The sequence below is a fragment of the Lates calcarifer genome, linkage group LG2 (genome assembly GCF_001640805.2).
Source record: "Lates calcarifer isolate ASB-BC8 linkage group LG2, TLL_Latcal_v3, whole genome shotgun sequence".
In the NCBI taxonomy this organism is placed as follows: Eukaryota; Metazoa; Chordata; class Actinopteri; family Centropomidae; genus Lates; species Lates calcarifer.
In genome coordinates, this window is record NC_066834.1 from 29,007,065 (window position 1) to 29,220,066 (window position 213,002).

General features: G+C 41.1%; 21 protein-coding genes across 39 annotated transcripts; 6 read left to right on the forward strand and 15 right to left on the reverse strand.

Moving 5' to 3' along the window:
• Nucleotides 1-341: 341 nt before the first annotated feature.
• Nucleotides 342-12,803, reverse strand: LOC108877777 (cap-specific mRNA (nucleoside-2'-O-)-methyltransferase 2-like). The gene is made up of 2 exons (XM_018667949.2): nt 10,789-12,803; nt 342-1,469 (listed from the first exon to the last, which is right to left on the reverse strand). The coding sequence occupies exon 1, from the start codon at nt 12,274-12,276 to the stop codon at nt 11,254-11,256; it is 1,023 nt and encodes a 340-aa protein (XP_018523465.1). The 5' UTR covers nt 12,277-12,803; the 3' UTR covers nt 342-1,469; nt 10,789-11,253.
• Nucleotides 342-19,326, reverse strand: cmtr2 (cap methyltransferase 2). 4 transcript variants are annotated; one of them, XM_051078014.1, is made up of 4 exons: nt 19,292-19,326; nt 15,868-17,127; nt 12,883-14,635; nt 342-1,230 (listed from the first exon to the last, which is right to left on the reverse strand). In XM_051078014.1, exons 2-3 carry the CDS (start codon nt 17,116-17,118, stop codon nt 13,586-13,588), a joined length of 2,301 nt encoding a protein of 766 aa, XP_050933971.1. In that variant the 5' UTR covers nt 17,119-17,127; nt 19,292-19,326; the 3' UTR covers nt 342-1,230; nt 12,883-13,585. The 4 variants fall into 4 exon arrangements, with proteins under 4 accessions (XP_050933971.1, XP_050933974.1, XP_050933969.1 ...); XM_051078017.1 differs by lacking the exon at nt 342-1,230 and adding an exon at nt 3,607-3,799 and having other exon boundaries at nt 13,121-14,635; XM_051078012.1 differs by lacking the exon at nt 342-1,230 and adding an exon at nt 3,607-5,890.
• An 8,680-nt stretch (nt 19,327-28,006) lies between these two features.
• On the reverse strand, nt 28,007-33,472 carry slc38a8b (solute carrier family 38 member 8b). The gene is made up of 10 exons (XM_018667865.1): nt 33,284-33,472; nt 32,184-32,382; nt 30,938-31,094; nt 30,748-30,852; nt 30,603-30,660; nt 29,993-30,107; nt 29,766-29,913; nt 29,475-29,677; nt 28,919-28,970; nt 28,007-28,261 (listed from the first exon to the last, which is right to left on the reverse strand). The coding sequence occupies exons 1-10, from the start codon at nt 33,470-33,472 to the stop codon at nt 28,159-28,161; spliced, it is 1,329 nt and encodes a 442-aa protein (XP_018523381.1). The 3' UTR covers nt 28,007-28,158.
• A 2,843-nt stretch (nt 33,473-36,315) lies between these two features.
• On the reverse strand, nt 36,316-41,107 carry nrn1lb (neuritin 1-like b). The gene is made up of 3 exons (XM_018667867.2): nt 40,633-41,107; nt 38,523-38,670; nt 36,316-37,931 (listed from the first exon to the last, which is right to left on the reverse strand). Exons 1-3 carry the CDS (start codon nt 40,688-40,690, stop codon nt 37,628-37,630), a joined length of 510 nt encoding a protein of 169 aa, XP_018523383.1. The 5' UTR covers nt 40,691-41,107; the 3' UTR covers nt 36,316-37,627.
• A 3,449-nt stretch (nt 41,108-44,556) lies between these two features.
• On the reverse strand, nt 44,557-48,530 carry thap11 (THAP domain containing 11). The gene has a single exon (XM_018668056.2). The coding sequence runs from the start codon at nt 46,447-46,449 to the stop codon at nt 45,616-45,618; it is 834 nt and encodes a 277-aa protein (XP_018523572.1). The 5' UTR covers nt 46,450-48,530; the 3' UTR covers nt 44,557-45,615.
• A 1,018-nt stretch (nt 48,531-49,548) lies between these two features.
• On the forward strand, nt 49,549-57,037 carry gfod2 (glucose-fructose oxidoreductase domain containing 2). Its single transcript, XM_018668045.2, has 4 exons — nt 49,549-49,611; nt 49,918-50,094; nt 51,800-52,167; nt 53,377-57,037. The coding sequence occupies exons 3-4, from the start codon at nt 51,912-51,914 to the stop codon at nt 54,276-54,278; spliced, it is 1,158 nt and encodes a 385-aa protein (XP_018523561.1). The 5' UTR covers nt 49,549-49,611; nt 49,918-50,094; nt 51,800-51,911; the 3' UTR covers nt 54,279-57,037.
• Nucleotides 57,038-57,666: 629 nt separating this feature from the next.
• Nucleotides 57,667-61,411, forward strand: LOC108877721 (uncharacterized). The gene is made up of 3 exons (XM_018667853.2): nt 57,667-58,094; nt 59,096-59,536; nt 60,638-61,411. Exons 1-3 carry the CDS (start codon nt 57,815-57,817, stop codon nt 60,958-60,960), a joined length of 1,044 nt encoding a protein of 347 aa, XP_018523369.1. The 5' UTR covers nt 57,667-57,814; the 3' UTR covers nt 60,961-61,411.
• A 345-nt stretch (nt 61,412-61,756) lies between these two features.
• On the forward strand, nt 61,757-72,537 carry cog4 (component of oligomeric golgi complex 4). Its single transcript, XM_018667988.2, has 19 exons — nt 61,757-62,113; nt 63,298-63,380; nt 63,522-63,636; nt 63,848-64,022; nt 64,345-64,538; nt 65,000-65,105; nt 65,676-65,833; nt 66,000-66,058; nt 66,149-66,273; nt 66,365-66,483; nt 67,082-67,248; nt 67,372-67,537; nt 69,231-69,293; nt 69,406-69,519; nt 70,389-70,481; nt 70,562-70,645; nt 70,746-70,847; nt 71,161-71,289; nt 71,624-72,537. Exons 1-19 carry the CDS (start codon nt 61,979-61,981, stop codon nt 71,756-71,758), a joined length of 2,322 nt encoding a protein of 773 aa, XP_018523504.1. The 5' UTR covers nt 61,757-61,978; the 3' UTR covers nt 71,759-72,537.
• Nucleotides 72,538-73,761: 1,224 nt separating this feature from the next.
• Nucleotides 73,762-80,201, reverse strand: gnao1b (guanine nucleotide binding protein (G protein), alpha activating activity polypeptide O, b). The gene is made up of 8 exons (XM_018667989.2): nt 79,660-80,201; nt 79,450-79,492; nt 76,305-76,446; nt 75,916-76,076; nt 75,690-75,818; nt 75,441-75,570; nt 74,659-74,812; nt 73,762-74,533 (listed from the first exon to the last, which is right to left on the reverse strand). The coding sequence occupies exons 1-8, from the start codon at nt 79,775-79,777 to the stop codon at nt 74,346-74,348; spliced, it is 1,065 nt and encodes a 354-aa protein (XP_018523505.1). The 5' UTR covers nt 79,778-80,201; the 3' UTR covers nt 73,762-74,345.
• A 3,176-nt stretch (nt 80,202-83,377) lies between these two features.
• On the reverse strand, nt 83,378-90,548 carry tradd (tnfrsf1a-associated via death domain). The gene is made up of 5 exons (XM_018668068.2): nt 90,471-90,548; nt 87,485-87,636; nt 87,071-87,351; nt 85,714-85,861; nt 83,378-84,201 (listed from the first exon to the last, which is right to left on the reverse strand). The coding sequence occupies exons 2-5, from the start codon at nt 87,633-87,635 to the stop codon at nt 83,909-83,911; spliced, it is 873 nt and encodes a 290-aa protein (XP_018523584.1). The 5' UTR covers nt 87,636; nt 90,471-90,548; the 3' UTR covers nt 83,378-83,908.
• A 1,692-nt stretch (nt 90,549-92,240) lies between these two features.
• ogfod1 (2-oxoglutarate and iron-dependent oxygenase domain containing 1) lies at nt 92,241-98,338 on the reverse strand. Its single transcript, XM_018668073.2, has 13 exons — nt 98,070-98,338; nt 97,258-97,403; nt 97,119-97,165; nt 95,003-95,103; nt 94,758-94,874; nt 94,544-94,635; nt 93,931-94,059; nt 93,378-93,491; nt 93,223-93,302; nt 92,874-93,130; nt 92,674-92,802; nt 92,514-92,572; nt 92,241-92,426 (listed from the first exon to the last, which is right to left on the reverse strand). Exons 1-13 carry the CDS (start codon nt 98,227-98,229, stop codon nt 92,265-92,267), a joined length of 1,593 nt encoding a protein of 530 aa, XP_018523589.1. The 5' UTR covers nt 98,230-98,338; the 3' UTR covers nt 92,241-92,264.
• Nucleotides 98,339-99,817: 1,479 nt separating this feature from the next.
• Nucleotides 99,818-104,377, reverse strand: nudt21 (nudix hydrolase 21). Its single transcript, XM_018668067.2, has 7 exons — nt 104,080-104,377; nt 102,410-102,610; nt 102,252-102,315; nt 102,072-102,161; nt 100,957-101,032; nt 100,703-100,817; nt 99,818-100,248 (listed from the first exon to the last, which is right to left on the reverse strand). The coding sequence occupies exons 1-7, from the start codon at nt 104,199-104,201 to the stop codon at nt 100,227-100,229; spliced, it is 690 nt and encodes a 229-aa protein (XP_018523583.1). The 5' UTR covers nt 104,202-104,377; the 3' UTR covers nt 99,818-100,226.
• Nucleotides 104,378-105,658: 1,281 nt separating this feature from the next.
• LOC108877748 (uncharacterized) lies at nt 105,659-118,818 on the reverse strand. Of its 2 annotated transcripts, none has more exons than XM_018667889.2 (9): nt 118,698-118,818; nt 110,139-110,418; nt 109,108-109,211; nt 108,500-108,965; nt 108,326-108,418; nt 108,205-108,241; nt 107,932-108,003; nt 106,395-107,834; nt 105,659-106,290 (listed from the first exon to the last, which is right to left on the reverse strand). In XM_018667889.2, the coding sequence occupies exons 2-9, from the start codon at nt 110,235-110,237 to the stop codon at nt 106,019-106,021; spliced, it is 2,583 nt and encodes an 860-aa protein (XP_018523405.1). In that variant the 5' UTR covers nt 110,238-110,418; nt 118,698-118,818; the 3' UTR covers nt 105,659-106,018. The 2 variants fall into 2 exon arrangements, with proteins under 2 accessions (XP_018523405.1, XP_018523404.1); XM_018667888.2 differs by having other exon boundaries at nt 105,659-106,293.
• Nucleotides 112,143-120,197, forward strand: LOC108877749 (transcriptional repressor CTCF). 2 transcript variants are annotated; one of them, XM_018667891.2, is made up of 13 exons: nt 112,143-112,338; nt 114,734-114,997; nt 115,105-115,287; nt 115,420-115,798; nt 115,952-116,122; nt 116,404-116,537; nt 116,664-116,784; nt 116,873-117,022; nt 117,346-117,506; nt 117,600-117,782; nt 117,894-118,047; nt 118,373-118,522; nt 118,716-120,197. In XM_018667891.2, the coding sequence occupies exons 2-13, from the start codon at nt 114,755-114,757 to the stop codon at nt 118,979-118,981; spliced, it is 2,295 nt and encodes a 764-aa protein (XP_018523407.1). In that variant the 5' UTR covers nt 112,143-112,338; nt 114,734-114,754; the 3' UTR covers nt 118,982-120,197. The 2 variants fall into 2 exon arrangements, with proteins under 2 accessions (XP_018523407.1, XP_018523408.1); XM_018667892.2 differs by lacking the exon at nt 112,143-112,338 and adding an exon at nt 112,386-112,499.
• A 3,789-nt stretch (nt 120,198-123,986) lies between these two features.
• LOC108877744 (rho family-interacting cell polarization regulator 1) lies at nt 123,987-135,502 on the forward strand. Of its 6 annotated transcripts, none has more exons than XM_018667878.2 (17): nt 123,987-124,145; nt 126,794-126,881; nt 127,017-127,150; nt 127,280-127,358; nt 127,486-127,509; nt 127,626-127,679; nt 128,493-128,642; nt 128,945-129,008; nt 129,094-129,137; nt 129,221-129,346; nt 130,055-130,203; nt 130,347-130,455; nt 132,179-132,814; nt 132,911-133,236; nt 133,682-133,775; nt 133,871-133,956; nt 134,053-135,502. In XM_018667878.2, the coding sequence occupies exons 3-17, from the start codon at nt 127,059-127,061 to the stop codon at nt 134,069-134,071; spliced, it is 2,052 nt and encodes a 683-aa protein (XP_018523394.1). In that variant the 5' UTR covers nt 123,987-124,145; nt 126,794-126,881; nt 127,017-127,058; the 3' UTR covers nt 134,072-135,502. The 6 variants fall into 6 exon arrangements, with proteins under 6 accessions (XP_018523394.1, XP_018523395.1, XP_018523389.1 ...); XM_018667879.2 differs by having other exon boundaries at nt 134,056-135,502; XM_018667873.2 differs by having other exon boundaries at nt 133,871-133,949.
• Nucleotides 135,503-135,690: 188 nt separating this feature from the next.
• On the reverse strand, nt 135,691-145,859 carry vrk3 (VRK serine/threonine kinase 3). 5 transcript variants are annotated; one of them, XM_018667882.2, is made up of 21 exons: nt 145,747-145,846; nt 145,544-145,619; nt 145,351-145,441; nt 144,950-145,153; nt 144,481-144,617; nt 144,114-144,378; nt 142,093-142,307; nt 141,846-141,992; nt 141,386-141,508; nt 141,085-141,246; nt 139,925-140,071; nt 139,474-139,529; nt 139,277-139,343; nt 138,741-138,825; nt 138,538-138,640; nt 138,343-138,435; nt 138,137-138,269; nt 137,600-137,717; nt 137,392-137,450; nt 137,158-137,294; nt 135,691-136,296 (listed from the first exon to the last, which is right to left on the reverse strand). In XM_018667882.2, exons 6-20 carry the CDS (start codon nt 144,362-144,364, stop codon nt 137,158-137,160), a joined length of 1,896 nt encoding a protein of 631 aa, XP_018523398.1. In that variant the 5' UTR covers nt 144,365-144,378; nt 144,481-144,617; nt 144,950-145,153; nt 145,351-145,441; nt 145,544-145,619; nt 145,747-145,846; the 3' UTR covers nt 135,691-136,296. The 5 variants fall into 5 exon arrangements, with proteins under 5 accessions (XP_018523398.1, XP_018523399.1, XP_018523396.1 ...); XM_018667883.2 differs by lacking the exons at nt 145,351-145,441; nt 145,544-145,619 and having other exon boundaries at nt 145,747-145,859; XM_018667880.2 differs by lacking the exons at nt 144,481-144,617; nt 144,950-145,153; nt 145,351-145,441; nt 145,544-145,619 and having other exon boundaries at nt 145,747-145,833.
• Nucleotides 145,860-146,388: 529 nt separating this feature from the next.
• On the reverse strand, nt 146,389-157,959 carry rab27a (RAB27A, member RAS oncogene family). 2 transcript variants are annotated; one of them, XM_018667886.2, is made up of 6 exons: nt 157,627-157,959; nt 151,624-151,792; nt 150,107-150,192; nt 149,900-150,003; nt 149,407-149,530; nt 146,389-148,720 (listed from the first exon to the last, which is right to left on the reverse strand). In XM_018667886.2, the coding sequence occupies exons 2-6, from the start codon at nt 151,774-151,776 to the stop codon at nt 148,525-148,527; spliced, it is 663 nt and encodes a 220-aa protein (XP_018523402.1). In that variant the 5' UTR covers nt 151,777-151,792; nt 157,627-157,959; the 3' UTR covers nt 146,389-148,524. The 2 variants fall into 2 exon arrangements, with proteins under 2 accessions (XP_018523402.1, XP_050934031.1); XM_051078074.1 differs by lacking the exon at nt 157,627-157,959 and adding an exon at nt 157,245-157,576.
• Nucleotides 157,960-158,895: 936 nt separating this feature from the next.
• Nucleotides 158,896-160,046, reverse strand: LOC108877787 (uncharacterized). The gene is made up of 2 exons (XM_018667962.2): nt 159,880-160,046; nt 158,896-159,271 (listed from the first exon to the last, which is right to left on the reverse strand). Exon 2 carries the CDS (start codon nt 159,224-159,226, stop codon nt 159,011-159,013), a length of 216 nt encoding a protein of 71 aa, XP_018523478.1. The 5' UTR covers nt 159,227-159,271; nt 159,880-160,046; the 3' UTR covers nt 158,896-159,010.
• Nucleotides 160,047-160,602: 556 nt separating this feature from the next.
• On the forward strand, nt 160,603-167,049 carry pigb (phosphatidylinositol glycan anchor biosynthesis, class B). The gene is made up of 12 exons (XM_018667961.2): nt 160,603-161,040; nt 161,603-161,732; nt 162,961-163,078; nt 163,179-163,283; nt 163,462-163,592; nt 163,695-163,835; nt 163,921-163,972; nt 164,050-164,261; nt 165,123-165,187; nt 165,286-165,505; nt 166,578-166,755; nt 166,855-167,049. The coding sequence occupies exons 1-12, from the start codon at nt 160,929-160,931 to the stop codon at nt 166,966-166,968; spliced, it is 1,578 nt and encodes a 525-aa protein (XP_018523477.1). The 5' UTR covers nt 160,603-160,928; the 3' UTR covers nt 166,969-167,049.
• Nucleotides 166,934-177,150, reverse strand: ccpg1 (cell cycle progression 1). 4 transcript variants are annotated; one of them, XM_018667959.2, is made up of 11 exons: nt 177,003-177,150; nt 175,486-175,575; nt 174,268-174,385; nt 173,521-173,606; nt 173,219-173,414; nt 172,978-173,070; nt 171,296-171,640; nt 170,764-170,879; nt 170,118-170,237; nt 168,573-169,882; nt 166,934-167,895 (listed from the first exon to the last, which is right to left on the reverse strand). In XM_018667959.2, exons 2-11 carry the CDS (start codon nt 175,543-175,545, stop codon nt 167,703-167,705), a joined length of 2,637 nt encoding a protein of 878 aa, XP_018523475.1. In that variant the 5' UTR covers nt 175,546-175,575; nt 177,003-177,150; the 3' UTR covers nt 166,934-167,702. The 4 variants fall into 4 exon arrangements, with proteins under 4 accessions (XP_018523475.1, XP_050934050.1, XP_050934061.1 ...); XM_051078093.1 differs by having other exon boundaries at nt 172,978-173,073; XM_051078104.1 differs by lacking the exon at nt 177,003-177,150 and adding an exon at nt 176,299-176,317 and having other exon boundaries at nt 172,978-173,073.
• A 5,595-nt stretch (nt 177,151-182,745) lies between these two features.
• On the reverse strand, nt 182,746-208,914 carry prtga (protogenin homolog a (Gallus gallus)). The gene is made up of 20 exons (XM_051078360.1): nt 208,766-208,914; nt 207,050-207,352; nt 199,307-199,451; nt 198,999-199,132; nt 198,346-198,642; nt 198,083-198,242; nt 197,446-197,693; nt 195,977-196,141; nt 194,800-195,105; nt 193,845-194,033; nt 187,559-187,654; nt 187,256-187,442; nt 186,358-186,485; nt 185,954-186,124; nt 184,652-184,807; nt 184,387-184,510; nt 184,160-184,301; nt 183,899-184,012; nt 182,992-183,388; nt 182,746-182,753 (listed from the first exon to the last, which is right to left on the reverse strand). The coding sequence occupies exons 1-20, from the start codon at nt 208,830-208,832 to the stop codon at nt 182,746-182,748; spliced, it is 3,537 nt and encodes a 1,178-aa protein (XP_050934317.1). The 5' UTR covers nt 208,833-208,914.
• Between the last annotated feature and the right edge of the window lie 4,088 nt (nt 208,915-213,002).

Sequence of the window (213,002 nt, forward strand, 5' to 3'; positions counted from 1 at the left end):
TAGCAAACTTCTCTATCAGCAGTCGCACCATACAGGCTCCACATTTGTCTCTACAGTATCAAGGTAACACTGAAATGTACCACTGTTTTCTCATGTTTGAATATTGTCAATAATCAGAAATCAGCCAGGAACGAAAACAAACCTAATTTTCTGTTACTCCAGCATGTGTGTTTATTTCAGAGAAGACAATTTAATCTTCCTGTGTGGTTCTTAGCAGTGAAAAAAGACTTGTGCAGACACTGGGCGCGTTACACTAGTTTAATCTCCTCATTTTCACAGGGTTAGAAGATGTTGTGATATTTCAGCTTTCTCAAGGAACAGAACACTTTGACTTTAGAAACTTCAGTTGTCAGTGCAAATTTTTTATTATTTTTGTATTAAAATAAACTCTTCAGTAACATTATACTGATATTAAAAACCAGAAACAAAGAATAAAAAAACAACCAATAAACAAACACAGCAGGTTGTTACTCAATCTAATGTGTGTATATGTATGTTTCTTCTTTTAACACCTCCGTGGTTGTACAGACCATACAGTATAAAAGACTTTAGTGCATTCAGACCGTCATATGAGGATAGGAACTTTTTCTCACTGGACACAACAGAGAGGAATTAATTGGTAAACCGTAATTTGGCTACAAACTGCATGATGGCTAAAAGATAAAGAAGGGATGAAATAATGTGTTGTTAAAGACAACAGGCACTTCAGGGTAAACTCCCGGCTTTGTGCGATGTGGATTTCAACACAAACCATCTGTGACTGACAGGAGGTTTGGTGCTCAGGGCTGGACTGTTATTTATTCAACCTCCCCAAAATCCTCAGTGAATTTAGTCACGGATGAGTTCTGCTGATCTAGTGCTCAAAGTAATTAGCATGTTCATGCACTGCCAGTTTGTATCATCACACACTGTTGTTCACGCCCGCAGGTTGTCGATTGCTGTATCACTTACATTTTGCCAGAGCTGAAATAAGATCTAAGAGGCTTCTGAACGCAAATCAAGTTGAGACTAAACTCAAGTATGAACTTATGTGTATATATAAGCATATATGAAGTTTAGAAATAGTGTCACCATTACAGTTTGACAGCAGACCAGTTCATTTTTCAAGTCTAAAATGTCCTGGTAAGTACATATCTTAGGTCCAATTCTTGTGCCTAGGATGCAACACTGAACAGGTCATTTTATAAGTTGAAAACTAAACTTGTACCTTTGTAAACTTGTAACCTTTACCTCAAATGCTGCTATTTATTGTCCAGTATACGGGCTGCCATCTGGATGTATTAGTCAAGCTTTAGTTCTGTTTTGCCACATCCCTGTTTTCATAGACAGCATTACACTGATCTACAAAGTGTAGTTTCCTTACACAACACCATCCTGTAAGTCAGTGATTTTCATTTCTAAATGATGACAGTAAGAAGCCCTTGGTACTGTATCCAACATACCATCACATAAACTGGAGGGAAAAAACCCTCCTCAATAAATGAAAAGGCCTGAAAACATTAGTAAGACCCTCTCTGCTGAAGATCTTCATCATTAGATTTAAAGGGGAACTCTGAATTGCAAACGTGAAAAAAAGTTACAAAAACTCTTTTGCGGCTACAGAAGGAGTCTGATAAACTGCCTCCAGTGATCACATGCAAATCTATAACCAAACTACAGGCAGTTGAATTGCACTGTGGGTAACAGGTGCAGATTTTGACAAGGCAAAATGGCAATGTCTTTGTTTCTATTGCATAAATGATGATCCTTCTTTTAAACTGTCCATCACAATCGCTATAGAAGTGCAATGTCAAATCAGTGGATTACTTTTTAAATATCAACACAAAAAATGATTCATTGACTAACTGCTGGAGGTTCATGCAGTTGCAGCTGCTGCTTCAACAAGAATAAAACAGACTGTAACAAAATGAGAGCCACAGCTCAATAACCTGCACTATGTTTGCATGAGCAGATGCAGCTTCTGTTGGATGATTTCAGAGTTCATGGTCCACAGGAACTCAGTCAGTCCTCCAGTGAGCAGTTCCTCCATGGGAACAAACTGCAGCACCTGTCTGTCACTGCCACAAGACTGACTCTTACCCTCCTCCCCCCGCAACAGCTGACTCATGCAGTGGTGGACGTCGGTGAGAAGAGGGAGTATCCGAGCAGCAGCTTCAGGGCAGAAACCGACACACACAAGCACCGTCCCGACTGCGCCGGAGGGGGGCGGACACCTAAACGTGACTGAGCGAAAACACACATGCAGGCAGAGTACAAGAGCTGCTGTGACACGGGTGAGGGCAGAAAACACAGGCAGCAGCAGGGCATCCCCCGAGCTCAGGGTCTGCAGGGAAAACACAACACAACCTAAGAGCTCCTGCTGGTACAGCGGCTCCCCGTCGTGCAGCGTGATGCAGCCCCTTTGAGCAAATGAAGGCTCTGCAGAAAACGTTAAGACTAAATCCCCAAATTGGCTCTCACAAGCACCCCACACTGAGCGGCTGCCAAACACCAGACACTGTCTCTTTTCTTTGTTCCCATCACTGTTGCCTTTGAAGGCGCAAATACCTGTGATGCTGGACAAGATGGAGGCTGCACAAACCACACGGCAAGAGTCACAGGGAGGTACACGAGTCCAGTCTACTTCTGTGTCCATCAGGGCTTCATTCAGGTGGTTTAACAGTCCTCCTTCGCAGAACAGAGTTTCTGAGAGCAGGGAGCGCAGCCCCGACGAGAACATACCACGAATCCACGTGACGCTCGGACAGGGCGCCTTCCAGCAAGCAGCCTGTCCCACCGGCCTCGGTGCAGTGTCTCTGTATCCAGGTGGCATAGTAACCCCTCTCGATGCGCTCCCTCCAGGACAGGGTCTGCAGCTCCCTCCGCTCATTAAAGGAGCCTGTTTGCTTCTTCTGTCCCAGAGGTCGGCCCGCCGAGACGCTGCAGCAGACGGGACTCACTGCGTGCATGTTCATGCACTGCCAATTTGTATCATCACACAGTGTTGTTCATGCCCGCAGGTTGTCGATTGCTGTATCACTTACATTTTGCCAGAGCTGAAATAAGATCTAAGAGGCTTCTGAACGCAAATCAAGTTGAGACTAAACTCAAGTATGAACTTATGTGTATATATAAGCATATATGAAGTTTAGAAATAGTGTCACCATTACAGTTTGACAGCAGACCAGTTCATTTTTCAAGTCTAAAATGTCCTGGTAAGTACATATCTTAGGTCCAATTCTTTAATAATAATATACGGCTATTGGCTATTGAAACTCAGAAATCAAGATCAGTATCAGCATCAGTCTTAAAACTGTCTCTAATTTGCACTAATTCTAAATTTCTGTTATTGCACTAGATCTTTTTCAGCTGAGCCTAATGCTCCTGTTTAAGGGTAATCTGAGAAGGAGAAGTTAACTAATGTTCTTCTCTTATTATAAACACATCTTTAATGAGGATCCCTCAGATTTGTGTGTGCCTAGGATGCAACACTGAACAGGTCATTGTATAAGTTGAAAACTAAACTTGTCAGTGCTCTCTAGTTGACAAACCAGGTAACAGTGACACGGTTTCTAAATTACCTCAAATGCTGCTATTTATTGTCCAGTATACGGGCTGCCATCTGGATGTATTAGTCAAGCTTTAGTTCTGTTTTGCCACATCCCTGTTTTCATAGACAGCATTACACTGATCTACAAAGTGTAGTTTCCTTACACAACACCATCCTGTAAGTCAGTGATTTTCATTTCTAAATGATGACAGTAAGAAGCCCTTGGTACTGTATCCAACATACCATCACATAAACTGGAGGGAAAAAACCCTCCTCAATAAATGAAAAGGCCTGAAAACATTAGTAAGACCCTCTCTGCTGAAGATCTTCATCATTAGACTTAAAGGGGAACTCTGAATTGCAAACGTGAAAAAAAGTTACAAAAACCCTTTTGCGGCTACAGAAGGAGTCTGATAAACTGCCTCCAGTGATCACATGCAAATCTATAACCAAACTACAGGCAGTTGAATTGCACTGTGGGTAACAGGTGCAGATTTTGACAAGGCAAAATGGCAATGTCTTTGGTTCCATTGCATAAATGATGATCCTTCTTTTAAACTGTCCATCACAATCGCTATAGAAGTGCAATGTCAAATCAGTGGATTACTTTTTAAATATCAACACAAAAAATGATTCATTGACTAACTGCTGGAGGTTCATGCAGTTGCAGCTGCTGCTTCAACAAGAATAAAACAGACTGTAACAAAATGAGAGCCACAGCTCAATAACCTGCACTATGTTTGCATGAGCAGATGCAGCTTCTGTTGGATGATTTCAGAGTTCATGGTCCACAGGAACTCAGTCAGTCCTCCAGTGAGCAGTTCCTCCATGGGAACAAACTGCAGCACCTGTCTGTCACTGCCACAAGACTGACTCTTACCCTCCTCCCCCCGCAACAGCTGACTCATGCAGTGGTGGACGTCGGTGAGAAGAGGGAGTATCCGAGCAGCAGCTTCAGGGCAGAAACCGACACACACAAGCACCGTCCCGACTGCGCCGGAGGGGGGCGGACACCTAAACGTGACTGAGCGAAAACACACATGCAGGCAGAGTACAAGAGCTGCTGTGACACGGGTGAGGGCAGAAAACACAGGCAGCAGCAGGGCATCCCCCGAGCTCAGGGTCTGCAGGGAAAACACAACACAACCTAAGAGCTCCTGCTGGTACAGCGGCTCCCCGTCGTGCAGCGTGATGCAGCCCCTTTGAGCAAATGAAGGCTCTGCAGAAAACGTTAAGACTAAATCCCCAAATTGGCTCTCACAAGCACCCCACACTGAGCGGCTGCCAAACACCAGACACTGTCTCTTTTCTTTGTTCCCATCACTGTTGCCTTTGAAGGCGCAAATACCTGTGATGCTGGACAAGATGGAGGCTGCACAAACCACACGGCAAGAGTCACAGGGAGGTACACGAGTCCAGTCTACTTCTGTGTCCATCAGGGCTTCATTCAGGTGGTTTAACAGTCCTCCTTCGCAGAACAGAGTTTCTGAGAGCAGGGAGCGCAGCCCCGACGAGAACATACCACGAATCCACGTGACGCTCGGACAGGGCGCCTTCCAGCAAGCAGCCTGTCCCACCGGCCTCGGTGCAGTGTCTCTGTATCCAGGTGGCATAGTAACCCCTCTCGATGCGCTCCCTCCAGGACAGGGTCTGCAGCTCCCTCCGCTCATTAAAGGAGCCTGTTTGCTTCTTCTGTCCCAGAGGTCGGCCCGCCGAGACGCTGCAGCAGACGGGACTCACTGCGTGCATGTTCATGCACTGCCAATTTGTATCATCACACAGTGTTGTTCATGCCCGCAGGTTGTCGATTGCTGTATCACTTACATTTTGCCAGAGCTGAAATAAGATCTAAGAGGCTTCTGAACGCAAATCAAGTTGAGACTAAACTCAAGTATGAACTTATGTGTATATATAAGCATATATGAAGTTTAGAAATAGTGTCACCATTACAGTTTGACAGCAGACCAGTTCATTTTTCAAGTCTAAAATGTCCTGGTAAGTACATATCTTAGGTCCAATTCTTTAATAATAATATACGGCTATTGGCTATTGAAACTCAGAAATCAAGATCAGTATCAGCATCAGTCTTAAAACTGTCTCTAATTTGCACTAATTCTAAATTTCTGTTATTGCACTAGATCTTTTTCAGCTGAGCCTAATGCTCCTGTTTAAGGGTAATCTGAGAAGGAGAAGTTAACTAATGTTCTTCTCTTATTATAAACACATCTTTAATGAGGATCCCTCAGATTTGTGTGTGCCTAGGATGCAACACTGAACAGGTCATTGTATAAGTTGAAAACTAAACTTGTCAGTGCTCTCTAGTTGACAAACCAGGTAACAGTGACACGGTTTCTAAATTACCTCAAATGCTGCTATTTATTGTCCAGTATACGGGCTGCCATCTGGATGTATTAGTCAAGCTTTAGTTCTGTTTTGCCACATCCCTGTTTTCATAGACAGCATTACACTGATCTACAAAGTGTAGTTTCCTTACACAACACCATCCTGTAAGTCAGTGATTTTCATTTCTAAATGATGACAGTAAGAAGCCCTTGGTACTGTATCCAACATACCATCACATAAACTGGAGGGAAAAAACCCTCCTCAATAAATGAAAAGGCCTGAAAACATTAGTAAGACCCTCTCTGCTGAAGATCTTCATCATTAGACTTAAAGGGGAACTCTGAATTGCAAACGTGAAAAAAAGTTACAAAAACCCTTTTGCGGCTACAGAAGGAGTCTGATAAACTGCCTCCAGTGATCACATGCAAATCTATAACCAAACTACAGGCAGTTGAATTGCACTGTGGGTAACAGGTGCAGATTTTGACAAGGCAAAATGGCAATGTCTTTGGTTCCATTGCATAAATGATGATCCTTCTTTTAAACTGTCCATCACAATCGCTATAGAAGTGCAATGTCAAATCAGTGGATTACTTTTTAAATATCAACACAAAAAATGATTCACTGACTAACTGCTGGAGGTTCATGCAGTTGCAGCTGCTGCTTCAACAAGAATAAAACAGACTGTAACAAAATGAGAGCCGCAGCTCAATAACCTGCACTATGTTTGCATGAGCAGATGCAGCTTCTGTTGGATGATTTCAGAGTTCATGGTCCACAGGAACTCAGTCAGTCCTCCAGTGAGCAGTTCCTCCATGGGAACAAACTGCAGCACCTGTCTGTCACTGCCACAAGACTGACTCTTACCCTCCTCCCCCCGCAACAGCTGACTCATGCAGTGGTGGACGTCGGTGAGAAGAGGGAGTATCCGAGCAGCAGCTTCAGGGCAGAAACCGACACACACAAGCACCGTCCCGACTGCGCCGGAGGGGGGCGGACACCTAAACGTGACTGAGCGAAAACACACATGCAGGCAGAGTACAAGAGCTGCTGTGACACGGGTGAGGGCAGAAAACACAGGCAGCAGCAGGGCATCCCCCGAGTTCAGGGTCTGCAGGGAAAACACAACACAACCTAAGAGCTCCTGCTGGTACAGCGGCTCCCCGTCGTGCAGCGTGATGCAGCCCCTTTGAGCAAATGAAGGCTCTGCAGAAAACGTTAAGACTAAATCCCCAAATTGGCTCTCACAAGCACCCCACACTGAGCGGCTGCCAAACACCAGACACTGTCTCTTTTCTTTGTTCCCATCACTGTTGCCTTTGAAGGCGCAAATACCTGTGATGCTGGACAAGATGGAGGCTGCACAAACCACACGGCAAGAGTCACAGGGAGGTACACGAGTCCAGTCTACTTCTGTGTCCATCAGGGCTTCATTCAGGTGGTTTAACAGTCCTCCTTCGCAGAACAGAGTTTCTGAGAGCAGGGAGCGCAGCCCCGACGAGAACATACCACGAATCCACGTGACGCTCGGACAGGGCGCCTTCCAGCAAGCAGCCTGTCCCACCGGCCTCGGTGCAGTGTCTCTGTATCCAGGTGGCATAGTAACCCCTCTCGATGCGCTCCCTCCAGGACAGGGTCTGCAGCTCCCTCCGCTCATTAAAGGAGCCTGTTTGCTTCTTCTGTCCCAGAGGTCGGCCCGCCGAGACGCTGCAGCAGACGGGACTCACTGCGTGCATGTTCATGCACTGCCAATTTGTATCATCACACAGTGTTGTTCATGCCCGCAGGTTGTCGATTGCTGTATCACTTACATTTTGCCAGAGCTGAAATAAGATCTAAGAGGCTTCTGAACGCAAATCAAGTTGAGACTAAACTCAAGTATGAACTTATGTGTATATATAAGCATATATGAAGTTTAGAAATAGTGTCACCATTACAGTTTGACAGCAGACCAGTTCATTTTTCAAGTCTAAAATGTCCTGGTAAGTACATATCTTAGGTCCAATTCTTTAATAATAATATACGGCTATTGGCTATTGAAACTCAGAAATCAAGATCAGTATCAGCATCAGTCTTAAAACTGTCTCTAATTTGCACTAATTCTAAATTTCTGTTATTGCACTAGATCTTTTTCAGCTGAGCCTAATGCTCCTGTTTAAGGGTAATCTGAGAAGGAGAAGTTAACTAATGTTCTTCTCTTATTATAAACACATCTTTAATGAGGATCCCTCAGATTTGTGTGTGCCTAGGATGCAACACTGAACAGGTCATTGTATAAGTTGAAAACTAAACTTGTCAGTGCTCTCTAGTTGACAAACCAGGTAACAGTGACACGGTTTCTAAATTACCTCAAATGCTGCTATTTATTGTCCAGTATACGGGCTGCCATCTGGATGTATTAGTCAAGCTTTAGTTCTGTTTTGCCACATCCCTGTTTTCATAGACAGCATTACACTGATCTACAAAGTGTAGTTTCCTTACACAACACCATCCTGTAAGTCAGTGATTTTCATTTCTAAATGATGACAGTAAGAAGCCCTCGGTACTGTATCCAACATACCATCACATAAACTGGAGGGAAAAAACCCTCCTCAATAAATGAAAAGGCCTGAAAACATTAGTAAGACCCTCTCTGCTGAAGATCTTCATCATTAGACTTAAAGGGGAACTCTGAATTGCAAACGTGAAAAAAAGTTACAAAAACTCTTTTGCGGCTACAGAAGGAGTCTGATAAACTGCCTCCAGTGATCACATGCAAATCTATGACCAAACTACAGGCAGTTGAATTGCACTGTGGGTAACAGGTGCAGATTTTGACAAGGCAAAATGGCAATGTCTTTGGTTCCATTGCATAAATGATGATCCTTCTTTTAAACTGTCCATCACAATCGCTATAGAAGTGCAATGTCAAATCAGTGGATTACTTTTTAAATATCAACACAAAAAATGATTCACTGACTAACTGCTGGAGGTTCATGCAGTTGCAGCTGCTGCTTCAACAAGAATAAAACAGACTGTAACAAAATGAGAGCCGCAGCTCAATAACCTGCACTATGTTTGCATGAGCAGATGCAGCTTCTGTTGGATGATTTCAGAGTTCATGGTCCACAGGAACTCAGTCAGTCCTCCAGTGAGCAGTTCCTCCATGGGAACAAACTGCAGCACCTGTCTGTCACTGCCACAAGACTGACTCTTACCCTCCTCCCCCCGCAACAGCTGACTCATGCAGTGGTGGACGTCGGTGAGAAGAGGGAGTATCCGAGCAGCAGCTTCAGGGCAGAAACCGACACACACAAGCACCGTCCCGACTGCGCCGGAGGGGGGCGGACACCTAAACGTGACTGAGCGAAAACACACATGCAGGCAGAGTACAAGAGCTGCTGTGACACGGGTGAGGGCAGAAAACACAGGCAGCAGCAGGGCATCCCCCGAGTTCAGGGTCTGCAGGGAAAACACAACACAACCTAAGAGCTCCTGCTGGTACAGCGGCTCCCCGTCGTGCAGCGTGATGCAGCCCCTTTGAGCAAATGAAGGCTCTGCAGAAAACGTTAAGACTAAATCCCCAAATTGGCTCTCACAAGCACCCCACACTGAGCGGCTGCCAAACACCAGACACTGTCTCTTTTCTTTGTTCCCATCACTGTTGCCTTTGAAGGCGCAAATACCTGTGATGCTGGACAAGATGGAGGCTGCACAAACCACACGGCAAGAGTCACAGGGAGGTACACGAGTCCAGTCTACTTCTGTGTCCATCAGGGCTTCATTCAGGTGGTTTAACAGTCCTCCTTCGCAGAACAGAGTTTCTGAGAGCAGGGAGCGCAGCCCCGACGAGAACATACCACGAATCCACGTGACGCTCGGACAGGGCGCCTTCCAGCAAGCAGCCTGTCCCACCGGCCTCGGTGCAGTGTCTCTGTATCCAGGTGGCATAGTAACCCCTCTCGATGCGCTCCCTCCAGGACAGGGTCTGCAGCTCCCTCCGCTCATTAAAGGAGCCTGTTTGCTTCTTCTGTCCCAGAGGTCGGCCCGCCGAGACGCTGCAGCAGACGGGACTCACTGCGTGCATGTTCATGCACTGCCAATTTGTATCATCACACACTGTTGTTCACGCCCGCAGGTTGTCGATTGCTGTATCACTTACATTTTGCCAGAGCTGAAATAAGATCTAAGAGGCTTCTGAACGCAAATCAAGTTGAGACTAAACTCAAGTATGAACTTATGTGTATATATAAGCATATATGAAGTTTAGAAATAGTGTCACCATTACAGTTTGACAGCAGACCAGTTCATTTTTCAAGTCTAAAATGTCCTGGTAAGTACATATCTTAGGTCCAATTCTTTAATAATAATATACGGCTATTGGCTATTGAAACTCAGAAATCAAGATCAGTATCAGCATCAGTCTTAAAACTGTCTCTAATTTGCACTAATTCTAAATTTCTGTTATTGCACTAGATCTTTTTCAGCTGAGCCTAATGCTCCTGTTTAAGGGTAATCTGAGAAGGAGAAGTTAACTAATGTTCTTCTCTTATTATAAACACATCTTTAATGAGGATCCCTCAGATTTGTGTGTGCCTAGGATGCAACACTGAACAGGTCATTGTATAAGTTGAAAACTAAACTTGTCAGTGCTCTCTAGTTGACAAACCAGGTAACAGTGACACGGTTTCTAAATTACCTCAAATGCTGCTATTTATTGTCCAGTATACGGGCTGCCATCTGGATGTATTAGTCAAGCTTTAGTTCTGTTTTGCCACATCCCTGTTTTCATAGACAGCATTACGCTGATCTACAAAGTGTAGTTTCCTTACACAACACCATCCTGTAAGTCAGTGATTTTCATTTCTAAATGATGACAGTAAGAAGCCCTCGGTACTGTATCCAACATACCATCACATAAACTGGAGGGAAAAAACCCTCCTCAATAAATGAAAAGGCCTGAAAACATTAGTAAGACCCTCTCTGCTGAAGATCTTCATCATTAGACTTAAAGGGGAACTCTGAATTGCAAACGTGAAAAAAAGTTACAAAAACTCTTTTGCGGCTACAGAAGGAGTCTGATAAACTGCCTCCAGTGATCACATGCAAATCTATAACCAAACTACAGGCAGTTGAATTGCACTGTGGGTAACAGGTGCAGATTTTGACAAGGCAAAATGGCAATGTCTTTGGTTCCATTGCATAAATGATGATCCTTCTTTTAAACTGTCCATCACAATCGCTATAGAAGTGCAATGTCAAATCAGTGGATTACTTTTTAAATATCAACACAAAAAATGATTCACTGACTAACTGCTGGAGGTTCATGCAGTTGCAGCTGCTGCTTCAACAAGAATAAAACAGACTGTAACAAAATGAGAGCCACAGCTCAATAACCTGCACTATGTTTGCATGAGCAGATGCAGCTTCTGTTGGATGATTTCAGAGTTCATGGTCCACAGGAACTCAGTCAGTCCTCCAGTGAGCAGTTCCTCCATGGGAACAAACTGCAGCACCTGTCTGTCACTGCCACAAGACTGACTCTTACCCTCCTCCCCCCGCAACAGCTGACTCATGCAGTGGTGGACGTCGGTGAGAAGAGGGAGTATCCGAGCAGCAGCTTCAGGGCAGAAACCGACACACACAAGCACCGTCCCGACTGCGCCGGAGGGGGGCGGACACCTGAACGTGACTGAGCGAAAACACACATGCAGGCAGAGTACAAGAGCTGCTGTGACACGGGTGAGGGCAGAAAACACAGGCAGCAGCAGGGCATCCCCCGAGTTCAGGGTCTGCAGGGAAAACACAACACAACCTAAGAGCTCCTGCTGGTACAGCGGCTCCCCGTCGTGCAGCGTGATGCAGCCCCTTTGAGCAAATGAAGGCTCTGCAGAAAACGTTAAGACTAAATCCCCAAATTGGCTCTCACAAGCACCCCACACTGAGCGGCTGCCAAACACCAGACACTGTCTCTTTTCTTTGTTCCCATCACTGTTGCCTTTGAAGGCGCAAATACCTGTGATGCTGGACAAGATGGAGGCTGCACAAACCACACGGCAAGAGTCACAGGGAGGTACACGAGTCCAGTCTACTTCTGTGTCCATCAGGGCTTCATTCAGGTGGTTTAACAGTCCTCCTTCGCAGAACGGAGAGTTTCTGAGAGCAGGGAGCGCAGCCCCGACGAGAACATACCACGAATCCACGTGACGCTCGGACAAGGGCCCTTCCAGCAAGCAGCCTGTCCCACCGGCCTCGGTGCAGTGTCTCTGTATCCAGGTGGCATAGTAACCCCTCTCGATGCGCTCCCTCCAGGACAGGGTCTGCAGCTCCCTCCGCTCATTAAAGGAGCCTGTTTGCTTCTTCTGTCCCAGAGGTCGGCCCGCCGAGACGCTGCAGCAGACGGGACTCACTGCGTGCATGTTCATGCACTGCCAATTTGTATCATCACACACTGTTGTTCACGCCCGCAGGTTGTCGATTGCTGTATCACTTACATTTTGCCAGAGCTGAAATAAGATCTAAGAGGCTTCTGAACGCAAATCAAGTTGAGACTAAACTCAAGTATGAACTTATGTGTATATATAAGCATATATGAAGTTTAGAAATAGTGTCACCATTACAGTTTGACAGCAGACCAGTTCATTTTTCAAGTCTAAAATGTCCTGGTAAGTACATATCTTAGGTCCAATTCTTTAATAATAATATACGGCTATTGGCTATTGAAACTCAGAAATCAAGATCAGTATCAGCATCAGTCTTAAAACTGTCTCTAATTTGCACTAATTCTAAATTTCTGTTATTGCACTAGATCTTTTTCAGCTGAGCCTAATGCTCCTGTTTAAGGGTAATCTGAGAAGGAGAAGTTAACTAATGTTCTTCTCTTATTATAAACACATCTTTAATGAGGATCCCTCAGATTTGTGTGTGCCTAGGATGCGACACTGAACAGGTCATTGTATAAGTTGAAAACTAAACTTGTCAGTGCTCTCTAGTTGACAAACCTTGTAACAGTGACACGGTTTCTAAATTACCTCAAATGCTGCTATTTATTGTCCAGTATACGGGCTGCCATCCAGATGTATTAGTCAAGCTTTAGTTCTGTTTTGCCACATCCCTGTTTTCATAGACAGCATTACACTGATCTACAAAGTGTAGTTTCCTTACACAACACCATCCTGTAAGTCAGTGATTTTCATTTCTAAATGATGACAGTAAGAAGCCCTCGGTACTGTATCCAACATACCATCACATAAACTGGAGGGAAAAAACCCTCCTCAATAAATGAAAAGGCCTGAAAACATTAGTAAGACCCTCTCTGCTGAAGATCTTCATCATTAGACTTAAAGGGGAACTCTGAATTGCAAACGTGAAAAAAAGTTACAAAAACCCTTTTGCGGCTACAGAAGGAGTCTGATAAACTGCCTCCAGTGATCACATGCAAATCTATAACCAAACTACAGGCAGTTGAATTGCACTGTGGGTAACAGGTGCAGATTTTGACAAGGCAAAATGGCAATGTCTTTGGTTCCATTGCATAAATGATGATCCTTCTTTTAAACTGTCCATCACAATCGCTATAGAAGTGCAATGTCAAATCAGTGGATTACTTTTTAAATATCAACACAAAAAATGATTCACTGACTAACTGCTGGAGGTTCATGCAGTTGCAGCTGCTGCTTCAACAAGAATAAAACAGACTGTAACAAAATGAGAGCCACAGCTCAATAACCTGCACTATGTTTGCATGAGCAGATGCAGCTTCTGTTGGATGATTTCAGAGTTCATGGTCCACAGGAACTCAGTCAGTCCTCCAGTGAGCAGTTCCTCCATGGGAACAAACTGCAGCACCTGTCTGTCACTGCCACAAGACTGACTCTTACCCTCCTCCCCCCGCAACAGCTGACTCATGCAGTGGTGGACGTCGGTGAGAAGAGGGAGTATCCGAGCAGCAGCTTCAGGGCAGAAACCGACACACACAAGCACCGTCCCGACTGCGCCGGAGGGGGGCGGACACCTAAACGTGACTGAGCGAAAACACACATGCAGGCAGAGTACAAGAGCTGCTGTGACACGGGTGAGGGCAGAAAACACAGGCAGCAGCAGGGCATCCCCCGAGCTCAGGGTCTGCAGGGAAAACACAACACAACCTAAGAGCTCCTGCTGGTACAGCGGCTCCCCGTCGTGCAGCGTGATGCAGCCCCTTTGAGCAAATGAAGGCTCTGCAGAAAACGTTAAGACTAAATCCCCAAATTGGCTCTCACAAGCACCCCACACTGAGCGGCTGCCAAACACCAGACACTGTCTCTTTTCTTTGTTCCCATCACTGTTGCCTTTGAAGGCGCAAATACCTGTGATGCTGGACAAGATGGAGGCTGCACAAACCACACGGCAAGAGTCACAGGGAGGTACACGAGTCCAGTCTACTTCTGTGTCCATCAGGGCTTCATTCAGGTGGTTTAACAGTCCTCCTTCGCAGAACGGAGAGTTTCTGAGAGCAGGGAGCGCAGCCCCGATGAGAACATACCACGAATCCACATGACGCTCGGACAAGGGCCCTTCCAGCAAGCAGCCTGTCCCACCGGCCTCGGTGCAGTGTCTCTGTATCCAGGTGGCATAGTAACCCCTCTCGATGCGCTCCCTCCAGGACAGGGTCTGCAGCTCCCTCCGCTCATTAAAGGAGCCTGTTTGCTTCTTCTGTCCCAGAGGTCGGCCCGCCGAGACGCTGCAGCAGGCGGGACTCACTGTGTTACGGGAAATCCATCGGCTCCGTGGAAGGAAGCTCACCTACACACAGAGAGAAACTTGATCAAGTTCAAACTTTTTTTCATGGTGTTAATTGTCAGCTACAGTGAAACCTGAGACCAATATTGGATTTGATATGTATTTCAGCATTAAAAAAAGCACATTAAAACCTTAAATGCCTTCAGAGGGCACAGTATATAATCATTTAAATAAATCATTTAAAATAATTTAAACAGTTTCTTCCATGAAAATTATCAGCAACTCTATCTGTGTCACACCAAGTTGGAATGAAAGATAAAACTAAAACTAAAAACTAAGTCATTTGGCAGGGAATAATAAACACTGACCAGTTACAGCTTCTTGAATGTTGCTTTTCTCGCTTTCAGATGACTCACACAATATGTTTGGGTTTTTTCATTGTTTGTCAAACTGAACTAGCGAATAAGACTTCAGTCATATTCTGGTGAACTCTGACAGACTTCTCATTTCACAGACTAAGTCATCAAAACACAAATCCACAACAAATTCTTGCTAACACTTGAAGAACAGAACAATTTTAATTAAGTGTAGAAACTTAGTTTTATCTAAACTTTCACACTGGACAAAAATAAACCCCTTTCACAACCACTAACATGTGGTAACAACTGGTATTAATTCCCAGACCAAATGACTCCACAGTAGTGACAGGTATTTACTGGCTCTAGCTTTAATTGGCAGTGATGGAAACATGACACCTAGGTGGACATCCTCATTTTCGCCCCTGTTCTGGCGGGACCCCACCATCAACAAAAGTTATCATGGCAAAGAAGGCCTGTCGCATCTGTCAGTAAATTCTGCAGCTCTTTGCCATCTCAGCCACAAATTCCATCCATTTCCGTTCCAGCAGTGCTCGAACATCATTCAGTCAATGTTGACTTTGCAGAAAGTGAGGTATATATAAAAAAGTAACCACAGTAACACAGTCACTGGCCTCCGTGCTGGTTTCTACTGTTTACTAACCCTGTTTTCCAATGTGTTTGTGACATCTACTATGACATAACAGAAAAGAAGAAATAGTTAGTTGGTTAGCAGATTTGCCCACATTTAAAAAACCTCCACATGCATGCTAGTTTTGGTGTAAAAAGAGGTATCTGTCACGTCAAGCCCCTGACCATGCTTTAAGCACAGTGGGTTGAATAACTGCTTTCTAACAACTACTCAATGGACCTGTTGGTCCATGCTGTTTGTCAGCTGTTGTTTCAAAGATCAGGACTGAACTTGGACAGAGATCCTACCTGGAATCGCTGCAGGTACTCGTGAGCCGCACAGTCCCTGATGTGGTCGAGCCGCTGCCTCTGCTCTGTGCTCATACCTTCAAACAATCGCAGGTTTTCTGTGATAGTGTCCACCTGCAGCCTGTGGAAGTAAGAGCACACTTCTTCGTGCTGTTTCAGAAACGACTCTGGGATAATTGCATTGGGGAAAAGTGCCTCTCGGTCAGCCAGGTGCGGTCCATAATTACGAATGAGTTTCGACAGCAGAGGCCTCACAGCTTCCTTGCCGTCATAGTTCAGACACACAACGTAAACCTCCGAGTTGCCTGCCTTGCTGGTAGCGGGTTTGAAGACGTTGACGGAGTGGAAACAGCAGTTCAGCAGGTAGAGTAAGCAGACAGAGGAGTGTTCATACAAGGTGAACATTTTCAGCACAAAGGAGCCACCGGGGCTCAGGAGCAGGAGCGCAGCTGTGGCCTCGCAGCAATGCAGTGACGCCACCAACGCCTCCTGCTCATCCGGGTTCTCCTGGCAGTCAAAACTACCATCTGCTGTCACCATATCAACTCTACGCATGTTGGACACAAACACCTGCAGCTCCAGCAAGTGTTTCTGGATCATGATGTTGCCTGTGTTATCTGAGCCAAAGAACCACCAGGGCAGCGTGTTAGCGATCAACCGGTCATCTGCGATGGTCGTGCTCCCCCCATTAGCCTCATGGTACGGGTTGAGAGTGTTGGCCGCCCAGCTCCAGTCACAGTAGCGCGTGGACTCGCTGGTTTTGATATAGTGGTTCAGAGCGGTTATAAAGGCACCTGGAGCTTCACACAGGTGGACCGTGTTCAGCTCTCCACTTTGAAGAGCTTCACCTGGAAGAGGATTAAAGGTTCCCAGGATCTCGTAGAACTTGCACCAGGCCTGAGTGCAGACCTCTGCGTTGGCAGCAGACCGCACGGTGGCGATCACCTTTCCTGCTCGATTGGTGAAGTTGGTGTGCTGATGCCAGACCTGGACATTCTTGTCACTGAGCTGGTTCTTTACAGCGTTGAGGGACACCTTCAGGGCCTGCAGCCGGCAGTGCTCCTCCCCTTGGTGTCTGAGAGCAACATTTGGATCGGGGATGCTCCACTCCCCATTGGACGGTTTCGCATAGGTTCGAACTTTACTAAAAAGACCTTGAACCTCGGTCAGTGTTTCAGGGGCAGATGCCACCATGCTGTTGAAATGCTGCAGCTTGCCAACTTTCCTCCTGGTCCCATTGCCTGAGCTCATCCTCCACACCTGTTGTAAGGGGACCAACATGATTAAAAAATCCACTTTCTGTTTTACGTAATCCACCAAACTGTTCAGTGTTTATGTGACCTGCTTCAAGTACAGGGCACAGAACAGACTCAATCTTCAAGGGAAAAAAATCTGCTGACAGTACATTTCACAGTGAATTATACCAAGGCTCGGCTCTGCAACCCTTCATTTTTCTCTACATGCATGAGTGGTGTTGAATTACTAATGTCGACTCATTGTGATGTGGTGCCCTCAGGCAACAGGGCAGACTGTAAATACTGGTGATTACCTCACCAGGCCGGGGCTTCACCCACTCAGAATAACAAGATTTTCTACATCACTACTAAAACACAGTCTCTTCTAATTAGACTTAAAATAACAAACTCTGCTCAATGCTCGCACATATGACAACTACACAAGGATCCAAGTCATCTCAAATATTTCACTGCTGTACCTGTGAAATCCACATATCTTCACATTATCAGCTGCTAAGAGCCCAGTTTTGACAATGACAATGTATTTTTTCAGATAACCCCATGAGTTTTTAATCTATTTTTTTTTTTATTTTTAAATGTATTTATCTTGAGAGGTAGGAACATTTCCAAAAGACAGTGACATTATATTGGTTTCCCACAGTGTGGCTGACACAGGAGCATGGTCTTCAGAAACTATATTCAGGTCAATCTGGGATGGAAAGACATTTTACTAAGCCACATTAAACTTCATTATGGTGAGCTAGATAGAATTTTGAACAGTTCACGTAATTATTGAACAATTTGTAATTCATGACATAAAAATAATTTACAGTCAGAATCGTATTAACCCTAGAGCTAATTCTCTGCTCATGTGCACATGATTTAGATGACAACACTGAGCAGGAGAACATATTTCTGGGTCATTTCTTGATTAGTCTGGAGTGACTCAGTGATGAATGGTAATATACAGCATATAGCTAATGACAGGACATTCATCAACTATTCATCATAAATCACTCTGATAAGCACTGCTGCTGCTGTGTATTAAAGTCACTCTGCTCTGTGCTGTGTTTTGTAAATGGTTTTGTTGTTGTTAATATAGACAAGAAAAACAGCCTGGTGTTAATGTTTCTTCCATAACAGAGATTCAGAGAGCTGACTGAACACTATCAGAGAGCTGAGATCAGGTTTACATTGAGTGATAATTAATTAGATCTGCATGTATCATCACAGATGTGCTGCAAGATTATAAAGAAGCTGTGAGAGTGGGTTGTAGCTCAATAAATACAACCCTGAAGTAAAAATCAACTCACAGATAAACATGAACTATGAATTAGCTACATACTTGTCAGTCATTGGCAAGTTGAATTAAAATTAGTAGCAAATAATTAGTTGATTAATTGACTCATCAAATGATATAAGATTAATCAGTTAATACAACAGTTTTAAGGTATATGCCAAATACAAATGTTAAACATTTGTACAGTCTAGCTTCTCAAATGTGAGTATTTGCAACTTTTCTCTATCTAATGATTACTTATAAAGTGACCTCCTTTGTTGTTGTTCCTTTGTTTAAAAATGACACCTTGAGCTTTAGACACCTGCGATCGGAATTTATCCTTATTTTCTGCCGTTTTATTAATTGATAATTTAATAAATTAATCAAAAGAATCCCACAGGCCAGTTGATAATGAAAACAGTCATTGATTCTCATTTAAAATCTAAAGCCACATTTATCCCATTCCATTGATTTTCAGTGTTACAAATGCTCTGCAAACACTACACAACACTGCCACAACGTTATGAGATTTGAGAGAATGTCAAATTGAACTTATCACTCACCCCATGATATTTTTGTCATAATCTGGAAGGTGTATATGAAAAAATGGTGTGGATAAAAAATGTGTAGCTGTGTTAGGGCAAACAACATTAATGTAGCTGCATGTTTTGGGCTGTAGAGACAGTGAAAAGACATGTTTACACTCAGCTGGAGCTGAATGGGACGTTTCCAACAGCGCGGTACTGAAGGCCGAGATGTGTCTCCAAAAACCCGGAGTGGCTGAATTTACTGACGCGTCTTGTTCATAAAGTTATGTCAGAGTGATGTCCCTGTCCCTGTGCACAGTCTGTGAAGCTGCCTGACAATGATACAAACACAAACAGCCTGAAAACAGGCAATAGAAACTCACCGGACTGTGGCTGCTGACAGGAAACCGAAGCAAACGTCACGTGACTCAGAACAACACCGCGCATGCGTTTGTGGGGTGGGTAGGCGGGGCCTTTTTAAAGGTGTATGCCGCATACTTTTGAGCTTTATTTAAGTTAAAGTTAAGTTAAAAGGTCCATGCTGAAGTATTCTAATTTTCACTTTATGAGTGAATTTAGTAGAATTCGAATCTCTGGCTATTGACTTTGACTTTTGAAATATTGTGTTTAATGATATGTTTGAATGGATTTTACATACTGTTTGTATCTCTGCATTCACTTTTCTCCAGTCTACTTTACACTGATCACATTTGATGCCCACACAAAATAATTCAGGACTCAACAAGAACTATGTGACTACATAAAAACAGCCACAGACACTCACAGAACGAGTCTCATTCATAAATGATGGACCCTTGGGATTTCCAGGTGCAATTAGGGTTTCCAAAAATGGTGGGTGTAAACATTTTCTTGTTGGGTTTACTGCAATAACAGTGAAAGCTCTTGTAATATTAATGTGTGCATAATGGGGATAACTTTCTATTTATGTATTAAGGTTCCTACAGCACTGCTCATATTCATTACCTCAGACTGTGTCATGTGCAGGAAAGTAATCAGTCTGTTTGGAGACTGGACACAGTCCTGAATGGATCACCTGGCTGCAATTCTCAGATAAGTAAATAAAAAAATACTCAGGTCTCCTACTTGAGTAAAAGCAGACACACCACAGTAAGGTTTTTTCACACAGTCACAAAAAAATCCTGCATTCCCATTTTCATCTGCATAAAAGTGAAAAGGAAATTTTAAGTTGATGGTAGAGTCAGGTAAAAATAAATAAATAAAAACAGGCCCTTAGGGAAAGCTCTACTGAGTTTAGAGTATTCAAATCAAATCCACCAACATATATATCACAACTGATATTAAAGAGACTGGGGTTTTAAAGGTCATGTGTGACCATGAAAAAAAAATTTAATGTGCACTGCAAATGGTAAGAGAGGCAGATATACCCATACTCCATGCAGTACATTAGCTTTAAAGGGCAGCCACTCTGCAGTTCCCTCCAACATTTCACTCATCCTGGTCTCCACTAACAAACATGTCCTGTGAGCAAAACTGCAACACAGACATGTCCTTCAGACTGATTGTAGTGTAGATCACAAGGAGGGGGAGTTCAGAGTGAAAACAGCAGTAGTAACGCTCTCTGTTGGGAGGAGTACCTCTTTAGGAATAGGGCTACTTCACTCTTTCAGTGTTTGTCCTTCCTTTAGTTTGACCACAATTATACTGATGGGAGGTTCCAAACAATATTACTAATTTCCCAGTGCTGTCATCTTTTAGGCCTCAAGAGTACAGGGCACATGATAGGCCAGTATTGAGTAGAAATTGGAGGAGCCTATGTCAAGACTGGTAAATGATTAAGTCACTGATAGGCTGGTGGTAGTAAATGAGAGAATCTCTTCCTCATCACTCTCCAAGGTGAGCTACCCATGAGTATGCACGAGACCTGTTATCAGCAGCAGCTGAGTCAGCAGTTGTGCTTAGTTAGCTCATTAGCTTATCTTGGTCGCTAACAAGACAATAAGCTCACACAGTTTATTCAAAAGGCATATTTGTACCATTGACTCTTGCTCCACATAAGGTTAGTAGCTCAGCTGCCTATTGTTTATGACGAGTTATAAACAAAGATTCTGATATTTTCCATGACGTTCACAGTCTTATAATATGTTTTCTGTACCATGAATGAGATTAACACAGTGCTTTCAGTCAACACTGCGAGGAGGTCCACTAGTAAAAACTGCTGATTCAGTTAATGACAATGGTGATTCAGTTCACGTTGAAAATCTGTTGATAGGTTTGTTTGTACAGGTACTGAACACCTCTAATAACCAATAATATTATTGAAGTCTCTGTTCTGTCTCTTTCAATTATCACAGCACAGCTGTTATATTTACAGCTTGAAAAAGCCTCTTTCACACCAACTAAACATGTAGGGCAACAGTTAGACCTAACAACAAACACGGTTTATTGTACTAAGCCTGTTCCTGTGAATACTGTGGATACAACAGTGCAGAAATGAAATGATATGGTTGTGAAATTTTGCTGTTTTAAATGCTGGTGTGACCAGGCCTTTACTGTGGTGATGCAAGACATTTTTCTGTTTTTGATGTTGGTGCGTATCATCAGCTCAATTTGTGATAATGAAAAAGTGAGTGATAGGCCAGTTGTGGGAGAAGGGGTAAAACTGTGCTGCAATAAATTACATTCTGGCTCCTTACACTAATGTGATCTATATCTGGTCGTGTTATCTGGATAATGACATCAGATCTGCAGGCGTTTACACAGAGCTGCTAGTTATTGAATTCTGATATCTTTCAGGCAAAACAGTAACAATTTACTGCATATATCAAATATGTGGTCAATCTATGAAAAATCTGGAAATTTGTTTTCAGAGATCAGGTGGGCTGGAGCCTATCCCAGCTGACATTGGGTAAGAGCTGGAGTACACCCTGGACAGATCAACATTCACTCTCACATATACAGCTACAGGCAATTTAGAGTCACCAGTTAACCTGCATGTGTTTGGACTGTGGGAGAGAACCCACACAGGCACAGGGAGAACGTGCAAACTCTGCTGGCCCACTGGTTTACAATAGAAGAGTAAAAGAGGCAGGTCGCTGTGATGCTGCAGCTTTTATTTGTTGACTTTTCTCCTTTCATTGCTTTTGGTGAACATTCCTGAGCTCATCATGCTTCTTTTTCATTTTTGTTGATAAACATTTTTTTTGCACCTGGTTACAGTGCTGCTCACTTCAACACATCCTTTAAGCTAATATCAGTCAACGTCTACTGCTCTTTAAAATGTTTTATTTACAACAGAAAACAACACCACAGCTTTGGAGTTGTTGTAAAATACCTCTAATGGAGCATTTCATTTCTGCCACCAGCATACTGGAGCAGTGTGTGCTGACTGATCTGCCTGTTGTTCAGGTCCATCTCTCCCACTCACTTTCACAGCTGATAGGAAATAAACACAGATAAGAGATAAGAGCAGTGTTGGTGTTTTGAATAGCAGTAGCAGGGTAATTAGCTTGAATTGGTAGGTGGATACAAAGTATTGTAATTGTAAAATGCTGTTTTAGTATTTAAGTCACATACATAAAACCTCTGGTCAGATTTGATGAATATATTTAAATGATTTGCTTTGACTGGACTTTCATCAGCCTGCGATGCTCCAACATGCATGAGCACATGGACTTCACTTCACATTCAGTGTTTAATTGTTTGGCTCGTTTTTACAGTACCTCAGGTTGTGTTATGAATATTAATTAATTATAGTTATTTAGCCAATGATGTTAATTTAAAGGAATTTAAGGAATAATGGAATTTATTGAAATTATTAATTGAAAGTCTGATCGCTGAAACAGAGGAAGACAGGACACATCTATTCACACCTTGAGACATGAGTCTAACGACTCACATAACGATAGGGTGGGTTAACGATTCTCAGGACCACCTCCCTAGGTTAAATACCTGGGACTCCCCAACCAGTGTTCAGAACTGAGGAAGCCTTTTGAGAGGTGAAATGTCTTCAAGAACCTAAAAGAAGTCCAGTTTCCTGCAACTTCAGCACTTAAGACACGTCTATTGTTTCCATGGGAATGAGTCATATGGAAGAGGACATGGTTTCATCTGGCACAACAATACATCATGACAACACAGCCAAACAACAGGAAGCGCAACAAGACAATGGAGTACAGTTTAAAGATGAATTAAACAGTCGACATAGACATAAACATAGGCTGTATGCACATCAATGTAGGTGACATAGACATGCCTGTTTTGGTAGAAACCACATCACTGTGACAACTTGGTCACATGGCAACACTCAGTTCTCGTGGTGAGACGAAATCCATCTCTGACACTGTCACAGTCTCTGGACTGTCAGGGATATGTAGAGCAGTCAACCACAAGCATAATGCCATTAACACCTACAGTATGAACGCTTTGACTTGTTTTACAATATAGCTTCATCTGAAAGCACTAGCTAGCCAGTTTTAAAAAACAGACCTTTGTTACAGCATACATTTTGACACATCAGTATTTTTTATTTATAATATAAAATACAGACTTTTTGAATTTTAAATGCACAGTATGTAATTTACATACATTTTACATACATTTATGACATTGTGAAGCAGCATGGCATCATGGGAGTTGTTGTCTTCACTGAAAATCTATCTCACATGACTCAGTCAGAAATCATGTTCACAAATGGGGAAAAGTTTTATTCATGTTACATATATTCACATTTTGTAATTTAATTCTAAAACAAGTAATGTTTGTTAACTCTCTAGCCTGATATCAGTATCATCATCATAATAATATACAGCATGCTATGATAATTATTATTTCAATAAAGTTAGCTCACCTGTTCTACTAGATTACCTGTCTTCTTGTCCCATACTTTTCTTGTTTTGTTTGTTTTACTTTTACGTTTGCACTAAGGTGTTTCCCCATAAAGGGAATATAACGCCACTGACACCATATTACATTGTTTAAAGCTAGGGATTTCTCTAGGTTTGAAAAAAGTTGGAAACATTTGGGGTAATGAGTACACAGCTCAACAAAATATATAACATAGGTCTAGTTTTCTCAGATATTTTGATTCAAAAAAGTTACATATTATACCTTTGAAGTGGATAAATTAGTATTTTAATCAGCATTCACCTTATTGTGTTATTTTGTCATTGCAGCTTGTTTGGATAATATTTGTCTCTAAATAAAACACTATCAACTATGCAGTAAGTTAGATACACTGTTAAAACATTTAAAGACTTTAGTGTAGAGGATTAACATTAGTGCACTTACAGCATCACACATAGGATTTAATTTTATCTTGATCTGCTGTACTCACACACAAAGTGATAGGGGCCTCTCCTTCACCTGAGCTCATTGTCACTGCAGCAATTATCCCACAGAGTTTGGCCCCGAGGTCAAAGATTTGCTGTCACCACCTCAATAAAGGCCGAGCAGCACAGTGATGGATGCATGTTATCTCCATCATGATGATCTCTGCCTGCTGGTCATGACCTTGATGCATAGAAAACAAGGTCATACACATACATGCACGTAGTCAAACATACAGTGCCCTGTTAGACACTCACAGTCACAACAATGATACAGAAACATCCTTTTTCTCAGCTGCTATGGAGAAAGACACAGACAGCCATAAAACTACCAGTTATCTGCAAATTACATATGAGCATCATTCTTTTTTCCCCCTCCCCCATTCTGAGCACAAAAGGAACGCAGATTTCAATCAGTGTGACAGTGAGGGAAACTACACACACACACACACAGACAGTAACAGAAATACCATGCAGCCATCCGGTTTCATTCAGGCCTTTTGCTGATGCTCTTATCAGGAACAATTAAACGTTTAAAAGGGACGTCGCCACAAATTGCCATTTCATTAATTAGCACCGCAAGAAGCCTACATTACAAGTAATCTTTCAATAACAAAGTGGCTACAGGGGACATCATAATATAATGAGGACTGGAAATTAGTTTTCAGAGGCAGAGGAAAATTAAAAGATAATCTAATGGAGAGAATAATGGATGATTTTAGCCATGCTTGTGGCGTCTCACTAGACTTGGTTAATGTTGGTTGGTCCACCACTCTGGTCCAGACTGAAATATCTCAACAAGTAGTGGATGGACTATCATGAAATCTGGGGCACATATTCATTTTTCCTGCAGGGTGAGGTGTAATAGCTAGCTTATCCTGTTGGTGCATTATCAGGTCAAAACTTCAATTTGTTTTCCTCTACTTTTTGGTGTAAGATCAAATACCCACAAAACTTATAGCTTTCCCAACAGTGTCAGCTGTCACAAACATTTGATAAACGCTACACACAGGCCTAGAGTGGAAAATAGGAAAATTCCCGGAGGACCAGGCTGGTTGTGGCGCCACGAGGGGAGGTGTACAATTACAGTAAACAGATCATACAGGCTGCACTCACTAGGAATGGGCACTAGTACTCAGTATTTGAGTAGCAACAGTAATGTTCTCCAACAGACAAACAGTAGGCTTGGTCCAGGAGGTCCATGTCTGACTGGAAACACAAGCATTGGTTCCATAATCATGTTTGATCCTTGAGTTGTTCCCTCCACCATGAGACAGAGAAGATGTGATGTGTGACAGAAAAGATCTAATATGATGGACAATAAAGAGCAAAGAGGGAGCTGAAAAAGTCAGAGAGAAGGAAAGCTTCAGAAGTGAAATGAAAAGCTGAAAATATGAGATAGTAAGTCATAGATATGAGCTCAAATTTACACTTGTTATCTCAATATTATGACTTAATATCTCATTATAACTAGCTCATGATTATGACTATTGCATAACATGTAATGACTTAAAAATCAAGTGTAAGTTTTCATATGTTTTTTGTAGTAGAATAGTATGATAATAAATATACTAAGTTGATAATGGATGAAAATATTATTTTCAATAGGATAAAAAAATATGAAATAAAACTATATATTTTGCAATGAAAACTTAAAACTTAGAAAAGCTGATATTACAGCAAAATTGTGTTCTCATATTTGATCAAATAAATGATAGATGTGAATTTATACTTCACAGTGGAAAATAGATCTTTGATAAAATACACTATGAATAACAAAATGGTAGAAAATAGTGCACTATTTCAGACGTATATATTAGGAAGGCTAAAATGATATATCTCCAGTGAAAGGTTGGGCTGGTCGGAGTCATGAGACTCACAGGCTGAAAATGAGACCCACTCTGGCCCTGACTACACAATTAGCAAATGTTAGTATGCTAGTATGCCAGACATCTTAGCATACTAACATTAGCATTTAGCTCAAAGCAGCATTGTGCTTAAGACCAGCCTGTCAAAGCCTAGAGTTTGGCTGTAGAGTCTGACCTCTTGATGGCTGCATGCTGCTTGTATTTCCCAGTACTGCTGTGGTGCCTTTACAAACCTTTAAAGCCAGTTTACAGTGAGTTCAGCTGCAGGGTTCAAGACAGAGTTTGTGGGTTTGTGTGATTTAGTGAATTCTTTCCCCTGCATGTAGTGGATTTAGTCATTTGGCCAGCAGGTTGAGATATAATCCCATGGGCTAAACACAAGTAGAGTATCACAGTTTGAGGTTTTCCTTTGAGGACATTAGCGCCGCACAAAATGAAAAAAACCCTATTACATAACTGAAGTGCACCTCTTCTCTACTGTCTCTTACTGCAGGGTTCTGCCTCCAGAGCTGGAGAGTTTCCTGCTGCTTCCATGATCCAGCTCAGCCAACGATACGACAATAATTAAACATTTATTAGTGTTAGTGATAGTGTTAGTGCTATTAATGTTTCACTGTTTGTCATTATTATTCCTTTAGCTGTGGTGGTGATAGTAATGATAATAATAATGATTATTATTATTATTATTATTATTATTATTATTATTACTACTACTATTTACATTTTGACCTAGTCTGTGTATCTGCAGTGTTGTCTTTCTCTTACCCCACTCCCCCCACCCTCCCCTCTCTTTCTGTCTAAACCCAACCGGTCGAGGCAGATGGCCGCCCACCCTGAGTCTGGTTCTGCTCGAGGTTTCTGCCTCTTAAAAGGAAGTTTTTCCTTGCCACAGTCGCCTAGTGCTGCTCATGGTGGGATCTGTTGGGTTTCTCTCTGTAAATTTTATAAGATAAAGAGTTCGGTCTAGACCTGCTCTATATGTACAGTGCCTCAAGATAACTTCTGTTGTGAATTGGCGCTATATAAATAAAATTTGACTTGACTTGACTTGAAGTGTTGATAAGGAGCTGCTGTGTGTTTCTAAATGGTCTATTTCCGAATGAAGTCCTGAAGTCATTCTGTCTGTGTTCAGACAGTAAGTACAGTATGCAAGCCTCCTGCATTGCCCTGAAGTTAGCATGGCTGATAGGCTGCTTTTAAGCAGACCCATCCAGGCACAGATACGCCGCTCGTTTTCTGGATTTACTGTAAATCATTTCTCACTCATACTCTAACACACGTGTAAGCATGTGCATGCTCGCAGGCAGTGTGCCATAACTCCTTTAAGCTTGAAGTCAATAAACAGTGATATTCAGCATACCTCAGCCATAAATCTGTACTCAATGAAAGCTGCAGATTTGTATCACTCATATGATTCAGGCCATGTGGAGGTCAGTGGAAATATAGAATAGGGAAATGCAGAGAATTGTGTACTTCACATTTCATCAACTGGTAGATGCATAATATGTATTTCAAGGACAATGAATCCATCTGTTTATATTAAAAGTCTTTCTTAGTTCAGTTAGACATGGCATTGTCATTTCAAAATGATCACCAGGGCCATTAAAGCCACCATAAGAACTGGTGTTCTCTTATCTGTGCTGCCAATTTGCAGTCCACACAGATACGAATGGATAAATAAATAAATAACTCCTCAGTGGTGCAACACTGCCCCCTGGTAGTGTGGTGCAAATACAAATGAAGACTCAACAAGCAAGATATTATAGGTATATTATGGGTAAAGCAAACATAATAATGCAGTAATATCAATACATTCAAACATAAATATTTTTTCTATACACACTTAATAATTTAATGTTTGTCAGCCTTTCACATGACTTAATATGACTGTCAACTGCAAACCCATTCAAGTCCAATGTTTATGCATCACACAAATGAGAATAATACATAGTAAATATAATAAGGGGGATAGGGGTCACATGTACTAAAAACAACCATTACAAATGCAACATTAAGTTGTGCAAAAAGAGATGAGTGTCACAGTGAAGCAGCAGCTGCAGATAGTGGTGGTCAAAATCAGAATTTGTTAAAAAGCTCCATGATAGCGATGGTTGTACTCTGTCCAAAGATGAAGGCTCCAACTACAATGGTTATGACTCCCCAAACTGTTAAAATCACTCTGCAATGAACAAAAAAATCAGGGCATCAAGGACATCAAGAGAAAGATCAATACAGATGATTATCAGCAGCAATAAAAACAAAGAATATGAATATTCTGCATAAAACAGTAATAACAGCATACTTTCCTTTGTCCAAAAACACTCCTGTTATAAGACACCAGACCAAATGTACTCTGAATGCCCAGGGTGACCTTCAGTTTTTTTCTTGAAGGACAACTCATTTGGTTTTTCTACAAAATCTGTGATGCTTCTCAGTCTTGGAAGATTATGTGATCCAGACTTTGGTGATCCAGCTCTTTGTGGACTTGTATGATTGTTGTTACAGGATATGTTCTCATTGCCATGTTTGTGTGACCAGAAGCAGATTTTAATGTGGTTCTTTCTTTTCAATTTCTTGATATTCAAAACAATGTAATTTGGTACTAATTATCAGAAAACATTTCCTTGAAAGGAAATCTTCATTCAACCCAATTAATTCATTATTTGAAACTCACATACTGTGAACTGACTAAATGACTGTCTGGGTTGCAGTTGCAGTTCATTTGATATCAGTTGATTAGTGCACCTGTCGTCTCTATTTTCCTCATAATTAGTAACAAATCACATTGTTATTTTCATTGAGTGTCATAAAAAAATAACTGTATAATAACACTCACCTGATTCTTGGAGTCACACTTTCGGTTTGCATTGTGAACACTAAACAAAGACCTGCAATACACAAACACATACATCAAATTTCAAACCAATCAAACTTAATTTGTGTAGCACCTTCCATATGATTAAGTCCAATTTAGGACTGATATAGTTAGTCAATTAATGGATTTTTATTTTTAAAAAATCACTGCCTCCAGCTTCTTAATGTAAATGGTTTCCGGTATTCTTTGACTTTGACCTCAAACTAAATCTATTTGGTTTTGTCAGTTGGACAAAGCAAGACATTTGGGTTTGAGATTAATGAGATTTTTTTTTCTATTTGCTGACATGCTGTAGAGCAAATTCTTAATTGATCCATCAAGAAAATAACTGATAATAACTAATTCAGGACGAAAATCCTCATTAGTTGAAATCCAAGTGCAATTCAAATGCTCTACTGATGACTGACAAGATAATAATAAGATCATGTATAAATACGAGTCTGTGTCCATACAAATGTGAATATGTTGTAACAAACACAGACGCACACACATGTTAAAGTTAAGGATGTTTTCATACCAGGAAAGATAAAGATGAAGAAGGCACTGATTCCTCCGATGACACTGATGACCTCGCCCATGTCGGGGACAAACATGGCAATGGCAAGAGTGATGGTGATCCAGATCACAGTAAGAACGACTCTGCAGCGACTCTCAAACGAGTGAGTGACGATTCCCCGGCGACGCCTCTGAACTCGTAGCATCAGGTTAAGGATGACCGATCTGTTCCACACGCGACGGAGAGACAACATGTTAAAACACACATAAATTCACAGATTATACAAAACAGCTCAACTCAGGTGTCACTTACCTCCCAAGGAGAAGAATGATGGGATAGATGGTGATGATTGATATTCCAAAAAGTAGTCTGGCGATGATCATGACCACGTCATTTCCTGGATATGACATCAAGATATCTGAGGCGACCACTCGTCCAAACGTCATGAAGCCGTACACACCTTGAGATGGAGAGAGTGGCTATGATTTCAGCTTTCAGGTGATACTGAAGTGAAGTTTATATTTCAGAGGAGAACTCACCGGTTAGAGTGTAAATGAGCAAACAGAACAACATGGAGACAACAGAGATGACCACCCAGTGGGAGAGCCTCTGGTTCTCCATGCTGCTATAGATTGCTATACAGGCTTCATGGCACTGCAAACACATACAGACACAGATTAATGACAGTCTTCCTCTTTTTTTTTATTTCTATCACTTTCTTCCTTCTACTCAAGTTAACACTGAGTACAATGATCTCACTTTGTGAAAGTGAGACAGTGTAGCATCCAGTTGGCCCTCAGTCAAGCGTGAGAGGGTGAAGAAGTAGTGCTGCCCAGAAGGCCTATTCTAACCTCTTGTCTTGTAAACACAGCAATGGCTGAAACTTAATTGCTAATGCTAATGTTGGCTATGTAGCAATAGCAAAAACGTACATATAGCATCTTTAACCTAGCAAGTGTCAACCAGTCATAATCTGACAGGAACAGGGAAGTGAACAGAGAGCAGTCAGACAAAAGCACTACATAAAAGTTAAAACTTTTCCCATGTTCTCCACAGGCTGATTTAGTTGTCTGATATTGCCAGTTGATTTAAGATCCTGCATTTCTTTGCATTTTCTTATTTTAACAACATTAACTTAGAGGATCCTACCTGGAAGCCAAAGCAGATTGTTGGCACGACACTGAACATTGATGCCCATGAACTTACACTGAAAAAGACAGAACACACACAGACAGTTACCGATGCACAATGTTAAAAAACACACATGTATCCATTAAGAACCAGTGTGACTGACCCTTGGCTGTGCTCCGGAGTTATTATGACTGTGTGGCTCTCCATCAGGTAATATTTAACAATCACTGCCACACACAGGTATGTAGCTGCCAGTGTCCCCAACACACTGACAAGAGGAGGAAACAGTTAAGTCACAGAAAATATTTACAGTCATCTGGATGTCATTCTGACTACAGGTAAGTTTTGTGTACCTAGTGTATTTCTGGATACCAATCTCTTTTGGGATGGACAGGGGTAAGATGATGACGAGGCACATGATGAAGAGAGCAAATCGTTGGTCAGTGTACCAGTGATAGGGCATTTCTCCCTCACTCGACCCAGTCACTGTCTCATACAAAGAAATACACACTGGAGACACAAAAGCAAAACTGAGATTATTTATCTGCTGCAACAGGAAGGCATCAGTACACAGGAAACAACACAGAAGAATACTCACTAAATCTTACAAGGCCATCTACAAGATTTACCCACATATTGCATCCAGCTGAACAGTGTGTTTTTTTAATAGTGAGACAAATGTTGGTGGATGAACATATTAAATAATGAAAACAGAACATTCCTGTGAAAGTGTTGGAGATATCTCTCTAAATGCTTCATCTGCACTGTGCATAATTTTTGATCAAATGTTTTTTGGGTGTGTTTGAAAATCCAGTCAAATGCTCTGTTTAAAACTGGAACAGAGCAAAAACATTAGAGGGATTTGAAGGGTTTTGGATGGACAAAATGACATTGGAGAAATGAAAAAGGGTTGCATTACTGCTCACAGTCACATGTTTACCCTAATGCTAACAAAAATGAAAATTAAAGTGCGGCTGATTTGTGGTCTGAAAGAGATTAATTTTTTTGATATGTGAAATGGCTGCTAAATTGATCACAAATTCAGTTGAGTACATCGATAACATGAAAACATTCAAACACTGCAGAAACAAATGCTGAGTGCAAATAGAGCAGTGTACGATGCTGATTAACAGATGGTATGAGGATGAGGAGCCTGGTGCACTATCATGTGTATCTCAAACAGGAACAACGCTAAGACCCAGTCAAGCACATAGTTGAACTTTTTAATATATGTTTCTGTTTGTGCTGATGTTAGGTGCTGTGTTCTGCTAACATAACGTTCATAAATCAGTTTTTATATATTTACGTTAGTGAATTATTAGCAGATTATTCTAAAAAATTATGATAGTTTTTTCATTATTCTTCCCTGCTGTGGTAGAATACAACAACCCATTAATGTAGGTTTTAACTGCAACAACAAATACGGTTTGTAGGAAATGTGTTCGAACGGTGAGACAAAATGTCATTGTTACAGATTTGAAACAGGAATGTTTATGCACAGAGAGAAAGATAAGTAAAAGAAGCATGTAAACCATAATATTAAACATATTAGCAGAGGCTATATCATTAAAACAACATAATTCATGTTCTAGTTCTTACATTTCTCCAGCTGGTCCTGCACCACCACCAGGAAGGCAACACATATCATGAAGAGGTTGAAGCAGAAACAGATCTCGCAGAGTTGACCCACGGCTCGTCCACACACCTCTCTCACCACGTCCTGATAAGTCTTCTGTCTGCTGACAGACGATGCATAGCCCAGGATGACCAGACCACTGATGAGGAATACCAGGGATACCTGGAGAGGAGAGGAGCTCAACTATAGTCTTCATTCACTGACCAGAGTGATACTGGCACACAGATTATTAGACACTGAGATCTGGAGAACAGACATGTGAAAGGCCCCCTCTCCAGAAAGGAGGATGACCCCCCATCTTCCTGCACCTCATGCCCAAAAACTGGTTTTGGTCATTGGTCACATTTTGGTCCATAAGTATTATACACAACATTATAGGAAACTATACAAAAACTATCAAAGGAAAGCTGTGATGCAAGTAATATTTTCCTACAGCAGTTATTATTATGCTGTCAAACTAATTCAAATTGTTTTACTCATTTGAATGTAGGCTTACTATAGTATAAGTTTACACTGTGCTGCTGTATTTCTGTATCCAATAGAAAAGGACTTGAACTGGGATCGAGAGTAAAAAAACATGATTGCTCTGACTTTCCAAAATGGACCATCACTTCAAACTGAGACTGCTGTTAATGGAGCACGTGGACCCCGTGGGCCCCGGGGCCCATTCTTGGAAGGCCCATGTGGTAATCCATCAATGAGACACACACGTTTGGGGCAGTCACTAGATGCATTGCAACTAAAGTTCAGGTCCTCATCTAAACTAGAAGGTTCATTAGAGCTCACCTGTGAAAAACATGAGCCTCTTTCACACTGAGGAGAGACAGAGGTCTGCTGAGTCAGTCTATAATGTGCATCCGCAAAACTAACCACACAGAGCCCTCTGAATATACAGATATTAGATAAGTTACACCTCAGTAAAAGTAGCAATTTCAAGTTCCTCACTATTCCATGAAAATATTAAGACTGTGCTGGTGCAGGGGCTTAACAGCACGCTAACACTTTGTCTAAATGATGTTCTAACAACAGGAGAACTCCAGCAGGTGTGTGATCCTGAACTCACCATCTCCACGCTGATAGCAGTATTCACTCCCCCCGCCTTCTGGAAAGCCCAGGGGAAGTTGAGCAGTCCGGCTCCCAGCGCAGACTTCAGCATGATGAACACGGCGCCAAACGAGCCGAGCCTCGGAGGATCCGCATGAGACGCAGACCGGGCCAGCAGGCTGATGCTCTCCCGGGCCAGTTCCTCCATGATCCTTCACTAGCTCCGAGACTTACAACTACAAACTTTAACAGCGACTTCTCTTGAAATATTTTGTGTCCAACTAACTTCTCTCAAGTAGTCCAGGTGTTCAATTCATGCTGCTGCTTCTCAAACAAAACCTGCGGAGTGGTGGACCATGCAAATATATAGACCTGCACCCACGACTCACATGCTCTAATTGGACTTTTTGACTATTAAACATTTCACTCTGAGGTGAAATATTTGACACTAAAGTGAGTATGTTTGCTTGTGTCCACTCTCTGTCTCTCCCTTTATGTCTGTCCCTCTGATATACAGCTCTGGAGAAGTCTGCTAAGGGTGTCCAGGGAAAAACTATGCAACTGGACATTCTATATATATATATATATATATATATATAGAATGTTTCCTGTCTGTACCTTGAGTCCAGCTAAGTCAGTAAATGAGATATGACATTTAACCTGTTTAGTTGTATTTATTTCAGGTGCGTTGTCAGTGATTTAGACCTATACAGCTCAGTATCTTGGGGCACGTGCCCCAATATAAATGAGCTGTGCCCCAGTATAAATGCCATGATTCATTCTCAACAACAATAAATATTTATCATTTTATTAATTCAGATAATTACGGCATACTGCCAGGAAAAGAAAAATGTATTTCTACTCAAATGTGCAGCAAGAGTGTTGACTCCAAATAGAAGCTATAGCCCACCTGTTTGAGGTCTGGTAACGTGACACAACAACAGCAGTGTTTCTCCTCCCATTGTCTTGGCAGAGCGGCCCGCGAATGCGTCAGCGCACAAGTGCAAGCGTTACAAGCCTGTAAAATTACAAACCCAAACGCTGGAAACGTCCACAATAAACTCAGACCACAATATCAGCGTTTTTTTACGCGCACTATCTGCCAATGGTGGCTTTGCTGTCAGGGAAGCTAGGTGGTGGTGGGGGTCCTGTGCCCCAGCAGAGCTTTATGAGTAGTAACGCCCCTGGTGCCTGTGCATCTGGAAGCTGTGGCATGAAAATATTTAGATGCTGACATATCATCAGTGAATATAATATCACAGATGTGGCCCAGCAGGAGAATAACTGGAGAGACAAAAGGTAAGGTAAGATTTATCTGGAATAATGTAATGTGCATTACAATGAATTGTATTTGTATCTGCACTGTTTTCAACTCTCCGGCAGCTAAATAGCCTTCTGATCAAAAATAACGTTATTTAAGGTGATTATATTTACAGTAGTGGCAGTGACCAGGCAGACTGAATGTTTTTAAAGAATCATGTATGAAGAGTTGGTGTGCCGTGCAGCTTATAGGATTGTAGCATTTGTTTATTTTCTGGTAACATGAAGTCCTTGTCCTATGTATTGGATAGTACAATCTACTACACATAATCCCAGCCATGTTTTATGCTACACACCATCTGTTACAGAGCGGAGGGCTCTGGTCAAAATCCTATGAATGTTGCTTCCATCTCACTGTCTTTCAGAGGGGATGCTGTATCTCTGCTTTTTTTTTTTTTTTTTTTTTTTTAAACCTTAGCTGTAAATAAAAAAATAAAAAAACATTTCAGCAGCTTGATGCAGAATGTGAGGGTTCAATGTTGCAGATTTTCTCAAGTGAAATGCAGGACAAAGAGAGATTAGAGAGAGCCAAGGTGTTCTGGGACAGTTCAAAGAATTAGTAGCTGATCCTCCAGGCATGTACTGTTTTCAGAGATATCTCAGGATTTCACTTTAAAAACAAAAAAAGAAGGAAAGAAAAAGGCCCTATCAATTTTTAATGAAGTTACTGGTGTAAAACTGCAGAGATAAAACAAGGTGGTGATCATCATGACATTACAAAATTATGTTGGAGTGATGGTTGATGTTTGAATTCAGTTCAGTGACCTGACACTGGGTCAGGAATTTACTTAAATTCATTGCCTTTGATTAGTGTGTTATCTTTACAAGAAGACATCTAATGCAAAAGGGAGGAACACACCATCTTTTTTTAACTCGACCTGACTCATAACTGATGTTTGCAGATATTTACACTCCTACACAAACACACTGCTTTCAAACTACAATAACGTCTTTGTATTTCTTTCAGATTTCATATTTAAAAATCAATCCTGGTCAGTAAAAACATGAAAGATCTGTCTGAGGCTCAGTCAGAGGGAAACAGATTTGTATCCCTCCCTCTGTGTGTGTGGTGACCTGCCATGTTTTGTGCAGACTGTCCACAGTATTGAAGATCAGTCACCATGGCCAAATCAGGGTTATAATCTGGATTTTAAACATGTAGTCTGTTAGGAATAAAGCAGACGTAGCCAGAGACTTTTTGACATGAAGCTCAAAATGAGAGTCAGATACCATGGTCATGTGCAACCTGCAAACTGTGCAGGACCATTGTTTCATACACAACTGAGAAACGGGTGAAACAGCACTATTCAAATCAGCCATTAACTTTGAACAGAGGCTGCGTGGTGGTGACCTGACATTTAATCAGTGTAACACATGAATATAAAGCAGGACGTCCACCTGAGGTTTCAGTGACCGCTGCAGTAACGAAGCTATGACCTCTGACCTTTAGTTGTCACACCTGATCACATCACGTTCATCGTCATTCACTTTCCTACTTACAGTACTCATCCTCTACGCTCTGTCTGTTTTCAAGGGTTTCGAGGTGCAACCCACTACACTGTGGATGAATAAAGACAGATAAGATTAATCTACTCATGATTCTGCTGTTATGAAACAGCTTAAGAGTATTAAGATCACACAGACACACAAAACCAACACAGAAACACACAACTTCAAGAAAAGTAATAGTTGAGATTTAAGGGGGAAAAAACTCTGCATTGTGTACGTCAGCCTAACTTTAATTTCAGTTTTTGTTGGGTTAAAAATCTGAGTGAAACAAAGAGGTACCACTCTACAATGCTGTGAATAAAATAATGCAAATAACCAAAAACCAAACCAGAAAATAAAACAGTAAAAACACTGGTGAAGTGAAAACCAGTGAATAAAACAGAGCTCACTCAGTATCAAAGAGCAGTTATACAACATGAATTAACATTACAGCAACTGTTACTGTTATAAGGATGAACTCTTGGGAAACACTTCTCCTAATTACCACCACTGGTCCATGTATTCAGCATGCACTTGTTGTACTTTACACTTTTAATACTTCTTAGTATTTTGTAATCGTATTATTTGTCCTCTGTATTTTATTGAAATGCTCTGCTATGTATTCTTTTCATTGGCCCTAAGGGGATGCATAAAGTCATTAAACTGATTAAAGTGAAACTTTACTGTAACCAGCAATTCAGAGTAGAAAAAGCAACAGTGTAACTGCTCAAAAAGGAAAACCACTGAGAGGAGTCACATGAGATGATTTAAACCAGTGATAAAATTTAGCAACAATGTGCACACACTGCAAAGAATCCTTCCACACAGAAATCTAATTTTCTGACGTTAAACCAGTCACACGGGGTGATGAATTAAACTCTCTGTACAAAAACACTGTTTTGCCCCCCTGTAATAACACTCTTCTCCTCAGTCACAGCTGATTGGATCGCAAACAGATCTGAACACCTGGCATCAAAAAATCCCTCAACTCTCTCTTGTCCTAAAATCGCCTGGTATTACTGATGCGCTGCACTAATGATAGAAACTGAAGTGGGTACCATTAATATTAGCTTATTGGCAGTATTTTTCTTTCAGCTTAGAGTTGTCAGTAATAGGAGGGTCTTCTTCTTCTCTTCCTGGATTAAACTCTCTTTTTTCTAAAATAGAACGACCAAGCAACAGTAAATGATGAGAATTAAATTTGACACTTGGACTAGATATGTGCTGTCCACTTGTCTGAAAAGTAACACATTTGAGCAAAAACCACAATGAATAATTTAAATATTTATGTCAGAATGAAAGCAACGTCTTTGTCCTCTGTGAGGGAAAGGCATGTAAAATCATACCAGTAATGGTCTGATCAGTTAATATCTAAATAGAAACACCACTGTTACACTGAACCAAATACTTCGTTATGATCCAGTTTCTGAAATCCTGATTTAAGGATCGATGTGTAATCATGATGAGTCTGACTTGACTGACCCTCATGTGTTTGGATCATAGGGGTGGAGGACTCTCTGATGACCACCTGCCATCACACTGATTAATCAGCTAACTAACTCCTGAGCAGAACCAGTAGTGTGCTGCATACGGGGAACAACAGTGTGCTAAGGGTGGGACCGTGTTTGTGCGTTTGCCCCTTCAGCGTTTCCTGGTTGGTCTGATCGGAGGTTGGGGGGCTCTGGGGTGCAGGCACGGTGCTGGGTGGGAGGGTGGTGCGGCTTGCGCACATGTCATAGAGGTTTCCAGAAAACTGCGTCTTCCTGGACTCTTGTCTAAGAGACTCCCAGACAGCTGCTGCCTCTCCAGGACACCCGGCCAGAGCTGAGTTAGCACAAACATGGAATGCATTCCAGGACCTTCAAGGAAGAGATGTCAGTGTCAAGTGTAGAAATGTAAAGACACAGGTTGCTCAGCTACTCAAAAGCCTTGTTGCATTGCATCATGAGAAGATGTTTTCTCTGCAAACAGCAGCCTGGTGCATCTGGATATGACGCAGATAAGACAAAAGAGTCAGAACCAACAAAACAATAAGGTTGCAGGTCACAAACCCAAAACTCCCTCTGGACATTGCAGGTGAACTCTGGGGATGATGATGCTCTGTGGGTTCATCACTACACACACACAGTAACAACCAGTAATATAACCAGACAAATGCTACCATGCTGACGTTTAGCAGGTGAAACATTTTAACATTTTCACCATCCTTAGTGTGGTGTGTTAGCAGACTAACATTTGCTCCATCCAATGGTTGTTGATATAATTCAGTCTGAACCAAAGTGGTGGACTGATTGGGCCACACTGCTCACAGTGCTAATACAAGCATTAATATGAAACTGAGCAGCTGTAAGGATTATAGTTTAACAATTTGAAACAAGTTGTATCAGGACTGAAAAGGTGTGACTGGATGGTTACTGCAGTGACAGGTGCACACACACACATACACACACCTGCAGATTGCGTCGATGTCCTGTGTGCTCTGGTCTTTTTGTGTTTCCACCAAACTGTCCCCAAGTGTGAGTAAACACTGAGCAAAACTCTTGTAGATAGAACCACATGAAACAGGAATTGCAGCTCCGAGACACACAGGGACCAGACCTGGTGAGGGAGGAAAAGACAAGAGAAACATATATTTGAACACTATAATAACCACTGATACGAATAAATGAAATGTTTAGAAGGGGACATGGTAAATACAGTGTGTCTATATTTAGAAACTGAGGATGAGAGAGAAATAAAATTACTAGATTCCCTTTAGAGTGAAACACAGTGTTTATATTTATAGAAACATGATCCATCCAGTGCTTAGATGGATCAAACAAACACACAAATATGTTGCGTTCCATTCATCTGGAGGGATTACACATCGTCAAAGCCAAATTCAGTGTAGGACTGCAAAACCATGTCTGAGCCGGCTGAGTGCATTGATCATACATAACACATCACTTTGAAATTGGTTTTGAGAACTCACCAAAAAGTTCCTGAAAAGCTGTGACTGGAATATTTAAACACTGATTTGGAACTGGGGACTTCTGGTGAAAGTAAATTTGTACATGAGGAGATGTTTGACTGAGAGTTCTTGTGCACTTTGTTGTCAGGCCTTGAAGACCTCTCTGGATAGGTTGAGCTCTCAGCAGCCTTTGGTCAGATGCTCCAGGGTTGAAACTGCACTACATGGCCAAAGTATGTGGACACCTGAACATTACTCCCATATGTAATTGCTGAACACTTTCCTCCAGGACATTCGTTTGCTTAACAGTTTCCACCCCTCTGGATTCAGGCTTTCCATAAGACTGTGGTTCCTGGTGACAAGGCCTGGCTTTTTGTTTGAGCTCAAGCTCATCCCTTAAGAGTTGAATGGAGTTCAGGTGAGGGCTCTGTGCAGGCCAGTCCAATATGGACCTTCTTTATAGTTCTGCCACATTAAAACAGGAATGGGTATTCCTGAAAACCTAATAAATTTACCAGAGAGACATTTTGATCCAACAGAGATATTCATATTATATTCATATTATCATATCATATTATAACTGGCACATACCAGGAGCTCACAGTACAATGTGATCTGTGACCTGACTTCTGCCTTCAGCTTGTTTTGTGATCCTGCACCTAAAAGATCATTGGATGTGCATAATCTGCAACTGCTGCCACAAGGTTGAAATCGCACTACTATCACATACATCATTGTATGCTGCAGCATTAACATTTCTCTGAAGAGCCATGTCCAAAACCAAACATCCAATTCAAGACCCAAGGGCCACAGGGAACATGTCCACATACTTTGTAACCACAGCTCTTAGACTGAGGGACCATCTGCCTTAAAATCAGCAAAGTGCAGAGGGATCAGTTAAGGAGCACACAGAGAGTGCATAGTACGAGCTAGTTAGGCATGTTAGAGTGCTGGTTATATATAACTTTATTTTTTTCTATTGTGGATAAGCTTCAATTGTTCTGGTTCCTACCTGATGAGTTTACTAATCATGTATGAAGGCACATTGTTAACAATAGTGTTATTAGATGGTTTTAGTCCTGTTCTATTTGCCTGTTATTATTTACCTGTATTGTGCCATGACTAATAGTTTATTGTTCAACCTGCTGCCTTTTTTAATTCTCTTTCTGGAAAAACTCCCAGAATCCTGAAAATGTCAATTCACACCCAAATACATGATGTTGTACACTCTACTGCACACACACACACACAAGGAGAGAGACACACTCACAATCAGACTATGAGGGGACAGTGAGCATTTCATTAAGGTAAGTGCATTTGTAAAACCTCTCTCTCCTCGGTTTCAGAATAAGCTGAATGAACACATTCTTTATCAGTCGTGTTAACTACTTTGGACTTTTTCTCTCTGGCAAAGCTGCTGAAATTCCTCTGATCAGCCCGAGTTCCTACCTGAGGTCAGTTTAGAGAAGACATATGCACAGAAAGAGACACACAACAGTAACAGTGTTCAAAATGAGACAGGCAAAGCAAACTCAGCATAACCAACCGTTTACACACACACACAGAAAACACACTCACACCACACCTGGGGAGTAAAGAGACATTCTTACCGAGGCAGACAGCAATGGGCAGCAGCATAGTCGCAGTGCCCAGGTGGGACTTCATCATTTGGCTCAGCAGAGTCCCGCAGAGCAGAGTCCCACCTCTGAACCAGAGGCTCTGATGTGAAGAAGCTCCTGCTGGCTGTGAATCCAAAGAGTATAAAGTTGCTGTTCTAAAACGTGATGTGCTCCGACGTCCGCTGGGAATTCATCAGATTGCAACAGTACAGCAATGCACAGAGGCACAACCCAGGCTGGATTAACAGTGAAAGAGACTGATGCACTGGAGAGAGTAAGAGGATGTTGTATCAATGTGTGCGTATGTGTGTGTGTGTGTGTGTGTGTGAGTGAGTGAGTGTGTGCATGCATGTGCACTGGGGAGGGGCACAAGGCGAGAGCCATAGAGAGCTTGGAGGCAGCAGACCAATGACAACATCACAACACAGCACAGTGGATTAGAGCGTTCTCATTTCCGGCCCTCAGCATTCAGAACATCTATTTGAAAAACAAATAAAATACATAGAGTGTAATGGTGCCTACACACTTGACACATTTGCGCGCATACACCTATCTCCTGCAAAAACCTGGTTTTCCTATTGAGTTTTTCCACAAATGACAGTAGAAGGAAACATTATCAGAGGTGTCAGGAGGATTCTTCTTCATGTGGACAGATGGATGACGTCCCAGTGAGGATAAAGCAGTCCAGCCCACCTGGGAGTCCAGCGTAGATGCAGAGCGCCCTCTGAGAATAGCAGCATGAGCAGCCCATGTGAGAATCATCTACAAGCTATGTGGGTCATGAGGAGAGTGTTGTGATGTGTTAAAGTCAGGCTGATTGGAAACAACCTACCTTATTCCCAACTTTCCTTACTTGAGCACCTGTCTTATGTCCCTGTCCTCCTCCTCCTCTCAGCCTCCCCTGCTATGCCCCACCCCCCGATGGCTCACCCTCCATGCATTAGTATAAGTCCTGGTTCACATCTGTATACTGATGCAGGAGGAATGGTAACCCATTGTTAATCTGCAGCTTAAAACAACCATTAACTGCAAAATAATCTGTCTGAGTCTGAAGCCGCTGCCACGAATCAATACATCATGGGAGCTACTTTGGCAGCAACTGTGAGTCTTCCTGGAAACATCTGTATTAGCTCAGCAAATATGGGTTGCTCTTTTTTGGTTTGTACATTCTAACATTGCAGATGTGCTCAGGATCAATCAAGCTGGATGTAAGGCATGTTTCCAAACTGCTGTGGAAGCTGTTACACAAGCATAATAATCAGTCACATAAGGGTGTAATGATCAGGGTTGACATGCAGCTGACTCACAGCCTGATGCTGCTACCAAGATGCTTTGCAAGAGTGCAAGTTGTGTTATCTTAGCATTCAGGTTTCTATATAATGGTTTTACTGCAGCTGAAACATTAAACTTCTGTTGTCAGGTGTGTGTCAGAGTCATCCTGCACTTTGCCATACAGATGTGTGAAGCACTGCACCAATTATTCTCCTCCCAGCAACGTCCCTGCTGACCAGCAGTTGTCTTACCTGGAGGTTTCATGGCACAAGAAGCTCACATTAGGACCTGTTCCGATCCTTGAGCATTCCACTTCACAGTTACTCTTGTGAATCCCAGATTCTGCTTAGCCCACATGTATGACTTTCCAACAGTTGTCCACTCGCTTTTTCTTAAACCTCAGTGCAGTTTTTCTGCTCAAAAAAGTGGCGTCATCTGCAGAAACAGTTTATTGTAGATTTATTATTCCAAATCAAGTCACTCAAATGTATATTCAGTGACACTGCACTAGAAAGCCATCTGTAGACTATGAAAACACTCTCCATGTGTTTGATAGGTGGCCGTAAACGCTCTCATGGAAAACAAAGGTGTTCAGCCAGAGTCACAGTGGCTACAATGAATTTCATAGTATCCAATTTTAAAGGCCGTAAAAGTAAAAAAATATATAGTTTTGTTAGAAATCTTTTGGTAGCAACACACTAACAATACTGTGACAACCTGTATTTTTTAAAAAGGCAAAGTTGCGATTGTTACATTTTGCTTCAATACAAGCAGCTGAACAAGAACTCTGCCCCAATAACATGCAAAGATTAAAATCAGCAAATATTTGATCATAGAGTAAGACCCAAGCCTAAAGCAATGTGAGAGCTTCATTAATTTTTAGTGTAACACATATTAATCAGGACAGATACAACAGCCCTTTAAATGTGTCTGTTCACGGTATTCTGCAAGCCTCCAAAATACATCAAGCTGAGCCACATATATAATCATGAGAATGCAGACGCCTGTTTTAGGTGCCATAACAAGGAAAAGTTTCTACTACTATTATGATCCTTGCATTTCTGAAAAAAAGGGTCAAGAACACAAAAAACAAGTGCTATGACAGAGAGTCTGATGATTTCCACAGCAGAAAATTATTCTGAAGAATCAGCTGTTGAAGTCTTTGGACAGCAGTCCTGCTGCCTCTCAGCTGTATGTGGAAGTCCAGTCCTGCTGAAGAGTCACGCGCACACACTAAACACCCACTAAAGTTTCTGTGGACAGTTTAACGGACAGATATCTTGAATTCCAAAAGGCACATGAAGTTTGTCACATATTTTAGAAACTATGTTCCCTGTTCAGTATTTTCAAAATTGTATAAGGACCAATATTAAACCAAAAGTGTAACATTTTGTTTTCAAAATGCAGTGGATAATAATAAAAATCCCTAATGAGATTCAATATAATGGCAGCCAGGCACATATCAATTCCTTCCCATGTTGCTTCACACTGTATGTCAAGATCACAAGTGTCTTCCATTGTTTTACTCCATCCACATGACAGAATTACTCTCAGAGGACAAGACAGACTGATGTGAGTAGCTGTTGTTTGGCCTGAATGTAATGATGGCCATGGCAAATGGCAGCAACCATAGAAAACACAGATAGAGTTGTGTAAGTTTGATTGACAGCCCTGGATTAAGGCATTATGCAACACTGTTGGGAGTAAAAAAAAATAAATCCAGATGAGATTAGGATCTGGATCCTCGCTCTCTCCAATGCTCTCCATCTATCCATCCATTCATCCACCTCTCCCTCTCTCTCTCTCTCTGTTTCACGTAATACATTATCACGAATGATGTTTAAAATGACACAAATGAGTTTGGGTTGAAGGGTTGCGTTTAGATTCATATTATGACATTCAGGATTTCAGTGCTTTACTATGAGCAACAATTCAGGAAATGACGCTCAGAACTGCCACCAAACACAGACAACCACATAGAATAAATGAGGTTGTACAGACAGGAGGTAAAGCTCCACTCTTTAAGCTTTTATCTCACCGCCATCTAGAGGGTGAAAATTATGCTGCAACATCTGACTGTGCCAATCAAAACGCACATTTAGCCACTTGTTGTTTCTACTTTTAGTTCAGTCTTATCACTTCTGCTGCACTGCACAGGGACACACACTGAAAATGACTAGACAAGATCATCTGCAGAGGATGAATCCATATTTTTTGACACACAATTAATTATCTTTAGTGACTGATGAATTAAAAGCACCAAATTACTTGCTGCTTTCTCAAATATAACAATTTGCTGCTTTAGATTATTTTTGTACATTATATGGCTCAAATGATTCATTGAGTAATAATAGAGTAATCCCTGCATAAAGCGAAAACACAGCTAAAAAAAAAAATACTCCTTGTACTGGACAACACATCCTACTGGGAGCCACTGGAAATTCTAATGTATCTTGTCCTTCCTGTAAAGAGTCCAAACAGAAGTCATAACTTGAAGGAGCTGAGCCAAACCTCCTTTAACTAAAAGGAACAACAGCAACAGGATCTTCTGAGTTAATCAGTCTGCTTCTGTTCTGTTACTGTGGCACTCGACAAAATGAGGACAGGTTTGTTGACTTGAGAAATTAGCCAGCGTGAATCAGCTCTATTTCAAAATGAAATTTACTTTAAAATGACAGCAGAGCAAATGAAATGCATGTGTGTCTAACATCCTGTGCATAAAACACTCATGAACAGGACAGAGAGATGCAGCCACTAAAACTTCTGTGTGAGAGAGAAAACAATCTGACCAGAAACAGGCACAAAGAATGGATCACACAGAAACAGGCAGGCGCTGTTTCACAGAATCGCCTCAGAGACAAACATACATGTTCAAGTTGCATAACGTGTCTCCAGAAAAAGGTTTTTCTACGAACTTCTCTTTAAGATTTCCTAAGGAAAAAGAAAACAGTAAATTGTAACTTAATGCATGTCTTCAGGAAACGTCCTTTGATAAGATTTCAACCTTTTGAGTGGCCTTTCAAGTTTTAAGGAATTCCTTTAAGTCCTTTTTCTGTTGCACAAATGTCTTTAGCAACAAAAATAAAAGGAAAACAACTTAGAGTACCTTTGAAGGCAACTCAGATAAAGTCATGGTAGAGTTTTATGTCACTGACTAACACCTTACATGTGCTGAGAATAGTGTTTTGGTTACAAAAAATCCTATGGATACTTCAGCGTGGTGTACTTTACATCACCTCCACAATCTATTCTGAGGTTTCTTGCACCAACCTCCTAGTTTCTGCTCATGAGTAAGGAAATAAAAACTGTCAAAAGAAATCTTAATGAGAAAACCTTTGAATGCAACATCAGTCCGCCTTTTCATATGCATGCCCGCCTGACTTGTAAGTCTGTGCAAGACTACAGTCCCGGTTGAATAAATGAAATGTGTATTATTGACCGTGGTTAGACTGCAGGCCAGAGCGGACTGTGCATGTTTTGTATGTGATTAGCAATGAGGTTATTACTATCAGCTACATAAACTAGGCAGCCAACTTTTTTACATCAGGCCTACGAAAAATCATCTCTACTTGATGAAAATAAATTGTCATCGCTCGTAGATTTATACAAAATAGGGCTGGATCTGCCGTCTTCAAAACCAATCGGTGTCATCTCCGTTAGTCTGAGTCTCTGTAACGGGTCGTCTCCGTTGATGTTTGCCCATCAGATTTTCTTCCGGACGCTGAAAGCCACTGAGTTTCCGTACAGCAGCCGGTCCCGCTCCCGCACCTCCTCCTGCAGCTTGGCCTCGGCGACCCGCAGCTGGCGGATGGTCGCCTTCATCTCCTTCATCTTCACCTCCATCAGCGCGATGATGTCCCGCTGCTCGTTCAGTTTCCGCAGCAGCTCGGCCGACGTGGTGCCGGTGGTCAGCGAGTACGAGTGGTCCAGCGGGCTGCTGGTCACACTGACGTACTGCACTGGCAGCTGGTGCAAGGCGGACGCGGCTTCGACCGACGAGTCGTCGGCGGTGAGCTCGTCCGCGCTGCCGACCGGTGCGGTGTAACAAGTCCCCTCTGACTGGGCGGGCAGCCGCGCTGTGCCCAGGTACTCCCCGTTTTGGCCTATCTGAACCACGGTGATGCTGTCGTCGCTCGCCTCGCCGCCGGCGTTGCCTTCGGCTCCTTCCGCCGTGCTGCCCAAGACGCTGGTGAGGACGATCCCCGAGGTCGCCGCGGCGGCGGGGGCAGGAACCCCCGCGGACACTTTCCTGCCCCTGCCCCTCCGACTCCTGCGCTCATTGACCCCCCGCAGAGGGAAAAGGGACGGTACTCGGATGCTGTAGGTTTTCCTCCCTCCGGCGAAATGCACGCTGCAGACTCTGTGCCCGGTTGTGGGCTGGAAGGTGCTGAAGCAGCCGCTGACCCCGGCCCGGGAGATGTTCCTCAGCCACAGCTCCCTCAGCGAGGTGTCCTTAGGAAACGTGTAGAAGCGCAGGTCCCGGTCCCGGTGCGAGTTGTTGTAGCAGCCAGGCACACAGCAGGTGAACCCGGGCATGTTTGTCTCAGCGCCAAGGGTAAAGACGCGGTCTCGGGGTGACACTTAAATTATTTTATTGTTGTTTCTTTATTCTGTGCGTTGTTATCAAGCTCCGCGGCCTGCAAGCGGAACTACACGTCCCACAACGCTAACAACTTCCTGTTTGTTTTCCACCAAAAACTGAGCCGATGTTCTCCGTACGACGAACGAATCCACCCGAACTTATCCGGACTCGGCGCACACGAAGCTTGTATTGATGCTGAATTCGAGGCTGGTGTTTTATTTTCGATGGTAAATATGCGGGTTTGTTCTTCGTGGTGTTATCGGGCCAACCGTCCTTCACTGAGAACTAAAAGTACCATGAGCCTTTGCGCTTCCTGTCGTTGTCCGTTAGCGCTCTGCCGCCCCTGCTGGCCAGAGTATAGAAACACACCCGAGCTCATAGAGATAGGCATGACAAATCTTTTTTGGTCAAAGTAAAACTATCAATACCACCCTGTAAAAATACATTAAACATGGTACTGAAGTAAAGGTATGTCAGTGCTTCCAGGAAAATTGATGTACTGTTATGTATTATATCATTACATTATTATTACTCATTCAAGTATACTAGTTTAAATAGTTTTTTTAGTTCAATTTTTAGTTCTGTGTCGTGCCAAACACGTGTCCAATCCCACTCAGGATTATAAAACATTGCTATTTTTACAAAACATGCATCTTCTAGTAGTATATATACAAAAACAAAACAGCAAAAGAAAAAAGTTTGAACATTTTTCTTTCAAATAACTTCTTTATGTGGAGAAAGTTCAAATGAACAGTTAACAGAACAAAAAAACAACTCCTGATCAAGGGTTTACCTTCTAATTTAAATGCTTCATATGTGAACAGCTACCTCTGGCTTTGTGCATCTTCCACATTTACAAAGTCAATATCTGTTTCATCTAATTACACCATATAGGACTGTGACTGATAATTGTTTTTATCATGGATTCATGCCTTGATTATTTCCTCAAATAACTGATTTGGTTGCTTGTTTGTAAAATGTCAGAAAACAGTGACATCTTAATGACACTTGTTTTGACCAAACAATAATCCAAACCTCAAAATTATCAAAAAATAAAATAAAATGATTAAATGTTTTCATTTTGCTTGAAAAATGACTCTAATCATTAAGAACAAAGTTCTCATTCATTTTCTGTCAATCAGCTGACTGAGTAATCATTTCAGCTCTATATTTTAATACAGTGGATGAATTAATAACAGCACGTATTTTATAAGCTTTTTCTTATGTTTTGTGTGCAAAACTCTTAATATATATACTTTGGGGAAAAGGTTTAACTGCAGTTGTTAAATTAATGTTGTGGGGTAAAAAGTACAATATTTTCCTATAAATTGTAGTAGAGTGTAAAGCAGCATGAGGATAAAATACTCAAGTAATGAATGAATTTGTACTTAAGTACAGTACCACTTCATTACAGGCTATAATATGCACACAGAGACATATCAGCATGTCAGAAAACAACATGATGCAGATTTTTTTGAAATAATCATCTGTTTTTAAGCAAAATGCTTTCCAATTATCTGATTACATTAATGCAGATGTTATTTTCCAGGCATTAGAGAACTGGTCTATTAGAGGCAGTGCGCAGGTGTTTTCAGTCTCACTGGCTTATTAAAACTCTCTCACGCTGAAGTTAGGTGGAGGTGTTCTGGGAATTACCTGATGTAACCGACTTCTATGAACTAATAAGCCCTGAGAGGAGGTTTAATTAGACAACATAAATAAAAAACACCTGTGTGGCTGCACCATGGGTGTGTCAGGGTTTAACTTCAGTGTCTCATCAGGCCATGATATATCCTCACATTGAACACTGAAACCCATTTTAGAAGCTTTTAGTATCCACCTATAAAAGTCTAGTCGAAATACTATTTAAGACTAAAACAGTTTATTGCTCAAAGAGTAACACACATTATTTTAATGTCATGGTTCAATACTTACACTGTTAGCCTCTATGGGCAATGTATTTTGTTTTGTAGTTCATTTTTTTACGTGTTGTGTTTTTATTGTGTCTGGAATGAAGGTCTAGCATCAAAACATTGCAAATAAATGTATCATTGCAAGTTGGACAGTGTGTAGGATTTTGTTCACTACTTTGGCAACATCTGGCACATATGGAAGGTAAACTTTAATGTCTCCATACAAAATATGACAGAATGTCAGAGGATATATTAATTCTTGTTTCATTTGCATCTATTTGAATGTTTCCTGCTGCAGACTTGACAATGTTTCAGTCTGAAGCAACACTTTGTACAGCCCTGTGGTAGTACCCTCACTCAGCCACCTGATGGCCCTATAAAGCTTTCTTGTGTGCTTAGGTCTGTAGTGGAAAATACAGGGAAGTGACAGCCCTGTTTCTCCTCATGGAGGATGAACTGGTTTGAATGTTGGATGGAGTTTGTGGATTTCCACGCTCTGCGCTCCCATCATCCTACCTATGATCCCCATACAACCAGTGCTCCTGTCACACACTTCTGGATATTATCTACTCATCCACATGTCAAACACCTCTCTGTATGTTGGCAGACACATCTGTGGGTTGAAGTGCAGGATACACATATACACTGACATATCTTACTTTAACTTATTTAGTTGTGGGTTTGGTAGATTTCACTGGAAGACTTATCTCTATTCATGTGTGACAATGTGAACTATTTTGGGGACAGAATGGAATAACACTATATTGTTATAAATGATTATCTGTCATAATACAAGATCTCTGCATCTTTCATGCATCAGTGTGTGTTTGAGTCACTGTCATTGTAGAGTTTGGCCATGATATTTGAATTACATTTTGAAAATATTTTAAGTGTCAACATGAAAACAAAAGTTAATTTGCAGAAATACATAAAACTATTCTAAAAACAAACAAACATTACATTAAGTTACTTTTTCAAAGGAGGCGTGTGTGCTGTGTAAAAGCCTCTGTATATAACTACAGTCTGTGATAAAAGCCAGGCTAGTGTGGTGAATCATGGAAACACCTGATATAAGATTACCCCTGCTCCACAGACACACCTACATTCATGGATTATGAGAAGATAGGGTCCTGGGCGGAGAGAAGTAAAACGCCCCCAACCCTTGTGTATTGGACCCCCAGTTTGGAAAGGACACTAAATGCGGTACTGTTTTGTGTGTTTTTATAATCGTTTAGCGGCTCTGTTTTGAGTTTCTTTGTGGTTCTTTATCTATCTTTGGAATCGTTTTGCATCAGTTTGTGTCCTCTGACGGAGCTCTATGACAAGAAATATTAAAAATCCCTTTACATACAGGCTCTGGCCCAGGGTCCACCAGTATCTCTTATCTCTCGCTTTATAAAGTTATATATATTACTTTCTGGTGATATACCTGTTATCTCTTAAATGACACCTTTCACAGGAACAACTTTACGATTGTTTTGGTGTTTACAGGCCATATTTGTTTTTTAGTCTAGCCAGTGACGCCTATGTGTCTCTTCCTGAATCCTCCGCTGGTGACCCATCTCCAGCCTCCTGTAGTATCTCCGACTGCCCACAGTCCTGTCGTTGCTGCTGAAGTTACCATTAGCAACTGGGCAGCGCCCGGCTTAACAACCCACCACCGCTGTTGATGTCCTGGTCAACACAGTAAGTAGATATCATTACATTTCCCTACGAGTCGTCGTTGTGTGCTTCGAGACACCGTCAGATACATTAACTTTAGATATTAACTTTGTGAAGTATGTACGTTTGTCGCTAGTTTCTGACTGGCTTTGCGGCTGTCTGGCCGGCTAGCTGAACGTGCTAGCTAACGTTATCAATAACCTCAGTGTCGAGCAGCTGAGTGGAGCTAGCTTATGTGTCTATCTGGAGCACATAACCCGCACACGCCTATGTTAGATGAATTAGTGGCCACCTTCTTCAGGTCTGTGGTATCTTAAGAAAATATATCGTTAATGCCCAGTTAATATTGATCTCGACAGCGACAGACTAGTGTGGCGTGGCTTTGTTATATGACCAGCCGACAGCAGCACAGCACAGGATGGCTAGGTTACTTTCTGTGTGTGTGTGTGTGTGTGTGTGAGAGAGAGAGAGAGAGAGAGAGAGAGAGAGAGAGAGAGAGAGAGAGAGAGAGAGAGAGAGAGATGCTTCATCTCCTGCCAGCCTGGTAAATGTATGTTTGTTTGAGCCCTGGATACATAGGCACTGCAGGTGCACAGGCACAAATACACTCCTTCATCACTATGGTGTTATACAGTCATGGCTTCAGGGAGACAAGTGAGGCAGACAGTCAGCTCCTGTCAGCTGCTACTCTAGCGTTAACCTCACCTCCTCACATAAATACATGTTCATAATATTGTCATTATTGTATTTAGAGCTCAGCCAAGAGAGGGCTGCTCATACTCCAGTTTCACTGCAGCTCTCAGCTACAAGGATCTCTTAAAAAAGAAATAAAACAGTGCAGGGCTGAAACTATTGACTACTTTAATTATTGAGTAATCTGCTGATTAGATTTAGTGCCAGAAAACAGTGGGAAATACAGATGTTCTACAGACCAAAGTGACATCTTAATGTCTTGTTTTCTCTGACTGTTCTCTAACTGTACAAAGCCCAAAGATATTCTGTTTACTGTCATGAATGACACACAACAGCTTCAAATCATTATATTTCAGAGGCTAGGAAGAGCAAATCTTCAAATAATCAAAAATTACAAAAATTATGTGATTATTAAATTAGTTGCTGATAAGTTGATGTCGAAAAAGTTACTGAAGCTCTATTGTGGGCAGGTGCTCCTGTTAACGAGTACAACTGAGTCAAGAATGAATGTTGTTTAATAGATAAACTGTTAAGCATTAGCATTTAACCTGGATGAGGTCATACATGCACAGACACGAATTACACTTGCTACAGAGGTAAAGATGACGTTTACTTTCAGTGGGTGTGGAACATCTGAGGAATGGCATGTTAGCTATGTAGCAGGACACAATGCAAGTGGCTGTCAGAGACTGCTGATAAGAAAAACTGGTCTGAACCACCCTCAGACATGTTTGCCCTGTATGTTGGTACAGTCACTAGAGCTGGGAGATAAATCGATAATACAGGTCCTGTGCCATGAGACAAGTTACCGCCTGTGATTTTGGTTATCATCAGAATGTTATATAGATTTAATCATTTGTTGTCTTGGTAAATCCTACTTTACAATAAGAAAGAGTTAAGTGATTTTCTGAAGTCATTTCCAAACATATTCTACAGCAGCAGCAGCAGTTGTAACCCAGAATATTGTTACACCACTGAATTAAAACTTTTTGTCAGTGTCGCCCAGCTTTAATAGTCTGGTCATTTATTTTTACAGGTAAACTCCAGACAACAGTAAAGGCCTCAACAGACAAGTGGATCATAGGCTCTTGGAATGTCGATGAGGCTGGCCATGGTTCACACGTAAGGTCACAGTGAGTGGCTCTGCCATGTCACTGCCAGGAGTCGGTGTGTTTGGCACGGGGAGCACTGCCCGGGTGCTGGTCCCGCTGTTGAAAGCTGAAGGCTTTGAGGTTCATGCACTCTGGGGGCGAAGCGAAGAGGAAGCGTGCTGTTTGGCAAAAGAGCTAAGCATCCCATTTCACACAAGCCGATCTGATGACGTCCTGCTGCACCAAGATGTTGACCTTGTTTGCATCTATATTCCACCCTCGATGACAAGGCAGATTGCTGTCAAAGCACTGGGTAAGAAGCCGCAAATACACATACACTTTCATTGAAATGTTAACTTTTTGTCTTTATGCCAGGCTGCCCTGTCCAAAACAATGGGCACATAAGTATGTAACTTGCACTTTTTACACAACACTGCCAAAAAAGAGAAAATACTGACGGATTTCATTGAAAAACTACATCTTTCACAAAACAGGATTCAGAATTTCTGGGAGTTCATGTGAATGATGACCTGACCCAGCTGGGCGTGGCAGATCAGATCTGGAGCGGATTTGAATTTTTTGACTGTGATGGCAGTACTCACCCAAAGATGCATATACTGAATATGACTGCATTCTTCTGTAGCATATTTCCCAGGGTTTATCCTTGAGATGATGTGATTAATGGTGATCATAACCATGCCGACAGGGAATGTAGTCATCTGAGGGGGGAAAACAAACCAAAGCAAAACTTATGGACAAAAATGTGAAATTCCCCACATCTCTGTCTGTTCAGCATCAACATGCTGTCATATCAGAGGAGAGTAGATCTGTAAAGTTAACTGTATCTGATGGAATTCCTGAGCGTTGACTTCAGCTTCCTGTTTTAGTTTCAACTTCCTGAGTGTGTCCCCACCAAAGGAATTATCCAGGCTACTGATTTCCAAGGGGCACTAAAGGCTGCCGACTTCCATATATTAAAACTACACACACCCTCTGCACTATCGCATGTGGTTACAGGAAAAGGTTGATTTTTTTGTTTATTAATTACCAACCCCAAGTAACTGGACTGCAGTGCCATCGAAGACATCAGCTCCACAGGGTGCCCAAGCACTGAGACACACCACACCTTCAATTCATGTTTAATATACTATAACTTTGAAACCCAGTTAGTTTACACTTTGTTGCCATTTTAAAGGTATATCAAGCTAAAACAAGTGCAGTTCAATACAACAGCCAATCAGACAACAGAAAATCAGTTGTTTAACAACCAGAAATCATGAAAGGGTTATATGTGGGAGATTGCAGTACTGAAATTTAAAATTGTAGCCATAGCAACAGCAAGGTAATTCACATAGCACATTTCGTACACAGGGGCAGTTTACTGTGCTTTACAGAAATAAAAGCAAAGAGGAACATTAACATATATTAAATATAATTAAGATATAAATCAAAGAGAGTACAAAGTACATTAAATAGTATTAAATATGAGAGTATCTCCTTCTCTTTCCTTCTCTCTCTACAGGTATAGGTAAGAATGTAGTGTGTGAGAAAGCTGCAACTGCTGTGGATTCATTCAAGATGGTGACTGCAGCCAGATACTACCCCCAGCTGCTCAGCATCATGGGTAATACCCTGCGCTTCCTGCCAGCTTTTGTTGCGATGCGCCAGCTGCTGGTAGAGGGATATGTTGGAGATATACAGGTGTGCGATGTCCGAGTTTACGGTCCAAGCCTCCTGGACCAGTCGTACGGTTGGACCTGTGAGGAGCTGATGGGAGGAGGCGGTCTGCACACCGTTGGTTCCGCCATCATCGACCTCTTAAGTTACCTGACTGGTGCTCGAGCACATCGCGTGCACGGCTTGCTGCGGACTTTTGTGCAACAAAACGGTTTGATCCGAGGCATCCGCCGTGTCACCAGCGACGATTTTTGTTTCTTTCAAATGTTGATGGGAGGAACCAGGTCGAGCTCCAGTGGCGTGTGTTGCACCGTGACCCTGAACTTCAACATGCCGGGGTCATTTGTGCACGAGGTTATGGTAGTTGGATCCACTGGGAGGCTGGTAGCCAGGGGGACAGAACTGTATGGTCAACGCAACGGGAGTAAAGGCGAGGAGCTGTTGCTAAGCGACAGTGGGTGGGTGGGACCAGAGGTGAAAGAGATGCCCCTGCCCCACCTGCAGGGGCTGAGCTCCATGGTTAAGGCACTGAGACAGTCTTTTCAGGCTCACGAGGAGCGCAGGTCGTGGGCACGGGGACCTGTTGCCATGGCACCAACGTTTGAGGATGGTCTGTACGTGCAGACGGTGGTCGAGGCGGTGAAACGGTCCAGCTGCAGCGGAGAATGGGAGTGTGTTGAGATCATGAGTCAGGAGCCAGATCCGAACCACAACCTGTGTGAGGCTCTGCAGAGAAATAAGAACTAGTTATATTTATTTACCCAGTGCAACTACTACATGTCTGACAAAACTGGGCTCTGAATGTTGCTCCTTTAACCCTGCTGCTTTGGCAGTTTACATCACACATGACTACTTTGCATTTTCACATTTTGAGCAGAATATTTTGGTTGAGAGGATGTAACTGTGTAGTGGATGTTTGTTCCCTCACAGTTGGTTTTTTTTTTTGGGTTTGGACACTAAATTGTCATCCACAGCTCCATTATTCTGATTCTCACCAGAAAATATTACAAAAGCTCCATATTTAGATTAAGTGTGCCAAAATCTACCATGCCAAAAAGTAGACACAGTCCTTATTGTCGCTGAAGCTTTAGGTCATGGAATCATGACTGCAAAGTTACCTGCTAAATGAGGCTGATATGCATCAACTGTCAGTAAGACACCACACCTATGTCAAATATTGGGTGAGAGCAAAACTGCTTAGGCCTTCAAAAAAAAAAAAAACAAGTGAATGTCTGACCGTAGCCTTTCTTTTCACTTCAGGCAGTTTCAGTGTGTACATTAATGTAGAAAGCAAATTCCTTATCCTTGTACCTTATCCTTGCAGTTGGACAAAAATACAGATCTTCCTCAAGTACAGCAGAATTTTTTTAAAGGAAAGTTAGTGGAGCTGAAGTGATTACAAGAGTTGGAGGTTACCATGCTCTGTGAAAGAGCCAGCAGTGCTGTCAATCCTGAGAATTGGTGCACAAGCATATATACACATGACTTGCTTCTAACAGCCCTGTGCTCAGTTTTGGGTCATGACCAGTCACTAACAAAGAGTTTGTCCAAGCTGTGTGAGGTTAAAATCTTACTGCAGGTTTACAGTCCAACTGAGATTTCATTTGAATTGTACATAACATTTACACATTTATAAATATTCTGGTGTTAATGTATCCAACACCAGTTGCACCTTGTTCTGAACTGAAGTGTTTACTTCAGACATGAATGTGAATATCAAAGCATGAGGATGATTTGACTAACAAAACACTTTTCACTGGCAGCAGTGTGGTGACTCTGTCAGCATTCAAATGATTCTCCAGTTCAACCTCTGTAAAACTCAGAACAAGAATAATGGAGCTGTGCAGAGTTTGTCTTTTTAATGTGTATTAATAAGCATAAATTTAGATTGTTGAAAAGCTTGCTAGAGGGGCTAATAGGTTTTTATGTTATTACCTGCCATTGCTTACATAAGATACCCTAAAATAAGCTATATAGAGAAGAGAATAATAAGTTTGATTTGCCCCTCAAAATGCCCATTTCTTAAAGTGGTACTTCGTTTTAAATTGATCTTTTGAGTATCACTCACCCTATACGTTAGAAAAGAGGCTGTTAGAAGTTGTAGTTTCCTGCTTCACAGACAGAGCAGCTGGATTTTGTGTCCATTACAGTGGACTTCAGTTTTTCTGGTATCATCTAAATTCTTTATACCACACCTGCATCATCTCACTATTTCCATCTATAATTTAATGAAATTATACTATTCCCAAATAAATAATGGATTCTGTGTTTTCAGTAATATGTTGGGTAGATGTTGACTGTGTGGAACAAACAGAACATATGTAAGGGCAGTGGGGAAGTGGATTATGCCTCAGAGGGATTTATAGGACTGGTGCCTGTGAAAACTTGTCACTGATGGTCGGCTACTGAACCACTGAAACTGACTGTGAAGGAGGAAACTACCAACTTTCAACAGTCGTCTGTTAAGCTTCCACAGCGGACAGATTATGGGCGGAGTAATACATTAAATTTCTTTACATTAGCAGAGACAGGCTCATCCTAGAAAGTGACCTTTTATTGTTGAACTGTTTTAAATAGACAGCCTGAGTTTAAAATGTGTGTAAAACTTTTGTTTACATGTCTTAACCATTGAAGTAATTTTATGTGTTTTTTTTTTTTTTTTTTTTTACAAGATTTAGTTTGATGCAATCTATGCATTTAAAGTTATTATAGATGTTAAGATCCAGAAGTTGGGGCCACCACCTAACCCCCCACCCACCAGTCATCCTGAAACCTTCCTGATTTTTTCATTGAGTAGAACCACTGGATTTGACATGCACAAGAGTAGAAATGTGAGTTCAGACAGAGAGACCGGAAGTGTTAAACAATTTGCAGTTGTTCTAGTTGCTCACTGCATCTCAGTTCTGCTGAACATCTCACGTAATATAGAAGGCAGATGCAGTGTCTGCCCCCCTCTCAGACCCACGCAGCATCTGCTAATAAGGACACATACACGTTACACGCTTACCTCACGCTATCCCAACAGTGCTTTATAAATATCAAGTTTACATTACGTGTCTTTAACACATTTGTCTGCGGGACGCTCCATAATCCACCACTATTAAAATGCATTCCAGCAATCTTTTCACTGTCTCATCAACAGTTGTTTTTGTTTTGTTTTTTTGCACTGATAACTGATGAAATGTCACCTATTTAATATGCAGTGTCATGCTTGTACCAGCCAGCTCACTGCAAAAATGAATTTAACATTTGTCTGTATAAGGAAGACTTTTGGTATTTATTTATGTCTTGGTGTGGAGAAAGTTTTCCCTCATTCATCCTGTTCAGTGTTTGTGTTTTCAGCCTGTGAATTTCTGTTTAAAGCTGTAATATTTATCTCGTTTAGCTTTAGTGTTGTTTTAATTGACAACATGGCTTTTTGAGTACACTGTGTTGCATTTAAGTCGGGAAACTGTACTGTTCATCTGCCTGACAGATATTTCCTTTAATAAATACAGTTGTCTTCATCCAGTGTGTCTTTGGTCAGATATTGGTTTGTTCATTCTGTAGAGAAAAAAAAACAAACAAACAGCAATAACACACTATTTTTACATTTTTAACATAAACCAGTATTTTGTAGATCAAGTATTCTGCACAGGACACCTGTGCTGGTGTTTTAGACTGAGCTATTATTTTGTCCATTCCATTTATATCAATGAAGGCAAGTTAAATTACAGAAAATTATATAGCACAATGCAGTTTAACAGCACCAGACTACAGCCTCCAAAACACCTCTAGCACAGTTTTAATAAAAACTGAACATTATAACCCTCATGAAGGTAGGATTTGTTGCAGAATTGTTTTATTAGACTGCATTAGTTTTAGGTAGGTGTTCCTAATATACTGACAATTGAGTGTATGCTGTCTAAACAGAAACAGAAAAAAAATGAAAACACTCATACGTCACTAATCTTATAATGATGAAGTTTCACATTCATACATGTAAATCACCGACAAACGATATGTTAAATGTTGAGATTGAATTTCATGTATATTTATACATTCAGTTAGGGTAAATAAGTGGAAACAAAGAAATAAAAATAAATAGAAGGTGAAAAAAAAGACGCCCAATAGCCCGGATATGACGTTACCGGAAGTAAACATAACTCTGCTAGTGCAGCAATAGTACTGTTATCATTAATGAAAACGACTTATTTAGAAAACGCCGGGAAGCCCCTTCATTACACCTGTAGCTACAAAGCTGAGTGTTAGCAGGACGTGGTTTGAACCACAGTGACTCGCTAATGTTGTGTGTTGACAGTCCGGGGCCAGCCAGAGAGATGACCCGTAAGAGGAGTATGGTTTGGGGCTTTTTTAAAACCGTGAACTCGGAGTCGGTGCAGTGTCTGCTCTGCAGGGGATACCAGTCCCGACAGGTTCAGGGCAGCACCACAGCCATGCTCAGACACCTGCGTGTCAAACACCCCAAAGAGGTCGCCAAGAAATGTAAAGGAAGGGCGCCTGAAACTGTCCCTACAAACGGTCACCAGGAGGTGGACACGGACAGCCAGGAGTTCTGCCCCGGTACGGTTAACCAATAAATCCACTGTGGGTGATTCACCGGAGCACTGAGGCAGAGGAGGTAGCTGCAGCTGTAACCATTAGTTGATTAATCATTTCTCTTGTAAAAATGCCAAACAGATTTTGGTTCTAGCTTCTTAAATGTATGGATTTGGAGTTTATATCAGTGTAAAGTGAATACATTTGAGGCACCAAGCCATTAATCGAGACATTAACCAGTAGATCACTTGTTAATGATAATAAACGTTAATTGCAGCCCTGAACATTATTATTAGACACACTTCCCTGCATGTTATTGCCATGGTATAATAGTGTCATATCTCTGCAAACACAAACAGTTGTGTTCTGAATACAGAATAAACAGGTAAGTAATTCAGCCTGGAGTGTAACTTCAGAGTAAAATCTGCAGCTGCTGCATGGACACTGATTATAGACTTGATGGTGTAATGTTTTTGATGATTTGGCGACAGGGTTGTCTTCTGCAGGAGGCTTCCTTCACAGCAGACAGTTAACTTCACTGACACCACTGATGTTATTATTTGCACCTTTTTATGTAAAAATGTCCTCTGTGAAAAATTCCTTTTAAACCCACTTCAGCCTGAGTGTTAATGAAGAGAGGCAAAGCTGCGTTGTCTCTACACTCAACCGTCTCCTACATAGACCAAGAACAGATTAAAATGTGAGTGTCCGTCCAAGGGCTGCAGTCAAAATGCTTTGGCTCACACTGACTGTCATCTTTCTGTCACATCTTAGATAATATGAATCCAGTAAAACAGCAGGTTAACACAGCAGTGCTGAATAACTAGTTTTTAAACCAAGTAATTGAGCAACAGAAAATTAACCACCAAGGACTTTGGCTATAGATTAAATGTTGCAGTCATGTACCAAGCAAAATGCCAGGTGTTTGCTTCTCAGATCTGAGGCTTTGCTGCTTTTCAACATATTAATCAATAATGAATTGTTATGTGCAGCCCTAATTGCAACCTTGTTTTCCTCTTATGTAGTGGATTTGTCACTGGAGGATGGAGACTCTGACGCCCCTGCTGCCATGAATGAATCTGATATTGCTTGTGATTTTAATGCCATCCTGGAAGCTGCACAAGGAGGTCCAGCAGAACAAACAGCACATAGAGAGGCGAGTGATGACCGCCCTGTAAGACACAGCCGGAACAAACGGAGCTTGATATGGAGGCACTATGAGCGTTTGGACAGTCTGGATGCTGCTCGGTGCCTCATTTGCATGAAGAAGTTACAGTGCTTCGAAGGCGGCAGCACCAGCAACTTGCATCGGCACATGTCAAAGAGACACCCGGATGTGTTTTCTACGTTAGTGGCCAACAGGTTTAAGCCACCCCCCTCCTCCTCGTCACACAGCTCAAATGATAACGGTGACACATCGACAGCACCAGAGGCTGCTGGGTCTACAGAGCAGAGACAGTTCTCAGGTATGTTTTTATAGCTCACTGCTGTTTGAGTCTGTGAGTAATTCTTTTCAAAGGCATCCTCCTGAACAATGAATCTCTAGTAGTAGTAGTAGTCACATAATTCATACTTTATAATTCACATCACTGTTAAAACACCACCGATGAAAACACAACTTTCCATACAGTGAGTCGACGGACAGTGTTGGATTGGTTTGATGTTATTTTCAGTCATTTCTGAGCTTGGCGTTATTTTTAATACACCTATACTAGTGGTGCTCATACAATGCCTGAGTTTCAGCAGCAGAAAGAACATTATCTTTGATACTTGTTAAGAAATATAAACATATTTCTGCAAAACCCACTGTTTCAGAAATGTACAATGTTTTCTAAGCTCAGATGAATGAGAGTGAGTGAAATGCACTAAAAAGCATGGAGGTTACCTGCCCTGTCGTGGTTTTACCAAATGAACATCTAGTTTGAAATATTTGTTTGCATCATCATAGGTATTGTTTCAACATTACAGAGTTGAAAGAGGTTATCTATGTTTCTGTCTATAACTTTGCTTTGTAATACAACTGGAAAATAAGTTAATGAGGTAAAATCTTCACCCTGTTTGAAATTCATTTAACTACTTGTGTACTCTTCCGCTCAAGTGCTTGTATTGATTTTCTCATTAATTTTAGGAAAGCAATTTGGTATCTCAGCAACCATAATCATCTAAGGAACACCTGTGCACCTGCTTATTCATGCAGTCATCCAAACAGCCAATCATGTGACAGCTGTGCAGTTTATAAAATCACACAGATACAGGTCAGGAGCTTCAGCAGAATGGGGGGGAAATGTGATCTCAGTGACTTCGACCATGGCACTGTTAGTGCCAGACGGGCTGGTTTAAGTATTTGTGACACTGCTGGTCTCCTGGCATTTTCACACACAACAGTCTCTAGTTTACTCAGAGGAGAATTGAGGCTGAGCAAAGGGAGGCCCTGGCCTGTATTTGTGTGGTGTTCCTAATAAATTAATGTCAAGATTCAAAACAGATTTATTTTTGCATGTTGTAGTTTTACTGTATCCAAGGTTGTGATGTGACTAAACGTGACTTTCGCTCTCCTGCACTGAAAGGTTCAAGAGCATACGAAGGAGAAAGGCGAGTGTTGAGGCGAGAGCAGGAGCTGATTGAAGCTCTGAGGAGGACGCAGAAGGAGGAGGCTCGGGCTCTGGAGCATCAGAGGGAGCTGCTCGAGAAGCTGCGAGCAACGGACGCCAGAGAGGCAGCTGCAGAGAGGGAGAGGATTGAGTTGCTGAGGAGAGCACAGCAGGAAGAAGCCAAAGAATTAAGCAGACAGAGAGAAGAGCTGGAGAAGGAAAAGGCAGAGCTAAAGAAGAAATGGGAAGAGCTTCAGCAGGAAAGAGAAGAGCTGCTCTTGTTTTCCAGAGGACAGTAATCCTCCTGACTCCTGACCATGTTACAACATGACAACAGGGCTGTGATGTTTTTCCTATAAATGCCTTGGGACTATTTAAAACGTGATGATATAAAAATGTGAGATCCTCTCTTACCCAAATGTATTTTGCAAAAAGTCAGTGAACAGTTGATTTTGTTTCTGTCGCAGCTGATGTCCTGACATCACTGTGGCATCAAATATATTGAATGTTTAATCCAGGACAAACCTCTCCCAGCCTGTATTCACTCAAAGCCACAACAAGAGGTTTTCAGTTTTATATACTGGCTATAAAAATATATGTGTTCCTTCAAACTCTTCAAGTCTACAGTACAGAATCAGGTTAGTTGGACAAAATACTGTCGATGGCTTGTCCAATAAAAATACTAGACCATCAGTCATTCACTGTTATCCTGTTATTCTACCAAAATAAAAGAAGTTGTCACTAATTTCATTACTTGACTTTTTTGTTTAAAAAAGGAAGGCGATAGTGCTGGGAGGGATCATTTAAACATGAATACTGCAGGTAATGGGGTTAAATGTTTGATGTTCCAGAGATTTTAAAATTGATAAAGGGATTAAAAAGCTCACTTACAAAAAAATGCAAGACAGATATGCAGCTGTGTGCTCTTTAACTGGATACTGGATATGTGCAGTACATAGTGCAAAGTAGTCAGGTGTCCAAACAGGCACTGAAACAAGGTTGTCTTGCTTTAATGGTCTTTTGAAAACAAAAACGTACAGCGCATGCGTATTACTCAAAGACTGACTCCCAGAATTTAGCTTCTCAGGGAGTGCTTTTATGTGGCCTCAGCTATCCCCCAATTATAACATATGGGTTTGTGTCATCGATGGTTAAGGATAATGTTGCGGTCATGCTTGAGGATACATGGCGAGGGCGTAGCGTGTACTCTCTGTAACCCGCATCCTTACGCGGAAAACGCGCTGCCTGACAGGCTAAACGCAGGGATTACTGATAGCTCCATAACTCGGTCGTCCTGACGTGTTACTGTGGCGGAAGATGGCAGACCCCGGAGCCGTGGCAGCGAAAAGATGCGACTCAGGCTCCATGTCCTCTGTCAGTATGGAGACCATCTCGGGCCTGACGGAGCTGGAGGACCTGGAGAGAGTTTACCAGCAACTCTGCGCGGAGGAGGTTCGTAAAAAAAACGGTGGTTTGTTTGACGTGTACAGGCGGTCGCTGCCTTCCCCCACGTAAACACCCGGATCTCTGCTGCTGCGGACTCAAAACACAGCTCAGAGAAACAACTCCACTGTAACAAATTATATCCTAATGAACATACGGCAACCAAACCAACGACTTGTCTTAGTAAGTTAGGGTTAGTTACCGTTTACTGTTTGCCAGACAATGCGGAAGACCGGAGTGGCACCAAATTGTCTGAGTAGAAAACACCCCGCAACACCTGTTAAATACACTGACGTGCTGAACAGGCTGCAGGATGTAGCTCATACATTTCTCCGTTTTATGAGTAAGTGCTTTTTTTTAACTTTATTAAGGGAATGTACAATATGACAACAAAACAAACAGCCCACACCCAAACAGTGGGAATATATCCATTTCATGCCGCTTTATACCTAGCTACGTTACAGAGGGAAATGTATGATATATATTATATATCATATCTATATGATATATGATATGATATATAGCTTCAGTTATCAGTTACTTTACACGTTAAGGCATTGACATAAAAGACTCATTAGGATCTTGAAAAATATCAGGCATTACTAAATATGAATCTATCCAATTAGTAGATGTAGAGATGTTAAGAATAGATTGTGTTGTTCCAGTTTCTCAAATGTGAGGATATACTGCTTTTCCTTTTGATAATTTTAATGAATTGTTTGAAAAAATGTCAAAGCTAGAAACTGAATAAAACCAGTGTTATGAAGGTGTCACTTTGGGCTCTGGGTAATTGGGTAGAAAATAGTGACAGGAGAACATAGCATAATGCAGATTCCATGTCATATGAAAAGTGCCTTGAGATGACTTTTGTTGTGATTTGGCGCTATATAAATAAACTTGAATTGAATTATACTTGTAATGGAGTATTTTATAGTGTGGTATTAGTACTTTTATGATGAGTAAAGAATCTGAATTCTTCCTCCACCACCTAGAAATGCATTAACAGAAATACTAAAGTGTATCCTCCATCTCAAGTGACTGAAATGAGTGCTCCTATTTTACAGCTCAGCACAGATCTATACAGCCTAGATCCTTCAGCTCTTACCCTTACTCTAACCAATAATTCATGTTATTTTTTGGAAGTTGTTAAAAGATGGAAACTCATCATATGTTTTGTTGTCTGTTCACTACAGAAGGAAGTGGAAGCTGAGCTGGACAGACTGGTGGGGCAGGAGGGGACCATTCACACTAAAATGCTGGCCCTGCAGAGGATGGGGTACAGTTGTACAGATTAGAGTACTTAAAAAAAACACTGATGATCATCTCTGATTGGACTTAAAACATCAATCTTTACAAAACAATCTGTGTTGTGTTGTCACTCTCTGTCTCTCTCTCTCTCTGTCTCTTTGCTCTCAAGGCCCAACCTACAGCTGATTGGAGGAGATGCCAGTCAGCTGTCAGGTATGATCACGTTTACCTGCAGCCTGGCTGAAAACGTGAGCCGCAAAGTCAGACAGCTGGACCTGGCAAAGGTAAAAACACATACTCATTAAGTTTATTTACCTTTTTTATGAGTAGAAGAGAGCTGACTTGGCTGTATGATTAATAATAACTGGTGATAACATGCACTCAGTTTTAATAGTCAGCCTGTCTTTACTGATCTACACCACTCTGAAACAGTTTAAACAAAAGCTGAACACTGAATGATGATGTATCGGATCACGTCTTATTTTGTTTTTGTAGACTCGGCTGTATAACGTGATTCAGCGTGCTGATGACATCCTCGATCTGAAGTTTTGCACAGACGGTGTGCAGACAGCTCTGCGTAACGAAGATTATGAACAGGCTGCTGCCCACATCCATCGATACCTGTCTCTGGACCAGTCAGTTATTGAGCTGAGCAGGCAGGGAGAAGAAAGTATGAAGCCCCTGTCTCCCCATCAAAATGCATCGCTCACTGTACACTCTTACACTGCAGTGAAGATTTATTTAATTTTTTTTTTTTGCAATTTTCACTTTTAATTTGTCAGATCTTAAAAGGGATGTAGTGGTCCATGGAAAGGATAGTGAGGGCCAAGCAAAAACATTTTGGTTGGTTTTCAGACTTCTTATTGACCACTGAAACCCCAGTGTGAGGTTGTTGATACTTTTTTTCACTGCACTGTTAAGTGTTGTTGTGAATATATTCCTGTGCTTTTACATGTTTTTCCTTCACACCAGTGCTTCATGTCTCTGCGCAGGCAGCGCTGTGGATGCCAGCCTGGTCATGCTGCAGGAGGCAGAGCAGAAACTGAAAGTCATCGTCGCTGAGAAGCTCGACGAAGCTGTAGCAGCAGTCGACCTCGCACAGGTGGAAAGGTTTTTCAAGATCTTCCCTCTGTTGGGCCTCCACCAGCAGGGCCTCGCCCGCTTCGGTCAATACCTCTGCAGTCAGGTCAGTAGTAAACTCCATGGGACGTGCTCAAGTGGTGGATAGGTTTCTGGTAGGCTGGTTGCTGGGTTTACTCTCCCGTTACCAGGGAGGAGGTTTTGTGTATTTGGTCCTGTTTATTTGTCAAAACGTAAAATAGATTGAGTTCAGTTGAAAATTAGGTTAGGTAAATTAGGTAATAAGGTTTAAAATTTCTGTACATTTCATATTGAAATAACACATTTAGAGAATTGTGCGGCCTTGGTTGAGATACTGACTTTCTAAGAGCTTCCTGTTACGTGTACTCCTGTTTATTGCTTGTAAATTCAAACTTATAATATCAGTTTATCCAGACATTGCATTCACTGTGTGATCACTAAATCAGTTATCTTTGTGTTTCAGTCAGATATACCATAGTCATAGGTTACAGTATGCCATTCTGACAGTATCAGTCCTTTTTCTGTCTGTATTCCTCACTCACACAGCTCGCCTCTAAAGCTGAGGAGAACCTGCTTTTAGCTACAGGAGGAGACCTGGGTGAGAAAAGAGCGCTGCTGATATTTGCCGACACTCTGACACTGCTGCTGGAAGGTGAGAACTCAGACCTGATGCCTTTGTGGATTTTCTTCTCTCGTCTTCACTTCTTCAGATTTGATCGAAGAGTCACTTCTGGCTTGTATGTAATGCTGAACCACACAGTTTTTATTCTGTAAAATACTCATCTGACATATAAACAAGAACAAGAATCTCTTTTCGGACATCTTCTTTTAACTCTCTTACTCTATGTTCCTCTTAGGGCAATGCAATGTTACTAATAGCTACAGTTACACACAGGGTTGTCTGATTGGTCTAATTCTAAAATATTGCTGAGTCATGGCTACAGCGGTTGCTAGGAAACCCCCCAGTTATCTGAGCTGCTCCTTCTTATTAGGAAACTTTCCACCTGCGCTTTGGTACAGTAGTGTACTTGGCTCTACTCTCTCCCTAGCTAACCTTGAAAGATAAGAGTAATATGCTTTATAGTATACACATCAGACCAAGTACTGACTACATGAACATCACAGTTCCCTTCAACAACAGTCACTGTCTTTCTCTGTATACTTTTTATTCTTTTTATTTGATGTACACTCCACTAATGTACTGGTGTGTGTGTGTTTACAGGCATTGCTCGTGTAGTCGAGACTCATCAGCCCATAGTAGAGACGTATTATGGTCCAGGCCACCTGTATACACTCATCACTCACCTGCAGCAGGAATGTGACAAACAGGCCCAGAAAATAGTCGACAAGTTCATCCAGCAGAGAGGATACCACAACAAGGTTTGAATGACATCTGGGCCCTGCTCCTCAGATGTGATCTATTGATCTATCCGTCCGTCTAATCTGGATAACTCAGTCCACATGCAGAGAATTGGCCCTGGGCTGCATGAGTTAACTGTTTTTACTGCGTACTTGTACTTACTGTGACCTCAGATGTATCATGTAGTTTCAGATCGTCCAGAGCAGCATGATGAAGAGTGTACCAGGGGAGAGGATTGAGCCCAGGTATGTGTGTGTGTCTCAGCAACATTCTGCCTTCCCCTCTGTGTTTGTCTCTGTGGTGTTTTTGATTATACCTCTGTCTTACATCAACAGGGAACTGGACCCCGTACTGACAGAGGTGACCCTGATGAACGCACGGGCAGAGCTCTACCTGCGCTTTTTACGCCGTCGCATGATGGCCGACTTTGAAGTTGGAGATGCTCAGAGCATCACACAGGGTAGCTTTACATTAGTGTGATGACTTATACAAGCATGCCTTTTTGGAATGAAAACATTTCTCATTTTTTCTGTTTTTTTTTCAACACACAGAGCATCAGCAGAATGTGGAGAAGCTGCTGAAACACTGCTTGCTGAGCAGGACGATGCAGGAGCTGATCGGCTACTACATTCCCATGGAAGAATACTACATGAGGGAGTCTGTCAACAAGGTAAATACCCAGTTTATACAGTGTTGTTTGTATATTTAATCTGAAAGGAGAATCCCATTGTTAACAGATTATGTAGAAAAGGTGTGTAAAACTTGTAGTGGATCCAGAGAGTGCGGCACAGAATTTGAAATTTTTTGCTACTACTTCAACGTACCTAAAACTAAACCGAGCAGTTGGTGGTTGAGTTGCATTGTGGGTGCTAGGTTTTGAGAAGGAATAAGAATACATGAAATAAAAAAGTTAATATCTCTGGCTGTGCTGACTGACAAACTGTTGTTTGTGAATCTGACTTTGTAGAAGAACTGCAACACTAATTTGGTGGAGTACTCATTTAATCCAAATATATAGTTCTATGAAATAAGTGAATGTTTTTCAAGTAGATGAGAAGGCTTAGACTAGACTTTATTGATCCCTTGGGATGACTCCCTCAGGGAAATTAAGTGAAGTTAAGAAAATGTAGTGGATAAAGTCAGATGATGAAATAACCATGTGACCCTCTTAAAAACAGAATTTAACATATAAAATGATATTATTAAGTAAGAAATCCATGTGTTAAATGTTTAGGAAAGCCCAAATAATATTGTATTTTCCTCCCCAGGCTGTCGCTATGGATACATATGAAAAGGGTCAGCTGACCTCCAGCATGGTGGACGACTGTTTCTACATTGTGAAGAAGTGCATCAGCAGAGCTTTATCCAGCTCCAGCATAGACTGCCTGTGTGCCATGATCAACCATGCTAACTCTGTGCTGGAGTCTGACTTCAGGTGCTCACCGCTCTCTCACTGTCCTGCTGACATATTCAACATTATTATTATTTTTTTTTTCCTCCATGTTTCATGCCCATGTGTTGCCCCCTCCTCCCCCATCTGTCTCTCTTCACCTGTCAGGGAGGTGTTGTACAATAAGGTGCGCCAGGGCTTCCCGGCTACGACGCTTCAGGACATCCAGCGTGGCGTGAGCAGCGCTGTCAGTCTGATGCAGAGCAGCTTACAGCAGGGAAAGTTCAACACACTGGGCATCGAGAGCGCTGAACATGCCAAGGCTGCGTTTCTGGTAAGATGGACATGGACAGTTAAACACATTCACACACACATATACCCACTTTGCTTTTAGACAGTGCAACCTAATCTGTCAGTGATAATGATGAAGCTTTAACAAAACTAAGTCAAAATTTTATGGACAAAAAGCATCATGTTCTGGTTTGAAAGTTGCCAATTAGGGTAAAAAAAGTTTGAATGGTTGTCAGCTGCATTTCATGTTGTAGTAACGACATACAACAGTGATGATTTTGTTTCTGTTATTCCTGACATGATGCAGTGGAAAAACAACTTTACGGTCATTCAGTTGCTCTGACATTTTTTTTGTTGTATCATTTCAGCACTGAGAACTTTGTCAAGGAGATAAAACATGTTATTAATTAATTGAAAAAGATATTAATAACATATACATTCTTATAATTCTGACACATCTGCAGTAATCATTGAGATCTGATGCAGAATAATATGTGTGGCGCTGAAAAGGAAAATCAGACAGAATGTTTCCAAGAGCAGAAATCACTCATATACTGTGTCTGTACACTGAGAGCTTGACAGACAACTGATGACAGTGTGTAAAAGTGTGTTAACATGGATTCTTCTTTGAACCTTGCCTCGCCTATCAGGTTTTTGCGTGTTGTGTGTTGCCTATTGAAGGAGAGCAGCAGTAATCTAAATGAGGAATAAAATGCATGAGTGACCTCCTCTAATTTAAGTAGTGCTTTAATTTTTAAACTGACTCTCTCTGGCACTACTTCAAAAACCTTTTAACCCATTTGTCAAAAGTTAAATTGAAATCAAGACACACTCAGGTTTATATCGACTAGTTTGACCTTAGAAGCCAAAAGCCAGATTTTATTTTTAAAGAAGGAAGGAGAAAATGATTTCAGATTCGTAGTCAAGTACGCACACCTTTGTCTGGTGAGAATTCAGTAAGTCTTTAGAGACCTTTATATTGTTGTTATATTTTACCCTGTCTAATGGTTTGATGAAAACATGCACTGATCCTAGCAGGACTTTTGACCTGACCAGTCTGTGACAGTGAACACACCTGCTGTGTGAGGATTTACTCTCAGTGTTTTTGACCTGACCTGGTCATCTGCTCTACTAGCTTAGCTGATGACAGAAACCCCTCAAACAACCCAAACAACAGAGTCTGAGTTCAGAGAGTAGTTTTTGTGATTATAGAGCTAGTTAGTGTTAAAACTCATGGAGGAAATCCAGTGCACGTTATAACATATTATTATTATATATTATTATAATTTTTAAAAAATGGTATTTAGTTGTGAAGTACCTGCTCATTTTAGTCATGTTTTTGAATATGGGACTCTAATATGGGATATTAATACTGAGTGTGTGGCTTCTAGGGCAGCAGGCATAAATATTTTAGAGGTAAAACTAAATTACCAGTGGAAATGGGACTTGTGGAGATGGGACAAGATTTGTGTGTTACTGCAAATCACAGCAGAGGGAAACTATGTCAGTCAGTTGCATCAGTCTCAGTGTCACAACCAGTTCTCTGCTGCTATAAAAAGTCTGAAATATTGCTAATGATAATAACAGTCAGGCAGAGAATTACAAATTACTGCAATGAATTATGAGATTGAAGAGTTACATCAGTTTTCCCAAAGCTTCAGGCAGAGAGCAGCTTTAAAACAAATCAAACTGGCTCCAAGAGTTTATTCACACTCTTTTCTTTCCTTCTGTCTCAGGTGACTCTGAACAATGTTGAGGTGTGTAGCGAGAATATCACGACTTTAAAGAGGAATCTGGAGGTAAGTTTCACATCTTGTTTGTACCAACGCTCCTCTTTTCTATTCATCACATCATCTATAGTTCACCTCGCTGCTCAGAAATTGACCCTCTTTTGTGGGAATTTCCTCACAGAACGACTGCTCTAAGTTGTTCAGTCAAGGGGGCGGCTCTGGTGACCAAGCCAAGATCGAAAGCTGTTTGTCTGACCTAGTCAACACATCCACAAAGTTCAAGGATCTCTTACAGGTTGGACACACACACACACACACACACACATACACACACACACAGTAGAATCAGTAATGTATTGCTTTCTTACAGTAGGTGCTACAGAATGGGGAAACATTTGTTGTGTTTTAAAAAGCATTAGGGAAGTTTTTTTTACTTATTTGACGTTTGTTTGCTGGGAGAGTCACAGGATAGTAAGAAGCACAGTCCAGCTTTGTTTAAATCTGTGAATAAAATATCTGTCTTAAAGTGGCAATACATAAACACCGCCATCCCCCACCTGATACTAATAATGTTGGCGCCACTGTTGTAAAGAAAATATTGTTAGTCTCATTTTAGGAAGCTCATAGAGGTTTAGATGATCAAAGAGACAATGAATCATCTGTTTGTTTCTGGCTGCTAGCAGTAGCTTTAGCAACATGGCTGTCGCTGCCAGCCTGGCTACTGTCAAAAGCAAGAACCAACTATAAGAATCCCAATTTGAGCTAAAAACCCTGATGAAGGCAGAGTTAAACACCCAGGTGTATTGATAAGTAGGCAGGCTTTATTACTTTCTGATCTAGAGGATTGATGCCAACTGACTGTAGGTAGCTCTCTCCATAGTCAGACTGGCCATAGGAACTACTGGGACAAATCTTGATGGGCCTTAAAAAATCTATAAAACCATGACATTGTACAATCAATACTTACTTCATAACAATGAGTTAAAACATAAAGTTGTCTATTGTCACTTTAAGACAGTGTTTCTACTTTGTAGGAAGTGTAAAAATAATTATTTTATTTACATTTTTTAAAAGTAGGATACTCAGAGACATGTATATATGAGAGCCTCTGGCTATCCACTCAGTGGTAACAGTTTGATACACTGATGTCACTTTGTTTCACAGGAGGGTCTGACTGAGCTGAACACAACAGCCATAAAGCCTCAGGTCAAACCCTGGATCAGCAGCTTCCTGGCCATCTCACATAACATAGAGGAGGTAATGGTCTCAGACTCCTGCACAGAAATAAACCACAGATCAATAAAACATGTGACTGTAACTGCTGGTCTTCCTCACAGGAGGAGTTTAATGATTATGAAGCTAATGATCCCTGGGTGCAGCAACTCATCGTTAACCTGGAGCAGCTCATGGCAGAGTTCAAGGTATCTGCCACATGTGAGCCACCGCTTTGTATTTGACGAATGTACGCGCTCTCCTTTGCTATTTTTGTTTAACCTTTTCTTTGTTCTCTTGCCGCACCAGGCGGCCCTGTCTCCTGTCATTTACGACACTCTGACCAGCCTGATGACCAGCTTGATATCTATTGAGATGGAGAAGACTGTCCTCAAATGCTCATTCAGCAGGGTGAGGACTGGAGCTCAGCCACAAGATGGCACCGAGCTCCCTGTGTATCACATCACATCACATCACATCACATCACATCACTCACACACACACATGATGAAAAGCCTCCAGCAATGATTTATTAATGAGTCCAGGAAGGCCTGCGGGAGAGGGTGCTTCCTTTTTGCCACAATAGCATCTCCTATTTTGAGCAGCTTGTTTTTACAGAAAACCTCTAAATACTCCGTCCAGCATAAAGTCTTAAATAATATATCACTGCATACACGATGTATCTTTTATGTTGTTTTACACTGTGTTGGTCATTTTGTTGCAGCTCGGAGGGCTGCAGTTCGACAAAGAGCTTCGGTCTCTTGTGGCATACCTCACCACCGTGACCACCTGGACCATCAGGGATAAGTTTGCTCGACTCACACAAATGGCCACCATCCTCAACCTGGAGCGGGTAATTTACATAGTTTATACACATCAGCATAAAACCAAATTATATGTGTTAATATATTAACTAAGCATTATATTTATCTGACAGATTAAGCATATCTATACAAAACATATTATCATAATACATTTAAATATAATGCACTGTTATATAATACTGGATCCAGAAGCATATAAAATTGTTAAAATTACTCTACCAGCTACAACAATAAAATGGGGCATCAGTAATAATTAAGTAATATAGTATAACATAAGTAAAATACTTCTTACTTTTCACAGTATTTCTTCCTTGTCTTAAGAATCTAGTTTACATGGCTCACTTATGCCTATTTGTATTGCAGGTAACTGAGATCTTGGATTACTGGGGTCCTAACTCAGGCCCCCTGACGTGGCGGCTCACCCCAGCAGAGGTGCGTCAGGTTCTGGCTCTGCGCATTGACTTCAGAAGTGAAGATATCAAGAGGCTGAGATTGTGACTCATGAACGAGCGCGCTGGTTATCAGTGACCGCCGTGCAGTACCCACCTTGTGATGCATTTCACTTAAGAGCTCTGCACAATCCAGGTTTAATCCATGTTCCTGTAAATGGACGTGGGCAGGGCACGGGCAAATGGCTGGGGGATTTCTTTCTTTTCCTTTTTTTTTGTCAGAAACAAAAGTGCTCATTGCTCTTCTAGCAGATTTCAGTTGAGTTTTCAGACTACCCTCTGCTTAGTCTGCGTCAGAGCTCCTGAGCTTTTATGGGCCCGGGGTAGGTGGTTACATGGCAGGAGCGGCGAACTATTTGATACGAGTTAACTGTAAAATATGAGAATATCCTCTCTTATGTGTAATTAAAAGTGTAGATGTGTAATTGTATCTCACTGGGAGTTGGAAGCTTTTAACCTGTAAATTGCTCTGAGGAACGAGGACACCCTGGGACTGAGGAGCAGCGCTCTGCGGCTGTCGCTGAAACAGAGCAGTAATGAACATCATACCCATTAAACTGACAGAAGCAGGTCAGACAGCTGATCCAGCCTAGTCATTCAATATATGAATAGCTCCTTGTCTATGATGATGGAACACTTTTAACCTAATAAATTGAGAGCTGCTGTGCAATGCTCCTGATCCCCGCCATCCGCCACATTTCACGAAGTGCTGTCCTATTGCCATGCAAGACCTGTTCCCAATCTTTTATACATATTTCTGACACTAAATACAAAGCTGTGTTCACCAGGCAATGAAGCATTAAAAGTGGTCCATTCTCATAATATTCAGCCTAATTTCCTGGTCTAACCTTAATTCTCTGTGCAGATTAAAGCAGGTCAGTGTGTGTTTCAATTTTTGCCAAGAGGACGGCGCTGCTGTCGTACGGTTCACCATCAGCCCACTTGGTGCAATCAGACTCAGACCACAAACGCAGGGGTAGTTAGGAAAAGTGTGGCTTTAATGTAAACACAACATTCGATTGGCTCAGCACAAACATTCCACATGAGAGCAACCAATAAACTACCAAGTAGGATGGGGTGCAGCACAAAAACATTCACAGTAAAAAAAAAGAAAAAAGAAAAAGAAAAAAATCTGGTATTATCATAATATATATATACAGTACGGTGCTTTTAAGGTGAAAATGGAGATAGGATACGGGCTGATATGTGATAGGAAAGAGTATACAGGGACTGGAAGATGAATTCCTGGGTGCACAGGTGAAAATGGAGAGCTGTACTTTTTCTCTGCGAAAAGAGAAATGTGACAGACGGAGGGGAGGTGGGGTTGGGGAGGTGGGGATAATGGTTCCCTGTTTACTGAACGGGGGGGAGAGGAGGGTTAAAAAACCCCACAACTCCCCAGACAGAGGCTGCCTCAAATAATATTGTTGTCCTCGTGCAGTCTTCTATTTCTACACAGATTCACATCGAAGGGTAAAAGCACCACACAGAGAACAAGATGTTGTTGGAAGGCTGCTTTCTACCCTCTGAACCGCAGACAGGTATTGTGTACCCCAGTTTTTCATGACAGGAAATAAATAATGTGGCACGGGATTTCAGGAGGTAGGAGGAGGCATGTAGGGCATGAGGGTTAAATAAATATATCATTCGATGATAATAAAATGTTATATCTGTGTCACTTAAATAATATTAGTTGATAGTGTGAGCTATGATTTCTGATCCTAATCCCCTATCTGTCGTTCTCAGATGGTTGGCACCGATATGACGCTCTTTTTTTCTTTTTGAGATATCATTGGCTGATAGGCGTTTTCTCACGCCACAGGAGGCCAATGGCAATGGGCCAGCCAGTCTGAACAGAAGAATCCTCTCTTTCATTATGTTTTAAAGTAAAAGAGAAAACGGAGAGGAACAGACCTGCAGGCTACTCAGTCATGTGTGGGACTAAAGGAGAGGGGAGCTTTGTCCCGTCTGAAAGTTAAAATAGCCTCCTTCTTTCCAACCATGACCCTCAGCCACGAGTACAGCCACCTCCCCGACATCATAATCATCATTTCCTACCTTTCACACACACACACTCACACACACACACACACACACATTTACTCACACTCTTCAAACAGCACAGCAGAGGTTGTATTCAGTACAGATATAAATGCCTTGAGACTTGCACATTTAAAAAAATGTCACATAAAGAATGGGACAGTATTCCATGTTGTGCTTAAAAATGACATTGCACGCTCCTCGTGATGCATTTAAGGGTTGAAGTTTTTTTTTCTTTCTTTCTTTTTTCCCCCCTCAAAACAAGACTCGAGCTGAATAAAACCTCTGGTGCTGCTGTTTCTGATTCTCTTCCCAGTTGTTGACACATTCATCAACAAAACATGAAACATTCAGCTCAAAAAAACAAAACAAAAACAAAAACACAGTTTTGATATGACAAAAACTGGGGTTGTATACTGAAATCAAAAAGAGAGGAAGGGAACAAATCATGGCAATAATCCAGTGTGGTGTCTGACGGCAGCTCTTTGGGTCCGTTTGGACGTGTAGAATTACATATTTATGTGTTTAAGTATCATCAAAATTATCATTATTAACACCTCATACTCTCCATGACAACCTCTGTGCTTGGCCAGGCCTCAGTATAAGCCACACCCTCTAAGGTTGTTTGCAATAATGATGTCAGTGACGGCATCAAACACTACCTGGATGTTTCCTGTGTCTGTGGCACAGGTCAGGTGACAGTAGATCTCCTTATTGGGAGAGCGGTTCTTACTCTCAAACTGAACCTGAATATATGCAGTAGCATCGTCGTAAGTATTAGCACCTGGAGACAATTGGAGGAAATGGGAGAGAGAGAGAGGGAGAGAAGAGACCAGAGCAATGAAGGACTGGTGTTCATCACTTTGCAGCTCTGACTGAGAGCGAATGAGCGTAAATAAAGGGACTCACCTGTGTATTCTGGAAAACAGATCGTCAGCGGTGACTTCTTGATCTTCTCAGCGAACAGATCCTTCTTGTTGAGGAAGAGGATGATGGAGGTGTCGATGAAGAACTTGTTGTTACAGATGGAGTCGAAGAGCATGAGCGACTCGTGCATGCGGTTCTGCGAGAGGAGTAAATATAAAAATGAGGTTAGTGTTACAGTGAGGACAGAGCTCAAGCAGGTAGGGTTACAACAAAACACTGATCGCTGACTGACCGCTTCATGTACAACTGACCCAATACCATCGCAGTGTTGATGATGATGTTACAGTTTTATCTGGAAAAGGTTGTGTTTTATCTAATATCACTGAGGAACAGATAACCCCCGGCACCTGCCTGACATGAAGAAGAAGGAAGGAGAAAATAAATAAACTGTTTTTACAGTTTATTACAAGTTGTAGTGGTAGTTTCACTGTCTATCCTGCAGGAGAGATCCCTCCTCTGCTGCTCTTTGTGGGGTTTCTCCACCTTTTTTGGTGTCATTAATTTCTTCATGTAAGGACAGGTTGTAAAGCCCTCTGAGACAAATTGGGCTACATAAATAACAGTTTGTTAGGCATGAAAAAATAATGTGAAGAATTTCTATAAAAACTGTCAAATTAACAGAGACCAGAGCTGAAATGGTGCTGTGGCGGTTGTATGGTTGCATGTGTCTTATCTCCTCAGTATCAGCTTATAACATCAGCCCCAGCTCCACCATGAACTGTGCACCGGAGCAATTCAGACTTTATCAGCGGAGTCACACTTACAGTCGTTTCATCTTCATGGAGCACCTGGTCGTAGCCGCTCAGAGCAACGCAGAAGATAATGGCCGTCACATCTTCAAAGCAGTGGATCCATTTCTTCCTCTCTGACCTCTGACCTCCCACGTCAAACAGCCTGGGAAACAGTGTGAGAAGTCAGTTGAGAGGCAGAGCTGTAATCCCTGAACCTAATCTAAGACGAAACGACAATGATAAAGGCCACATTGTCACGGGCTACGACTCTGCGCTTGCTACCTGAAATGGAGGTTTTTGAAGGTGAAGTGGGTCTCGACGATGCCGGTGGTCTTCACTCGGGTTCTCAGGATGTCCTGCTCTGTGGGCTGGTAGTCTGCTGCCCCGATCCGGTCTAGACTGTCCAGATAGCTGGTGACAACAGGGAGGAAGATCAACAAGATAATGCATTAGAAGACTTTTTTTATTTTACAAACAGAGGTTGTTATTGTCCTTCTGCTCTACTCACTATTGAGCAGAGTCGTTAAGCTGGTATTCCCGGGCACGATTGAAGCACTCCTGAGTCCCAGCGTCGGCCCATACGCGCTTCATGGCGGTGAGAAGCTCTGCAGAGTACGGCTCTGTGTCCTCCATACGACTGACCACATCACAAACCAGCTTAGCATCAGCCTGGACAGACATATCACACAAGGTCAGAGGGACAGGAGGAAGCTTATATGTGTATATTAATTATGTAGCATCTATTGTAATGGTACTGTGGGGATGTTTTATGTTATATATGTTTTTCGCAACAAATCAAATATAACGCATCACATTTCAACACCTACATTTCTAATAAATCTCAGTTTCTAGTCTGTAGATGAACATTTCAGCTGGAGGACAAAGGTAAAGACTAACTTTTCTATCCTTGTCTCCAAACTCGATGCCCAGTGAGTCCATGGCTCGGAGGATGGCCGCCAAGCTCTGGATGGTGTTGCTGTAGACCACAGGCTTATACTGCTTCACATCATCCCCAGAAAAGCCATCTTCATGGATAATCCTGCATGCGCACACAGATATTACCACAGAGACACAAGCTTGGACTGACCAGAAAGTCACACATGTCCATATGTTCACAGAGACTTGATCAATTGTCTTTTCAAAATAAAAGCTCCACATATTTAGGGCAGATTATTGAGCGTTCTGTGCGAGTGTCATCAAACGCACATCACTGAGTGCTCTCTCTTCCGTCTTCTTCCTACCGTCTCTGCCTAAAATGCATCTTTAAGTGAGTCAGTGTGTAATGGGACAGAAATTGATCACAGTCTCAGTCTGTGATCTGTACTACTTGGACAGTAATGTGATATTTTAGCCATTTATAATTTATGACGGGTAATGGAGTGGAATCGGTCAGAGCACTAATCAATCACACTACACAGGACTCTGCTGTTACTTTTAGTACGACACAGTTAAACTCCTTATAATCTAGTCAACATTAATTATCCACCAGTGCACCCTCACCATGACCTCACCTAGACTGAATCTACCAAACATCAGTCATATCTGTCTGAATCTGACCTGCAGTCCACATTCAGCAGCTTCTCTTTGCCTTGTTTGTGATCAGTGATTGATGCATGAGGGGGAAAATAAATAAGGATGTTTTTTTTTTTTTTTTAACCTCTATTCATCTCATCACTGGACGTAATGAAAAGATGTCTTATGGCAGAGGTCGACCACCTGGCCACGTCCACTAACATCGCAACAATCAGCAGTTTTATGAAATAAAACATTAACCTTTCGGAGTAGTGATTCAGTATCACACAGCAAAATAATTTAAGGCTGCCACTAACAAGTCATTTTAATTTCAATTAATCTGCCTATTAATCCCAGTGAAAAATGCCTGTTTTAGTTTTGAACAGCTGAGGGTCATGTCTTGAAATTTCTCGTCCAAAACTCAAAGATATTCATTTTACTGTCATATGACAAAGAAAAGCATCAAATCCTCACATTTAGGAAGCAGGAACCAGCAGATGTTTGGTATTTTTGCTAGAAATAATCGACTGAAACCCTTCAGTCATCGAAACAGCTGCCTGTCAATCAGCTGATCGATTAATCAACTTATCGTTTCAGCTCTAAGATAAGTGACAAATGTTTTGGAGTGAGATGCCGCAGGAGCTTGGTGGTTTACCACCTGTGCTGAACATTTACCTGGGGGAAACCCCTGAAAGAAAGTGATTTCAGTCTACGTAAAATGCATGACGATAAGTGAATAAGCCTCACAAGCCAAAGGCAAAAACTTGGATTATCATACAATTAAGCCTGCAACTAACATACTCATCATCGATTCATCTGCAGACTATTCACTTGATTCACTGCGGATGAAGAAAAGCAGTAAATATTCACATTCAATAAAGTCAGAACCAGTTAATTTTTTTAGCTGAACTAACGACTTACAAACGATTAATAGATTAATAGATCAAAATAGTCACAGATTAATTTTTAATTAAATGGACTAATCGTTTCAGCTCTATATACAGTATGTGCAGCTGATGACAACTTAACCAACCAATCACAGTGTCTGAAAAGTATAAAAATAGACGTCCCTGACATTTCTGCAGCTGCAACTGACTGGTTAGCACGACGTCTCCCATCAATGAAGTGACCTCCTGTTTAATTCATGTATCCATAAACCAGATCTGCCCCTCTGGGTTCATCTTGTAAATTTCCCCATTGTGGGACTAATAAAGGATTATCTTATCTTATCTTTTCAGCTGTGACACTTGTACTTATAGGTCACATTTTCTGACAATTTCTTAGTTTAATCGTTGTAAAGTTGTTTCTCGTGTCCTTCCATACTCTCTCCATCTCTCTCCCTTTTCAATGCAGTGAAAGTCTATCAGGTTTAGTTTCACTCTGACTGTAGCCCCTGTCTCATTTCACTGCCACATCTAGGCCTGGAGAAACTAAAATAAAGAAACTCTGGACCAGCATGAGATGACGATGACGAGAAGCAGACAAATCACAACAGAAGATGCTACATTTCCCCTCCAATACCTAACCTTTATGACCCACAGTGTGTAGTAAAACCCATCCATCTGCGGCTCTGCTGAGGCTAAAGCAAACCCTGAAGAGTGTTTGTAAACACTATTTGGCCCTGGTGTCTTGACTTGGGGCTGAGCAGTGAGTTACAGACAGCCAGAGGAGGAGGACCACAGGGAGGGTTAATGAGGTGAAGAGGAGGAAGCAGGGCATGGAGGGAAGAAGAAGAAGAGGAGGAGGAGGAGGAGGAGGAGGAGGCAGCCAGTGCAGTGGCAGGCCTGGGATGTGCTGAGCAGGATGGAGAGAGAGAGAGAGAGAGAGAGAGCTGCCCACAGAGACAGGGAGGGATGTTACACAGGACAAAATATACAATGGGCCGTGCCTTTTTCTCGGACTGAAACATCTAGAAACTTAACTAAGAGGTTTAGAGAAAACAACAACAGTGATTTAAAACATCAAAGCTTAGACAGGGGAAGGTTTAGATGCGGTTTTAGAAGCCATATTTCTGCGTAAATCCGCTTTATAGGCAAAGTACTCCCGGCGATATCGGGCACTTAAAGCCATTAAGATTAAAAGCAGAGGTATTCACTAATGGAGCTGTAGTGACCTCACTGTAATTCACACACACACACACACACACACACAGAGAGAGAGAGAGAGATAGAGAGAGAGAGAGAGAGAGAGAGAGAGAGGAACAACACCCACATATTCCCAGTCGTACACTCCCTGTAGTCAAGTAAAACCCTCGTTAACTACATTTCAGCACCCAGGCAGTGAACAGCACCCTGGGACGCACCGGTGCGGCCTCCGCAGCCTTACTGTCGGTCTGCAGGAGGTGCTCGAGTCACCGGCACTCCTCCGGAGGCTACACGGCCTCTCGAAACATGGCGGCTCAAACCTGCCTTAGCACAGACAGGGGGAGGCGCAATCTCGGGCCTTTTACTCCGGCTGTGTCAGAGAGCGTTAAAATAAACTATAGAAGGAGAAAAAAATAAAAGATAAAAAAGAAAGGAGGGACACTCACTTCATCTGTTTGACGATGGTGCTTTTGCCGGACTCTCCGCCGCCTGTGGAGAAACGGAGGGCAGAGTGAGAGCCGGCAGTGAAATCAGTACCACGGAGAGCACCTCCGCCCCATATGCAGTCCCACCACAAGCACACCGAGCCCTCGCGCCACCGCAGCCTGAGTGGCCGGCGTTGGGGTGGGGAGGGGGGAGAGAGGCTCTTCTCTTACCGAGCAGAAGCAGTTTGACGTCCTTGGCGGCGACCAGCCCGTCCTCCTTCAGGTTTTTCTCGATGGCCTTGCTCCGGTCCAGAGCTGCGCGCTCCTCGGCGCTCAGTGTACATCCCATGTTTCCAGGCGAATGAACAATCCCGTCGTCGCTCCGGTCCGCCCTGTCCGCCCTGTCCCTCACCGACTCTCAATCAGCGCGATGTCTCTCTCTCTCTCTCTGTCGCTCTCGCTCGCTCCTCGGCGCGGTCTGCTACAGCATTAGGCCCGGATTGAGGGCAGAACAGAGCCGGGATCCAGAGACGCTCTTTTTCTCCGTGACTCTGAGTGTGTGTCTCGCTCCGTCCCCTCTCTCAGAGGGGGTTGGGGGGGTGGGGTCGTTGTGCTCGAGCCTGCGGGGTTGGGGTTGTTGTTAGGTGGGGAGGAGGGGGGTTCTCTCTCTTTTCTCTCTCTCTCTCTCTTCTCTCTCTCTCTCTCTCTCTCTACAGGGCGGCGCTGATGATGATGATGATGATGACAGCGAGCGCGAGCGATTTCATCGTATGTGTTCGCGAAGGAAATGCAGGAGGGGCGCGAGAGCACGAGAAGGGAGCGGAGCTGTCCGCGCGAGACTCACCTACCGCAGACAATCTGGCTGACGTCAGAGAGGCCGAGGTTTAATCACGGCCTGTGAAAGATTATTCACATTAAAGAGAGTGTAGATGGGAAATGTTGTCCTCCCGTGTTGTTGTTGAAGCGCTGCTGTTCCTCTCTTCTCCAAGGACTCGCGTCTAATCATGTCAACAACCTGTGGTGGAAAGTTCCTACATTTACTCAACATTTACTTTACTGTGGAGAAGATTTCGAGTCTAGATTCGCTGATAGTGACAAGAATTCTTGCTCTCGGTTTTATTTAATTATTCTTTTCTGTTATTTTATCCATGTTTTACATTTATACATCAAAATTTACAAGAGAAAAAAAAAAAACAAATTTCTGATTGGCTGAGCTGATTGTCGATATAAACCAAAACATTTCACCTGTGGCTGAATGCACAAACAAAAAAGCTGTGAAAACATATCACACATTTAAAAAAATGTTATTATTTGATCTAGTTTGTTTCTTTCTTTAGGCTATATCAGTCCCCCTGAGGATACACCCAAGTTGTACACACAATTTGTTTTTAACTGGCTCTGTACTTGCAGTACCTGCTTGAATAAAGTTCATTTACTTCAATACAGTACTTAAGTACAAATCAGAGGTATTGGTACTTTACCAGAGTATTTACATTTTATTCTGCTTTATAGTTCTACTGCACCACAGGGGAAAGCAGGGAAATATTATTGTTTTGACTCCACCACATTTATTTGACAGCTATGATTACTTGTTAATTTTTAGATTTCTAAATTTACAATAAAAACACGATCAGCTTATAAAACACAAGACCTGGTTAAAGATTAAAGCAGTGGTTTCTAAGCATTGTGACTTGTGACCTTGTATCTACAACTGGGGCTCCTTGTCATGTACGGATCCAAGACAGAGACATTTCCTCTCTAACCCTCTCAGACGGTTTCACTTCAATAACTGAGGCACAAAGAAGTAAAATGATCCAATATTTCATAAACAAAAACAAAGATGAGAGGAAAAAGTCCTGTGCTGTTTTTTTTCTTCCGTCCTCTCTCATTAATCATCTCATGAACCCTCAGATTTATCTGGTGACCCCTCGGAGGGGCCCAACCCCTAGGCTGGGAACCATTGGACTAAATTACATAACTGTATGTAAAGTAGTTTAAATTAGTTCCACCCCCAGCAGCTACAACAGTAAAATATTACTTACACAGTCAAAGACAATTTTCTGCAAAAACAAGTAATTTTCTATTTGATACTTTGAAAGACAGTCTTAATAATAAATAATACTTATTTACCTTTATGTAAGTAGAATTTTAAATGTAGGGCTTTTACTTGTAACAGAGTATTTTTACATGTTGACATTGGTGCTTTTACTGAACTAAAGCATCTGAGCACTTCTTCCACCCCTGTCAACAACATAAACAGGCCTAAAACACACAGGCATGGTGGTGGACAAGAAGCACAAGATCTTGGATCGTCATTTGTGAAATAGTAGCTCTACAACAATGGACATGTGGGACGTATTCAGATCCTTTGCTTGGGTAAAAGTAGCAATACCTCACTGTAAAAGTACTTTACTGTACAAATTCTGCATTCAAAATGTTACTTAATTAAAAGTACCTAAGCACTATCCATCCATCCATCATATCTATACGGCTTATCCGTTAAGGGTCGCAGGGGGGCTGGAACCTAACCCAGCTGACATCAGGCGAGAGGCGGAGTACACCCTGAACAGATCACCAGTCCATCACAGGGCTAAAGAACTTACTTGAAGTATCAAAAGTAGAAATACTCGCTATACTGTTCGGTGTGTTCAGCTATATGGGCTCATCACTTTTATTTTATATAACAACCTGATCTGCAAAGTGACTAGTTAAATAAATGTAGTGGAGTAAAAAGTACAAATATAAAGTACGAACTTCGTTTCATTCCACCACTGATACAAATACCTCATTATAAATAAATACATTCATACATCTGCAGTGATTCATCTGCATACACATGTAAGACATATTTGTTGCAGCTGGTTTAGGTGGAGTTAATTTTACTTACTGTATGTACAGTAAGTATCATATTTTATAAAACAACATGTAAATGTAAAATGTAAAAACTGAGTACTTGATCATGAGCGAATGTATAATCAAAGACAGCTTATCTGGTATGTGTGTGTGAGAGAGAGAGAGAGAGAGAGAGAGAGGGAGGGAGAGCATTTTCTTTACAGTCACATCCATTATGGACTTGCCACCAACCAAACTCAAAATGAAATAAAAAAAGGAAGAAAAAAAAATCACAAAATTTATTTGCGTTTACAGTTAATCTAGTGTCAACATTATTGTTGTCTAAATGTTGCTTTGTTTGCACTGATGGGTATTATTTTTTTTTTTTTTTTTTTTTTTGCCTGAAAAACATAAAACAACATATTTAGTCTTAAATAATATCAGTCAGCTTTAAAAGCCCAACCTGTGCAGTATCTGTGTCAGTGTAAAATGTATAATGAGTAATGTTCTTATGTAATTTAAACTCCTCTTTATGTCATAAATCCCCCCATAAAACAGACACTACTTCAGTTTCCTCTGCAGTGGTTACAGCTGACATAAAATGAGATGTGTGTGTTTATCATAACTTATAAACCTGTGTATGTCTAGGCTGGGGGTTGTGCTCAAACCATATAGCAGACATAAGTGTGTTTGTGTGATAAAAGCTTCTAATCCACACATCACATCTGGATGGATGGTCGGGTGTTTTTTTTTTTTTTTTTTTACAATGGACCCTGAATGAAACCAGTAGAGACTCAATCCATCAGTGAATTTCCTCTTTGACAACCAGGCTCAGATAATACCTACACACACACACACACACCTCAGCTCCAACTTCCACCTCTCGACCCTGGAGCTCCCACACCACAACTCACACAGGCACATACACACACCCATCAACAATATCAGTAATCAGCAGTTTTAATCATATGAGCATGTGCACGTGTGTGTGAGTGACAGGGAGTGATGGTGATGGTAAGCAGGGTGGATTAATACTAAATTATACCTGAGGGAATTTTGACAAAATTATGTTTTCAGTTTTAATTACACTAATGCATCAAACACAAACATGAAGACCTTTTTTTTTTTTAACAACCATTTAATCTGAATGCACCCATTTTGTAGAAAAAAAAAAATCTATAACCTTCAGTTGTTCACTCATTAGTAACAAAACCCAAAAGGCTTCATAAATTGAGTTATAGAGCAGAAATAAAAAGAGGTACGTGATGGGAACAGTTTAAAACAGTGCATCAAAATCAGGACAGCATTTTTTTAAACAGTGATGACAGATTTCATCTAAATGAAAACAATAATCAATAACACTAATAAATGAAAAGCAAATCATGATATGAAACACTCAAGAGATGTTAGCATGTCTGAAACACACACACACACATGCATGCATGCACGCACACACTCACACACACACACACACACTAACACTCAGGAATGATTTTGAACGTGAGGATGATAGACATCAATCAAGGACAAACATACTGTATATTAAAGCAGGTGGGACAAAGTCAACCACTCCTCATGCAGGGAGGACCTGTCCCCCTCAGTTTTCACGACTCGTACACGCAGAGACAGAAGCACGGCTGAGTTACTCTCACGGCTGAATGTCCAGAATATTTTCAGCCAGGCTGGTGAGTTTGCAGTCCTCCAGTGCTTTGACCAGCCGGCTCAGCTTGGCCGCTCTCCCCTCTGCCTGGATGAAGCGGCTGAGCAGTTGATAGGCTTGCTCATACAGCCCTTCTCTCTCATACTCGTAGGCCAGGTTGTCTATGGCGGGACCCTTCAGAGCCCGGCAGCTCTTCCCCAAGGCCCTCCCTACGTGTTTCCACTGACGGCCCACTCCGTTAGAAAAGCTCTGAACATCTGCCGCTGTCAGCATTCGGTCCTCTGACGGAGCCAAAAGATAAAGGATGAAGGGGAGAAACATAAATGTAAATGCACTTAATTGTGGTTTTTGTGTAAACCTTAGACATTTCGTACAATAACCCACAGACTTGCTGTGCACCTTTACCTTAAAGGGCGTCAACAGGATTTTATAGAGTAGGCCTACATCACTATAGGAGCTTTTATCAATTAGCAAAGCATTAAAGCAGCATTAATTGATTTTTGGCCTCTTGAGGACACTGGAACAAGCTGATGTTACACACAGTCATTCACTCCAATATGAAAACATTGATCGGTGCAGCTTTCAGATCATATATTTTCATGATCAGGCTCAATGACCAAATTCTCTACCTTCTCCTACAGCTAAGAAATTTCAGGAAAAATCTCTGTTTTCCCCTTGTCCCATAAGAACCACCAACATCAATTTACAAATCCCATGAGGAAAAGTGAATCTGAGGGCAGGCATTTTGTTTCAGCTGTGTTAAGTATCCCTCTGAAATGGACTATATTCCTCATTTTACTCACAACACTGGGGGAGTCTCATAGTTTGAGGTTTAATGCAGCTGTTTTAAGGTAACACCACCACATGTTATTCACAGTTGCTTTCATATAGCAGCAGCTACATTAGACTGTTGACAGTTTACATGTGATCATCCAGCCAGTGACTGATTTCAAAGAAGATTAGTACAACCTGGAGATGCATTTTCATTGCAGAAATTTGAATCTGTCGTGCAAAACTGAGCACGCTGACAGAAATGTAAAAATTTGGTTTCCCCACTATGAAATCAGTTTTCATAATTAATATTCAACTTGAAACCAGGACAGCCAGAGCTTAGAGGAGGCACTCAGGGAATAGAAGTCCCTGATGCCAGATACAGTCTTGTGTCTGAGGAAGGTGAATCTAAATCTAAAACCCTTAATTAACTAAGTAAGAGACTCCAATTCACTCTATACTCTACACTGTAGTACTTCATCAGTTAATGTTATTTTAACACTTCATTATAACAATATCTAAATCAATACAATCCAAATAGGTTATCTACCGGCACTAATCTCGTCCCATAGACTGACCATCAGTTTATAAAAGGTTGGAGTAGAGAGTCAGATGACAAACAGCATCAAACTTGTGCCGTCAGAAAATCGAACAAAAAACAATCAGCCAGTGACGTTCAATGTAGAAAAAGTTGCTTTTTGACTGCTGAGGCTTGCAGCGAGGGCAGGACGGCACCAACATGAAAGAGGTTTCAAAATAAAACAACCTTATGACTGCATGACCTCGCAGCATGCAGGCTCACAACTGTGGTAAAATAAATGAATAAATGCAAACTGATGTTCACTATCATGAATCAAGTACCCTGTCTCTGCACTTTCACTGTAGCGCATTGTTAAGATCAACTGAACCCATTGGCTGCCTGATGCTATTTTAGTCTCCACTGTGACTTAAGTCTACAGCACAGAGTCTGTGAAGGACACACGACACAAGACTCAAACTTAAAAGCAATCGTTTTGACTCACCAAACACTTTATTCTGAAACTTGAAGCAGTTGCTGGGGATAGGAGGCTCTTCCTGTGTGATGACTGTGGGCTGTGGGGCAGAACCTCGGGCCTGACTCTGCAACTGCTGCTCCAGATCGTCGATCTCTTCATCGCGCAGACGCTCCGGCTGGCGCAAAATTACAATGATCACTTAAATTTAACAAAATGAAAGAAAGCTTTTAGGTGAACTCACCCTCTGAAAGCAACGACAAGGACTTTTTAAATGTCTGAGTGAACATCCTGACACCCGCAGGACTCAAGTTTTTGAATGGTTTTACTGCTCCTCCCTCCTCTCTTCATCTGCCCTGATATATTGGATGAACTGCATGCTTACCTGTAATTTCAGCCGCACTGGAAATTCCTTAGTTTTGCGTTTCAGACTGATCATGAGCACCCTCCATGCTATAAACTTTCACAGTTATAATATGCAGAAACATTTCTACCACAGACTGCACCTGAATTTGTGTTAGTCTTTCCAGGTTCTCAGTTGACCAATCAGAGGTTAATAGGTGGAATTAAGAGTCACCCATCTTCATACATACTGTAGCTGATTACATTCATGAAAAATACTGATGGAAAAATGGCAACACAGTGCACACGTGCTATCTCTAATATTAATGATTTTTCTTTTTATGTTCTTTCAGATAATCCTTGTGCCAAGTCAGAAGCTCTTATCCATCTGTTTTTCAGTGCACAGTTGCATAAAAAGCTAACTGTGTGGGGCATCATTTTTTGAGGACGGCCACTCCGCCCTCTGTTATTGGTAGTATGGCTCTTCCTAGACCTCCTCACCACTGCCGCAACTGTGTTTCAGCTCACGTTCAGTAGCCTGTTGACTTATGGAGTCTCACAATGTGGTTTCTAACGTGTTCAGGCATTTCCTGTGGAGCCACGATGCATTAGACAACTCACAGATAAACTGAGACAGCTGTGGTAACGCAGTTAGCTTTAATGTGACATTATGCATGTGATCACCTTCATTGCAGTGGTTCTAAACTCATTTGCACTGAAGTTGTGCTTTGGGGTCTGTAGTATCAATGTGGCCCATCTAACCTGTCTGTTTTTTTAATTGAGACATGAGATCAAATACCCTACACTTTAACTTAAAAGTAATGAAGTTATTGGGAGATGATACCATTTAGACAGATTGTACATTTTGTTCTGTTGTATTTGTTTAGTGAGTGTGATAAACATCAAGTAACTGCTCTGACAAACCACCACTGCAGCCTCTGTGTCAACCACACATGACACTGGAGGGATGGATCACTTTTGATAGATGTGACTATGCATACAATGTCAGGCTGCAAAAAGGAGCAAACAGAAACATAGAGCGTACCTGCGACAGGTGAATGTGCTGTAGGCAAAGCTCCAGCTTGTCCAGGTGGAGATCCAGGATATGTGTGCTGGCCTTGAGCTGGGTTTCCACTGTGAACTCCTGGGGCAGAGCGAGAAGCCGGGACGCGTGCTGGCAGAGAGACTGACGAACTGCTCCAGAGCTGTAGCTCTCCAGGAACTGCTGACACACCGTCACATCCACAAACTTCACCTCCACCCCCAGGAAGGGATCAGCGTCATGGACCTTCAGTATCTCATAACCACCCAGACCCCCTGCAGAGTCTGACCATGGAAAACACTCATCAATGAAAGTGACATCCAAAACTATGCATTTATGTAATTATAAATGCTTCCTCTATCTTAATTAGCCTGCTAGACATGGCTAATAGAGCCAAGCTACAATGTCAGTGCTCACCTATAAGTGTCAGTTTGATGACTTTGAAAACAATGAACTTTCCCTGCTGGTCTTTGTAGAGAGAGAGGAGGTCCACACCAGGAGAGAGCGACTGCAGAAACATAACTGCACATCCTGTCCAAGGCCCACGATCCACAGTCTTGTCTGCCATTCTGTGAACACACGACATTGTTTCACTGGTGATCAGACAACATCATAGGATCACACAAAGAGCACACAGGTCTACACAGACACTGAAAGTATAGAGAGATGATCCATTTCTCCTCAGTTAAGTAGGTTGATCAACAGAACTGAGTTTATAATAACTGGCTGCTTGTTTTATTACTTTTATAACAAATACCAGATTATAAGATTCACAAAACTGAAACCCCCAAAGATCAATGTAGCAATTCTGTGTGTCTCTTAATTTAAATCATTTTTGGAGCAAAAAGAAAAAAGTCATTTTTTCAATGTTTCAGACTTCAGTTGAGTTTGTGATGGACCTAGATAGAATGGTTTCTATGTGGGACAAATACCTGATAGATTATTTGATTAGTTGATCATCAGACAATTATGACAACTCATCAATTTTTAAAGTCATTTTTCCAGTAGTGTCACCAAACATTCACCAAGGATTTGCTGCTGCTGTCTGTTTTCTGTCCCTATAAATTAAAGGTTTTTAGTCTGTTCCTGGAACCAAACAAGTTATTTCAAGACATCACCTGTGTCTCTGTTACATTGAGACATGCCATAGACTAAATGATAAATCTATCTATCAAACTAGAATGGTACCCAGTGGAGCGCATACCTCCTCCAAGGCCAAACAGTCCCTCACATGTCTATCTAGCTCTTATAATAGAAAAATGAAAGGGGAAAGGAAGTAGACTAACAGCATAAATGATTTATTTGTCATATGGGCCCCTTTTACTGGATCCACATCAAACCGTACTGGGTTCTGTGCCCCATCCCTCCACCAAGTTCATGCAAATCAGTTCAGCACTTTTGGCGTAATCTTGCTTAAAATAAAAAAATAAAGAAACACACACGGATGAAAACATAACCTCCTTCTCCAATAGATTCATCGCCCTATGATATATGTGGTGATTAAAACATCTCAATTACACACTGAACTTGTTCATCAGCTCGTAAACCTGAGATGTTAAATTTCCCTGTCCTTCCATTTGGGGCAGAAGATACAATTTCCATTGACTTCTCACCAAAGCCATGAGGAAAGTAAGTATCACATAACCTCCTCACTAAATCCAAATGCCTGGACCAGTGACAGCCAAAAATATTTTGACAGTTTATTCCTGGAGTTAAAACCACGTCTGTCCTTGTGGTCCGTGGTTGCTGTGGCCTCACTCCACCTTATCCTTTTTTACCCCATCCTCCTTTTGAAACCCTCATTACATAAAAACATGTTTAATCTCAGTCCTCCCCTCCCCCAGTCCAGCCCCTAACTCCTGTACTCTGGATGAACCACTGAAGCCCGTCAGCTCTCTCTTGGTGTTGTCTCCATTGCACAGGATGTACAGCGCTCTGCGTGGAAAGGGCATCCTCTGAGCTGGATTATATGCATGTCCTCATATTTCACTAATACACAGTATGCTTGGCCACTGGGTCTACAGGAATCTCCACAACTTAGCCAGTATGTAATTATATGCTATCCTATCTACCGGTACTCTGGAAGTATACTGTGAGATTAATTCACCAGCTGCATGAGGATTAAGTGATCATCAGGAGCTTAAAATATATCATTTAGCTTTTGCTGCCAAAAGGCACCCTCTAGTATTCCCTGGACAGCTCGTCTGACATTTAGGCGAAAAAAAATAATTAATTAAAGAACACATTTCCAAAATTAGTAATTTAATGTCTTTGTGATGACGCAAGATGATCTTGTTCCTACCTGTTTTGTATTGTTTTTAATGACTGACAGCTCCAGATCTAAACTAAATAGATCTGTAGATAACAGCCTGAATAAAGGAAACCCACGTCATCAAATATAATAAACTGTCGGGCAACCACCAGCAGTTATTTTTACTGTCAATGTGTGATGAATCATTTAGTCTATAAAATGATGTAATCTAAAAAAAAGTGACAGTTGTGCGTCCAAGTCAACATGTTCAAATTGCACAACTTGTTCAACCACCCCCCAATCAATTTATAATGATATGCAATCAGAGAGAAGCAGAAAGGCCTCACGTATGAGAGAAAGAGCAGCACATCAGTGTTACTTTAATATTATAAATGATTTAAATTATTAATCTATTGACAAAACTGATATCAGTAATAAACTCACAGATGAACACTTAAGATAGACTTAAAGAACTAAAACAAACCTCAGAATTTAACTATATCCATTTACCGTAAGTTATTGTTAAGTGCAAAACACAGCTGTCTTAGAAAGTAAAATCCGGAAGTCACCATGACGTTGAAGTTTTTTTTTCTTTTTTCTTTTTTAATACTTAAAAACAGATTAATGCCAACTATTTTTCTGTTAATGTGCAAATCAATGAACCTACAAATTATTTCTCCCTCTCTACAGCACTGGTTGGTTTCTGGGTAAAAGATGAAACTGACGTGTACAGTCAGGCTAAACAGCACTTTTTATGAGGTTAATGCGGCCATGTGTACAGGTGATTTTTGGTTAGAACAGGTGAAGTTCGCTAGTTACCTGCACCAGGTATGAAAATGTATGGAGAGTTTTACAGCAGCACTTCCGTTTGATTCAGTTAGCGGGAGACAGCACTCGTCTGTTTCTATAAATCTAACATTTCAAAGAGTTGTGCTAAAAAGATGAAAAACATGAAGGGACTCTGGTGTGTTTTCTGAGAGTACGGTTCGTGTGGTTGAACCTCACGTACGGCAGACACAACTGCCGTAAAACTTCGGCCAAACAGACGGCTGAAGTGTTACACGAACAACTCTAAGACGCGGGAGCAGACAGACATGCTGTTGTTTTACTTCTATGTGAACAAAATCTTAGTTAAAGTCGGTACAAACTTACCTTAAAACTTTGTTATATTGTTCGCTGATGCTTCCTCCTGAAAGATCACACCCACTGACGCAGCGAACTTTCTGGCCTCCTATTGGCTAAGCAGAAATCAAAACGAGCTCTGATTGGTGAGAAATATCAACATGCCGCCCAGGGTGAAAAAAAAAATCATGACGGGAAGGAAATGTCTTTTTTTTTTTCAGGGTTCATACTGTATGTAGGGCAAAGGATTTCAAATACATATCTTTAAAATATTAGGACTACTTACGACTGAACCATTATCATTAAAGAGGTAAAACTGATCGGTGCTACAGGTGATAGCACTGCTCGGTCAAGTGAATATACGAATTTATTCAGATAAACAACTGCATAGATTTTCTTCACTTTCCTGTGGTGGACCTACAGGCCACATGTTTCTGCAGTGTATCGGTTCCTACTGTGGTTATATAAGCTGTTTCTATTCATGTCAACAGCTTTGAAAACCGCTGCTGAAAGGCCAATTAAATGCAAAGCTGGTCAATTCATGGCCTTAAACCTGCTTTTGTACAAGGCAGTTTGACATGGCAGAAAAGTAATTGGCGACAATTTTGATAATTGATCAATTTATTGATAATTTTTACAAAAGTTTCACTGGTTGCAGCTTCTCTAATATTTGATATATCTGAACATTTGCCACTTTCATAGTGTTTTTTTTTTTTTGTAAACTGTAAACACGTTGGGGTTTTTGAATGCTGGTCAAAATATTGGAATATGCTCACTTGAGCTGCAGGGAATAATAATGGGCATATTTCACAATTTTCTGACATTTTATACACATAATCAATTATTAAAGCAATTAATAGTCAGATGAATTGACAATTAACGATTACATCCTTACAATACTTCAATGGTATAATACTGCTTTACCAGAGATTTTCTGGTTGTTAATCACTTGGAGACATAATAATAATAATAATAATAATAATAATAATAATAATAATAATAATAAAAGCAATTTGATAAAACACAAGTTTAAAAGAAAAAAAACACAATATGAACTAAAACAATTCAAGTCCTAAAAGTAGAGTTTTACATTGGGCCCTGCTGCAAGACTGACAACCTGTCATAGTTGATATTGTACTTCAATAGTGCAATAAATCAAATGACATAAACTCATATAATACAGAGTAAACCTGGAGCTGGTGATCTAGCATTGGGTCAGACCATATGACAGGCCAGGTAAGTGATAAGAATGAATTATAAGAAACCTATGTTACTAAGAAATTTAAGCTACTGGTGCTGTAATGATTTGTCAGTTAATCCTTTGGTCGATTGACAGAAATGTTAGTAATTTTAACATGTCACCTCAGGTTTAGGTATTTAAACTTTCTCAGCATGTAGAAAAGGTATTTACCCAGACATTGAAATGTTTACATGGCAAACAGAAAAACAGATTCGTCTCATCTATGGACTTGGAAGACTTTCTGTTTAACACCATCTAGCATTGACAATGCTAACAGTAGTTAAACTCTAATTCTTAATCTTTTCTCACTTCTTTTAGTTTCAGTAAAATGGATGGTCTCTGTCTGATCTGTGAGAGGAGGAGTCTGTCTATCCCATTCACTCTCTCTTATCTTCTCACACTCTTAATGCTGGTGTCAACTGACAGTTTAACCAACATCTTACATTTAAAATGTGCATGAAATTAATGTGCACTAAAAGAGAGCTATCTAACTAAAACTTTACTGAATTCAGCTTCTCTCTCACATCACATAAACAAACTGAAATAAAGAGGTCAGGAAATTCACAGGGTGTATATATGTATATTTATTCATAGTAGACAAAAGAAAAGTCATAAAATGCTCTGCAGGTTGAACCTCCAGCAGAATCAGAGGAGCTTTTGTGGTTGACATGTTTGACAAATTTGAGAGTTTCTTTGTCTCTGTAGACAAGGGCGAGGGAGTTGTCCTCTGGATAAACTGTCAGAAGCTGTGAAGAAGAAGAAGAAAACAGGGCAATGATAAGTGAAGTGTTGCCCACACATGTATGACTACACTTCACTCTGTCAGCACTCACCTCCTCATCCTCTTCATTAGCAACATAACACGTGAAGCCCCCAAACTCTGACTGCCAGTCTAAGAAATGCAATTAAAGTTTTGTTACGATGTTGATTGACAGTTTGTTATTACTCTGTGTGTGTGTGTGTGTGTGTGTGTGTGTGTGTGTGTGTATTTACCTGTACAGCCAAAAGGTAAAACAAGATCCAGAGCGTACTCTGCCCGTGCTGCCTCTCCATCATGCAACAGAGTGTAGCTGCCATGAGACCATCGACGCAGTTCACCACAACACACAGGTGTGCTCGGCTCTAAAGAATACACACAGGTCAAAACACACACATATCTGTATAAACCTGTAGCTGAAGATACCAACACACACCTTTCTCTCTGCTTGCATTAGCTGATGGTGATTCGACTGAGGACCCAGTAGCTTCTCCATTTCCTGCGTCTTCTTGCTCCTTCTTCTCCTCTTTCCCCTCCTCTTTACTCTCTTCATCGTCATCAGCAGGACACAGGAAGTGCAATCGAAGGCCGGTGAAGTTGGAGAGGAGCAGGAAGAAAGCCTCTGAATGAAGCAGTTCCCAACATGCGCTCACACACTGAGGCAGGGAGTCCAGAGAAGCCGCTTCGCAGCACCTGAGTGCACACAGGTGTAATCAGTTGTAAAGATATGCTCTCCAGCACAGAAACATGTTAACAAGTCAGACGATCTGTGAGGTATGACCCACCTCTTATTGGGCGGACCTCTCCTCATCCACTGAATCTGAGCGAGTTGCAGTGCCTCAGCCACCTCCCTGAACTTCTCCTCCTGAACACCAACACATAATAAGTCAACAAGAACTCATGGATGCATGTGAGGCAGAGAAAGGGAGTGAGAGGTTACCTTCAGAAAGTCTTTGAGCTGAATTTCAGAGCTGTCCTCAAACTCCTCCTGAATCTGCTCTTGATAGGAAATGTCCAGGTACACTGGATTGACCCACTCCAGCAGCAGTGTCTCCTGTCAGCAACACAACAGACACACAAACAGGAATGCAGGCTGTCCATTAAAGCAGTAATCTGACATTTTGGGAAATGCACGTATTTGCTTTCTTTGCAAGAGTTAAATGGGAAGATCGACGCCTCACATCTGTCTGTTCAATATGACGATGAAGTCAGGAGACAACTGGCTCAACCATCTAGCTCTGTGTAAAACTGCAACATGCTGATATAGCATGTTAATCAGTGAGCTTGAGAGATGCTGGTGGGAGCACCTTCTGACTGAGTAAGGCTAGCTGTTTCCCACCGTTTCCAGTCTTTATGCTAAGCTAAACTAACGTTAACATTTAACATTCAGATGTGAGAGTGGTGTCGATCTTCTCATCTACCTTTCACATAAAAGCAATTACACGTATTTCCCCACAATGACAAACTACTCCCATGAAGATGGCCAAACTCACATCTCTCGGTAAGTGTGGACTCCTTGGGATGGGAGGCTCTATGTGGCGAGGAGGACGCTCCAGAGACGGTCCGTGAAACCAGCCACTCACAGACAGACGACACTTCTCCTGTGACAAAACTTCTGACACCTGGAGAACCAGAACATGCCCTAGATTTCAAGCCACAGTCGTGTCTCTGTTGTAACAGCAATTTACAGGGTTTCTACAGGCTTTCATGGTCACACCAGACAAAGTGTGAAAGATATCAGTGAGAAAGGGACAATAGGGGCTAGAGTTATTTACCAAGTGCAATGTTTTTTTTTTTTCACATTTTTGTCATTACTTCCTAGCAGTATATAACAATCATTCCTAATAAGAGAATTAATCATTCAGTATGACCTGGACCTGAATAAGCAGCAGAAAATGGATGGACAAATGAAGGGATGGGTAGACTAACTAACTAATTTTAGGTCAGAGGTCTGGAAAAATAGTACTGAGGATAATCAGGTTTTTCTGAAATCACATGCAAAAACAATGCAAAAAAGACCTTTGAGGAAACTTAAATCAGTGCTTTTTGGGACTTTTCAAGACCTGCAGAGACCCAGACTTTAAAAGCCAGAGCACTTATTCTCACTTGATGAAAAGACACTGGGGAAACTTCAAAGAGGACGAGCGTGTTCCAGCAGGGGACGAGCGACTTCACTATACTCTGCGGCTGGAAATTACCTGATGACAAAGATGAAAAATATACAAGATTTTTGTTGTCTGAAAGCACAGAAATACACACACACACACACACACACACACACACACACACACACACACACACACACAAGTGGGATACTCACCGTCTGTTGTGTAGAGATCGAGGGTTCCCCCATCGCTGCTGTGCCACGGAGGCACAAGATACAGAATGAAAGCGACTCGCCTTCCCTCCAATTCATCATCATGACACAAAAGAACATCTAGAAAGATGACAGAGTGTGATATGTTTAATAAAGGAGAAGTTACAGAGGAGTACTCATCATCATCAAAAGAGCCTATAAATCCTGTATATCAGCCCTTCCTTCTGGTGTTTTGGCACCAAACTCACCTGTGTATTCATATCTGGCACAAGAAATATCCACTGTGGGCTCCAGTTCAACCCCCAACACTTCACTGAGCCAGGAACGGAAACGCCCAAACAGTGCTGCCCTGAAAACAGTGAGACAGAACAGTAAACACAGTGAAATCCTGCATTCTATTGTATAATGACAATAAAACTCAATCTTTAGTGCTGTATAAAACAAAACATTCTCTAAGCCTCAGCTCACAGACAGATTGTTCTACTGCACGAAAGCCTACCATGACATTTTGTTGTGACATGAATAATAAATGATGACAAGAGGAGGCTGTTATTGTGCATTTAATTATGAGGTTTACTCTCCAGCACTGTAATTATTCAGTAGGTACAGCACCATATAATCATAAATACATGTATAGAAGAAATTATACGTTGCAGTCTCTCCACTGCATGTCATATTCATAAAGAGGAAAAGTCTGTACATTATTTTTAGTGTGTGAATCTCAGAGGTGCTGTCTTGGAGTCAGATTTGACACACAGCTCATATTCTCCTTGATTTCTGTCTTGGACTTGGCTCTGACACTGAACCTCTTAGCTCTCACTGCTCCATAATTCTACAATAACAGCCTTGTTGTCCGCTCATTTGTTTAAAAGCTGCAACATTTACACAGTTGTGATGACTTACAGTGTACCCGAGCCTCCTGTTCTCTGCCAAGTTCAGCTCTGTAACCAGACTGAAGAAGAAACTCTTTCCTCTCAGAGGAGGATTTCATCGACTGTCAGGCTCTCAGGTGATTAGCTGCAGCTGAACCCATCTTCCACAGTGTTCACTGTCTCAACATTAATGCTAACTTTGAGAGTCATCCGCACTAAATAAAGGAAATATACTAAATAAATGACAGACTCTAAACTCTGGCTCCACCTGGTGGAGCTGATACATACACCTCTAACTGTCTCACCACCCTTTGGGCAACATTAGCATCTCATTGTTTTGATTCTTATGCTGCAGCTTTTCTTATACTGATGCAAAACAAATAAACACAGAATTATCTCAGAAACAAAATGAGCGCTGATAAACATTAATCTATCTCAAGTGTCTGTTGAATATTTTTGGAATATGCTGTGTATAAAAAGTGCCAACAACAATGTCTATAATTGAATTGAAATGTTTTCGAGGCTGAACAGGATGTGTAGACCTCATCATGTGTAGCACATAATCTGAGCGCTGCGTTTTCAGTGCTGACATCAGTTGAAAGTAACAAAAACGTTGCTCTGACAATTTTAGCCATTCCCTCAGAACGAGTTAGAGTAGAAGGGGTTTAAAGTGCGGTGGCTCATTTTGTCAGGAGGGATACACACTTAGTGATCACTTTATTAGGTACACCAGTGTCATCTAATGCAATCCAATACAACCGTTCTGCCATACTTCTCTGCTTGTATGACACTTGTCCAGGTGACAGAGGTGTTAACTCAGTCGTATGTTTCAGTATTGAGGTGATGGTTTCAGTATATTTTAGTCCAGTACAACACCACCTCCAGCTACAACCTCAGCAATGAATACATAATATAATTTACATTCACATTTCAAACGTCACCAAAAACTGAAAATTTTTGGTGACGTAACGGACTTACGGTATTATAATGGACTTACGGTAAAGGACTTTGGATATTGTTGTTGTGTCATTTCATTTCATTTTATTTCCTATACTGTAAATTTTCTATATCTATTACTTCTTAGCTTATATTTGCATATTCTATTTTATACTTAGTTAGTTATTCATTCTGTAATTGGCTTGCACCGGGACCAGAGTAACCTATTTCATTTCACCTCATGTTCACATGTGTTGGAATGACAATAAAGCTCCTTGAATCCTTGAATCCTTGAATCCTAACATTAACAATGGCGCCATTCAAGTAAATGTTTCAGTAAGACACAACAGTGAGTGAGCATGCACAATACAAGAACTGCCTTACCAAAAGGTAATTTAGCTATTATTTTAAAATGTCTGCTGTGAAAATATTTCCTGTCAGGTAGAAAATATGGACTGCAGTAGAATAAATGTGCTTTAAACTATTCTGGGTTTTTGTGTCCATCACTGAGAGACATAAACACAAACACAACAATACAAGCTCCTGCGCGTCTCACCTCAGACCTGCGATGTGTGGCTCTGTTCTCTTCCTCAAGTCATCTGACTGAATGGGAACGACAACAAAGTGAAGGTGACATTAGACAACAACACAAAAACACTGGAACAAATGAATGAGAAGACAGGCTTGATGGTTACCTGTTTAAATTTGTAGAGATCGTTTGACTTCTCGTGGAAGTTGAGCCCCAGCAGTTCTCTCTGCAGGTTTTCTGCGAAGGTCTCGCTGCCGAGGAAGTTCTTGATGATGCAGTGAGGGAAAGGATGGCAGTCCAACTCCAGATCCCCTGTGTAAAAATAACAAAACACAATTTGTCTGACTGAGCTGTTTAACAAATAACTATAGCCTGACCAAAAGTGTCAGACCTCTATCAGTACGAACCGAACAAACATGTCTGTGCTCTCTCCTGGAAAAACAATTTAATGTTGACAGTGCTTCTAAATTACCTGAAACATATCTGAAATCACTTATCACAGATACATCTCAGCTCTATCAGCTGTTATCAGTCAGTCTCAGGGCAGCCACGAAACCTTACTTTTACCAAGACTAACTAGAAGAAACTTTGTGAAATATACTGAACATACAGTATGTGTACAGTATATACACTGTAGACAGTTTGGTCAACTCTCAATCCAGGTACAACTCTCCAAAACAACAGCAAAAAGTAACAGTAATGTTACTGAGCAGCTATGAGAGAGAGATAACCCAGTTGAATGGTTTCTGTGGTGGTATCTGTTATGAAGCTGGAGTCTTGCTTAATAAAGTTGTTGGAGAAAACTAGAGAGAGGTGTCAATAAAAAAAAACACCAAAACACAAAATAAAGCGCTGAACTGGGAGCAGTTGATAAGTTGGATTATTTTTCCAACCCGGTTATGTGTGTGATTTATGAAGTATGAAAGAGCAGGGAGCCCGGACAAAGCAGGACCCGGGGGTCTGTTTACTTTGCCTCACCCAGGCTGCAGCTGCTCTTCCGGCTCCACGCCTCCTTCACCGCTCTCTTGACCTGCTTGTCGTCCACAACTGAGCCAAGCTCTGCCGTTTCTTCACATCTCTTCTGCTTTTTCTTCTTGTCTGTTTTGCTGCTCTCGTCCGTTTGTCGTTTAGAGGCCATTGTGGCCAGTCACAGTGTACCCGGAGAGAAAAACCGGGTGAACACGCAGTTCACAATGTGCTTTGGAAACATTCACACCAACATGGGATGGTGTAAAACAATCCGACTGTCGCGGAGAAATGACGTTGTGAAAATTAGACTACTTATGCCCAGAGTACAGACTGTCAGGCAGCACTGGAAAAGTGACAAAAAGATATTGTGGCACTGTAGCTGAAAAGGTTAAGTGTCTGTTTAGTGAAGTACGTCTAAAGGAGAGGAGCTAATTTACTGGTAAATAAATGGGTGTGGTTAGATAAACATATAAACAGTTAAAGATTAAGCCCCAAAGGAACAGATGGAAGAATGAACTAAATCTTTCTAAATTTGCAAAATGTCTTCAGTGTCTGAGGTACAGAGAAGATGTACACCAGATATTGATTTGACTTTTTTCTGTTTCCTGCATACTTATATTTGAAAGCACTTTACCTTTAGTGCCTGAAACATTTGCACAGTTTTGTAATTAACTGCAACCCAACTACCACATGACAGGAACATGGAGTCTTCATGGTTTGGCCTTAGTGAGCTGTTTCACATTAGGATACTACTGTAAGTAAAAACATGCTTAAATGTCCATGTCCTGGTCCTTTATACAGTCACAGCATAATTATGATGATTTGCTTTCATCTGATTTGATGTCACAATATATAGTATTATACAATATTATACTGTTACCCAGTGTGTGCTGGGATGACTCCTGCACCCCTTCACCCTGGGCAGGATAAGCGGTTTAGAGAAAGGATGGGTGGATATTATATCATACAGGCTACAGTCAGAATGTGAGCAGTCAATTTTATTAACCTACATATGAAACATGACCCTTGTAACTCAGGGGCCCCAGGAAGACCTGGGTGACGTGATTTTACAAAATCCCTCTTCATTCTTTATGCAGCAATTTGACCAATGCATCCTTCAACAATCACAGCGTCAGCACTCACTGCAGTCTGATGCAGTGTAATGCATTTTGGATTTTGTGTTGCGGTAAAAGACAACAGTGTCCACCCACACAGTGCTAAAAATATGAGTGAAATATAAACACTGCCAGTATTGTTTTGTCATTTTCTCCATTGCGAACATACTGAAAACTAATACAGCACATATCTAACCTTAACTGAGATATAACCAAGTGTTGATGTAAATAATTCAATGAAATAAGGAGCATTTACTTGAAACAATTAAATTCTGTAATCCTAACTACAGTGAAGGGGCATATCTCGCTGCCTAGTGTCTAGGTAAGTGCTACATACACTTATGACTTCACAGAAAGATCAAATACTCATTTCAACCATTAGTGTGTTTGCATATTAACATCTCAGCCTCATGAGCTTCAGCAGTGATTCACACTGAAATATTCTGGTTTTCATATTCACTTTACTCTACAGTGGATATTTAATCACCAAGATGTCTGTTTGTCTTCTGCTGTTGTTTCATAACATTAGTACTTTCTCTTGTGAGTGAACATCTCAAACTTCAAGTACGTAATAAGGAAACTAAATAAAACAAGAAAAATGAAAAATCACTCCCCATAGAGATATTCATCCACTCTTTGAACTTTATAAAAACATACTCAAAGGACTGCTTTATTAAAAAGAAAAAACACAGCATGGTTACAGGTTAAAACACGAGGAAACGCAATGTTGTAATTTGTTTAATCAAACACTGGCCTCCCCTGACAAGACATAAAATCAGATTCTGGTCACACTGGGACTCCACACTACAAAAACTAGCAGTTTCTCAAGATAAAAAAAAAAAAAAAAAAAAAGACACATGACATTTTCATTTTCTTCTAACAGTATAAACACCCCTGTGGACTGTCAATATACCTGACATGACAAGCTCTTCTTTTGTGTCAGCTGAGCCAGAGATGAGTCTTTTTTACCACATTGTTTCTCATCTTGAGGCTTCGCTCAGACAGGGCTGCACTCACAGAGACAGCCAGGTGGACTCAGGTTCACTCCGCTTTAGTTGTAGATGAAGTTGAACCTAGAGAAAGAAATCATGGTCGTTGAGAGACAAACATCCTCACCATGATTAGTTTGATGTTACAGGACAACTTGAATCTAAGTGGCAAACTCCCCCACACTTTTACATGCTGCTGGTTTATTTCATATTAACATGATCTTTTCACTTTTATTTAAGCCCAATCTCTATCTGCAAACACTGTTCGTCTCCTTTTGCTTTATGGGCAGTATAAAAAGCAGCAGTGCAGGTTCACTTACTGAATTTAAAAAGTCTTTGTTGTTGTGCTCAGACACTTAATATCTAATGCAGCCAAAGCAGCAGTCTTTGTGCCTCCCTGCTGCCCACAGCTAAAGCCTAGACATATCAATGACTGACTACTTAAACTGCTTTAACTCAGCCACTCTGATGGGGAACAGGAAAATAGGAGTGGATCAGTTCACAATGGCCAAACTCATGCATAAGACACAACCAATACCTGCTCAATAGTTGCGGTAGACTGGAAATGATTGGTCCATATCCAGGAGCGTTGTCATACAGTTCAAACAGCGGCGCTGCCACCAGTTTATAGTTCTTGGGGACAGCAAACAGAGCTGTAGGAAGATGAATCACAGATTTCAAAACAAGAAGCAATGATACTTGGGGATATGTTCCCTCTCCTTTCAAATATACTTTAGTTTCCCCCCCCTTGTTTTCATCTATTAAAGTGAAGTTACACTGTGATATACTGACCTTTTTCCTGCAGCTGGACCAGGAACAGCTTCTTATGCTCCTTAGGCTTGGTGATGTGAGCTGGAATATAAGGGTACTGCAAACAGATGAACAACCTCAGATCAGTTCACATTAGTTCACACAGATATAAACTGCATCTGCATGTTCATGACTAATTGACCACAAAGACCAAAAAAATTCCAGAATGCATTTTCATATTTTCCTCTGGCTTTATGAAGCAGCAACCACCTGCAACATGTGGTCAGTAAGTGATGTGTTGCACTGATTTCTGCAGTCCAGTACTGATAAGCAGTGAGTCATTTCAGACATACCACCAAAGTTTTTCCATTGTCTTTAAGACGTAGACATTGTCCTTACATTAGGGTGTAACAGTATCGTCAATTTTGTCAAAGCGCGATAACAAAAGTGTCTCGATATCACTGTGGACCTGGACAGTAACAGACGATAGGTCTTCATGGAATAACTGTAATGAGAACTAGGGAAATGAGAACTACTGAGACCATCATCCTTTGCACTCCACTCACTTCCTCTGCAAAGCTACAGCAAAGCTGGTGGATGCTGGTGTTGGAGGTGAGGGAGAACAGAGCAGGGGGAGAGAGAAGAAGCCTCTGAAACTGTGGATGCTCCAGACTGAGGTTAGCTACACGTCAGGGAATACAACTGACTGCTTTTTGTACTTTAAAATGAATGCCTTGTTTATTGTTGAATGAACAGAATTTTTTTCCAAGTCTTCATTTGCCTTTTTTAATAATATCACAATAAACATACTTGTTATCGAGGTGTTACAATATCATGAGATTTTGATATTGTTACATCCCTTTCTGACATTAATGATATTCTTCAGTTAGCAATGAAAGTGAGAGTAACTGTGATCACAACCAACTCTTAGAATCTTACCTACATTTATGTGAATCTCTGAATCATAAAGAAAGAAATGGTCTATACAAGAGAATGTAGACAGATTTTAAACCCCAGTGACTTGCACAGCTAAGGAGAACAGTCTGACCACAGGCTTCTAAAAACATTTCATGTGTGATCTGTTAACGCTACACTGCTTTCAAATAAAATATGTGTGGGTGTTTTCTTATTGTCCGGGGTTGTCTATATGCACTGACCTGTGGAGGCTCAAAGTTGGGGCGCCACCAGTTGCCAATACAGTCGTCAATCACCCAGTCCTGCTTCACCCCGTCCTGCCGCCCGAGAATCTAACATCCAAACATAAATTAATATACGTAAACTCCCCCTCACAATTATTAAAGTGACAAGAAGCCTAAACTGTGAAGTGACGTAGCTACCTCAGTCATCAGGCGTTTCAGACCCTCCACCTCATCCTCTCCTGGACTCAGCTCTCCACCAGGCCTGCAGGAGAGCAGCAAACTGTCAGACAACTCCTCAGTAAAAAAAAAACACCTCTGCTCAATCACACAGGAGCCTGTGAACATCAACTACTCACAGTTTAAAGAAAGTGGTACCCAGCTGCAGAAGTAACACATGAGGCAACCTGTGTTCATGGACAATGAGGACACCCTCCACTGTCCTCCGCATTCCCATTTTATCAAACTCCTCTCGCATCCGCTGGAACCGAGCTGCCACTGAACTGTCCTTCTCATACAGAGGCTCCTTAGTGCCAAATGTGTAGTTGGTAAGAGGGTATCTGAAACAAAATGTCAATGAGCATGACCAGAGATCATTACACTGTGATACATAGCTATGAAAAATAAAGCTATAACACAGTAAATTAAAAATCATATTGTCGTTACTGACTCATCTACTGCCTTTTTTTTTGGATGGCTGACTTCTTAATCTTAATGTCAAAAAATTTTGCTCATCAAAATTTCCCAGAACCCAAGGTGATGTCTTCAAATTGCCTCTTAAATCCCCAAAACAGTCCAAAAACTAGAGATATATAATGAATTAAAATTAATTATAGAAAATCTGCAAATTTGAGAGACTGATAATTAATTTTATGGCTCACGAACAACTATTTCCATTATTCCATCAAGCATTATGTAAATAATGAAACATGCTTATCACAATTTCCCAAAGTCAAAGCTGCCATGTATACATTACTTGTTTTGCCCGATCAATCAAAAAGTCAAATATTTACTTTAATATTATAAAAGACAAAGAAAACCAGCATATATCCACATCTGAGAAGGTGAAACCTATGAATATTTAACACATTTGCAATGAATAATTAAAACAATTTTTAGTCTTAGCCCTGATTAAAATCACCATCTTACCATCTTCTAAAATGACATGATTGAGTGAAATGTGTCAGATGACATTAACTTCCCATATATGATATATGTTATGATTAGGATTTTCTCAAAATTTTACTATGACTATAGAAATGACTATAATTCTTGGAAGTGAACAACATTCAAGCCTATATATTGCCACATCATTAGACATGGCTGGATTAACTTCCCAGGAGCATCTAAATGTTCTGGGGCTTTTGGCTGTTGGTCAGACCAAGAGCAACTTGAATATGCTGATATTTTGTTTTTCACTATAGCCTGACATTTTATACATTGATCAAACAGTAACTAAAGATGAATGTGATTGTTGACTCTACCCTTACAGGTCTACACTCAGCACATGGACAGATTAACCTCCTGAACGGCCTGTGGTAAAAATGTGTTGTTGGGCCCCGCTGTTTAAAGCAGTTTCATTATTTCTCTGAGCACCCAGGTCCAAACCAGAACTCCACAGCTGAAGTGATTAGATGATTAATCAAAAAGTTGGCAGACACAGAACTAATTTGAAACAATTCTCATCATTGATCAACCTTTGGAAGCATTTTTAAGCAGAAACGCTGACACCAGCTTCTTAAACGTGATTATCTGCTCAGTTTCCAGTTTCTGTGATGGTAAACGTTTTTGGGTTTTTGACTGCTGGTCAAATTAAAAAAGCAATGTACATATGTAGACATGGGCTTCAGGGAATACTGGTGGACAGTTTTCACTATTTTCTGTCAAAAAACAAAGAGCTAACTGAGCTAATGCGACAGGCTTTTATATCCTCTACTGTCGGTCGACGGTGCACGTTAACTACCGGGCACATGTAGATACTGATAGCAGCTTCTGGTGCACTATTTGCTGCTGGTGCACATGAACTCACAGGTTGATGGTCCTCTCCAGGGTGAGTGGTTTAGCGGGCCCGCTTATGTATTTGTTCCCAAACTGAACGGCACCACCGCGCGGCCAACCGGTAGACGAGCGACTGGGAGGCACCACCGACATCTCTAACGTGAACACGACGAGACAGAACCCTCTTGCAAATGTGCGTCGGGCGGTAGTTGGTTTGAATCTCACTGAATGGTCGAAATAGCAAAGGAAAATCTCAATAATTCTGCGGACAGTCCACAACAATTTCTCCCCCGTCGTTTCCTACGGCCCTCCTCTTCCGGGTGAAGTGCGCTTTTTCCGGGCGATATCTCCGCCAGCGACACCTGCTGGTCCGAATGATGAACAACCGAGCAGATCTCAACAAGACCCAACAAGATGGGTGGAGATCACAGCATCACACTGATAAACTTCTACCTCTAACCACAGTCTCTATTATTGCTCTTTACAGATGAAGGAAAACTCATTTTAGAAGAAGTGTCGAAAGGGCACAACAACAATAACAAGGTGGATTAATATCAAAACACCACTTGTTCCTTTTCATAGTTTGCATCAAAACATTTGCATACATTTTCATAAATTTCCTGTAGGTAACACAGTATGTGAGAGGCTTGTGTAATAAACATGACCTTGTTATAATAATTATGATCAGTAATTTGTGTCTTAAGCACAAATGAGTGGCAGAATGTTACACATGGTGTAGATTTCAAGTCCCTTAGTGCAACACAAAGTATATATTTGTGTACATGAGTTACAGATGAAATGATAGGCATAAAATTAATCTGAAAATATTTTGTTAATTTAGAAATGACTTTAATCACAGCAAGCAGCTCCTCAAGTGTGAGGATCTGATACTTGTCTCTGTTTAACATCACAGTAAACTGAAAATCTTTAGGGTCTTTTGAAACAAAATGATATCTGAATGTGTCACCTTGCATTTTATTTTTTATTTTTTTGCTGTTTTCTGACATTTTATGAACAAACTGTTTGATGAATTGAGAAAATAATTGGCAGCTCAACTGTGGATGACAGTTTCTTACAGCCCTAATGTGAGTCAATTTTTGACAGATGAGTTTTATGGTAACATAATTTGCTGCAACTTATGCTTTATTATGCCTAATTAAGCAATTAAGCACCTGTTTGTAAGGTTAAAACTTTATCTAACTAAACCACCCAAAAACAAACCAGGCTTATCACAAAACTGTGCTCTTAAATAAAGTTGTGATGCTCTCTTTCGCCAGGCATAAAGACTGTAAAGGGGTGTTTTTAATTTCCTGTATGAAACCTGACCTGGTTTGACAAGTAAAATTTAAGTTGTGGTCAGCTTACCACGGTCACGGTCTTCCTCAGTGGATGGAGTTTGCTCACTATCCAAATCTGGCACTATCTTGAACAGAGACAACAATATAAGACCAGCTGTGATGACAGCTGAGTTATCTCCATGACAACTGAGGAAGACCATGGAGCCCTGAAAAAGCTAGCTAAGTGTACCTTGAGTTTAGATATTCTAGTCAGAATACATTAGTTTGCGAGAAAACACACATTCACACATTAAAAAAATCAGAGGGACTTGGTTCAATGCAATATTCCATTTAATAGTCATATCTATGTCTCTTATCCATCTATTGTAAACATGGTGTAATTTACCACAGTAGTTGTCTTATGGTACATAATCATACGTGCAATGCAAAAAAGTCAAACATAAGTTAAAAAAGGACAAAGACACTGCTGGATTTGTTGATTACATCACACCAAGGGGATCTCAGTTCTTTGGTCCAGTGGCCCACCCTTTGTGGTGTGCTGCTGTAACGTGGTGGTCCCTGTAGGAAGTGCCATGGATCGTCCCCACCCTCCCCCTTTTACCCTTTACTGTGGCCTCTCCTGCCCCTGTCACAGTAGTTGGTCCCGTATTTAGCAATTTCTTTATTCTTTAATTACTTCTCGCTCACTGACTTAGTTTCTTCTTGTTTTTGACCCTCTACCACTCCCCCATCGCTATGTCGCTCACCCTCTTTGCCTGATGGAGGTTCAGCCTTTGTGTCTTCTTCAGCTTTCACACTTGCTCCCTGCACTTCTTTACTTGTGTCTTCGCTGCTGACGAGCATCGGTTTTTCCTTCTCACTCTTCTTCCTGGCATCGACAACTTCCTTGATCTCGTCCATCTCAGTTTGCTTGCTCCTTTGAAGCATCTCAAGCTTCTCATGTGCTGCTGGGAAGCAGAGAAAATCACAAAACACGCCATTCAACAAACATATACGTACATGTTAAAGCAGATGCACACATCACATACTCTCAGAACTTAAAACTGACCTGTCCCCTTTTCCGCAGGTTCTGCTCTGGGCCTTTCTTCAGGAGATGTCTGTAAATCATTATCCTGGCCTGGACTATCATTAGAGTGTGCTGGACTGGTCAAATGGTCAGAAGTGGCACTTGAGTTATCAGCAGCAGGGGGGGCAGAGATAGCTGGGGCTGCAGGGGTGGTGCTGACATTGTTAGGTGGGTCTGAGTCAGTCGAGAGTGTGGAGCTAAGTGCAGCTGTGGCTGCTGAGCTGCTGGTGGAAGTGGTGTCTGCATGTTTTAAACTGGTAGCTGTGGAAGTGGTGCCTGTAGGGGTTGTTTCACTGGAAGAAGTGGAGGGAACTGGGATGTCGGTGGGGATAGGAATGACTGAGCGAGTGATGGTGGAAGCAGAGACAGAGTTCATGCAGTCGGTGGATGTTGGGCTTGTAGCGGTGGTGATGGAGGAGGAGGGTGTGGAGTTGGGGGGAGGAAGGGCAGCAGAGAACAGGGTGGAGGAAGTGATAACAGGGGCGTCAGGTGAAAATGCAGCTGTAATGGTATCACTTGAGTCAGATGTTGTAGATGTAGTTTCAGGGACTGATGAAATTGAACTTACACAGCTTGTGGTGGTGACTGGGGTGGAATCATCACTAGCCGCAGTAACTGAACTGGTGGTGGTGGTAGACAAGCCTGATGGTGTATCTGATATGCTGGTGGAGGGTGAGGAAGCAGTGGCTATGACAGAGATCGCTGCATCACCACCAGCAGCAGGAGAAGCATCAACTGAGAGAATACCATTTGGCTCTGGCAAAGTCGATTTAGTTGACAGATTTGTTGATGTTGTGGAAACTGAGCTTTCATTGCTGGGAGCGGAAACAGTTTCCAAGGTGGTAATGGAAGTTACTGTTGTCGAGCTGGAAGTGACAGAGGGGCTTGGAGTAATGGACTCAGAGGAAGTAGAAGTAACTGAGACAGTGGCGGGGGGCTCTGTGGGTGTAGTGGTGCTTGGAAGGGTTGCTTGGAAGGTAGAGGTGGGCAGTTCAGTGGTAGTTGCACTAGCCTCAGGGACAGAGGTTTTGCTGTCAGGCTCTGTAACATTTGTGAGTGTTGTAGCTGCTGCAGTAGTTTTAACAGAGTCAGTGCATATATCTGTGTCAGATGGAGTTACAGTACTTGAAGGGGAAATTGTAAAACTGGCTGAGTCAGGGACTGAGTTTGAGATTGTCGGTACAGTCGGAGTGGTGGTAGCAGTAGAGGCGGGAGCAGCGGGAGGAGACGCAGCTGCAGTTGGACTGAGTTTAGTGGGCGTGGCTGTCTCCCCTTCCTGTATTTGGGCTAGTTCATTCTCAGGTGTGTTGCGGCCAGATGTTGTGGGGGGTGGACCTGGCTTGATAACTGGCTTTGGAAGCAACGCAGGTTTCCCAGCTGACTCGTGTGCTGACACACTTGGTCGAATTTGATGCCTTGTATCTAAAGAAAGAAAATGAATGTGCAAATGATTGAGCTTATCACATATTGTATGTATAAGAGAGTGAAGGAGCGTTTTGTGTTTTTATATGTGTTTTACCTGATGACGCAGACATCGTTCGAGGTTTTGAGAAAGTAGGAGGTGGCTCGGGTTTACTGTCAATGATAGTACCTGAGACACAAAGATCATTTATATTGTACTTTACCAGCAGAATTAAGTCCCTATAATAGAGAGAGAACAGTCACATACTGGAGCACTGGTAAGTCTCTCCTCTTGATACAAATCCCCAAACTTCAAAGATGAATTTTGCTTCATTAACACTGAGCTGGAGCTTAACAGAATTTAATCATGTTAAACATCAAATAGACATACCTTCAGATTCTGCTTTTTTCATTTCTCCCTCTTGATTCTACAAGAATAAAAGAGGTATTTAAACCCTTTTGATGACTCCTACTGTATACATATCTAAATTCAGACACACACATTCACACACCTGTGTCTCTCCTGGCTGGGGTTTGGAAACTCCAATACGCTGAAGCATGAGATGGAGTTTCTGCTCAAAGCTATGTTGGCCTTCGAATTGTTTCTGAAATCAGTAACAGTAGAGTAATGAGTGCTTATCTATTGATCTGATTGTATACATGACTTGAACTCCACTAATTCTTACCTTTGCAGTGTTTCTGGCATTAGTGGTCCCTGCTGCCGCTGATCCAGACAGCAAAATCAGAGACTGGGACTTCCCCTCCCTGAGAGCTCGGCGGGGAGGCGCCGCTTCACCTCTCAGTGGTGGAGCACCAGAAACAGGTGTCTCCTGAACAGCTGACTCTCCAGTAACGGTACTGGGTTGTTCCTTCGTTTTCTCCTTTTCATTTTCCTTGTCATGCTCCTTCACTCGGTCCTTATCTTTTTCTTTCTCAGCTCTGGCGACCTCCCTGAGCGGGCGGATGAGATCAGCAATGGAGGCCTTTTTGTGCCGCCCCTCATGGCTCGTCTCTGATTTCAAACCTCGCCTCTTTTTGAGTGTGAAGAAATCACCAAGCTTCCTCCTGAGTGTTTTTGTTGGTGGTGGACAAGGGACAGAGCTGGCAGGAGCCACTTCATGCACTGTGATAGATTCCTCATCTTGCTTTTTCCTATATAAAGGATCATATATATAAAATCCAGGCACATTCACTTGTAGAGTATAAGTTTGTTAAAGCAATATCATTAGCATCTAGACTAGCTAAATATCAAGGGACTATAAAAAGAATCTTATTTGGCAGCTGTGATACTCACAGTGTGTCAGTGGGAAGTACTCTCTTAGTAAAGAACTCTTCAACTCCTTCATCCACTCGCCCCATGAGCTCAAGGACTTCATTTTCACTCTCAAGTATTGTCTCCTGATTATCACACACATACACAGAAAACAAAGACGTTTTACACCGCAGGTCAAACAAACTGATGTTGAAGAGCAACTTGCATGATATGTAACTTTACATTACATAACCCTCACCTCTGAAAAACCCACACACTCTGGCACTACTCATTCTTCTGCCTCTATAGGTGTATTTTGGTTTGAATCTCTCATCCAGTTATGCTACAAACCAGCCTCCTGGGAGTCAGTTGCTCAGTAACGTACAATGGGGGGGCGTCACTGGATTTTGCATGCGGAATGGAAGCAAAGATAACTCATTTTTGCCGATGTAGGTAATGTGATATCAAAATTGCAGCTATACAGTGTTGCATCATCCTGATCATATTAACATCTGTGCCCACAAGTAGCAATAAAAGCCAGGACTGCAGAACACAAATTTAGCAGAAGTCACCGTTACACGATATCCTGTCAAGGGAATTGCTTGAATTTTGTCTCCCTGGCCATTTGTCTCCTAGGGAGTGACTATATGTCTACAGCCTCATAGCTCTGTGACAACATGATTGGCTCAGTGGAAAATGGAGATGATCACACACACTCTCTACATTTTGATACAAGCCTATAAAAAATCAAACACCACTAGCTTTTTTCAGCGAGAGCAGGAAAAGACATTCAGTCCAAACTACCACTCGCTCTCCTCCTTAGTCGTCATGCTCTTTCACACAGAAAATACCAAGTGTGGGTTTTTCACACAGCCGGTGACCGGTACAATAGGACTGCCTTATTCAAGCAGGGACCAGGCATCTTTTACAGCACTCCCCCTCCATCCTTCCCTTCCCCCTGCCTCTCCCCTCTGTACCCTATTACATCTCCTCTCTCCCTCCCTTCACCACCTTTCCCCTCACACTCCATTTTTGCCAAAAAAAAAAACCTCTCTGATCCTCCTTCACAGTACCTGCGGTCTGCTGGGACGATAGTTCAGTTTTTGTCGGTGAGGTCTCGGTCTGCTCTGGGTGTAGTGCCTGAGCGCTGGTCCGCCCAATGGCAGCTCCATTGGGGAGACACGGCACGCTGTTGCCGTGGAGCTCTGTTGCCGTGGCTCTGTTGCTGAGGCACCGTTGCTAAGAGCACAAGCACCAGCAGTATGTAATGCCTCCGCGGAGGTGGGAGGGGCCTGGCCCGGCTAGACTGACAGATCTGACAACAGAGCCTCGCCTTTTTCTGCCCCCTCCCCTCTGAGAGGAAAACCATGAGAAAAAGATGGTGATAAAATAAGAAGAGGCAGACAGAGAGAAGCAAAGTGACCACATTGACATTTGATTCATCCATGCATCTTTGTACATCCCAGTACATATATGTGAATATTCTACAGTGGACATTGCTGAAATGAACAAAATGTTCTGTTGGTTATGTAACAAATTAATAATTTATTTTATACACAGAAAAGATGCTCTAAAATGCTGAAAGTGACAGGCTGACCTGCTAGATTCTTTTATCACTAAAAAGGGTACAAATAACACACACGCACGCTGGTATTCCTTCAGTAAATTTCAAAGCGAGATATCTCAGCAAGACTGGAGGAAACTGTCATGAATAGTTCCAAGAGGACTGTTAAGAGACCTTGATAATGAGCTGTAAGTCTTGCTCAAAAACCATAAAATAAGACACAGGCACAGACCCACAAGCAACAGCTTCTATGTATCTTAATTATACTACTAATTCCCCTGAGGGCGTGTGTCACAGGTTTCATGAGAATTGTTTTGCCTGATGTGAATATCTGATATTCAAACCAGGCAGCACCACTTCCTGGTTTAAAACACTTTGATATGTACCATTTATTATTGGCTTCACTGGCAGAGCAGAAAATGCTTTATATCACTCTATATCAATTTGTGACTGTAATAGTTTGATTAACTGGCTAAACCAGCATGATTAATCCATGGGGATCATATGTCTTTTCTGTATTTACATATTCCAGGGAAATGTCATGAGGACTGTGTATTCTCTTAGTGGTTACCACCCAACCCAACATAACAACACAGAAACAACTTGTTTTCCACTTATGAACCCACGTCAAGTTTTCCACAGATTAATACAACATCACCTATTTTAGTGCCTGGGTGCAGGGGTAGATGTAACCTACAGTAGGTTATTGTAACCTTGGGGGGGGGATTTTAAAAAAGGCCAAATCACTTTGAATGTGTCTGTCATGTTGATTAGATCTTGCCAATCCTTGTTAATATGCTCGTATATGGTGGTAAAGTGGTATGGTGAACTGCACTGTGTTATGCTGACGTGTTCATGTGAAATTATCACCCACTTCAAATCAGTAAGGGAAAGCTTGTCAACAACAGAAGCACTTCTCTAAAATGCAATACTCAACAGCACCACAGACTACATCCTCCAAAAGGTTTTACTGTAGGACTGTTGTATTAGGCTGCATTGGTAGGTAGGTGTATACAATTAACTGACAACTGAGTGTAAATGTAGTGGGGTAAAAAGCACAATAATTCCCACTGAAATCTAGTTCAGTTCAGTTCAGGTATAAAGCAGTGTAAGTACCTCAAAACTGTACTGTATTTGAATATGCTTGGTTCCATTTCTTCACTATGTGTGTGTGTGTGTGTGTGAGAGAGAGAGAGAGAGAGAAAGAGAGAGAGAGAGAGAGAGAGATGTGAGGCCCGCCCTGCACCTACAACATTCATACTGCCCTCCTGTGGTTGATTTTCTGAACTGCTTTTCCTCACATAATGTAACTTTTAACTAAAGTTAACAGTAACTTTGGTTCGTTGGGTGCGTAGAAGTCACGCTCAAGTAAAACTCTGCCATTCATCTGATCAGAAACTGAATCAATAATTCCTCAGTTGCATCGATCACCCTCGCCATGTTTCCACGCCCCCTGTTGAATTCAAATCTGGCGCCCATCACCCACAGCTCTAGCTCCACCACTCCCCTTCACTCCACTGGGCGCTGGGTTCGCGCAGCTGCATTAGCTCTCACAGGCCGCCATTTTGTGTTAGGCCCACTCTTGTAAAGCGGGAGAAATTTATTAGCACGGCGCACAGCACCTACGACTGACCAGAGCGGGACTGAAGGGACCAACCACAGGCGCTGGGCTTCCAAGCTAATATAACGGGGAGAAGAAGTCGTCAGGAGTAAGTAAAGCCTTTACTTTGCCTCCAAACACGGAAACGTTTTTGTAGGAGCCGTCGCCGGCCTCTAGGTGTCACGGTCGGGCTTACCGGTCAGGCGGCTGGCGGGGGGTGTTTGTCTCCCTCTATCGTTATCCAAAATGCACTAAATCCGTCTATAAATCGTAAGTCCCTGTATCAGTTGAGCGTTTTGGTGGTTTTCGGCTAATATTTTTTGGTGTTTGCACAGGGATGGTTGGATTTATTAGTATTTCTGTTTTAAGTTTGTTCAGGCCTGACGTCCATCTTATCGTACCCTTTGTTTCCTGTTTTCAGACACAGTCGCGCCTCCCGAGTTAACCAACTAACACGAGTTTTAGTAGTTCGAATCGATTTAACAACATATACTTTTTAATCTGGTGCAACATGATCTGATAATAACGACATGGAACTAAGTGAACGTTGTTAAAATGGACGAGCAAGTGACTGAAGCGTTGATTGATTGATCGACTGAGTTTGATTTCGATTATTGGCAAACAGATGAATACTATCAATGTCTAATCAGCACAGATCAGCACTCGAAGAAGTACATTTCCACTTCATAAAAGTTTACCTCACTGTTGGACAACACTACAGGATTATACAGGATAACAGCGGTGAAAAGTAAAGGTGCATTTACTCAGGCACTGTATTTAACCACAAGCACTCGTGCGCTTGGGTAATTCTATGTTGCACTCCTGTACGATTTAACGTCCCTACACGAGGATATTGAGGGTATTGTACTTTTTTACTCCGCTTAATTCAAAATATTAGCGCTATAATGAATAGTCGATTGACAGAGAATTAATCGGCATCTGTTTAGATAATCGATTGGTTATTTTAGTAATTTTTTCAAGCTGAATTGCCAATACAGTCCAGTCCAGTTTCTCTACATTTTGAATGCCTTTTACTTGTAACAAAGTATTTCTACTCTGTGGTGTAACTTTTACTCAAGGGGAAGGACTGAGTGCTCCTGCCACCATTGCTTGATAAAAATAACCTGGCTTGTTCACAACACAATATTCACTGAAGGTTTACACTAAGCCCCAGGTATCACCACTACTTTACTTGTGTCTTACCCATCTCTGCTCTGTCAGATGTGCAATTTTTAGTCTAAAACTCAAGAAGTCAGGGTCTGGTGCAAGAAGTATTCCAGTCCTTTATTTAAATAAAAGTATCAATACTACAGTGTAAAAATACTGCATTCATAACCCCACCTTGAAAAATGACCCCGGTGAGTGATATGTACTAGTAAAAAGTGTCAATAAATGGAAATATTCAGGAAAAGTACCTCAAAATTAGACCAGTATTGGATCAAAGGTGGGTAGTTACCCCAACTGGTCATGGCACACCAGTTTGTTTATAATTTTATCCTCCTTGGTATACTATGGGGCATGTTGTGGCTTAAAGCTGACTGGTAGGTAGACAGTCTCATTTTTGGTAACTGCTGCATTTTATAATGTCTATAATACAATCAAATTTCCCCTTGTTTTTGTTTAGTTCAGAGTATAAATCAATAAATGCAAGGCTAATCAATGGCCCTTTTAATGAGTAAAGGGTCGGTTCATTAAAATAACAAAAGCCAACCTGCTTTATTGGAGATGGACTCAGTTGTTAATTAGCAAGTTGTTGGAATACCCACCGCTGATACTACTGCAAACAAAAGGAAGTAGTTTCAATTGGGGCTCACACCATTTGAAAAACACAACTACAAAATGTCCTGTTATTTTGAATAATCCACTCACAGATACAGCTTTGTAAAAATATACTCACTGGTTTAACCTGCTCAGTTGGACACTACCTGGAAATGTACATTGGTTTTGAATTTTTAATGTGTCATTTTTAGATACTTTGAGCACTGCAAACAAAAATCCCCCTTACCTCAACTGTATTGTGGTGGCAGCAGATGTTTCAACAGATAATATCAGTTCAAACTGTATGGCTTGATAACAACAGGGGTAGGTGAGGACAAGTGTGGTTTTTGAGATTCACAACTAGGAGTGAAGAGGTTATTGCTGTATGCAAAGAGAACTGTACAGTGATAATTTTTCTTCTACTTTTTGTTTGTTTCATTAGGAGAGGAGATGTGCAGTTGAATTTGTAAATATGGCATTCATTCAAATAATTTTGCCATTGTATTTAGAATTAAAGCATCGTAAGTTAACATCAAAAAGTGAGTTAAAAGTGAGTAGGTAAAATATGTTCCAATATTGTAATGCTGGAACAATTTAAATTGGTTTGTCTGGTACAAACCTTAATTTTAACATGTTATCATTTACGTTCTTTGTACAATCCCCGGTTGAGCTGTGTAATTTTGTTTTAAAACGAAGTGAATAATTGCTCGTAAGTCATATTGATAAATTCTGTCTTCTTTATCAAGAGTGTTGGCTGGCCCGTTGCCATGGAGGGCGAGGTTGTTTCCATGGAGACCACTCAGACTGCAGAGGGAAAGGTCCTGCCAGAGGGCAGAGAGGCCTTACAAGGGGCAGCCATGGCCCCACAGGGTGAGGTGGTAGGTAACATGGAGATGATGGTGATGGACGCTCTCGATCCGGCTCTGCTGCAAATGAAGACAGAGGTGTTGGAGGGAGGCAGCACAGTGACTGTTACCGGTGGAGACGAGGGTCAAATCATCACACTCCAGGTTGGTGCAGAATGTGGGTTAAGCTAGTGTTGGATTATCAATAAATAGCCCTGTTGTGACTTCTATTATTTGCTCAGGTTGATAGCATATATTGTTCTTCTCTGTAGGTGGTGAATATGGAGGAGCAGGCAGGTGCTGGACTGGGGCTTGGTCAGCTTCAGCTGGTTCAGGTACCAGTCACAACAACAACTGTGGAGGGCCTCCAGGCCACATACGTTGATGCATCAACTGCAAACAAGGATGCAGAGCCGGTTATCTGTCACACTCTTCCCTTGCCTGAGGGCTTCCAGGTGAGAAACAGCACTGGACTGTTGTGTGATAGGACCAGTCCTTTTTAGCTATGTCATCAACTTTATTTACTCAGTGAACTTCTTTGTCAGAGTCTGGTCACAGTAAGAGGAACTTCTGACATTTTCACTTAGGTGGTAAAAGTGGGTGCCAACGGTGAAGTGGAGACCGTAGAGCAGGAGGAGCTCCAGGCAGCCCATGATGAGCTTCAGAGGACAAGAGGAGAGGGGGAGGAAGAAGAAGAAGAAGAGGCAGCAGAAGTAGAACCCCCTGCGGCTCAGGAAGAAGACCCCGAATGGTCAAAGGACCCAGACTACCAGCCCATCACCACTGTCCGCAAAGGAAAGAAGGGAAAGAAGAGTCGCCTGCGCTATGCAGAGGGTGACCGTGACATGGATGTGTCTGTGTATGACTTTGAGGAGGAGCAGCAGGAAGGGCTGCTGTCAGAGGTCAATGCTGAGAAGGTTGTGGGCAACATGAAGCCACCAAAGCCCACCAAGATCAAGAAAAAAGGTTAGACTTTGACTCAGTTTTTTTGGATGCACTATCTAGTTACCCCCAAGATATCCAAACATAATTGTGAAGGAGAGTAACTGTCATATTCCTGTTGGACCACGAATCAAAATGAGCCAAATCAACCAATTTTCTCGCCTTTCTTGTGTCCAGGTGTAAAGAAGACTTTCCAGTGTGAGCTGTGTAGCTACACCTGTCCAAGGCGCTCCAACCTGGACCGACACATGAAGAGCCACACAGATGAGAGGCCACATAAATGTCACCTGTGTGGAAGGGCCTTTAGAACAGTCACACTGCTGAGAAACCACCTCAACACACACACAGGTAATCCAGAAATTTCTATTTAAACTCTGGTATGCTGATAATGGAAAACATTTTGATATAGTTTGTAAGAATTCAAGTGAATGGGGATGTTAAAAAAATAATTTTTCCTCTCTGAATTGGCAAGCTGGACAATGTTCCTAATATTTCTTTATATTGCTATAGTAATGTTTGTCTGGACAAAAAGAGTGGGCTTTTTTCTTCTCAAGTGTGCTCTTGCTTCATCTCAGTGTTAGACTAGCCAGTCAAATTAAGTTTAATTTTCATTTTCTTTATTTTTCTAGGCACTCGGCCACATAAATGCACTGACTGTGACATGGCATTCGTGACTAGCGGCGAGTTGGTGCGTCATCGTCGCTACAAACACACACACGAGAAACCCTTCAAGTGCTCCATGTGTGACTATTCCAGCGTGGAGGCAAGTAATCTGGACCTACTTAATAACTAATTGTTGTCCTTGTTTCCTGTGATAGTTGCTTCTTTTTTTTCTTTTCTTTTTTTTTTTTTAATGTTTTTTAATCTCATTCTCTCTCTCTCCTCCCAGGTGAGCAAGTTGAAAAGGCACATCCGCTCTCACACAGGGGAGCGACCCTTCCAGTGCAGTCTGTGCAGCTATGCCAGCAGAGACACTTACAAGCTGAAGAGACACATGAGGACACATTCAGGTAAGCTGGTTGCAGTTTCCAGTGGTCAGAACACAGCTTCACATCCAATTTGAGAGGAGTATCTCATATTTTCTCTTCTCCTTTGCAGGTGAGAAGCCATATGAGTGTTACATCTGCCATGCTCGGTTCACACAGAGCGGCACCATGAAGATGCACATTCTGCAGAAACACACAGAGAATGTGGCCAAGTTCCACTGCCCACACTGTGACACTGTCATCGCTCGCAAGAGTGACCTTGGTAAGTTATGCGTCACCATTTTGTTTTTAAACTGCATGTCATTAGGGTCAGCAGATACAGAAAAGAAGTGGGGACGTGCTCGGAAGGCTGGTTCATTTGTGGGTCTTTCTGAGCTTCAGATTATGAAATGCATCCATAGAGAGAAATAATGCCACAGCTGTCTTAAACTAAAAACCTATGTAAATTGAATCACTGTAGGGGAATCAGAAGTATCTGGATGTAATGAATTGGAAGCTTCAGAAGAGTTTATGTCTTTATCCATACAACAGGCCTGTGAAATATTCGTCTCACTGATTTTCATGTCTTTGCCGTTTCTATCTTAGGCGTTCATTTACGGAAGCAGCACTCGTTTATTGAGACGGGGAAGAAATGTCGTTACTGTGATGCTGTATTTCATGAGCGCTATGCCCTCATCCAACACCAGAAGACCCACAAGAATGAGAAACGTTTCAAGTGTGACCAGTGTGACTACTGCTGCAGACAGGTTTGTGTCACATGGAGCATGTAACACGTGCACAGTGTTTATCATTTTTATTTTACAGCTGAATAACTGCTTGTCTGATCTGTTACCCTACAGGAACGCCACATGATAATGCACAAGCGTACACACACAGGGGAGAAGCCATTTGCCTGCAGCCAGTGTGAGAAAACTTTCCGGCAAAAGCAGCTCCTGGACATGCACTTCAAGCGCTACCATGATCCCAACTTTGTCCCCACTGCCTTCGTTTGCAGCAAGTGTAGCAAGACGTTCACCCGCAGGGTAGGGCCGAGCTCTGAGATTTTAGTGCACATGGCAGTAGTTTTTCTTTTTCTTCCTCTTTTTTTGAACTGTTTGTCACCAAGTTGTCACAAATGTTTGTGCTCTCCGCAGAACACCATGCTACGTCATGCTGAGAACTGCACAGGTGAAGTTGGAGAAGAAAATGGAACACCCACACCCAAAAAGAGCCGTCGTGGCAGGAAGAGGAAAATGCAGGCCAGGGCGGATGATGATGACGACGACGACGACGATGATGATGACACTGGTATTGTATACATAGGCTTTTCAAAGTTGTTGTACCTCTGTTCACTGTCTTTTTTGCAAATCTTGTATATCGTGTGTAGCACTCCTCAACTTTACATCAAAAATATGTTTGAAATTTGTTCAAAATGGTTCGGAGGAGGATATTTAGCATTTAAACTACATTTAAGTCAATTAAACTACGAAGTCAATATAGTTTGTTTTTGTTCAAAATTTTGGAAAATAAGCATTACAGGATTAGGCACATTGATCGCTAAAGTTGTCAAAATTATGCTCATGTTAACATTTTACTTCATACCTGTTTATCATACTTCTGCTTTCATATGTAGAGGGTGATTTGGATGAGGCAGAGGAGGAAGAGGAGGATCTGCTAACTGAGATTGAGGTGGAACAGGCTCCACCAGTCGTCCCCATCCCAGCCCCTGTGGAGCCACCGGTCAAGAGAAAACGTGGGCGACCCCCGAAGAACAAGCCAGACAGTAAGTGTCAGGGCTTATAATGATCATTTTAAACATCAGTATTTCAGAGCACATGAAATGAGACTTCGTTCCTGCTGCTGGACTGTTAAGTCTCATCATGAAAATATAGCTTAACTGTCAGATCACATGTATTGTGGAAAAGTATATATGTATCTTCTAGTAACCAAAGTCTGACCTGAAACTCTCTTAACAGCCGCTGCCATTATCCGTGTTGAGGACGAGGCCACTGGAGAGGTGGATGACATCATTGTGAAGAAGGAGGTCGGAGCTGACCAAGATGACCAGGACGATGGCAACGAGGACGCCGCAGAGGGGGTGGTGGTTGGCGGGGTGAAGTCAACCATTCAGATGGAGGAGCTGTCCCAGGAAGAGGGGACAGCACAGGAGGCACAGCTGTCCGGAGCCCCACCTAATGGAGATCTGACCCCTGAGATGATCCTCAGCATGATGGACCGGTGATGGATGTGAACCTGTAAAACACACCCAGACCATTGACCACATCTTCATTTTAATTCTTGGCATTTAGGATTACAAACACTTGCATCCTGCACAGAAACAAACATAACTGTTGTAATTTAAGATTTGATTTTTAATCATGTATTGATAAAGACTTGGATGAGTGAAAAAGATTTTTAATAAGGATTTACCTACCAAAAACACATTTCAGTACATTTTTGTTTGAAGTGGCTGTAATTGACAACAGTGTCTTCAAGCTGCATTTATCTAGATTCCAAAATCTCTTCTGGCTACATTTCTGCACAATAGTCCACTAAATATGTTTTAAAACAGTAGAAAGAATCTCAACCCTTGTTAAGCTCTTTGTTTTGTCTGTTATACATCTGTTGGCAAGTTATACACCTGTGTGCCACTGACTAAAAGTGGTAAAAGTTCATAGTAGCATGCACACAATAAATGTTAAATATCCTCACTGAAGAGCTGTACGTCTCTGTGTGCACAGAAGACTGCTCTGTAGTCAAAGTGGAGATAAAAATGGGCTTTTTAAGAACAAAAGGGAAAAAATTGGAGGCCAAGTCATTGTGAAATATCAAAAATGTTATAAAACTGCAGAAACACAAGAACAACCTTCAGGGGGATGATACTGCCATCAATAACAGCCACTTCAAGATTTTTTTTTTCCCCCTTTTTTTTGTTTCATTTTCTGTGGTTAAACCTATTATAGTTTTTAAGAGCTTAATAGACTGCTTATTTTATGCTCCTTTCTTCCTACTGTAACACCCCTTGATGATGCATATGTACTAAACATTGTCTCTGATAAGTGTAAGGAAAGAACATTGTTTTGCTCCCTTGTGTAGCCATTCCACTTTGGGTTGATGTTTTCCTTTTGTATCATTGGCAATGCAGTGCTACGTAGCAGCTTGAATGACATTTTATTAATTGTGTGGCAGAAGAGAACAGATGTATGACTGTACAACCAATAAAAAATTAGACATTGAGAATTTTTTTTAGATTTCTGCAGCTGTAATGGATATGGATATTTAAAATCTGCTTGGGTTGGCTGAGCAGTTAACACAGATTAAGTGGTATAGTTACAGGAAAAAGATGTCTTGAATCATTGTTTATCCAAATTAGCTGAGAAACAACTGAATGCTAACACAGAAATGTCAGTGTATTTTGCTTGCAAATATATTTTATTAAATGGAAGAATTGGTATTAAGATTGTCATTCATTTCTATGTCTAAAGAATTCTACCTTTTTACAGCAGTGAACTGACAAGATATTGTGGATGTATTAACCATTTCTTCAAATATGATTCATTTAGTTTTAACTAGGATGTAGATAAAATCCAAAACTAACATTTTCACTGAACAATTGTGAGTTAGGGTTCAGCTTTGGCAGTCACAGTATACATCTCTTCCATGTGATCATTGACTGTAATGGATTTTATCCACTGTAAAGTTAATCAAAATTTTCACAACTCTTATCTTTCTACGGACACACACACTCAGTACAAAGAAGACCCACATGCCTCCACTGACACACTCCTCAAACCTTTGTCATCTACATTTGTATTTAAAAACATTACTTGACTTAGTTCTGATGAATGTTACACCAGATAAAATGAGTTTCTTTCACTTAATGAGATCATCACTCAGTTTAAACCTGCTTGTGATTGTGCATTGATGCATAAGTACGTAAAATACACTATTTAATCCCCAATTTTACTAATATCAAGAGGCAATAGCATAATACAGAAATACTGACCAACTTCTTTGTATGTGACATGTCACATGAATTATCATGTGAGTGTGTTCAGACTAATTAAAACTGCCTTCACTGGCATTCCATTAGTCTCTCTCAGATATCTTAGGTTTTCTATTTTCTCCTGTACTGTTATACATGTCAACACAATTAGCAAACAGCCACAATGTCCTTCCATGGTGAGAGAGAAGCTGGGTTATCTCGAATCATACTGAACTTCAGGAAATCTTTATGTAGGCAAGTTGGTTGTTTTAAGACTAGTTCCCACTGTCAGGCAGTAGATGGCAGCTTCACACTCACATGGTTGTTATGTTATTGGTTTCAGATGATACTGTTCACATGATACCAGTACTGAAACAGGATTGGAGAATCTCTGCTAACTACATGTAGCCAGCATTACCTAAGTAAAAGGGTGTTACAAGTAAAAGCCCTGCATTGAAAACATTACAATGTAAGCATAATCAGAAAAATGTACTTAAAGTCTTGCATTAAAATACTCAATGCAGAGATATGGCCCTTGTAACTGATATACTTTTATATATCATTAGATTATTATTACCATTTTGTATAGGGCTGTAGCTTTACTTTAAGAATGGATTAATCTGTTAGATGTATATATATGCCAGAGAACAGTGATATGTTACCCAGACCAAAAGTGGCATCTTCACAATGTTTGTTTTGTCTAACAAGTGATCCAAACCTTAAATGATTAAAAAATACCATCAAGTATTTGCCATTTTTGCATGAAAATTACCTAATTGATTTTCAAAATGGTTGTCACTTTTCTGACAATCATCAACTAATCTTCTAAGGTCTAATCCTATAAACTGTTGGGTAGTTAAATCTATAACAAAGCATCATATTTTATTAAATCCGAATGTTTTATGAAAATATAAAGCTTCATTTGTAAAGCTGTTTGCTAAATGTGATTTAGTGCTTTAAAAAGGACATTATCATCTTTTGAAATGTAGTTGAGTAAACATAGAAAGTAGCACAAAGTGGAAATACTGAAAATACGTGTAGAAGTACATGTGGAAACAATAGTTTAACGTCTTCTTTAAGGTTAAAATCCTCCTCACCAAGCGCTCCGTGTTTTTTTGTTTGTCCTGACGACACAGAAATGCTGAGCCTCTGTGGTTTCTGAGGTTTGGGAACCTCCTGGTCATGCAATAGTCGTACAAGTCCCTGCAATGCACGACGATGAAGTTAGCCTCCCATTCAGTAGTTGAGGGAAAAGTTAAAGGACACTTAACTTACAATACTGAGCAACCGGATTGTTCATTTTTTGTAACTCTGGCTTTAGTGAAGGGCTGTTAGACATTGTAGTTAAACGCTATTAGAAACTCACTTTATTTTACTGATGAAAGCAAGAGGGGGACATTTCAGCACGTCCAGACCACACTGCACAAAGGTCTAGATCAAAAATCAGTATACCGAGATTTTTCAAATCTGGATCAGATTATCCCAGACAATCTTAAGGCTCTATAAAAACATTTTCAGATTTGTAAAACAAATAGTTAGTGAAAACACAAAACGGAAAATTGGTCGCTCAATATTTTCCGTTAAATTTCCCTTAACTGCCGAATCAGAAGCTAACTTCAACGTCGTCTGCAACGTTAGCTAAAGCCGATTGTTACAGCTGCTAGCTGAGGTATTGAATGAGTAACGGTACAAAGAAACGGACCGTTACAACGTCCGGTAACGGTACGCAGTGACAGCAGCAGGACACTTTTACCAGCGCAGAACTGTCGTTGTGTTTAACTTCTGTCTTCTGTCTGCTGTATAAATACAATAACGCATTTTAGTTTCAGACTGGAGGCGGGCAGTTATTTAAACAGCGTTAATTTGGAAGATTAATAGCAGCACTGTTGGTTTTGCTAGCTGCAACGTCCTGTTTTTTAGGAAATCAGGAGGAAAAAGCGCCACATGCTTTCCTTCATCGCCGCCCCCTCCCCGGCTCGGTCAAACTTGGACAATCGGCCCTCGGGGCTGCCGCACCTGACAGATTTAACGGCGAAACCGAACCTACATGTTTTACTGGGTCACCCTCAGGTGACTGCTGTGGTTGTGGGAGACGTCGGTACTTTTTCCTTCCTCTCCCTCGGAAACACCGTGCCTGTTTTTTTCCGTTGGATTCACCGTGGCGTCGCCAGCGCAGCACAGGCAGCAACGGTCTGACAAAACAGTGACAGACTGAGGGACATCCTTGTTGCCACAGCAACTAGGCGAAACTCGATTTCCGTTTGGAGGAGCGATATTTCAAAATAAAAGTAGTGCTGTACATGTATGTCGTACATTATCAGTTAATATCAAAATGTGATGGTCCAAACTGTAAAAATACTCCATTATAAGCAAAAGTGCTGTATTGAAAATGTAACTTATGTAAAAGTAAGTAAGTGTAATCAGCAAAATATACTTAATATTAAAAGCAAATGTACAGCACCATGTGTTGATTATTGCCCATGTAGTAATGTGTAAGCATTACTACATTTTACTTTTGAAGCTGGTTGAGTTGCAGCTCATTTTTAACAGTTTTATATAGGACTGCAACTAATGATTATTTTCAATATAGGTTGATCTCCTGTCTATTTTTGATTAATAATAATAATTGATTATTTGGTCTGCAACAATTAAAAAGCCCAACATGCTTGTATTATATGCCAATAGTTCAGGCCTCAAAAAGAAAAGCAGCAAATCATCACATTTGAAAAGCAGGAGTCAGGAAATACTAAGCATTTTTACCTGAGAAAATACTTAAAGGACTATCATAATGGTGGCCAATTAACCTTCTGTCAATTAACTAATTATTTCAGTCTGGTGCGTTTGTCCCGGCGAGACTCTTCTGGATCTGGCAATGTATGCACAAGCTCAATACAGAACATTTCACATCTGACGTCAGTGTTGTATGATATTTATGTATAACATGGTACCCTGATATATATAACAACGTAGTTCTAGCTTTTAATAAAGTTATGTTTTATCCATTCATCCTTTATTTTTACCGCTTACCCGTGAAGGGTCGCGGGGGGTTGGAGCCTATCCCAGCTGATTATGTTTAATATCTGTTATTATTATTTTGATTTTCCTCCCCTAATTCCCTTACTGCTCTAAGTATATTTTATCTCTATATTTATGTTATTTCCCCATTGTAATGTTATTGTTATTGTTAGCAAGGATAGACTAGCCCTCTCCCCCTCACACGAAAGGCTTTTATACTGAAAACTATCAGCCGGATATTGTTTCTGGTAACTTCTGCTACTTTGATTGTGGACACAAAAAACTGCGAAATCAAGGAGAAGGACAGCGCCCAGAATAACTGTAAACCTCTGCAAACTGTGTGGAGCATCGCGTTGGAAATGGGACCGCGGTCTCTCTCTCCGGGCTGTCGGACGTTAAAACAGAGGTAGGGACTCGCAGCTTTTATCGCCAAGGTCACAGCGAGAATCCTGTGAGATTTTTCTCTACATGGGCATGATGAGTCCGTCCGACGTGAAGTTGCTTTCCCGTGATGTTGTCGAAATTATACCCACCAACTGGCTCTGATTGACTCCCTTCTCCTTTTCCCCGGCGGGTTTCGGTGTTTGTCGTGAGTTGGTGGACCGATACGTTAAAGGGAAGAGGGCGTTGGGGGTCCTGGTCTGGACGGGAGTGGACTTTTTTGTGGCCTGTGATGAGCTTCGGGGGCTGGGGTGGGACAATGTGCGGAATACAAAATGTGGCTCGACTCGGTTTCACAAGTTTGCTGGTTTGAACTTCGTCTTTATTTGAAGTAGAAAGCACGGCCCGTGATGTGTGAGTGTTTATCCGACTCAGTGGCCTGCTGCCGCCGGGTTAGGCTAATCCAGTAATCTGGAACAGAGGTGGTAGCATTTTATTGTAACACCATTACCCCTCATCCTCCTCCTCTTCCTCCTTAAACACACAAAGTATGGATGAACACTTGTCTGGGAGGGTGTTAGCTACATAGCGGTTTATATCTGCACTGATGCTCTCTGATGCTCCACATTAAAAAAAAAAATCAGTGCTGAAATGATTAGTCGATTAGTGGATCCGTTTATCAACAGGAAATTAGTCACTGCCAGTCAGGATTATGATGAATCTTTTGTCACTTCTAAAGACAGAAAAGGGGAAGGGGAAAATGATCACTTCTGGTAACTTGTCCATCTAATTTGCCATTATACGGTTTTAGTACTGAAACTCTCTGACAATGAATTTATTAGCTCATCGGCTGAAAACTATTTTGATAACTGAATCTTCCACGGATTTATTAATTCCAGCTTTTTCAATAAGAGGATTTGATGTTTTTCTCTGATTTGGAGGACTGTAGATTGAATATCTTACTGTCATGTTCATCTGTTGATTTTTTTTTTGTTTTTTTTTGGACAATTTCTAAACTAAACAATCAGCTGATTAATTAAAAATCAGCTCGTGATGATAATGATAGTTAGCCAGACCCCTATTCTGTTTACAAAGTTAGAGATTAATTTGTCAAAACTGACCAATGAATAAAAAATGATTCTGAGATTGTTGCAGGCCCAGACTACTGCCTGTTCAAGGCTATATGTGCTTGTGCATGCAGTGAGAGCACCAAAGGCTTTTTTTTTTAAACAAAACTCCAGTCTTGTGAGGTGATTGGAAACAGTGTCCTCTTTGTTCACTCTGCTCTGTGGAGAGGATTAATCCACTTAATGATCTCTAATGTAAGGAAAGGGGTAAAGCACATCTGACATAGAGGAAACTGGGTAACCAGCAATCAGAATTGTCACTATATTACTGGAGCCCGTGGAGCCTGTGTGTGGGCGGTAGGTATAGCTATTTATGGGTGGATGGGAGTGTGTGAGATTTGCATCTTCCTCTTTGAAATGTGTGTGTGTGTTATGATGATGACTTTGCACTTTCGTAGCTGTGCTCCACCCCTGACGGTGCAGGTCCGAATCCTGCACTTGTTGTTTGGCAGAGGGTGGCTGCTTGTTATTGGGGGTGATTTATCCGTAAAGGCTCTCTGGTATGGCACCTTTTCTTTGCCATGATCTAACCCTGACCAATGCCAGTTAATCCCCCCCAGTGTGCGGCTAAGATTAGCGGTTTAACTGGACCACTGGTGCCCCCCCCCTCAACCCCAACCCCTGACTGTGTGGGGCAGGAGAACCCAGAAAGACAGCAGGGGGTATACGGCTTATTCTCATATCAGAGGTGTTGTTTCTAATAAGGCTTTGATCATATAAAACCATAATCTGTTTGCTTCCTTATCTCTGCTACTTCAACAGGTGCAACACTTGTCACATCTGTGGTATTAGACACTCATTTCTCCCACTCATTCTGTTTGTGAGTTAAGTGTTAAGACAATGGTGAGCAGATGCCACCAGTGGCTCTGCCCTGTGCTGGCTCGTTCACAGATCCCATGTGTTAATATGGGTTTGGCTCCTGCTTGACAGATTTAGTTTGGTTTAAGTCTGTAATCCCTTTTGTAACTAGATTAGCTCAGGCACAACCCTTTCTTCCTATAGTTTCCCCTGACTGTGGCATCACACTAATCTGCAGGTTTAATAGCTCAGCTTGGAGTAGAAAAAAGGGGTCAATTTTCTTACAGTCTCTCAAACACACACACACACACACACAGTGGAGGGATGGTTTTATATTCTTAGGCCAAACTTCTGTGTAGAATTTCCTGTGTAGAGTCAGCCATGAGACTTCCTGTACTCTGGTGTTGGATGTGGAAGGGGGGGGTGGAGAAGTAGGGAAGGAAGGGGAAGAGAAGCACGAGCAGACTGTACTGCCTACTGTTGTCAGTGGTGGCCACTGTGGTTGCTGCCTGCACGTCTCTCGTCGTCTCAGACTCTCAACAAAACAAGGTTGTGGCCAGACCAAGGAAGTGAAAGAGTGGTTCCTATCCTCTTTTTTTCCCCCCTCAATTTTCTCTCCAGTGACCTTTGTAATTATTAGACTCCTTGATGATCACAGAGCAGGAGAAAAATTCTTGCCAGGTACAGTGAGGTATGAGGTGAAGTAGGACATTTTTGTCTCTAATGTCTCCTCTTTGTGTAATTACAGGACATGTCTTTTGGTTTGTTAAAGCCACAGTGCTACACTCAGCTCCCCAAGCATGCTACAGTAGTGACAATATCTCTCCGCTCAGCAGGTGAGCAGCACCTCTGTCTCTGCCCTGCCAGTTTCCTTGATGCCCGTTTTGAATGTGCTTCAACTGAAATAATCAGGAAGCCTTATCAGAACTGATCCCATGCTCTATCTCTCTCCCTGCCTCTCCCTCTCTCAGCACTGTTTGATCCAAGAGAAACGTGCCTTGTAAGGAAACAGGATGTTCACAGGATCCACCAAACTGCCACCCACTAAAACCCCCCAGCCCGAGCGGCTGGATGAAGTGTACGCTGCCTTACGCAGAGGCTTACAGTGAGTAAACACGTCTCAAGCATTGTTTGCATTGATGCCACTGGATGGCTGCCAGGTGGAAAATCTCTGAAGACGACTGCTTTTTAGTCTTGAAATGAAGAATTAACAGTGATTGGTTTTTGTTGTCAGGTCTTACCTGCAGGTCCACCAGCTGGAGCTGGACAGTCTGGGGCAGCAGATCCGAGAAAACAAGAGGAACGGTCGTTTGGTGAGAGCCCATGTAGTCAAACTAGTCGCACCAGTACTGACTGTGAGTCAGTACCAGGCTGGCCGCTGTTGTCTGGACGCATTGTGATGCTAAATGTTCTGCTGTTTTTGTTCTGTTTATTTTGCAGGGGTCTTTGTATGAGCAGGATAAGGTGAGTTTCTTTCACACCTCTGATACACAGATGTAAGCGCAGGACAGTGAAACTCTTTACAGGTAGAATATGTTGTTGTTTGTATTCACTCAAGTTTAATAATTGTTGTTTTGTAGCAAGTGAAAGCCATAGAGAGGTTCATGCGTCGCCTGGAATTTCACCTCAGCAAGGTGTGTATGAAATTATTAAATTAATAGTAGTTTGACTATTTAAAGCTGCTCTTTTCAAAGTTTTTTTTTTTTAATAAATTAGGAATAAGTGAGTTGACTGTGTGCGATGTGAAAGGAGTCACTCATAGTTACTCATAGTGACGAACCCACAGGGAGTTATCACCTCATCTCTGCTGAGATTTTTGCATCTTTTTACTGATTGTTTAGGTTTTCCATCCTGCATCCTCATTGTTTTGGTTCACTCTCACTGCTCACATCACGTTTTCGTCGTTTTCAGATGTGATAGGCAGCTGTTTATGAAAAGAAAGCTCTAAAAACCCACTGTACAATACAGCACCAAACAGTGGACAGACACAGTTAGTGAATACCTGGTGAACATAGTGGAGCATTTAGCAGCTAAAGAGCCAGTATTCTCGTCAGGACGTGGTGGAGACCAAAACAGAGCTAATAAGAGAGTGAATACTGAAATTAAATTCATTGAATCCACACAAACATGACTTCAAATGCTAATCTTACTTTGTGTCATTGGATGTGAAAAGAGACAACAAGCTAATAATAAGTTTGTTGTAACAACTTTTTAATGTGTTTATAGCTTATTCCACTGCTGTAAACACAACATTGCCAAAAAATCTGAACAATTAAGGCTGATCTGTGACATAAAAGTAGAATTTTTCACATCCGATGTTTTCTGTGAAATAGCAAAGGCACCAAATACATGTATGTTATTGAAAACATTCATGTCCATTCTGTCTTCAGGTGGTAATTTAATATTCCATAAATTTGTTGAAACCTGTGTAATATTTGCTTCTCCAGGTTGAGGAGCTGTACGATGCGTATTGTATACAGCGGCGACTGCGTGATGGAGCGAGTAAGATGGTGGCAGCCTTTAACTCCGCCACTGGCAGCAAGGAAGCCAGAGAGAGCCTGAGCGAAGCCAACAAGGGCTACAGGGAATGTACAGAGGTAAGTGACAGACCTGAGGTCAATGAGTCTGTACTGAATGTGTCAGCCTGTTTACCTACTGTGGGCCATGTACAATCTAATATAATCTAATATAATTTGGGCTGCAACTAACAGTAACTTTCATTACTGAGTAATCTGCAAATTAAGAATCAGTAATTTTCCAGAGTCCAAGGTGATGTCTTTAAGTTTCTTGCTTTATCTGACTCCTGTACAACAAATCAATGAACTGACCAACTGTTTCAGTTTTGAATATGATCGCAAATAATACACAATTAAGCCCTTCTCTGTTTCTGTCTCTGCAGCACATGTGCTCTCTTGAGAGTGAATTAGAAAGCCAGATGGGAGAATTTCATGTCAAGATGAAGGGTGAGTCACTTTCTACACTCATGTGACTTCCTATTCCCACTATTAGCCCAGTTCTCATTTTTTCTGTTGATTCCTGATGTTTCAGGTCTTGCTGGCTTTGCACGGCTCTGTGCTGGTGACCAGTATGAGGTAAGAAACACAAATTCAAGCACATAGACACAGATTTTGAGTGTCTGAGTCCGCTGCGTCACACCTGTCTCTGTCTCCATCAGGTCCTAATGCGTTACGGGCGTCAGCGCTGGAGGCTACGAGGCCGCGTGGAGGTCAGCAACAAGCAGATATGGGACAGCGAAGAGTATATTTTCCTGCCTCTCATCACAGAGCTCCTGTCTATCAAGGTAATGAAATCAGCTGTTAAAGATTTAGATTTGGTTACAAGACTAGCATTATTCCATGTTTTTCATATTTTTCATGTAGCTAGCAAATCACATGAAAAGACCCAAATCAACAATGTCTGGCTTTGCAAAACTGCCTGTGGCCCCAAGCCCCACAAATCTTTAAAAACAAGTCACAGAAATACAGTTTTTTAAGAAACAGGGTTGATTATGTGTGAGAACAGCTTGAGGCCATAGTTTTGAGCAGTTTTTCTCTTAAAGTAAATGTGGATGTGTAGAGTAAATGGTGGATTTCTCAGTTACTGTTTTCAGCTGCAGATTAATAGACATTTGGTGCTTTAGTGAGTATTTACAGCTCTAGGATGGTTTAAATGTAATCAACTCAATATAAAGTACAATGTGTGTGTTGACTGTAACAGAGAAACGTGTCACACAATGCAAATGATGTGACTCAGTGATCTGTTTTTAATCATTTTTGGACAATAGTCTCTGGTACAGAGGAATAATCTCTATCAGGTTTTGGGTACACAGGAAATGTTTGTCTGTTGGCTTTGGTCTTTTCATGGGATTTGCTGACAGTAATAAAAATACATTCCATCTCATCCTTTAATTTACTACATGCACACTGACAAAAATGCTTCACATTGTGACTGTGGTTAAAGACTTGCTAATTGTCATCTTTCTCCAATTCCCATGGTCATGGTTGTCAAGGTGACGGAGCTGAAGAGCCTGGCCAATCACGTGGTGGTGGGCAGTGTGTCCTGTGAAATGCTCGACCTGTTCTGCCCGCTCCCCCAGACACTCGCCGTGGATATTAACGACCTCGGGACGGTGAAGCTAAACCTGGAGGTCACCTGGAGGTACTTTACCTGCAGCACACACACTTCAAGGCCTCAGCATTTTTTAGTTTACCATTTTATATATATATATTTATATATGTATTTATATTTGTTCAAATGTCTTTTGCCTTGTCTCTCACTTCTTCCCCCGCTCTCTCTTCTAGTCCATTTGATAAGGATGACCAGACATCATCCACCAGTACAGTTTCTAAACGACTGCTGTCCAATCAGAGCCCTCCTGACACGCCCTCTATGCGCGAGCAGGTGTTTTATGTGAGTCACATTCGATAGATATTCAACCTCAGCTTTCTCCACTTACAGCAGCTCCATCACACCTTCTGTTACACAACTGTGGCCAGTTTCACAAAGACAGACTGACTATGGCTTAGCTTTACTGAATACTCAGACTTCACATAGACATCTGAACTCATCCGTTACACAAAGCTAGTTGCATACTATCTTGAGTAGGGCTGATTTGCTATATATTCTGGGTAAAATAAGACTTTTTCCCAAATTAAAGAACATGGCTGATCATGCAGACCTCATCAGACCACTCAGCTCCATTCTCTCAAGGACATTTTACTAATTAGTTCAGCAAAGAGCATGTAAAAAATAAGAATCTCATCACAGTGCAGATTTGTAGCAGAGCTACAAGTCTTTATTTTTATTCAGCCGTCTTACTTGTGTTAGTCTCTGGTAAAAGCAAACCGCAGACTCGTCTAACACTTCAGACAAGTCTAAAATATCTTTGTGAAACCCGCCCCTGGTTCTGGTCTGTGCCAGTCTTCTTAATCAGTCACTGTACACTCTTTATTTTAACCACAGATATATATATACACACTGTATACTTGCCACTTATCTCACTGATGGCCATTATCACTGTCATGTCATTGGCTTGTTCTATTTCAGCTGCTCCCCAACTGCTTTGTCTGTAGTGGTAGCACTGATGTGTGTGAGGACTTTCACAGAGGCCTGTGTGTTAGGACGTGTGGTTGCAGGAGTGGCGTGTCTGATGTGAGGAGAATGAATGATAGCAGTCATGAGTTGTGTGACAGCAGCAGTATGTATGAACGAAGCTGTGGTCCTTGTAGCTGTTTAATAGTGGTTGAGTAGCGCTCCAATATGTCCCTCCTCTTCCTCACCTCGCTGAAGAGCGCGCCTCATGGCAGACCCAAACAGAGCTGCTCGCTGGCGGAGGCGTTCCACGATGTTGCAACGGACAGGACGGCGTCCTTACGCTGCGAATTTGGCCGCTCAACCCCCCGATTCACCCCCGTACAGTCGGTGTGTTGGGACGTAGTTGTAGCTGTAGTTTAGTTTATAATGATCAATCAGAGAAATGAAATAACAGTAAGAATTTAACCAAAATTAATTAACATATGACAAAAAGTCTACAACTGTTTTTAAAATGTTGTAAATTGAATGAATTGTTTCAGTTGATTTTAAGTCTGATTTACTTGAATCTAAATTGGAGGAAGACTCTCACAGGCATTTTGTCAGAAATTAGCAACAAAATGAGCCCAAATGATTCGAACAATGACAATCAGTGACATTGAAACAACAGTACTGTGGTGAGTACTTGTGGACAGTGAACTTGAGAGCGTGATAGACAGATTTCCTTGACTTTAGTCAGGACGAACGTGTGAGCTTGATGAGTCTCACAAAAATCACATTTTTACGTTTGAATAAATCTCAGTGACCTGAAAAATTGTAGCTTCTCTAACTTGAAAATACTCCTATTTGCTATTTGTTATTTACTCTTGGTTGTGCCCTGTGCAGTGCCTCTGTGACCCACAGTTTGAGGACCACTGGATTAATGAATCTGTCTTTGAAGCTGTATTAATCCATGCAGTATATTTAGCTTTTTGTAGATGTAATTTGATAGCAGTGTGAGCACAAAGCCTGCAATCATGTCCTGCTGTGTGTAGATGTAACAGTCATATTAGTCTGAATCTGTCTCTTTCTCATCTGTGGCCTCTCTGTGATTCCTCTCTAGTCCTTGCTGAAGCGTCAGGGAGAAATGGAGAACGGGACGGTCTGGTCCAACTCCTCTGAATCCTCCGATGACTCGTCCAGCCCGGCTCTGGCTCATCATGCTCAGAGGCTGACGGCCTCCAACATGCTGCAAACCACCCTCACCAGTCAGCTGTCACTCACTCCGCACAAGTCCAGCGCGTCGACGCCGTCGCTCTCGTCCAACCAGGAGGAGGACGAGACGGAGGCCGCGGAGGTCTTCTCTCAGGCAGATGCGGTGCCTAATGGCCATCTGCAGACTTCCTGCTCTCAGAGCCATGTGGGCGAGAGCAGCCCAGACTGTACTGTGACTGACAGGGTGTCTGTCAGGTCAGCTGACCTCTCTGAAACCTCAGCAGACCTGAGCTGCTCGTGCCCCGACGTCTCGTCCACACCTCCCACGTCGTCAGTGGAAAGGGCAGATGTGGAGATGCCACTTTCAGACACATGCGTTTCAGTAGAGGAGGAAAAGGATGATCCCTGTGAGGACTCGTCCGTACAGGCTGGAGCAGAAACAGAGGACAGCACCACTGAGGCAGGAGGGGGACACCAGGTAGAAGCATCAGAGAAACACAGTCAGCCACACCAGGAGCTAAAACAACCAGAGCATGCTCCAGTGGTGAGTTCAACACAAAGTTTATCTGGTGTTTTATAAAGTTTGATGTGTCAACAGTGATATTTTAAACATCCCACATTTGTGTTTCCTTTTTTGTAGGTTCCTTTTCCTACTTCCTCTAGTTTCACTCAGGAAGTTGAGACAGCTCTTGAAAGTTTCGACTTTCTCAACTGCTCCGACCTCGATGAAGATGAGGAGGAGGATGAGCAGCAAGAGGAGGACGAAGGAGAAAAGGAAGACGAAAGAGAAAAGGAAGACGAAGAAGAAAAGGAAGACAAAGAAGAAAAGGAGGACAAAGGAGGAAAGGAAGATGAAGGAGGAAAAGAAGACGAGGATGGGCAACATGAAGAGGACCAAAACAAAATGGAGCAAGAAAAAACAGAGGGACGAGAAAAGGATGAAGAGAACTTCTACTCTGGAGGAAGGTCAGTGTCATGTTTTCTCACAAAAAAGAAATGCTGGTTGTTGTTGTGCTCTAATAATTATTCTGGCCTATCCTGAGCCATTTTGCTAATAAACAAGTCCTGGGTCAGAGCCTCAGCCTCAAAATATCACAGTGAGGTTCTAAAGTTTCCAAAGACTCCATGAGATTTGAAGAAATGTGTAGAAATTATGCACAAGACCTCCAGGTTAATTACATTTGATGAAATGTTGCAGCCATTTAATAAAACATGGGAGTTTTGTGTTACAAAAATTCAACAAGATTCAGAATGTGTGTGTTTCTGTCAGTGTGGAAAATGGTTTTTCCAACATGAAAGAGACTTAATGGGCAGAACAGGAGACAAACTGTGCATTAAGGGCTTATCATTAATGTGTGTATATTTGACCTGGTGTTTTTTGTTCATTCTTTGTTTTTTCTGTGCCACTCAGCAGTGATGAGGAGGAGGCTAACGGCCTGGAGATCCTCATGGAGGCACCAGAGGGATTCAGGAACTCAGATGAAGATCGTTTCTCTGAATCACAGGTAAGCTGTCTGTCAAATCCTTGTTAATGTGACTTAGGTTGTTTTTATTTTGACCAAAAAATAATCTTTGTTTTTTTTTTTTTTTCTTTCTGAAGGAGTCGAGTGTGGAAGACGTGCAGGATTTGGGACAGATGGAAATGCCCGAGGATAAGGAGGAACCCAGCGAGGAAAATGGTGAGTGGTGAGTTTGTCAGTAAACAGAGGCAGTAGTTGATCATGTGACAACGTCAGGCGTGAGAGGAGTGTGTTAATTTGTTGTTTTTTTTAAATCTTTTAGTAGAAGACACATCACATGATCAAGAAGAGCGTCCCTCCACTCCCAGCCATTTGGCCACTACTGTCTTTTAATGACAGAGTAGAATCATAGCAAAACCATTTCTCCCACTACTCATGATCTACTCATGCCATCCCCCTCTCTCACCGAGGGACCAGAGGCCTTGAGGATGTCCCACTTACTGCTCAGACAAACAAGCTCTTCCATTATGGTGGAGTTTGTGCACATATTTGCCTTGTTCTGACCAAGAACGATTAAACCTCGGGGTTTCTGCACCTCAGTCATGATTAAACCCCACCCCACACACACACACACACACACACACATCTCCTTTTAAAGGTTCTCATTCCTTCAACACACACTCTTATCATGTTGCCTGGGTTAAAGTGGTTTACCACGAAAGTTTACACTTTCATAAACTGTTCCTGTCATGTGAAAATTCACCGTCCAAAAATGTAAACATTTCAGGAACGGCTAAAAGCTGCCTTGTTTTTGGCTTTATTACAGTGCATTTTTTTAAGTGATCTAATAATTTTGAAATTGTTTTATAAATTCAAGTTGATGGATTACTTCAATCTACAGAGAACCATACAATCACTTACCAAGTTGCATTACAAGGTTTTCACAATGATCAGTATTTGCGGACATGAAAAATAGTTGAGGTTATGATTTTCAGTGTTAGATCAGCGCAGAGCCCAGAGCTCTCTCTCTGTTAGCAGGACAGGAAAAGACCTCATGAGCATGTGATGTTTGTCTGAAGATTTTTATCGACATGAAGTCATTTCCAAACCAGGAATGTGTCCTGAAAACCAACAGGATATTTTCATTTTAGGTATGAAAGACAAGTAATGAGAATATTCAGAAATACACAATCAACCTTCAAACCTGTACCATGGGCCTGAGTTGAATAAGGAACACGTGTTATGTAAGAAATGAATATAAACGCTTTAAGGATAGCAGTTTGAGTTTCTCTTCAAAACTCGTTTTGGTCCAGTTTTTACAAACGTGAAAACAATCTGCAGTGTAAAACTATATTTAAACCTGCATGTGTAGCTGCCTCACACTGCCAGCATGTCTGTATAAAAAAGCTCAACTGATCAGTTTAAGTGTGTTAAGCTAGGCTCCCAGTGCAAGGAAGCCAATCGGGTCTGTAGCTGTGTACAAAAGCCGCCTCACGGGGGCGCCATAGTCTGTCAGCATCATGCTTTACATTGTTCTACAAAAGCCTCGTCATTCAGAAAGTGCCTCAAGTGACAGAGATGTGTAAGGGTTTAAAATGCCAGGACAGGAGAGATCAGGCAAAAGAAAACAGTGTTTATTTTCTGAATTACTTTAAGAGTGTGCACAATAAGAGATATTTACTGTTTCATATAAAGAATTGTATATGTCTTGAAATGTTAAAATGTTTATGTTCAGAAATGTTTAAACTTTATAAAGGTTTCTTTAAAAGTAATATGTCTGTTGTGTTGAATGGATCAGTGTTTGTTAGGACTGGTTTAGTTCAGTAAAACTCAACACCAACATTTCCTGAAGAATTATTTATTTGTAAACAGCCATTAAATAGAAAAAGTCAGATGTATTGTGGAGTGTGGTGCTCTTTGGCTTTCAGAGTAAATGACTGAATGTCAAAGGACACTAAGGCACTGTTATAAATACAGCCACTTTATTATTGCAAATTAACTATGTTTACAGACAATATAAGGAAGCTTTGAGGAGTTGTGTCAATCCCCATCTGTTTGTGGGCTCATCTTAAAGAAATGACTAAATTCACATCATGACAGGAAAGACACAGAAAACATTTGCATTGTCAATCTGTTCTCCCCTTTACATTCACAGGAGAAAAAGGGTAAATTCATGAAACAGAAAACAGCTGAAACAAGCAATCTGTTAAAATAAAGTACCTGAAACCAGACAAGAGTAAAGGTCATTGTAACACATTTAACTAATAAAGCATCAACATCTCCCAAGATCTGTCTCTGAAACTGAACCTGAATCCCTCTCTCATTCATTGTAATGCTAAAAACCACAGTGCAATTTATCTGAGAAACCAACACAACATGAATGTTTAAAATGATGACCCCAGTGAAATCCTATTGACCTGGTGTAAGTGTTGTTTGCACATATAGAACTGTAACTCTGCTTTCAGTGCAATGTAACATCACAGATAAAAAAAAAACAGCATGATAAAACAATTATATAAAGAAAATGCAGTCCACCTTCCAACTGTTTTCTTTTTGTTCCATTTCTCTAAAAATAAAACAAAGCAGCCATATTTGAATTTTATATTATCACATAAAATGCACAATAACTTTCAAAATACTCATCATCAGCTCAGTTTGATTCATGTTCATATTAATAATATTCAACGACCAAAATCTAGACGAGAGGAGCTGTTTAAAATGTTAATCTAGGTTTTTGATTGTTTCCATGCACTCATAGTTACAACAACCTTTATGAGCAGCAGCAAGACATTTACACTTAACTGTCTTTGCTGCAGAGATGCTAAGGCCCTGGCCTCTGACTGGTGGAGGTCGTACCTGCAGTTTGACTGCAGGTGTTGCTCAGGTTTTAAAAACATCTGCAAACTCCTCAGCAATAATGGAAAATACAATATTTATCATTAAGTTTTAATTTTCTATTAAAGGAAACTTATGTGTTAAATTAATGTGATTTCATGTGCATACATGATATATATGACATCATTTGAGAACCCCAATAACCAGTATAATGTGTTATTTGCAGAATTAATATTTGTAATATATATAGTATTTTCAGTTGGTACTACTGTGCACAGTGGGGCTATTTTGACTAATTGTTTTTACTGTTTTCCAATCCGGACTCAACCAGCGATCATAGCAGACACATGTAAATTTCCAACTGTAAGCTCGTCTGCCAACTCTATATATCTGAGTTTGTGCTAAAACCTCGAGCAAACTGTTTTTTAAACGAGATACAAGGCCACTGTTGAGTAACTTTTTCACACCTAAAAACCTGAAAACTAAGTGTCAAAACCCTGTGGTGTAAGACCAGAGAAGAGCCAGAACATGCTGTTGACCACACATATCCAGGTGCATGTGTGCATAACATTTCTGAGTTTCGTGTTCTTACCTAAAAACTAAGAGGCTGCTCCAATGACCCCCCCATCTGCAGTAAGGCTGCACTGAGTCCGGCCTTCAGCGCTGTGTAGTCGGGCTGCTCAGAGTACTGCAGAGCCATCACGGCAGTCAGGTAAGTCTGAAACGCACCTACACACACACACACACACACACACAGATAATGTACTATGAGCAGCTGGCATCTCACACTTATACAGTATGATACATAAGAAACATCTGAACTCACTGGAGACTCTTGTCTTCCCAAAGCAGTGACTCAACAGAGCAGGAACATCCTCCATGTACCTATAATGACAATGTTTTTGAGTATGTGCATTTTCTCTGTAATGCACTACTGACTTAACTATATGAATTTTGTTAAAATTCAATATTTCTATGGTATTTCTGAGGCGTGTGTGAAGGTCAGATATCCCAGTGGTGATCAACTCTCTCACCTCTGTTTCTGGGCGACTACCTGGTCCGGTTGAGTGAGGGTGGTCCACGGCAGCGTCCCTGTGTGCCATCGTAGCATGCAGTAACCCAGAGACTGCAAGTCACTGCGTCTAGACGGCGCTGAAAGCAGAAAATACACACACACACACACACACAGTGATGACAACATCTGTTTTCCCTGATATGTCAACACAACAAAACAATCCCCAGATGTCCCTATCACACTGTTGTTTTTGGTTCTCATAGTCAAACAAGTAAAATGGTGAAATAGCTCTTACACTAAAAAGACATCACAATCGGCTTCACAAGAAAAATGTAAATCTGCGTTATTTTGTACAGCCTGTGAGCGCCTGACAGCTCTGCAGACAGATGGACTGTGGGAGGACTGCAGCTGTCCCTTCATGAAGGGAAGAAAAATAAACCTGGCAGTGTTTGATTTACATGGACTTATATGGTGAAATGATGTCTCTTTCCCTGACACTGGTAGGAGTGTTTTTAGTTTGGGGATGAGGAGTCAGTGAATCACAGCAGTGACACACCTGCTCCTTTATGAACATCCAGGCTGATGAACTCCATAGTGCCTTCATGTGGTGTCCTGCTGGCTTCACGGTACTCCACGTGTTGGCCTCCAGGACAGTACCTGAAAGCATGGCAGTATCCTACAAGGTAAACCTAAGAAAAGAGCGGCCAGCGTTAAACACATTTCAATCATGGACGAGGACAGAGTACAGTCAGAGTGTCTCACCTGTGATGTCTGTCCTGGTTTGATGTAGATGTTTTCTGCATTAATATCAGCGTGAACATACTCATTGGAATGGATATACTGCAGAACATCTAACTGAGAGAATGAAAAAAGAAGTGTTACAATTTATTAAGAAAGAATGAATCTGTTTCCAGACAACCAATCAAATACGTTTACAGGTGATGTGAGAACACTCACTAGCCTACAGGCGAGGTGAAGAACAGCTTTTTCAGACAGAAAACCATCTTCTTCTTCAATGACAGACTGGAGAGACTGGCCCATGTTGGGGAAAATCAGAAACCTGAAAAAAAAAATCATGTACAGTGGAACCCCAAGTTAATGCAAAATGCTTTCATATATAACGTGTGTGTAAATATTCACAGATAAACGTTTTTCCACACCTGTAGGAATCTGCATGAGGACCGAAGCCAACACAGGAAGGAATCCCCAGGAAATCCATCTTGTTTTGTCTGATCCACTTGTCAACTAGAGAGAGACAACAGGTGTTAGAGAAGGGTTGTCATGTGTGGTATTATGTAAAGTAACACTCATGACAAATCCGAGCTGAATCTAAAAAGAGTTGGAGATTTAATTTGTCCATTCTTACATTCTTGCCCGCTTCTGCTTTCCTCTGAACAGATGATGAAATGACCTGATGTTGTATCAGTAGGTCACATGTGAATTTGCCAGAACCCGCGTTAACACCTACCTCTAATTCAGAGTGTAGCTGTTTCTGACTAACCTAACTCACTTCATGAGTAAGTCAGTATAAGCAAAGCTGTAAAATGCTGCTGCTGCCTTAGTTTTAACAAAGTTCATTTGTCTTGTTGTTATCATCGGATCAACCCACCCTCCATGAAAGACAGAAAATCATCAGTTTTGTCAGATGAAATATTTGAAGGAGTTAAACATGAATGCAAACACACTAAACCGTCACCTGACGCAGGTTTGGCAGCTCTCTGCAGGAAGTTCTGCTCATTGAAGATTCTACCATCTTTAGCTCCCTAAAAGTAAGAAAAACTTTACAGACACCACCCAGTGAAGCTGCACAACTGAAGAAGCACTGGTTACTGGAAACAGAGATGATCAATATTCAATATTCAGGAAACCTGACCTGACCTAACTGACACTTACCAGCCTGAGGACGTGATTTGCTTCCTTGGAACTGGATCGTGAATTTGTTTGCAAAACTGAAAAGGACAACACAATATCATTCATTTGACATGCTATAAGCTCTTTCTATTTTTCTAAAAGAAACTGCAGCTCTATCCATATAGCCATCACTTCATTGGAATTTGAAAGTTAATGAAACAAGTTCTCTTCTCATTAGTTGTTTCTGAAGTAATATCTACTGTGTTAATAATATTATAATACTTTCTCCTGAAGTATAAATTTAATCTAAAACGGAATACTTCCTCATTAGTGGTTTGCTGTAACCTGTCTTGTTTTAATTTTAGAACACTTTGCATGTGATGGCTGAACAATTATGATCACTAATGCAATCTGTCCCGGAACAACAGACTGTTAAACCGCACCTCTATTGTACCCTCTACTGCCTCATCTGATGTCACGTGCACAGTCTCACCTTCATAGATGATCTCTGTTGTGCTTTGACTGAGCAGCTTCATCAGTTTCCACTTCTTGCCTGCCGTATCTGTCACCTCCTCGCCTTCCTGTAGCGGTTCCACAGTGGGTGCATGCTTTGCCTTTTTGGACTTGCTTTTTCCCGTCACTGTAAATTCATACAAACATTTCAAATAAAGTGCTTTAGAGAAATAAAGTGTGGCATCATTAGTATAGACTAGACTTTACTGACGTAGACTAGACCGAGGACGTGTATGTGATTCTGTCTATAAGATCCAGACTCAACAAGCATTGAGTTTAACAATATGAAGGTAAACACATTAATCTGTTGGGAGGCTGAACCTAACTGGTGATTTTCACCTATACAGTGGTGGAGAAAAGTTTTTGGACACCCAATGCATTTGTGAAATATTGCATTAAGAATCACTCTTAGGTCATTTACTTTTAGTACAGTCACAGCCAAAATATTAAACAAATCCTTAAAAAAAAGCCATTAAAAACTTCATGTCTATATAAAGCCAGCACATTTGAAAGTTCTTCAGAGACAAAAATGGCTAAAACAAGGAACCAAATGCAGGAAACACGTCTAAAGATACAGATTCTCAGCCAGGAAGGGTACAGCTGCCGCCAGATAGCCAGGAAGTGCAGATGCAGTCCTTCAGCAGTTGGATACGCTCTGCAGAAATACAGACGAACCAACAGCTTGGAAGACAAACAGAGATCTGGGCGTCCAAGGGTTTCTTCAGCAAGAAATGACCGCATCCTGATCCACATGTGCAGGGAAAACTGCTGAATGACAGCCAGGAAGTGGAAGAAGATTCGATAATGTGAAGATAATGAGAGGGTACACAGGAGGCAGGGGAAGCATCATCTCCAGCATGTACAGTACCTCCTGTCAAGCATGGTGGAGGCAGTATCATGGTTTGGGGATGCATGAGTGCTGCTGGTGTTGGTCATCTCACTGTCTGTGATGGCACATTGAACTCTGCCAAGTATTGTGCCATTCTCGAAACCAGATGTTTCAACAAGATAATATTCTTCCCCCAAATATTTCATGGTAATATTTGAGATTGTGTAAAATTTTATGGGTGTCTGAAAATGTTTTTCCACCACGGTACATGGATGAATGTGTAATACCTCGTGTTGTGTGGTGTAGCTCACCTTTTAAAGGAGACCTAGAGATTGGTGAGGAAACTGGAGAAACAGCCACAGTAAAGCCGTCTACTGTCAGTCCCTCTGCCTTCCCACTTGTTTTATCAGTCAGCTTCTTTCCCTCTTCTACCTGCTTCACCACAGGACTGAAGAGTTTTGCCTTTCCCCTCACTACATGACAGAGATTTAAGAAAAGATTATAAAGGAAAAGAAGAGAGATACTAAAGTTTTCAAATGAATGAATGAATAGATGAAGGTATTGAATGAATGAGTAGATGAAACAGATTGTTTGTTTTGTCTTTCAGCTCACCAGTTCGAGGGGATTTAATGACAGGAGAAGATGAAGTCTCTAATCTGGGCTGTACCTCTGCATCCAGTTTGAAAGTGACTGAGTGCTGCTTTGGTGGAGATATATGGACACCAACGCCATTATCTGTCGATACAAAACATAGATTTCTCATTCTCAAGAATCAAGGCATTATCTTGTTGTTGTTTTTTTTACTTCACACCTACTGTATTCATATGGGTCCATATTATAAAGTGTGTTCTATTTCTCAGCATGCATCATTGTTGGTCAGACAGTGTTTCTGAATTTAAAGATAGCTGCCACACTGGTGGCTTTAATCTGCTAACACGTATATGTAACACATACATACTTCATTAGTCTCGTGCTACTGCATGTCTCTGTACTTATTCCTTTTGCATCTCTTATCAGAAAACTAACTAAAAACTTTAAGAAGATAAAACTGTGTCCAAACAACTTTAGTTACCTTCAGTCTTGTCATTAGTGGAGGGCACCACAGGTGGAGTGACATCTTTAATGTTGAATTTAATTTCCCTGTCCAGACGAAGGGAGTTACGGGTTTTTCGCAGTGCAGGGCGAGCTGTAACTGGAGTTGAGGTAGTACATGCATGGGCTGTAGAAAAAAAAAAAAAGACATTTTGGGGACAAAGAGTTAAAAAATCAAGATAATCAAGTTTTTGGAACAAAGAGTTAAAAAAAACCACAATATTTACCGTTACTTTCTCTGGGCTCTGAACTTGGGCTTGAACTTGATGCAAGGCTTATTTTAGTCAATACTGGTACTTCATCCCTCCTGGGTGGAGAAACAGTGGAGCTCACAGGTCCAGATTCATCAGCGACACTTGGAAGCTTCTCCCCACATGATGGACAAAATCTGAAACCAGGCTGCAACTTCGTCCCACACTGGGGGCAGAAATGGAAAGGCATTCTGCAAGAGTAAACACACACTATGTAAAGTCATTTGTCATTACTACGTGAAAAAGAAATTATCATAACAGATGTCAGTCAACTGTTGAGGTCGTAAAATCTAAACAATCATATTTTTATAAGATAATCATTACATTTTCTATACAAACCTCTTACTCTAGTTGTCAGACAGAAATAGAGGAGAGGTAGAGTGTAGCACAAAACTGACATACTGAAGTCCAGTACAAGTGCCTCAAATTTGTACTTTACTACAAAACCACTGGTGTTGAATACTAATTTAACCGAACTGTGTATGGCCATGGAGATACAAGGTCTGATGATGGTTTACCATGGCAACTCACACTGTATCCAACCCCATGAAAAACGACGTAAAAGACTAAAAAGATCGATTAAAAACTTCAGGTCGTTGTGCTTTCACGTTAGGTTTTAAACTTATATATACATATTATAAAACAGCTACTGAAGGTAACGTTAGCCAGCCATTGTTAGCACTATGGTGAAAACACGACAACTAAAGAAAAGTTACAAAACACCATTGGTGCTAAAGGTTGAGTGTCGTTTGTTTACACTGAGTTAGTTCAATGTGTATCAGTCAGATTGGAAACCACAATGCGATGACCGAATAACTTAAGCGTTGCCTAGCTAAACCTCAAGCAAAACCTGTCAAGATAAAAATACAGCTATGGAGTTGTTGACTCAACTATCGTCTTGTTGCTGAGTTTGATCCTGGCCTTTAACTAAAACTGGCACCTGACTAAAAAATATATATATTTAATGGTGAATTATAAAACTTGTCAAAACAAATGATGAGTATCAGTTACCTTCCCCAGTACTGCTCCACCGTCAATCGCCTTTTTGGTTTCCCACCCGAGATGAGCTAAGTCCCGCCCCTACCCTGCCTCTGATTGGCTAATTCCTTCCAGGCGTCTGCTAACCGCTAACGTTAGCTTTGCTTTGATGCTAACCGGTGCTACGAGCCTGACAGGGCTGGGAGAGGAGCAACTCAGCCCGGCCAGCTCACGTTATTGTTCCCGGTTGTTGCAGCTACTAGAAGTCTGTTTCTGTGAAACGCCGAAGCAAAACTAGAAGAACTAGAAACTAGACTAAAGTTAAGATAATCATTTATCTGTTGTTGAGATTACACGATCAACATGAGGCCGTATCAGTATCATGAATGTTAATTAGATTCTGTCCAAACTTTTGCCTGATTTACAAACCTGCCTCTACTAAACAAGACTAAGATTATGTGATACTGTTCTTGCCACCTTGCTGTGCTTAATCACATTTAATCTACCGACATTAATGCTGCATGTAACAGATATTAATAAGGAAACAGCTTAATATTTGTTATAAAATATATATCAATAACATGCCTTAATAAAGGAGAATGCCAGTTGAACCGAGCACCAAGAGAGTACCAGCCCTTAATATTACAGTGCTTATGCTCAAAGTAATTCATTAAAGTATATTTCAGGGTTTTCATCTAAATTATTAAGTGTACTGCCCCTCTTATTACCTTGTTTTATCATACCTTCAACACAAAAACGTTCTAAACATAAAGAAGACTGCTGCATTAACTATTACAGAGTGCAGTCTGCCTCTTCAGAGCATCTAACATTCTCTTTCCTTCTGAAATGCTGTACTCTGCATTGAATATCTGCTGCTAAAGTCTGTGAAAATCTGACATAACATCATTCTGAAAACTAATTGTAGAGCTATGACATGTTTGGGGAAATGAAATGTTTTTGTGCACTATGCAATATAAATGTGAGAACGCAATATGTTAGTACCCAGTCATTGTAAATACCTATGGCAGAAGTGCAGGTCAGGACAGACGGAGTGGTCTGCTGAGGTGCAATCATCCTTACACTGAACCTGCAAATCATACTTCAACACATCAAGTGCTGAGGATGGAGAGTGCCCAGCCTCAAGCAACTTTTTGAGCTTCTCCAGTCTTGTTGGCCACATCCACATCCTGGTGATGCATTGCATCAACCTCTTGTATTCTGTGATTGTGAATATTATTGATATCCACAATTGTTGGGTAGTCAGGTACATGAGGATCAGTGTTCCTGGAGGGAAAAGGGAAAAAAGTATACAGTTAAAGAGATATGTGCAAACATGCATTAAGACAAGAACTGCTTTGGAATTTCAGTGGGGGTTGTGTGTTAGACCTGCTCCGTTGCCCCTTGGAGACCTCAGTGCGCACAAGGGTGACTTTAAGTTTAGCAGGGCAGCCAGTATTTTTGGACACCCTGCCAGCCTTTAATGTTTCCCTGGGCTTGGTGTTGTGCTGGCACCGGTAGTCTGCCTACAGTATAATAAAAAACAGGAGGAATTCTGACAAGATTTAAGACTGATTTTTGGACAAATCATCTTCTGTGAACTTGATGAAGATGAATAAGTTAAATTAGATCAAATGTTTGTTGCAGTTACAACATTGTAAATTCAAATTTAAGAGCATTTAAAGACTTTTAGGACTTTATATTTCCAAAACTGAATTAAAGACATTAAGACTTTTTAAGGACCTACAGACACCCTGCATGAGGAGCCACCTCTCAACTGAACATACTGAAACTGGAAACTAAATCACTTCACAGGAATAACGCTACAAAAGGCACTCTTTAGAAAAAAACAACCCACTTTGAAGATGATCCTGTGGCCTTTTGTGGGCCTGGTGTGGGCCACTCTCCATGTGACTGCCATGGACTTCAGCCACACCAGGATCTCCTCCTTCGATTTAAGGGACATCCGCACTATGGCCTCAAAACTGATATGGTCATCGCTGGATTGGTTCACAGCTTTGTATTTACAGACATGGTACTGATAATCCTTTGGTAAGAATTCCTTTAACACAAAGGCAAAAATGTTTTAAAAGACCAAATAAAATATGCTGTCTTCTAAGTTTAATAATATATTTAAGTGTTTGTATAGGTGTATCATGATAACCACTATGGATGACCCTCAGTTTAACAGTAGAAAAAAGAAATTGAATCCAGACGTTGATGTATATGAGGTTTTTCATGGGACAGCATAGCACTTACCAATAACTCACAGTATTGGTTAATATTTATGGATGGGGCTTTGCAGGGAAACCGCTCAGCGGTGCTGAGGGGCCTTCTCAGATTTCCTGATCTGTTTGAAAGTAAGACTGACATTAGCCCGTTAGCTAATTCATTTGTTTTCAGCTCTACACTTGGGCATCAAGGCGGCCTTGACACTTATTTTAGCATTTACCTTGCTGTCGCCACTTTCGGTGCAGCACACTTAGCATCCATGTTGAGGGTATTTGGCCGGGATAACGCATTTGTCACTGCACATACAGCATGCAGTCACAAGTATTTAAAATGACTAAACGTTGGTGGTGTGATCTCAACAGCATATAAGTGGCTAACTTAACTTTAGGGATAGTTTTGCTTCGGTGTTTCACATTAACTTACCTCTTGTAGCACTGGTTAGCATCACTGCTAGGCTAACGTTAGCGATTAGCAGAAAGATTTAGCCAATCAGAGGCAGGGTAGGGGCGGATCATCGCTCAACTCGGGTGGGGAAAATGCCTATCAACTGTTTGGCATACCTCTTCTTCTTCACCGGATATACGCTCCTGTCACAACAGGGGATGTGCTGCCCCCTGCAGGACTGTAGGAGAGCTACTACCACGCTTTTTGTACGCAAACAGGTAAAGTTTGAATCAACTCTCAGAAAAACTGGGCTTTTCCACGATGTGATGCAGTCTTATTTCAGAATGGGTTCACCATGAAAGCACATTATTAATTTATGCAGCTACTGTCACAAGACTTTCATCTATGGGACTTCACAGTATACAGACTAAAATCTTACAGCCAGGACGACCTGAAGAAATAAAATCACTGCTTTACAATTGAAATACATTTGTTAAATATCTTTGCTATTGTAGGTTTTTGTACATATATCTGTGATGCCTTTCAAGTTTAGTATCACAAAATTCGGAAAAACCAAACATGAGTGGGCTGATTTTTTCTTATATATTGGTGAGATGATAAACAGTGTTGTATATATTGTATTGTATATATTCGTATAAAATGAGATACTGCTTCAAGGAATACATAAATAAAAATGTTTATTTTTGGAAATAATTTACATATTTTGCATATGAAAGTGTGGCACAGTTGAAAATAGGAAATATTTCAGTTCAGTCTTAACTGATCAAATTTAATTTCAGCGATAAATGTTTAAAAAATGTGTACTGAAACGGTGAAAGGAAAAATATATTAATGTCTTAACTAACATCATTCATCATTCACCCTTTTATATAGGAAAGAATGAGAGTGTAATACAAACAAGGTAGATCTGTGTGTGAACTTTTAAATACAGTTTGCCACCTCTATGTTTTACTAAGTGTAAAAACAATCAATTTTTGTAAAATATTAAATATCATAGGTATTATAAACTGATCTGGAGGGGTAGACATTAGGACTGTAAATGCTTCCCATCAGATAAACTGAGGTGCAGGCCCAGTTACACTGCCTTACTTAAAACATGGCAAACAAAATGTATTGACATCAAAACCATCAGATTTAACAAGCTACTGGACTGTATATTATCTAGTTAGCATGTCACTAATAGAAATTTGTTTAACTAATGTCTTATGAAACAATTAGAATATGAGGCATTTTCTGTGTGAAATTAGCACCTCAGCTAATTTTCTCTGAAGGTTAATTAATGATACTGTTTTATAACATAAATGTTATAAAAGAGCATTATTAATTTTTTCTGAGAGTTGGTTTTTGTTTCAGGCAAAGTGGCCCAGCTCCACTGTAAAACACAATGGGAACCCCAGGAATAACTCAAGCTCATCTGTTATCCTGAGGCTCAGTACTAGGTGTGTGAATCTAGGATCTCACCTCGGGAAAATACTTTTAAACGTATATAATTCAAAACTGTAAACAAGTGAATAATGAAAAAAAAAAATTGCAATGCAGGGGACTGGATCCAGGGAGGGTCGGCCTCTCCACAGCTGGCATTACTAAATGTTGACAAAGTTTGACTCTGGGAGCTGCAGAGGAAGAGAGTCAATGAACTATCACAAGGGTGAAGATGAAATTCCAACTCCATCATCTAAAACAATTCTTGCTTTACTTTGTATGTATTTAATTTGGAGGCAGCACAAACCATTTTTTAAAAACCTGAAGCTAAAATACAAATGAGTGAACTGTCTCCAAACAGATATTGTAGTTTAAAAGGTATATCTAATTCTAGAAACACATTTTGTTCAAATCAGTTAAAATATGCTCAAAAGCTACAGCAAGGCGATTTTTTTTATTTTTTTTTGTATTTATGTAATCATCTGTTGAATAGGTGTTTCATACAGCAGGATGAATTAACTGAATTAGCTGAGTTTCTGGTTTTCACTGTTGCTTTTCAGGACATATTTATTCCTCTTATCAAACTAATGAACATCCTTTATTATAATTATTGGCCAAACCTGTCACTGTATACAATGAAGTATAGCTGACCAACTGCATTACGTAATTCAGCACAAGTACTGTTTTAATAAAGAAAATACAGTGTGTGTACAGTGTCCATCAAGCTTATGCTGTATGTATATATATATATATATATATGTGTGTGTGTGTGTGTGTGGCGGCACAGGTGAGATTGCAGTAATCAGCTAGACATTCAGGAGAGCTTCAGTAGTTCATAACTGGTTAAAAGTACAATCAAAGCCACTTTTTCTCCACCTACAAACAGTGACTACAGTCAAATAAATGTGACTTAGTACTAGTGTACTAGAATCTACTCTAACTTTACAGAAAGTATCAACAGTATATTCATAGCACATCTGGTGGAGCAGCCCATTTTGCTGCAACATGAAGCACAAAGTTTATACCTGAAAATATGATCAGCATATTCAACAGCAGAGTTGGACATTTTAAGCAAAGAAATAAATATCCCAGACTCATAATCAAAATGAATTAATTATTCAAAAGACCCATGACATTAATCCTTAATGAAAATGCCCATATTCAAAAGGCACTTTACTCTTGCCTGACAAATAATACAGCATGTCAATAAAAGTATGCACCGTTTGTGGGGCAATGGACACAAATGAATGTGAAGGTTTACTTAACACAGAAACAATAGAAACTCCCACTTTGTGAAACATTGAACTTGGTTGTCTTCCTATGTTTTTCACCAGTATTATGGTTACAGATATGTAACATGGCTCCTCATCTCTCTTAACATGCACATTTGCTCTTGTCCGAGCTCTCTGAGATGTCTGGGTTGGTTGGTCCATTAGCTCGGACGGTCCCGTCGGGGATCCAGGACTTGTCAACACATCGTTCCATCCTCTTCATAATAAGATCCAGCAGGACATCCACAGCCTGGTTCACGTTCTGCCCGTTCGCAGCACTTGTCTCAAAGTATGGGATTCTGCACGAGAGGAAATGGCTGTTATAATTAAAGACAAGGTCGCAATCTAGCGCTAAGCAATACAGTGTAACTCAAATCTCTGGGTTAAGAGAAAAAAGGGACCTTAGAGAGTCACCCAGTGTGTTGATGTGGCTCCTTCGTGTGTGTTTAATAGTTTTTGGACAACAACGGGGCTCAGTAGTACAGAGGAATATCTGCTGCAATGACAGTACTTGTCAGTAGGATCAGTGTATTATTGGCTTTTGTCTTTGAAGGAAAATACACAATATTATCAAGACCCATGAGTAGCAAAGCACTGCTTGATACATTGAGTGAGCTGGTGAATTTCAAACCATTATTGTGCAGGTAAATGGTCACATGGAGCAAGCGAGATAATAAATGCTGGTCAGCTTAGGGTGACGACATGTAGTGTTTAAACACTGATGTTTAATCTTCTCTTAAGGCCATTAAAAACATTTTATAAAGCTCGCATCCACTGCAATGTCTGTGTTTTTAGTAAAGGTGTGTCTCACAGGGCCAGAGCAGGATATTTTACACATGTTCACAAATATTTGCTTTTCGAGGAGGACCAGTTTAGGCTGACATTCTCCACTCGCACAGACTTGGGCAAACAATGCAGCCACTGCCTTCTTGACAAACGTTCGAGGGAGAGGTTCATGTACAGATGGATCAAAACTGAGACATACCCGTACTTCTCTGCCAGCTCGCGGGCCTCGTCTTCGCTGACTGCTCTCTGATCTGACAGGTCGCATTTGTTGCCACACAGGACGATGTCTGGGTTTTCGCAGTATGCGTGAATCTGTAACTGACCTGAAAAAAAAAAACATTCAGCAAATTATCATGTATTTGGTCCCATTTTAATGGGGTTTCACTTTACTCCTGAGAGAGATATCATTAATGTATTGTATTCACCTGAAATAAGAAATTTGAGCAGCGAAGTAGCTGCAGCCGGTGACAAAATAAAAAATTCAGAAAGATAATTATCAATAACTTGAAGATTACACCTTTAATTTCATAATATTTAGGGTCTGACAACAACCAGACACGAAAAGCTTTTGTGAACATATACGTGACAAGAAATGGAATTATATCAAATGTCCTGTGCACTTTGTTCCTGTACTGATTATATACAGAATCATCAGTTTGAATGCACTCAGCGTGATACAACAGATGACATACTCATCCAGTTTCTGACGTTGAGGAAACTTTGCTCATTCGTGAGGTCAAAGAGGAGGAGGAAACCCATTGCATCTCTGAAGAACGCAGTCGTCAAACTCCGAAACCTGAAAAGAATTCAGGAGAAACAGAACTGATTGTGGTAAAGGCAAATTTAAGAAACAGGTTTTGAGGAAGGCAAGAAAGTGCTGGTAGAAGTGCTTCATGTACCTCTCCTGTCCTGCAGTGTCCCACAGCTGCATGTGGATCTTCTGTCCTTTTCCTGAAGATCCATCTGGACCTGTTGATTTGTAGACCTGAGTGAAACAGAGCAGACAGATGTTAAACTAACTGGACGTTCTCTCTCTCTGCACTTCACTGCTGCCTATAAAACAAAGTCAGAAACATTCGGTCTCAGTCCTGAGAGGTCGTGTTGTGGGAACACGGTTTGTTGTTACTGATGGCCTGACAGACACATTTGTAAAGTGAAGCAGAGTGCAGTTTGGTGTAGTTGCTTCCACAAGAAAAAACAAACAAGACTAGTGACAACAAGAACGACAAGGCAACATCCCTCCAGCTACTCTTGTTAAATAAATGATCTCAGTAGGTTTGCTGAATGTTGTTGAGCTGTCGAGAGTAACTGTTACTTAGCTCATGTTACTGGTGGTGCTGACTGCAGGGTTTTTGTGTTGTTGTTTGTGAGAGACTGTGTTTAGCTCATTGCACAGTTGTGGTCATCTGAAACTGGGCTCTATGCCACATAAAATGACCAACACAGAATAAATATGGATTTAAGGCAAATTACTACCAGTACATCAGTGCATGCATACTGTATTCTGCATCATATCTCGTTCATTCCCCCAAAAGTGTGCTGAATTCAAATCTTCCATTTCAGTGGTTTCAAAGATTCAACAACCCCGATCAGGAGCGTTCAGCTGGTGTTTAAGATTAGAGGATTGATAAGACAGATGTGTCTGTGATAACAGTTAGGCCCAAGACTTCATGGTTATAAAGTTCATTTTATTTCACATTTCATTCATTCAAATATCATCTGCCCCAGGAGGAGAAGCACAGCTCTGGGTTGTTTGAGGGCACATCATAATTACTGTGCTTCAACCATGACAACTATTTGTGACATTTACACAAGCTACTCTGGAAGTTAATGTTTCATAGTTAATTCAACTTTCCAAATCACTGTTTTCAATTCAAAACTCTTATTTAGAATTTTTGCTTGCACAGTATTCACTTGCTGTATCTGTATCTTTCAATCTGAGGTGATGGAAACACAATGAATAAAGAGATAATGGTGGACATTCAGTAACTTAACATAACTGACTGGTAAAGCCATGATAAAACAATTATTCAGGCAGATTCTTGGAGCTGGAGGTCAGCAGCATTAAGAGTGAATGCCCTGTAATTACGAACCCTGCGCAGCTGTTTGCCAATGGTATGAAGTGTTTATTCTTAAGGAGGGTGCTGCCTGCTGCTCACCAACATTAGTCATTACTCTTTCTTTTCTGTTGCAACACTCGTCAGTAGTCTTTTGTTAAAGGAGTATTACTTAATGGTGTGGGAATGCATGTAAGCTCCTAATTAGGCAGCCGCAAGTGCTCGTAGCACACTTGGACACAAGGAGGGTGCAGCGTAAAAATCTCTGTGTGCTTTTACTGAATGAAGGAAATCCAGACAATTCCAGCGCTGGCTCGAGAGAAGGTGTGGCCTTTTCAATGACAACTGACTGAACTCACCACTCGCTTTTCTCTGAAGTCTATCCCCACTGTAGTGATGAACTTGGAGTTGAACTTTCCATCCGTGTATTGGTAGAGGAAACTTGTTTTTCCCACGCCAGAGTCACCGAGGGCTAGGAATTTGATGAGGTAATCATACTCCCCATCAGACATAGTGAGTCCTTAATTTCTGAAACACACAAGCAAAACAATTCAGTCGACCAAACAATCACACTATTTGGCAGAGAAATAAATCTCAAAATGAAGTGGTATTTGTTGGACCTGGAACTGGACCTAAACCCTCACTCTCAGCAGTCTCTGTCTTATCTAAGCACTCAAATATAAGCAACCTCTAAAATTCACGGTGCTCTTATTTAACCATAAAGCTGACGATACCAGATTATTTTTTACTTAAAAGAACACAACCAACAATTACATGTATACAAACAACTAGCCAAAGCCTAATATAGATTATTCCTCTGTACCATAGAATTAAATAGTCACTTTTTTGATTTGTGATCTGTTTGATCTGAAGATTTACGTCTTCAGTAGGAACCAGTGGGTTTGTGCCACAGACAGGGCAGTGAAGTTGGAGAGTGCTGAGAGACTAACGTACTGTTGGTTTCATGGGATTTGTTGACAATAAGAAATACATAGAAGAACACCAGCCTCATCCTCTAAGATTATCTGGACAAGAGGAGATATATTGGCGTCATGGTAGATAAATGTCAATCATCACTGACTGATGGTAGCAGGTGCAACAGCACTGACAGGACAGGGAGAGAGGCCATCACAAACCCTCACTGTCCTGAGACAGACGAGGTAACAAAAATGAAAATGAAGGGTGTAAAGAAGCTTTTACATCTGTCTCTCAACTTCCTAGATACTGTTTAGCCAGTTTGTCTTATATTATGTTAATTAACAATAGTTTTGGTACTAAATTCATTCATTCATTGAGTGAAAGTGGTACATGTTGTTTAATGTGGTTCTGTCGACATCACACCTCAGTATATGACATCTTTCCAGTCCAACTGGTTGATTAAATGTAATTGCAGGACTGGCTATCATCTTAACACGCGTTCCATCATCACTCACATGGTGCAGACCAACTGAGAGCAGCCATGACAACAAACTGAAACACATCTGTCTTTGCCAGTGTCCTGATGTAGAGTTACATGATAAACATCATGACTGATTTACCACAATGGTACATCAAACTCATGACACACACTATATTGTACCATGGCCTGACATTCAGACTGTGTAATTTAAGCTACAGTCAGTGCTGGCAGCAGGAATATACTGTATAACCCTACTACACTTCTCTAATATTTTGCAACACCTCCAGATGTAGATCTGTACAGCTGCTGGCACTGTGGGCTAATGTGTGTAACGTAAGAGCTGTTTCATCTTGCTGACACAGTGACAGGAAACATTTTGAATTCCTGTGTCTCTCCGGCCACAGACACGCACAAAGACAGAAAACACTCAACACAGACTGAAGGTAGTTACTACTGCTCTACACAAAGAAGTAAACTGTTGTTTTACACATTTAGGAGTCAAGGTTGAATTTATTATTTTGTCAGAAGCAAAGTATATAAACATAGATTTTATTACACATTGAGTATGAGAGGCCCCCTAAGGTATCTACTGGATGTAACATTCTCATTTATAATGGTTGACTAATTCCAGTCAAAACAATTGAGAGAAAGCATAGATGCATCATATGACCAAATGCGTAGAAAAGTTTTTACAGTCTCACATTCTTTCTCTGTAACTCCCACTGACCCTTTGGAGACATAAGCAGCTTAAGGTCTCGTGCAAAATGATAAATGCACTGGGATGGAAACGGCTTCTTCAAAACACTGAGCTACAACCACTGAACCCCAGAGCTATGAAATCCACCTGTTTGAACTGAGGAATTTAAAAAGCCGTAGATCTTTCCATCAGTGCTGCTGGATTGTAGGTGATCCTGACTGATGAGCTCGGTTGTTATGAGATCCTGGAAACTCCAGCTTTAATGAACTGATCATTTGTGTTTGACATTCCTTCTATTTTTGTCCTTGTCAGGTTCATACTTTGATTCTATGTTGTTTAAATTCTAATTTATTTATTGATTATCATGATTTAATGCTGCAAGCCTGTTTTAAATGTGCTTTATGAATTTACATTGTAATTACTCTAAACCATCAATCCACAAAGTAAATACTTGTTCCCCCCTCCCCCATTAATAAACTAAATAATGTGGACATTAGTTAGCCACACGTTCACTATAAATACCCTCCCTGAGCACTGAAGCCCACAATGAAACTGTAAACATACAGTGTGAAATTGCTAAGCAGCTTTATGGTCAGTGAAAACCACGTTTCTCAGACCACAGCATGCCTGCCTTTAAACATGTGAGCAACAATATTAACTAACTTAAACTCCAAACCTCCCGACACGTTTCATTTTTCATTATACCACACTCGTCTTACCTTCCATTCAAAAGCCCTGCTGGCACATGCATGGTGCATTCAGCTGCCAGTTTATTAGGTAGACCCAGCTAAAACTAAAGCAGTCTAACACAACAGTCCTGCGGTGAGTCCTACATTTGTGAAGGTTTTAATGTTCTGTTGAAATGGTTTTTGAGAATCACTGAATGAAATTAATGATCATTTTAGAGGATGTAATTTGTGGTGGTTGTATTAGACCTACGTGCCACAATATTAAAACTGGTGACTGGTTTTCATGTTGTAGCTGATGGCTGTATACTGGTCTGAGTTTCTGAATACAAACTGAACATTATAACCACCATGAAGAAGGGGTTTATTGTAGGACTGTTTTGGATTTGTTAAAGCTCTCTGTACAGAGAGATCCAAGTCAAAATATGGAAAAATGTATCTTCATACATTTCATACATTTTAATAAGGACACACTAATGCTGTCAAACAGTCTTGTTTGAATAATCAAAAGGTGATCTGACAGCCGAGGCCCAAATTCATCAGCACGTATAGATCACTCCTCTTACCAGGTTACTGACATTATAATTTAAAACCCTGACACCAAACCCTGAGTCACGACATGATTTCTGATTCAGTAAACAGGTCAAAGAAGTGACACAGTGAAGAACAAACCACACTGAGATGTAGATTGTGTCAGCATATTTCTGCAGACCATTATCAGGTCAATCAGACAACTCCTTACTGAGCCCTGTCTGAACACAACAAATTGTGTAATTCCTGTGAATGTTACAGTGAAAAGAAAGGAAATGTTCATGCACAATGCAGTATGTCTACTACACAATGCTGCACTAAAATTTAAAATTGCATTGGGCCATTTCGTAGTCATATTGCACTTCCCAGCCCTATCACAGTTGTGAAAAGGAAGCGAGCTCTGATGGCAGAATATGATCTCGAGTTGTGTAAGGCAAGAAAACACTGAGCGGAGTGAGCAATCAGAAAGAACGAGAAGTCAAAGAAACAACAATATCCCTCTCCAAATGAAACACGGTGATGCTGGATTCTCGTCAGACAGGCGGAAAACAGCTGACATTAAAACAGAGCCCCTCTCTGAGACATCAGAACCTAAATCCTCACAGTGAATCCCTGTCTGTCGCTGAGTGCTCTGCTGATTACCATCTTAATATATTAACTTTCCTTAATCACCTTTGACTCCCTAGAAATCATGCAAGTTAAACTAATTTAGGGGCAAGAAGTCTCATATTCCCCTCAGCCTTTTAACAGACAACAAACAAGTCTGTGTCCTACTACTACAACATTAAGACGCCTTATATTACTGTCCTCCCCTTCAGTGGAGAACGGCCTCACATTTAAGTAGCAAAACTAACAGTGACATCGTCTAAACAAAATGTGTTGGTATCATTAACAACAGCAAAGAGGATTGTATGTGGGACAGAAGCAACAGCTTGAAATATATACAAGCTTTACACTGATCAGCCACAGGTTTAAAACTGGTGACTGGTTTTAATGCTGTCATTGATGTGTTGTGACAAGATGGTGAGGACGTGCATCACAGGATATCTGCTCTAAATAGTGAACTACTGAACTGGCATTTTTGTGTTTTCTTTCTTCCTTCTTCTAATAGTTAACAAATCTAACACCATCTAATGCCATTGGTAGATCTTAGAAATTTAGTCAATAGCTCATCTTGATAAATGTGAATGATATTCACAGAGAAACCATTTTCAGTGTGGGTCAGTTGTGTCTGACTGACAACAGATCCACTTGTTCAGGCCAGTATCAGTGCAGACTGTGGGTTGCTAAGACTATACTACCAACCAGTCAAAGTGGACAACTGCAGCAACCTTCAGAGGCCCAAAAGTCCCAAGCTCACCAAGAGGCAGATACTTTCAGGTCATTTAATTAACTACTAATTTGTTTGGTACAACTGTGATACTGCACTGTACTGTAATGATGGGAGCCTTAAACACGAGGCATTTTAAGGCCTTTATATTTTCAGTACACATTGTGGTTACATGGTGGTACTAAAAACAAGTTACTATAAACCACTTGCTATCTAATACATATAGAATGTGCAGAAAGAGGGGATCAATAGGTGACCACCAAGCATTTTGCTCCATAGTGTGTTAATCTGGCTTTGAGTGCATCCATAGTAAAGACTGAATAAATCTGTCATGGTTTAAAAACTACTTAATTAACCTTAGGACAAGAATGTCTGAAAACATTAATCAATATTTGCACTATGACTTCATGACTTCAAATCCAGATCTATACTGACCTACTGTATATGTAGACATAAGAAGATACTGGGTGCTGGTATTATCTTCAAAACCAAGGAAAAAACATATTGAGGTCTTGTTATGGGTATAGAGGGCTACACCATGTAATGGGTTGGATGAGCTACCGCTGACTGTTTCAGGGTATGGAAACATTGCTATCTCATGTTGTTCGTCTGTAACTTATTGCTAATGTTGCCTATCCTGGCCAGAACACTCGTGAGAAATAGATCTGTAATCTCAGTGACCCTTTCCTGTTTAAATAAAGCAGCAGAAGTGGAGCGACTCTTGAGCTGCACCTTGATATCTGTTGGCATTCTCCCCTGCAGTGGGAGTGGACCTAGTAGCCAGTGTTTGCCAGGCACATACTACCACCACCACCACCCATGCAGACCAGCAAACAAAAAAAAAGCAGCTTTAATCATTTGTCAGGGAGAAGTGGAAGACCCACCCTGGGCAGCCGTCCAAGACACAGAAAGCTGGCAGCTCCTTGGGAGCCATAAACTTCAGCTTTAAACAAACCAAAGACGAACAGGATGCAGCACAGTGATGATGTGCATCTCAGAGTAAAATCTAACATGAACACCAGGCATCTTTAAAATCTCCTGGCTGCCAGAGCTCTTAACTATCTGGTCATTAAAATAGTTTGTAAGGGTTTATCTGCAGTCAAGCAGCAGCAGCAGCAGCAGCAGCAGTGAGAGGCACATAAACTAACACCCTTACAAAAAGACACAAACAGGCAAACAATCAAACTGATTAACTGAAACAAACAGAAAATCCACTGACCCTCAGCTGGTCCTCATGTGGCTCTCACTACTGCTCACGTGACCACTTAAGCAACAAATAATCACCTTTTTACTAAATAAAATGGATCCTGCTATGAAAACTAAAAGTGGATACCAACCTCTGTCAGACACACTGCAGCCTTCATGTGTGTCCAGACACGCCTCAATACAAGTGATAGACCACAGTAAGTGGTAGTCCTGCTTGATGAAACACGTTTTTACTTTGATGAACTGTGAGTTATTGAGTTATTGAGCAAGTGTGGAAAAAGCGAACAGCTCTGAGGAGATGAAGCAGGTGGAAAATATGTTTCCAGAGCTGACTGATAAAAAAAAAGAGTGAATCTATCACACGGTCCCATCTGTTACTGAAGCCAGTACTCGGCTGGACTCAAGTTAGCAGAAAAGTTCTCAGCTTGTCGCTAACTCCTGACAGATGCTACAGGCTGCTTTTTTCTTCGACTTGACATTTCCTGAAAACTCGCTTGAACAGCTCGTACTCACCGGCCCCGGGGCGTAGCTGCTGCGCACTGAGTCCTGCTGCCGGTAAAAACAAGTTTAGAAGTGACCGCTGAACTTTTTTAAGACAGGCCAAGAACCGAGGACTTTATTTTCTCCGTCGCCTCTGGGCCATCAGTCGACATGAGACCAGCTTCATTAACACTGAACACCACCTACACTTGACTGCGGCTGCACTCTGTGGTGCGTTGAGGAAACAGCTCCTCCCCACGGAGTGATCACTCACAGCCGGAGAGCTGAGGGGGAAACAGGCGTTACAGCACTCTGACAACCAGAGCTGCAACACTCAGACTTTACTGGAGTGTTTGGATTTCATACACAACATTTCGGAGGAATTTATTGTTCTCTTTACAGTGTAACTGACTACACCACTGTCGGAAAGTAAATACAGACCTACTCAAGTATTGTACCCTATTATATATTGTAACCCAACCGGTCGAGGCAGATGGCGGCCCAACCAGTCCACCAGTTCTGCTCGAGATCTCTGCCTTTTAAAAGGAAACGTGTCTCTTGTTATAAATATAATAATACAGAGATTATGGTCGAGACCTGCTCTGTGTTAAAAGTACCTTGTGATAACTTCTGTTATGATTTGGCACTATGTAAATAAAAATTACAGTTACAAGTTAATTTTCACATGAAGATTGTACACAATGGGTGATATATGAAGCTTTTAAATAAAACACACTGTTAAAGATTAAACCAGTGGTTTCCAATCTTTTTGGCCTCTGATGCCTTGCCTCACAAAAATCAGCGTGTTATCAGGGTCACGTCTCAGATGTCTGAGTTGTTAACAGCTCTGAACTCCTCACATGGTTTAATTTCAATAAATGTTCAAATGATCCAGTATGTCACCAGAAATCAAAGATTGGAGAAAAAGTCTAAAAACTGAAAACAGATTTTTAATTAACTAATATTTCATGTCTTCACAGTTTTGATGTGTGTCCTACTGTGGACTATTTTCAGGGCTTCTTTGAATCATAAATATCATTTTCTAAGTAAATGTGAATCCCTGTGTATAAAACAAACTTTGGCAATCTGGCAAAAGTCAGCTTGAACACTTCCAGGTTTTGGTTCTGATACAATACATGGTATGAACAATGAACACCAGACTCTGTAGGGACTACTAACATTCACAGCACTTTTAGTCATGTTTGAAAACACATGTAGTCCTGTCCTTGTGCTCTTTTTTGGTTCACAAAGCTAATGTGCAGATATGTATAAAAATAAAAACACATAGACGATAATGAGACATATTGTTAAATATTTTATTCTGTACATTTGTAATCACACAAATTACCCCAAACAAGCATGAATTTATCCATACTGGTTTCGTCTCGGCTTCCAGCTTTGACGGTGCAGCGGCATCTCATGTTGTTTTTCTGGCCTCTGTCTGTGAAGTGTTTCCCAGGAGTGATGAGTCATCTGAGTCTGTTACATCCAGTTTCTTTGACACGTCCTGGTCCTGCTGTCCAGAACTCTTCAGCACCGGCTCAAAATAAGGTCTGTAGATATAAATACCACCAGCAACTCCAAGCAGTGTGGCAAAGGCCATCTGTGTGAAAGGTATTCTTCTTCGCAACATGACTCTGTTTAATGAGGAATCCTAATCTTGAGGCACAAGATCATCCTAAAAGAAGAATAAAGTGGTGTTATCCAAGATACTTTAAATTCTAATCAGTGTACCTTTTCTTTGCATCATTTTGCACTTCCTATGCTTTTTTGAATGTTGCATGTTCTTGCTAAATGTTTATCATAGCTTGTTGCATGGAGATTGTTAGTGACTCTACATACAGTGCAGGCTAATGTAGCTGTGCATGTGGGTTGCACACTCTGAAAGATTTATGGTGTTCAATTTTTTTAACCTCAATTCTTGAGCAGTAACAAAACTCAATTTAGTGTTTTGCCTTAAAAACCGAAATAACTGCACAATCACAGTGCTGAACACACTGAGACATAGTTTTATTATGATCAGAATTCACTGAAACACTCAATCGACCAATCACCGAACAACTCTCAAAATTTGCTCCTATAAAACACTGTGCATTTCAAAAATGAACTTTTCCCAAACGATTGATAATTAAATACATTTCAATGCGTCTATTTTGAAAAACCCATACCGGACATTTGAACAAAGCGTCTGCTAGCTTGACAGTTTCCTGACAGTTAAACGTAATACATCTCAAAATCACATTTTAACCGGCTTAAAGGCGACTCTCCGTAACGTTCATAACTCACCGATGAGACAGTTTGTTCGGGGTGTCTGTGATAACCACACACAGAGAAAGAGAAGCACACGGAGGTCAAAATATGAAAAGACACACCGAGGACACTTATGTACAGCAGCCGCACAGTCTTCTTCTTCTACTATGAATTCTGGTAGAACAACATGCTGAAGGTCGCCCGCTATTGGAGTGAGCGGTAACATGCAACCTTCTCAAATATGAACAGTAGTAACGTACTGTGAGTTAAGTGATGTTTTGTATTCATAATGTTGACTTAGGGGCAATATGAAAAGGATGGAGAATGCAAAATAATTACAAATAAACAACAACAACACATAGTTGGTAATCAACCACACAGATACGCAAAACACAACGCAAATATACAAATAACCACATAAAATGGACACATTTTCATCACAAATAGACACACAGTGACAGCACAGAGATACAAAATGACTGCAAAAGCCGTTTTGCTTCTCTTTCAGTGTCTTGCTTATTGTCTTATTGTCCTCTCCATAGCTGCCCAAATGTTCCTGAAGCTCATAACTAAGAAGCAGGTATTCGTCATTATCTGTGTATCATTATAGACTAATGTCAACCATATCCTGTTCTACATACTCCGCTACATTGGGTGGCGGTGTGCACCTTAAAGTTGGTATTGCAATCCGCCCAAAAAAAGAAACAAAACGCAAACAACAGTTCGTAGTGTCGAGCTTTTACTTTGAAGTCGGGAAACAGCCTTTTACCGGAAGTTAGTTTAAGTGCGGAAGCGCAACAGAACTGACCCTCGGGTCAGCATTTGCTCTCTCGACGTTTATATGAATTTATTGTGGTTTAATAGAAGATATTAAAGTTTAATACTGCCAGTTAAATAAACAGAAGGACTGTGCAGGTAGTTCACCTGCATCAGCGGACCAGCAGCGGATATCTTCCGTTAATCCCGTCATGTTTAAAATGGACTGTGTGAGTTCACTCAGCCTCTGAACTCACCTGACTTACATCCCGCAGGTGCGCTATGCTGGCAGCGGATTGTCCACACGGGCCTGAAGACAAAATGTCCTGATGGAGAACATCCGACCCCGTCTGAAGCTTGTGAACAAAGGCGAAGATGTGAAATTGAGGAAGAGAAAATCCCAGCTGTACTCCAAGGAAGATGAAAGTCCCCTGAACAACGGTGAGACTGTTGTTGTGACACACTGACTTCATTTACTGTAACACTATATAACCCGGAGACACTTTTATTTTACTTGAGTGTTTCCATTTAATGCCAGTTCATACTTTACTCCACTTCCTGTGTTTTTCTGAACTTTTTACTGCACTTCTTTTGTCGACAGCTACAGTCACACTTACTTTACAAATTAGGATTTTGCACACAAAACACAATGCACGGTGAGCTTACAACATGATGTTAGAAATTAGACTACCAGTGTGTGAATATGAATTTTAATTGAATCTGAAGATTGTGAGAATTAACCCATAATGATAATGCTTGGTGTAATTATTAGAAGGTTATGAAGTAATCACCCAAGACTCTAAACGTACTCATTCTCTCTTTGAATGCAGGATTTTTTTCCTATGTAATGGAGTATTGCTAAAAGATCTGAATACTAGTACACAGTGATCATGATAATGGTGACCAAACAAACAGTGCATCTCTAGTTTTGTGCTGTGATGGTGGAAAGTAATCAGGTTCATAATAATAAAATAAAAGTGATTTTTATCCTTGAACTTCACAGATGTGCTGAGAGCCAGAGTTGCTGTGTTTTCTGTGGCGTTCAGACTCGTCAACTGCTTCCTGGTTCAGACCAGCTTCGTCCCCGATGAGTACTGGCAGTCTCTGGAGGTTTCCCATCGCATGGTCTTCAAATATCCTTTTGGGAGAAAACTCAGTTCATCACCTGTGAGAGTGTCTGAGCTGCTATAGGTGGCAGCTTCATTCTTTTTCAGAGACACAGAAACCTGCTCCTTACTGCCTGAACTGACGTGTTTCTTGTGTTAGTTAGTTTAATTAAACACAGAATGAAACATATCAGGACAGTATTAAGAAAGTAATGAAGGGACTGGACTGAAGTTTTTCCTCAACACCAAACAAGACCATGTGATTGCTTTACAATGCAGGACTCAGTCAAACATTGTACATTAATGTTACTAATTAAGCCTGTGGATATTCTCATTCATCCAGGTCACAGTTATCTCAAGGAAATTTAAATCAAATGCAACTGGACTTGTCTAGGAAGACGTTTCTAGAGTCAAATTTGGTGTGGAGACCCAGCCTGGTCAGATGCGTTCAGGAACTGATGAAGCCTCTTGGATGAGAGGTGAAACGTCTTCCCAGACTACAACTAAGTCCAGCTGCGTTCGATTTAAATTTCCTTGAGAATGTTACTAATTCCCAAACAAATCTGCTAATAATCACAACACAAAAAACCAACTGACACAGAGAACCAAGGGCGTTTCCTCTGCTTTGTCCAGTTTGCAATCCAACCTCAAGTGAAGGCCACACTAACACTCATGTTGTACATTTTTAACAAATTGTTCATTAAAAGTACCAGAGTCCAAAGTGATGTGTTTGTATTAGTGTGCAGCAACCAGATAATTTACAGTTTTTATTCACAGTTCAGATGCTTCCAAACTGCAAGTACTCCGAACTGTAATGACCTGTTGCATTCACTGACCTCTTAATGGTTTCACTCTTGAATGGATTCTCTTCACACTGTTTTTCTTTTTACTCTCAAGATGAGACCTGGCCAAGATGTGAGTGTAAAAAGTTACAAATAGAAAAACAAAGTCTGATGAAACCAGACTAAAACAGATAACTATGATAAGAAGACCAGAGTCAGTTAACACAAGTCATTTACCTTTTCAGCTGGAGATGACATATTCTTCCATCCTTTTAATTTCCTTTCATAAACTGCTCTGAGTGTGTGGACGAGAAAAAAGGAGTTCACATGTAAAGAAACATGTTAGACTGGTGGCCTGCTGTATGGACAAAAAGATTGGTTTTGATGCTTTCAGTGCAGAGGTTTTTTGTCACGACTATGATGATTTTGCTCCTGTTGTATTGTTGTGCTGTTAACAGCCTTAACAGTCTGACTTATGGGTATCTGACCTGGGAATGGAAGGAAGGACTAAGAGGATTCTCCTTCCCACTCTTCTTTGCCTCCATATACAAGATATTACACTTGATAAACTTGGACTCAGTCCACCTCCTGGTAGGTTCACATATCTCACTGTTCAGGAAACTTGTTTTTGACCAAATGAATTTCATGCAGTCGTAATGTTTCACTACACCTTGTCTGACTGGCTCTGCAGAAGTGGCTTCCACGAATACTTCAAGCGCTCCTGGCTGCGTTCGCTGATGTAAAATTCTTCTTCCTCATCCGAACGCTGGAAAGTGCTGATGTTGCGAAATGGACGGTAAAGCACTTTGTTTTTTTATACTGTGTTATTAATGAATATGAATTGAAATGTACCAAACATGATTACTCTGTACTTTGAGAATGTTTGTTTGTTGTTTTCTTCTTAAGAGTTTAAGACTTATTTTAGTTGGTCTCACACAGACGTCTCATTTGACTCTTCTTGTGTTGACCTGTAGTTCTTCTGCCACCTGTGCTCGTGGTTCACGTGGTTCTGCTGCACCAGGACTCTGACCAACAGCATGGAGACCACTCTCACCTGTCTGGCTCTTTTTTACTTTCCCCTGTCTGGCTCCACAACACACAGCAGGTCTTTGCTTGTTAAGACCTTCAATTTCTCATTTTTATTTTACTCTAATCTCCACCGTAGGTTACTCACTGACACATTGTTGGTGTTTGTTTTTTTTTCCAGCAAAAAATATTTGCTCCTCGTTGCCTTGGCTGTCGTCGTTCGTCCGACCGCGCTGATTGTCTGGTTTCCTCTGTTAATGTACCATTTCTGGCAGGAGGATAACAAACTGAGACTCATCACTCACAACTACATTCCTATAGGGTTTGTATTTTTAATCTCACATCCACCTAAACTGCTTTTTTCACGTCTTTTCTTCACTGTATAATTGCTTTTTCCTCATTTCCAGGACTTTGGCTGTTGTGACTTCAACAGTGATCGACTGTCTTTTCTATGAAAAGGTAAAACATTTAAAACGCATCCACTGACCGCTGCTTATAAAGTCACACTATGTAACAGTCGCTCTCTCTGCTGCCAGTGGACCATGGTGCAGTTCAACTTCCTGAAGTTTAACGTCCTTCACGGCGTCGCTGATTTCTACGGCTCTCACCCCTGGCACTGGTACTTCACCCAGGGTTTTGCTGTGGTGATCGGTCCTCATCTTCCCTTCTTTCTTCATGGATGCACCATCGCCTTCAAGAGATACAAAATCCTGTTGGTGGCGGTCGTCTGGACCGTCGTGGTTTACAGGTGAAACGTTTGTGTTCACGTTCATGAGCCTGAATTTATTAAATGACACCTCAGAGTGCTCTAAAGAGTCAGTCAGAGACAAGGATTTACTCTACAGCTGCTCCATTTTCCATCATTGTCATATGTTTGAAATATTTACTAACTCCAGTGGCTATAAACACATGAAATAACAATCTAACAGGAGTGATATAGTTGTTGGTGTAACATCCTATGAAATGTGTGTTTGTCTGTTCTGAATCACTCGTGCAGATTCAGAAAAGAGATGATTCATCATGACTGATAATACATACAGTCCAGTACAGTACAGTTCACAAACATTTCTGAGAAGCTGCTTGTGTTCTTCTAGGATCTAAATTAAAGAGAGCATTTTTAAGCTAATTCCAAAGTCATAAATAGCCTTTTATTCTTAGGTTTGTGTGTAGAGTAAAAGTGAATATAAAAGTGCCCTGTGGAGTTTTCTTGTAAACAAAGTGAGTGTTTGTTCACATTCACCGGTACTCACTCAAACACACTTTGTGTTGCCTTCAGGGTCAAACAGTATCCTTCCCCTTAAAACACAGATTTTTTTTTGATTTAGAAGCCTGTATTATTTCCATCCATGTTAACTTCACTGCCTTGTTGGTCCATTGCTGTGTTTCCTCAGCATCAGTCAGTGGAGCAGTGTGAAACCACTGGCAGGAATGTGTGACATCTGCACAACAAACAAACCTGGGACACAAATATTGCTCTGTAACACTACCAGCAGTCAGAAACTACACAGGGAGCCTTTGATTTAGCAGTTTGATGAATGCTGGTCCTGGTCGTTCCTGATGTTTTGTGCTCAGCAGACAAACTTGACAGTTTTTGTTTTCCGTGTTTCAGTTTTCTTCCTCATAAGGAGTTCAGATTCATCTATCCTGTGCTGCCTTTCTGTATGGTCTTCTGTGGTAAGTTCCTGCCTTCATGTTCAGTAAATGTATGTGGAATAACAGTCAGATGTGTGTTTTAATCGTATGTGTTTCTTTTTTCTCTGTTCCTACCTCAGGGATTTCTGTTGCTAACCTGAAAGCGTGGCGCCGAGCTGCAGCGTTGGCCTTGTTAGCGACCAACCTGGTTGCAGCTCTGTACACCGGCCTGATCCATCAGCGAGGCACTCTGGACGTCATGAGCCACCTCCAGACGCTCTGTGAAACCAGCAGCGTCTCCACGCCTCTGCAGCCAGACGTCCTCTTCCTCATGCCCTGCCACTCCACACCCTACTACAGGTACACACACCTCCACACCTGTGAGACATGAGCTGCATGATCAATTGTCAAAGAAAGGAGAAGCTGCTCAGCCATAACTCTTACCCAGACTTTGTTATTGAGATAAAAGCTTCTGCTACACTTTTTTCATTAATGATTATTCTAAATGTTCCAAATGAAATACTGGAAAGATGACATATAAAAGTGGACCTTCCCCGAAGCTCAAGCATAAAGAAACTAAAACTGTGACAATATAAAAGCAAGACATATAAATAACCTGTGTTAAATGTGTAATGTTAAACGTGTTACTAAATCTGTTTTTAAAATGATCAGTAGTGGTGACAGCATGACACCGTTTTAAGTTTTGTTACCAATACTGAAATATTGATACTAATTTTAGATTAATTTTTTTTTTAGCAAAACACTTTTCTTCCTCTAGCAAATTATGTCTGAACAGGAAATAAAATATGTAACATTTTAGATAAGGAAATTTCTGATCAAAGAATAAGTGAGAATCTGAGCGAACATCTGATTTCAACTTTTTACATCTGATAGTTTTTACTTCTTTGTTCTACACACACAATTTAGTCTGCACTGAAAAAGTACAGACTAAAAGCCATGCACTAATCACTCTATGTATTTAAATTTGGTAAAATTTCAATGGATACAGACAAAAAAGGATGAAGATTGTTGGAAAATGTCAAGAACAGATCACTGAGCAGCTTCATCACATTCATAGAGGAGAAACTGTTTTAAAATGCTCTTTAAGTATTTCATCATCAGTCCTCATTTCCCCTCTTAACTATATTGTAAAAATCATTTAAAGGTGCATATAACGTTTTCCATCTCTTAACTTGGATTTGTGAATGTTAGTAATTTTTTACTCTGTAGGACTGGAGTTTTGTCACTCCTGTTTTCTGTAGTGATCAAAAACAGTATTTTTGGATCACATTCTTTACACGACATCAGGGAGGTACAACTGATCACCATCCACGAAATGTGAAGGAACATTCACATTTCTCATTGTGTTTGAGATATGTGTTGTTTGTGTATATACATGACATGCTGTATTAATGGTTCTCTCTCCTTGTAGCCACATCCACTGTCAGATAAAGATGAAGTTCCTCGAGTGTCCTCCAGACCTCGGAGAGGAGGGTTACGTTGATGAAGCAGACAGTTTCTACAGCGACCCTCTCCACTGGCTCAGGACTTCATTTCCATACAAATCCTCTCTGCCCACTCACATGGTTTTGTTTGATGTTTTGGAAGAGGTAAGATCACCACTAATGATATTTATTTATTTATGCAGGTATGTGTGCAAATGTTGGAACTTCACAGTTGCCTAACTTTATGCGTTGTTGTTGTTGTAGGAAATCTCCGTGTTTTTGCGAGGGAATAACTTTGTGAGGACAGCAGAGATATTTCACACTCACTTTCCTGAGGGAAGAGTTGGAGGAAGCATCTTTATTTATGAAAGGCACTGACAAACACTGGAACAAAGGCAATTAACTTTACCTACTGAGAATGTCATATGATTTGATCCTGAAATAAATATTTTAAACTCAGACATTGTGATTTTTGAAATATCATTTGCCAGATGTGTGGAATATATTTTTTAATTTGGTGTGAAATTATTTTTCCAGTCATTTTTTCCAACTTGTGTAAAAGTAAAATAAAAGTGACAGGTCCAGTTCTAATCAAGCTCAAGTTGGAATGTTAAACAGCTTTTTAGCTCTGAAAGCAAGTTACACCGACATCACACAAAACCTGTCTTTGTAGCAGCAAATTAAAACAACTATATGGCTGTACATGGAAACATCCAAAATGTGGCATGTCTTTTTTTTTTTTTCATTTTTGTTTTACATAGCACAATAGTCGGGTTCACAATTAATATTTTATGCTAAGTATTTTTAAACAAAAGTGCTGTGGTTGAAGATGAGAATCAGTGGTGTTTCAGCAGGAAATCTTAAGTGTTTAACATTTGTAAAATGTTAAATAAACTCATCTCTCTTCTGTTACAAATGTGCGGATGACGTCAGATACACAACATCTTTCATTCAAACCTCATTACTATCACTTCACTGAACACACAACAGCTCCAGGACGTTCAGTAGCTTTAAAAAGTTAGCAATGTGCAAACTTACAAAAAAAGAGACTTTGCATCTAAACAACCCAAAACAGAATTTGCAACTATAATATTAAACTGTGTGAGATATCTTCAGTATTTGGGATCAAACGGCATCGGACCCAGTTCTATTTTGACGTCAGCCATGTGTCTGTCTGTGTTTCTTCCTGATCTGCTCCACTTGGGTTCGCTGTGTGGTCGAGATCTGGCTCTATGCTGCTTGCGCTGTTGATGCTTCGACCGCGACTCCTCCTTCGAGTCTGTGTCGGGTCTTTCAAACGGCCCGCTGTGTGATTCATAACACAAATGACATGAACATTACTGTTAATCATGCTGCACAAACTGGACCATGAATTCTGGATGAGAACAGGGGGAGTATGTCAGTCCTGACTTTAGGACTCCTGATATTCTGGTTTAATAGTAATTCAGTAATTCAAGTGTTTGGTTCAGAGGCCTGCCCACACTCAGAATATACCTTTGTTTTGACAGCAGGTGGGTTACTAAGGATCAAAACAAACCATTAAATGACTTGCACAACTTTTTTGAACACTGTACACATACAATTTATAGCACTGATGAGAATGCAATATCTCAACTTCAGCTGCACACTAAAATGTACAATGGATTTCATGGGAATTGATCCTATGGAATTGATACATAACCTGGTAAAACTTTGATTCATCACAGAATCATATTTAATTGTATCTATCTGTATACAGAGTCTGTCTTGCTCATTGTGTTCATGTGTATTGGTCACTCGTCAACCTGTTACTGTAGACATTGAGAGAACTCACTTTTCCCACATTAGCAGATTAACTGAAGTTATGGGCTGTGAGAAGAAAAAGAATCCTATCCTGTTCTTTCTATTCCTCAGTAAACGTGGAAAGGTCTGAAGAAGAAAGTCAGCAGGGTACTTTTAGCCTAATTTAGGAGGACTAGTTGTCACGGCCACAGGAGACTTACCTTGGGCCGTAGCTTTTTGTATAGGCCTCTCCGAAGAAGTGCCTGTAGACGTAGTCGTCGAGATCTCCGAACACGTCGTCGTCGAGCCCGTGATACTCGTGCATGTCCACCAGATAGTCCTCCACGCCGCTGACAAAGTCTGTGAACAGCATCTGGTCGTGGATGAAGACTCCGTTGTGGAAGAAGTTGTTGATGAACATTTCCAGCTCTTTCCAGTGGTGGAAGTGGTCGACCTCCTGCTGCAGGTAGCTCTGCAGCAGCTGGTAAAACTCGTCCGCTCTGATCGGCTCCATGGCTTTGTTGAAGAGGCTCATGGACTCCTGGTAGGCGCAGTCGAAAACCCCGGAGCAGCCTTTCAAGTTGGCTTTGTGGCTGTTCTGACCTCGATCTTCATGAACTTTATACCCTGATTTTCGAGTGTTGTGGTCGCTCTGGAAGGAGTCGTCATATCTGTGCGAGTGTCTGTGATGAGGCCTGTGGGATCTCTGCTGCCATGAGTCTTTTGTGTCTTTCTCATTACATCTCTTGCTATAAAAGCCTCTGGCCTTGTTGATGAAGGTCGAGGCTGAGTCCTTGAAGTGTCGAAAAGTCGATTTGACAGAATCTGAAAACTTCCTCAGGTTCTCCTTCACAGCCTCCTTTGCTTTCTTTATCTGCTCTTTGTGGTGGTGGACAAACTCCTTGGTGGAGTTTTTCACAGCATCAAATGTCTCTTTCACTTTCCCTGCCATGCCCTGTTTTGTTTTTTTCACTTTGGACTCTGTGTCTCCTTTGGCTCTCTCTTCTTTGGTTTCCACGTACAGCCTCTCCCACAGGTCGGAGCGCTGTTGTTCGAAGCTCAGTCTCTTCTCCAGCTCCATCAGACGTGACTGTAGCTCTACTGATTCGGAGCCAGCCTCCTTTCCGGCTCCAGGGATGCGACTTCTCAGACGATTCAGCTCTCTCCTCAGCTCATCTGTGACCTTCCTCTCCTTGTCAAACTTCTTCCTCAGCGTCTGCGCTTCAGCCATTAAGTCTTCCCTCTGGGCATGGAAGTTTCTGATCAGCTGCCTCTCCTCCTCCAGCTGCTCTTTCAGCCTCTGGTTTTCTGACAGCAGCGAGTCGGCTCCAGCTCCCATCGCTTCCAGATCTCGGATCTTCGAGCGCAGGTGTCTCAGCTCCTCCTGTAAGGTGGATAAGGACTTCTCTTCACGCTGCAGCGAGCTTTTCAGCCGCTGGTTTTCAGCCGTCAGCCTCTGCTGCTGAGTTGCGATGTTAGTCCTCTCCTCGGTTTTCTGTTTCAACAACATTTCCAGGTCATCTCTCTGGGCCTTAATGAGCAAAAGAGTGAGCAAGAGAGAAAGTTTAGGCTTTTCCAAGAGGTGATTTCATGTGTCATGATTACTGAGGATGATCAGTAAAACAACAACAGTAAAACAAAACACAAGAAGAAAACATTGATTTTTTTTCGCTTCAGCTTTGACTTGTTCCTTACAACATTTCCTTCTTGTTCATTTGCATTCATTTTGAATTGTTACAAAAGCAGTACCTGGACTTCCAAGTTACCTGAATGTGAGCCTGTTTGATGCTGATATCCTGGTTCTCTTTCTTTATCTTCTCAATCACCTCTGTTAGCAGTGAAATGACTTTTTGCTCATCCAGGTCTTTCAGGCCAAAGTCTCCCCTCTGAACCCAAGTGAGAAAAGGACAAAAAAAAAAAAATGTTATGGTCCATTTAAGTCCTGGTTACATGGGTCATGAATGTTGAGAGTGATCAAAATATTCACTCAGCATCTGAGTAAGAAGGTGAAGCAGAGACAGCAGCTTTTGTTCTTCATGTGTTGTAGATTTTAAGACTTTGAGGTAACTATATAATATTTAAAGTTATTTCTAAATATTAGTGAGTAAGCTCTAATAATCATCTCACAATTACAGCCTCAAGAATAACCAGAGTTGAACCAACATCTCTTTGACACGACATCAACAATCAATATTTACACAAAAGAGGTGGGATTGATTATTGATTTATTATTAAGACTGTTGTATCGGGTTGCAAGAATAAAGTAAACATATGTTAAGTAAATAAAAAATAAGTGTTATGCATGAAAGTTGGGACAGAAGTCAGAAGCACTGCACAGAATGAGTTAATGATCATTGTTGTGTATGTTCTGCCACAAATGAGTTTATTACAGTGACCTGTGTTGTTACTGACCTGGTTTGTCAGAGCTTGTTCTTGAACATGCTGTTGAAGCAGATCTCTCACTCCATCAAGCTCATTCACTCTGATTTTCTCCACAATCTTCTGTCTTTCTTGAATCTGGACTGTGCCTAGGATTTGTAACACAACAGGTGATTTACATATTAAACATCTACACGTAACATTAGACAGCATTGTTGGGGCAAGTCTACACGTGATGAAGCAGCAGTCAGTGATCTGCAGCATTTATGAGGAACTTATGTGGGACAGGTATGAAACCACAAACACTGATAAGAACCGTTGAGAAATATCTTGTACCTGCTCTTAAACCCAAGCTGAGGAGAAGTGTGTTTCTACATTTCTAATGCTGCAGTGGGATGACTGACTGATGGACAATCAGTGCAATGCTTCTACAAATCTGTGTCAATTATTTCTGGAAGGAAGCCACTTCAGTACTGAGAAAAACCTAAGCACAACATAATATCTGTCAGACAGAGGGTCCTAATCTTTAACTGATGATAACTAAGAGGCAGTAAGAAGTTCTTACCATAGAAGTGACCGAAGCCCATGCTGATGGCTATGACGAGGGCGAGCAGGATACACTTGTTGAGGATGCTGCTGCCCTGGCCTTGCATTTGGACATCCTGAGCAGCAGCCGGTCTAACTTCAGCCTGCTCCTCCTTCTGCTGCTGGTGCTCCTCCTCCTCCTCCTCCTCCTCCTCCTCCTCCTCACTGGGACCAGACTCCAGCGCCTCCTCCTCCTCAGGCTCTGTCACTATGCTCGTGGTATTCTTCCTCACCCTTCGTCTTCGTACAACAGTGCTGGTGCTTCGTCCTGCCTCATCCTCACTGCTGCTGGAGTTTGTCACTGTCGGCTGCTGCACCGGGAAAACTACAGCAAAATACACACGTTTTCAGTGATTATAAGATGGAAGAAAATGACATTTTAAAAAGGGGTGTGTACAGAGATAACACGCTGATAAAGCAGACACGAGTGATGTTAATCATACAGATAACAAATATTATTCAGATTAACTGATTCAGTAAATGCTGAATAACACTGTTACAAATTCTTGATCTATTTGTGTTCATAAAATATTTTTGGATGCATTAGAGGAATAGTTCAACATTTTGGGAAATACCTTGCACCATTGCTATGTAGGGCACATGCCTAATAACATTTATATTTAATGCAGCAAATTTAATGAGAACATTCAGGCTTCCTGAACTTTTACTGCACATAGTCAGTCAGTCAGTCAGTCTCTTCTGCTTATCCAGAGTCAGGTCGCGGTGGCAACAGGCTAAGCAGGGCATACCAGACACCCATCTCCCTGGCAACGTTTTCCAGCTCTTCCTGGGGGATTCCAAGGTGTTCCCAGGCCAGATGACTTATATAGTCTCTCCAGCGCGTTCTGGGTCTACCCTGGGGTCTCCTCCCAGTTGGGCGTGCCCGGAAAACCTCCAAAGGAAGCCACCCAGGAGGGATCCTAACCAGATGCCCAAACCACCTCAACTGGCTCCTTTCAACGTGAAGGAGCAGCGGCTCTACTAAAATAATCTAAAATAATTGTGGTGTCAAGGTGTTGTAGTGATTCAGCTGCAGTCTTTGAGGGGCTGCTACAAACCACCTGATATCACTGCACTTGCTGCGTTTGAAGCCCCAAAGCTTCAAACCTTTCTTTGGCACAAACAGGCAGAAAGCTCCGAGGCTTTATCCAGTTTTATGTGACAGGCTTCATGATGAGCCTATTTCCCAAAGTGTGGAACTATTCCCTTAAACGCAGTACAGCTAAAACAAAATGTAGAAATATTAATTAAAAATGGAAATGAAGACATGACAGAGCTCCTAAATCCTCTGAATTTACTTTGCTTGTGCACACAAAAATCAAACAGCTGTAAAACTGAGTGTACAACAACATTTTATCTGCTCACAATTCTGCAGCTATTGGGGCTTCAACATTATATAATGTTTATATAATTCTGTAAATTAAATACATTTCTTTACTTAGGGCGCCAGGCCTACAAAGACACACACATGCACACTGGTGGAGAAACTGACAGACACTACACTTGATCTTTTTTTTTCGTGGTTGATCATGCTTTAAAAGAAGCACAGCTGGCTCACAACATTAAACAGCATGAGTGTTCTTGTCAGCATCAGGATTAGTTCTGTGCATCTGAGCAAGCTTAGCCTCATATCAGATTCACTCCAGTTTCAAACCAGACCACCTGCAAAAGAGTGCCTTCCAGTGAGCTGACTTCTCAGGTGGTGGCCTAAATCCACCAAACTCTGTGGAAGTTTCCAGTGACTCATCATCGAACCTGCTTTGGCGACGTAGAAAACAGGCAGAGGAAGAAATATTCTGTGTTGATGTGTCGAATTCAATATCAGTGTTGATTGTTTGGCCGTGAGAGGAAATGGAATCACTTTGCTAAAGATGACATGAGGACAGGTGTGAGTGTGTCGTACCAGTCTCTGCAGCAGTGAAGGCATACTGGCTGCTGCAGGACATGCCGAGGTAAAGCTCCTCATTGGCTGCTGCCGCCGCCACCTCTTCCACGTCTGCTTGCTCATCCTCCTTCAAGTCCCCCAGAGTCACGATGTCGGAGTGATCGCTGGAGGACAACAGAGTCACATGCTCTTTCCCCGCAGCGCTGTCTCCAGCCTGTAGAGGATGTGTTGACACGTTTGGTACAGAGAGCAGCAGCAACATGGCTCTGTTTTTTTTTGTTTTTTTTTAATTGCAGGGTCATTTTATTTTCAGGTCTCACCTTTGAGGCACACAGTGTCTCATCTATGGCTCGTTCTCCCAGTGTGTCGTCAAGTGAATCAGCTCCTCTCTTTTCAACACGACCAGCTGAAATATAATAAGTATGATTTATGATGAATGTCAGAGTTTGGGTTGCTATGACAACAACATCACAAATATTAGATCATGCAGTGAAAATTAAAATGACAAATATATTCACAGTTAGAGCTACAATGCAAGAATTTTCACCATTGTTTATCTGTTGATTACTTTCTTGATTAATTGGTTTAATTGGCTGGTCCATAAAATGTCAGAAAATACACTTTAATGTCATGCAAAACTAAATAACAGCACTTAACCAGCTGTTCTTTAAAAAATTAATTAAACAAAAATTAATTAGCCAGTTGAGATCAGATAATTGCAAATGTATTGTCTGTATTGTATCCTCTGATTGACTCATTCAGATCTAATTATAAGTAATATTGGTTTTCAAAACAAATGTTTTTCCAAGGATAAACAGCACAATGAACGCAATTAAAGTACAATGTGAAACTGGTGAATTGTAAAAAACACTGTTTAAAATGAGTTTTAAAGATTAGTAAAAAGCTATTGTGTGACTTTTAGATGTCAACACTACTTTTGCTAAGCTGAATTCACACTTGTCAATCTCCTATTTTCCTCTCTAAATGGAAACACATGCATCATTATTCTTATGATGTCACTCTAATAAACATAATTAAGATCATTAAATCTGCATGATGATGTTTACCACCAGGTGCAGAGGCCTGTGTGTCCTGCAGCTCTGCTTCCTCCACTGGAGGGTGCTCTAACAGCTCAGCTCCATATTCAACTGCAGCCTCCGATCCCAACGTCTCGATATCTGAACCCTGTAAACAAAGAGAGCGAATATTAGAACTGGGCATGGTGTTGCACTGTTGTACAACTGGTGACTGCTCTACTGCCACACAATTTACCAAATATACAACTGTTTTATTGGGTTTTCAACACTGAACAAAGAACTGAAAATTAAAGAAGTATTTCTGGTGCAGATACAAAGAAAACATTAATATACAGTAAAAATAACTAAATAGTCAAATGTGTTTGAAATGGAATCTCAGAAACTGAATCATTGAGTGAAATCACAGTAAGTAGCTAAAGGTGAAAGTTAAAACCAAAAAAATAACAACAGCAACAGTTTATAAGCAAAACTGGTCTCACAACCCCAGTTTGTTATTTTTTATTTCACATGTATAACTTGTGTGCAAAATCACTCTTAAACTACAAAAACCCCAGCTTGGATTTCAATGATAAAGTGTATTTTTGCACACGAGTTGCTGCAGTTTATTTTAGGGAGTTGTTGCTTTTCCCTTTGTGAGGATTTTTTTCTTAATATGGTGAAGCCAGTTAGAGCCAGTTACAGCCACATCAGAGTGCCATGTCTAAAAAGTATTCATCCATTCATTATCTATACCGCTTATCCATTAAGGGTCGCGGGGGAACTGGAGCCTATCCCAGCTGACATGGGGCAAAAGACGGGGGCACCCTGTACGGATCGTCAGTCCATCACAGGGCCAACATATATATAAACAACCATTCACACTCGCATTCACATCTATGGGTAATTTAGAGTCACCAGTTAACCTGCATGTGTTTGGACTGTGGGAGGAAGCTGGAGAACCCAGAGAGAACCCACACAGACACAGGGAGAACATGCAAACTCCACACAGAAAAGCCCCATGTTTACCTCTATTCAGTATCATAAAGGTCAGCCCATATTCTCATATGAAATCAATCTCCAATAAAGAAGTAAAAAATGTTCAACAATTTAATGAGAGTTGTGATCAACTTGTGTGTTTTGATAAAATGTGATACTGATGACAAACCCTCCTCTCCTCGCTATTACCTTGAAAATGTCAAAACCTATGTAACAACAGTAATAATAAAATTGAAATACCTGTGATTAGGAATACAGTGAAATTATTTATACCTCATTACTAATAATGGTCCAGCCACAAGACGATTCTGCATCACTTGACGTCTCTGACATTTCTGGCAGTTGTCAGCAATAAAAAGGGATCTAAAAGGGATAAAGACATTAAATACTATCAACAGCACAATATGATGCAGTGAAAAAAGATAAGTCTAAGATAAGTTTGTACATTATGTGTACAAGAAGTCATCAATTTAAGCAGTCAAATATTTAATTTATAATTATATTATAAATATATAAATATATATATATATATATATATATATATATATATATTCAAGTCATTAAATTCAGTAATCTAGTTTGATTTAAAACAATGTTTTAGGAATTATCTGTACACATCCACACAGATGCAATTCTTCAAATTCATATCTTCCATTGGCTTTTAACAGTGTCAGCTTTGTCTCACTAAAGTTTTACATGATAAAGTCAAAATTTGTATTATTAGCATGAGCAGTACATGTATATGCTTGTGTTGAGCGATGTAATTTAAGAGAAAATGTATTAATGTAATGAAACAGAGACATGGGAAGCAGAAACTCAGACTTGTCCCTTGGTGTGTTGTCATACTTGGGATGATATTATAATGTTTAACATAAGACAATATAAATGTTTATACCACAGTATTCATCCTTATGGTATCATGTAGGCAATGTAGCAAATCAATGAGCAGGGCAGCTTTATATCATTATTAGATTAGAAGGCTGATGAAGTACCTTGTCATGTCAGGTATCAAATACAGCAGAGAAAAATCATATAGATTTATTAGAAACTGCACTGACTATATCACTTTTTATCCGTATCACCCACCTCTATTGGGAACAATAATAACACTAACACCTGTATCCAGCAGGTCTGATGCCATCAGCCTGTAACTGTTCACTACAGGTATGGAGAAGCGGAAAGTCCCGTGGAAAGCCCTGGAAACAATGCATTGTTTGTTTTTTATGGGAAAAGTCCAACAAACGGACAGAAACGCGGCAGACCACGTCACACCTGAGTGCTGTAGGATAAAGAAATCTATTTAATTGATTTCAATAATTTATCACCACTGTTATGGACGCCGGCATGGTGCTCTGTCCAGTTTCGTACTTCGCTCAACTCATTCCCACCCTCATCAGTTATCAACTTCTGTAAACTCTTACGTACAATAGAAACACAAACCAACCAACAAACAGGGGGAAGAGCGTCCTCTAGCGGGGACAGACCACAGTGATAGCGAACAGAAGACGTCAGCTGCTGCGGCCTGACTGAAAACACCCAACAATTGCTTCGACAACAGAGATACGCGCGGCTGTGAGCTGTACCCAACATGACCGTCGTCTGTCCACATTAAATGACGACATCTAACAGTTGGGTTTCAGATAGTTAACTAACTTAACAGGCTGGTCGTTAACGTCACCTCTTTGAGCATCGTCGGAACATATAATTAGAACCGTATCGACAACGTCCATTATCTTCAGCTGCTATTTACAATCAGTAGTTTTAAAAAGCTAAAAAATAATTCAACCCACCGGTGCTTTGTGCCCAACGACGAGGTAGCTGTTGCTTGCAACCAGCTCCACAGTTGTTGCAGTATACCCCAAGCCAGGTTATCCGTTAACATTACCGCAAAGCCAACTGTAGCCGGGAAATGTCGTTTTAGAATGGTGCATTAGGACACACAGCACAATACCCGCACCGAACTGTTTAAACTACATTTCCCATGGGCCAGCACAGTGGCAAAACAGGCTCAGCGAGGGTGGAGTAAACCGTGTGGAAACAAATCTTGCGGCTGCGAAAAAAAACATAAACAAGGAAGCGTGACAAAGCAGACCGCCCACAGCAATAACGAAGCGAAAAATACAGCAAGCCAAACTCACCGATGTATTCTGTACTGTGTTGTAGCATCAGCAGGGGTGTTAAGAAAAACAAACATGGGCTAATTTTGAAAAGTTGAAGTGTCTATCAGGAAACACGTGGTCGTCATGTTTTTTGGGGGGATTTTTCTTTTCATAGCTCAGACCAGCCCACTTTAGTTTACAGCCTTTTACTGGAGATATATTATTTTAGCCTTCCTAATATATATGTCTGAAATGATGCACTATTCTCTTGTATTTTATCAAAAATCAATTTTCCACTTTAAAACACACAAGTATAAAGTCAAATCATTTACTCTAACAAACATGAAAACACAATTGTTCTCTAATATCATAAGTTTTAAGTTTTTCATTGCAAAATATATAGTTTTATTTCATATTTTTCATCCTATTGAAAATAATATTTTCATCCATTATCAAGTGAGTATATCTATTATCATACTATTCTACTATGAATGATTTAGAAAGCATAATAGGTGACTGGTAGCATGTGGGTATAAATTCTGGTAATACTGGGACTAATGTGATCACATCCAGTTTTTCACACACTGAAGGCAACAGCTCGTGTGTCACAGACAGCAGTCATATCTGAGAATGATTTCAGAGCTCGATGAAATCTCTGTTGAAACGTAAAAGGAGGTTAATTTGAGATTGTGCATCTTTCTGTTGTGGAGAAAAAACTGAGACAGGAGAAATAAGCCACAGTCTCATTTTGGTTTCTCACACACCTCAGTTGTCTAGGAGAAATAAATGAAATGTTTTTAAGAGCTCCTCTCTAATTTTCTTTACTTCTGGGATTACCTGGCACTGCCTCTGACCCAAACATCAAGTTTAAAAATTATTTTATGAAAGCCCATTTCCACCACTTCAAACATCTTAAAACTTACACTTGATTTTTTAAAAATCCCATGGTAAGTCAGTTATTAGATAGAGAGATTAGAGTTATAATCATGAGCTAGTTATAATGAGATATTAAGTCATAATATTGAGATAACAAGTGTAAATTTGAGCTCATATCTATGACTTACTATCTCATATTTTCAGCTTTTCATTTCACTTCTGAAGCTTTCCTTCTCTCTGACTTTTTCAGCTCCCTCTTTGCTCTTTATTGTCCATCATATTAGATCTTTTCTGTCACACATCACATCTTCTCTGTCTCATGGTGGAGGGAACAACTCAAGGATCAAACATGATTATGGAACCAATGCTTGTGTTTCCAGTCAGACATGGACCTCCTGGACCAAGCCTACTGTTTGTCTGTTGGAGAACATTACTGTTGCTACTCAAATACTGAGTACTAGTGTCCAGGGCACATGGAACACTGCACAGACAGAAGGAAGGATGAATTCTTCTCATGCAAATATCCTGCAGCCAGTCAAGCAATGAATACTTTCACTTTTGCTACTTTCAGTCCATTTCCCTGATCAGACTTACAGCTTTCACATGTGTACCATTTTGAATGCAGGACTTTTGTTTACTTAATTACTTTTTGCAGGTAGTGTTGTGTCATGATCATCAGTGTTATTTGTGACGTAGCTCTTATGTATCACTTTTTTGTGTATGTAATGTATGTTTGTGTATGTATTTTACAAGAACTAAAAAGAAGAAAGAAAGAAAGAACAGACTCTGCAATTTCTTCCATTTTTGTACTTTATTATTTGAACTGAGAATCAGATTTTTTCTATAATCTCCTAACTAAACATTTTTGGCAAAAAACAACTTGCAAGTAATTTTGTGGACAAAGACAAACTGACAAAATATAACAAAACAAAATCAGAAAACATAATAATTACAAAAAGGTACATTCAATTTTCAAGAGTTGACACCTGCTTTCTCTTTAAAAGGAGGAGCAGCTGTGGGTCCCCCTGAGTTTGACTGTAAATGACCCGCAACGCTCCGCTGCACATTATTCAAACACAACATTACTGCAAAGGGGAGAACAAAGAGCGAGTCTGTTCATACACTGACCAGACTCTGTGTTTCATCCCTTTTGAAATCCACATGCTCAGACAGGAACATAATTCCAACATAACACCATTTGTGAGACAAAAAGCAGCAGGACAACATCCCGGGTCCTCTCTCTGTACTTGTTAATGTCTTGACCTCAGTCTCACAGACAGTAACTACCCAAGTGTGTTGCATCTGCACCTCTCACAAGAATATGAAAAATAAAAACCTGAGGTAGCACTTCTGTCTTTGTATGAGCTACAAAAGGCCCAAATCAGAATCTGTATGACTCTAGTAATCGTGCATGTAACTGTCACAACTTGAAAACATACAAGCACTGCAGTTTTTGTGAAGTGGGATCTTGGTATCTTATCAAACGCTCCACAATATCACCTGAACAGTGTTGTGTGTTCAGACAAGAACCATGAGTGCAGTTTTCAGATTCTGAATTGAGCCCTCACTCTAATAATACAGATACTCTGAATACATATAGAGTTCAAGTTAAAATGGAAATGTGAATCCTTCTGTTCAGGATAAACGCAACTCCACTGCAACAAAAATCCATTTTATCTTGAAAGACAACAGATTAAAAAAAGAGGAAACTTGATTTCATGGAAATAAATGGTGATTAAAATACACAGTGTAATGTTTTCATCCTGCTGTCTCGTAATACAACACATTATTCAGTCATAAAATGAGTGTGAGAACACTGAAAACATTTCACACAAAGATAGAATGCTCTAAAACTGATCTCTTGCCAATATGCAACGGTGACCTTTTTAAAAAAATCTTTGGTTTACATTGTTTGCTTTTCAAAAAGAAAGTTAAACTGATTGTGTCACTTTTCATCCCAAAAACTTCCCATGATTGAATCCTCTGCAGAATCCTCTGATTAAAAATACAGCCATGTGAAAACATCTGTACATCCACTGACCTTTCTGAAATCTCTCATGCAATAAAATCATTCAAAAACTGCAACAATTTCCATCTGTGTGATTTTCAAAGGATACATTTTTCAGAATAAGGGCATTAAATTTGAATAACAGAATCACATTGTTGCCAGATTTCTTGTTTGAAATGTATTTGATGTATGTTTCTAATCTCTAATATACAAACCATCTAGCTGATTGTTTTTCATTCATTCACGAGGTGAAAAATCAGTGGGTGCACTGTTACACATAACTGCACTGTTGCAACACAGACCACTAATCAATATAATATACTGTATTTAACTCTTATTATTTTCACCTACAATGTACAGACATCTGTTTGCAACAGTTTTCGAGGAACTGCAACAGGATAATTTGGTTCGTGTGCATAAGATCGATTATTAATTGTCACTCCATCATCGTTAAGTGCCTGTGAATCCTGCGGGCACTTCCTCAGAGTTTTAACCTACGACTCTCTATGTTCCTTTTTGTCATAGGTCAAGGCCACTAATGTGCAAGGCTTTGTTTTGAGGAGCAGCACCTCCAACTTGATCTCCAAGGCCGCGTTTCATCTTTGGTCTAACATGTTTTTTTTTGATTATTTCACATTCCTCAGTAACCTTCTGCCGGAGATTAGTTGAGAGACTAAAATAAACTCAGGTAGCAAACAATTCTTTGGATTAATAGCGTCACAGTCACCGCTGCACATTGGCTGATAATACAAAACTACTTGGCAGACAAGTGCTACTCTTTATCTACTCTACAGCAAAGCAACAAAAAACTACTTGGTTCAAAAGTAACTACAATGTGTACTCAGTAGTACATATCCTCTAACAAAAATATAGATTTTTTGTGGTGTGTTCATTCAATTCTTCACTTTCATCTCTGATTAAACACTTCCATTGCTTTTTACTACAATCATTCTTCATGTGTTGCATCCTCATGTGGAGCTTCACCCTCAGAGAGATTAGGCTTTGGTGTCAGCACCCGAGGGACACTCTCCACAATAAGGCCAATTATAAAGCTTTTCTGAACCGACATGCCACCGCAAGCACTTCTGGTGTGAATCTTTACACGAATTAAAAAGGAAGAAGTCAACAAACAATCGTGTCTGTTGTAAGAACTGACGTTTTGGGAACCTGAGGAGAAACTACAGAGGGGGTTTCCATCTGAGTGTAGGGTGAGAGGGTGAGGTAGGGGGTGGGATGCGGGGACACAAACATCTGAGCTACTGGCACACAATGTCAGAGATACATTCATAGCATATTCTAGTAGGCAATTACACACTACAACAGTTTAGTACTGAGAAGATACCCTGTCAGTTCACCATGTAACACTACATGACTTTTCAAATGTACTAAACCTTGTTCCCTGAGTTTAGGAAAACATTAAGATTAAAATTAATTCTTAAACGAGGTAGTATAAAACAGGAGTGGCAAGGGCAGCTGCACACCGACATACAAAACAAAAGCAGACATTCATTATTTCTTTTACACCATTAGTCAATAATGGAACAGAAAACATTATTAATACTGGCTCAGTACCTCAGCAGTGTCTGAGGAGATAAATAAGAAACTGTACGCATTTCACATCCATCAGTCCACGCAGCAGGTGGAGTGAGAGGAGAAAGCTGCAGTGCCCTCACCATCCAGCAAATCAGAACAAAGTAAGAGAAGAAAAAAGACAAAATAGGATGACAATCAGAAAAACAAAAGTCATCAGGAAGTATAAAAAGCGATGTGGCTGAAGCAGCCCATCACGTAACGTAGGTATAAGTAGTTATTAAATATACAGTGGAAAGTTTACCCGAAGGTAAACCGAGGTAGATAATCAGCGAAAAGGACTTGTGCTTCTCTTTCGCTCCAGTGATAAACTCTCTTAAATAATGTCAGAAAAGTCACTTTTTTCCCACATTTCTGACAATCTATTTTTTAAAAACATTCATGGTGGGTGAGATTTTTCTTTTCAAATACATACACACACAAATTAAGAGAAAATAATAAAAAAAGACATTCATTGAAAGAAAAAGAAAGAAGTAAAAGAAATCAAATGATCCTCCCTGCCAACAGTTTATACTGTTAAAGACCTTTGCTGGCTTCCTGTTCATTGTGTGTTGGAATAAAAAGGCTCTCTCTGTTTCTTTACACCTCTCTCTCATGTTCAGGACTCTCAGGCCTGTGGTATACTTGCAACAAAAAATAACTTCAGCAGGGTTCTGTGGATTAATATTCCTGTCTCTCTTTGTGGCAGCGACATAGTTAAAGGAATAGTTCGACATTTTGGGAAACACACTTATTTGCTTTCTCGACCAGAGTTAGATGAGAATCTCATCTATGTCTCTTTAATATGAAGCTGCAGCCAGCAGTCAGGCAAACAGCCAAAACATTGTCCAACACATAAGCCCCTGTAAAACTACAACTTGTTGTTTTATGTTGTACCTATTTGCAGTCTTTGTGCTAAGACAAGCTAACCAGCTGCTGGCTGTAGCTTCTTATTTAACAGAGGGGTATTAACCCTCTCATCTAACTCCCTGCCAGAAAGAGAATAAGCGCATGTCCCTAAAGCTGGAACTGTCCCTTTAATTTTTCTGTTAGGGAGAATAGATAAAAAAGGAAGCTGCAGTGAGTACACAGACATTTCTACAGTGTGACCAACTTTTTTTCTGATTGAGTACAGTTTAACTTTTTTGCAAGTATACCACTGGCTTCTCTCTCACACACACACACACATACACATAGACACATCCACCTATACACACACAAACTCACACACACTGCCCTGAGCTTCCTGAGCTTCCTGACGACAGCAGCCATTTTCAACAGACTTCATTAACTTCAGGCCCGTCTGACTCTCCTCCGATCCGAGCTTGTTCCGCTCTTCAGCAGGATCGCCGCAGTCCGAGCCTCCGCTGTCCTCCGCTGTCAGAGACGGCGGGCGGCTGCTACTGCCGGATGACAGGTTGGTCATCTCCGTCTCGTCGTGAGAGTAGCGACCTGAGTCGCCGGTTGCATGGCTGCCCTCGCTGTTAGAGGATCCCTCTGTGTCACTGGGATGCCTGAGCAGGGCCTGCAGGGTGGTGGGCTGGTCTGGAGAGGGAGACAACTCCTCCTTGTAGGTCAGCACCGTGGTACCTGGCAGGTAGGAGGTGGAGCCATGTCTCATATTCTGCAGCACAGAGAAAATGTTCCTCCAGTTAATCTGAGTATTGTTGGCTCAGTTTTACAGTTTTACAGACAGCTGTGTAAACCTGTAGAAAATAGATCTTACTCTGCCTTTGAATGCAAGTTACTTGTGAGAGCTTTGAAAGTCATTTAGAAACTAATTTAGATCTTTATAGTTTTTCATGCAGTTCCTGAAAGCTGTGTTTATGTTTACTACTCACCAGATGTGTTTCCTTTCCTCTTAATCTCATTTCTCTTAGAATAACATAAAAATCTGCACCACCTCCTCCACATCCTCCTGGCTACTTTCATAGTTCACACTTACAGTGGATTCATAATGATAGGATTCATAATTCATAGTGTTTATACAGCCTGAGGCTCAACTCAGGACAAGAGAGTCCCTTGTAATTTACAAACACTGGGTGAGCAATGCATTGTGGGGGATTCTTTTCCTATCAATTGACAAATTGCTCATGACAATTTAACATGCAGGATTCATCATTCTTAACCTTACCTGTACTGCCTTACTGTCCTTCTTCACATTATTGCTGAAGGAAAACCATTTCTTTTTCTTTTCAGCACCGGGTTGAACAGGGCCGAGAGAATTGATAATGAGATTTGTTCCACCCTACAAGTGAAAATGAGAAGTAATGAACCATGTCCACCACAAATTAGAAAATGAGTGTGATTCCAGGCCTGAAAAAAAAAAAAACATAATTCCAAAGGATTTCAGTGGGCATATTACAGGCTGCAATGTAATGTAAGTGTTAAATACCTTGGCATCAATGAAGTGGTTTTGACTCATCATTGGCACAGTCACATCAGTGTTCTCAGCTTGTCCGTCAGAGCCCAGATGTTCTGCAGCTGCGGCAGATGTGCTGACTCCTCCTCTGTACGTTTTAACTGCTGAAAATTTCCTAGAGGGAAGCAAATGTGACGTCACTACAGAGAAAGGACACCCCAGGAAACTGGGCTGTTGCCATGTTCAGACATACTAAGTACCTGTTTTTGCCTCTGCAGACGATGATGAAAGCGCAGATGATGATGCAGATGAGAGCGATACATACTCCCACAGTGATCCCTGTCATTGATTTTTGGTCCAGGTGGTAGAAGCCATCAGAAAAGGCTATGAAGGATGAAGACAACGCTGTCAGATTACTGAATACCATATGATGACCATATTTCAGCCTCAAATAAGAACTTTCACAGCCTCCCATCGTAAAATATCAACTGATTCTGACAGACTGACCTGTGGAGTGTGTGGAGCCACGGGACAGCCGGGGGTCGGAGGAGAGATCTGCTCGCACTGACAGCTCGGCTGTGTGAGAAAATGGTCCATCACCCATGTTGTTGGACGCAGAAACTTTCACCAAGTAAACCTGACCAGGCCTCAGGTTCTCCAGCAGCGCCATAGTGATGGTCCCTGTTGGTGAGAGTGGACCCTGGTGTTTAACTGCATGTTATGAATATATTGTTGAAATAGGGCTTTCGTCCTCTAAACCTTATTTACTAGTGTTTTAATGAGATGGCTGCAGTCTTTATGTATGAACAACTGTCCAACCTTTTCATTCATGAAACAGATTTTGGCCTTGGAAATGGTAGTTTGATTAAAAAAAGAAAGGAAGAAAAAAATAATAACTCAAGGCCCACTTACTAGCTTTGTGTGGATCTTTCAGCCACCTCCATACCTCCATTATATACATACTTAGGTCATAGAATAATCAACTGATGAGGGCCATGAGTTTAAATTAATTTGTCAAAATATATTCATCTGTCAGGGATCACATAGACACGTGGCAATGAGTGGGTGCATATCTAAAAGTCTACAAAAGAATTATTTGCTTTCTTGCTGAGAATTAGAGGAGAAGATTGACACTACTCTTGTGTCTGTACGCTGAATATGAAGCTGCTATACACATTCCCTTATCCAGTACCACCCAGTCTGAAGGGGGTTGGGTGCTCAGTTTGAGGTAATAGGGGGTTGGGCTGAGCTGGAGGGGCTCTGCTGGAGGGGCACTTTTGACCTCTTCACCAGTGGAAGAGCGAGAGTTGTGTGTATTTTTGTGTTTCCTGGGGTCATCCGCTCTTCCAAACACCTACATGACTCACAAACCAGGTAAGACTAATAACTTAATTTTTAGTTGGCAGCGAAATATTCTATGACTAATTAAGGATGTTGATTTTCTACCCTCTTTTTACTTATTCAGTTAGATTAGACTTTAAAGCTGCATTCATCTGTAGTTCTTTAGATTAACACTAGATCAAATTCAAACAGACTGATAAAACAAAAGGAGAGAAGAGAAGTAAATCCATCCAGCACTGCTGCACTTTGAATCTGTGGTCTTTGTGTGAAAAGAGTCAATAAACCAAACTGTCCTTTTACCTGCACAACAAAAGGAGTGAGCTCAACCTGTTCAGAGATCACTGTGAACAGAGACATGGACTGGATGCTCAAATTAGTTACTGATTTCCAATATACCATTTGTCTGGGACAGGAGAGAGGCTTTGTGTGTCCCCTTTCCCCTGCGCACCTGTATAGTCGTTCTCTAAGCTTTTCTTTCCTCCTTACCTTCTCTTTGCAGCACTTGCCATTCCCCTGCTATCCATTCATTTCTGGAGGCGTACAGGATGGTGTAATGAGTCACAGCTATGTTGGGTTCATCTGGAGGCTTCCATGAAACCAGCGCAGTGTCCTCCTCAATCAGAGTCACTTTCACATTGGAAGGGGGCAGCATGGGAGCTGTGTGTGGTTGAATAAAAGGGATGAGGTCAAATAAAAATATCAAAATCACTAAAACAGAAAATGACTTTTCACAACTCTGAGCAAGTTTAACATGTTCATGCTATTTGTGAAGAATTCATTTTAAAATGCTGACTCAAAGAAGCATAATCTTGTGTAAAACAGGCTTACTGCGTGGTACTCTTCATATAGAGCATATGCAATAAATTATTTCAAAATGTTTTTGTGCTCACCTTCAGGGAAAGTGCTCTGATAGACCACAGGGCTCCAGGGGCTGGACAGCTGATCAATGTGAAGGCGAATAGCAAATTCATACTTGGTATTGGGCTCCAGATCTCGCACCAAGAGGCTCTGCTCACGCCTGCAGAATAAAGACATAACAGGCACTTAAAGGACCAGTTTACTCCTAACATGTATCTCCAGTGTGATTTTGATTCTGCAGGTCATACTGATAAAATGCACTCAGAGGCATTTAGGTCAAAGTAACTTAAGCTTTGAAATATTGTGATGAAATCACTCACGATATCACTCAGTTCTTCCTGAGTTTACTTGGGTTTTGGCAGAGTAACATGTTTCTACAGTAGAAAAGGCTCCAGTTTAGAAACCCATTTCTAGGACCCTGGTTTTTTTGTGACACCATACCAGAAACCTGATTTATTCTATGCATGTCCATAAACAAAGGTTAACCCTACCCCTAACTTTAACCAATTTGCTGGATGATGCAGTCACAAAAAATAGGGTCCTAGAAATGCAGAACTGAAACTACAGACTCCTCTACTGCTGAAACATGATATTGTTTTAAGTTGAACTGCCTCTATAATAATGGCCACAAGGTGGTGATATGGAGCTGTGCTGCCATTGAGAGAGGAGAGAGAAAACAGTAATAATACTGACCTGTAAACTTCCCCCAACAAATGTGAGGAAAGTGTTCATGCTGTTAAGTGTTGTAAAGAAACACAGAGGACAGCTGACACAAGGCTGTTATAATGAGCTACTGCTGAAATGTCACATTTCTGTCAATAACAGCACACTGTGTTAAGCTAAGGGCTTAGCAACAAACCACTATACAGTTAGCCACAAAAAACAGATTCATTCTGTTTGAGATTAATAGTATTAAGAAGAGATTCTCACGTCTGCAAGTAGAGCACCAGGGAGGCGTTCTGCAGGCCTACTGGGTTGCAGCGGATGGTGTAGTTGACCGCCTGGCTGGAGGTGAAAGCTGGTCGGCCCCAGTGCAGAAACACCGCGGTGGAACTGTTAGTCTTGGCGTACACGTTGTGTGGAGGAGGTGGAGGGGGCACCAGGCGATCTCGAACAGCTGAGAGATACATTGAGAATAATGTTTGGTTTTTGTTCTAACTTTGTTTTACTGCAAGTACAGGTGACAGCATTATGCTGTCACTTGAATATTTTCAAGTGTCTTGTGGGACGTACAGACACATCCAGGGGTGCTGATAGTCTGGTCTGCCTGGTAGCCATCTCCAATGAAATTGTAAGCCAGAAGTTTAACATGGTACTTCTTCCTTGGGTCTTTAGAGAGAAAAAGACAAAAACCAAAATGTGTAAATCAATCAAATCTAATCAAATCAAAAATAGGAAAAACACCCACTCCAACTCTTTGCTTCAAAATACATTAGTCTACATGGTCTCTCAGATCTGGACTTCAGGTAACGTTTATACAAATTTATTCAGTGTAATGATTCAATACGGGCTGTGACACGGTGCCAGATGACGATGTGATTCTTAAGCCAACAGGAAGCAGGGGTGCTAAATGAAAGAGAGCTGGACTGCGTTGGTGTGGGGTCAGTGAGGTTTTTTGAGTTTGATGGTGTGGTGGGAACAAGAGGTGAGGCAGTGCAACAGATGCTCAGTGCCGTGAGTCCTTTGGTCAGTTTCTGCAGCACTCAGGGCAGCAGAACACAAGAGCCCAGACTATCCATCACCCTGTCACCAAGTCTTTTCAGCACAAGTAAGAAAGACCTTCCTCCAGCCCCAGTCAGGCCTGCTGGTCAGTAGTTAGTGGCCACTCCTATTTAGGTCCAGAATCTGGGGGTTCAAATCGACGGACAAAATCCCCAGGGAAGGACAACACTGATGGTCAACAGCAGTTGTAGGCCTCAGTGACCCTGAAGACCCTCTCCTGAACAAAAGCCATCTGACCAAATGTCCCTTTTACCCTTAAAAGAATAATGATGAGGGTCCAATCTAAATGTTGCAGATAATATCAATATTGTTAGCTGTATCTGTCGACTCTTACAGCCAGTAAAAGAAATTCAGAGTGTAATTAATATTTCTCAGATGCTTGATCACATGCTTGGTTTGGTGGGAGACACATGATTTTCAAGATAAAATCATTTTTGCACATATTTTTTCTTGACAACATGTAGCAAGTATTGTATCTTCTGATGTGAAATTTAATCAGTGACAGAGTTTTAAGTAGGAGAGAGAGGTACTACTTTCCATTTTGTGTAAAAATTGAAGTTAATATTAGTGTTAATATTAGAGCCGTTTACCTGTCAGTACATATTTACCGTTAACTGGGAAAATGCTGGACTATAGGTGTCATTCTAGTACAATTTCTTGCATTCATGTTACAGAAACATGTTCAGCAAAATGTAGTTCAAATCTGAATTCTGCACAAATTAAGGTGAAATCTATCTTGAGCCTATTACTAGTACTACATTTCTGTCTATCCTGCAGAAAACAAACAATCTTCTACTGAAGTTTGAGACATTTAAGGGGTCGAGAGAAAAGGGAGACCACAGGAGATGAATCTGTGACCATGGAGATTTAGGAGGGGTGAAGCTGAGCTACTTCCACCCCCACGCAGCCCTGAGGAGTTTCACTGGAGCCAGACCAGGGCCAGCAGGTCAGGCTGAGATAAAACTTTGAAAGAATCTGGGGTCATGGGTGTGGAACATGATGAGCCTCTTTTTTGCATATGGATTCTCACTGCCTACAACTAAACAGCTCTTTACAATGACAATTAAAGGGAGAGAAAAAAGATATTAACACACAAAACTAACATAAACTGTATCATGAGTTGGTGGCAGAATTCTTTGTGCAGAGTAGATAAATGTTTACCATGCCAAGACTGAGCAGAGAGATGATCAGCAGGAACAAGTAACTTTTCTTTGCATATTTCTGTTTCTTGTTGCAACAGATACATATAATCAGAGGGTCTGTAGTTTTTGTACAACATCCACCACGTCATCCAGAGTTTCTGGACAGTTTGTTTAGTTTGTCCACTTTTAGAGAGGAGCAGGCATGTAGAATGCACCTCTACCCAGCCCCACAATACAATGGGCCTGCCGTAATTATGCGAAAGAGGAGCTATGAGAGGGGGGAAGCTGTGACATCTGGGCCATGACCTTTGACATGGAATCTTGGCAAGCTAAATCCTGCAAAAGGAGGGGTTACAGAGACTCTCTCTAAAGGGGGAGGGTCAAGCAGAGGAAGTGAGTGGAAAAACAGGGAAATGCCAAAGAGTCAGAATAAAATGTCACTTAAAAGGTGGTGACACAGTGTCCTGATAAGAGAAAACTAAGTGGACAGGTTTGTTTGTCACCCACAGTGGAGCAGACACCTGATGCTCTCAACAAGCATTACGATGTGAACAGAGTCACTAGTTACTACGTCCTGTTGTGTCCACAAACAACAGCAAAGCAAGAAACAACCAGGATGTTACTTATCTATTCATTATACACACTAATTAAAAGAGAGTGTGTACTAACACAGTAGATGTACTCTACCACAGCTACCAAAACACTTGTCACTATTCATCAAACTAATTATGCTTTTCTTTAAGATTCTGATATAACGGCTAACGTTTATTTTTTAATATTTAATCAATCTGTTTTTCAATTCATTGTTTAGTTTGTGAAAGAAAAGAAAGAAGTAAAAAATGCATATCACAGATTCTCAGAGCCAAAGTTAACACTGTAACATTTACAATGATATTAAACAGACAAAAGCAGCAAATCCTCACATTAAAAGCTGGAAGTGTTTATATTTGGTGTTTTTGCTTTGATTGAAATAATTAATTAGGCCAATTAATTTTCACTTAATTATTTCAGCACTAACTGATGAAGCATTAGTACTTAAGTCACAAACTAGAAATGTGGCTGCATTAAAGTTAGTTTTAGATGCCATTCCTTGAGTGAAGACAATTTCCTGTCCTTCCCACTGGGATAAATCTCATACAGCCTTACTCCCATAAATTATGCTGTTTGCATTAAAGGGCATATTTGAGCCATTTGTGGTCACCCTGTTTTTTTACAGCCAAAATGCAGATCCTGTTGGCCTCTGAGGTTTTGTTCAGCCCCGTGAAAGGCCCCCCAGGCCGCAGCAAGCCAGGCCTGAACAGGGGCCATAAATGTCAACTCCTGCATGAACCCTCACACCAGCATCTATCATCTCTCTCTCCTCCCCCTCCCCCTCTCTCCTTCTCTCTTTTGCCCTTACTTACACAAATCACCAAACACAACCACACACACACACAAATTAAGCACAAAATGACCTTTTAAAATGATGCCCAGAGTGCACACCAAGCATGCCTGTTTAATTGGAAGGAGCCAAGAAGATGCACCATGGCCTGCAGCTGTAAGATAAATCTACAGTTGTGCACACAGCGCTGCCTGGTGCCAACAGGTATGAGAGGTATTTAAACCCTGACGATGACTACATGTTCTTCTAATGGGCCAAGTGGAGAATACACATGCGAGGAAAGGTCACATCACGGTGTCATTTATACCCAACTGGAGCCTCTCGCGCACATTCCTGTCTCTCAGGGTGTGCTCTCAATCATTTGGATCGTCATAAGTGATAATTTAACAGCCAGCTCAGAGCATGTCTTTCTGCAGCTATACACAGACCTGAATCAGCAGTATCCAATTTTGACACAAGCTGATAGTTCAGTAATCAATGTTACTGCCAAAAAAGGAATGGCTGCTGTATACAACATCGCAGTGATTATAGGAAATGCCATTTACAGTACAAGCAGATTTAATTTGCAGAGATCCCCTGCTGAGAAAAAAAAAATCAATTTGGTAGTTTTCAGGGCACAAAATGTGGACCTGCATTAGAGCATCTGTTGCTTTAAATCATCAATATGCTGTTAAAAATGGCAAATAATGCCTCAGAAATACTATAATATATTCTCATAGCAGGGAGAGGACCAGAATATTTTGCAGGACAATGATTGAAGCATAAAAGTGCAGAAAGCAGGAGCAACATGTACACAAATCCTAAAACATTTTGAAAATATCCTCACAAGATTAGCTCGTTCTGCTCATTAAGGTCATGTCACTGTTATAGCACAGAGAAATTCTAATAAACCAAAGCCCTGTGCTCTCTCTCCATTCAGGTCATGTGCTCATTTGGGAGTAAATACCAACTTTATTAGCTGTCATTACAGCTTATAGTAAGTAAGAGACTGTAGCTGAGACAGTCACTGCATTACTTCATAACTAAATAGTACAATAATTTATCAAACAGCTCCTAAAATGCATATTTCCTTCTGCATTGTGATCATGGATACAGAGTACAGAGTAGTTACTATTCTCTGGTGGAACAGTTTACCAATAGATCCTAAGTGAGCCCTTTAAAAGGTGAGACCATGCAACTTTTAAAAAACTAAATAACACATTCTTCATCTTGCAAATGAAAAGTTCATTAGGAAAAGCCATTCTTGCTCAAATCAGTAGTCTCAGGCGTTTTGCTTCTACAGCTTAACTACATCTTGTATATCAAGTAGTGAATGGTGGCTCATGTTAGCTAAATGTTAGCATTTGTGCCAGGCTCTTATATCCTAAATCTGTAGACTTTACATTTTCTTCTATTCAGTTTCTTAAAGTTTGATTTCAATTCCCTTTAGAATCTGAATGTTTAAAAGCGTTCTTTAACAGCCTCATTGTGTTATATCAAAAGATTTGTTTTGCTGTTTAGCTATGGCGCAGCTATAATAACATCAAATAGTAATGTCTTGAAGAAGACACGCAGGAGGTCAGATGCTTCACTTTATACCTCTCTCCTTGTGCCCTGTGTTGCAGCGAATCCATGAGAAAGAAATTGCAAGATAGTGAGCTCACAAGACATGCTCATTGTTTGGCCTACAGCTCAGTTGGTGAGAGGCTGCATTTCCTTTAAGTCTTGGCTAATAAACTATCTTTTGTGGCTCTCCTAGCCAAACACAATGAAAGTCTTTGATGTCAATGCTCCTCCAGCAACACTGCTCAGAGCAGTCATAAAACACATAATAAATCAGCCTCCACAAAACAGCTTCTCTCTCTTCAAAACACAGCCCTGCAAAGCTCCTTTACCAAAGAGGAACAAAAAGATCATTCTTTTTCTTCATCTGAAGCTCTATTTTTGATGTTTGATGCTAATCTTGCTGATTGGCTTAAGAATAATAATCAGCTGTGACTGCAGCTTCCTCATCCTCCCAGAACATTTATTCAATATTCAGAGTGATTGGATTAAACAACAAAGAGCCATGAAAAAAACACTCAGGTGACTCCTCTATAATATACACTCCAAACCACCATTATAAAATGAAATAATATGGAAGAAGATTTAATGACTAAAAAACTTAATGTCTACTTTCATAGTCAGATTCCAGAGGAGTGTATTTTAGCATTATTAAACCACTGAACTAAGTATCTAACTACCTAAATGCCTGCAGGAGTTAGAGTTAACACCTATAGTAATTTATAGTTCCTCCTCATCTTTCTTTCTCTCTTTCTGATCCTGCTCCAGCACTAAGCCTGCTGATTTACAACTCAGCTGCTGACCACCTGGTTGACCCCCTTTGGCCACAGATGGTCAGTTGTCCACTGCATTGGCCTGAGCCCCCTTTCCTCTCTCAAACAAAAAAAGCCAAAATGAATCTGACCTAAAGGCCAGAAGAGCTGTGATATGCCCCAAACACCATCGAGCAGCTGCTGAGAGGACACACACACTAACCCTGAAACCCCTCACGGAGGTTGGGAGGTCATGGATGTGGGATGTAGCGCTGTTCTGCTCCACGCTTCACAAACCTCTGTTTGACACATGACAAGACTTAAGCCAATTAATCACTCATAAGCTATGCTCTCAATTGATGCTGCTGCTGCTCTTTTTAATCAAATTTGTCCCCCATGAACTACTTCACTGAGGACTTTCTGAACTTGAATAATCCAATTAATTGTTAAGACATGCAAGTTTTCATTAAAATCTCTGGGAGTGTCTTGTAGTCATTAGCTAGAGTATGTAGGTGCATGCTTAATGCATCCTTCTGTGTGGTCATATGTCTCTTTTTCCTAGTCTTCACACACTGTAATGTCAACAAAAGTACTTTAGCTGCCAAGTCTCATCACTAACATTAACATACATTAAATAGAATCAGTTACGCTAGTGAGGCCATTGATTACAATAATTTAGGAAATTTCTGTCTGTGTGCTGTTCCTCACTTCACACACAGCTACTATTAATAGGAACATGTACCTTAAAGCAATAACGAGTTGTATGGGTTTTAAGAAAATAGTTTTTTCCTATGTCTACACAGCAGAAGGTCCCAAAACCTCATGAGATCAGACACTTGTAGTGTTAATATGGAGCTTCTGTTAAGTGTTGTTGAGCGATGGTGTGCACAAGAAAGCCACAAAAATACAGTGTAGAATGTACTGCATACCAGGTACCACAGAGAGAGGAGGTAACTCCAATGATCTGACACGAAACTCACCGAGGCCTCCGATGATGTGTGTGTTATCTGAGGCGCGCAGCTGAACCGGGGAGTTCTCAGGCTGGCTCTCCTCGTGGTAGAAGAGTCTGTAGCCTAGCACACCAGCTGAGTTTCTGGGTGCTAACTGCCATCGTGCCAAAATAGTGGTGCAGTTTAAAGGCTCCAAATGCAGCTCAGGAGCCAGAGGAACTATAGAGGAAAGTGTGAAAAAAACATTTAGATTTTGATCATGATATTACCAGATCTACAATTCTACACTAGAACTAAAAAAACACAGTGTTGCTGACGTGCTTTTCATGCTGCTAACATTAATTTAAACAAACAAGTCACTGTGATTGCTATTTATACCATATAACTGCAGCAGGAGCTTGTTCTTAGAAAACTGGAAACCATTTCCAGTGTTTATGTGATAGACAGAGGAGGTTCCTGAGGTTTTTCTTTGAAAAGTGAAACTACCATCTGATGCCTCACCAGCTGTTTCACACTCAATGCAGCCCAGAGACAACCACACTGTCAGTCAAGGGAGTGTTTTCACACGTTTTTATTTTAGGAATGAGGAGAATGGAGTTTACCAATAGAAGTTTAAATTGGAGACAGGGGGCAATAGAGATGGGCAGGAAAAATGAATCCTCCCTTCCCCCCGCCTCAATGCTTCAGATGTAGCTCTAAACAGCCATATACTCTTTCTCACCCGGAGGCCTGAGTGGCTTCCTTTATGACCCATGACTGAAGCCCTTCCAATGTTACTGACAGTGGAGGGCAAAGGTCACAGAGTAACAAACGCAATGCCTTAACAAGATTAGAGTGAGCTCTTCTCTTTGCTCCGTTTCATGGTTTAAACTGAGGAGTTCAGAGAGAACTTCTTCCATTTTTTCAATGTGTCAGTGCATTTTGACTTCATCTTTGTGCTGCTATTTCAGAGCTCATGAGGACAACTCGTCCTAATGTTGTGTACCTCGAGCACTGGATGCCTTCGGAGTGCGGTGAGATGTCCAAGCAGACTGCTCGCCCCACCCCACACTGGTGGCAGCAGCAATACGCAGAAGGTAGATGGTGTCGGGCTGCAGGTTTTCCAGGAGATGATGGGTCTTCTCTCCAGGTAGCTCCATCTGTGAGACTGTATTCTCAGCGCTGGTGCGATAGGACAAACGATAGGTGGAGACTCGACCGCGACTCAGCTTGTCGGGGAGAGGCTGCCAAGACACCTGGATGTCTGTGGGGCTGCGGCTGGTGAGGCTGAGCTCAGGGGCGCGGAGGGGAACTGTGGACAAACAAAACAGGACAGTTAAGACAGAAACACGTCCTTTATCATGAAGTAACAGTAAGATTATGACTGACCCACCAGATTATGCATAAAAAAAAAAACACACACACACACACACACACACACTCACACTGGTATGTATTAGGCCATAGTGGGCAAAGTTGGAAATCCATAAGCAGCACAGTTTCAGGGCATTTTTGAATCAATGTGATAAATTACCTTGACTTATCAGGTATTGAATGTCATGGAGTAACCAAAGCATTCCTATGTGGTTATTTAATCCATAAACAGTTTTCAATCAATTTCCCAGGAAATGTACAACATTGTGATATATTATGTTAGAAAACCGACATCCATGACCATGCATGATTAACTAATTTACAGTTATTCCATTTACTTCTGTATTAAATGTGGATTACATTTTCTTTACCAAAATACCCATTAAATGCGACCTTGGGCTGGCCCTGTGTGCACAAAAGTCAATGTAATATAATTTAATAACTTCAGTCAAGTAGAACAGACACACGGCAGCCTTTAAACCCCCCAGGCCAAGACCATGAACCAATGAGGTTTGCCTGGAATTCAAAAACACTCCAGGGGCATGTGATGTAGAAATACAGATACATCTACATGAGTCTGTGTACATAGACGCACACTGTACACATAAATAATTTGACTGTTTCTTGTGTCAACAACAAAGCTCATTCAACATGGTATAAACAAACATTCTCTGAGCTCCCAGTGGAATAACAGAGTCTAACAGACTATTAAAAGATCAATAACTCCACGACCTCCCTGTTTTTTGCTTTTTGTATTTACTGTGGGATTGACTTTGTTATTTATAATCTTCACTGGGTGTATGCCTCACCATCCTCAAGCGTGTGCTGGAACACGTGGTCTGACATTCGACTGGCTCCCATGGGCATGTAGGCAACAACATAGAAGGTGTAGTTGCGCGCTGGCTCCAGGTCATCAATAATGTAGCGAGTTGTGTCGTTTCCAATGACAACTTGATATTCCTCGTTGTTTAATCCTGGACAAATGACAACATTGTAAAAAGAGTTGGAAAAAAAAATCACAATTTCCTGTCAATGGAAACCAAAGGAACAGTCCCTCTGTCTTGTCTTGATATTACAAAATCTTGTGCAGCTCCAGCTTAACTTCCTGAAACAAACTCTATGTTCATTTGCACTAGTTCTTCAAATGCCTCTTTGTGTAATAGTGGTTTAATTAATGCAAAGTCACACAAAAGATGTTATTTTCTCCCCAAAGGGAAAAAACTAACTGGTCTGATTTTTGACCTGGTAAACAAGGTACTTGGAAGTAAACAAAAAGGTATTCTCTACAGTCTGAATGCATCAATAAGTCTCCCTGAAAAGTTTAACAAAGTCTGCCTTCCTCTCCAATTCACACTTGCCCACTGCCCTTGCAGAATACACACTTCTGGACACCCCATCACACAGACTAATTAGTTCCTCCTTTGGTTAGAGCCTCCATTTAGTGCAAAGCCTCTCTATCTGTAACCTCAGGTGCAGAGCGTACTCTCTGATACTCTGTCAATGTCAGTGAACAGCCATTCTTTGTGACTGGGACCGAGGAGATTGTGTCACTAAATCAAGTGCGGAAAATCCTTGACAGATGCCAGTTAAGAATAAAACAGAGAGAATTTGTTCAACTTGTTCCTCTTTATTTTGACCTCCTTATCCCCAACAAAATCTAGCAGGTGTTTCTTTTTTTCTAGGTGAATTCTGTACATCTCACCTCCCCCATTGGAAGTCAGTGGCATTATAATTAAGTGCAGAGCTTGAATGGACAAGCTTGAGTTTTCTTCTGAAATGATGTATTGTTTGAATGTGACTCTTGTTGTCAGCAGCAAGAGTTCCCAGGAAGGAGGCTGAAAGGCTCTCAGGCTTTTCTACTGCCACACTACAACCCTTGTGCTTTTTTGTGAATAGTTTTGTCTGCATCCTGCATTTCATCAGCCGAAAGGAAGGGACCCTGCATCTTGAAACTCCACAGGGCCATGGTCTGTAGATGACTAACTGCTGTTTGTCAAGAAAAAGCCGTTGTTCTACCTCATTCTACTTGATTTTACTTCACTTTATTTTTTTGCCTCTGCCCACAAGCATAGCATTGACAACACATTTTAACTCCTACATTATACTTTGTAGACAGGAAGAGGCACAATTTAAGTTCCTGCTGCTGTTTCCTGAGGCCATAAAGATCATAAACATAAAATGTCTAAATGTATTAATAGTTTCCTTCCTCACTTTTTGTCCCTGTGAGGAAAAAAGACCAAACAAAAAACGCTTGCTTGTTTGTTTACACACCACTCACCTTCAGCCTTCATGTAGTGCACTGAGTAGGCAATAACTTTATCTGAGTTATACAGAGGCCTCTCCCAAGCCAGAAGGATGGCGGAGCTTGACACCGTGTCAGCTCGGATATTCCGGGGCGCGCTCGGCCTGTCCTCTGACATCACCACAATGAGCCTTGCCATGGAGAGCACCGATCCCTGCTCGTTCTCTGCCTGGCACTGATAAATGGCATCGTCCTCAGGGATGATCTGGTTGATCACCAGTTTGCTGAGGGACACACACACACACACACACAGATGAAGACTATGGGTACACACAGATGGCTTCATTCTGAGCCTCCATTACCAGGGTGTAGTCATTCTATAATTACCTTTAACAAGCACTGACAGTTAAATAAGGAGCAGGAGCAAATTATAGGGAAACTGACTAAAACCCCATTTGCACCGCTTTAAATTATTCAGTTTCCTCCCTACTGTAGGGACAGTAGTGAATTATTCAAATAGTTTTAAATTGGTCAACAACGACTGTTAAATGAGTGTCTCAACAGTATTAAGAGAGTTAGGGCTCCTGTTCATTATCTCTGTGCATACAAAGCAAATACATCTGATGTGACAGAAAAGGAATTTATTTGATCCTTCAAATGGAGAGAAAGGTACCTGTTGTACATCTTGATTCGACCGTTGGAGTGAACTTTCTCTCCGTTCTTGAGCCAAGTGATCTGAGGTGTTGGAACTCCTTCAGCCTGGCATACAAAGCGGGCAGTGCCGGCACGTGGACGGGTCAGGCTCTCCGGCCACTCCACCAAGGAGGGTGGTGCTTTAGAAGAACAACATCAGTGACATGAAGCTTCTGAATTATGACTTATCAATACAGACTCCAAGTATACACAGCCAAACTTCCATATATTGAATATCTTTACCCAGCACGGTGACATTGGCTGAAGCGACAGTATAGTTCCGTGTGCCGGGAGTGGAGGCTCTGCACATGTAGACTCCTCCATGCTGGGGTTTGATGTCTGTGATAATGAGGTTGCCATTTCCCAACACTTTGGTGTTGTAAACGTCAATAGACTTGCTGTCCGCTCTGCTCCAGGAGATGATGGGTCTGGGATTGCCTGTGGCCATGCACTCCAGAATGGCACTCTGGTGCAGCGACACTGAAATGTTCTGTGGCCCAGCAATGATGCGCGGCCTCTGGGGAAGCAGAGGGCTGGGAGCTGCGGAGAAAGCAGGAGGAAGAGGGGGTGAAGGACAGCTTTAGTGCATATAGTTTCATAGATTCAAGTGAAAATACTATTTCTGTGCTGTCCCTTTAGGGAATAAATAAGCCTTTCATCAATCCTGCCTGAGAGACACAACCAATACTTAACTGTAATATTAGAGTATTGGCTTGAATATAGTTACACCTTTTGTAGTTATAACTAAAAACAAACACAAAAAAAAAAATTATAGTAAACCCATCACATATTCCTATTAGCCTAGACATCTGCTGCAAGATTTTCTCCTTTGTGACTAACTGCATATCAATGCTCTTCACAGAAGACTTTCAACAAAAGAAAGCCAGGTGACACACCTGGGGTGACAGTGAGGGTTGCCTCGGTGCTTCGGCGGCGGCTGGCAATGTTGGTGGCAACGCAACGGTAATTTCCAGCATCCATCCGCTGCACCCCGTGAATCTGAAGAACGCCGCTGGGCAGAACTGTGATTCTGGATGACAGATCTGGTTTTATCACTCACTCAATATGGAAAAATTATACATTAAACATTTCTTACAACCAACACTGGCTAGGAATGTTTACAGAGCATATTTCATTCCCAGCTTCAAAACATTTGCTGTAGAGTGCTGACGTAAAAAAAAAAAAAAAAAGAACTTGTGTATACCTTTCAGTGGCGAGGGGTAATGTGACCCGATTGAGCTCCCAAGTGATGATGGGAGGAGGGTGGGCACTAATTTTGCAGGAAAACCTGGCGACTGAGCCTTCTGTCACCACTATGGACGTCGGCTGGATTGCAAAAGAGGAGATACCTGCAGCAAAACAAAACAGACAAATTAAATTCAAGACTCTTTATGTGTGCAAAATTGCATCACAAACTGGACATTTGTACATTTGTAAAATGTTTTTTCTTTATTTCATAATGCACCAATATAATATACTGTCTTCCAGTGAATCCCAATAAACAGACGTAGAACTGAAACAATTAGTTGATTCATTGATTAGTTGGTCAGCTTAATAGTTGGTGGCAACTATTTAGATAACTGATTACTTCAGTTATTCCTCAAGCAGAGATGCCAAACATTTGCTGATTATAGCTTGTCAAGTGTGAGAATTACCTGTTACTCTTGTCTATTCTTTGTCGGACATCATTATAAACTGTATATCTTTGTGTTGGGCTATTGGTTGGACAAAACAACTAATTTGACAACATGGCCTGAGTGATTGTATTAGGCTTTTTAAAAAAAAAAATTCAAAACATTTGATCATTAATGGTTTACATCTAATGACTTAAAGAGGACTGTTTTTTCAAACTTTTAAAATCACACACATCCCACTGGAGAACTTGCAACCACTACGATGTCTGTCAATAAATACTTCACCGTAATGTTGTAATAGTATTGCAGTAACACATAGCAGCTTCTTCAGTGACATACTGAAGTCGAACATTTGCTAAAAGGCAATAAGAAGAGTGTCGGCCCAGATCTACAGCTTCTACTACCACAGAGTACTCATGTTTTTATCCTTAACATGTCGTCTTTTAAAGATAATGTCAAAGGAAACTCCTTTCCCTCGAGGTTCTTTGTTGTGAAAGCTGGTGTTGTATTTCACTCCATTTGTTGTCATAAACCTTGCTTTGACATAACACTACAGGATGAAAACTTCTAAGCCAGGACATGAAATCAGTACAAAGCCCTACAAACTACCCACAAACTCAGGGTTAGGAAGAAGCTCTTAAAGCAGCAAGGATTTGAATCACTATCAGTAAAAAAAATATTATTTAAATAAAAAAAATATATTAACATAAAATCTCTTTTTACAGATGAGATTTCTGAATTACTGTCCTTCCTTTCAAAACATATTGACATTTTTCAGACATCCATCTATCTCAGCCAGATCCAGTGGATGTCAGAAAACAAAGATGCCTACAACCTAAAGCTACAGACCTGCTGAGTGCTGCAGGAAGGTGATGACTGGAGTGGAACAGCTATATCCTGCGTGGATAGGGTTTCTCTGAAACTGAGCTGTTGTCAGCCACCAGCTGAGCAGCAAGCAAATGAGGTCCAACCTTAATCACAATGAGGCCTTTTATAGCCAGCAGCCAACAGAAATGTATGCATTTTATAATGATTTAAGTTGTTCTAGCTCTTTTTGTTAAATAAATGCTCTCTTTGACAGTGGTTCCTCCTGGGCCATAAAAGTCCTAAAAGCCATTACACACACACACTAGTGTCCCATCCCCCTCTTTGCTCAAAAAGCTACAGAAGCCTGAGCTCAATCAGTTGTTAAAAGAAATCAATTGTACTGCTGTTCTGAGAGCAAACTGAAAATATGGAAAAAAACAAACAAACAAACAAACAAAAAAAACAGTGAGCATCACAAATATATCAAATAATCCAGGCACAGAAACGGACAAATAAGACTCGAAAAGTAAAGTTGTTCAATGCAAATTCCATTATTTCTAATTTCAGTGGGTGTGTTCCAAGATGGTAGTTTTCAGGATGAAACCATCACCTCTTAGGTAATGAATAACAAACAATAATATATACAATAATAATAATAATAATAATAACCTTTAACCTCTGTGCACATGTAGAGCCTCTTCTACTTCAGCACTCAGTATAGAAGAATCAGAGAGGAGCAGGAAGAACGGCATCAAATTCAAACTACATCTGTCACAGAAACATTAAAAAACAAACAAACAAAAAAAAAGTGGTTCTATTCTGCCACAATGGTTTGAGGACGCAGCACTGAACCCACAAACAGCTGTGCACATATGTGGACAACTTTAATGTGAACACATGAAAAGCTAGATGACAATTTCCTAAGTGAGCAACTAAACATGAAACAAACATAAAACTTTGCTTATGACTTGCATATTGCCAACACTAATTCATTATTCAATATATTTTTCCACAAAGACATTCAACACCACGCCATAGTGACCCTTGCTTTCGAGAAAAGTCTACAGGAAATCCCTGCACTGTCATAAATACACAGCAGTGTCTATGACGGCCATGATGGATGTGTGTAGGCAGTGTTGCCAGGTGTTCTAGTGCTAAACAGCAGTAGAACTCTGACTGCGGAAAAAAAAAACATTTAATGAATTATGACTTTTACACAACTGACAGTAACATGAATTTAAATCTAAAAGAAGCTAAATGACTTGATGGTGGTCATTTATAATGTTGTTTACAACACTTGTTTTCCAGAGTGAGAGAGAAAATCCCATCTATGTGACTAATATTGTTCTTGTTGGATAAGAGACTGTTGTCAGGGATCAGATGTTTTCACCATGGACGCATTTAATCAAATTAATCCTGGACAGTTACCCCTCTTAGTGTGGTTGTTTGATGTGAAGACAGAAGAAGAGAGAGGCCCCTTCCATCGCCCCCTCACACTCCCACCGACCCCCCCCCCCCTCCGTGTTAACGCAAGCCCTTACAAAAATGCCATTAATGTGCTAAAGTGATATGACTGCAGGGCAGGAGAGATGAGCTGCACTGATCCTCTGCCTCTCTGCTCTGCCTTCCCATTCAGTCAAATGATGCTGGATTGACAAACAGCAGGATAATCATTGATTATTGATAAACTACTAAGACAAGATGGAAAATCTATACCTGCTAGGGTTTGTGGAGCAGTGGCCAGAGCACTTCCCACTGAAAATAGAATGCTGACCTTCTCCTTTGTGCGATGATGTTTGCCAAGAGGCATCTAATGTGGAGATGAAATGATCAAAACAGACCCATCAAGCTCTTTGTGAGTTTCTTCAGTTGGATATATTTACTCATTCAGCCATCTGTTTTTTGTTTGTTAAGGAAAATGACTAAATGTTTTTACTGTCACAATGAGTATGTGTTTTCCATTTCCTTTACTACACCAAGCTATACAAATATGAAACCTTTGGTCTTGTTTGCCAAAGCATTTTGGCAAACTCAGAATAAACACCTCAGCCTATTCACCAGAAGCATGAAGAAACAGTTCTGACCATCTGCCCTTCCCGGCAATCTCACCTCTCACCTCTGACCTCCACAAATCCTGGCTAGCAACCAACTCAAGCAGAGCCCTGCATGACCACCCTGAACCAGCACTACTGGCCTGCAAACTGCCTACAAATCTCTCACCTTGTTCTCCAGCTGTCAAAGTTTTTTAATGCTGTTTTGTAATAATATCCTTTTCTGCTGTATCAGTAACATCTGCCAGTTGCTGCAGCTACAACAAATAAAACCTTGCATGCAGTCTAGACATAACAACTGCAATACATGACAACACAGCTACAATGGATTGCAATATCATAAATTTAAAAGCTGCCACGGCTCAGGAGTCTTCTTTTCTTTCTGAATCGACATCATTTTAATTCACTAAAGTTGTGGCATGTTCAGTCAGTATGTTGAAACTAAATGCACGCTTGACTTAAACGTCCAAAGCTGAGGATATGCTAACATACGTCTGTCCACACGCCTCCTGGTTTATACAGCACGTCATCCCCATGGTCCAAACTGAACCTGTAGAGTGAAGTTGTATTTGCTTCACTTCAGCCTGCAACAGATGGGCCCACTGATGCCAGCAGCTCAACAAACTGAAGGTCAGTGGACAGGTCAGGCCCAAACAAAGGTTCCCTTACAAATACCAGGAATTAGTTCAGCCCTCTCTCCTCTGGTTACTGTGGTCAGTTTCTCAGCCAGAGCACAACACAGCACAGCACAGCAGACTTTACCTGCACGTTGTGAGCTATTAGAGCTGCTGAAAAACAGACTTGCTGATTTGTTTTGGTGAAAGTCCATCGAACTCACCTTAACCAAAAATATCTATACTTTTCCTCCATTACAAAGTTAGAAAGGGATATTTAAAATACCTTTAACAACCTGTTTTTGTTTGTTTGGTCTTTCTAGTTATGAAAATACTTAAATAAGATATCATCAGGAAACAAGCAGTGTCAAACAATCTCAGAAAATAGAAGTCTCACAGTATGTCACAGTATGATCACCTTGATTGGTTCCAGTATTGTGGATGACACACACAGTTTGTGTTGAGCTCCTCAGCTATGTGGATGGCTATTATACCCCCTCAACCATCCTTAACCCAACCCAACCCCAAGGGCCCCATCTTTTAGGGGAGACATTAAAATTGATCATCCTCTCCTCACCCTTCAGGCACCATGCTAAATTGATGGCCTTCAGCGCCAATGAAAAACCTCCACTAAATTACTGAAACAACCCTCAGAAGTTTTACATGTTCTCCTCTCATCCTGTGTAACGGAGTGAACCACATGGTTATACCAAATTAAGTTAAGGAAGATATAGTTACTCATTGTGCAACTCCTACTGACAAGCTATTTCGGCTATTTATTTGAGTGATGAGTCCTTCACGATGTTAAACGACCCCACTGAAGATTAATAAAAGGCTTTTGGGAAAAAAAAAGGCTGATAAGCAAGAAGGAGAAGAATGCAAAGCTGAGAAAGCCCACAAATCAATCACTAGCTGTTTGGCAGATGTGCTGCTGCTCCTCACAGGCTGCAGGATAGTCAAGTGACCACTGGCCTGGCTAAACAAAGAACTATTCCCATGAGCAGCGTGACCTCTCAAAGCACCGACCAGGGTGGTGGGGGTGCAGTGTTGGAAGGAGCATTCATCCCCTCCTCCAATCCCTTATCTCTGCTACAAAGTTTTCCAATCATTCAACAGCAACCCTCCACTCACCACAGACAGTGGCTTCATTGTCTTTAACATCCAGATCAGAACATGGAGATAAAGGAAAAAAAATCAGCAAATAGCTATATTCTGTTTTTGACATCACTTTCATCCTTTGTCACGACATAGGGAAAAAATAAGATGATGGCAAAATAAAAGTTGTGTTAATACAACATATCAGAGACGGAAAGATGTTCATGAAAACAGAGGTAGACCCACTGATGACTATTGCAGCAACTGATAAAAGTAGACTCTGTCTCACTGCCCTCCATCTATTGAACAATTTAAAGAAACCTTTGACCTCTAGGCCTGCCGTTCAGGGGAACCATGGTAACCTTTAGTGTCCAGCAGAGGAGAAAAACAAGATTCCAGGCTTTGAGCTGTCTCACTTAAGGGCATTTCATTCATTCACGTCAGCACACACTGAGCGAGGTTTACTTTCGTCTTATTGGGGTTTCTAATTGTACCGAGCCGGTGCAAGTCATATGCATTACTTAGCAACTTAAAATAAAGCTGTGGTCCTGGCCTGACTGCCTATGGACACAACAGTGAGGTCAAATTAACCTCACTGCAGCATCTTTAATACCCTTTTTTTACTATCAATATATGTGACACTAAGCAGACTGCAATGCACAGGTAAAACCTGTGCACTGAGAGCCACCTCAGGAGGCAATCTCTCTACTGAAATCCCTATCAATCTGAAGTCTATTGACAAAAGTCACACGATGAGTCTCATGTGTCACATTCCTTTTCATCACGGCCAAATCCCGTCTCACCTTTGTGCTTGAGAAACCCAATGTGTGAGGTTATCCTCTGTCACCATCACATTCCTCAAAGAACAACCAGCAAGTCCACAGCTTCAACAGATGAGCTCAGGATTAAAAAGCTCACAGTGGGTACCATTCCTGCACATGCTGTATGAAAGGAAATAGTAGCATGACTGATAAAGAGGGATATCTATCTATTTCCAGAGCCAGAAATATGGTACTGGGGATTTAACATGTGTAAAGACCTCAGGACATAGTGACACCTGGGTTAAAATGTTCATAATAAACACAATTTCATGTAAAATGTAAAATACATCAAAAACAAATACACATTGCAAACACCTCTAGGCAGACTCTGGTGCAAAGGCAGGTCATATAAGAGAGTCATGCTGTGTTTAAAGAGGATTGCCATCCTGACATTTCAACCAAAATGTGAACTCAGAATCAACTTCCAATCTTTAACTTATACAGTTAATGTAATTAGCCTTGCTGCGGTGGACAGGTCCAGCTGTTCCGTCCACTGATATCAGGACAAACAATTGCCGCCAAAGAAACCCTTTTCTTTTGCGAGCTCTGGGGTGGAGGGGTGGGGGTGGGGGCAATGTGTACAAAAACGGTCTGAGTGAAAAGCTTTTCACTCTTTCACCAGAGTAGTGAGGCAGAAAACAATTGTGTGCAAAGCCTCCAGCCCCTGCTGACCTGGTAAGGCCTGCAATAAAGTTTGGTCATTTAGACACTCTGAGTAAGGCCATGGTACCGGGAAACGGCAATTCACATTAGTGTGTGTGTGCGCGTATGTGTGTGTGTGCACACCACTCACAACAACCCCCACTGCTACCTCTGTGTCCTTCAACTGAGCATTTCTCAGGTATGTGCAAATTTTATGAGCTTCCAGATAGACCCTCAAGCATGTCTAAGTGCCATTTTAAAACAAACTAGTAAAGCTTACTGGCAGCCTTTATCACCTCTTAACTTCTATAAAGCAGGTAAACTACTCAAATACTTAATAAAACTATCTATATTTTCAAGTACCAGAAAGCATTTGAGCTACAACTGTGATGTCTACCAGAGAGTACTGTATGCAGTTAAGTACAACTTCAAGAACCAACAACTGTTATGTAACTCACACTAACTGCACTCAATTTGTCCATAAAGTTTTTAGATCTTCTCAACATCAGCAATACACTGGAGGAGGAAATGGAAAGGAAAACAGTCTTCCACTATAGACACGAGTATGCAAATCAGCCTCATTGAATTTAATATAAAATGAAATTTCAGCATCTTGCTTGGAATGGTAAAAATGCATGCATGCATGCATGTATGTAGAGTAAAAGGGTTGACATACATTCTGCAAAAGTACTACGGCAAAATGCGTGGCCTGTCGAGTAGGAGAAGGGGGATATAAGGTCCCACAAGACTGACTGCCTGAAGCTTCTCTACTCCCCCCTTAAAATACGAGGCCAACTCGCACAGCGCTGGAGGAGAAAGCATTCCAAAAGAACAATTCCTCAAGCGATCAGGGTGCAATAACATGAAAGCCCCAGCCTGTGAATAGGGGTCATCTGCTCTTTAGCATTGGAGGGCTGGTATCCTGGACAGCTCCTAACCTTTCAAATCTCCTGCTCCTTCATTAACACACCAATGGGCATATTTCTCCTCCAAACACTATCTTTTTTTTGGGGGGGGGGCTCCAACTTTGAAGACTTTGTCCCACTTCCTGCTGCCCACCAAAGCTATCCTGAATGCAACACCGGGCACCAAGAAGGAAAATAACATAACATTAACAGGAATATAAACAAGTTTAAATCTCTCTGAACGATTCATGCAGGGAGATTCTTGCAAATAAATGGTAGTTAACAGCAAGACCGCAGAGACTGACTTCCTCCATCACCCTACATCACATCACATGGTCTCCACACTGTAACCACCACTGAGCCCAGCGTGATACTCACTTGCGATTGTAAGACGGGCTTTCTGGCTCAGGATTGCACCATACTTGTTCTGAGCAAGGCACTGATAGAACCCTTCATCTGATTTGTCTCCTCTTCTACTCTCCACCTCCGAAATATAAAGGGAGCCATTGGAGAGCAGATACACCCGTTCATTCTCCACCACTTTTACTCCATTCTTGAGCCATCGGACGTCGATGGGTGCCTCTCCATGCGCCTGACAGTCCAAAATAATGGCTTCTTTCCGCATGACGGTGGCATCATGGGGCTCCTTGATGAAAAATAATTCACTAAAGCATAAAACACCTGCAGAAAAAGGGGGGGGGAGAATCAGAATGAGTGCACATTTAAGCATCTTTTTTTTACCCTAAAAATGACACTTCTTGCAGGCTATGGCTCAATATCCTCCAGGTGGGTATTATCAGTGTTCACAGTGTCAAATGGATTCAAGGGTGAAACAGATCAAAACCTTCTACTGAGGTGAAGTATCACATTTGAGAGGCTTGGAGGGGAGCCAGCAGGAGATCTACTGTCCTGTACAGTAATCACATTGTAGTTTCATAAAGTCTCTCTGCTCCACTTTAATCCAATTATGTATGGCTCATAAAGTCACCAGCTGAAGGTGAAACAGTTGATCCTACTAGTCCCTTTAATTTACACAAAAACCTATTACTGAACTCTCAACATGAACTTTAGGTAATGTTTCAGTGATGTGACCTTTGAGGACTGAATAGAGGGAGGCTGTGTCATTCCTAATAGGCCATAATTCAATATATCAGAACATACAGCAGGTTCTTAGCTTCTAATTCAAAGCCATAACAGAACAACCTGCAACAACACAAATGTTTTCATCTTAGAAGTGATTTCTCACAAAACAAAGGAAGCCTGTCCACAGCATGAGCCACTTATTTCCTACACTAGCTCTATGAAATGAATTGTTTGTATTGGACAGACACACTGCTGATCCCAGTTTTCAGCTCTGTAAGTGGATGATCCTGCAGAAGATCACCCCGTCACACTACTTTGTACTACTTTCCTATATGAATGCTGTCACTTTACCCTTACCTGCTCTGCTCTGCTCTAACTACTCATTTCAAAAATCAAACCTCACACCTTAAGTTTTGGATACCTGCAGCACTTCTGCAGCATTAATGTCATGAATACCATCTCTTTATATGTCGCTGTAGGTTAGAACAGAGTTGGACTGAACTAACTACAATCATTAAATCAGTTCAGAGTTGGTTCAAATGACATGATGAGTGAAAGCACAGCTGAAAAACAGTAAACCGTTAAAACTTCAATATGAAATCTGACGGTGAAGTTTAAAAGCTGACTGACAGTTGGATTAGTTAAAACATGACAGTTACTCAGTCATGATAATTCAGCGCTCCGTGTCCTTTAAATGAATAACTGAACTTCAGGCTCATTTCTTAGCCAATGTTACTGTCAGAACGGGTTATTCAGGTGGTAAGCGTTCTAGTTTATTGGTCTTTTGAGGCTAAATGTTGACTAATTGAGTTTCAGCATCAATCTGACCGTTAACCGTTAAGTTACAGAGGAGCTTTAAAACTTAAACGGTTGCGTTACAGATCTGCGGTCAGCTCCTGTTTAAAGCCCCACAGTCAAACGCGCACACACTGGACAGTCACGGTGATGTGCCCGACAGCTTGTTAGTGTCTTCACTCTTTCTTATAAAATGTCAGTGACAATGCTCCTTACCTGAGATTGGAAGAAGAACGGCAAAGAACAGCAAACGCTGATATAATTTCCTTTTGACAGGCGCCATTTACATTAATTGTCCGTGCATGCTAGCTACTCTCTCATAGTTGTTTCCTCCTGATGAGCTGCGGTGCTACTGACGAGAGAGACCGGCGTTGAGAGCTGCAGGAGAGTAGTTTCCCTCCTCTGGGACGGACAGAGGCAGTTAATCACTGCTCTGGGTAAGAATGAAGCTTTTAGTCCAGCGCCACCTAGCTGCAAGGTGCTGCTCCGCCGCAAGGTAAACTCACCACCTCCTTAACTCAAGCATCCTGCTCTACATTTACACATCAGCCTGTACACAGCTGTTAGGCTCAGTCCTTACGATACACAGAAAAGTAGCTACATTACAGTAATGTATTACAAGCTAGAGTTTTGCAGGCATAATTATCCTTCAGGGAAATAAAATACAAAGGTATTAGCAGTACAATGTACTGTGGTAAAATCAAAGCTATTCATTCTTCAGCACTATACAGTTAATATACAGTAAACTATATTTATCATCAACAGTTTCATTGATAATAAACTGAACTTATTTTGATTTTTGACTGTTGGTCAGACAAAACAAGATATTTGAAAATATCAATATGTTTTCTTTTTCTCTATTTTCTGACATTTTAGACACAGAACAATCATTGTTTTAATAAAGAAAATAACTGTCAGACGTATTGATAGCACAGTCCTCCAGTGAGAACACTATATAATGATATCTTTTCATTTCAGAAACCAGAAACTTTACCGCAAACAGAGTCAATATAAACTAAAACAGTTAGGGATTTAGTACTAGATTTTGAAACAGGGCCCATCTACAAGACTGGGGCCATGAGAAGTGATCATTATTGATAATAAATAGTGCACATTTCTGACAAATTTGCTATTAATTCAATTATGTAGACTCAAATGATACAGAGTAAATGGCCCCTGTCTGATGGTGTTCCAGCACTAGGTCTGACTATTTCATAATTCTTTGCAGGAGCACTGTTTTTTTTTTTTTTTTTTTTTTTTTTTTTTTTATGAGTACATCTCATACTAGATCCAAAATACCCATATTTATCTGCAGAGAAACTACAGCTGCCAGATAAATGTAGTGAAGTAAAAAGTATAATATTTATTTCTCAATGTGGTGGAGTAAAGTGTCTCTGCCCACGGCCACATTAACCATGAGAAAATTAGATGTGGGCTCCCACTACCCCCCTTCTTGTGGTTATGTGTTTGAGCACAGATTTATTTAGTAACATGCACCATGTATATTTCCACACAGAGCCCATTTATAAGACACAGTAAGAGGCCAAGACAGGTAAAAATGCAGCATCCATTCTATTTCATGAATAATACCTTTTTTGGTTACAACATATATTAAATCTAAGTTGAACAATCTTATCTAACATACCCACCTTTTACATTTAAGTTGGAATATTAATACTGCATGTTTTGTATCAGTTACTTTACTCTGCATTTGTTTCAGTACAATGTGGGCCTGACATCAGGAACTCTGATGGACCAATGATAAATGGTCTGTGCGTGTTGTAACAATAGGAGCTCAGCATTCAGATGTTGTCATCTTGCTTGCTCCACCAAGAACCTTTCACTTTTCCTTATCAATACAACTGAAGTATTGATGAGAGCAGATCCCTCAGTATCACAGACCAACTGCTCACCAAATGGTCTCTACAGACTGAAAAAAAATATGTTAATGGAAATGAGTTTGTCTCTTGGCCTTTAAAACTGGGCCCTGCAATTACGAGGAAGCATTGATGGGAGCAGGACAGCTGCTGTGTCAATGTCGATATTGATCCAGTGTCCATCACTTATTGTGGAGAGAGATCAAACCCCCTTCCCTCCCACGGTCCTCCTCCCCTCCTCCCTCTGTGAACCTTTATTCAGCAGCAGGACCGCAGCCCAGCTGTGATGTCCACTGAGTCAGAAAAAAAGCAAAGTGCTGAATCAGTCACAGAAAAATCTGCTCTCTTCACTAAAGGTTTATGCAAGAGAATTATTACAGAGTTTAACTGGATATGATGCTGCTGCAAAAGTTGTTGACAATACATGTTTATGTTGTATTAATAATGCTATTTATGTATTTTGGGGAATGTTTGGCAATGGTTCAAACTGCTTCAGTGAACTGAATTTTACCTGGCTGCTTTGTGTTTGTTTCCTCACAAAAAAGTGGAAGAAATCACTGACATCATTATGATTTCTTCACTTGTTTTTTTGTTTGTTTGTTTGTTTGTTTGTTTGTTTTTAACACTGGAGCACCATATTCTTTCTGAATTTGTTTTGGAGAAGCAGAATGAGTTTTAATTTTGTAACTCGGGTATAACTTTGGTCAGAGAACCAAGCTATCATTAAGAATAAGAGCACTATTACTTTAATTAGAAACTAGAAACATGTGCAAAAAGAAATGCTAATTTAAAATTTACTGGTTCAACAATGTAAAATTCCCACATAAATTCAGAACAGCCTTAGGATATTTTCCAATTAATCATCATAAGATAATCAATCATCACACATGCTGTTAAAATGAAATGTTCTGCCACAATAACCTCCCTCACACATACAGTTGATAAACTATTTGCTTGTTACATTTTCCTTTAAAGTACATGCACTGTATTACATAACCTAATAAGTGACCAGAGCCTCAGTTTAGGTTGCATGCAGCCTTTCTTACATAACGTGAGAAAGTGAGAGTGTGGCCTCATTCATGGTCAGCGAGGCTCTCCCCTGGGTGTTTAATTAATCAAGAATTCAGTTTCAGCACCTGCCAATATGGCGCAGTTTGTGGGTGGAGTGATGGTCAGTCTGCATGTGAACTCAGGTCAAGCTCTGAGGCCAGATCAATGGAGAGAAAGTCATTATCAGGTTATGAATGTTGGTGAGGTTGTGGGTAGAGGAGAGCCAACTTTCCCAAATGCTTGCTTCCATTGGCTGAGGCCCAGGTCTTCCTCCCTAAAACATAAGCCCATCCCCACTGACCCCGGGACTGTCCAAAAGGCCGGCCTGAATCGTGTGTGACCTTTCCTCTGACCTGCGTGGAGGGCGAGGGGGGGGTTTAGTTCCACAACGGGGGGTTGTGGAGAAATTAGGACTGTGGCTGTTTAGCTGAATCACACAAAAGGCTCCAACCACAGAGATGTTGATGAGTGTTCTCCACAACAGCCAACAGTAAATATGAATACTGCAGGTCAACAAGCACACAGGAAAGATCAGAGATGAATATTTAACTACACATAAATACAGTCAGACTGTGCTTTCAGTCATGTTATGCACAAAATGCAGTTTAAAATAAATCTCACAATGAACACATGAAAGACAGACAACAGCTGGACATAAAAAAAGCAGAATTCAAAGAGAAGAAGTGATGATTTGAAACAAACCCTACGACAAACCCCTTAAGTTGAAATGTTAGGTCATGGTCCTCAGGAGGACTACAGTGTCTTTCATCTCCCCCAGCTGGAGCCATTCAGCACTACACACACCTACATCTGCGCATGAATATGATATGAGATTTTATCACATAGACACATGACATCTGGAGTTAATTAGGAGCTGATATCCAGAAACAATGGAGGCAAGATATCAGTATCAGCGGTCAAAAATAAAAACCTGAAATATCCGTATCTCTACTGTTTTAATGCCTAGTTTTGAGAATTTGTGTCACAAACACCAAAATAGTGTTTCCACTTGACAAATAAGTAAATACGCGCTCCAAAATTTGTTCTCAAGAAGTCTTCATTCAATCATCAAAATCACATTTAAATAGGAAATACTTTCAACAAAAACCTCCTCACTCAAGACAGGCAAAATGAAAAACAAGCATGCTTTTCAACACCGTGCATCAAATAGAAGGGAATAAAACACGTCTGTTTACTGCTCTATATCCTTACTGTCATTTAGATCAGATCATACTGTAAAGATTTATCCACATTGCAGCTACTTTAATATTCTCCCTGGTGAGTAATACATTCAACCATGGGTGGCACGGTGGTGCAGTGGTTAGCATTGTCAAGAGCAAGAAGGTTCCAGGTTCAGGCCCAGGTTCACCCGGGGCTTTTCTGTGTGGAGTTTGCATGTTCTCCCTGAACCTGTGTGGGTTCTCTCCAGGTTCTCCAGCTTCCACAGTCCAAAGCCATGCAGGTTAATCCGTGACTCTAAATTACCTGTAGGTGTGAATGTGAGTGTGAATGGTTGTTTGTCTATA

Coding starts and splice junctions, on each gene's coding strand:
- nudt21 (XM_018668067.2), bottom strand. CDS start 104,201: ATGTCGGTGGTGCCTCCCAGTCGCTCGTCTACCGGTTGGCCGCGCGGT. Junction 102,611..104,079: donor CTGGAGAGGACCATCAACCT/GTGAGTTCATGT, acceptor ATTTTGTTTCAG/ATACCCTCTTACCAACTACA. Junction 100,249..100,702: donor CTACCGCAACTATTGAGCAG/GTATTGGTTGTG, acceptor TTCTTTCTCTAG/GTTCAACTTCATCTACAACT.
- ogfod1 (XM_018668073.2), bottom strand. CDS start 98,229: ATGGCCTCTAAACGACAAACGGACGAGAGCAGCAAAACAGACAAGAAG. Junction 94,875..95,002: donor TGCCAGATATGAATACACAG/GTGAGTTTGGTG, acceptor TCATCTTTCTAG/ATGTTCTTTTGTGTCATGAT. Junction 93,303..93,377: donor AGCTCAAAGACTTTCTGAAG/GTAACCTCTCAC, acceptor GTTGGTGTTCAG/GAGGAGAAGTTCAGGGAGGT.
- cmtr2 (XM_051078014.1), bottom strand. CDS start 17,118: ATGAGCTCAGGCAATGGGACCAGGAGGAAAGTTGGCAAGCTGCAGCAT. Junction 14,636..15,867: donor AGTACCTGCAGCGATTCCAG/GTAGGATCTCTG, acceptor CTCTGTGTGTAG/GTGAGCTTCCTTCCACGGAG.
- cog4 (XM_018667988.2), top strand. CDS start 61,979: ATGGCAGACCCCGGAGCCGTGGCAGCGAAAAGATGCGACTCAGGCTCC. Junction 67,538..69,230: donor ATGCCAAGGCTGCGTTTCTG/GTAAGATGGACA, acceptor CTTCTGTCTCAG/GTGACTCTGAACAATGTTGA. Junction 71,290..71,623: donor CCATCCTCAACCTGGAGCGG/GTAATTTACATA, acceptor TTTGTATTGCAG/GTAACTGAGATCTTGGATTA.
- LOC108877744 (XM_018667873.2), top strand. CDS start 127,059: ATGTTCACAGGATCCACCAAACTGCCACCCACTAAAACCCCCCAGCCC. Junction 130,204..130,346: donor AACCTGGAGGTCACCTGGAG/GTACTTTACCTG, acceptor TCTCTCTTCTAG/TCCATTTGATAAGGATGACC. Junction 133,776..133,870: donor ATCGTTTCTCTGAATCACAG/GTAAGCTGTCTG, acceptor TTCTTTCTGAAG/GAGTCGAGTGTGGAAGACGT.
- prtga (XM_051078360.1), bottom strand. CDS start 208,832: ATGGCGCCTGTCAAAAGGAAATTATATCAGCGTTTGCTGTTCTTTGCC. Junction 186,125..186,357: donor TCAGAGCACTTTCCCTGAAG/GTGAGCACAAAA, acceptor AACCACACACAG/CTCCCATGCTGCCCCCTTCC. Junction 184,302..184,386: donor GTCTGCAGAGGCAAAAACAG/GTACTTAGTATG, acceptor GCTTCCCTCTAG/GAAATTTTCAGCAGTTAAAA.
- LOC108877787 (XM_018667962.2), bottom strand. CDS start 159,226: ATGTTGCGAAGAAGAATACCTTTCACACAGATGGCCTTTGCCACACTG.
- LOC108877721 (XM_018667853.2), top strand. CDS start 57,815: ATGTTGTGTGTTGACAGTCCGGGGCCAGCCAGAGAGATGACCCGTAAG. Junction 58,095..59,095: donor CAGCCAGGAGTTCTGCCCCG/GTACGGTTAACC, acceptor CCTCTTATGTAG/TGGATTTGTCACTGGAGGAT. Junction 59,537..60,637: donor AGAGCAGAGACAGTTCTCAG/GTATGTTTTTAT, acceptor CTGCACTGAAAG/GTTCAAGAGCATACGAAGGA.
- nrn1lb (XM_018667867.2), bottom strand. CDS start 40,690: ATGATGAAGTCCCACCTGGGCACTGCGACTATGCTGCTGCCCATTGCT. Junction 38,671..40,632: donor GCCCATTGCTGTCTGCCTCG/GTAAGAATGTCT, acceptor CTCCCTCACCAG/GTCTGGTCCCTGTGTGTCTC. Junction 37,932..38,522: donor GACATCGACGCAATCTGCAG/GTGTGTGTATGT, acceptor TCTTCCTTGAAG/GTCCTGGAATGCATTCCATG.
- tradd (XM_018668068.2), bottom strand. CDS start 87,635: ATGGCAGACAAGACTGTGGATCGTGGGCCTTGGACAGGATGTGCAGTT. Junction 87,352..87,484: donor CATCAAACTGACACTTATAG/GTGAGCACTGAC, acceptor TTCCATGGTCAG/ACTCTGCAGGGGGTCTGGGT. Junction 85,862..87,070: donor AGCACATTCACCTGTCGCAG/GTACGCTCTATG, acceptor ATTTTGCGCCAG/CCGGAGCGTCTGCGCGATGA.
- slc38a8b (XM_018667865.1), bottom strand. CDS start 33,472: ATGGAGGAACTGGCCCGGGAGAGCATCAGCCTGCTGGCCCGGTCTGCG. Junction 29,678..29,765: donor ATCATTCTTCTCCTTGGGAG/GTAAGTGACACC, acceptor CGTGTGGAACAG/ATCGGTCATCCTTAACCTGA. Junction 28,971..29,474: donor CTTCATCTTTATCTTTCCTG/GTATGAAAACAT, acceptor TGTGTATTGCAG/GTCTTTGTTTAGTGTTCACA.
- LOC108877748 (XM_018667888.2), bottom strand. CDS start 110,237: ATGGAGCTGCCATTGGGCGGACCAGCGCTCAGGCACTACACCCAGAGC. Junction 109,212..110,138: donor ATCGTCCCAGCAGACCGCAG/GTACTGTGAAGG, acceptor TGTGATAATCAG/GAGACAATACTTGAGAGTGA. Junction 108,966..109,107: donor GTACTTCCCACTGACACACT/GTGAGTATCACA, acceptor TCCTTTATATAG/GAAAAAGCAAGATGAGGAAT.
- ccpg1 (XM_051078093.1), bottom strand. CDS start 175,545: ATGTCAGAGACGTCAAGTGATGCAGAATCGTCTTGTGGCTGGACCATT. Junction 170,880..171,295: donor GGGCTTCGGTCACTTCTATG/GTAAGAACTTCT, acceptor TACAAATCCTAG/GCACAGTCCAGATTCAAGAA. Junction 169,883..170,117: donor TCAAACAGGCTCACATTCAG/GTAACTTGGAAG, acceptor TTGCTCATTAAG/GCCCAGAGAGATGACCTGGA.
- thap11 (XM_018668056.2), bottom strand. CDS start 46,449: ATGCCCGGGTTCACCTGCTGTGTGCCTGGCTGCTACAACAACTCGCAC.
- gnao1b (XM_018667989.2), bottom strand. CDS start 79,777: ATGGGATGTACACTGAGCGCCGAGGAGCGCGCAGCTCTGGACCGGAGC. Junction 79,493..79,659: donor CGTCAAACTGCTTCTGCTCG/GTAAGAGAAGAG, acceptor GTTTCTCCACAG/GCGGCGGAGAGTCCGGCAAA. Junction 74,813..75,440: donor TCCATGAAGATGAAACGACT/GTAAGTGTGACT, acceptor CTCCTCTCGCAG/AACCGCATGCACGAGTCGCT.
- LOC108877749 (XM_018667891.2), top strand. CDS start 114,755: ATGGAGGGCGAGGTTGTTTCCATGGAGACCACTCAGACTGCAGAGGGA. Junction 116,538..116,663: donor GTGACTATTCCAGCGTGGAG/GCAAGTAATCTG, acceptor CTCTCCTCCCAG/GTGAGCAAGTTGAAAAGGCA. Junction 118,048..118,372: donor CGACGATGATGATGACACTG/GTATTGTATACA, acceptor TTTCATATGTAG/AGGGTGATTTGGATGAGGCA.
- pigb (XM_018667961.2), top strand. CDS start 160,929: ATGGAGAACATCCGACCCCGTCTGAAGCTTGTGAACAAAGGCGAAGAT. Junction 164,262..165,122: donor TGGACCGTCGTGGTTTACAG/GTGAAACGTTTG, acceptor TCCGTGTTTCAG/TTTTCTTCCTCATAAGGAGT. Junction 165,506..166,577: donor CACTCCACACCCTACTACAG/GTACACACACCT, acceptor CTCTCCTTGTAG/CCACATCCACTGTCAGATAA.
- rab27a (XM_018667886.2), bottom strand. CDS start 151,776: ATGTCTGATGGGGAGTATGATTACCTCATCAAATTCCTAGCCCTCGGT. Junction 149,531..149,899: donor CAACGTCAGAAACTGGATGA/GTATGTCATCTG, acceptor TTTTTTTTTCAG/GTCAGTTACAGATTCACGCA. Junction 148,721..149,406: donor GAGCTGGCAGAGAAGTACGG/GTATGTCTCAGT, acceptor CCTCTCGTGCAG/AATCCCATACTTTGAGACAA.
- gfod2 (XM_018668045.2), top strand. CDS start 51,912: ATGTCACTGCCAGGAGTCGGTGTGTTTGGCACGGGGAGCACTGCCCGG. Junction 52,168..53,376: donor GATTGCTGTCAAAGCACTGG/GTAAGAAGCCGC, acceptor CTCTCTCTACAG/GTATAGGTAAGAATGTAGTG.
- vrk3 (XM_018667880.2), bottom strand. CDS start 145,768: ATGCTAACCAGTGCTACAAGAG. Junction 139,530..139,924: donor AACAGAGATCATCTATGAAG/GTGAGACTGTGC, acceptor TGTCCTTTTCAG/TTTTGCAAACAAATTCACGA. Junction 137,295..137,391: donor TGGGAAGACAAGAGTCTCCA/GTGAGTTCAGAT, acceptor GTGTGTGTGTAG/GTGCGTTTCAGACTTACCTG.
- LOC108877777 (XM_018667949.2), bottom strand. CDS start 12,276: ATGAACATGCACGCAGTGAGTCCCGTCTGCTGCAGCGTCTCGGCGGGC.